Source organism: Halichoeres trimaculatus, unplaced genomic scaffold (genome assembly GCF_033239565.1).
Source record: "Halichoeres trimaculatus isolate MK-OKI-2021-1 unplaced genomic scaffold, fHalTri1.1 fHalTri1_scaffold_16, whole genome shotgun sequence".
Lineage (NCBI taxonomy): Eukaryota > Metazoa > Chordata > Actinopteri > Labriformes > Labridae > Halichoeres > Halichoeres trimaculatus.
Genome location: NW_027437194.1, coordinates 17,969,270 through 18,221,020, shown reverse-complemented (window position 1 = coordinate 18,221,020; position 251,751 = coordinate 17,969,270). Strand labels below are relative to the sequence as shown.

Genomic DNA, 251,751 nt, shown 5'->3' with positions numbered 1-251,751 from the left:
TTCCCTTATTAAACCTGCGTTCCAAACACACACAGCAGGCGAGTACTTAACTGGGAAAAAAATGAATTTCTAGGAAAAGTCGAACACAATGAGAGCGGAAACTGGAAAGCCATATTCCTGCTCCCTGGACTTGCTGAAGAGGAAATGATGTCATGACCTGCCCACTTCCTGAATGAACTACGGCAGAGGTCCTCTTGGCAGGATGCTGTGACAGTAATTTAACCAGATTACTGGTTTCTGAATGGACTCAAACTCAGTGAAGTCATTGACACCAGCAGATACTGCCGGTTCATTTGATCTTAAAATATCAATCCGCAAATACGGATAGGTTAAAACTAACATCAAAACACATCAGCTTAACACTGGATGTGAGGGCTGTGTAAGTGATTTTAAGATAGTCTCACTTTTATATAATTTTCTGTTCAAAATCTATGGTTTAAAATGAGATTATCAGCGTCAATATAGGTTATTTCTTAATGCTATTTATCAGCACCCATCGTTGAGAGGGAAAATCCATTCATGGCATGTGGACCGAAAGTCCCTTTGATGACACTGTGCTGGCCAACAAAGTTTAGCAGTGAGAAGCAGGATCTGATCTTTTAACTAATGAAAATGATTTCTTGGATTTATTTTGTAGTAATGGAGGACACTGGAGCAGAAGAAAACTGAATGGGAGAGTGATAGAGCACGGGCTTAAACACGAGTTAAACTGTTTGTGATAATGTTCTTTCCAACCCACAACCAATAAAATGAAGAGTGAGGTTACGTTAGCTCTGCTCGGTGAGGTTGGAGTTGGTAGACGAGCATTGGCAGGACATAACCAGGATTCACTAACGTTACGTGTTACAGACACTTTTCGGAGCACTGGGCTGTGGACAGTCTGCTCACCTTTTGGACACTGAACTATAAACTGAGTTTACAAAGTTGGACTGTTGTCCTGTTTCAAAGAACAGTTCTACATAACTTCAAATAAATACATTACCTCATTGCTGGGAATCCGGCAAGAAGTTGTCATGAACTTGAAGGTCTTGGTAAGTCATGTGGGTGATGGTGCTCATGGGAAACTGGGTCTTCATCCAGGAGAAACACTTCCTGGCAGAAGGTGTCACTGCAATCAACGGCAAACAGATAGTCCTTACAGCACCTTTATTTGTACAAGTAACTCAGTCCATTAATGAGTGTTCAAACACGCCATCACCAAACAAAGTTGAGCCTCAATACTTAGCGAGGTGAAGCTGATCAGCTGGAATCAAGCAACAAAGGTTTTCACCAATCAGCAACCTTAGGTCTAAGAATATGAGACAATGTGGAAGTGCTAAAATCTGCTGTCTCTCGAGTGTTTGCTTGAGGCTGGCTCCGAAAGTAGCGGAAGTCACATACACACCAAGCCAAAAAAAAACATTTTCAAAGCAGAAATTAACCTATTTACAGCCTGGTTCAAAAAACGGCTCCTGTCTGATTCGCTTATTTTGCTACCGGCTCCCACTGTACGGGGGGTGGAATATTTTTTTCTAACGCGGCCATTCAGAGGATATTAAGATCGCAAGCTCCCCCAATGAGAGGCACAGCTGAGGGTCACGTAACCGACAGGTGCCCTACGGCTGTAGGCAAAGCCCTTGCCACTACCAATATGGCCGCTATAGCCGATGTGCTTCATTTTCCGTTTCAGAAACAGACGGGTGACGTCAGCGAGACTACGTCCATGTTTTATAAAGTCTATGGTTTTCACAAGTTACCAGAGAATCAGAGCACTTTGTTCATTTTTTTAATTCCTGAACCCATACAAAACAGGTGGAGCCACAAAGCTCGGAGAAGCAGCGCACAGATAGGATCAACTTGTTCAACTTTTTCCAGGTGAAAGCAACTCTTGCTAATCCATATGGTCACATGTCTCCAGAGGATCTGGTGATTGAACTGGTTGACCATCATGGCACAAATAAAATGCTGAAGATCAGATTTTGTGGCTCGCATAAAAAAGCAAATATGGCCTCATAACGCAAATTTAACTGCCAGATAAGACACATCCAGAAAACTTGTACAGTGATCACAATCACAGCTATATTTGATCAGTTTAAGAGGCTACAAATGGACACCGAGGTGTGTTTATTTGACACATTCTGGACTATAATCATCATTCAGCGAATCTGGTGAAGCTCGAGCCACATCAGCATCATGAATGCGTCAAACACAGCACGACAAGGAAACGTGTATCACACACCTTAGCGTGTGCCAGTGACAGGTCCTAAAACAGCTCGCCTCAAGGTGACGAAACATGACGTCTTTGTTGTCCGGGAGCATGTGTGCCCTCACAGCGGCCTGGCTGACAAGTGTGCTGTAGTCGGCTATTTGCACTTTGTCACTGCCAGCAGAAACACTAACGCTGCCAAAACACACAGACGGGTCCTCATATATGGAGAAGAAGAGGCAGAGGAAGGTGAAGGAGACGAAGACCAAGAGAGTGAACAGAGAAGAGCTGCTGTAGTTAACGTAGAGAGAAAACAAATTGAGCGCATACATCGGATCATTTTCTCTCTGCTTTTATCTCTCTTACAGGGTTTGTCTGGGCTAAATGCTATAATTTATGTAGCACATGTGTGTGTGTCTGTCGGTGTGTGTGTGTGTGTGTGTGTGTGTGTGTGAGTGTCATTTCCTAGCCTGACCAGACCAGCCACCCAGAAGTGTGTCTTCCTTTGTAGCTGACAAGCCTGCAAGAGCAAAGCTTCCGCTGTGAGCTGATCATTCAAGCAGAAATCAACATACAAACACACACACACACACACTCTCACTCCCACACTCACACACACACACACCATAATTAGAGACAGGAGACAGGGCGGGACTCACTGAAGCAGAAGTGAACGTACACACTGTACACACACACACACGCACACACAGACTGAAGCGGTCGGAGGCCAGTGGAAGTGTCCGCAGACAAGCAGTGGGATGCAACACCTGATGTCTCTGTTGCTGACCTCCCGCCTAGCAACATGTCATTGTGGCAACCTGCTGTGACAAGCACAACCCTGTTGCTAGCTGACAGAAATCAGGAAGTTGTATTGAGCCCAAGATTAAAATATCAGAGAAGTTGTGAAAGATTTTGACTTTAATTATATGCTGCTCATTAAGTTTCCGTCCATCACTCCGTAAACTCAAGCGGTGCTGGGATATTCAGACTCACCTTTATCTCAACCGTACAGATGAAAACACATTAGTAATTTGTTTAATTAAACTTTGCCAACAAAACTTTCATTCAAAACATGAACAGGTTTGACTAAACATAGCTCATTTTTCAGCTCTCACCTCCTACAGCTAACCTCACTGAGCACATTTGGAAAGCTCTCCACAAGCCAGGTTTAGCTGTGTGACTAGTCGCCACTTTCTATTTTTGTGGTTTCATCACACGCCTGGTCGCAAAATCTACAAAACAGTACATGTGTGCAAGTGTGCTGAAATAGTTTAAGTCTCTTTTTTCAATTACAACAAATTCAACAGCATGCTCTGACAAATGATGACTAAGTGAAAAAGATATCCGTCAGTTCCTACACTGAGCATAATTGGATATTCTGTGGCTCTTCCGTTCATGTAATCGATTTAGGAAGTGACATATCCAGAGCTGTGGGTTTACATTTACATTTTAACAGTGATAACAAGCTATTAAAAAAGGAATACCTGACAAACCTAATAATGGTAGAGAATGATTCAGATACTAAGTCAGTGGCACTGCTACAATGCTAAATATAACTGTTTCTGTCCATACTCTGTTACTATTGGCACTGTGGGAACACTTGTGATGTGTGAGTCAGGGTGATTTTTGTGTCAGGCGCCCACAAGTTCCGGGCATCACTGTAGTCTCGCTGTCTAAATCACACTATGATAAAATACTACACAACCCACCATCAGTGAGGATGTGCTCACTTGAATTTGAGCTATTTTTGTATGAACAAAGCAGTTTAATTTGGTACATTTTTCCTTTAAAGCCCTTGATATAATTCATTGTTACATGCTACAGTTACCAAAGCACATGCAGCTACAAAGCAGTTGACGCCAAAAGGCACTAATAGATATTAACATACAGAAAGGCCATAGATTAAAACAAGTTATCTATATCAGCCTAAGAAGCAAAAGATTAACAATGTTAGCCTCCATATAAGCTATAGCTTAAAACCATTCTTCAAGCAGCTAAAGTTGAAACATATTTATGAATATTAGCCAACAGTGAAGCTAAAGCTAAAGCCTTGTATGCTCTCTGAACATGTAATAAACATGTCGATAAAAATTAGCCTCATAATAAGCTTATGTTAAAAATGTTTGTGTAAATACTAGCTACTAACAACAGAGATGCTAAAGCCAAACAAAAAAATGTAATTATCAACATACTGCAGTGTGCTGATAATTACATTTTTTAGCTATAGCTGTTAATGAGCTAAAAACCATTAGCTTATATCAGCCTAAGCAGCTAACATTCCAAATATTAGCTCCTCAGAAATTATAGCTTAAAATCACTAGTTTAGCAACTAAAGTGAAAGCATGTTTGTAAGTACCAGCCTACAGAGAAGCTCTGGCTATGTTCTATTAGTTAATATTAGCCTTGGCAGTGAAAGTTTGTTGTGTTAGCATAAAACATTTTTTCTTAGCAGCTTAAGTTAAAACATGTTTGTGAATCCTGGCTTGCAGTTTTTTTTAACTGCTTATCCTGTTTAGGGTTGCGGGTGGCTGGTGCCTGTACCACTGTCATTGGGCAAAAAGTGGGGTACACCCTGGACTGGTCTCCAGCCAATCACAGGGCTAGAACTTTTCATTTATTTATCAATATTAGCCTTAGCTGCTAAAATTGAGAAAGACATTAAATATTTGCATACAGAAAAACTGTAGCTTAAAATCAGACAAAGTTAACACGAGTTCATAAATACTAGCCTTCAGACAAGCTATAGCTAAGGCTAAACACAACCTACCATTATTATTTTTAGCTTGACCAGCTAAAGTTTAAAAAAATGTTGCTAACTATGAGCGTACCAAGCAGCTTTTACTTAAAATCATTTTAGCGTCTTGAGTTGAAACATGTCACATGTTATTAATAAGGCAAGTTGGAACATGTTTGTACACCCTATCCTAAAGATAAGCTTTGATGCAATGCTAACTGCTTATTTAACAACAAAAAAAAAAGGATTAAAGTTAGGGGTTTTGTAGCCTGGCAGAGTCACTGTCAAAATGAGCTCTGCTTTAGCATCTTAACTTGGTAGCTTGAAATGCTAGCATTATGTAGCTTACTTTTTTTTTTTTGTAATATTTTGAACACAGGTGAGAAAGTTTTCCCACTGAGCTTTAACCAATATGATAAAAGAAAGAGTGAATTTTATTTTCGCTTTAATCCGTGTTGGAAGCACATTGTGTATTGCTTGTGTCAGTTACAGCATGTCTGTTGTTGTTGACACATGTTTATCTCCTCACTGCCACTTTCAAGTGAACGGGTGATGAGAGCTTAAAATTTTCTCTCTGATATACTCCACAGCTTCCTAATCCGTTTTCTCTTTCAACATTTGGCTGTTTTATACCATTAGCCTGGGACTTAATAAACTATTTCAATGCTATCTCTCAGCACAGAGACTGTTAATGAAAGTGTCATGGCTCAAGGCCAATGGAAATGAATTAACTAAGAAGATAGCTCACTTAAACCATCTAATTAGAAGTATTGTTGCAAATGTTTCACTTCAGCGCTACGTTTTTGGTTTACTTGTACTAGCAGAGCTTTGAAGTGTGCTAACAAGAGAACAGTAAAAAGTGAATTAATAAACACGAAATAATTGGCCAGCATGTGAATTATTCAGAATGTCTTCATTATTTCTGTCTGTTTCCACTCCAGCGGGTTAACTGCTCTGAAGTCTTTCATCTCAGCAGAAGCAACGCTCAACGTTGTTCTCTTTCTGTTTTTTCTTTACCTTCATCTCCTCCCCTCCCCCCTCTGTCTCCACATTTCTTTCTGTTTACATGTACACCAGGTATGCCCACTTTGCTACTACAAGCTTACACCACACAAACAAACACAAAGGGGCGCACACACACACACACACAGAGTACAGTACAGTACAGTAGGAGTCTCTGCTTGAGGTCTCCTAGTAACCAAAGTTGATGCAGCTCGAGCAGCTGTCTGTGGTTTTATCAGCTGTTGTCCGTCTGACTGAGACCTCATTAATGTCAATAAATCTGGAAACGTATCTTTATTAGCACTGTGTCATGTGATGTACCACTCAATAACGGGGCTGTCAGACTCGTGAAGCAGCTGCGGCTCAGTGGTAGAGTTGGTTGTCTCTCAGTTGGAAGGTCGGGCTGTCTATGTGCTGAAGTGTCCTTGGGTGGGACACCAAACTGCCCCAGTGCTGTGCTACTGCTGTGTGAATGGGATTAGCTTATACTGGCGGGCTTTTCACTCAGCAGCCCCTGCCATCAGAGTATGAATGCAGTATGAATGGATGAATGTGACTCACAATGCAAAGCGCCTTTGAGTGGTCTGAAGGCTAGAGGCAGCACTATGGATGTAAATAGTCAGACACTGTTTGTTTTTTTTTCCTTTTTGTTTTTTTTTTTCAAAAAGCAGTGAAGATGGATTCCCTACCTTTGCAAAACTGATTCTAAACACATAAAAAGCATAAAGCATACTTCTATTTTTGATAGCACTCACTTTTACCTTTTGCTGCTACTGGTCTGGAAATTAGTTTTCTTTGACTAATGATAGATCAAAAACTAGTCCTAATGTAACACAAACAAAACCCTGCAAACCACCGCTGATTGCAAATCAACCAAGACTGAAACCTTAAATCAAAATTTTATCATTAGGGATCCAACTTTTTAAGCCTTGATAACAATACTGATACCTGGGCTTAAATATTGGTCGACACCAAAACTAATCCAATCTGATAATCAGTTTTAACTTCTGACATTCTTTATTCCTTAATATAGGGATGAGACTAATAAATATGTAAAAATATTAACCTAAGCAGTGGAACTTAAACATATCCCAAGTTGTTGCCTGAGTTGTCAGCAAAACAAGCAAAAAATACCTCCAGACTGCTGAGCCACTGTAGCCATTGTCCTTTATGCTATTTTAGCTCTGCAATGTTGATAATGTAGTAAATTCACACATTTGTTGAAAACACAAAATAGCAAAAAACTGAGGTGAATGGATCAGCTCTTTCTCATCGATGTCCAGTCGAACTTTTTGAGTCTGTATCAGTCTGATACTCTATGCTGGGATCAAATTGGTGCATCTCTATTTATCATGTCCATTTTTTTTAAAATAAAGACATAAAAAAAACTTGACAGGATAAAAGTCAAAGAGCTGTAGATCCCAGCCAAGAATTCTGTAAAAACAATTTTTTAGATAAAACCTTCATATGGAGAGTAAAAGCAGGTGAAACACAATCAGCTGAACTAATAACCCAATCAGTAGTAATATGACAATTTATCTGTCTCTGTAAGCAGATATATGCTGGCAAGTGCAGCTATCAGTCAGTTATAAATATTAAAAAAACATCTTGAGTTAAAAAATTGCTGAACATGTCTTACATGATAAAATTAGCTTCAGATTTATAAAATAAATCAGAAATGGCCGTCAGATCACCATTTGACAACCTTATTAAAATGGTTTTGCTTCTTGAGGAAACAGCTTTCAACTTTATTTTTTACAGTACGACCATACAGGTGTCTCTGTCCAACACTTGTGTTTCACAGACACCTCCTGCTGACATTTTGATCCTCTATTGTGTGACAATATGGACTAACATGACAAAAACACGGCTTATGCCTTTTGGGAGACCCAGACACATTTGTCCCCGATCGGACTGCACTCAACATCCTCCCACACTGTCTCTGGAGCCCGGCAGCCTGGAGCTCACCTGTCACCCACTCCCCAGCGCGGGGTCATTGTGTTTTTTTTTCCAGACACACAGCTCCCACAGGCTTTGTGTGATGTCAGTGGGTGGTCAGTGGGTTGCCCTGTTAGTCATGTGGTGTGCAAACCGCAGCCGGTCCAGAGGGTAGCCGGCTTGGCGACAGCTATCTGGCTATGACGCTCTTTGTCTGTGAATGCTCCATTGTGCCGAGAAAACAATTTGTGCCCGCAGAGCTGAGATATCACACACACACACACACACACACACACACACACACACACACACACACACACACACACACACACACACACACACACACACACACACACACACACACACACACACACACACACACACACACACACACACACACACACACACACACACACACATTTGTCTTCTTTATATGTGTCTTTGAATTTGTTTGATTCTTCGTCTGGGTGAATGAGAGAACATATAACTCTTTCCTCTCTGTCCCTGAGCAGAGTGTAACAAACCATCTTTTTGTGAATGTACCTTTGTAAAGTCTTAAAGTACAAAGAAGTACTCCAATGACACTTAAATATAGAGTACTTCTCCCTTTAATAATACTTACAGAAATACAAAATTAATCCAGCAATGAGGACTCAGAAACATAACAGGGGTTCTTTTTTAACTCTGTGGTGAAAAAGCTTGTGCCTCGTGTACAGCGGTTTCGCTATGCTATTAACAGAAACCAGGGTAAAGCACATTAACCCTCTGATGCATGAGCTATGAAAGTAAAGATTTTTTCTTGTTTTGATTTTTCTTAGGGCAAGTTTTATTTTTTCGCAAATTTTACATTTTTTTCTGAAACATACAGACACGTACACTCCAGTGGACTACATGCCCGTAAGCATTTGATATATATAAATATATATATATTCAATTGCACCAACGTCAACTGGCAATAAAAATAGCTACTAACTACTTCCATACAGACATACACTTGTTGCCTTCTCTTGTTTAGTTGGAGTTAGGTTAATAATTAATAATTATTTTATTCTTAAAGCAACAACAATAGTTTTAAATGAGGCACACAGGTACAGAATCTACATAGATTGGCACTGTAAATACACACTCATCAAAGCTACGTTCTGCATCAATTTTCCACTTAAGAGTGTTGTTTTCTATACTTTTATTATATTTCGAAGGCCTTACTCCTGCCGGTGTTCTCCACAACCTACAACACAGCATTTGACGGTGATGGACAGTTAAATGTGATTGAAACCTAACAGCCCCTAGTGGCTAGCTGCAGTACAGATACTATGAGTATGTTCCCACTGACGAATACTAAAACTGACAGAATTGGAATTAAAATGAATTTATCAAATAACAGTTTATTATCAAGGAGACAATATCAATTTTATTGATTTTACAAGAGTATCTCACCTATAGTGTGTCTGCTGAAAAAAAAAAAGGTGCTTGGGCAAATATAGTTGATCCAGAGGCTGACATGTAGTTCCACCATAGACTTTTCATAGACCATTGCATTCAAGAGATACTGTCTTTAGACAGCTGTCCGCTCCACTGAACACGATGCACCAGAGGTTTAAATAGTCAACAAAACAATCAAACGTTGTCAGAATCCCTCAACCTTCAGACATGTCGGAATATCAATATCTTTTTAAATATGTATCTGCTTTGGAGCGTCCCTCATGGAGACCTCCAGCACAGTCAGATATATTGGCGGACGGCCAACTACGATGACCAGGAAAGCTGAAAAGAAGTGAGGGAGAAGTTGAGATGGGGGTGAGGTAATGAAGCTGCTATAAAGCTATATTTCCTAAAGGACAGACTAAGATGACAGCAAGGACAAAGTGAGTTTCTCAGCACTGTAATTCCTGATCACTTTAAGTGGAAAAAACAGCACCATGTGTGTATCATACTACTTTCAACCTTATAAAACACCCCTGCTTAGCCTGTGTAAAAAATAATGATCTGTAGTAAAGTAATGAATATTCATTACAGCATCTATACAACTTCCTGAACTAACGATGTATATTATCACTCCTTTATGGCAGTAATAACAGGAAATATAAGATCAGATTGATACACTCCATGAGACGTTCAAAGTCATCTTTAAAGACTGATGCTTTCATTAAATAAGTAACTTTTTTGACGGTGAGCCATTACTGGAATGCAAATATGATATATATGATCATATATATGATAATAAGGATGTGTTGAGCACCTCTTCATATTGTTCATTATCAGTCTGCCTTAGTCTCATAGTTAGTCTCTGAGGTTACATTGAGAGATGTGTTCCAGTAAACGCTTCACTTTACTTCATCTGTATGAAACAGACTTCATCAGAATTTCCAGTAGATAAGTGGATGTAGCAACAGTGTGTGAGTCTGTGTGTGTGTGTGTGTGTGTGTGTGTGTGTGTGTGTGTGTGTGTGTGTGTGTGTGTGTGCGCAAGAGCCCCCATGGCTGCACTTCAGACACGAGGCCCGCAGACAAAGGGCCATTCATCGTCTCATTCATGCGATCGTGAACCCTCTCGGAGACACTGGGGCTGACGCCGAGATTGGCGGCTCTGGGGAGCAACAATAGTGACATTATTTGGTGTCCGCACAGCTACAACGAGCTCGTGCAAAGAATGACCCGAGGCTCCAGCTGAGGACACACACCCAAAAAGACTTGAGCGTGAAATGAGAATCGGTGTTGTGAGTCTACTCTTACTCTTAGAAAAACACAGCACATGGAACTGTCGCCTGTCCTGATTTTGATGCTTCACGTTGTATTAGTTGCGAGACATGTTCCTTCTCATCACAAACAGGCATCACTATGATCTGTAAATAAAACTGTGAACAGGCACAATACCTCTCAGTTATTTCAGTAAATTCTTCTGATCAGTTTGTCCTTCATCCGTTCTTTCAATACAGCGTGACAAACACACAAAGAAACCACGCTGAGATATTTCAAGCAACACAAACTGATTTGTTCGTAATTGCTCTGAAAAACTGCCATCGACATTCCTCTTTTCATCGTTTTTCAGTTGAAGCTGTAAAAGCCCCCTTAATCATAAACATGAGCATTATCTCCTCAGAAATCAGCCGTATTGCCGAACCCTTTAGACTTGATTGATTTGTTTTAACTGATTTCTATATTATTGATACAGTGGTGCTGTGCTGTGCTTGTTAACCTCAGACATTATTGGACTTGAATGCTCATCATTACCGGTGCTTCTCCCAGACACATTGATTAAGTTATTGATAGGTCACTATTGGAAACAACTATTGTGGCTTACATTTCCCCTGGCATGTGTTCTGTCTTCTTATAATGGCAGATTTATTGATTTAAACCATAAATAAAGCACTCGACTTATACATGCGCTGCATAGATAATGCACAGTCATTTGCTGAGATGAGGGAATGGTAAAGGACGCGAAAAGAAGGAAATTGATGCTTTACTTCACCCCCTCCTGCTGAGTATTTACACTCGAATGTGTGTGAGGAGTGACTGCCTGGCTGGTAATTAAACCCCAGTTTGTCTTAACACTCACCTCACAGCCAAAGGAAACAGCAAAGTGTCAGAATTAACATACAGGTGTAAAAACCTGTTTGGTCCTCCAGGCCACAGGCTTGGCTGCCGAATCAGTGTCAACACAGAGATCTTACGCTGCAGTCTCACTAACAGAGGCTGAGGTGTGTTTCACTGAGCATTTTGAAGTCTTTAAAGCTGACTGAGAGGTGACCCCGAGTCTCTGGCTGTGCTCTCAAAGCCAGATGCAGCAGCAGGTAGATGGCTGTTTTTTTTCTTTGTAAAAATACTCTTGGTTTTTGCCCAAATGTGTTACTCTATATCTCGGGAGAGACTTTCCAGAAGCTCATATGTTAAAACTGTTTGATTTCTATCAGTGTATCATTCATTCATTCCATATCCGTTTTAGAATCCAAAATTGGAAAACAAATAATGGCCTATTTTTCGCTGTTTTGATTTTGTTTTGAAATTAAAAATATAATATGAGAGAATGGAATCATCATGGGGTTTTTGTTTTATTCGTTTTTGGTTTGTATCATTTTTGATGTGTTGTGACCCGGGAGTTGTTGACTTTTTTTTCTCAGGAAGGTCTGTCAGTCTCTACTGGGTGATTCAATTGATGGGTGGATCTAGCAGCACGATAGCTAATGTTTTACAGTTATTATTAGTTAAAGTTTTTATTGAGGATGGCGGACGTGTATGTGCTTTTTAAACAGGGGAAGCATGTCACACTTAGGAGGCATCAGTAACATGATGTTTCCGCCTGAGGTTGTGTTGGATGTCGAAACATCTGACACTCATTGCATAGCATCTGAGGACACCCATGTCCTGCAACGTCTCCGAAATGTCTGTGTGGGTCTTACCAGCTTCGAACAACTGCTTAATAACATCGACGTATTGTTGTAGTGCGGCCATAGTGGTCTATTTAAATGTCACTCACTGACTGTATATCCTTTTCTCTAGCTCTGTGAACAGGTTTCAAGATCTGCACGGTTAAAGAGTGGCCTCCCTGAGAAAAAAGTCAACAACTTCCAGGTCACAACATATCGAAAATAATACAAACCAAAAATCAATAGAACAAAAATCCCATGATAATTCGATTGTCCTATACTTTATTTTTAATTTCAAAATAAAATCAAAACAGCAAAAAATAGGCCGTTACTTTTTTCAGATTTTTGATTTGAAAAAAAAAAAATTTGGATTATAAAACAGATATGGAATGAACGAATGATATACTGATAGAGTTCCTATCTTTTGGGCTACTGATTTACACTAAGCACCAATCTCCAACCATGAGATAAGAAGCTGAAGCAGAAGTGCTCAGTTTTAGTTCTCCATGGCACTCTGGTGATGATGCTTGTGGCTGAAGCAGGTGGCTTTTTTCATTACATGCAAATAAACGATTAAAAATGACTTTTATTGATCAAGTCAAGAATCACTTAACAGCTAAAAACATAAACTTTGGGAGGTGGTGGGGACCAAAACAGAGCAAAAGGAGTGGCATGCACCTGAATCAAAAGAACAGTTATGTTGTTTTATCTATGAGTAAATATTAAATTTCCTACGCAGGGTTATTCATTCAACATTGTTGAATTAACTGTTATTGTTGCGCCTCACTGTGAGACACGCATCACATGCCTTAGTGCTAAAAACTGCAGTTCCTCGAGTGTCCACTAGGGGTTGGGCCCAGAAGTATCAGAAACCATATACACACCCATTCAAAAAATGAATTTTTACAGCAAAAAAAAAAAAAAAGTTTACAAAACTAACTGCAGTCCAAATAGCATCCTTGCCTAAGGGAACACATTGTACGTAGGCTGACTTTTAGTACAACTCAGCAGTTCAGACGATATACAACAGTTAGTTTAGATGGAGTAATGTGATTGGATGAGAGACATTTCAAGAATGCTGATATCGAGTTCAACACAACTGAGACTTTTTAAAGACATTATTGCTCTGCTGTATAAGCGTTCCAATAACTGATAGCTAACTTTACATCAGTTGTTACTACTTTGCATAACATAATATAGAATGCATACCTAAAACAGGCAGATATTCAGCACAACAGCACTCCCTTTCATGTGATGTTGTTTACTTAAGGTGAACAGTTTTACACAACCAGAGGCACAGCTGACCTGACTGTGATGCTGTTAGCGAAGGGGCTAACACTCCACTTCAGAAACAGTCATAGAGACCACGTCCATTTATCATACAGTAGATGGTTAGAATACATTAAAATTCGAATGTGTAGTTGTTGTTTTTTTACTAGCTTAGAATGAAAGAAACTTCCTTTGGATATTGTAGCAGTAACAATGACAATAGCTTAAAGGTTGAAAGTTAGTCTGAACAGCAGGATTTCTGCTCTATTGTCCTTTTTCGCTCAAATTGAACTTTAAAGGGGATTATACAGAGAAAAGACTAATACAACCAAGACCCATGCACAATAATTTGAACTGTCTCTGTGTCTTGATCAGACAGCAGACTACCTGATGATCTATAATCAGGCACAAAAATCCCATAAAGTTCAGTGCAGTTGTCTCGTGTTTTGTGTACATACTGAGGAGAAAACAAGTCAGCAAGAACAAATTGGTTTTATAAGAACATGACAGCACCACACCAGCTCCACCCATAAGCTTTGTCAAAAAGAAAAGTTAGAAGCCAACTCTCTAAAATAGACGGATTCTGCCTCCCACATTACAACTGGTGGAAGAGTCCAAAGGAGAGGAGCCTGATAACTGAGGGCCTGACCTCTTGTACAAATTTTAGAGACTGTAGGTATAACAAGTGGGACCTGATTCTGGGAGCTAAGGAGGAAATGACAGGAATGTCTTAAATGCAGGAAATTCTGGTGCTACTAATTTGTACCAATCACAGAGTTTGAAGTCTTGGTTATTTCTATGTATGGTTATATTGCTGGGGAGGAGCATGTTGGGCTATGTGTAGACTTTAATGCAGATTTGACACAAAATATGAACAAAAAGACTGCTAAGTAACAAAAAAAAACCATGATTTTAATTAATGTTCAACATTTATACAACAGACAAGGATTACAACTTCCCTTTAAGCTGCGAGTACTGAGACGAAATTCAAAAACATCTCAGGTGAGATTTGGAAACGAGAAATAGACCAATGTGGGATCTGTTTATAAGATTTGTGATGAGGTTAAAGACGCTGATGGAGACCTGTTTCAGGTATTTCTGATGTTGAGAGCAGATCAGACAAAGACTGAGAGGGGATTAAATTAAGGCAAGTTAAAATGTGCAGCATTAGATCTATACCAGGTCTGACTTGTTCCTGTAACAACAGAGACAGACATGAAAGAGGAGACGGCTTAAAATACACTCCGTCTCGCTGGTGTGCCCAGCAACCACCTGAGACGCCACCCTCACACCTTTTTTCTCACACACAAACACACACACACACTGTGTCTAGCACCCTCACAGACAAAAACCAAAGCACGACGAAACCTGGACACAGTTCCCTCGCAACTGGAGCATCTCTGGTGCATGTTTGTGTGAAATCTGTCTGTCTCCTTACATTACCGCCCCTCGTCTGCCCCGCGGCATCCTGTTGACGAGGAAAAGCGAGAACTGTGAAGCAGAATGTGAGAGACACACTGGATGAACTATTAACTTCCTCGACCCAGCCCCCCCATCCGTCTCGCACACACACACACACACACACACACACACACTTACACACAGACACAGACACGTTATTGCACTCTGCTCTTTGTCCCTGCTCTCCTCCATCTCTCTGTTCCAGCTCTTTCTCCCCCTCCTCCTCCTCTCTCCTCCTCCCTCCTCCTCCTCCTCCCTCTGTGTCGCTGCCTTTGACCTCAGGTTGGGTATAAAAGCTAACCTCACACGTCACACAGAGGTCACCCGCACACAGGGGAGGTCAAGGAGAGGTTGCGTTCGTGCCCCAGGGGTGCTGCCTCCGTCCCTAAGGACTTTAGGCAATATGACAAGGACGGGGCAGAGGGTGGAGGTGAGGAAGGGGTCCCACTTGACCTGGGGGAGGGGGGATGTGGATGTTCAACTTACACACATGCAGCTGTATGCATATCACAGAAATGAGACACAAACCTGATTTTTACTTCAGTTTGAAAGACAACTCTGCAAACTCACATTCACAGTCATTGCATTCAGTGCGTATTGTAATTTACAGCTTCTACATCTGAAAATAAAAATGCAAAGAGAGCTTCCTCAGCAAAAATCTGGATTTTTATTCCAGCTGAGGAAAAATAACGCAGACGATAAAGCTTCGGATGCACATTTGGCGCCGCCGCTGTTTCTGCTTATTGTGTTTTTTAGCATCTATATCCAAATAAAAATGCTAAATGAGTTTCATGCCTCAAGGAAGTTTATGATTCTCTCTACTCTCACATATATGAAAACATCTGCTCATGACAGTTTAACATTTGTTTTTAAAAAGTGTTTTTTTACGTGCCTTTTTTGTTGTTTTATATATTTATAATAAAGAAAAACAACACTCTGTCTGTTGGATGATTATTCTCCTGTTCCTGCTGTGTGCTGATTGTCTCCCTCCAACAAACTGATCTGTCTTCCTCAGAGCAGCCTGACAGGTCCCCTTGTGTCTCACAATAGACAGACAACCCTGTCTCCCTCACACACACATACACACACACACACACACACACACACACACGGTCACACTTACCATACAGCCAGATGGGCTCGAGTCCCCCATCGCCAGACAAATTAAGTTTGGGCCCCCAGATTAATATTCAGCCAAAGCACTGGCTCTATATAATTGAATCATGGTGCCATGAGTGTACAACAGGGGCTACTTTAGATGCAGCCACCATGTGCGCATGCACACACACAGATACACACTATCAACAACACTTGGCTGCCAGCTGCGCTCGGTATCCTGTCTGCTGGGTTTTTTCGGGGGGCAGGTCATGAATACAGAATTCTCCGTGCACCACACGTTGTTTTATGGAGAGGTTTACTTTCAGGTTTACTGATTCCAAGAAAGAAGCATAAACATACAAACCATTTTACAACCCAGTCATTATGAAGCAGGCAACCCAGACAAAAAAAAAAAAAAGATTGAAACAAAAGAATTTCTAAAGGTCAGCAGCTAGCAGATACATTTTTAAAGAACTGGATTTTTAGTCTGTCTTTTGTTTCATCCATTTTTTGTCCTTTATTTGCTTTTTAACAGGAGTGTGCCAATCAATTAGTTTGATTTAAGAAGTATTTGTAACACCAAATAAAATGAGCAGGTTGAGGCTTATGAGGCGATAGTCAATAAATCAATTCATCGTTCAATAAATAAAATAAACTCAAAAATTTTGCCAGTCTCAATGTATGTGTGTGAGGCAGTTGCCTCGGTTTAGGAGCATTTAGAATAACTGGATAAGTAAGAATTTACATGGACACAGAGAGTGTAGTTTGATTTATCCCAAAAGAAATTCTGCGTTTTAATTTTTTTTTTTTTTTTTTTTTTTTATTCAAGTGTAATTTTTTACTGAGAGCCCATTTTATTTTTATTGTTTTTTTGTTTTTTTTGGATACCTAAAAGTTATTGATATTCCTATTACACTAGTAAAAACGACTTATGAGAAATAAAAGTTTATTGCATTTTAAAGGATGTATTCCATTATCATGATATATATTTTTTATGTTAGCGATTAAATTGGTCTCAAAATAATATTGTCAATAATATCGTTTATCGTCAATAAGTGTGGGACAATATATCGACCAGCAAAATCTATCGGTCCAGGCCTACTTATGATACAGATAATCAGCGTTAATCTACCATGTGAAAATAATTTGGGAACGTATAGCAAGTGAATAAGATTGTGATTCCTACTCATGATTATTTACGCAATCATTGACTACGTATATTAGTTACTCTGAAAGTCTATTGATCATATTCTTCTCTTCATAGAGATGAATATCTGATCAATGGATCAATAAAATGATCTGTATTGATAGACTGCTTACTTCTACCTGTGGTAAATAATGTTGTTCACTCTTGTCATTGGTCGCTGAAGGACCAAACTCTGGATTATTGATACCCACAGCAGTCTGGGTCATGTGTCAGTTCATTCATTCCTGTCACTGCTGTCACACATTTTAGCAGCAGACACCAGCATTAGCTTTGAGTCAATATTCCTGACTGCGTAATGTGTGAACAGGCTGAACTGTTTCCTACACGGTACCCAGAAGAGAAGCTGCAGAGTACAGTCCAGCTTCACACACTCACTGGTGTTTTTTGGTTTATTCTTGTATTTCTCTTTGTAAAACATTCATTCAGCTCTGACCCCACTACCCCCAATGCTGTTGTTCATCTTTATTAGCCGGGGAAGCAGCTGGCCGAGAGACGCCCAATTACAGACTCACAGCTTCACGTAATGTCCCTGCATCAATAATGCAACCAGGCCACGTAAGAATTAAAAAACCTAAACTAAAGAATTCTCTTTAACCTGTGATACGCCTGTGTATGCTGCTCACATAGAGCAGCTATAGGTAAAGGAATCAAATATTCAGCTCACTTTTGATATGGATGCCTTTTTGATCACATATGCTTTATGAACTAAAGTTTGACATTTTCTGGTGCTGAATACAGTTTGATTATATGTTTTGTTTTTCACAAGATGTAAACAACCTTGTTCTTTATAACCTGGAGGTCATATCTGAAAAAAAAATACGTTGTTTTTTTTATATGTCAGAATAATAGTGTGAAGCACTCTGCATCTGCTCTTCAAAAGACCCACACTGACTTTTAATATTTCACTGAGGAGGCTGGTGGAGAGGTGATTTTTGCTCCTGAGGGAACAACTTTGTGCTTCAGGGAGTCCCTCCTAGATTATCAAGTATAAGGTGACAGTAAATCTGTAAAAGGAAGTCAGAAAGGATAGATTAAAAAATGAAAATAACAAATTTAAAATACTGCGTTTGACACATTTTATCGCAAAAGTCTTTTTTTTTTTACTTAAATGTATCAAAATGTTTTTTATTTCCCAGAGAGGTTGCTTCTGGGGATACAAAATATTGATCTTAATAATAGAACAGAGTGCAAGCCTGCTCAGTGAGCTGCTAGACATCCCACTCATCTATTACCCTCTTTAACACACACACACACACACACATGCATGCACACACATGCACACTCACACCTCCACAGTCTCCTCTGCTTCCTGTTCCCTCACAGGCTGTCGCCCTCACAAGTTGTGGTGTAAAGAGAGGAGGTGGCATAGACACACACACACACACACACACACACACATACCACTTCATTTCTCACCAGGCTTATTCTGTCTCTCCCACACCGCCACCTCCATCTCTCTCCTCCTCCTCCACCTCTCTTTTCTCTCACTCTGTCTGTCACACTCAGGGTTCAGTCGAGGGTTAGCTGGCACAGTCGACACATATTAGATTTCATGTGTACGATCCCACTGACTTCTACGTTTGTTTTCGTCAGCGGAAGCGGCAGATTTTGTTCTGGTTTCACATGGTGTACGAGGTAAACACCATATGGTCAGTCAAAACTGTGTACATACACATAAAAAGAAGGAAACTGCATTTTTTGTGCTTTTGGGAAACAGAAACAGATAGAAAAAAGTTGCAACAGCTGTTACGAGTCCCAAATCCTGTGCCAAATTGTGCAGCGAAGTCACCAGGCGTGTAAAGGTACCAGTGAGGGTCATTTCAGTGAAAACACAACCCTTCAACCATTCAGAGACAGAAAGACAGCCTCACTGACGCTGTAATAACAGCTTAACTTAGAGATGCTTCCACATACAGCTCTCTGAAATCACATTCACCAGTTTCTCGACTGCTGCACACCAGCGTGTGATTAAAGCAATACTGCAGCCGAGGCTGAGCGCGTTCAGCGGCGGAGAGGGTATCTGTTCGCCACAGCTGTTTGTTTGCCGTGTGAGGCTCTTCACTTCCACTTGATTAAATCCCACAGTCATCTTATCTGAAGGCAGGAGGACAGGTGAGAACGCTCCACTGGTAACAGCTAATTTAAAGGATGAGCTGCAGCCTCTTAAAGAGCTGCACGGAGCATCTACACCACTTCCTGTGTGGGCACCTTGGTTACATCTTCCTCAGTCTGAGCAAGACTTCACTCCTCTGCTTCCTCCGACGCTACTCTGGTTGTGAATCACTATAGCTCTCAGAATATAAAAAATGCTAGGTGTAAAGAATCACAAAATGTGATTCACAAAATTCACAGGAGCTAAATGGAGCATTGACCCATCCTCATACTCACACTCACGGTCTAGTTTTTAAACCTCAAATAGTTATCAGAGTTCCACTTCATATACTAATGATTACTTAACTACACACAAAAACACTAGTCTGTTAATTCTCCCAATTAAAAAGATAGTATTATTAATTATTTTAATAGCTTATGTACACAGTTTATTTTAAAAATGTCCCAGAGATTCAAACATCATCAGCATTCCACGGTGAATGAAAATTATATATGTTCTTTAGTCTGCTGAGAAAGTATGCTAACCAAAAATAAAGATTTTGCCACATTTTTTTTTTTATCAATATGATGCTAACAGAGCAAATGTTTTCAACATATTGTTTACAGATAGGACACTAAAAGAAGCTAACATTTTTGACACATTGTTTACCAGTATGATGCTAACAGAAGCTAATTACCTCCGCCAAGGAGGTTATGTTTTTGGGAGAGTTTGTCTGTGAACAACATAGCTCAAAAAGTAACAAACAGATCTTGATGAAATTTTCAGGAAATGTTCAAAATGGAATAAGGGAAAAGTGATTAAATTTTGGACATGATCCGGATCACCATCTGGATGCAGGATTTTTGCAAAGGGTTCTGTGAGATAGGGTTGTTTTCACCATATGTGTATAACTCCACCATAAATGGTTGGATTGCTTTGCAAAACAATACAAGACAAGGTCACCATAATTTCTGACAGATGTAAAAGTACGATCCAGATCCTGACAATATTCTGGATATCAAGATCCAGAATATGAATTTTTTACTGGGTCATCATCATTTTCAACGCTGTCAGGTAACAAATGATTGTACAAACCTGCAACTAACACCAAATTGTGGCAGACAGTCTGCTGAAAGGTATATAATATTAAAGTAGGACTAAAGTGTTGGTGACAATCACAATGTGCTTGGTGGAGGTCTGCGCTCTCTGAGTGCTTTTCTAGTGTTTTTAATACATTGTTCACTAACAGGACAATAACAGAAGCTGACATTTCAGCCACAATGTTTACAGGTATGATGTTAACAGAAACTTACACCTTAGCCACATCGGTTATCGATATGATGCTACCAGAAGCTAATGTTTTAGCCACATTGTTTACCAGTCACTGTCAGGTGCTGGAAAAGGTCTCACAAACAGTGAACAACTCTTCATTTTCCAGATTCATCACCAAAGACCAGTTTGTAAAACTGTAAATGCAAGTGTCGTCTCCAGTGAGCCAAAGGCTCAATCGCTAGTTGGCCACATCATTCAGCAACAGACTTCAGGACACTTGTCAACCCAGACTCAACCCTTCCCCAAGGCACCGTTCTACCACTGTAATCTACTGTACTCTGTCGGGCCAGATGATGCTGTAAGCAGCAGGAATAATTAGGTCAGATGTCCTCCTCTCGGCCAGCTACTTCCCTTTAGTTCAAAGCAGAGACAGAAGGGAAGTCCTCATGAGAGACAACCACAGAAAGGAGTGAAGAAGTGCAGATGTGATGATGTTGTGGTCACACAAACCACAAATGGTTAAATACTGTCAGAGAGAGTAGAACAAAGGAAAAGAGAAGACCTAGATATCACTGCCAGCCCCTGCAGACATGTTTTTCAAAGTCTGAACCACTTAGCGAATGAGTGAGGCAGAGAGAAAAGGAGAAAGAGTGTGACACACACCATATCTTTTCCTCCACTAATGCAGCGGGGACGGCTGCAGCTCTGTTGAAAAGCACATGAAGCCCCAAGGCAGCTCTCTGGTCCTTGGTAATCTCCTACAAATCTCATCCCTAATGCTCACTCACACCCAAACACCCATCTGAAATGTTCCAAAAAAGGCCGACCAGCCGCCTGGATGGCTGGATGGCGGGCTGGATGAGTGACTGGCCAGCTAATTGACTGGGTGAGTGAAATCAATGTTGTGAACTGGATGTGCTTTTCAGCTCCACTAACGGCACACTGGTTCAGAAAGAGTTCAGCGGGCCTCAGTAGATGGTGAGGGATTTGTGTGTGGCTGAGCTAGCAGGACACACCATCATCCAAGTTTCTTAGAATCCAAAAGAGAGGTCGCTTCACTGGCACATGTTTCACAGCGTGGACAACAGTAAATTTGTTTTCATTCATGATAAAGGAGATGAGGGGGAGATGACAGATCCAACAACACGTGAAAAGACCACTATTCAATAACCAACAAGTGCAAATTTTATCAATCAATACAAAAATAAACGCATCAGATTCAGTTAGCAAGGTGTCTTTATATGACTTTTTTTTTTTTTTTTTTTTTTTTAATTACAGATCCAAAAAACACATCCAGAAATAATGGACTGCAAAGGTCTTAAGTGTTCATGGTTTTTCTTTTTGAGCTCAAAATTTAAATTAACAGTTTAACAGGAAAGAAACTTGTGAACTCCTTCAAAAAAATGCACTGACAGCAGCTTGTCTCATGAAAGTTGGCAGCAATCTAACATTTTAAATTATTTTCTTGAAGTCCAGAAGAACTAGACATGTTGTAAGCATTTATTATGAAAAGCTGATCGCTCAGCAGTCAGCAGTCTTTGTTAGGTCATCTAAACACCCCTGAGGAGGAGGAGGAGGAGAAGGCAGAGGAAGCACAAGCTCTGAATGCACAAAAATAAACTGCATTCCTGTTTGCTAATTACTGATCAGATCAAGGAAAAAAACAGGTAACAAGCTGAACCAGCAGGAAGACCGCTAAGCACCAACACCCAGTGCCTGCTTTATTTAAGGGGAGATAACTGGAAGAATCAGTAACCTCAGCACCAACTTGAGGGTCTTCCAAGTAGTAGGATCAGTTCTGCTTATCAATACTGGTTCCATTGCTTTTCAAGGGCAGAAAAAATAAGCATCATGAAAAAAAAAGTTAGCCTGGCATTTTTGTCAGAGCGTTCAAGCTCTCAAAAGTGAACTGCCGAATTTGACTTTTTTTTCTGTTACATCTTCAAACATTACCCCTTCTTCACATGGTAACTCAAAGAAAATCTTTTGAATAAATAAAAGAAATTATCACAAAAATGATTACACTAAACCTGTATGTCCAAAACTGTGGCTACAATAAAACAGGGATGAATATGCAAAGATTCAAAGAAGCCATGAGAATTTGAAGCCTCTACTCAACTGCAAAAAAAACTGCAGTTAGTTGAGTGTCCATCAGAGGCTGGTTTCTGCAATAACAGCAACCCTGTTCATAACCTCATCACAGTACCTGTGAAATAAGTGGGATAATGTATAATGAATGGGTGTTTATGTGAACCAGAGTCAGGGTGAGATAAAACCCTGCAGCTCTGCTTTGGCTCCTTCTCACTCTGTTGAGATTCAGATTTGCATAACAACTCATCCCCTACACATAATCCCTCACAGAGTCCATCAGCATTTCAAACCTGTTACTATATGACTCCTGGTTGTGTACTATAAATAAATTCAGGGCAAGTTACAGCCTGATTGTATAATTAGAAGGTGTTTATCATCTAAATCTTCTTTAATGTGTCTTATGTGTTTACATAAACTAGATTATCCCAGATCTTCCATTCAAGTCCAAGTCAGAGCTGGAAGATGCAGAAATGAACCTAAATGAATATCAGAGAGGGGTAACCCAGTGCTGCTGTTGCTTAGCAACTGCATGCCTCAAAGTCCGTGGAATTTAAACAGTGGAAGAGATCCAATTTTCCCGGGGACTGATTCCAACATTGTGCATATCTTAGTGGTAGACCTGAGAGCGGATGTGTGCTTGAACAGTGGTGTGTGTCCAGGTCCAGATGGTTGTGTGTGTACATGTTACAACACTTAGATGGTCCTGTGGGGCTGACAACAATATTACCCCTAAGACCCACCAGAAAACACCTTTTTCAATCAAAACTGGGATTTATCAACACATTAAGAGCAGAATGGTTCAACAGGAAGGGACTTCAGATCAACAAAAGACAAAAACCCCTGAAAGAGGTGGCTCATCTGTGCCCGCTGACATTACTTTCTGTCTTGAGATGGATGTCTTTTTGCAACAGCGTCAACAGGCAGCAGTGAAATGTATGGGTCAACTGATTTGTTGTCACATATGTGATTGGATTGCCCCGACACTGCCTTTGCTGTTGAAATTTGATAACCTGTTTGGTGGGGTTCTGACCAATCAGAGCCAAGATTAAAACAACTGGCATATAATTAATTGAATAAGGCGTCACATAGCTCTCACACACCCTGGACTCGCAGACAGACTCCCATACAAAGGTTTAATTACATGGACAGGATTTGTAGAGTGAGGGACTGAGTCAAGCTGAGGGCAGATCAGTAAATCCACAGATCATTCTCATCATCGCTGCTCACTAATCCCACCACGTCTGCGGCTGGTGTTTAAGTTTTAATGATCTGTGTTCAAGACGTCATCACTGTGCGAAACATCATCGATCAGAGGGTTTTCTTTACACTTTGCTTCATTATCTCTCGCTGAGTTTCTTTTTGAGGTTTCATCAAGACTTGTTCTACATCAAAAATTCAACTTTATTGACTAATCTGCTTGATGCTGCGTTGCAAAAACCAAAAAGCTTTTAGGCTTCCACAAGGGAGGCTGCTTTCAGTATTTATGCCCCAAGGAGCTGGAACTCCCCAGCTGCAGCATTGAGAAATCTTAAAAGCCTGCTAAAAATCTGCTTTTATACTGATTTTATCCAAGGGGTCAACAGAATCAACACAACAACAGTTCCTCACCAAACCCTCACATGAGAAAAACTTAGCTTGGGTCACTGATCAATCAGTTACTTAGTTTGTTTCTATTAAATTCTAATCTACTTTTGCTGAGGCCTCATGGTGATAAGGGCAAAGGTTTTTTTTTTTCAATGTGGTTCTCATTCTTATACTGGATGTCAAAACACTTGATACTTGATACTACTACTTTGATACTAGATATGCTCACGAGACACTTTTTTGTGATCAATATTATTGTGTGCTCATTAGCATGAGAAAGTTGGGAAAGTTTCCTCATGCTAATGAGAATCGTCCTCAAGAATCTGGAAAAGTAAAGATTCTCAATAAAAGTTCCTCCTACTAATGAGAAAGTTTGTCATGCCCACGAAGAAATTGGTCATACTCATGAGAGACTTTCTCAAGAGCGTAAATAACAATTAGTTTCTCAAGCTTATGAGAAAGTTTTCTCATGGTAATGGAAAAGTATCATTCTCATTCATTCCAAAGGCTAACTTTCTCAAGCTAATGAGAAAGGTTTCTCAAGCCCATGAGAAATTTTCTCAAAAACATGAAAAATGAATACTTTAAATATAAATTCCTCATGCTTTTGAGAAATGCGCATGAGAAAATTTCAATTGATTTATCATGTATGAAGCAATTATTCGCCCTAATTCAAGTCAAAGTGCAATAACAGAAACGCTAACTACGTTTCAGAGGATTCAATTTTAACTTGTCTAATTTGCATTTTAGTTTTCAACTTCAAAAATACCAACCCTGTTGGATGCAACCAAAACCCTTAGGCCATCTGCGCCCAGAAACACAATTTTTTTGTTTCCTTCTTTTTTCTGCTCTTGTCACATTAGGGGGCCCTATATTCACATTACTTGACATGTATGTTTTTTAGAAATTAACAGTCCTCTAAAGAGACAGAAATGAACCCAGCCTCTGATGAATGATCGTATAAGGAGAGCACAAATTAAGTTAAAACCAGGTTCTTGCGTCTCAAACTGCACTTCACCATCTTACGCTGCAGCTCGACTCGTCATTTTCACCTCTCTGTAAGCTGAAGAATTATGATATTGATCTGCTCGCAGGGATACACGCACAGGGCTTGGCTTGTTTGCAGCCTAACTCGGAGTTAAAGAAGAGGATCAATATCAATTTTGTATGTTCGTGTGCTGAGTTCAGAAGTATGTCTGAGACATGTTTAACATAGCTTAGCTCAGAGTGGCTGCAGTCAAAGCTCAGCTTTCTTCTCTCTGGGTTCTTTCTCTTAACACAGAGAATTTACATCCAATACAACAAGTTATTTAACTGAGTAATGATTCAGAAAATCATCAAAGTGAGCCCTTTTCCTGATTCTTCTTCTCTCTGTCTTCTCAGATGAGATTTTTTACAAGAGTTTAAAACATTATTTTGTGCTTTTTGAGTTTTTATCTTTCTTTCATGACATAAGTAGACATTATGTCTACTTGGCAGAAAGCATTTTCTCAGACTCTGCAGGGAGAGAGCCACACATCATCACAGCGTATAAAGCCTGTCAGCACACTTCTCTCTCCGTCTGTGATTGTTCGCAATAACCCCCTGTTGCCTAGATGAATGATGGCAGGTACTGGATGAAAGCCAGCTTCCATTAAAAGACTTTTTCTTTCTTTAACATTTCATTCAGTCCCATTCAATGTCAGGCATTAGAGCACAAACCACAAAGTGATGTATAATAGAGTAAAAATGCTGCAAGATGAAAGAGCACCCGCTTGCTCACATATGATTTAGCTCCACTAAGTGTGACCGAGGCAATTTAAAGTGAGCTGTTTGTCAATTTACCGTTCAGAAAACTTTTGAAGCGTTAGTCAACTCAAAGTGTGAACTTTTAAAAGATGACTTTGACACTTAGTTTTGACTTCTTTTCTTACAATGACACAGAAATGGCAGTAATGCACTGGTTGTCACGTTTATCATGTAGTTAAGTCTGAAAAACAGGCGACTGTAAATGATTTAACATAGAAGCTTTTGGAGGTATTACCCAATTATGCAGAATACATTATATCACCATATCTATATGGAGTACAGTGCATACAACAAAAAGCAAATCAAACTGTCTCAGGTTTTTCTGACTGTGGTATTTCATTTCTCTATCTTATGCTCTTGTCTCTTGTCTTGATCTTCTTGTCTCTCTTTTGGCCCCAGTGTGTTTGTTTGGAGAGTAGAGCTCGCCCAGTGCGACATGGAAGTACGTCAGCGTTATTGGCTGGTTCTTAGAAGAAGGCAACAGGAAGAGACCACTTGGTGGGGGGTGTTGGGGAGAGATGGGTGAAGTTCAATGGGTGAGAATATTTAACAAGGCGGAAAGAGACTGGGGCTGCAAAACCAGATAACTTTCGTAATCGCCTTAGTCTACTGGAAATTTTATCTTTTGATCAAAGAACCACTGTGTTAATTAAAAAAGAGGCAGAAAAGCTCCTCTTCATTCAGGAATATCTACAATTTACTTCTTTAGTTTACAGAAACCCAAATCTGAAATGGAATCCTTACAAATCCAGCAAATCCTTACAGAAGAGAAGCTAAAACAAGAGTATTTTGGGGGTACTATTCCAGCGATTGAAGTATCATAGCATTCTGAAACGAAACCATCACAAGGTACTGATACTATCTTTACAGTTTGTCAGAGAAGTGAAGAGTAACCAACCTGACACGCCAGACGAACAGTTTCATATATCCGCCACGTAAATATTTCACAAGTCCGTCTGGGTAGCAGCTCTTCTGATTTGTTTTCAGAGGCGGGACTTTAAAAAAAAAATCCACAGCTGGTGATTGGACAACCATTCTGATTAACACAGTCACCGCGGACCAATCCACATCAAGCCACGGTATGACGTAGCTTATGTGAGCCGATGCCTCTAAGAAACAATAGATGAACAACTACTGAATCACGAGAAACAGCTGTGATAATGGCGTTAGACGACAGCTTCCGTTTTTATAAATTTAACTTAAGAATCAAAGGAACGCTAACAAGTACGAAAGTCTGCTGACGCCACGTCTGCTCCCACAGCTCCCGCCTCTCTTCCCTGATTGGGCCGGTCAGAATTTAGCCGAGTGAAATCGTTGGTCATTGGAGCCTGACAAGATGGATCTGCAGGAGTTCAGAAACTGAATCAGGCAGGTCCGTCTGCTCTGCAAGGTTAAGGAGTAACAATCAGCCCCCAAAAAGACCAAAAAGAGCCTCCATGAAGCACAATCCCAGGAGGTGAGGGTGGACCTGGAAAAGAGGCTACTCTTCCACTCGGTTGTGCAAACACCACAGAGACTGGGCGTGGCCTTACGGTCCAAGGAGGCAAAGAAGATCATCCTGATAGAAGATCATATTTAAGTTTCTATCACTGACAAACAATGCCATGAGCGAAGCCAGGCCAGGAGTCAGCAGGTAAATCACGTATCAGAAGACTTGCATACATTATCCATCGTGGCATCAACATGCAGCCATCTTGGGCTCTAGAGAATACAGAGAGAATCATCTCTTTCTGTTGCCATGTAACTGTCTTCTGAAGCAACCAAGTAAGAAATCAAAATTGGGATGTTTTCATTCTTGAGGTGAAAAGTAAAGAGTAAATTTGTTTCCCCTTGCTGGGAAATTGTTTCCTATGTTGTATCAAAACATGTTACACCAGCCATCGGAAAGTCCTCTGAGCTTCATAAAATACTTTCAGTGCTGACAAACCCTGGAAAACTCTCTATAAGCTTTGGCTAGACTGGCCACATCAATACTGTGGACGAGCCATCGTTCATAACTCTCTTTTGGAGCCAGTGCAAGAGTTGATACAAATATAATAAATGTCTTTTCAAGCAACTGTGACAGTCCAACGGTAATTACCAAAGCTAAGTATCATCCCATGAAAGCATCTGTGCTGAGAGTTTTGCTTTTAATCGCCACAGTTCTAGGAGTCTGCAATGGAATTCAAAAAAGAGGTTAATGGTCAAAGCCTTGAGACATCAAGAAATTGGAACATTCAAAAGTGAAAGCAACCAAATTTTTTTGAAAATGACATTAGTGCAAGAATCAAACCACTTTCAAAAGAAACATTTCATTTTAATTTGAAAAGTAGTTCCAGTTAAAACTGCATCCCCGTCAAGGTCGTGGATGGTCTGAGGTTTTGAAGAGACGTCTTTTTAACTAACTTTAATTTTACCAACAACAATCAGAGTGCTGGGAAAAAAAACGAGTCCACAGAAAAAAATCATTTCATTCCAGTGTGTTGGCTTAATGGCAAAAAGCTGAAAACCAAACTTGCCTAAGCATCAATAAAGCACAGAGCTGCTGTCGATGTGGGTACCACAGTTTGAGTCAGAGGTCAAACACAATCCTGATTCTGCTCTGTGCTGAATATGGAGGATGAACAGACTAGCTACTTCTGTGCCACTTGTCTTCTCCTGGATATAATGAAAGTTTAACAAAAGAACTTACATCGGTCTCTCTAGTTCCCTCTCTGAATGTACCTCGTTTTATCTTTTTCCCCACACTTTCACTTTGATCTTGCTTCTCACATAACAAGACCCCAGGGTGTGCTGTAAAAGACAGTCGAGAGACAGTAGAGAGTGTATATGTGCGTGAGTGTAGATGGATTCTATACGTGTATGTATATTAACTATGGGTTGAATCTCTTTCTGCTGTTGTCAGACACGAGAGAAATGTTCCCTCTGGGATTAATTGTTCAGTTTTTTCACTTCTTAATTAAACGGTCACTCCTCTGTTATTAGTGGATGATACTACTCTCCACTTCTTTTCTTACTTCGTATCTGTACCTAATTGGAGTTTAAGTGCCAATTATGTATCTCTAAACCGCTGTTTTAGTCCTGAGCTATAGTCACACATGCACTAAACTTCTGAAATTGTTTCAAAATTTTCATGTGACCACAAAAAAATCAAACATTTACACAAAATTTACCAAAAAAAAAAAAATCCTGCCAGCTCCTAGCAACAGTTGTGAAAATTAAAGTTTAGAAATTTTCAGGGTAAGAGCCTTGTACTTTGTTCAAAAGTTTAAAGAAGTGTCAAGTTATTTATTTCACAAAGAAGTCAGAGTAGGTCTGATAAAATAGAAGAAAATGTCCCAGTGCACATTTGAGCCAAAGTCAACACATTTAAACCCTGAACAAAGATCATTCGCCACAAGAAGAGAAATGTTTTCAAGACTCTGAAAGACTCTAAAATCAGAGACTGATATTATATTCTCGCTTATATCCTATGGTAATAAGATATTCTTCAGAAATCAAGAGCTTGACTTTATCTTGTACACTTTCTTTGGGTTTCTTTTTCTTCTTCAGCACAGTAAATAACCACTCCATCTTGTTTGTGTGTGTCTCTCTCTAGTCTGACAGGATGTTTTGAAGAGGAAGACACCAGGGTCATGGTCTGATCGAGAAAGCATGATAAAGATCAACCATTTCCTTTGCATCATATGTGTATGTGTATGTGTGTGTGTGTGTGTGTGTGTGTGTGTGTGTGTGTGTGTGTGTGTGTGTGTGTGTGTGTGTGTAAATGGGTGTGTGTGTGTTTTCCTGTTTGAAGTCATGCTATGTCTGCAAATTTCAGTGAAACAAGCCTTTTTTGTAATATTCAGTGCTTTGATATTAACATACATGTTGATAAAACCTAAACTCCAAGTAGATGCGTAACGTGACTAAATTATGCCATACAATACTTCAACAGAATACAAATCATCACTATTTAATGTCAAGTGTTGAGACATTTCAAAGGCAAACCTTCCTGTTCTTACATTTGCAGGGCGCTTAACAGGACCAACCCTGGTCAAGTTTGCAGACTTTGTTATGAAACATGGCTCTAAAGGAAAAGGCCATTTAGCACCAATCTCACCTCCCCCAGACGGGGCGTCCAGAAGCCAACAGCCTTGCAACAAGAGCAGGAAAGATTGAAAACTGTTAGCTTTGGTTTCCCTAAAGCTAACCCAAAGCTTCTTGAGGTCAATAAAACTTGCTGAACTCACTATATGATCTGTTTCCCAAAATGTAGATATTTTTAGATTTAATTCCGTAAAGAGGGGGAACTGTGTTTTTTTAAGACTTTATTCTGTCACTCCTACCCCTTTTAATCTTGTATGATTTGCAGCTAAATCAAAAACCTATCTTTCTTACAGAGGTGTTTTAAAAAACCCTTATTTCAGTTTTAGAAAGAGTTGGTTATAATAGCAGTTGTCTTTTTAGGGCTTCCTGCTCCACAAACCCCCTTCTCTCTGATTGGCCAGCCCTCTGGAGGCAGAGCGATGGGCAAACTTTGGTGTTTGAGATTTGTCTTTTGCATGAGCAATTAACCAGTTCGGAGATCCGAATGAAGAGGTCATTATTTCAGCAAGTGTTGTGAGAATCTTGCACTATTTTTAGAGAGGACCGTTTTGAGCCGCTAGCAGAATCAGGGATTTCTACTATGTTGGCACATACAAATATGTGGCAGTTTGAAGATCTGAACACATTTAGTAAAAACATCTAGCATTTTTACATCTGCCAAGGAGGTTATGTTTTTGGGAGAGTTTGTCTGTGAACAACATAACTCACATAGTAACAATCTTAATGAAACTTACAGAAGTGATTAAATTTTGGAGGTGATCTGGATCCTCGTCTGGAACAGGATTTTTTTTTATAAAGGATTCTTTATCATTGTGAGTTAGGGCTGTTTTCACCATATGTGTATATAACTCCATGATAAACGGTCAGATTGTTTTGCAAAACAATACAAGACAACGTCACCATAATTATTGACAGATGTAAAAGTATGATCCAGATCCTGGTAATAGTCTGAGCCAGAATATGAAATACGTACTGGGTAATCATCATTCTCAACACTGTCAGGTAACAAATTGTTGCACAAACCTGCAACTAACACAAAATTGTAGCAGACAGTCTGCGTAAAGGGAGTATAACATTGAAGTAGGACTAAAGTGGTGCGTGACAATGACAATATGCTTGGTGGAGCTCTGTGCTCTCTGAGTGATTTTCTAGTTATTTTATGTTGTTTAAAGGGGACATATCATGCTGATCCGTGGTTTAATACTTACATATAAAATAATAAAGTTGAAAACAAGACCTTTCACCCCCTGAATTTTCAAAAAATGAGATATTGTATTTTTTCTGATATCCTGGAACGAGATTTGATGCCTCTGAAAATAGGTCATTGCCATTTGACTTTGAGATTTCGACCTTCGTGACGACACAGGCTCCTTTCTTTTCATTGGAGTAATCTGATAAAGCAGCTCCTCCTCTGTGAAGTCAGTTAGTCACACAACCGCCACCGAGGGATACACCCACCAAGAGCCGAGTATAAATAAAGCTCCCTATTATCTCTGGCTAACTTGACCGAGTGCTAACATAGTGACGAACTGACGGTAGAGGCGATCTTTAGACTACACTTTCAGCATGATGGATAAAACAGACAAAGAAAGTGAAGGAGCAGGATAGAGCCCTGTTATGGAAATAGTTTATTGGTGAAGTCTGCCTATATTTCCACGTATACATGTTGCAGTACCGGTTTGACTCACCACACCGAAGCGTGCTGGGATGGTCTGTGTCGAGGTGGATTTTCTTCCTCCTGAGCTACAGAACCGTCCGGGTCTGACTCGCGGTCCAATACAAAAGGACGTATCCTACACTCTGCCATTTTATTAGTGCTATCAATGCCTTACGGTGACGTTTTAGCAAACAGCAAACTCGCTCGGTCTGCCCCATCCAATGTGGCGATTTTGTAAATACTGCCATGCTGCAAAAACCGCCCCCTGGCTCTACCCCCTCCGCCCCTCTGATAGAACTGACCAATCAGAGCACAAAGGGCTGTGACGTTGCGAGGTTACTGGAGGTCATTCTCGAAACGGAGCGATTCCATGAGATCTTTAGAATGGCCTAAAATGAGGATATTGAGAACGCTATTGTGGGGCAATGAAGGAACTAAATGACTTGAACTGAGGGCAGAAATGCTTTACAGGCATCCTAGTCTGGCATAGTGGAAAGCTCCTGACTATATGCACTGTCCTTAAAAGCTTTAAGTTTTAAAGCAGTTGCCCATTTCTCCAAGCAGTTAAGCGACCAGTTTAGTTTGAGAGCTGTTTCAGGGCAGCTACACCAGCATGTAAGGAGAAGTAAACACACAATCAAACACAGATATTTCATTTAGGGGCAGGAGGCCGGACACTAAAGGCCAGGTTTGGGTTAAGGGAGAGGAGGGGGTTGAGTCCCAGCCAAAGCGTCTCCTGCTGGAAGCGGTGTGTCTGTGTGGAGGAGGGATTCCCGCTCCCTCTGAAGTCTGGCAGTCGGTATCTGGTTACTCCTGTAGGTCTGCCATGATTACCCTGCACTCACATTCCTCAGCCCTCATTTACTCCAGTCCACACAGGAAACTTACAGTCTGCTATTCAAACACACACACACATACACAAACACACACGTAAAGATCACCCATCAGTGTTCACTAATCCTTTAACTTTCATGTCAAATTAACTATTTTGTCCTCAAATGTCAAACTTCTGCAGCAGAAGAAACAAAGACAACAAAACTTGAGTTTCTGTGGACTTCCACTGTGGTTATGGGTTTGTGTTGGCGCTGTGGTGCTAACCTGGTTGTAAAATGCCAGAAATGCTGTAATCCACATGGAGGCGTTTGTCACCTCACACCAAACTGTGAGGGGAGCAGTGGTGATGTTGTCCATGTCTGTTACCCTCCTGCTGGGAAGGAATGTCCGCATGGATTCGTCCCTATCTGCTGCTCCTACGTCCACAGTTCTTTAGAGATACAACCACGGCACGTCGTGTACTTTCACACACAGCATCCACTTAATGACATCACTTTTTGTGCACAAATATCAGTGTGCTCACGCAGGGTATCTCTTGTGCTTCAGTCTCGTATTTTGGAGCCATCTTATCTCCACATGCTGCTTCCTTCCTTTGAAAATGAGTTTCCCATTGCTTTATTAAAGTCAGCTCTCTGTCAGTGAGACTGACGTCAACATTGTTTCTTGTAATGTTTTTTTCTTCTGACTCTCTTTTTGGCCTCTGGGAGAAAAACGACCCAATAGGACGGAGGACGGTGCAAGTCATAATCAAGAGGGAGGCAAAGGAAATGGCTCTTCTTGTGTAACATAATTGAAAAAGAAAAAAGAAAGAGGATATTGTAGTCATCTCCAGCTTGTCTCACGCTGATATTGCACCTATCAATCATATTTCAGAGAGCATGTTCTGTGTGTTCACCCACATTTCTCTTGATTTATCTCAGTAATATTACGCAGATACTCTCTGTGTAAATAGAAAGAGAAGGAGGGACACATAGAGAGCTGTATGCAGTGATTTAATGTGATGTGATGCATGTGAGGGGCGTTAGAGTACAATATATACATATACAGTATGTAAAGAGAGTCAATAGAAGAGCGGAGGCTGTCACACATCCATCATTTTATCAGTAAGAATGAAAAGTGAAACTCACTCGGATTAAACACAGAGAATCAGTATTCATTTGATTTTACCCAAAACAGCTGATAAAGAACAATCTGTATGATATGTATCACACTCTATCAACCAATCAAGAGTTCAACAAAGAGTTTTACCTATCCTACGCTACAGTGAATGTAAAAATCTTAAAACGCCCGCATATCCCACTAAAAATATACCGCAGCAAAGTCTCAACAGAGTAAGATACTATGTGATCAAATCGATAAACTAAGCACAATAAATAAAGAAACTTGTGTTTCGCAGATTGTTGCTTTGTCCATTCTTGGAGATTAATCTAATAACTCTGTTTGGCGGTCGCTGAGGAGATTCGGCAAATGTTTCGAGCTCTGCGCTCTTCTGCTCATTTCACAAACGTGTGTTCTTTGCAAATGTGGCACCATTTAAAAGGATAATAAACAGGTCTTATAATTAGACACGCACCGATCGATCAGTGCCAATTTCCTTAATTTTGGGGGATCAGTGATCAGTGATCGGCCCATCCTTACATATGAAACTGATATTATATACCTCTGGGAAGGTCTGACAGCCAGCCTTTGTTGCTTTTTGCTCTGAGACCTAAAACTCAGGACACTTAAAGGGACAGCTCAGTTTTTTTGAAGTGGGGTTGTATGAGCTCTATGTGACCACTAAGGACATTAGATACAGTAGAAAGTTGTCTCCTCTCCCTCAGTAAGACACAAACTGTAATCGATGGTGACGAGAAAATAGGCGCTAACAGGGAGAGACGGTACCAAATTCAAAGGCTATTTTCTCTGCCTACAAGAACTCAAATCAAAAAGTAATACCACAGTATAAGAGTACGCTACATAAAATATTTTTTAATTGCATTAAGTCTTCGGAAATATAAACATTTATCCGGACCTAACTAACTGGTCATGTATCCTTCCGCGCAGCGCTAGTGTGCTCCGTCCCCCCTCCTCCTTTCAGCTGTAGGGAATGTAAACAAGCTATGCTTCGGGCGCCGGTTACAGACATAAATGTTTTTATTTCCGAAGACTTAATGCGCTTAAAAATTATTCTATGTAGCGTACTCTTATACTGTGGTATTACTTTTTGATTTTAGTTCTTGTAGGCAGAGAAAATAGCCTTTGAATTTGGTACAGTCTTTCCCTGTTGGCGCCTATTGCCTCGTCACCAGCGATTACAGTTTGTGTCTTACTGAGGGAGAGGAGACAACTTTCTACTGTATCTAATGTCCTTAGTGGTCACATAGAGCTCATACAACCCCACTTCAAAAAAACTGAACTATCCCTTTAATTGGTTGTTTAAGTTACAACATACAGATTTCAATATTTCACAGGTATTGTTCAATGATTTTCAATAAAATGAGATTGGAACGTTGAAGGTATACTGTCAGTTATAAATAATAAAAAATAAAAATCGGTATCGGCCCAAACTGGTATCGGTAGGTCAGGCTTTTTAAAGATCGGTGATCGGCCAGAGGATTGTGACCAGTGCACCCCTACTTATTATATAAAGCCACGTTTCCACCAAGCAGTCCAGGTCGGTTTAGTACGGTGATGCCGCAGCAGCGCGACACAGCTTACCCCGCTATTAAATCCAACAAAGAAGAAACACGTGACACAGTAAACAAAGAGCATAGATGGAAGACATCCAGCATTTCGTCCTCTCTGTGATTGGCATGTAGCTCTTTGATACAAAGTGAATCAAGCTTCGTTTCAGAGAAGTCTGTGAGCCGCCAGGAGAAATGCAGCCGCTGTCAGGGTAAGTGATGATTCTTTTGACCAATCAATGGTCTGCAGTGTGTTGCTCCACCTTCCGAGAGCGGATCGGTTCAGTGTGGTACCCATACGGAAGGGTCCCAAAAAAGTAGGCCCACTCGTCTCAGTTTTTGGGGATCTGTCCTGGGATAAGTTAGTGGAAATGCCACAAAATGCGTGCTGTACCGAGATGGACCAAACCGGTCTGCTCGGTGGAGCAGACGCGGCTTACAAGTTATTGCCAAGAAGCACTGTCTCTAGGGATAGACCAATAAGTGACCAATTATCAGTGCCGATATTCGGCATTTTGAGGCATATCGGCATCGGCCTTTTAGTACTGAGATAGTCGATACAAAAAATTGATTTAAAACTGGGTTGTTTTGGCTTTGATGCAGCAGTGTCTTCCTGTCTGCAGCCACTACTCTGTCTCCACTGCTGTTCTACCTACAGTATCATTTGATTGGTTAGACGCTGAGTCATGGCTCAGGTAACAGCCAATCAACAGTGAAAGCTGTGAATGTAGTTTCTTTTAACTTTGCAAGATCTGCTGCTGAGTCTCAGAGCTGCTCCAAAAATATGTTTAAAGGCGTTTACACAAAGTTAAGTGTTGGAGTTTGCATTATTCCAAATTTTGACGCCAATATTTAACTTTTTACTGCAAATGAATATCAGCTCCAAATATCAGTAATTGAACTCCTTGACTACCAACAAAAAAGACCAATGTACATCAATCATTTGGAAACAAAGGGGTGAAACTTTCCCTGCTGCACAACACAGGTTGGACAGATTACTATTTTTCACACCATCTCGTAAGCAATGCATCTGCCCTCCTGATCAGAGCAGCACATGCAAACATAGGCATCATTTCTCCTGTTAGAATACATGTGATTTGGCACAGAAGAAGCTGACCATGAAACTAGCTTCTGAAATCATCATGAGCACAGAACATGCACACACGTGCATGTTCTGTGCACAACGGTATCCTCCTGCTGGAATGATCGATGCTGGCTTACACATGGATAAAAAAAATGTCTTTAAAAATTCTTGTAATTATGATCAGTGGGCTGTTTTTTTGCTTCTGTCAGCTCAAACTCTGGTAGTTATGTAACATGGAAAAGATAACAAGCCAGTCTCACATACCTGATTCATATGTGTTTGTGTGTGTACATGCAGTACTTCTGAGCCACTAACCATGTGTGTAAAATGTATTTGACTGTGACTTCCCCTGTGGTTCATCAGAGCTGGGAAAAACATAGCTGCAGGCCATACTGGAGCCAAATAAGCATAAGAATAGCAGAAGTGACCGTCCCGTTCTTTAAACCCCCCCACTGACACATCCAGCCTGTAAGCTAGTCTGTCCCCACCCCATCACCTACACAACCTTCCATCCCAGGACCTGGCCCCTCCCTCCTGCTGGGAGCAGCCAGATAGACAGACTGTCTTATCTCCTCCCCAGGCAAGAGGAAGAGGGGGATGGTGGGGGTCTGGCTTTATGTCTACCAGCACAGTTGAAGACTTTGTTGCATCCCTGCATGCATGTATGGAGGCACGTGTGCAGGAATACATGCACATATATGCACTTGAGCACACACATTATCACACACAGACGAGCAGATAATATATGACACACCACACACATATGCAAGGACAAAGCATACAGAATCCTTTGATCTATATATACGGCATATATAGGATGTCTCAAACAATAATGCTGTTTAAGATGACTCGCATTCCTGACAAATCTACAACATGTTATTCAAACAGCCATGAGGATGTTTACATCAGATTCAGTGACAGATGACAGTCTCGTTAGAAAAAAATCATTCCTGAAGTGAAAAGGTCAATGCGTACACAAAGAACACAGCACCAACAAAGCAACCCCCCACCTAGGACGGCTGCAAGGCCCCACGTACTGACTCTGCTCATACTCCCAACCCCCCAGGTCTGCACACATATATACAAATATACATAAAACACACACACACAGACAGTGGCTAACCTCCTATATAATGCATGGGTGTGTTAACTACAGACAAACCACACGCTGGTTTGCTTCCTACAAAGGGTTATACATGAGCAGACTGACAGTGCTTCATATTACAGCCATTAAATGTTAGATTAAATGTTTATGAACAGCATAAAAAATAAGAAAAGGAAGAAATAAAACACAAGTAAATCTGTCAGTACAGAGACATTAGTTTAAGATAAAAATGTAAAGACCTCTATGATTGTTTCGAGAAGGAATTTAATATGGGAGGGGTGCCAAAACCTCAGTCCACCCTTCTTTGAAAATATATGCTTAATGCAAATCTGAGTCAGACAAATTAAAGTGAAATTATCCACAATGACTGTTTTCCAAATTGCCAATTATGCCAACTCAAAACGCTTAGTGATTCTGACAAAAATGTAGGATGTAGCATGTGAAAAAGATGACTATGCCAAAAATTCCCAGATGTCCTAATGATTCTGGAAAAATTCTCAAAAAGCCAGTCTACGATGCATCCCAAAAATTACGGCGCTATAGCTGTTTGACCTTTTTTTATTTTTGTTTATTACAGGTGTTGCTAGGCACATTACTGCCATCTATAGGGGTGATTTAGCATTACCACTACGATATCATAACTATAATGATTGATGTCTGTTAGATAAACAGTGAAGTGATCACAGAAACAAGTTATTTCTGTCACTTCTAGTCCTACCTATCTAACACATAACTGTTCCCTTCAACAAAATTCGGTGAAATCAACATAAACTACTCATTAGTTTTTTCAAACCATATGTGGATTCTATGAAAGTATTTTTCCTTAATGACTTTACTTTTTTCTCTTTCCTTCTGAACTACAATTTGATCCAATAGACCATATGAACAGGTCGAAAATAGCATAGGCAACAACACCAAAAACAGGCCCTGAACATAAGCAGGTACCTGCGTACACGTTAAAAGTACATCTTAAAGATCCATCAAATTTCTTTACTCGACTAATCTCTAGATAATAAAGCAGTTACCAAAATATGTCAGACATCATGCGTGTGAAAAACTTAATTTGACGTTAAAACGCATTCCTTTGCCTGACGTGAAGAGAAAAAAAACACTTACCAGGTGATAGACGCATCCCGCTGTTTGTGCTTCGGTGTGGCCGGCGACTTAAACTTCGAGTGGGGACCTCCTCTGAAATAGTTTTACGATTTTGAGAGTATATTACAAAATTTCACACTTGAATTTGATAGAATTAATTTAAAAGGACGCTAACGTCGCTTTTCAGCGAATCTGAAGTAGGAAAAAAATGCATCGAAGGTATTATTGTAGTACCTCATGTGACCACACCATCTGATTTATACGTGTCAACCATATCAATCCAGAGGGGCGCTGTTTCACCAATTTAAACAAAGCAACAAAAGGCAAGGTATAGTTTGCTCAAGTACCAAAGAGGCTGTTTGGCTTTTAACAAAGTTTAATCTTCACATGTCTGTATTGTTTTGTTCGGTTTTGTTTATTATATAATACAAATTTCTTAATTTAAAAAGTCCTTAAAAGCCTTATTGACTCAGCGAGAAGTAGTAGAGCTTTACATTAATAAATAAATAAATAGTTTTTTTGTTTATTTAATATAATAAAAATATAAAAGTAATCATTACAGTACTTTGATCCAGGATCAATCCTTATGTCAAAATACTGACTGACCCAGAAAAGTCTGGGTCACATAATACTGGAATCAACTTAAAGAACTGTTTTCTGAAGAAGCTCTCTACATAAAATATTCATCTCCATGTTGGTAAAATTTGTCATAGTGGATTTATTGCTGGGCAAAATCAGGGTCAGCCTGTCTGAGAGAAGTCAAGGGTATGAGGCTAGTCCTCTCACTCACACACAAGCGCACACGCACTACACAAACACAAAGCTTGGAGCCGCTTTAGTTGTATTAGCAAGGTTAGGGATTACTGTTGTGAGGGCATGCAGGCAGTGCATGATGTCAAGGAACAGGGTCCTAACATGTAGGCCAAGCCTCCTGGGTGGGCTACATTCTGATAGCCTCTAATGCAATTTACTATTTTTGTTAGTTTTCTTTCTATGTTGCATTTGATGTTTCCTTTTTCTCCAGTGCACCAGGCGCTCTCATAAAGAGGCAACTGAATGTAAATACTTTATGGATATTATAACATGCATTATTCTTGTTCTTAAAGGTGCAGTGTTCTGTATAGCAACAGAAAAAAACTAAGATTATTGTACTCTCACCTGAATCTAAAACCTGTTTTTATTCACTTATGATTTGCCTTTTTTAATCTACATAAGCAGTGGGTCCCTTAAGTTTTCTTTATCAACCAGAGGGGTGAACAAGGGAGCCTTTCTTTGTGGAATCTGCCTGCTTGATGTTAAATATTTCTATTCCTACACACTGTACCTTTAAGAATCCATATGGGCCACTTTAACATAAATATTTGAAGGTGAAATAATGTCTTTTTTAGTAATAATTTGATGCTCAGCGATATTTTCCAGCATTTTTATGCCCCTTGTGCAGCTACATGAAAATTATGACTTTATGAAAGGTTTTCTATCCTTCTACTGAACTATTACATGCTAAAAATATTAAAAGGGGCAGTGAGGATGTTGAAACACGTGCCTCAGTTCCTCTCATTAACATAAGATGTTTTCTCCACATGTTCTAAATAACATTTGTTTTTTAAAGCGCTGATGAACAGGGCGCAGGATGGGGGTTGTAGAGGAAAGTGGGTCTTGTGAATGTTGGTCTCTGAGACTGTGTATATGTGCATATGTGTGTGTGTGTGTGTGTGTGTGTGTGTGTGTGTGTGTGGGTAAAGCAGGCTTACAGTAGTAATCCTCTTCACAGACACCCATCTGACTAGCAACAGGACGAGACAGACACATGCACACACGCACACACAATTTGTTTTAAGGAAATCTATTTTGTTTTGTCTCTTTTTAAAGTACAATAGGTCACAAATAGGCCACTGTGTCTGACTGCACACTCAGACTTTGTAATATTCCAGTATACTCTCCTATGTGCTAATTTCCTCAGGCGTGGCGTTGAATTCTTTATGTGCTTCTTTGATATGTTAGACTCCTTTGTGTTTTTTTTATTTGCTGTTACAAAGAAAGACGCTCCTTCAGGAAGCAGAAGCCTCCGCTGACCTTATTGGTTCCTGAAATATGCCATTACTCCTTCCTGGTTGTGTTGTCATCAGGCAGTTAATGACAGGGGTAAAGAGAGACAATTATCCCAAAATAACCCAGAAAAAAACGGACCAATTTGAGAGGCGCAATAAGAGCAGAGGGAATGAGTTCGCTCTCTGTCACAGTCTGACTCATTTGTTCTGGAAAGGAAATGCTTTTACGATGCACAAGTCGTTAATAAAAAGGTAATTTTCCTCAAAATATAAAGATTTTGGACAGTTGAAATGTGAATCTGTGGGAAAAATCTTGTCTACATCAGAGCCAAGGTATATGTGAAATTTGTAATCACAAGATAAACAGCAGCAGACGTGAAATATTATTTGTTTTTTTTTTATTTTGGCATTTCTTTCTTTTGCATTTATATTAAGCAAAGTGCATCTTATTTTCTTTTTCTCATCAACACATTGCACAATACATAAATAATGATGCATATAAAACGTCTCCATATTTACAATTAATAATATATTTATATATAACATAAAATACATTTTTCGCTTCTTATTTAATTAAATCTTAGTCATTTATTAAACAAAGTCCGTCAGAGTTTTATACTTTCTTCTTCTTTTAGAGCTTGTTTCAACCTCAGGAACAAAAAAAGAAAGTGGGTGAAGTCTTTTGTGAAAGGGGAGAGGGTGACGAAGAGGAAGGCTGCTGCTATCGTGTGTTGAAGATGACTTCTAACCAGCACGGGCAGCTGCTGATGAACTGTCTGGTGTAGCACTGTCCCCAGCCTTTCACAAAGCTTATCTGCACTGTGAAGCCCGTGCGAGGCTGTTGCGTGAACTCATGGTCGTTGGGCCTCTGCAGGTTCCCGGCTTTGTCATAGTCAAACGCTTTTATCGAGAAGCCGGGGAACACTTTGTGCACAAGCAGCGTGCGCGAGTCCGGGTTGTCCAGTGTGGCCGACTTGATGAAGATGGGGTAGCAGCTGCGGTTGTAGACCCACACCCCGTCCGGCTCACGCGTCAACTGGATGCCGTAGCCGATCTTGGCCCGCACCATCTGCACCAGCTGGGACTTGTTTTCAGAGCAGAGCTGGCCCAAACAGAAGCCGTTCCCTTGAGGTAGATCATAGAAGATGTCCAGAGAGGACTCCTGGACCGAGTAGAGGCGCCCGACGCGTGTCTTCTCCTCCCAGTACGCCACCACGCACCAATGGGCCCGCTCGCCAGACTCCTGCAACGCCAAGGAATCTAAAGAAGGACACAGAGGAGAAGGGAACGATTAGACTTCTGACAAACATTTAGACACAGTGAAATTTAAAGATTTTACATGAGGACACCACAGGAGAGGAGGAAAAGATGAGGCAGTGATGCAGAGGGGTTTTTTAGGCGGTGGTGCCAAACAATAAGCTGTAAAAAGGCAGGTCAGAGATCAGACTTAAGTTTTAACATGTTTCATCTGAATGCTTTCAGCTTATTTGAAATTCTAATACAGCTCTGCTTAAGTTTGTTGATTTTCATGAATCATCTTCAGAGATCATGAAACATGAAAGAAGAAAACAACACAGCTTAAAAATTGACGCGTGTTTGCATGCTCTCTACTTCTTTCCATTCCTCGTTATTACTCTCATTATTGTCTAAAAGCCTTGACACACCCCTGTCAATGCCTCCAAACATGAACCAAAGTTCTTCTTTAACCTCATTTTGGGAAATAGAGAATTCACTTTAGTCCGGAGCCAAATCTTCACTGTCATCCTTGACTTCTGCCATACAGGAAAATGTTTTGGAATTTTTGGACTTCAGACAAGAGAAGCAACTCAGAGACACTGTCGGGCAAGTGTCCACATGCAGTACAATATTTGTCTAGGCATTAAATGCTTATCTTCTGTCTGGCTCGCTGTATTTTTGCAGTGCTGCTGCCAACAACTCGGTGACGTCAACTGCCTCTTCTAATTGTCTCCCTCTGCCCCGCAGGAGGAAATCAGAAACTACTGAATTCACAGCAAGCAGACGAGAGCCCTTTGCGTAAACACATCATTTATTCCCTGTCCACGGCAGAGCACATGGTGTTTTCTGTCTAGCAGGGCAGGCACTCTCAGACCCTGGTGTCTGAATCGTTGACAAGCTCGGCCTCTCCAGTCTAAAGTTTCTCCTGAGCGTAAAAGATGTGTAGCATTGGCTGTGCTCCAGTTTCCGAGCCCCTCCTCCCTCCTCCCTTCCCTGTGCCGTCTCCCTTTAGTGTGCCTCCTGCACCGTCCCTCCTCCCTCCCCCTTCATATCTCTATTGCACAGAAATCTGGCTCCCAGCTACTCCCAGCGAGAAAAGTGGGAGCCAGTCAGGCGCAAAGGAAATAGAGAGAGACGAAGAGAGGAAAGAAAAAGGGGGCGGGTGCGGGAGAGAAGGAATGCTTTCACATATTTTGACTATTACTTTAGCAACTTTGCTTCCTCTCTTGATTTGTAAGCGTCTCTCGGGCTTTAAAAGTCATCACTTAATTGCTGACACTCCTATCGACGTCTCCACAGTCTTTTCAACATCCTCTCTTCACGATGAAAGACACATTCAAGGGTTAAGAAGGCTTCAAGAGCAGGGGGATATATGAGGGGAAAAATTAACAGAGCCCCTTTTTAGAGTCATTTCTAAGTTCCCAGCCCCCCTCCTCCTCTTCCTCCTCCTCCTCCTCTCTTCCTTGTTTCATGTAGAGGTAGCTGTGAGTGTAACCGATAATTTGGAAGGCCCCGTCTGAGACAAACTGCGATGTTAATGTGGCAGGATCTCTGCCGGCCCAAGCGGACTCACCGTGGCCTGTCATTAGCATTCATTAGATGAAGGGGGGAAAAGACAACAGTGAGGCAGAGGAGAGACAGAAACAGAGGAGAGGAGGCGGAAGGGAAGGGGTGAGGAACTGAAAGCATGCCTTCCATAAAACAAGAGGGGCTTTGAAGTTGGTCAGAGCCGAGCCTTGGGGAGTTTATCGTAAATCCGTCCTCATAGGGAGCAGCGGGAAGCTAAGCTATCTACCTCGGACCAAATGGAGGAAAAAAAGCATTTATCTTCCAGATAGCAGACAGAAAGTGTCTTTTGTGTCTCAAACCGGCCACACTGCTGTGTACAGGAACAGCCGGGTTTGGTAAGGAGGACTTTCTTAACAGCTGACAGAAAGGCCTGCTGGTGGAGCTCACCTGTGGGGCCCTGTGTGTGTGTGTTTTATGTACGTGTATCTGTGTGTATGTGTCTGTGTCTGTGTGTGTTTCTGTGTGTGTTTGTTATTGCTGAGAGAGACAGGGCCTGGCGTCAGAGGTCATTAGAGCGGCTGCCTGTCTGAGCCTGTCATTGCAGCCTGAAAACACCCTGCTATTCAGGACTACACTAACTGCCCCGCTTCCCCTCCCTCGTTGCCTCTCCTCTCCTCTGCTCTGCTCTTCTCTCCTCCTTCAGAAACTCACACTGGCAGCTTGAAGCACAGAGAAAAGGAAACCAAAAGAATCATAAAAATAAAGGGTTGAAAAGATTAAAAAGTACAAAAAAGGAAATGTAAAAAGTTCAAAACAAAGACTGCTGTATTTGTCTGGTCTTGCAGGAAAGAGACTGAAAAAATACTCCAACTTTAGTGTCTTATATGGGTCAAACTATAGAAAAAATAACCTCGCGTAAGATTCCCCAGGCTGCCAAATGTCTGTCTTCCACACACTCTGCTAATTGCAGAGCTTAAAAACCAAACTCACAACTATGACATCATTACGCATCTATTTTCACACTTTCTTCAACTTCCTCTACACAAAACACACTTAAAAGAGTAAAATGTACCAAAAAGGTAGTTTAAAGTTTCATAAAACTAAGTTTTAAAGTAGAGTGAAGTCACTACCTAGCTTAATTCCCAGCACTGCGATGTTGTGATTTAAGGCTTCTGGCTCAGCAGTGAGACAACAGCAATCCTGAATTCTTCCCATTCCTCAGTCACGGTTAGATAAGAGAGCGACTGGAAGCTAATTTCAGAGTCAAAGAGCAGGTCCGTCCAAACAAAGACGTAAATAGTTACAGATTTTTTCCCCAGCAGAGTAGAAGCAAACAGGTAAACTAGCTTAAATCTTCTTCATGTACATGTGCTGCTGCAGATAAACTTCCACTTCCACCGAGTTCAGCCTGAATCAACACATTATGTCCTGAGTGCAAGGCTCACTTAGCCGACTTTTAATTTTTAACTAATAGTGTCTTTGCGTGCGAGGTGTCCGCCGGTCACGCTCCTCGTGTTACGCTCCGACTATTTCAGGTGCTTCTCACATAGGTGTGTGTCCATGTGTCAGACAGTGTCGTCAGAGTGTCTGCGCCAAGTCCGCCTGTCCTTGCAAGCGGGTTCTTTCCATCCGCTCCAACCCCCTGAACACTCCAGAGCCGTGTGTACATCTGTCTGTGAGTCTGTCTGCTCACTGGATGTCTGCCTATTGGAGCATTAGTCCGTCTATCTGTCTGCCGCCCCCACCTGCCCGTCTGCTCTCATAGTGTGTGTGTGTGTGTGTGTGTTGGAGATAAGCAGGCTAGCTGGCAGCCTGAGGCCATCTGTCACTCCGACCTTTTCTATTCTGCTCTGCTCTGCTGCTGGTCTCTCCCAGTCTGCCTCGTCCCATGGGGGCTGCATGTGAACCCCAATCCAGACAATCAAACAAAATCAGACTTTGTGTTTTTTTTTCTGCTTCAATTAAAACTAATTTAAGCGCTAAAATAATGCTTGAGGCATATTTTTGAATGCTAGCAACATTGGGAAGCATCTGCTAGTAGCTTTTAGCATCAGTGTGCAAACAAAAACAGCGTATAGCTCGCTTGTTTTCGAGGTATTTAATGGATGATCAGCTTATAGTCTGCGAGGTAGGGGGTCATGGGGACTGTAAATATCTGTGATTAAATAAACCCCCTTTGGATAGAAAATATTTAAACCACAGCTCAGGAGGAGGGCAGATTCTGCAAGTCGACACACACATGCTAGCTCCCCTGTGGATTTTAATGGTCCGAGACCTTAAAGAGTGGACGCCACGCTAGCTGAGACAATTGGACTCAGTTGAAGAGGGGGGGAGGGACGGGTGAGAGGAGGGGCGACGGCAGACTGGATGCTTCACACACAGTCTGGAAAGGTTAATCATTACCTTTGTCTGACTCCACAAACACACACACACACACACACACACACACACACACACACACACACATGCACACACACACCAGGTCGCTGCTAGACTTAGAGGAGAGTCCCACACCTAAACTCTCACAAACAAAATTTACAACCCTAACTCTTGGACACATCAGTAAATCGTAAGAAGGCTCCTGAGAACTGTCTCATATCACATCCCCTGAGCCCTGACTGTGTGTGCGTTCAGTGTGTGTGTGTGCCTCAGACGTGTAATGACCCTGTCGTCATCGGACACGCACACAGTGGCTGAGGAGAGGAATGGGGAAGGCATGAAGGAAATAGCTGGAGGGGGAAGGAAGGACTCTTCACGGTGCCTTATTTTCTAAGTCAACACCCTCTCTCGAGCCGGGGAAAGTCTATTCCAAAGGTCAGAGGTCAGCCCAGAGGCATTCCTTTTGTTCTGTCTGCCGTGCCGTGTATGTTCGACTCAGTCGGTGCATTTCTCTTACTATGTGTGAGCAAACAAAAAAAGTTGGTGTCATTGATTTTTTCAAGTTGGTACACATTGTAGTCCTGAAGAGCTGGCTTAATGCCTGCTGTGTTCATTTTCTCTTTAGAAGATGAATCTAACGACAGGCGACCATTGAAACACATCAACACAAAGAACACAGCCTCTTTTTTTACTGCTGCAAGGTGAGTGGCTCTGCTCCCAAAGGAGTTAAATTTGATAAGGTATAGCACAAAAAGTTAAATCCAGGTTAAATTAGAGTAAAATTTTTAACTTTAAAGATAGACTAAATTATGTTCATCAATTTCAAACAAATAGGAGTTAAATTAGTGTGAAATCCTACCTGGTATAATAAGAGGTGATATAACTAAACACAGGACAGTACAACATGATTTAGTCCCATATGGTATACACTTTGATGAAATTATGATATGATATGATTATTTGATGATAAGATACAGTTATGGGACAAAACTATGATGAGAAAATATGATACAAAATGATACAATTTGTGATATTATTTTTGTTATTGTTTTGATACAGTTATGAGATAAAATGAGCCTTTATGATAAGATAACAAGATGATATGATACAGTGCAACACAATTATTAAATAATATGAGATGGGATGATGAGAAATGATACAATAAAAAAGTGAGACTTTACAATATTGATTTATACAATTATAAGATGATATGATATGATATAAGATTGTGGGATGATATGATGTGCTATGATTATGAGATGATATGATACATAAGTTTGCGGGAATTATGAGACGATACAATATAATACGATGGGAACATAAGACAATATGAAAAGTAATGAATGCTCATGGAACGATATGATTTGAGAAGATTATGAGATGATTTGAAACATCATGATATGATATGAGATGATTTAATAAGCTTATCACACTATACGGTACGATGAGATACAGTAAGAAGATGGTACAATACAGTACAGTATTAAATAACATATCCCATTTTATGGTTCAATGTTATGAGATACATCTTACTGTTATATAAAGTGTCAGGGTGTTGTTGTTTTTTTCACTATATTATTTATCTTTAGCCTTTTATGCTCCATGTACTGATATTTTGTTATAAAAGCCTTTGATATTATAAACATTCCTCCATTGCAATGAGCAGCTCAGGTTCATTAAACTAGTAGTGCCTAAAGCAGCCTTGTGTTACATCAGTACAACTCCCCTTGAGGCTTTTTGTGAGCAGAGCAATAACTTTTAAAGTAGAGAAAAACTTATTGTTGTTGCGGTGTTCAGCAGCTCATAGAGGAAATGCCTCTTTAGGGTGGCGGGTTATGTAAGAAGACGTAAAGTCTTCCTTTACCCTTACTTCAGGAAAGCTAAATAAGCCCTGATGGCAGGAAAACCACACAGGGGAGTGGCCCGGTTTCACTATCTCCTGATCTGACTCCTCGCAGAAACACAGATAGAGAATGAGCTGCAGACACGCCATCTCTAACATGAACCATCCGGTCTCAATCTGGAGGAGATAAGGAGGAGAAATGTTTTCCTAATGCCTTCATCTATAGAGCAAGCCTCTTTGAAAGGATGTTTCTGCAAAAATCACATGAGGCATGTTTCGTGAGTGGATGTAAAATTAGGAAAAACATAATTAATCTGTCTCAATCACTGATTATAAAGCGAGAGAGAGAAAGAGATTCAAATCCCTGGCAACACCTTGTTCTCCTCCTGCAGAGTTATTATTCCAGCACTCCATCATGCTGACCCTCACTCACACACACACACACACAATGATCCTCCTCAGCCCACATTTCCCAGGGTGACAGGACAAATAAACAGAGGCGAGCTGGAAACAGGGTGCCAGGCTGGCTGAGTGATGTCATGAGCTTACTCTCTGCAAACACACAAGCCAGAAGATCACTCTCACAAACCCGTATCTCTGACACTCACACTGGGCGCTACGGACAGATGGACAGACAAGAAGAACAATCAGTCACATTGTTGTGGCGCTGAAACGCAGTGGGAACCAAATAACACACAAACAGAGACGCAGGCAACCAGCACAGCCAGTTGTGCACCTCTGCGCTCGGATACTCTGTTATTAATAATTATGCACCTCTGCGTGTGTTGTGTGTGTGTTTCGATGTGTGTGTTATTGAGCTGTGGCTACTGGCAGGCCTGAGTCTGTCATTGAGATAAAAAAGACACACACACCCCCTCCAGTCTGCACACACAAAAGACAAACTGACTACATGAATGAGCAGGCGGGAGGGGGGAGACAGCAGGACTTTGTCACACTCTTAATCTCACACACACACACACACACACATATATACACACAGGTTTACAGGAATGCATCTCCACTTATTTCCATATCCATCTTTATCCCGCTAAATGGAGCCTCTCTCTGTCTCTCTGTCTCATGTCTTGGTACATTGAGGTAATATGAAAATCCACTTCCACAGAGTGACTCCAAACCAAAACAATGTTCATCTTGTTCTGGGCTTCCCTCCAAGCTCGGGCTCGCAGCCAAATCTGCATATTCCACCTTTCACTCAAGTGGCCATGCTAAGCTAGGCTAACTCCTCAACTGTTTTAATGCTGGGAGGGAGTCGTGAACAAAAACAAGCTAAAGCACACTTCCCCTCCATTCTCTTTCCGTTCTCGGCTGTCTCTGCATGCTGTTTTTTCGATTTGTGCAGCATAATGACACAGGGTGGGGAACAGAGGATAGCCAAAACCAAAAATTAAGTCCCTTGCCAAGACGCGGCTTGGCTGCTGCGCAAGGAGAGGAAGTGGGGAGTAATGAGAGATCCTGGCCCGGCACGGAGCGGCCCAGCTCTGTGCTTGCTAGCTGAACACGCAGCCTCCAAATTACAGAGAACAGAGCAGAGCTGCTGGCCATCTCTCCCTCCACCCAAAGCCGCCATCTTCTCTCCCTCTACAGCAAAAACATTAGGTAGAGCAGAAACAGAGGAGCGAGTCTCTCAAACAGCTTGATATACATTACTAACTTTAATTACTCCTCTCTTTCTGGTCAGTGCACTCTAGTGTTTGTTTTCTATCCAGAAGAGGCCTCTGCTGCCTCCCTGTCCGCTCGCCTTTTCCTCAAAGACATGAGGTCATATCCTGTGCAGCCCTTTCCTTTGCCTGTTAACCCAAACAAGGCAGGAATGCAGCACTGAGGGCGCTCTGTCTCTGACTAACTGGTACCCCTGATTGCTTCACGTTTGCTTCGGAAAATTAAAGAGATAGTGCATCAGGGCTGTCACTTCCTGTATGAGAGACGCATTAAAAACAACATCCAGGTCTGTTCTCCTAATGCTTTAAAATCAGGCCAACCCTCCGTTTTGACAGCAGAACAGAGTTGATTTAAAGAGCCGAGGTGCCAAGACTAAATTTAATCCCTGTCAGAGCCCCTGATGAAGGTTACACCTCCAGCCGATTCACTGAATGACTAATTGACTGACTGAGACGCTGGCCGACTGTCTGTCGAGCGAGGTGACTAGCTGCTGGTATAAGAATACAACTCAGCCTAAATTTAACCTGCAGTGGGAGGAAGCGCCTGTGTGACAGTCGGCCGTGCGCCAGGGCTCGCACCAGGTCATTTTATCTGCCTGCCTGTGTGTGTGTGTGTGAAAAGATGTGTGTGTGTGTGTGTGTGTGTTCGTGTCACAGCAGCCTGACTGGATCCTCTTACACACAAGCACTCTGGGTCAGTCCCTGATGGCACCAGCAGGCACGCCACCACCAAACACACACATATACACTGATGCTTCACGTCCAATACAAGCTGAGCATGAACTCGCCTTTAGCAAAAACAATATCAACACATTGGTATAAATCTATAAACCCCTGATATTCACTGAAAATACTAATGGATTTAAAATGGGTTGGATATCAAAATCTAAAAGAGAAAGTACAGAAACCTGACTCAGTTGCTAATTAATGTTTTGATCAGACTGCATCAAACCCCAATGGGAATTTTTCCAGTTTTCAACATTTAAACAATATTAAGTGTGGTAACTCTTTTTAAATGTTAAAACCTTTTTTAACTCAACTAATTATGTCAAAGTCTCATTTCGGCTCAGGTTATATAGCAGCAGTGGTTGTATCTGAGATTTTATTTGACATTTGTCAATTTTAGACATATATAACATGTAAAAACACTCAAGTTTAAAGGGTTGTAGCTCAGGTGTTACAGCAAAACCAAGCCTAGAAGGTCTAATGGACATATTTATGATTTCACACAATTTAAGTTTCTGAATGTTTTCTAACTGAATTAGAAAATTGTTAGGAAGATTTTATGTGAATCAACCCTTCATAACAAATTGTATCCAGGCTTGGCTGACATATATTAGCTTTTAAACTGAAAGCCTGATCTACTCAAGCTCAACAATCTGGACCCACGGGTGCTACCTGACCTGCTCTCCTTTAATCGCACAAAACTCTCCACAGATTCATAACTGACAAACCAGCATCCTCCCTAAGCCTTCTCCTCTTCACTCCCTCTTACAACCCTTTAACCTCTGAGCCAAGCCCTCAAACCGAGATCAGCACCCCGACACCCAGCTCAAGGCCTCCAGACTCCTCCTTCTCCTCCGTCCTCCTCTCCTTCACTCTTCCCTCCTCCTCCTCCTCCTCCTCCTCCTCTCTGCTCTGTTCCAAGCTGATGACGTGAGCCAGTGAGAGGAGCTTTGGAGCTTGTAGCCTGGCAGGCAGCCTAGTGTGCATTTGCGCTTGTCGCTGTCGCAGCTCCATTAACCCCTTCCAGTCTGGAAAGTCTTAGACTTTTTCCAAGGGTGAAATCTTTTGCCTCATCAGCGCTGCTTTGACTGTGTGTGTGAGTTCATAAAAATAAGGTCGTTTCCCACTCTCATGTAACTAAAACTCCTAAACTGAGCGAGTTTGATTCCCTTCCTTCTTCCTCTTGGTAAAGACGTCCGGATAGGAACACAGAGAGGGCAGAGTGAGTGAATTAGAAGGTCAGCAGCAGGCCTCTGGGAGAGCCATGTTTCTTTTGTCAGGGCCCCAGAGGGAGGGAGCAGGCGAAGGAGGGAAGCAGGAAAGAAGCATGAGGAGGAGGAGGAATGGAGAAGCCGTTTTTTATGTGGCTTGCTGGAATATTGCAGGGGCAGAGTGCTTTGGCCACCCCGCCTCGGCCTTTCTACCTTTTTTCTAAGGAGGCCCATTCAGAGGAGCCGCGGCTGCCATGTCATCCCGGCCAGGAAGGAAAACAGGGGCGCGTGAGGAGGAGGAGGAGGAGGAGGAGGAGGAGGAAGAGGAGGAGGGAGGGTGGCTCTTAAGACTCCAGATCTTAGGTTTCACAGCATAAATCGGGTCTAAGATGTGTCTTTACTCTGTTTGGAGTTTTAGTTCCTCTTCTCCTGTAAGCACAATCTCTACCCCCATCTGAGGACACACACACATACACACACTCAAGCAAGAAATCAGGCAACTCCCCCAACCCCCCTACCACCAAACAAAGGAGGAGGGGGGAGAAATGGACAGCCAACACCAACTGACATAAAACAGGCTTTAAAGGCCCGGTAATGAGAACCATCTGAGGCTGAGGAAAGCAGAGGGAAAACTCTCTCCCTCTTTCCCCTCAACTCCATCTTTTTCTGTAGCCTGCGGACAGGGTAACACAGCCAAAGGGGATTATGGGGGCAGAAAAAGCTGAGGAAGCCTGAAACACGTCCTGCACAAAAGGAGCGTCCACAGACACACACATACACATCTTCTGAACACGATCAAACAGACACTTGCATGTCAGCTGAAGCCTCCCTTTTTTGGTGTGTGTTTTTTTAATGTTTTCCTCCCACAACGCCGCACGCACAGAGCATAGTCTTCTCCAAACAACAACCCGGCGTGTTTGTCTTCCACTACAACACAACGCAGCAAAGGATGAGAGGAAGAGGAGAAGAGAGGAGCGTTGTTCATGGAGCCAGGAGGGAGGAATTTATGTGGATGTGGGAGTAATACACCACCCTGCTTCAGTGTTTTTTTTTTATTACAGAGGGGAAGCAGGGGCCCCCACAATCACTGCCTCATCATCACTAGTATGGAGTGTGTGTTGGGAGGAATGCACAGGAGGAGGAAAAGAAAACAGATGAGGAAGATAAAATGACTGGGAGAGGGAGAAAAAGTCTGCATTTGTTGGAATATTTACCTGAAAGCCCCACAGGGGCCGAGTGTGTAGTTCCCCCAGTTTCACTGGATGATGGTCCAGAGTCTGGAGAATCTAAAGGAGACACACAGAGAGACTCTGAATTAGCACCGTGTGTGTGTGTGTGTGTGTGTGTGTGTTCTTATGTGTGTGTGTGTGTGTGTGTGTGTGTGTGTGTGTGTGTGTGTGTGTGTGTGTGTGTGTGTGTGTGTGTGTGTGTGTGTGTGTGTGTGTGTGTGTGTGTGTGTGTGTGTGTGAGGGGAGAAGGCAAAGCAGCAGCTGTGAGACCGTCAATCACCCGGGTGAAATCAATGCCTAATGAAGACGCTGACGACGAAGCTCACACACTCACACACGCAGCCGAGACTTACAGAAGAGAGTGCCTTACACTCCCGATAATCCCCCATAATCCACTGCTTCAGTCAGAACGTTAGCCCCATGCATCTCTGCCTAGACTAGCTGCTGAGCTGGAGACCTGAATACTTCCTGCTAATGACAGAGACCCAGACTTCTGATCCCTGCTCCATTATCAAACACAGATCCAACTGTAGACGACTCATACAACAAAAACCCAGCCCGTGGTTGGAAAAAGAGCTGCAGATAAGAAATCCATGGCTTCATGCCAGCAGGAAAGGTGATTTTAGCTCAGTATATGCTGTGTTTGTTAACTCAAAAGGCCTTGAGTTGCAGCACAAAAGGCAGACGAAAGAGAAAAACGTTCTGGGGCCGTTCTAACGACAACAGTTTTAGGGTGAAACACAAAAGTTTGGTTGCGTTTTGGCCTGGCGTTTACACACAAGTGGCGTTTCAGCCGACCTAAAACGCAAACTTTTAAAAACAGCTGTGCGATTTTTCTGAAATGCTGCCACCACCATTGCCGTGCGTTTTCAGTGAACAGTCCAACAGTATCGTTACGATTGTTGCAGACTACCGTGTCGTTCATGTACTGCTGAATCTGCTGACTGTCCTCATACAAAATATGCATCTGTTGCTCCACTTCTGCACTTCGTATCTTCCAAGAGCGGCTTCTGGACAAGACAGTTATAGCGCCACCTACAGGCCTGGCATGCTTTCTAGAGCATTTTCAGTCCCTTAGTGTTTCCTTGTAAACGCTGATTTTTTTCAATGCATTTGAGCGTTTTTAGATGAAACGTTGTTGTTTAAAAGGGGCCTCTAACTCACTCTCCTTCTCTTTGCATCTGAATGCTTACCTCCCACTAAGACTTGTAAAGTAGACTAGTTTCAACATGACACCTGAATGGGGCTTTAACAAAACGGCTGTGTGAGCCGCACACCGCTGAGACTAAAAGGCTGGAGCTGCCGCTCGTTCTGTGATCGCTAATGATGCATTCCTTTAGCTGCACGTCAATGCTGCTCTGCACTGAAGCAAGGTGTGTGGCGGTCGTCTGACATGTGACATCTGAATATGGTTGCATTGAGAAAAATGCACATTAGAGCAGCACAGGTATAGCATGCTAATGAGAAGCTAATGTGAGGCAGTAAGCAACAAAGTAATTGGAAGCAAACTGAAGAAAAAAGTGCAATAGGAAGAATTAACTCCACAAATTCAAAGCACGTCCAGTCATTACACAAACAGGACTGTGAGTCATAATGTACCGTTATGGAACGGCCCATTTGGCTGTTGCATTAGCTGCATCCATGACTGCCAAAAATTGGCCAATTAATTAATTGCACCATGAAAGGGAGGCAGGTGCAGAACGTCATATGGATGGGGAACTTCCTGGAAAACCTCTATCCAACAAATTCAGATTGCGCATTAACAGCAATAATCCACACAATGTCCACCATCTTTAAAACAGCCTGACAGGTGTGACAATCCTATTGCTAGCACCTGTACTGGTGAAGTCTACAGCCATTAAATTCAATGCTCTATTGTGACATAAGCCTGGTTCATGCAGATCACTCATCAATTTATTATTTTTTTCACCATAAGTACAAACTTTTTGTTTGGCAATATCAAAATCAGGATTATTTGCTGATAATTTTATTTTTTTTCAAATCCAAATTCTTCATTTCAGTCTTTGTTCATAAACTGGGTCGGATAAAAGTTACCATTTTTCTCCTGTAGAGGGTGAAAAGTTTTTCTCTGACTCATGTGATGTCCATTTTATGGGAAAATATGGCTCCAGATATAGTCTGTAGACATTACCATCATCATTTAACTTTTTCACATGGTCCAGTGTTAAAATCGCAAAACTCGTAAGTATCGAAGAATCGAATCAGCACCCAAAAAATCGTGACAGAATCAAATCACGAGAATAGCATATTGTCACAGCCCTAGTTACAAACACTCTGTTTTCATCACTGATGACTGACTCGCTTTAAGCCAAGAAGTAATAAGAATCCTTTAACCTTATTTGTGGCGCTAACATTGCTTTATTTTGAATTTCTTTTGCTTCAACCCTCTCCAAAAGTGCATTTAAGTCCCACAATCTGCCAAAATTAAGTTTCAAACAACCTTAAATCCATCTCCGATTTTATTTTTTATCTACTGTTGGAAAGTTGAAAAGTATATACTAGATAGTACATGTTTGTTTATACTTGGTGTTTCTGCAGGATTTCTTCTCAGCATGCAGGTTAGCTTCCTAAAGCAGGCTACAACCCAACTTACTGGTGGGAACTCATCGGCCGACAATAAAGAGTTAAAATTTCTAGAAAAAGCTACCAGAGTGGTTAAACTCCCCACCCTCCTGCCTGCCACCGTGCCCCAGCTCCGGACGCTGCTGCTGCGGTCGCACTAAAGACATGCACGGGCAGAGCCCAGCCATCCCTGGCTTTCATTGGCTGCCAGCAGCCTCTGCCCTGGTCTCTCCAGGCATCAATTCACAGCCGACCACAGGGCTGAGGGGGCATCAGAGAAAGACCGAGCCAAACAGTGTGTGATTTATATTCCCCAGAGCTGAAACAAGGTAGTGTTTGACATCTCGGCCTGCTTTCATATTGACTGCTGCTGCTGCTGCCACTTCCTGCTCACTGGAATCATAAAACCATCCTCATAAAAGCCGTCGTGCTTCCGCTGTATGCCCCTCCCCAATCTTACATTTGATTGCACTCAAAAGGTAAACAATACACATCTCCTGAATCTCATCATGACTTAACCCTGCATGAAATAAGGTAAATACAGAGACTAACAGACAAGTCTAATTGCCTCCAGTAATGAGAAGGAGCTTGTGATTGACAGCCCCTAAGAGGCCCCTGGGAAAACCCCCAGCTTTCTGCATGATAAGTTCATCTGTCCTGTGTGTGTGTGTGTGTGTGTGTGTGTGTGTGTCGCCCTGTTCCTTTGTCCTGTCAATATATGTTGTCTTTCAGTCTTTTTGTACAGACACACAGACTCTAACCACGACTGCAGCTGCACTCAGTGAATGCAACTGAATGAAGACACAGCGTGGCAGGTGAGGGAAGGAGAGTGCAGCACTTTTACATTAAATACTTGTAAATCGGTCTTTAAAGGGATTTTTTAGACTGTCATATCAACTTAACTAGGGCTAATATTCCTTTTTTGCCTTTCTGTGCCTTTCTCGTATCACAATACTGAAATCTCGCAGGATCAAATTGACACTGTGACTGTTTTGTTTTGTTTTGCAATAAAAAATTTGATTTTACCGTAAAATCTTCAGTAACTTACTCAGAAAGGTGTTTTTGGTATATTCATATAAAGAGCAAAATGATCATAGGGAAAAAATACAGTAATGATACTGAAAACAACAAAACTGTCGATACATGAACAGTAATTTGTAGCAACCTGTGAATTGTATTTTCTTTCCTTGGTCTGCATCCAACATGCATCTCCTATTTATCTTCATTTCCAACAGAGCTCAATAAAAACACACCTAACTGCTGTTGATTATGTCATTTTCAGCCCATCCTCGTCATATTGACCACTTTCCTCAAACCTTTCAGGTAGTTAATAAATACAGAGGGAAAAAGGGGGAAACCACAGCTGCAGCTGCAATGACTTCCTATTGTTTCCACTCACTGAAAGCCACTCTCTCCTTCTCCTAACTGGTCATCTGCCCACTCATTGTTAAATCTGGAGCCTTTCCTGCACTGACAGACAGAAACAGAGGTCTGCGAGGAGGAAAGGAGTGATGGGAAAATTGAAACGGAAGGCTTAGCAGTACCACACACGCTGTATGTGCATTTATATCTCCGTCACCTTCTTCATGACATGAGGAGAAAGTGCTCCCTGCTCTCACACTATTCTGGTTATAGCTTGAAATTTAACACACTTCGAATCTGACTTAATAAGCGATGACATAACCTGATGCAGCTTTCCGGGGCTGGGGTGTAAGATGACGACCGCAAGAACTACCAAGCAACAGGGAAGATTGTGGGGGAAACGTTGGGAATCAAGCACAAAAGCTTAAAACAAACAGCAAGAGATGTGGGACACTGACACCTCCCCCTCTCACACACACACGTCCTCAACCTTAATCTGTTGATTAATTCACATGATAATGGCCGGCTGGCTCCAGAGACGCCACTGTCTGCGCATCGATTCACAATAGATAGATGGACACAAACAAAAACACCCATAATATAACTCCTCCTCCCTCCCCTTTCCTTTCTTTCCTCCCTCTCTCCTAGTCTCCTTCTCTCTATCTCTCTTTCTGCTCTGCCCCTGGTAAAATGCCACTCAGTCTATAGCCGGTATCTCAACTTTGTGCTGCTGTGCCCTGGCTGCCAGCCACGCTAGAACTGCCCAGCCAGCCAGCCAGGCGTGCCACTCCACTGCTATCATAAATCACAACATAACATGGAGAGCTGCTTCCTACACACACACACACACACACTCACAAACACACATACACACATATAATGAACCACAGGGGGAGTGTGTAAGACTATACGTGTAATGCAAGACTCACAGACAACACATTCATAAATAAAAGAATAAAAGATAGCCTTTAAGAAGAGCATATTTCACACAAGTAGAACAAAACGTGGACTAATGAAAACATATAAGGCTCACCTGGTGGTTTAAGATAGTCCATGGGATAGCGGGAATATGGAGGAGGGGGGGACTCTGCGTGGAAGGAAAAAACACAGCATGAGAAAAAGAAAACACAAGGCAGAGATGTTAACTTTGTGATAAGAGTTGTCATTCTTCAGGGAAAAGGTTTTGTGTCTGTCAGCTCAGCCTGGAGGAGCAGAGAGGCAGAGAGGCCTGGCGGCTATTGCCTTTCATTGGCAGGCAGATAAACGGGGGGCCGCCTGGCGCCAGGAGGGCCACTATCAGCGTCTAGGACAAACTGAGATACGGGCCTCTTTTGGCCCGGGACGCCAAGCTAGCACACACACAGACACAGACACACAAATACACACTGGAAACTTCACCGTGGAAAGACTGTAAAGCCGGGGATGAGTCTCTTTGCACTTTGGAAATGTCAATTGTGAAATGTTGAAATAGCATTGCGCTGTTTGTTTGTATCATAAAAGTTAAAAATGCGCACATAAAAGTTTGCCTATGCAGCTCATGAGGTCTCGTTGAAGAATATTAAGGGGGAGTTTGACCTTCTCAGTTCCACAATCAGATTTAATGACACCACAGTGCCAAAATACAGTCTACATGAAGAGGACTTCTTGGCACACTTTCCACATTGGTCAAGTTCGACCTTCTAGAAACTGAACACAGCTGTGCCAAGAGAGGTGATGTCATCTGGATGGGGCTAATCATCCCCTTAAGAGTTTGGTAATTTAATGTCAGAATGCAAAAAAAAAAATGAGACTCAAAAAACAATTCAAGAAAATTATTTTGTTGAAAGGGTAAAGAACTGAAAGGCAGCTCACCGAGTTCACACAGTCTGCTCATGTGGTGCGGGTTGCAGCAAACGAGCTCTGGGTTAACTTTCCCGTAGGATTCACAGCAAGACAGCCTCTTGAGCTCCGAGGAATGCCTGAGGTCCGGCCACCTGAACACTTTGTAGAGCAGCATGGGGAGAGAGTAAGACTGTTGACCCACTTTGGCGTCCACTTTGCTGGGCAGGAGCAAGCAGGGGCTCCGGGCTCCCCCCTTAGACTCCACCGCCTGCAAAAGCACCTCTAATTGTTTCTCTTTGATCTTTTTCAGTATCGAGTGGGTCAACGCCTTTAATTCAGCCTCCGACCCGGTGTTGGTCTTGGCCACCTTTGTCGTTTTGCCCATGCAGCAGCCCCCGGAGCCATGTGTCCCTCTATCCGCCTCCCCGTCACCCTCCACGGGCGCACGGCTCCTCCAGAGTCGCCGGACGAGCCCCGATCGTTTGGTCCTAAACATGCGGGACGAAAAGAGGTTTTCCCGGCTAAAAAACGAGCATGGTGTCCGCAAATCATGAAGATTCCGGGAGCCGAGTCCAGGCAATGACAAGCAGCCTGAGAAAAGACGGTGGAAAAACTGGGAGCTGGAAAAGCAGAGGAAATCTGTAGCATACGCCAGTCTCTGTCGCCTTCTTCTGCAGATATGAGAACCGAAAAACAGTCGAGATTCACGGAGCAGTCAGCTTTTCCTCCGAGGAAAAACAACCATCACTCCTGACGTTCAGAACTAGCATCTAAAACTGAATATAGCAGCTTTTATCTCTCTAGCGGCCGCAGAAATGTGCTACAACACAGCAGCATGTAGCCTGGATATGGTACAATTACTCGGTGAGTGATGTGCAGCCTAACGCTGTGCACTGACCCCTTTAAAAGACCGATTTTACGCGAATACTGTTAAAACATGAATGCGTACAAGCGAATTGAGGATCTCAGACAAACTGGTGTCTAATTAAGCCCTAAAGGCTATCACAATTATCCCACGAAAAAACCGAGGCTCGCCGCTGTGTCTTCAAGAGCAATAATCCACAAAATCCTTGATCCGACTGCACAGAGAAGGGCTCTCCAGCAGGCTGGCGAAGGCTTTTTTATCCGTTATCGTCTAAATATGCCACTCGTCTGCAGATGATGTGGTCTGCTGGCAAGAAAGAGCCTCGTCCGAAGAGCCAGTGAGCGATTCCAGAGCCGAATCTCTCGAGTTTAAAAGCCTGGAAAAAAAGAGCGAGAGGGACCCTCGGGTTGTCCGTCCACGCTTCGAGCTTCGTAACCTATTTTAGCAGACGAATCCCTCAAGATAAAATAATCCAAGCTGGTTTCTCACACCAAGTTTCCGTTTCTGAGTGTGTGAGTGAGGAGGAAAGCGGGCCAGCGAGTGATCTCGAGGGGGGTAAAAGGCTCTCTGTCTGTAAATGAGGCGGATGGTTTGGGTGCCCTTGCTCCGTCTCCAGTCTCCAGTGCGCATTGACGCGCCCGGTCACGTGTGTGTCTAGACACCCTGTCGCTTAAAAGAAATGTGATTGTGTAGCACAAACAACAGATCAAGCAGGGCCCACAGCGCACACACGCACACACGTACACACTCAGACGCGCACATAGACACTAACACATGTACATTTAAAATATAGAAGGAGAATCAAACATTTTACAAAATGACTTGACAAAGTTAGGAAACGATCAGGCGAAGTTGGGATATTTTTCTAAACTAAACAAAAACAGTCAAAAACGTATTTTTTTATTTATTTATTTTTAGCATTTCTAATAAAACCTAGTTTTAACTACAATGGAGACATTTTTAATCTTATTAATGATGCTTCTCCTCGTTTTCTGTCTTACAAATATGTTTTATATCATCATTAAAGAACGACTTAACAATCTTTAAAGCTAGCTAAATCACTTGATTATTTTAATGTAATTTTCTTTGACTGAAAGGGTGTTGTAACATCAGTTTATTCCAATTTAAGGAGTATACGTGCTTGAAATGAGAAATATCCGCAAATTTTAATTTACTTAAGGTCTGTTCACTACTTGGCTTACACTTATGAGAGATAACTGTCACGATGTATACAACTGTTAAATAAAAAATATAAAAAATATCCATGTTTTGCCAGACAGACAGTTTCTATTCTTTGACGATGACAAAATTCGCCCTGAGTATTGCCTCCCAGGCAGCATTTGCTTTCCCAGGCAACGTTTTACAAAATATCTCATAGATTTGGCTACAGGTGTATGTGTTATGACTCTGCTTTGGGTATCTACAGCAGCAAACTGAACCAGGGGAGTGAACATTTGCCTGTAAGTCTATACGGAGGGGAGCGTTTGGCAGCATGTCCGATACTGGGACGAGAGCGCGCTGCTGCCGCCTTCTGGGCCGTTTGGATTCCAGGTGGGACAGACTGCAGAGTCCTCTGAGTTTGATCACCAAGTCTACACGTATATAGTCCATCGACTGAGGATCAGTTTCCTGTTTTTCAGGATCTACATACTTTTAATCATTCGCTTGAGCTGGATCCAAATAACACTTTTCATATGTTGTTGTGTATTAAAAGAATAACGTGCAATCTAAGTGACAGGTGTCTGACAGACGCCTATTAAAAGTCCTGTTACCGTTGACAATATAGCCTTATACTAAAATAAAAAATATATACATGGCTATTGACTGAATGCATTAATATCTAGAAAAACCCGAACTCAGTGGCACCAAATCCTGATAAAACCTTAATTTTTTATCATCAGACACATCATCATGTGTGACTGCAGTCTATGTCAGACATTTCCAGTCATATTGACTTGCTTTAAGTCTCTTTTCTTGATGTGACCGGTGTGTTTGTGTGCGTGTGTCTCGGTGTGTGTCTCCTCCGCAGCCTAATTGTGCTCTCTAGACAGACAGACAGTAGTCCAGGGGAGGGGGTGCAGCAGCAGTATGCTAATGTGCTGGTGAGCCAGTTTTGCTGCAGGGCAGGGGGGTGGCTGGCTGATAATGATAATGTGTGTGTGTGTGTGTGTGTGTGTGTGTGTGTGTGTGTGTGTGTGTGTGTGTGTGTGTGTGTGTGTGTGTGTGTGTGTGTGTGTGTGTGTGTGTGGGATGGGGGAGTCAATAGCTCATCCCCACATTGTCCCAGGATCCCCCACTGGCGCCGCGCAAGAGCGCAACGCAACGCACGGTTCAGAGGAGTGCGCCGCTCTTTAAAGGTGGTCTGGAAGCATTCAGTCAGGGGGGTAAAGGTCTGTTACAAGGACTGTGGAAGTGGCTGCAGACGCACTCCGTCCCCCTCCTCTCTGCGTCTCCTAACCCTTCCGTCTGAGTGTGTGACTGCAGTCTCCTGACTCCAGGAAGTAGCCAATTTTATCAAACCGTTTTCCATCTCAGTCTGCCTGAAAGTGGCTGTTTACATAAAGATACAGGACAAGATTTTATTACCATTTTGCTGCACCACGACTTGTTTATCAGTGAAAAGCAGACAAGAAAAACTTACCCTATTTGCATTGATTAAAAAACAGCTGATAAGCCTCTTTAATGGTGAATTCAGCTTTATGGGGCCTTCATGTTTTATCCTATGAATCTTGTTTCAAAGGTGCTTCTGGCACAAAGTCGATCATTTTGGAGGACACACATTTTAATGTGGTATTTTTATGGAACTTCAGATTTGCTTTTCACCTATCTTTGTACATGTTAAGCATGATTAATCAAATGCACATACCCTGCAGGGACCACTGGAAGACGCCTTGTCTGATGTGCCTGTTAGCTTAAAAGTAGCAGGTTGAAATAAAAACAGAGGAGGAAAAAAAGAGCTCTTAGGTAACACAGATAACCTTAAATGCAGCCAAAAACTCACCCACCTGCTGATGAAAAATCAAATCTGCAAGAAAAGTCATATGAAGTAGTCATGTTTCACTTTGTAGGCGTCCATTAATGACTATAACAACCTCTTAAATATATAACCCTGCTTTAATAAATCATTAACTTGAAAACAAATGCTGTCATAGACATGATTTTATTGATTTTAAATGACCAAGAGTAGCTTGTTACACTCACAGTAATGGTCAGTTCTGTAGCTGGATGCTAACTTAACCATTAATACTCAGCATGAACTCAACATTAGCACTGATGGTGAATAGGTGAGAATTAGAATGAAAGTATGAGAATGGGAATAAAATTGTGAGAACGAGAGCATGAGAATGAGATCATGAGAATGGGAACATCAAAATGAGAGTATGAGAATATGAGAATGAGACTATGACGATATGATGATGAGACTATGACAATTGTAATATGAGAATGAGAGTAGGAGAATATCAGAATGATAGCATGAGAATATGAGAATGGTAATATGAGAATGAGAATATGAGAATGAGACTTTGAGGATATGAAAATGAGAGTATGGGGATGGTAATATGAGAATAAGAGTATGAGAATGGGAATGAATGGATGATCTAAAAATGATAACAAGAAAATGTTTGTGAGATCACATGAATAAAAGAATATGAGAATGAGAATTGATGAATGAATGAGACACATTTTTCAAACATCTTATTACATTAAATGTTCACATCATGCCATCTTTGATTTTGTGGATATATTTTCATAGTAGTGAATAATATTTGTCTTTAGCATCTTCACTCCAGCAAGTGAAATAGAGAGCTTGATCAAAATTAAATGGGCCTATTTGACATGTTAACATGAAACATGTAATGAGCTTAGTTTAGCTTTATAAAGATGACTTGTCGGATTTTTCCTCCAAGGACCCAGCATTCTTAGCCTGTGTGTGTAGATTGCAAAAGCTGGACTAAATTCAGACAGTTTAGACTTCAGATGATTCTGACCGATGCATCACATAGCACTGATCCAGTTATCCAGAAGTTGGTAGCTGACTGGCTAACTCGGCTAACTACCTGACACTACTAGTGTAATGCAATGAGTACAGCCATCACCAGCATTTCCAAAATAATCTCTAGGATCAGTGTGTTTGTTTTTACTACATTAGCACAGCTCGTTATTGTGTTGAAATGAAATCCTTTCATACAACTGTGTATTTTGTTTCAACTGCACAAAGAATTACGGGATGTGTTGGGCTACAAAGGATGCTCCTCTTGAATCCTCCACAGCCCAGGCACTGACTCTCGTTTTCAACTTCTGGTGCTCTCAGGTGCTCACAGTTAGGTGCTGGTCAATGCAATCAAGAATCAACAGTACTCAGCACTGCTGCTCATGCCACAACGGATGCTCATATCTAGAGGCTAAAATTTAATCTATCTTTACATTAAAGGGTGAACAGATGGTTTGTACTTTTTGTCCCAATAGGAGCTGATTTTTCATTATTGCCTCATGTTGTTACCTTAAGATCAGATTTCCTTTATTTGAATTGGTTTCTGCACATTACGCTCCCTGCAGGTTTTCTTCCATAAAGAGTAAAAAAAAAAGCAACACTTTTACCTTTCCCATCAAGTAATCCAATCAAATATGGTTTTATATGCACTGAGAGTTACTTGCAGAAAAAATTGAACTGAAATCCAGTTTTTGAATCCCAGCATATGAAGTTTAATTTCCTGTACCTCGTGACCCCCAAGCCTTGAAGGGAAGCGTGCCACGATGTCAAACAGCCCTATATAGGAAGCCCCATGATTAATATTCTAGATAGCAACTGTGGCCTTTACTATAATTTATTGACACAGTGACTGCTTCCAGACAAGGGGTCATGCATATGCAATTAAAGAGGCTTATTCTGTCTGAACCACGGAGCCAAGAATAGGTTGAAGACGGCACACAGAGAGCTCGTCATAGCCGGGATAAGAACAATAAAAATAAGACATCTTTAATTAAAAAGATGGAGGAGAGTCTTTTCAGAGTCTCACGTCTCACATGATATCTCATCAGGAGTGGAAAAAAATACCCACATTGGTAAATGTCAGTGCGTAATTGAAAATTAAAATAATCCTGGGTTGAAAAGAGGCTGGGTGTGCTTCAGCTCTCGATTTATTGTGTTGAAAGAAATATGTACTATTTGTCAAAGTCTCAACCTCAATGAAAAGGAGAGAGGGAGCAGAAATGGTGTCATTTCCTGTCCCCAAACCAAACAGTGACCCAGATTTTATGCAGAATGAAATGTTAGTTGCAGATCTACCTGCTTCACATCATGTAGCCGACCTTCTGGAAATCATTAGAGGTCACGTTGATATTTTCTCCCCCTGGAGGTTAACTAATCAGGTTTGTTTTTATGATCCAAATCAGACTGCACTATTTATTATTGATTCAAAAAATAGGCCAATTCTGCTCCGACATGACTCCAGAGATCTGCTGCTTACAGCAGGAAAAGAAGCCCAGAGATGTCACAAGTTTATAAAATGAAACATTACGTTGTCAAGATAACAGGACCAGCACTGGAAAATATTGGTCAATTATTTTACACCTCAGGGTGCAAGGCGAGACAGATGCCTTAGCTACAAATCACAGGAAACGTCTCAACATGGAGAGGGAACTACAAGAGCTAATGATTACTTCCATTTTTTGATTGATCGTCTGGTCTGAGAAATGTCAGAAAACACAAAAAGGGAAGGAAAGCCCAAAGGGGTTGTCATGTAATAAATTCCTTTGTCAGATGAAAACTCAGAGACTGAGTGATATTCAGCAGATTTTCATATAGAACAATAAAAGCTACATTTCCTTACAATAGACCTCAAGAGCCAAGGATTCTTACATGTTTCTGTTTGAACTCCTGAAGAGTGCAAAACTAGATTCAAGGATTTAAGATGCAAATGCAGTGTAATATTTCAAAGAAGGAATAAAATCTGCACCTTGCAAATTAAAAACACAAAAAAAGACTTTTTCTTTTTAAAATTTTCTTGAAAATACCAGCAACTCAGCCTGAAGGCGGACGGGGATCGATACAAATAAACACATTAATATAATATTTACCACTTTTATTTAATCCAAACTTTCAAACTCACACACTTGCATTGTGATGCATCACTGGATCTTCACACTCTTACACACCACCATCATACATTCATGTGCTTGTGAAAAATTAATTTGTCGCCAAACACAAGAAAATGTGACAGAGGGTGCAAAAGTTGTCTAGGAGATATAATCATACCAAGACGTCATATCACTTTATTTTCTGTGCAATGGGCTCTTAATCAAGCAGATTTTGAGATCTTTCATCTAAAAGCTGGTTTGATCATTGAATCCAGTGCAGAGGTCTGTATAGAACAGGTCACTTTACATCCCCTCAGACTGGTTTTGTTCAGGGACTCAATTTGTGACATTTAATCAGAGTAGCTGGAGGCCTCAGTGACCCAGTTCTCTTTATAGGCCATTAGTGTGAAACAATTTGGAAGATCTGCATACGTGTAATTGGGCTACAGACAAAAGTGCCAAGGCCAAATGGTGACAGCAATGTCAGACAGTCTCTCTGTTAAGATAACACTTTGGTTCAGAGGAGGAAATCTCCATCGTACTTGTGATGCTTGTCCATCCCTCCCACTCACATTATCTACCATTCACAGCTGTGATGCACATAGAAGCTCTTCAGAGGATAAACCATCTCCTCTTCTAACCATCTCGTAAGCTTTCTTCTTCCTCTACTCAAAGGCAAGTTTAAAATGTCAGTGTGGTTTGGAAATCCTTCATGGCCATTAAAAATATAGTAAAAAATAAATTTCTACTGAATGAAACCTCAGATACTTACCGCAGGTGAAGTAAGTACTTTCTGGGAATTGTTTGTTGTGGCAGTGCATCTTTAATTAGCAGTGCTTCTTTTATTACAAAAAAGGGAAAAATGGCCCAAAACTATACAAAAAAACTTTTCCGTTGGTGGTATCACAAGAGTCCAGAAGATTCATCCTCGTGTTCTTAAATAGTTGTTCTCAATGTATTGAAATTTGGTACAAAAAATTGCTTGGGTCTTCAAACCTGAACCAGTTAACCCCTAACACCCTGGACCTGTCACTTGCTCTAAAGTCTATGTTTGTTTATTATGTAACAGTAAATTTCCTCAACATTTCACTTTGATACTTAAACCACCACAGATGAACCACCAGTCTATTTCTCAAAATGTTTAAATACCGAGACCTGTTATTTTTTCATGTCATAAAATGAAGAAGATTTAGCCTCATTGGAGTGTGAATGTTTGAAATCTTGGGAAAATTTTGACCCCAAATTTGCTCAGATACTCAAACCTGGACTAATTAGCCACTGACTAAATTTCCACATAAAAACCTAAACCTGTCATTGTTACTCGCTCTAAATTCAAGAAGAATCATCATCTTAAGACCTTGATTTTTGTTTAAAGTATCTTTCAAAAATTTTCTCAAAAATTCGCTCACATTTAAACATGGACCATTTAACCACCAGTTTATTATCCTAAAAGAGTAAAAGGCCATAGTTACTCACAACGAAACCCTTAAGATCCATTCTCTTGAGACCATGAATGTTTGCTCTAAATGTATTGAGTATTTTCCCCTAAAATTTGCTTTCACACCTAAAGCTGGACCAATTAATTACAAATATATTCCTGAAAGCTTGCAGAAGCCTTGACCTGCCACTGTCACTGAAGTCAGAAAAATTCGTCCTCTTGGGACTTTAAACAATTGTAATATTTGTTAATACTTGTAATATTATTTCCCCAGAAGTTGCCAAGATGTCTCATTCTTGTTTACATGGGGCAACTAGTTAAGGTTTGTTATGTTTTCTGAAATATTCAACAATAGTACTGCCACTGATTTAACGCGGTAAAGAATTAAAGATTCCTCCTCTTGGGGTCTTGATGCTGGTTTAGAAAGTTTTCTAAACATGATGAGATAATTAAGAACCAAAGTGACAAAACAACTGTTTTGATATAGCTGTATATATAAAAGTGAAAGTCCAACTGATTGTCATGTTTCCACTTCCATCTCTGGAGCCATGCTGCTAATTTTATGAAAAAGAAAAAAACATTCAACCAAGCTTCATGGTATCTTGAAATGTTTAGATTCTATCTTGTGATTTGTTCAGAAGCTTCATGTGAAAAGATCAACTGGACTGGTGACTGAGAAAGAATTTGGACAATGTCATGTGATAACATAAAAATAGAAAAAGCTGTTTCAAAAACAAAGCTAAAAAACAGATAAGCTCCAGCGCAGGCATGCGTCACGTATGAAGTATTTCTTCAGGTGAGGTGACCAGAGGTTGTTGAATGCAGACATCTCTCTCAGACATCAGGAGCATCGTGCAGTCTGTCTGTCTCCTCTCTGTATCTCTGCGTGGACTCTGGTGTGGGTTTCCAGGTAAGAGTAGAAGTGTGTGAGGCTGACCATGATCTGTTGATTTTGTATTTATATCTTACTCCCAGCACTGTTTTCATGCTGTGAACAAGCACTCCCATGCTGTGACCTAATCCCAAACCTGCAGAGCCTAACGACCTTCCAGCATTATCTTGGTGATCTGTCATATTAATGAGTTCCATGTCACTGGGGGCAACCAGCGCTTAGTGCACAGCCACTTCAGCAAACTGGTCTCCAGTGCCCTACTTTTTACATCCATCAGTCAGTTTTACATGCATCACGAGCCACGCTGCACCGCCAGACTGTACCATGAACTACCAATCCCAGAATCCCCTGCTCTATTCATCTTCCTGCTGTCACCTGAAACAGAAGCGCACTGTAAGGTGACCCCCCACGCCATGAAGGAACAAGGATGGCTATGTCACCTCTCCTCAGCCATCTGGCGCTAGGATAATGGAGCTAACACAGGTGAGAGTCTGTTCAAAGAGAGAAAGAGAGCATCAGTCTCACTGTAACCTGTCCACGACCCCCGAGCGGAAAATGGGCCATTCTTTACATCAAATTGCATCCATTATATTGTCCTTGAGAATGAGAGAATTCCAGGCATGAAAATCGATACAATAGAGACGAAAAAGCATGAAATTCTCTTGGGAAGTGGGAGCGCCAGCGACACAGTGGGTGCCATTGTGCCATAAACTTTTCCCCTCGAAGTGGTTTCATAACTGTGTTTCTGCTGCCTCTGCAGCCGCAGCCTCAACAGGCAACAATGCAGCAGCACATACAGCAGCACATACAGCGCTAAAGCAGATTAATTTTCTGTGATGCAGATTCAAACAGCTTGTGACAGTTTTCCTTCTTTTTGTAGAAGTCAAAAGAATCTGTTTTGAAGACAAGATGAAAACATTTCTTATAGAGTTTGGAAAGTTAGCCTTGAGTAAAATTATCATATGCGCAAGAAAAATGAAACCAAAATTTGTTTACAATTACCCCAAAACTACAAAAGCTGAAATTTTTAGCAGGTGTTTCTGTCTCATTATTAGTAAAACTGATGTAAATTTATAAAAAAGGACTCAAAATATTATCAACAGGAATTAAGTCAAGAACACTCTCATCGTGGGTTTTAATAATTTATAGCCAAACGAAACTAGAGTTATAGCTGGTGTTATAAGCTCTGCTCTTCAGAGTGCTCTCTGGGTTAACCAAGCAGCCTTTTTAGCTTTACCAGTAACATTGCAAAATCCCCCCACACGAGTAAATATATACATGTAGATTTAATTGGAGGAGGTTGGGGTGGAGCCTTATCGTAAGAGGGATAACAGCTGGGTGAACGTCCATCTCCTGTGTGAACTTCATTTCTAGAGCATTTATGGAAAACGTGTTTCTCACCCTTTAAGAGCTATATAAAAAAGTTACTGATAGGAACGTGTTAATACTTATCTCTCCAGGAATAATGCACAGTAAAGAGGTGGTTATGCAAATCAGAATCCTGACAGGGTGAGTAGGCAGCATTGGACAAAACGAGCAGGACTTCTATAGAAGCATCCAGACCAGGGGTTCCCAAACTTTCTCAGCCCACCACCCCCAAAGTTTTGGTGAAGGAGACCAGTGACACCTTGCCCTGGGAGTAAACTTATAGGCCAATTAAAAACAAACATCAACATCATACCAAAAGAAAGAAAGAAAATTAAACTATGTAAAGTAATCTGCCTCCACTGTTACAGTCATTATCCTCGTTTAGTCAACGCAGGTGTCTTCAAAAAAGAAGTGTGGAGATATAGATCAAATGTTTTCTGTTTTTATGCTTTTATGGCTAATTTAACCTCAATTTATTCTATTTTCAACATTGGATAAATAAATATGAATTTTTTTAATAGTTTTTGATTTCGGAAGGCTTTTCAAAACTGCCCTACCAGTGGTTTGGGAAGAGGCCCTGACCCTCACTTTGGAAACTCTGCTGCAGTTTGTGACTTGTTCATTCAGCTTTCCTTGATCTTGCAGTGTTGCAGTTGTCACATGAATAAGGTAAATGCCACGTCTTGTTTTTACTATCATTAACATATATATGGTTTAAGTTACTTTGTACGCTGAGATGCACTCACCAGTTTTGCTGTCTTTGTCCGGATTGCAGGACGGGATCTTGCTCCACTTTTATCAGAGATGTTTGGGACGCAGTTGCTCCTGGGGATGCGTACTTTTCACATTTGAACCAATACTGTACCGATGCCTAGTAACTGACAATCAATACTGGTACTCAACGGTACCAATTTGTGGTACTTTTGTGTGTTTGTGCAGTAATGAATATCAATTTGTTTTATAATAAAAGCTCATTTTTTTCAATTTAGCATATTTATTCTTTAATATATAACCTTGCAATGCTGGGTTCATGCTCGGCATGGGAAATCGTCTTCTCTAACGCTCTATCACGATAATGTGTTAAGGTACCTAAACATGGCACCTTTTGGTTTTACGAGAATTGGTACCGGGTACCATACACAGAATTTGGTTGAAACCCATTAAAGTACCTAATTTGGTTACCCATCCCTAGTTGCTCGTTACAAACCATCTCATTCCTTGTGAGGCGGCTCATGCATCTCTGCAGAGTGAATGTCAATTCTCCAGACCTGCCTGAGATGGAAGTTCACTGATGCAGAGTGCTGATGAAAGCTGATGTTTTTGCCACAGTGTTAACAGGCTGAGGTGGAATGTGCCAGACTCCTTTCTCTGGATTGATTAATATCAAATGTGGGATCAAATTATCCCATAGGACACAGTTCAGTCACTTCCTGGTTGACACAATACAACATTTCCCATTTTTCTACTATTTTACAAACAAAAAACACCTGCAATGTGTTTTTAATGAGTGTTAGATATGAAGGGGAAATCAATCTGTTTTCTATCTAGTTTGCAGGGAGGTTAAAGTCTTTTTAATGGACATATTTCTTTCGGGACGGGGGTGTGATGGTGTTATCTGCTCAGTGAAAATAAAACAATGTGTGTGTTCATGTCTCTAATTTCATTCTGCATACTAACTCCTCGACACTTGGGCTGGTTTGGTTTATCGTTTTTATTTAAACTCCTATTTTCAAAGTAATATTTGCCAACAAAATGACAGCTCTTGTCATTATATATGTAATAATAATAATAATATAAAGCCAGTTTCCCACCTGGGAAGAATCAAACTAAAGTACCACTAATTTCCTCATTAGCAGCAGTCAGGTCAGGACTACTGGTTACATTTCAGGGGCTGAATATATATGAAAAAAAAACAATAATATACATGAAAATAAATAATTTAATACAAAGGCTTGAGTTAAACATGCAAATAAAGTGACAAATCAAAGAGACAACTGTATTTATGCACATCAGGACAGGAGGTTGAATAACGTGTCCTAGTTTTTGTACTCGCCTTGGGTTACCTTGGAAAAACAGAAAGGATGAAGACAGGAGAGCGCTGGAAGTAACAACCAAATTTCCTGAATTAGAGGATAGTTTAAATTATTAATAAACAGAACTTAAGGTGTGAAGTTAACAACGGTGCCACCATGCAACAATGGTGTATTTAAATCTGAATTGTTGAATTGTTTGTTCACTTTATGACCTTTTGGAAGCTTAATATACAAAAACAAATCTTTATACAAATCCATTGTTTTCAGAGAACAATGTTGCATGAAATACCAACTTCAAACTTGTGAAATGTGTGTGAAGATATGAGGCTGTCTTGAAACATAACTTGGTTCTATATCTTAGCAGTAAATGTAGCTGAAAACCATCTAGTGCAAAGAAAGTTGACCTTTTCTTCTGAAGCATTGAGAGAAACACAGGATTATCAATTGCTGAAGTTTTGAGCTCCACGCAAGAAGGAGGAAACGTTAAACGGGAGCGGTGGAACTCATGCCCAGGGGAAGCTGCGCTGTGTTAACCAGGTGTTCCCTAAGGGGGTGTTGGTACGAGTGGGTGCTACAGAGTGAACTGCTGACCAGAACAGACGAAACTTCACAGTGTAGAAGGAAGCAGAGGGATTATTATGATACCAGGGAGAGAAAACCGACAGTGCTGCATAAAAAGAAAACCGCTCTGTACAAGGTTGAGGCACTTTCAAAGCAGCGTGCACACACACAAGAAAGGGCAATGTGCACACACTCACCCAAACACACCTACACACACACACACACCTTCAGTCTCTCTCTTTTTTGTTTCTCCTACACTGAACGAGGAAGAATACACAAGCTGCAGAGAAGCTTCAGCCAGAGTCCATGCTGAAAAGCTCGATGCCATGCGGGTTCCAGTGGAGGCCGACTCCAGAGTTGAAGACGAGGGACCAGACGTAGGGGATGAAGAAGTCCTCGGGCTGATCTTCTTCTACGTACTTAAACTTCAGCTCTGGAAACTTCTGATGACACCGGAGAAAAAAAAGAAAGGGCAAAAAATGGAATTAATACATCTTTATTTTATAAACACCTGAATATACAACCCTGTTGAGAGTCAAAGTGAAGGTTAAAGGCATTTGAATGATGTTTTATTTTTTTTTAAGTTCCTGTGATAACAGAGAATTCAGGTGGGCTGCTTTGAAACATCATATTTCATTTCTGAGCTCAAAGCCTGCTCACATAACCAATCACTGCACCCACCTTTCAAACACATCTCGGGAAAGCTTTTTGAGAAATTCTTACCATTTTTCTCCCATTAATGAAATTACCACACTTTCATTTTCAAAAGCATTTTCAGAATTCAAAACAAAAAACATTTCTATTTTTGATAAAAAAAGAGATAAAAAGTCTTTCAGACTGTGGATAATAAAAATACCCTCAAGATTATTCTGTGGAGACACTTTTAAGCTCACAACCAGTTTGTTGGATGAATTAAGCAACTTTGATGTTATGTTTTCTTTGTATTAACAGAACTATACCTGCTGCCCTTTGCTTCTCTGACCTTGAGCTTTAAAGTGGCTTCTTGATGACTAGATGGTGATGCAGTGCTCCTAAAACTTGGTGTATGCGTCTAGCCTGATGTGCACCACCTCCAAAAGGAAACAACACATTGTGATGACGCTAACTAAAAGCTCTGTGATTGGTCTGTTGAGTGAGGTCCTGTTCCATGTTCAGCTGTGACCAAAACTGTTTGTACACCTGACAGATTGAAGTGAGTCAGACTGTTATTGCCAACTTTAAACGTGAACATATGGTTTGTCCACCTTCCACAGCAGCACATCTCTGGCATAGTGCCTTTATATTTACTGAGTACTTCTTCTTTTTTCTGACTTTTTATTCCTTTAATCAGAGAAGACTAGGGATAGGTATCGATTAGATACTTTTACAGGTACCAACCAAATTGTGTCTATTGCACCGAGTGCTGACAGTGAGGGGGTGGAAGAGTAGGTGCTTTACTGGACATGAACTCAGCATTGCAAGTTGGTTTATTCAGAAATAAATGTTGGACCGAAAAACTTTTCAGATTTTTTTATTAACTTATCGCATTTTGACCAAACTTTTAAGACTCACAGAATATTGTTTCCTATGACTTTGTCAACACCTTAACCACCAAAACAAGAGTAGACTTTCTTCTTTCATGTCTCTCTTCCTGGTTTTGATCCAAAAACAGAGAAAATCCACTTTTTTAGATCATGCTTGTTCCGGAAGCTCCATCCTTTGATCCTCTCCACGATCTCTGTCGTCTTTTCTCACGATCCTGACACTCCTTCTTTCCAAACTACCACGACACATTCTCTGAGTGTGAGCTGCTTTAATTTTTCCAACATGCAACGTCTGCAATGTCTCTATCATCTCACATCTTCTTTTCATATATATGCAGGACTCTCATCCAAAGACGTCAATGGCAGCCATTGAGTTCAAGAAATTAATATTTATTACCACATAAAAACACACAAAAGTACAGAAAATTGGTACCGTTGAGTACTGGTTTTGATTGCCAGGTACCGGGCCAGGTACGTAATGTTTCAAATGTGAATGAACCGATCTCCTAAGATGACAGGACAGTGAGTAAAGTAGGAAATGTGGAAAGAGTGGGAAGTGGCATGCAGGAAAGTTGCCACAGGCTGTATTCAAACCTGGGCTGCCCACTCGAAGGCTTCGCTTCGTAGGGTGCGCAACCTAGACCACTAGCCCATACTAGCATCCCAGAGCAAATGATAACTTTGCAGATATTTAATTTGTTTTCTGAGTATTTTCCCAGCTAAACAACTGAAACTCTTTAACAAACTGAGTACTGGAATTATTTTGGCCACCCCTGTATTTACAACATGTCCGGAACTGCCACACATGGGTTGTACATTTCTTCTCCTGCGACGTCTCCTCTCTTTCCTTTCTTGTAATAGTTTCTGTTTGATGAGCAGAAACATCTTTAGGCTTCAATATAACATAATACATCCTTTTTTCCCCACTTAACTTCTGAAGATTCTCTGAAACAATCACAAAGAGCTCCAGTTTTTCACCCCAGGTTTTGTTGGGATGAACGTGACCTCTGACATATACTCCATTAAGGCATTGCCTTTAACCACACCGTACGTCAACACCTCTGCTCACATTAGATATTTATAAAGTCTTCAACCAGCAGAGTTACATCAGAGGAACTGAGGTGTTGTTCTACAGGTGAGTTAACTTGTTCAGGCCTCTCAGGAGTCACTCTTCAGCAGATATAGTAGCTCTCTGGCAGATGTAATTCCATCTGTGTGTGAGGTGAAATAGCTTACAGGACAGATATCACTCTGCGGTACGACCGCTGACCTCTTAAAGGGACGACTAATGTGCTAACGTCACCTCCTGACCCCGACTGGAGACTGGATATCGACAGCTACTGTTAGAAAATAAAGCAGCCAGACTGTCACTGGAGGCAGACTCCGACACAAGGCAGAGAGGGGAAAAGCGAAGATACAGAGCGGGTTGATTTGTCTGACCTCAATCACAAGAAATGGACAAAACAGAGCTGGAAGGGAGAGGTTTCCTGGATATATTTCAGACTCTCCCTGCTGATTATGTCAGAGGCTGATCCATAGCGGAAAAATCATTATCAGGTTATGTATTGTTATGTAAGCAGAAAGGTTCGGTAAAGCACCTGTGAGTAGTTTTAAGCTGGTTGTGGAATTGACTAGAATTAATTTTGATAACTTTTTATAACCTTAAAAAAATGACCTTAACATGAACAGGAAGTACCCAATAAGAATGGCTGATGATTAAAGTCACAAAAGAAAATAATAAATAAAGAAAATAATAAATAAAGAAGGACAGAGAGGAAGGGAAGGTTCCATTATTATGAAATTAAAGTCTAAATATTATATTTATAAAAAGTGAAGTCATTGTACTTCAACATTTATAGATAATATTTTTTAAAATTCGTATTAATTCTCTAACAAATATGTTTTCTTTGAACATCGCGTCTTAACTTATGAAAATATAACTTTTTCTCGCAACATTTTCGTCTTTCATTTTGTGACATTGCAACTTTTTTCTTGTAACATTAACAATAATAACAAGACTGTATTCTCATAACTACTAAACTTGTTTCTTAGCCATAACATCCTGACTTAGTTTTTGTAAAACTGATACTCTCATTTCGAATAACACTCCTACTTTTTAAGACGTAACACTCAGACTTCTTTTGGAACAATATTTAGACTTTTTCTTGCAACATTTTGTCTTTAATGACGTAACATTATGATTTTTTGAACAATAGGTCTTTTAGTTCGTAAAATTCACTCATTCAGCTGTAACAGACAGACGTCTAGACATCTGATATAAAACAGAAAAAATAAAACAAAACTGGATCTCAAAAGCAGATATTGAATTTGCATGAAATTGATGAAATTGGATATGATGCACAGTATTTGTCCAATCTCTAACGCAACAAGAAGTTGAGCTTGTCTCTGAAGGGCCAGCATAGAAAAGTCCTTTACCATAAAAGCAAAAAGCAATCACACACAAGCCACCTAACAGCAGGTAGGCAGCAGCAGAAGAGCATCAATAATACAGGGAGACCTCATTATATCCTCCTGTCTACACATGCGTGTATACGCGCACACACAACCGGTAATCAGTCTGCGGTGAAAGACGGACGCTGAGGGCCTTTATGTCGTGGTCCCAGTCCTGTCTATTGAGTCCCTGCTGGCTCTATTCACTGCAGCGCTATCGGTATCATAATGACACAGACAGCAGGGCTACGGGGTCACAGGCCATATGCCAGGCTACGCAGGCCAGACCACACACACCAGCAGCATTGTGAAGGCTAGACACAAAGCAGGAGCTGTATTATCTGCTGTGGTATTTGTGTGTAGGTGACTGTCTCGTAGACGAGCGTACCAACTCATCAAATGTTTATAGGGCAGCAACGCTTATGCTTACTCAACCCCAGGTCAACTTTAAAACCTAACGTTCCCTTTAAAGATGCAGATTAATGTTTTTATTTACCCAACAAACAAACAGAAGCAGGTTGCAGTGCGCTGATTAATTTCCCGTCGTAATCATCGTGATAAATGAAACCTCTCCAGTTATGCAAATGATGTAATTAAGGTAATTGCAGCATAAATCAGAAAACACATACAGTCTAACATATGTGTTATTTACATTTTTTTAATTAAAGAAGAAATTAATTAAATGATTTCCTCACATATATGAAAATCTAATCTGATGTTATGATATCATACAATAATATAACGTAGGTCAATGCAAGTTTCCTTAGATGGAGGACTAGATGGAGTCCACTTCATATGCACAACCATGACTCAAAAGACGCACTGCATCGTGACCTCTGTGCGCCACCTTTACACTTTACAAGAACAACTGATCAGGGCACAACAAAGAGCACACAAATGGTCTTTTCTCAGCTGCCACTGCACACACACTTTGTGCTTTCATAAATACAGGTCTGGGTGACATAACGATGACAAGTGAAGAATTAGTTCCCAGATTACCCCTGATTTATCCACGAGAGATCTTCACGAGATCTTCACAAGACATGCTAAAATGGTGAGGTTATCATGTCAGGATCCCCAAACGGCTTCATGTTACATTGGAGAGGTGGGTCTGCCCATAACTCTACCCCTGACAGCCCTCCAGACAGCTGACCAATGAGAGAAGGAGGTTGAGGAAGACGGAGCCTTACAGGCCGTTTACGTGACAACGGTTTTAAGTGAAACGCAAAAGTATTGTTGCTTTTCAGCCTCACATTTGCACGGAAACAGCGTTTCAGCCGACCTAAAACACAAACGTCCACACTTTACTTAGCGTGAGCGCACACAACAGGACAACAGTACCGTTGTTACGTTCGTCACAAACTACTGTGTTGTGCTTGTGCTGCTCAATCTGCTGAATCTGCTGACTTTCTTTCAACAAAATGTGCATCTGTTGCTCCACTTCTGGACTCAACATCCACCAATTCACCAGATGATCGGCTCAACTCTACTTCGGTGGAGATCTACCAAAAACGGCTTCTGGGCAAGACAGTTATAGCGCCAACCACAGGCCTGGCATGCTTACTACAGCGTTTTTAGTCACTGTAAATGCAGACTTTTTTTCACTGGGTGCTAGCGCTTTCTAATAAAATGCTGTTGTGTAAGTGGGTCTTAAAGAGACAGAGGCTGAAGTAAGGGTATTCTAAAACTAAAGTGAACTAAAGTTAAGATTGAATGGAAATTTTTTCAGTTGTAAATCATGGGAAGCTACTTCAGGGGTATCAGAGGGACAAAAAAGTACACTACCCCCTCTTTAACATACAACCGTAGTCAGCTGATCAGCTTAGCTCTGCTTTAAGATCAGAGACAGGGAAAAACATTCAACATGATGTTGTTCTAAGGCAAGAAAATCCAACTAATATTACAATGAGGCTACTGAGAATACTATGTTCAGTTCCTGAGCTGAGACACAGATTAAAGCTTTAAAAAATAGTCAATACATGCATCTGAAGTTTCTGTTAGTTTGACTTTTTCATTGAAGAAGCAGACACTAGATAATCGTACGGCCAGTGTGGAGGTAATTTGTAACACTTAAACATTTAGCATTGAAAACGAGAGTCCAACATGCTAAGTGCTGCCTGGTGAAGACATGATGAACCTAAGTGTTAGTATCACCGGCAGGGAAGTATCTGAAGCACATCTATCATTTTGCACTGCATACCGAGGAAGAAATAGAAAAGAGAAAAATGATCTTTAAACGACTATTGCCAACATTTTTCCTCCCACTTCTATATTGGACAGAACCACCAGGGGATTTGGTGCTGCGGGAAGTCTTGGATATCACTTCATGCCTCGCAGCAAAAATGTCCTCTCTGTGCTCCAGTGCGTTCTGGGAAAAAATCAGAGCATCTCCGGACTGCCACATCACATCCCTGCTATTATCTGCGTCTCTTATTCTGTCTATAGCGTGGCTCCTTCTCTGAACTTATCTCCTCTGGCGCTCTGTTGCTTTCTCGGCCTCCTCCCCTCTTCTGTTTGGTTCTCAGTCTGGCAGCTGTCTGGGCCCACTTGGCCCGTGCTCCTATCAGTTAGTTATGGGTCCTGGCGGGTCAGGCCCTCGCCCCTGAACACAGACTGACTGGCTGCCTGGCTTCATATCTGCACTCGGGACTCTGTGTTCCCTTCCCTCCTCTGCACACTGCTGTGCTGTCAGCGAAGCCAGACAGGGAAGAATGTGGCTCAGGAGCAAATATGAACTTAATACAAACACGAAAACAAACACACAGAGAAACACACACACACACTGAGATGCAGGCACTTACAAAAGCTCTTGAAGGTTACATTTAACCACCTTTCATAGCCAAGAAACTCCGTACTTTGGGTTAGGCACTAGATCTACATGACTGATGCTCAGCTCAGGAACAATATTTGCACAAGTCTGAACAAAGTTTAAATCAAACCCTTGCTGTTTTAGATTTTATATGTTGACATGTAGGATTGGTAAAAACTGCCTGCAGTGTCTGAAGAAGGGCTGGATAAATGAGTATTTCTAAGTATTTGGTAAGGTAATATAACTTAATTCATAGAGTACATTCTTGGCAGTAAGTCAATTCAAAGTGCCTATTACGCAAACTATTACAAAGTTTAACTAAAGACGTTGAAAGGAAAGAATTAAGGGGCCGTTTGCACAACAACAGTTTGAGGGTGAAACGCAAAAGTATTGTTGCGACCTAAAACACAAGCTTTTGAAAACGGCCTCCAGAGTGGAATTTTTCTGAAACGGTGCCGACACCGTTGCCTTGTAAACAGTTAGTTTCAGTGGAAACGCTGACGTCACACTTTATTTTTGCGCAAGTGCATACACAGTACAACAGTTTTGTTGTTGCAATCGTCGCGGACTGCCATGCTGTGCTTGTGCTGCTCTATCTGCTGACTGTCTTTCAACAAAATGTGCATCTGTTGATCCACTTTTAACTTAGTATTCACCAGTACACCAGATGATAGGCCCAACTCTACTTTGGTGGAGATCTCCCAAAAGTGGCTTCTTGACAAAACAGTTATAGTGCCACCTACAGGCATGGCATGCTCACAACAGCGTTTTCAGTCCCTCAGCGTTCCTGCAGATTTTTTTTGAATGCGTTTTAGCGTTTTTGGATGAAACATCATATACACAGGGCCTAAAATCACTTGAAAGAATGCATCAAAGTTTATTGCTCGCATTTTGAAAGTGCTCTTTAAAACACTGAACCTCCTCAACCATTTAGTCTAGTGAAAAAATCGAATGGCTCCTTAAAGAAACGAAGAGAAGCTTTAGCGATGTCAGAGATATTATGGTACTTCATATAAATCCACAAGCAATAACGTACCAATCACAGAAAATAATTGATGCAAACTGTTCTCATTGACTCGGAAACTAACTTAGCAAGTGAAAAATTCAAACAGTTCCTGAAAGGAGAAGATGAGCTTTCTGGGCAAGATTTATGACTTTTTAATGGCAAAATAACAAAAAAAAAACAGAAGATTATAGAATTATAAAACAGATTTTCAAAGTTCAAGCATAAAAGCTACAGTGCGGAGTCATTCAATAAAATTACTTACAAATGTTTTCTTAAATATTCTACTAGATGACACCTGCAACAGGTGAGTTTTAAACCTAGATTAAATGAGCTGAGAGTTTCCATGGATTGGATATTTTTGGGAAGATTTTAATCTTAGAGCATAAAAACTAAACATTGCTTCTCCATGGTAGGTTCTGGAAACAGAAAGCAGACCTCTCTCAGAAGGTTTTAGCAGCTTCAATCGCTGGTTATTATCTCTCAGAGATCCTCCACTCCTCTTTTCAAATGCACAGAGGTAGTTTTTAGTCTTTATGCCAAACTTTTCTCTTAGTCCCTCTGGAAACTTTCCTACGCTCTATGTATTCTAGTAAAGCTCACATGAAAAGTGGTCTGTTTCACCTTTTTTTATCAGCCCGGCTCTTGGATAACACCTCTAACACTGGCTGCAGTAGAACTACAAGGAAGTTTTTGAAGGTCCACAGTTGAGACTATCATATGAGGACGCAGAGCTGTTAGGTTTCAATCATTTTATAGAGAAAATAACTCGGGATGTTTGAAAGAGAGTCGTAGCTCAAGGTTCATTTATTTATCTCTTGGTGATGTTAACTTATGAAATGTAAAGCCTCACACAGTGAAGTGACATTGAGAGAGGCTAAGTTTCACAATTTCATTGTGTTCAGATGCGTCTTTATAACTTAAGACCCTGAATCCCTGCGTTTTCAGAGTTAACCCTTCTGGGCTTGAAGTCTTTTCACTGTGAAGTTACTCAGAGAAAATGTGTGGGAAAGAAGAGCTGACCAGCCATCATAACAGCTGGTCAGCCCCGTGAGCCCCCCGTACGCCTCTCTGTCCCTTCCTGAGGAGCCACAGAGTCTGTGGCTATCGCCGCTCAATAAGGCCGATTTCAGTTGGTCAGGCTAAACAACACATTCCACAGACACTGCCCGTGAGAGCCTCACACACCCTGAAACAACACACCCCCACAAAGAATAAGAGACGGTTGAGAGACGGGACATTGAGGGTTGTCCCTGGGGTATTTGCCACCTTCCTTCAGCCCTTTCTTTCAGTTGGGAGCTGATTTGCATGTGCTTGTGTAAATGCTTTTAAGTGCATTTAGTAAACAGACTTTTTGCAGACAGTCTGGAGCTGAAACAACATGATCAGAGTGATCTAAACAGAGTTGTTGACTTTACATCTGTGGATGGATTTCAAGACAGCAAATTTAAACTGTGCCATCCAGAATAGTTTCAGGGGCTGAGCTGCAAGCTTCACAGAGCAATCTCCTTCCTCAATGCACTTTAAGGGGAACAATCATCAGCCCTCTGTGCACACACGACTGATTGAGACACCAATAACCCTTCTAGGGACTCTTCCTGAATAATTACCAACTTATCGACGACTCCACACAGCATTTAATCCAACCTATGGATTTTTGCATCAGGAGCTGAACAGCAGAGTGAGCTCATAAGAAGAAGGGAAGGAAGTAGTGGAGAGACAGCTGTTTGTTTGAGGGATGGTGCCATCAATCAGCCGGCACTTCTCCCCGAGGAGACATAGCCTAGATATTCTCTTTGCTTCATGTCACCAGAAGAGCTGGAGAGCAGTTGGGTGGTGGAGAGTCTGTGTGGGACTGAACAACGCTGCTGCTCAGATACAAAGACCGGGCCACATGGCTGCACAGGCATGGACACAAACACACGGTTCACAGGAACTAAGAGAAAAAGTCCTTTTTAGCGTCTTTGGTCACTTTGGAATATGTAGTTCTTATTTTCACTTACAAAGCTCTGTAGACTCTGTCATCATCATACATGAGCCCCCACACTGGGAGTCAAACACTGCATCCCAATGCAGCCCTGCTGTATCTATGACGACTGATTTACCTCTGTTTATACCAACTGAGTGGTTTTCTGTCAAATTTAACCACTGTTTTTGTTGATGTTGAACATAGTCCTTAACTGTTTAGGACTTCGGGAGGCATTCCTGATTCCTGACCCCCACTTTTGGAGACCTGGGATGCACTGATCCAACTTTTCTGGTCCTGATACCGATACCTGGGCTATGGGTATCGACCAATACTGATCCTGATCCGATACCAACGTTAAATAATAACCTGCATGGCCTTTTGTGGGATAAGACTAGTAATGTTTTTAATATGTACATATGGAATTACTGAAGTTAATATTTATTTAAACTATACGTTTTTAAATGTTAAACAGCAGTTTGGTTAAAAAAATGCTTCAGAAATAACTATTTGATTGTAAAAATGTAGACCCTGTAGACTAAATCATAGCTTAGCTTTAGTGTCATGTTTGGACCGATCCTTTCCCACAGATACCTGCTACCCCCAGCTTTGAGGGGCTGGTTCAGCGCCAATACACGATACCCGATACCCGATACCAGGATTGGTGCACCCCTATTGGAAACTGCTGCTTGAGCCTGTAAGCCCACAAACCACTTTTCCAACCCAGAATCCTGCATGTGTTACCTGGCAAGCGTCTCTATCAAAACATAATTAATCTTGAAAGAACTCAGACACAGCGCTGTGATTGGTTGCCTGGGCAGGACTGTTATTTCCTGCTTTTACAACATTTCTGGAATTGCCACACATTGAGCATACGTTCTGTGTCCTCAGACATCTCATCTTGCGGGACTGAAAAGAGGCGATCAGACTGACTTGGAAATCAGACATGGACACAATGATGCACAAATTTGTGCAAGAGTCAACACAGAGGTATGAACCTGGCTTGAAAGTGTCAGGTCCCTCTCCTTTGGAGATTATTTACTGATTTGGGTCTGGAAAACACACCGGCTCTGTACTCCTAATGTTTTCCAGTTTGTTATTTTCAGTTTAGTCTTCTTGCCTTAATAAGACCTATTAGGTCAGCTCAAATGGAGACAGGAAATGTGTGAAAGGCAGATGACATGCACTAACACATGTCAGGACCAGGAGCTGATCTTGCCAGCAGCCAAACTGTTGCCCCCTCCGCACTCTTAAGAGTAGGACTTAAAGTTGATAAAGCTTAGAGTCGGCTCAGCGGCTCTGGCTTGCCTCAAACCAGCCCATACTAACACTGTTATAGGCTTAGCCTGTAGGGTGAACGGTCTGGAATCTGCAAAAATACATAACACTGCGATGATGAAACACTCATAATCCAGCTTCAGCTGACTCCAGGAGTGCATGCCACAGGCTCGACCCCCCGCCAGAGGACACAGCAGGTTTACCCACGTCTCTGTGTGTGATTCCACGGCTCTATAGTCGATGGCTACATTAACGCTCCGAGGTGCTGACTGAGACAGACAGAAAGAGAGCACATGGACTCTCTGCAACGCACCATCCCTCTTCCACGTCGGCAAGCAGGACAAATGCCTCGCAGCCAGCCGCCGAGTATAGAACATGAAACACATGATGAAACATGCAATTAAGAGCTTGTGTGCTGGTGAGGAGCAGAGTGGGGAGACCGCTGGATACATATTTCCTTGCTGATTAATGGAGGAGCACCGGGAAGGGCGGGGGTTAGTGAACCCGCCAGGAGAGTTGGGAGTGTTGGGTAACGAGGCGCAGTGGCAGATTTATATCCCACCCCTTCCCCGGGATCTTATGTGCCCATGACAAAGTGCCCCCCAGTCCCCCATCCCATCTCCTTGAAATGTCATTACATGTTCGCGTGGAGCGGGCCAGCAGAGATGGAATGAAGATGGGCATTAAAGCTAATGAGAATTGGGCTTTAGCCTTTTGTCTGGTGTCCCAGTGGCTCTTTCCATCTTTCTCCTGCCTCAGTCTCTATACCTATCCCATACCTCTCCGTCTCACCTGTCCAGACAAACTAATTCTCTTCTCTCCACAAAATGAGCACCAATCTTCTGTACCTCGCAGCCTTTCACACAAAGTGTACCTTCTACACAAGCACCATGATGTCCATTATGAACACTTGTTTTTTTGTCTTCGACCAGTTTTATAATTAATTCTTTATTGTCTTTATGCTCCCACAATCCATCTGTTCTCCTACTGTGTGTGTGTGTGTGTGTGTGTGTGTGTGTGTGTGTGTGTGTGTGTGTGCGTGTGTGTGTGTTCCAGACACAGTGACAGATTTACCTTCAGTCTGTCTTTGGGCAGGGCCTGGGCTCCTTTCATGATGACCTCCTGCACTCGCTCCACTGACAGGTCACTTCCAGCCTGCTCCAGACGCTGGCTGAAGAAGCCGATCACCTGACGGTCAAACCATAGGAAACAACCAATCAAAATACAGAACCAGGACTATGATCAGACATAATTTTTATTTCTAGTGCAATAAGATAACATCAGAGGTTTGTGTCATGGTTTGGAGTGAAAAATCCAACTCTTTAAATATGACTGAGTGACACAAGTCGATCTTTCCCCCTCTCATTCAGTCGGCTACAGTCAGGAGTGGAATATCTTAGTTTAAATTGGTTGAAAATCCTACCACCTTCACATTTATTTAGTTTTCATGTATTGAAAAATAAGTCAAATACTGAAAACAGTTTTTAGAACCAACTAACCAAGTTCAAGGAAACAAGGACATTTAAAAATGGGACCTCCCAAAGTTTTCCTGGCTTTCAGTGATAATTAGACACTTGAGGAACTGCATTTGTTTTGCACTTCAACATTGGCTTCATTTTTTTAAAATGGGGTTGCTTCTTGGTTTTGGCACAGAAGCTGGCCCACGTAAGCAAAACACACAAAAAAAGTGGAGCTTTGAACTATTGGAACACATCATGTTTAGTTGAAAAATGTTGTCTTTTTGTGTTTTTTTTTTGATAACTCATTTAACAGATTTTTAATTATTTTCATTATTCATCCCGTGGTTTTTAACCTTTCTTTTGGAGTCTGTTTAAACAGTGTGTTACAATTGTTTAGCAGTGTTTTGAAACACTTTTCAGGGGTTCCAGTTTAGGCATTCCAATAAATAAATAAATAAATAAGTAAGTAAAATAAATTAAATACATGAATAAATAAATAAAAATAATAATTTCTTTATACAGCACTTTCTAATACAAGTAATAAAGTTCTTCGCAAACAACAGTAAAAACAGGTTAAAATTAACAGCAGACAGTAAAAACCAATAAATACAAATAAGACAAGCAGCTAAGCAATAAATTAATAGCAAAACCAATGAGATACAAAATAAGATAGAATCACAAAATAAAAGTTTTTTGTAAAAAAAAAAAAAAAAAAAAAAAAAAAAGGACCTTAAATCTAAACCACAGGTCTGCATGATCTGAGTCATGCTTGGTCTTCTTTTGTGATGCTGTCGAAAACTAATATTAGTCTGATCAGCTGAAAATGCACAATGTTTTGACTTGACTTTTACCAAGGAACTATGGTAAAATAAAAAGGACCAAAAATGGGCTTGATAAAAAAAATAACCTGTTGAGTTTCAAAAATTAAATGTATCCCATTTTCAGTTCAAAATGAGCACGCATCCTGGTTTCCTGACACTTCCTGATTTGGCAACTGTTCAAACGAGTCTATGTTCTGTATTTATCTAGTTAATGTTTAATCCTCAATTGTCTGTTTTCAGATTCTTATCATTTCATACAGCCATTTTCAGCCTTAGCTACACTGTCCCTTTCTACATTGTCCTCTTTTCCCATGACATGCCAGTCCTTTTTCTGACACCACAGCATCTCATGTCATTGTGATCTCACTGAGGTTTCATCTCAACTCCCAGTACTGTCATGAACCACTTCGACTCTTTTAATCCCACTGTTTGGCGCTGTCACATTAATATTGCAGCAGACACACCCTACATGATGACACCGGGTGCAATGTGTGGATGTAAGTTAGAACAAAGTGGCATCATGCTTCATATAGATGGTTTAGCCTGTAAACACAAACACTGGTGAATGTTCCGCCTGTTAACAACAATGCATGTTGTCAACATGACGGCAAAAAAACTGCTTGTTTTGATCTGTTTGAGTTGAGACTTTGTACAGCTTCTTCTGCATCAGCAAGATGCATCGCTGGGTTCTCATGTGTCTGTACTACATGTGGAATATATTTAACGCCAATTATAAGGTGATAATAATTCAGGAGCTCTGCAAATAAATGAATAAAAGTTGCTATAATGGAATAAAAATGGCATCAAAGATCGTACAGCTTCTTAAATTTAACATGCTCCATACGTAGGCTGGCCAGTCTTGCTTTAGGCTACAGAATGAGTTCATACATGTATATAGTACACACAGCATTTCAGATTACAAATCCTCTATAGGGTCTGAGCATGTTTCATCCCACTGAAAATGAGCACTTCAGTGGAGCTCAAATTGTCTGATGCCTTCTGGGTTTTAAGCCCAAACTAGAGATCAAGGAAACTGTGTTTCCACTGCTGCACTCGGCTCTTCCCTGAAGAGATGTTTGATATTTGTTAATTGAAAATCTCGGAGGGATGCTGATTCTTTTAATGCTTGTTTTTGTCAAACCAACATTGAAAAAAGACATTTACAGGCAGCGTTTCTGTGCTAATGTTAGTGAGGGATTGATTTAAAGAATTCAGCACACCACAGCTAACATGAGAACCGTGTGTGTATGTGTATGTGTGTGTGTGTACGTCTATCTAATACTAATCTCATCATTAACTCTGAAGGCCTCCCATATGGGGTTAATTTAGAGGAGCAAGGCAGCCCCTCATCCTGGATCTCATGCTAGCACACACGGATTTGCAAGCGCAGGGAAGCTTCGCAGAATAGCCTCAGGGAGACTGACTTTACAGAGGGATTCTAGATAGCATGCTCCCCTCATACTTATGGATAACTGCAAAGCTCATGGCAATGTTTGCAGCAACCCCCATCCTTCAAGCACACGTACTCATGCACACCAAAGCCTCCCTTCCTCCTCTATATGACTAATACAGGCATGAATGACAGCTTTCTCTGGCTGCGCTCCTCCCCCCCTCATACACCAAACACTCTCAATGAATATTTGACACACAGTCTCTTGACACAAAGGGACTGATTAATTCATCAATACTACTTAAGCTCACAGCGCTTGGCATGCCGGGCACACTGTGTTGCACATGCAGTTCACATATGTTTCAGGATTGCCTGGCTTTCTGAAAACTTTCCCCGCAGACGCAAGAACATTGAAGGAAAATCTGTTTGACCTTGATGTAAAGGAAAATGAGATGGTTCAAAGTTTGTTTCACACACGGCTGATTCTGAAGCCCTCAGATATTAGACACTAAATTCAAAAACATCTCATAGATAATCTTAAAACCTTAAACCATGAGTTTATTGTGAAACTACGCTTATTTTGGGCTTTCTTAATCTTCTAACCACGAGTTTGGAGCGCTTTGACACTACAAAATCACATTCACTCACGGTGGAGGGTTATACTTCAAGATCGCTGACTGGCTCATTTCACTGTCAATCAAAAAGGGATTTGGCCTCAGACAGATCATCCAATCACCATGCAGAAGCCCAGCGTCCAGGCCAGCCCACTGCCTCATAGACCCCCAGAGACGCTGAGCATCCGATGGGCAACAAAGCCCAGCATTTATCCAATGATCATCCAGTTTCCACAGTGGAACAACCTACTCTACACTTCCCCGCTGAAGTCAGAAGACGCTCAGTGTCCGACTGAGTTAAAGCCCTGAGACGCTGCGGGGATGAATGAGAAGGAGGTGGAGCCAGTTACCTGTGATAGGTAGCTGATTCTGAACAAAAGATGAAGGAATTCTAGCGCATATTTTGTCAATGAAATGTACACACAGCAGAACATATCACCACTTTTTTGGGGACATTTTAGGGGAAGCTGAGCTTCCCTTGCAGTCTTAGAGCAATCCCCACTGATCTCCACCTAAGTAGAGCTGGGTCGATCATATGGTGTATTGGCGAATACTAAGTGCAGAAATGGTGCAACAAACGCACATTTTGTTGGAAGACAGTCGGCAGACTCAGCTGATTGAGCAGGCTGCTGTAAACCTGTAGACTCCAAGCCTGGCCTCACTCATTTTGTTGGTTTGTTGCTGTTGTCTTGAAGGTGTATGAGCCATTTTACCCATGTTGCTTTGGTTTTTGACGCTTGGACAGTTGCCTTGACACTTTAGGCAAACAGGTAGGTAAATGCAATGAAAGGGGCATGGGTGAAGCAGTGGTCTTGGGAATGGGAAGAGCACTCAAGTTTTCTGCAAATTAAAGACACTGGTACCCTCATCCCTTCTACCAGCTAAACGTTGTTCCAGTGAATGACTTCCTGTCCTGCTCTGTCTCTTCTGTGCAAATTTATGCATCAACGCTCCAGCATCAAAAGTCTTGCATAGGTCTCTGACCTGTTGGAGTTAAGATGTAACCGGACTGAAACAGAACGGAGCCAGTGTGGGTCAACTCATTTCTGTTTAACATTATGATACTCTTGGGCTGAGTTGCTTGTATTCCTGAGCACAAACAGGTTGAACACGTAGTGGAACCAAAAGCTAGAAATCACACTGCAAACTATTGGTTAGGAAGACTATTGCAGAGTGATGCAGACATACAATACACACAAGAAGTTCAGGTAGCCAATGCTACTTCATGGTGGCTACAGCTCAGAGTAACCTCCAAAGTTCAAACCCGGCTTAAGAAGAGGCATTAGGAATGCTGACTCTAAGTTTCTGCTAAGCTACAAACCTGCAAGAGGTTGAGTTGAGGTCAAAGTCTTGCCTTCTGTAAGTCAACTCTACTTCACCCTGAATACTGCGTAATCCCCCATAAGTCTCTGTGTTATATATCAATCAACAAAGTTCTAAAACATTCAATTGTGCAGCAGAAATCCATTTTCAGACCTGGACTCTGATGGGGTTTCATTAGCTTTTGGGGCCAGCTCAAAGTGGACACTCATGGAGCTGCGGATATTTTGAGCTTTTATATTGACTTCTTATCTTATCTGGTGGGGTGGGCTTCTAAAATGTGTGTAACAGTGAACAAACACTGACTTTTGATGTTAAATCAATGTCTTAAGCATTTTTCGCACTACCAACACCATACTGATGCTGTTTTTGTTGTTACATAAGAACTTACCTGAAACATATTTTTATTGTTTTTATTGATTTATTTATTTTTTTTTTTCTCCCTCGGGGGGGGGGGGGGGGGGGGGGGGGGGGGGGGTCTCATTGCTTAAAGGTAGGCCTTATACTTGATTGTAGGAATAACTTTCAAGTACAGCATCCTGTATTGTGTTGGGAGAAATGATAAAAAAGTGACTGACCGTGTCCAGGTTCTGCATGATGTCCTGGAAGGATGGGTGCGTCCTGAACTGCTCAAACAGCTCCCTCTTGTACAGCAGCGCGTACACCAGGTTGGGGTTGTGGTGCAGGGAGTTACACAAGCAAGAGTTGATGATCTCCAGCATCATGCGGATCACCTCTTCAATCACATTCAGGTCCTGGGCCTGGGGGAGAGGGAGGATGTAAAGGTTAATTAGTTTCCCCACTACAGTGCTTTCACTTATAATGGTGTTTGAAATGATTGCCTCCTGATAGCCTGATCAGTAGGGGGGAACAGAGGGGTGGTGGAAACAGCAGGAGGGAAGAAAGGGAGACAGCAAAGAGGAATGAAAGATGTTGCAAAGTTGTCAGGCAAGGTCCTAGTAAGGGACAGATAGGTGACCTAGCAAGCCACAGATCCAGTCATGTCAAAGTTTGTTTCCCCTGGGGGGCGAAGCCAACTGTCGCCAGTGACAGGTGACAGTATGGGAAGAGAGCGGTGCTAGGACGATGGAGGGAAAGTCGAAGGGGGCTGAGTGGCATGCTGACATGAGTGATTTACAAAGTTGTTCTCAACAAAGTGGGCTGGTCACAAATCAAAGGAAAAAGAAATCTAAAGAATCAAGCAGAGGAAACAAAACACCAGAAAGATACAAAAGGAGGCAACTTGTTTATGTTGGCACCAGACTTATTCACAAGTACCTTATTCACAGCTAACTTGGCATTGCATCAAGGTAAAAAACACTTACCACCACATGAACCCACTCAGGAACTAAAGATAAAATGTTCAACACCAAAAACTCTTACTTTACAAGCCACAACCTTTTTTTTTAAACCAAATCATGACAAGATCCTTTAACCGGTTTGTGGAGGACTGTAGCCTCTGTACATGGGGCACCTGATTGTGAACTAAGCTAAACCAGCGCCCCACAAACAAACCTTGTCATTTGATACATGTGGGCCTCAAATAGCAAAAATACAAGTGCAGAGTTTACCCGAAGAGTACACATTTAAGTTGTTTCATTTGTATATTTAGATGTAATTAATTAAGCCACTGCTTTCTGGTACATGAAGGCTCTAGTGGTGCAGCTCTGTGATCTTGAGCTGTTTTTGGCTAATCGTGAACTAAAGAAACAATTCTTGCACTCTTACTTATCTCACTAAATTACCCTGGTCTTAAGGCCAACAATGTTCTGTTTTTACGACATTTTAACTTTAACTGTGTTTCTTAATCTTTAACCTGTGAACCCACTGTACCCATTACATCAGCTACCCTGAAGTCCTGCATCATCTCTGGAGGGTTTTCTTAATTACAAGAAAATAACTAAGCAGGAAGGTATTCCAAAATCTAATCAGACCATCTGCTCTATTTGGGGAACTTGCAGTCAGAGAAGAGATTCAATCATGCATTGTTCTGACTTACTGTGAATACAACAATGTGTGCGCAGACAGACAGACGGACAGACAGACAGACAGATAGGCGCCACCATGACAAGATAACGTCCCATATGGCGTGTTCCATGGTGGCACAGTGAGGAAACAGCCCCAGAGACTGTGGGAAAATGAATCTTATATCTTGAAAAGAGATAAAAACCTGGGCAGCAATGAATTTGAGAATACAGTAAGGAGATGTTGTGTGATTTTTTTTTCTCTCAGCGCAACATCGTGGAGTGATGTTATTACAGATAAGATCCCTCAACGATGCCCTCAGTTTCCACATTTAATGTCAAAACATAAAACAATGGTCTTATCTCCATGAGAACAAACACTGCCCATAAAATTAAACTACGGAACAATGTTTTGTTTTCATTTTATTAAAGACTATGACGGCCTGATGATTTTCTCCAACTGAAGTGCACCATCAGCTGCTTTGAGTCCTCATCGGTGGTTGTAAATCTACAGTTTGTTGGGCAAGACCAGAGCAAAATCACCAACAACGGCTAAGAAAGAGCTGAGACAAAAATGCAGACAGAGAACACAGGAGTCAAGAACACTGAAAGCAGCTTAGCTTAATGCGATGGTGTACTAATGAAATAAGTCCAACAGTAGAATGACCAACACTGTAATACACACGGCAAAGATTCTGTAAGTCCTTTCAGAGTTCCTGCTTCTGTATGATTAGCAGGAATAGCATGACCGAGTCACACTGACAAGCTGCATGCCTGAGAGTAAGTCCTAAAACAATGTACAGTACAAACAGTTTTTCTTGCATAAACTCACCACACAAGCAACTTTTTCTTTGAAGGGTTGGGACCAATTCATCATAATGCCATTTATGATTGTAAAAAAACTTGTAACTGCTCCTTTATTTCAAAATAATATGACTTTTCCATCTCGGATTGTTCGCACTTGCATACACAATTTCCAAATATTGATGTCCCCAATTTCTTGTGGAGTATCTAATGTAGCATAAAAGTACATACAACAGTTCCTTTTGGTTCCTCATAGGAGTATGGTAATTGCTGGCGCTTCCTGCAGGGTGCCACATGAAGAAGCAGGTAGGAGCTTCTCCAAAGTGGATACATGCAGGTACATCTTAAAATAATAAATCATGCAAAAGTTGTATTTTTGTAATTCAGTTCAAAGGGTTTTGGTACAATCTGTATTCATTAGATGTAGAAATTACTATATGATGATATTAAACAATATTTCAAGATTTTTAGCTTTATTTGGATGGTTTAGACATACTGCTTCTTAAAATCAGAAATTCAGTATCTCAAATGATGAGAATATTCCCTTTTAAATTTCATACTTTCAGCATCTGAAAGGTATGTTCAATCTTTATACTCCATACTTTGTTGGAGCTCCCCCACCTTGAAGTCCTGTGTTAATGTGTCATGACTCAAGCATTCAAACATAGAGCTGTCTTGGTGCCTGTGATGCAGTTGCGCATTTGCTACTACTCTGATGCTATTTGAATTGTATTTGTCACAAAGTGCGTACTGGATCACTGAGCTGTCTGACAGTTATTTCCAAGCAACATGTGCTGGCTAGTCAAAACAACAATGTTGCTGTTTTGCATTTCAGCGGCAGCACATAACACGCAACACTGCAGTGACTTATCTAAGTTTGAATTTGCAGAGAAAGTAGAACATCATGTTGACTGACTTCTCCCAGCACCTACAATTTGGCAACGCTGGGAACATACAGGCTCATCGTGCAAGATTACATTGTTATTGTTGATAAATCATTTGTCCACTGAGCCGTCCAGGAGTTATTTCCAAGTGAAATGTGCCAGCCAAAGCAGTAACACTGTTAACACTGCAGCGTCAATATTGACTCATCTTTAACGAAAGTAGGACATCTTACCGTCTGAGATCCCCCAGCACCCCTTATTATGACTCATTTATTATGCATTCATCCATTTCTACTAACACACACACACACACACACACACACACACACACACACACACACACACACACACACACACACACACACACACACACACACACAAACACACACACACACACACACACACACACACAAATAAAGACTCACCAGACACAACAACTCACTGGCTTTTAGCAGGAAACGCACACAGGTGTTATGGTATCATTGGCCATGGCTCTGTTCTATTTAAATGACCCATCAAACCATGACAGCAGGTAAACAGGCCAACATGCAACACACATCTTTAAAACTGAAGCACTGAAATGGAATTCAGCTTTTTTAAACTCGTGCATACATGATAAGTCAAAAGTTGTCTTCTGAGAAAGTTCAATGGTTAATTAAGTTCATCTTTAACATGAGAAGACTTCAGAGGCTTTAGTTGGCTCTTTTTGGAATACATAAGCAAGTTAACATTTCAGGACAAGACGACAAAGACATCTCTTGTTCTCTTTGGCGCCTCTTAGAGATGAGAGGGTTTTTTACATGGCAAGACAAATTTATGGAAAGATTTAGAAGGCAGTCACATTGGCCATTCAAACCGTGCCGTACTAAAGCACGATTGCCCCCCCGCAGTGCTGTTCCTCAGCTGGAGAGTACAGCCAGTGGTCACTCTACTGCAATATGAACCAGACTTGAGCACACGCATGGCTCGCAAAAGTCATCATTGTTTACACGTAGTGCAATCTCATCAGAGTCAGCACAATGAGACGCAGACAGTGCTGCTTCAACTTTAGTGATTTTTTGGCTTATGTTAAGTCATTTTGGTCTGACACAGCCCTCTAACACGCCCGTTATTGTTTAAAATGATTCTCGAGAGGAGCAGTTGCAGATCATACATCATGGATCATACCTTGATCATATCCATGCTGAAGCACATTTCCCCGAAGTGTACCAAAGCAGAGAAGTAGGGATGGGTACCTTTTACATTTGAAAAGATACAGCACCAATGCCCCGTACCTGGCAATTGATATTGGTACTCAATGATACCAAATTTTGGTACTTTTTGTATTTTTGTGGCAAAAAATATCAATTTGTTTAATAATGAAATGTAATATTTTTTAATTTAACATATTTATCCTTCAATATACAATCTTATAATGCTGTGTTCATGTCCAGCATGGAAATTGACTACTCTTCCACTCTCTCACAGTCATTACATAATACATATATTTTGGTACCTAAACATGGTACCTTTGATTTTTCATGAATTGGTACCCGGTACTTTTGACAGAATTTGGTCGGTACCAATAAAAGTTCTTAATTCGGTACCCATCCCTACAGAGAAGTGAATTGTGTTTAAGCATGGCACACTTGCAGTCTCACTGGCCAAACAATATGGACTTTAGGGTTGAAGCGTGCTGAAGCACAGTACGGTTTGCCAGTGTGCCCTTAGTCCACATGACTGCCTGTCTATCAAGTCCAAACACATGCGTAGTTTTCAGTCTGAAATGACTTAGGCACAAACTGAACAGTCAAGCTATGACAAATCATTGTACAGAAAAGGACTAATACCAGTCAAAGTCTTGAGAATTAAATGGATAACTCAGCGACGAGAAAACAAACGACACAGCATAGCTTGTGACTCCATCACAGTAAAAGGATTGTGAAAGAACTCCAAAAAGATTAGTTAACCAGTCCAGCCAGTCAGGACATCTTGCTTTTGACATCACTCATAAATCTCTGGGTGTAAATTTTGCCTCTTTCAGAAAAGTTAATTCCCCTTGAAGAATGCTATTCTAGCTTTACACTTAAAAGGGAGGTACATTTAGATCTAAATAAAATAAGGCTTTTTGATCAACAATCCTCCGCACCATGAGACTCATTAAAACCCTCAGAAACTTTGGAAGAAAAAACATTTCGGCCTCTTGTTCTCTGTTGCAAGACTTATCCTCGAGGATTAATTTTCATGACGAACATCATTGTTCTGATGATGACCTGTTTTGGCCAAGAATTTGCTAATGCCGGCTAAGACCAGATTCAAAAGCGGCGGCTCAGCGAGGCTGCAGCAGCAAGCTGATTGGGAGCTGAGAATTTGCCTCCAATCTGGGCAAACCATCTGTAACAGAAGTGCGTGTGGCTGCATTTTGTATTCCATCTTCTGAGACACATCCTTATCTTATAAATAACTCTGCTTGCTGTGTGGCTTTTTTTTCCCCTGTAGCAGAATAAATGCGAAATCACAATCTGTGAGGATTAGGATGACTGTAAAGAACTTCTACATTTTGACTTGACTGTCAATGAGGAAGTACAGAGTGACGGATGGAGGTGTGTTAAGGTGTGGACAGGAGAATCAGCTATAATGAGGATTGACTGTGCATCTGGAAGCTCGACTAGACCGCCTAGCTCGTTGCGCTTCTCTGTTCTTCCGTGGCAGGCCATAATTAGACTGAATACAGGGACAGATGTGGGAGACAAGCGAGTAGGAGGACGAGAAGGCAGAGGGACAAAAATGGAAGCACAGAAGGAGAGGAAGAGAAAAGTTGGTGGAGAGCGTGGTCGGTGGGGAGAGTGAATGTGATGAAGAGGAGACAAAGGAAGGAAGAGGAAGGTAAAGAGTAGGAGTGAGGGATGCCTTATGTGTGTGTTTGCTCTGTAGCTCTGCGCCCAGCTTAATGAGATTAGCCTGGCAGGGAAAAAAATGCCACACTGGGGAATTCAGGTCACATGAAAATAGGCTAGCTAGACGTCTGCCTGGCTCTGTGTGTATGTTTGTCAAGTGGATGAGATTAAGAGGTCCATGGTCTACTTGAAACCCAGACAGGATTTAAATATATTGGCTCCTCCTCCTCAGCTTCCCACTCTGTTCTCTCGCACTTGTTTTGCCCAAAAATATATCTGCCAGACAGCCAAAAAACACCTGACATGTTCGCAAGCCAGCAGGAAACTATTTAGTCCTCTGCCTTTCTCTCTACCCTACATTTCTTTCCCTCCTCTTCCTCCGTTTTTCTCTCCTCTTCCAACCTCCTGCATTGTCATTTAGTCACAACAGCTCACACGGATATTTAATGTTTTCTCTCCACCCAGGAAAACACAGGCCTTAGACATGAGCTGTATCATTAGTCTCAATGATCCTGCCCTATTTTACCAGTCGCACCACTTACACAACCGTTACAGGAAGCCTTGATGTGTGTCACTGTGTGTGTGTGTGTGTGTGTGTGTGTGTGTGTGTGGGTGTGTGTGTGTGTGTGTGTACCCATGACCAACTGACAACCTTTGTTGTGAGGACGTCCCTACTTGTGTGGATATTTTGGGATTTTCTCACAAATAAAAGACTTAAATGAGCTCCTATATTGTCCTATGATGAGCTCTTCTGTAGAAACATGTTTGTATTTTTGTGTGTGTGTGTGTGTGTGTCTGATTCTGCTGCTAATACTTTAACATGCTGGGCACAAATGTGTTATATCTGTAGGTGTGTTTGACCTTTACTTTCTGTCTGACAAGGAAAATTATAGTCTGCAGATGAAATCAGTGACTTGGAAGGACGGTGCCAGCACTTGTCTGTGTGTGTGTGTGTGTGTGTGTGTGTGTGTGTGTGTGTGTGTGTGTGTGTGTGTGTGTGTGTGTGTGTGTGTGTGTGTGTGTGTGTGTGTGTGTGTGTGTGTGTGTGTGTGTGCATCTAGAGGTCCTATCATAGCAATGCATGTTTTTATACAAGTGTTTGTGTGTGTTGTGTGTGTTTGAGTGTGTGTGGGGACAGGGTGTTTAGAGACACAGACATGCAAATCCCTGTAAAGTAGGAGCTGGCATCATTAAAGCAATAGCTTAGTGATTCAGCGGCTGCTCAGTGCAGGCTGTTGCAGGGCAGACAAACCAACCAGACGAGTTAAGAAAGAGTTCTGTCAGAGACAAGGGCATGGAGATAAACAGAGAGAGATACAAAGAGAGGCAAACACAAAGAAAACAACTTCAGACATGAGCTCTATTCACACATGCACAAAAGTACCGAAAATAGCTGAAATCTCACCCTGACTTTAACTGTAGCTCAAATCAACAGCAGAGGCTGTCAGTAAACACTTGTTCACATGGTTTTAAGAATAAAGTGAGCATGTTCCAGTGCTCTAAAATAAATCTTGAAGGTTTCATGTGATGTGCATCTAAGCTGAAGTTTGAAGAAAACTGCATAGCTGCACACAAAAAGGGGCACCAACGACTCCACTGTCTGAGAAAACTCCATCACTTTCATGTGGATAAAACCAGCACAACTCTTTTCTCAACAAGCTTTTATTGAATCGATTTGATCCTTTCCTTTGGTGTGGTGGTTTGGAAGCCACTCGGTTAAGAATAGCAACTCATTGCAACAGGTTGTGAAATGGGCAGGTAAGCTGAAGCTCAGCTGAACATGGCGTCCCTATACAGCAGATCACTAGGTCTACTTAAAATGACAGCCTTGCACTGCAAATTTTGGTTTCTTCACTCTGGACAGAGGATTTTATAACCCAGGTGTTAAACCAAACAATATAAAAACAGCTTTGTTCCAGCAGCAATTGCTCTGAAAATAAGACTTTGTAAAACTACAGTTTGCAGATGACCCCCTGTTTTTAAGTAGCAACATTTATTTGTTCAATCATTGTTTTTCTTAGTAAACAGAATACCTTTAGTTTATTTTTACTCAGTTTTTTTTTAAATTTGCTTTTATTTCTATATTTCCTGCATTGTCTCATTGCAAAACAAGTTTAACCAAAAGTATAAATAAAGTACCCGAAATGAACCCTCAGTATCACATGAATAATAATGCTCCAAGTGAAAATTCATCAGTAAAAAGCTTGGTGTATACTTCTGCAGCAAATTCATGGTACAGCCTAAGTTGTTGGTCCTGTGCCCATGCAGAGGCCTACATACGTTACCTGACATGCAACAAAAAATGTGACTACATCTTAAAAAAAGAGCCTAGGTAGTTCGTATTTACAGAACTGCTGTACATTGACCGTACATTTAATCTCTTTTAGCGTCTCCTCTCTTCCCTCCTTTACAATAACTGCAGTTAAGTCCAACACAGTTTGCTTGAAGTTGCAAGTTTCCTGTGCGCACAAAAAGAGAGATTGTAGGGTGCCTGAAAACTAGTAATACAACTAGAATAAAAAGTGCATCGCCACTATAGCTTGGATACAGCTTCAATGCAAGGTCATTTTTTTCAGGATATGACCAATAAAATGTGCTGTTATTCGCTGCAGTTCATGGGGAAGGAGTGGAAAGTTGGTGTTAACATTTATTTCTTTTTACAACCAGTTTTGACACCTAAGGTAGATGACAATGTCTGACCTGACATGTAAATGACCAACATGTTGCATCTGGCCTTAAAGGTATATACACCAGTCTAAATGGGTTAGATACTGTCCTAGAGCTGATGAGCATGGAGCTGCTTGGTAGCACATTCTTATAGGTAGCGATTTTTGATAGAACACCAGAAAAGCAACAAGTAATGGGATGTTAAAGGTATCAACACATAATGAGGATCTGGTCATGATTTTCAAAGCATCAAAGATTGATTATTTCATTAAAGATCAAAACATTCTTACAAACACTACATTGTAAAAAAAATGAAAATTTTTTCAATATTTCAAGTGTTGCCTGTTTGCAATGTGGTATTCCCGCCAGATGGTGACTGTTGCATCTCCTAAAGTTGTTTGCAAACATTACATAATAGGAAAAGAAGAATGGTGACTGCAACAAATAGCAAAAAGAAGAAAAAATTGCAACAGTTGCTGAAAGTAAGATGTACTGCTCTAAAATACAGAAATGTAGAGAACTGCAGGGACCAAAAATGGCTGTAAAATGTAAACAAACACCTGTGCTGTGTCACAGAAACATCAGCATAATTGTGTAGACAGACACGATCAGTGTCTGCTACCTGCGGCGCCACTTCCTTTTGCTGGTTAACGCTACTACCACACAGAGCACTAACAGGATGTGTGTTGAGTAGAGTGTTGAGTAGTATTGTCTACATGATGCAGATTCATTAAGAGCACACTGCAAGCCTTAGCAACACTTCCTGTAATCTAAATTATGTCAGAATATAGTACGGCAGAAGAAAAAATAGTGCTATGGAAGTTTTGTGTACTGCTGATATATGTGTGTTTTCAGGGGTTAGTCAACCAATCACATAAGACATAGTGAGACCATAGACTGTATATAGAGTAATCAGCGTGGCTCCGTCATTTACCATTGTACGATTTTGAGTCTGCTCAGCAGAGACTGTGAGGGATTCTGGGAGAATCCGAGTGAAGCTGAGTGACAAAAATAATAATATTTTCTTTTTCTTTCAAGAGTCTAATCACTTCTTGACTCTACCGCCCGACATATTTCACAATCCCCCCAAAAAATACACAAGAATGGCAGCTGTCAATCATCGTTAAACGTGATGTAAAACCTCATTTTTAACCTCTTATAACTAATGAAAACGAAAGTTTTCAGGAAAAGAGGACCTGAATACGAGGCAGCCAAATGATATCTTCAAATCACCAAAACAATCGGACGTGAGAAACATTTCTACGAGGTGCGTACATTTTTTAAAGTTTGATCACAGCCCATCTGGAATGACTGAGGAGCAGGATTTTTTTTTTACCTATACTGCAGCCAGTCACCAGGGGGAGCAGTTTTTGAGGCGACCCCACTTCAAGCTGAGCAAGGTAACTTCCATTTTTAATACAGTCTATGAGTGAGACTCATTTCTGATAAATCATTTAGCAGCATTTAATTAGTAATTGAGTATAAAATTTGTTCAAGTTTTATTATATGAGACTCTAGTGAAAGGGTCAGTTGTATTTATCTTAAGTTTGTTACAGGAAGTGTCTATCTGAAGCAATATCCAGCGTCCTGAGCTTCTGTAATTTCCCCTAAAGAATTCTGCATTTCTGAAAATATCTCCAAAGGTGGATTTAAACCTGTTTTTATCATTTGTCTGAATAAAAAATGTTTAAAACATATACAAAGATGTATCAAATATCAAAACAAACGCAATCAGATATTTGTTTAAGTGTGACTGAAGATGAGTAAGTTTTCAAAGAGACTTCTTGACTAATATTTGAAATGTATGATTTCATGAAAAGCAGTTTTTTGGTCTCGCCTTTTCTTTCCTCTGTTTTTTTAAGGCAGTTATATAAAAAAGAATCAAAGTCTCAGTAAGAGATATAGATGGTAGGGGAGGATTAGAGCCACGTGGACAGACGGAGAGGGTCAGAGCGGCTGAGCAGCAGCAGCCTGCCTGCTCTTTTGGGAGTTTTTTAAATAGGTCATTGTCTGGCCTGTATTATGGTCCCACAGCCATGTCATAATCACACCATTTTGTAGAGCATTGTGCCCAGGTCAGCCTCTTATTACCCCATAGCACCACAAAACATCCTTTGTTGCGCACACACACATAGATGCAGAACAAAGAATAAGACACTGAAGTACAAAACCAACAATGTAGTCTGCGTCTCGGATGTGTTTAGGAAAGACTGTGTTGCTGCATCACTGTCTGTGTGGAGGGGAAGTCCGGCATTTTCCCAGACAGACACTTTATTATGAGTGTAAACAAGCACACTACTGCTCAGAGACTTGGCAGGGGGGCTTGATGGCCGAGAAGTGGTGATGCCGAGGGTGACGTCAGTGATGGATGAAAATAATAAATAAAGGCCATGCCAACGGCTGCTCAGGGCTCTGCTCGGAAAGGTGGGCAGTGTTAATTGATCTGCTGTTGGCTATGCTCTGTTGTGCAACGCGCCTCAATCAGGAAAAGACCAGGGCTCAGTGGGGCTGCCCTTATTACCATTTGGAAGCAGACAATCATTAAGACCCCAGAACACCTGCCGCCTGCAGGGGTGGCTCTCCTGCTGCCCGAGAATGATCACAGACAGAGATGGAAACAGGGACGGAGACAGACAGAGGAGAGAAGATGAGGGGCTGACAGAAAACAGGCTAACAAGTGAAAACAGACCACACCGAGCACCGGTTTCACTGCACAGGTGAGGAAGAGTATGAAGGATAAGAGACTAATAAGGAGAGTAAGTCAGCTCTCAGCAGGATACGACATTAATGAGTGGCACACAGAGGGACAGACATGACATAATGAGCTACATGAAGAGTACATCAGCCTGAGAACAGTCTCTAAAGCTCTTTCTACTCAGTGTTCACTTTTAGAGAGAACACTGAATGCGTCAATATTCAAACCTTGAGTTTATTTCATTAAAAGGCTTAAAGAAAGTCCTCCCTGCACAAAAAATCAAATTTTTTGTTTGAACAACACAAGAGGCCGTTTCAATTTCTCTTCAGATACAAGAGTGACAAGTTTGATCCATGGATTTTTCTTTAAGACACCAAACGCAGAACGTACAAGGAAGTATTTTCAAACTATCAAAAGCTATCACTGCTGCAGTCGTCTAATCTTTTATTTTGGCAGTCAGGAGTTCAACAGTAGAAGTATGGAGTTAACATGAGAATATAAACTGGCTATCAGAACGGACAAATTCAGCTGATGCAAATCAGAGAAAAGGAAAAAGCACGCTGTGTTTCAAGTTACGCAATCTATACAGAAGTGCTAAAAACTGCAGTTCATTAAGTTCCCACTTGAAGCTGGCTGCAGAAACACTAGAAAACATACGACCCAGTCAAAAAAACATGATCTTGATGGTATACAGGCTATGGTAAAGGTCAAGCTTGATAAATGACAACTAAGTGCAAAAACTGCAGTACCTCAAGTGTCCATTTGGGGCTGACGGCAAAAACCCAGGAAATGCCACGATCACTTACTCGTTCAGAAGTTCAATTTCAGGGTAGTCCTCACTGTTCACACCTCCTCCACTGTCTACCCCCCACATTTCCTGTCTCTCTTCAGCTTTGTAAAAACAAGTTTACAACTTGATCCAAATATTGGTTTTCATTTATTTCATTCATGCTGGATGGAAAGATGTTAAACATAGAGCTCAAAGTTACGCAAGCTGGTTTGAGTCAGTTTTTTTCAATACGATGGCCGCAGTCTTTGGGCTTTATGGTGCCTTTTGAAGGACAAGTCGAGGAAGTCACAGAAACTTCATTATGACTTACACTGTCAATGGTCTAGGTTGGTTCATCAGGTCCATGCTGCTTATTGGAATTAGAAATGAGAAAACTTAAATATAGAGGCAACCTTTTTCTCCCTCGTTTCTCTCTATATGAGATGTGTCAGGAAATGTGACATTCACACTTCAGTTAATCAATTTCTTCTCTGAGGTACAGCATGAATAAGGACTATACTGGTGTCTGTGCTTTCACCTGACGTGTCGGACTCAATAAGCACCGTGGAATTAAAAGAAATGGACATGTTGGTGTAGGGGCAAAAAGGGCAGAAAGATCAAAAAGAGGCCAGTGAGTACTAAAACCAGATTAGGAGTAAGAATAAATATACATTTATTACAGCACTAGCTTTACTTTTTCACACATAACCTTCAATGAGTCAATAATTCTTATTCAATAATGGCTGTGTTAAATACTTGATTCTGATTGGACCAAACCCCATTGACAATGGTCATTAGTTTGAGCTTGATTAGTTTGGTTATGTGAAATAGAATCCCGCAAGATTGAAACAAGACCCCAGCATGACACTGGCATCAAGTTTAACGTTAAATTTTAACCACTGATTTGTTTTATTTTCACTATTCTCAATTATACTTAAGCTCTACATGATTTGAAAACCATCAAAATCTGATATGTTTTTTTTTTAAGGCATCAGCTTAGGCCACAGAAAGTTTTGATATTTCTCTGATGAAGAAGCTTCTTTGCAAAGTTTAGGACCGTGTTGAATGTGGCGCCTCCCTCTGGATGTTAAGGTGTCTGTTATTTCTGTACAGATTTTGTCCTGGAGATGTGTAAGTCAGGCTGTATTTTAACACACAGAGGTATGGCTTATTGAAGCTATTTGATGTGGAAAATGTAAACAGGGGCTTATTCAGCAGCTTGCAGCTAGTCAGGCGTCAGGCATTTATAAATTACTAGAATGAAGAGTCTTTGTGTTGTGTATGCTAGCTGTATTCACGTGTTTTAACGCTGAAATGTTACATGTTTACTCTCTTAAATCACGTCCAACTTTTTTGGTATTGGGGTTGTATGATACGTTATAATACATTATAATTTTATTACCATACATTTTTTTAACAATCACAAAGAAATACGCTTTTCACATGATTATGTCTCAACCTACAGATGAATAAGTCTAGCTCTGCATACATACAGGGGACAGTAAAGGCAGCATTAACCTGTCAAAAGAGGATGTTTAAGTTCTCAATATAAAATATAAATAAATAAATGATGCCCTGCTTTCCCACATTTACCTTAGAGACTGTACAGAACTCCATTTTTGAGACACTCTCTTGTCATCTGTGACTTATTGTGGCATCGATGGAAAATTATGAATTTTACAAAACAACTTGAAGGCCTCATAAGAAAGTGGTAAATTCCTGGAAGGCCCGATGATAAACAGAAGGCATAATGTTTATTATCTGTTGATACATCCTCAGGCTCCGCTGTTTCCCTAAACAAGAGGAATGGTGTTACAGAGCTAATGCATGCGTCTACTCTGGCTATTAAAAAGAGATCACAGATTGTGACTCAACCAGTGCACATAAACACATAGACAGGGTGGTCCAACATGCTTCTGGCTGTGTGTGTGTGTGTGTGTGTGTGTGTGTGTGTGTGTGTGTGTGTGTGTGTGTGTGTGTGTGTGTGTGTGTGTGTGTGTGTGTGTGTGTGTGTGTTGGCAGTCTCTTCCCAGAAATGTGCAACAGTAAACAGACTAAGAGGCACAGAAGTAACATTACCACTACCACTAGCTGGGAGCATAAACAGTGACACACAATGCACAAACGCAACACAAAGCAACACAACGAGGCACATACTTTCTTCTTTATGTGTTTGTGTGTGTTGAATGTCACTGCATGTGTCTCAAAGGGTAAGAAAAAACATCTGCAATCAAAGGTGCAGAGGCTGCAGAGAGCAGCCCTCTGAGAGCTGCCCTGCCTGGACTGGGAGCCTCTGGTGTGTCCCCCGGGGGCTCGAGGGGCCCGACCCTTCACTCTTTCTTCCCTGACACTAACCAGACACAGCAGCACAAACACATACAAGGATGGGGGTGTGCGCTGTGTCTGTGTGTGTCTGTGTGTGTGTGTATACATGAGAAAAAGACGCAGGCAGACATAAAGAGGGACAAAGGGAGGGGAAAAAGAAGGAGACATTTACACATTAGCAGAAAGCAGCCAGCTTTACAACACAGCTTAAAGCATTTGAAGACGTTTTTTTTCATATCCTCCTCTCGGTTTCTCCCTTGTAAAGAGCGCAATTACATGTCCAGGACAATCCCACATAAAACAAACATTAGCTCTCTCCAGAGCCAGACTCCAAAGCCAAATTACATTGGTTCCAGATGCCCATCACACACCCACTCCCTCTCCAAAGCCCTCTTTTTCTCCTCTTCTCCTGCTTTTTGCTCCTTTTCTATTGTTCTTCTTCGTGTTTTATTCTTCTTCTCTTCTCCCTATAGATCCCTAAACCTCATTCCTCCCAAAGTTAAGATGAGGGTTTGTGGATGAAAGCAGAGCAGGCTGTTTTCAATTTCACGTCCAATGCAGGAGGATGAACAGCTAGAGAGGAATGATTAGAGTTTAAGAGCTATCTCGAAAACTGGAAACAAATTCAAGCCTTCATGTTACGCATATTTTCTTTCAGCTGAGTCTTTATATAAAGACAGTTTGATTATTAGCAGTCCTCAGTTCTCAACTGTAAGAATCTGTAACTGTATTGTTAGTGACAGTAACAATACGCTATACACCTTGTCCGCCCGCCCTGGACAACAAAAGGAACATTTTACTCACTGGACGCCGGTGCTATGTGTCTGACTCATGTCCACAAAATTCTCAGCGGTACACTGTAATCGACATGTTCAATCATGAATGTCTCTTGTTGAGCAGCGAGGTGTACTAATGGGCAAATATAACCTTCAATCATAGGCTAAAAGAAGAGGATCACAATCATACAATGGAAAAACTGGCAGCAGTTGTTCCTGCGTTACCAGCTCCTGGGCTAACCCTAACCCTGATCCAGCGGGTGTGTTTATGACTTGAGTTATCGTCTGCTTTAGTCACAAGATTTGTCACAACTTCTCAAACATTTTAACAGTGGCTTTAAGGTCTCAGCACATATCTACTGCAGAAAAATAAATATCTATTTAAGAACTGGGTTACAGTTGCTAAAAAAAATATGTGTGAGAAAAAAGGTGGTTGCAAACATTTTACAAAGAGAAAGTTAGAGTTGGGTTTTATTTATGAGCGATAACACCAGTCTTTGAAGGTATCTCTACAAACATACCCCAGTTTGTTATGTTAAGTATGTATATTCATCACATTCATCTTCCATTTCTCTATTGCAAATTGCACATTTGTCTGATATCTATTCAGTGCACTATTTTTTTTTTTACTTTAACTCTATTTATATTTTTATTCTACTCTGTACAAAGTTCTTTATTTAATATTGTAATTATTATTATTTTTCTCTACTACTTAAGCTCTATTTTTTCTACTTTTTATAATATTTAGTGTTTCTCTTAGGGTCTTTCTACTCACAACAATTGTACTGAGAGAGTGCAGTTTAAATCGGAGTCAACTTACTTATATTCTTGAAAATACTTGGCGAATTAAGATGATTCTGATTCTGTTTACTGACTGTATTATGTTACTTTGTGATACGTTGATGGCTTCAAACTACATTTTGAATGTAATTATTGGCTAATAATAAATATTTTTGATGAATGCCAACACTCCATCCACTAGTGCGCAACGTTATTGTAGAGATGTGACTGTTAACTGACTGTATTTAAGTTATGTGAACATGTTTGGCCCTGGAAAATGGTGATGGATATCCCTTAGGTTGGGGAATCTAATGTATAAAAGCTTTTAACCAGTACTAATTCTGGTTACCAGCAGAAGGCAATCCCTGTGACTGCAAAAAGATATGTAATAATTTAGTATGTGAGTTGGGCAAACTTATTTATTAGCATCATTTATCAGAGTATCATGGCTTTTATCTTGGTTTTATTTTGTTGTTTTTTATTTATATTTTGTAGCCATTATTCACTTTTGTAGATATTGCTTAGCCCTATTACCAAATGTACTGTATTAGATACATGAGTTTTAAAGACCTCTACGTCATCAAAATGACAAATAGTTTCCTTAAAAACCTGTTAAAAAAATAAAACTGTATTCTACCTCTTTGAGGTTTATCAAACTACTACAGGGAGCTGAAGTTATACTTTGGTCCTTTTTAAAGTGGCTTCTCTTGAAAAATCATTGCTAGTTTTTAAGAAGTTGTGGTAAGAACAACAACTAAATTTCTTACTCATTTTTAAGATAAGTATTCTTTGAACAAATTGAATAAATGCATATTTACTCAAGACTAAACAAAATGATGTAGCAATATTTTGTGGATTTTGTTTAAATGGTTTATAAATATCTCAGTTCCCCCCCAAAAAGTTTTTTTTTTGATGGGTCGGGCTTTACATGGTTAAATGGTAATCCCTTTCTCATTCAAATTATAGTTGGTGGAACCAGAGTACTTTTTCATGTTTTAGTGTTTTATTTGTCGGTCAATTCTGACTGTTTTGTAAGGTTTTGTGTCTGCTGTTTTGGGACTAAATGCCAAAATTGATGCCATCATCAACCTTTTGCAAAACACAAAATGGTACAAATAAAGAACCTTATCTAATTTAACACCCAACCTAAAAGAAGTTTAAAGATAAAATAATGACTATAAACACTTTTTCACACATGAAAAGTTAAGACATTATTTAGGTGGGCTGCATGTGCACAATTTTCTTCTTTTTGAATTTCACAAATGTCTTGTTTCTTCAGACTTTAATCACCCACTTCACAAAACAACACCAAACAAGAGTCAAAGGCAGAATAAGCAAAATGAGTTTGGCATTGTCAAAGAAGATTTGGCTAATTTTTCATGGGTACAACCAAGAAATGCTCTGCAGCTCATCCCACACGTATGTATTTCTTATAAATGTGGCACAATTTAAAAGGGAAATAAACAGGCTTTACAACATGGGATAAGTTGTAAGTGAACATGACTTTCCATCATTTCAGAAATGCCCTTGTACATATCACAGAAAACCACCTCTTCTGTATTTACTACCTAGCTGCCCACCAACGCTACCCAGCTGCATAATCCTGAAACTACCCAGAGAGCGTCTAAAGCATCCGTTCAGAGCCAAGAACACTTAGACTGCCAAATCCAAAAAATTAAGCTCCAAAATCTGTAGTCCACACAACAACAGGTGATGTAAGGTCAAACCATAACTCATTTACTGTTTCCAGGCACCTTACAAGCTTTGGTAATGTAGCATGTTGTAGCAGTTTCATCATGTCATCTGTTAGCTCAATGATGTAGTTATTTGTGTATTGTTCTTCAACTTAATTTAAAATAACTCAACTTATACTCAGTTTTGCTATCCCCCTCCAACACTGACTGCACCCAGCCACTGGGCTTTCATTCCTGCATACACACCGCAGCATGTCCCACCCTGCTTCCAAGGGTCTCCTTTTTCCTTTCATGTATGTTTCCAATCATCTGCTTCAGCAGCATGACTTTATAAAGACATTTGAATAACACAACTTGCATTTTCAGATGTTTCCCTCAGTATTACGTTAGAATGACATCAGCAGCAACTTGATGTTTATTATCATTGAAAAGAAATGACAAACAGCCAGAGGAAGATGATGTTTTATCTGCAAAAAACAACACACAAAAACATGAAGCTTGGAAGCTGCTCTCAAAGATGAATACTGAGCTGAATTTGTGTCTTTAGGTGGCTGTGCGTGTGCATAATACGTTCAGAACGTAAAGAATACAACATGTTCCTTTTAATCAAGAGATGTTATCAGAGCCACAAGCTGACCTCTAGCACAACACTTTTAGACATGGGAACCAATGTCACATTGAGTTAGTATAGTCTAAGCTCGGAGATAACAGCAGTATCACAAAAAGCTGACCAGCTCTGACTTTAGGGTTTATGACCCAGACTGGATGTCAGACTGTTTTCCAGGAACTATTTCTGGTTGTAAAATTCCCATGAAATAATCTCAGCGGAAATCTTCTTTGTGCCCTTGAGTGACAGACTGAAACTCAAAAGCCGGGGTATTATTGTGCAGTAGACGTAACACTGTGAGTTTTATAGTTCGTGCGTGTAAATTAATGCTGTCATAACCACTGAGTGCATCCTCCATACATAACCACTGGCAGGACTGAAATCTGCAACACAGAAGATGAACTTGAAGTAATCTCTATTAATGTTTATTCTCCTCCATTTTCAGACATATATATTGTGGGTGCTTATTCATGTTTGTAAATAAAACAGCACATTAAAACAAGCCCCGGAGGAAGGAAGCATCAAAATGTAGATGGATAATTTCCTATGTTTATGAGAGTGTGTGTCTCTGTTTGTGTGTGTGTGAGAGGCCTCATCAGACAGTCACGACACGGTTGAAGGAGCACTGGAGTACACTCACGTTTCCACAACACCTTAGGGCATCTATGGAGACCCCCGAATACATCTCCGACCCCCAAGCACCCACACACTCACACAAATCTGATGAGACAGCCAGACTGAGATGTATACCGACAGAGCTAAAGGCAAAGGTGCATAAATACAATAATTCCTCATTAACAGTCAGACTCCGGCTGTTGGTCAGGTGTGGTAACTGTTAAGATGGATACACACTTGACTGGAAAACATCACAATGAGTTTATTGAATTAGGCTCAGCTGGTTACTTACTGCTGTGCTGCAGTTAAGATTTCAATTTCAGATTAACACCAATGATTCAGAGGAGTTTCAATATTACTTTGGTGCTGCTGAGAATGAGATTCAAGCGTTCAATTTTCCGAAACGCTCGATACTTTCATCAAATATTATTCCACAAGTGGAGACTCCATTTCAGAACAAATTAAATGTGTGGGACGTGGGCTGGAAAAGTAATGAGGAGAAGACAAAAGGAGTGGAGTGGACAGGCTGGTACTTTTCAGAGGGCCTGCAGAAACAGGACTATAAATGTGACGCTTTTCGGGAGACTGTGCATCGAATTCTTTAATTCTTTTTTTTTTTCTATTTATTTATTTATATATGAATTATATCTTAGGTATTATATATTAAAAAAAAATATGCCAAGACTTGTAAAAAGAAGGGTAGACAGAGCTGAAAACTTTGGGAGACAGCAGGAATGACCTGCAACAGTGAGCCACAATTCCAGCTATGGCTGCCCATGTTGAGGACTATAGTATTTGAGTATTGGTCTAGGTGGTCAATTTGTATACAGCCCCTGCTTTCAAATTGAAGTGTATTAATTATGACACTGAAATGAATTATGTTCTAAATTGTGTACATTTACAGCACATTAAAGGACGCAAAAGTAGATTAAAGCTATGAAAAGGAGCAGAAAACGCAGAAATTGTGCCTAAAAATTGTCCGAATGCAGGAAAGAAAAATGTTTGAAGTTAAAAATGTTGTTTGAGGTCAAAACCACCAGAATATGAAAAACAATCCTAATCAAATCCAGATCCTGATTCTGCCATAAAAACATCTTGACATATTTTCCCCATATCGCCCCCTAATGGTGAACATTTTCCAAATAAAGGACAGGTGAGGTATGATGTCATACGTCTGCAATGACGCCACAACCATGTTTATGACTGGTTTTTTTTCCAGAAATCACAAAAAGGAAGATTCTCAAAGCCAAACACTAATGAAAATCCTAATGTGAATTTGTATACAAAACTGGTACAAATGCCTCATTTGTGAACATCTGTGCTTTGCCCGAGAAGCTGTGATTTGGAAAATGCTCCAACTTTTTATGATTAAAATAACTGAGCAGAGACAGAAATAGAAAAAGGGACAGAGAGACAGAGGGAGCTTGTTACTCACGTAGTCGGGCAGAGCTGTGTTGTCTCCTTGTCGGCCTCTCAGAGACTGTGTTGCCTGCTCCAAAACCTTGTTGTGCTTTTTGGAAAGCAAAGCAAATAAACTGCGGGAGAAACACAGAGAGAGGGAGAGAAATGTGAGCAGCAGTGACAGATGAGTGATACATTTATGACAAGACTCAAGAACCCAAACACACAGCTGCCACACTGCACATTCGGGCCATAAATTAATATGTGGTACAGATTCCAAAACAGCTTTAATGAAGAAAGAAGCCTGTTTTTACAGACAGATTATTAAGTGAGAGCAGCTTGTTTTAATTTAAAAATGAGTCCTGTGTAGTAATAAATAAATAATAATAAATTATAAGGTAAGCAAAATAATTATGAAAGTGGCAGGAGTAAATTTTACAAATGATATGTCAAAGCATTAAACGTAATCTTAATCAACCATCAAATTAAACCTTGACTCCTTTTCCAGCAGCCTTTCATTGCTTCTACAGCTTCTCTGAAATTTTTATTATGCATGCAACTATTGCCATTCAGTCTGCAGTTTAACCCTCTGGTCAGCTGACTTCACTCTCAATGTATATATGTATGTGTATGTATGCGTTAGTGTGTTTGTGTGTGCACATTCGTCTGACGGGGATCACATGATTGGATGCGACGGTTGGCCGCAGACATACATCAAGAGTCCTCGAGTATGCTTGAGCGACCTTGAGTAGCTATAGGGCGAGTCGATACACACACATACATATGCGCTATATACAGCACTGTGTTGACATCACAGTGGACTGATTCTCTCAGCATGTGCGCTCATGCAGCAGAGTTGGAGAAAACCTCTTTTAAAAACATTGTCTTTTATTTATTTGTTAGAATTTTGAAGGAACATTGAAATAAAAGAAATTTAAAAACTTTTATACCCCTTTCCACTGTCTCTTTAAAAGCTCTGAGGAATATCTGTTTGGCGCTGTTTGCAGTGACAGCTGTGGCCAGAATTGGTAGTGTTATTCTGAGATAAAGACTGCAAAGTCTCAAAGACATGACTCTTGCCAAGAAGTAGGGATGGGCAATGATTTTTAAATATTTGAATCGTCGTTAACATAAAAAAAATTGAATAGTTCATGTAAAGATTGCTTTGTTCTGTCAACGGCAGATCTCAGTTTTATGCAGGATGCTCGAGCTGTTATGAGTCAATTTCACAAAAAGCAGGTTGAGTGGGACAGGAAGTTGTGCACTGAATCCATCTAAAATGCCCAATAACTTTCAAAATAAAACAAACCATGTCCAAACCAGATTGTATTTAACTTGTCCACGGCAATAAACTGACATATTAGCTGTGTCCCAATTCAGGGGCTGCAGCCTCCGTAGGCTGCAGCCTTCGGAGGACCCGGCCTTTGTGGCCTGTGTAGACCGCAAAGGCCAAACTGAATTGAGACGGTCTGGTCCACAAAGCATTTCCTGTTTGTCACCCTCAACATCATACAGCGCCGCCCTTACCTGTCAGGCTTACATTACTTTTAAACACACGTAAACCAAAACCTCACATTAAAGACAGGATGATTTTTACTATCTTTTTATTACTTTGCGTTATTATTATTATTATTATTATTATTATTATTATTATTATTATTATTATTATTATTATTATCCCTATTGATAGAGTACAGAACCACCATTTACATGAGAGGAAGGCAACAACGTACATTTTCAACATTTGATCAAGTGCTGGGGGGATGATAAATAAAAAAGTATAAAATACAAGCTGCTGAAATGATTTAATGTGTTTTTTTGATTCCCTGTAAAAAAAGTAAAAATAAATAAATAAATAAATAAAAAACATTTATGAACATACTTTTATACAACAATGAGATTATTTATAAAGAACTGTTTTTACATTAAGTATATTACTTGAAACGAGCCCAAACAGCACATTTTCACACGGAAAAATAAAATATTCTTTGATGTTTTAGAAACACAATCACATAGTTGTTGCCAGATATCCTTCATAAGTGGATAAAACAGGACTCCTTTTGGAGTTTGGCCGTGTCCATTATGTTTGGTGTTCATGCGCAATGAATCTTGGGATATGTAGGGCTATGAAGGATTCACCGAACCCGTCCTTCGCGGCCCCCGAAACGGAAGACGGATTCGTCGGCCGCATTTGGAGGAGCCTCCGTACTGGGACAGCCTCCGACGCACCACTGTGACATAACCGGTCTTTAAATCCAGCCTCCGTAGGCTGCAGCCCCTGAATTGGGACACAGCTATTGATTTACAGCCAAAACAGGAATGAGGAGATGTTCAAATATTGATTGAGGGTGCAGGAACTCCCTCAAAAAATGAACCAAAATGAGGCGCAGCGCAAACTCTGCTAGGTTAGTCTAGCTTATAGTCAACAAGTCATGAACAACTGCACAGCCATGTGAGAGCAAGGCATGCAGCTGAAAGTGCAGCACCGTGCACAGATCAACAGTCAATGGCAGGCTTTGTTACCCTAGAAGTAAGTTTGATAATCGATGCGCAGAGCCTCCCCCTATTTGTCAAAGTGTAGTGTTGGGGCAGGTATGAGTGTGGGCAGCGGCGGCCTGTGGGGGGGATCTTCGATCAATCTTCGAATAGTTACAAGCAAATATCCAATAGCTCCTTTGCTTGAAATGCCCATCCCTACCAAGAAGTGCATTTGTTTTGGAAGCAAATGAATGGAGAGCTTTTCTCTATTCAAGACAACTTTTCATCATTTCTGGTGTTGATAATCTCATTCTCACTCGTGGATTATGAAAAGGCAAATATGTAAAAGTAAGACTATTTCAACATCACTTAAAAAGCAGTCACAGGGCATTAATATCATTGCTGTGCTTATTATTATGATTTTTAGTGACCTTCTTTTTTAATTACAATGTTTTAATTGTCTCCTGCCCCCCCAAAGGCTGTTGAATGTTTAATGTGTGTTTCAATCAAGGCGAAAAAATAAGCAGCATAAATTATCTTCAATGACAGAAAATAGCAGGCGAAAGTCAGAAGCACCAGCAGAGCTCGGTTAAGCCCCTTAGAGCTACACCTGTCCATCTGTCAACACTGCAAAACCCACACACGCACACGGTCTCTCAGCATTGGTTATCCAAGCTAATAGCACCAATGATGGCTAAATGGAGTTATCAGAGAAGCCATGAGGAGGTCCTCTTGTTATCTACAGACCTAATGTCAAAGGCTCTATTAGACATGAGGACTTAATGGGACCTGTTGTACCTGGAGACCACCTGCAGAGTTCCACCTGGGACGTTTGTTAACAAGACAGCAGTGTGTTCTGTCACTTAATTCAGTTTTGTCAAGGCAGTGATGGACACACAGAGACACGTTAGGGTTTCCACGCCGCTGTTCTAATCACAAAATCAGGTCAGAGGATGAAGTAACGACAGACAAGGTCACAGTGATCATATACGGTGCTCTGTCTGCTGATTTTAACCTGGACACACGCAGTGCATGCTATTCTTTGAAATCTCAACTGAGACATGTTTCAGTGGAAAACAGCCCAGGTTTTTGAGCACATTTCAGAAAGTTTGGCAGATTTATCAGATTTATCTTGTGTTGACAGAGGGGAGTTTTTTGTGCCTTTACTGAAAGAACAGGACAATAAAGTAGGGAATGAGGAAAAGAGAGAAAAGACCGGCAACGAGGGGCCGCAGGCTGCAACTGAACCTCGAATGCCTGCCTCCAGGACAATAGCCCTTGTTCATCTGAAGCACATCTCAACAGCTTGGTAGTATGTTTTTTGAAAAGTGCAAAAAAAAACAAAAAAACGTTAGAACAAAAGCTGAATTTTGGCAGTACACATTAGTACTTTATGCTAAAGGAACTGAGAGGAGTTTTAACTGATTCTGAAATAGTCTCACTCTTATACTGACGCCTCTTCATGACCTACACAAAGTAAAATGATATAATCAGTGACCAGATAGCTATTTCTTTATGCTGAATTTTAATGTCTGTGTTCAGTTTGGCTTCTCTGAGGAAAAAGCCAAGATGATTTTTTTTCTACCCGCCTGGAAGTGTTCAAAGTCGGCTGTTAAAGTTTGGCAGTCAAACCAAATTAGATAAAGCAGAGTTTTTATTGAGAGAGAGGGACACAATTATTATAAATAATGTTTTGTCCTCATGGCTGTTACTCAAGCAGGACTATTAAAAAAAAAAATTCAGTTTCTGATGAAGTATTTTGTTTATGCAGAGAAACTACAGGTGTGCGGTCACAATGAACCATTCCCTCTTGTTACCATTTGTAAGCTAACTTGCTGTAATAAACCAGAGTTTGAATCAATTTTTCTTTTATAAGTCACACATTACAAATTTTATGTAGCCACTTATCTCTACGATAACTCATCTCCTGGAAAAAATTGTCTTGAATGAAGAAAAATACCATAAAAAGATTTTCATGTCTTTAATTTGCTGTGGCAACAACAAAACGCACGCTTCTGGTGTTTGTCTGGAGACCTACACGTAACCATGGCTGCATTGTTTACATGTGAAATCAGCTGTTAGCAGCCTGTAGCATGCCAATGCTAACTGGTGAAAGGCCTGATGTTTCCCCACAAGGTGAGGAGAAGGAGGTGAGGACGACGTGCTGGTTCTCAGGTGTGAGCTAAGAAGTGAAGACATGGACCTGTCCTTCCATCCATCGTTATTGGGAACATAAGATCTATCTCCAATAAGATGGACAAGCTAGCTGTGCTAACCCAGCAACAGAGGGAATACCAGAAGGCAGAGTAGCATCATGCTAGTCACAGACATGGCTAACATCAGACACCAACACCACATTGGAAGAGCTTCACCTGCTGTGAGCAGACAGGATCCAGGAGACAGAGACTGAACAGACTGCTGAAGAAGCTCAGTCCTGGACCCTGTGGAGGTGGAGGCTGGCTGAACTGGACAATGATGGACAAGCATCCATTTTGTTCTGGTCTTTTTGCACTTTCTATACACTTTCTTACTTTTGTTTTCTTGATTGCTGCTGTGACTTCTGAATTTCCCCTTGGGGATAAATAAAGTATTTTCTGTTCTATTCTATTCTATTCTATTCTATTCTATTCTATTCTATTCTATTCTATTCTATTAACGCTTTGATAAATCACCCGAAACGCCCCTTGAAGTTGGAATTTCAACTTAAAAACTCAGGGCATTGTCACCAACTCCAAATTAAAAAAAAAACAAAAAAAAAAAAAAACATTAGCATTAAAAAAACTTCCTTTACTAGTTTTTATCAGCAACCTAGCCTTGTATTTGTATAATTATATGGATTTCACTTTTTGTATTGTAGAACTTCAATCTATGGACTTGACAACATACAGCTACTGCCTACAAACTAACACTCTGAGCGTTGTCATCGCCTGGGATTAGCTTACAAAGCGAACAATGACAGGAGCTAATGGCTGCACAATTTTCTGTTGTTGCTGCTCAACGCTAGACATGGCGTCATTTCGTTGCTGACTCCTGAGGTCGACAGAATACGCTATTTGGGAAGAGCGAGATTTTACAACAGTTGGTGGTAGTCCTCATGGGAAATGCAGTCTTTGCCCCACCAGTTTCCCACAGCATTTCAGTCTGAGTTTTTGTGTCCACATAATTATGAAGACATTCAAATTTATATTCATAATGCATGAAACAGATTTAAGAAATTTAGATACTGTGGATCTAAGTTGTCACAATGCCAGAATTTCGACCTTTGATATAAATAGAGTAAAAGTCAATCAGTGAATGGACATGAGAGGATGTGACTTAGTTTGGAGGATAGAAGCTAAAGAAAAAGAAACAACACAGCAGAAAGATGACTGATGGAAAGAGAGGATGCAGAGGAAATAATAGGTTAAGATGTGTGCGGTGGTGATGGAAAACCAAACCCACTTCTGGCTGTAAATAAACACACCAACTGTGATTCTCAGTGAGAGTCAATTAAGAAGCAGAGTTCAGCTCTGCCTGGCAGACAGTTGGAAATTCCTGGCAGGAAATTCCCATCATCTCAGCCAGCGAGCCAGGCAGCCAGTTCAGCCCGGGCTGGGCCGTCACAGTCATCATCATTATCATTATCATCAGACATGGAGTCAGTTGCTCTACATCTCTGCCCGACAGACGTGTACACACTCACAGACTGTGTTCCTCTCTGACTCAAAACAGCAGAGAGTCTCTGATACGGAGGGGGAGACAGGCGGAAGGATAAGAGGAGCCTTGAGTGCACGTGAACATGTGCACGTGTCTGAGGAAGGAAACGTTTCTTCCTGTGAGCCTGGAGTTAACAAACAGGCACCAATGATGTGGTGTGTGTGTGTGTGTGTGTGTGTGTATTTGTGCGCATGTGTGTGGTTTGGACCTTGTCCTCTCAAGTCTTCCGTCTCTTGCAGGCTCAAACGTTTCCCTGTTACCTCATCTTACATAATGTTTGTTCCTTCACAAGCACAACACTCTGCTCGTGTTTCAGACTTTCTGCTGCAGCCAGGGTCATGTGACTACAGCAATTAATACTTTTTCCTGATTCAAAATGAATCACTGGAATGAATCAGAGTGTTTGTGAGTGAGCTAGACTTTCCACCCTTTTGTTTGGGCAATTTCTGTCTTTTTCTTTTCTTTGTATTCATTGCCTCCCACAGATGGAGATTGTGTTGACGCCTGGCAGAGGAGAAGTTTGGTTTCTGTATCCATATGTCATTTACTTTTATACTTTTTTCAAAAATGTACTGAGTTAGCAAAACACAGATTTTCTCTATGGTTAAACTATGCACTAGTAATCACTCACTCTATTACTCCATTTGTATAAATCACAATGAAAACAACTTGTTCCGTTTCATTTTTCATGGTGTTATTTCATGTTTGATCTTGAATGTTTTCTCCTATTTTTTATCGACCTGAAGGTGAACCAATGTTAAAAAATGAAAAAAAGGATCTTGTGAAAATAACAAAAAATTGTTGATTCTGTAATATTGAAATGGTGGAGTTTGCATGTACTCCCCACTGCATATTTTCTGGCTTCATCTCATGGTCCAAAATCACGCTAATCTGGTTGATTAGTGACTCTAAATTCCCCATAGGTTTGAGATTATGTTTCACTGGCGAAGATCTTGATCTGATCTTCACCTGTCTTTCTTTCATATTACCTGGCTGCGAGCCAATTCTGATGGCTCAAACGTCATGATGACTGATTCTCCACAACAAAAGAAATGTGCAAAGGAGACGGACAAATTTCTCAACTGCTTGTTGACACTGTGGCAAAAATGTCTTTGTCTAAGGATGGTCCTGAGAGTCAGGAAGTAATAGCTGCTGCCAGAGAAAGCTATTATTGTCTTTATTATGGCAAAATGGGAGCAAATCTTTTTCCTGCAATGAAGGAAATGGCTTGAGAGATGTGTTGATTTCCGAGTTACTGATCACTGCTAAGACACTGAACCATGAGCTGTAGTTAGTTGCAAAAATGTTAAAAAGCTGTGCCATTTGGGAAGGAGAGCTAAATGAGGATGGGATGTGATGTAAAACAAATGAGTGAGCTCATGTTTTAATCCGACTATAAACTGAACTGTTCTATAAATAAATTTGATAAATTGCCATCAAAAGGTTTTGGACCCCAAAATCAGTGAGTTCGTTTTTTACTTCATGAAGAAAATGTTCTGAAATAATCTCAAATCAAAATTTTTGTGGAATTGTTTGTGTCTTCAGTTGGTAGCCGGTACCAGTGTGATAACGTACAGTACACTACATGTTATTCCTTCATAACACACTGTTAGTGAATCCAAATAAAGAAACAAAGCGATTTTTTTCTAAACTTTTGTTTGAAACTACTTCTATAATTTTACAAAACAGGAATTAGCTAAAATAATCCTTTAGGGTTTCAGGGAATGAATGAATGAGTTTCCTAGTGTGGTATTTTCATTCAGCCACTGCTGCTCTGCGTTTCATACACCTGTATGCACAGTTCATGTAAAATGACGTCATGATTCCTCACCTGATGATGCGCTGTGCAGCGTACTGGTGGAGACAACGAAACTGGGCCGACATGTTTGCGAGTGCAGCCAGACAGTTGGTATGGAGGTATTTATCCTACAGGGGATTCACAAAGAAACACAGCTGATGTTTTTTTCTATCAGAAAATGACTCTAAGAGATCAATTTGGAAATTTGAATTTGATAAAATGTTGATGATGTGTGTAATCAGAGATTTACTTACTCTTGTTCTGGTCATGTTGAACTGGATGGTGCGGATAACCACCAGGATGAGTAAACTGCCGAGTGAGATCTCTGTCAACGATCTTTCTGTGTACCATGAGATGTTTTTCAACACCTGAAACAACATCCAGAGTCATCAGCCATTATTCAGCTCCTCCAAGAAACAACAGGAACAATACCTGGAATATGAATATGGATGTATTACACTGGGTTCACTCACCACCTCATGGATGGAGCGGTTGAAGGCGTCGTCCTCTGTTAGGATGAGCAGAATAATGAGGGCCATGTAGACATGATGAGAGTTTCTGTCCTCCACGTGATACAGGATCTCGAGGATGGGCAACACCTGAGAGGAAGAGTGGGAGAGCAGAAGGGCTCAGCATGTGTGCGTAGGTGTTAACTCAGAAATGGCATTCGTCAAATCCTGGTCAGAAGATTTCTTATCTACTTGGCACACTGTTGCAGTGTGTGTGTGTGTGTGCATGCGTGTGTGTGTGTGTGTGTGTGTGTGTGTGTGTGTGTGTGTGTGTGTGTGTGTGTGTGTGTGTGTGCATGCGGGTGTGTGTGTGTGTGTGTTAGTCTGAAGCTAAAATAAGTCACATTCATGATGTGAGGTGTGGGTTTTACACTAGCTCTTAAAAAGTACAGACAGTTTCATACTTATTTAGTAAACATTTTCTCACTTTAGTGGCAAACTACTGCAAAATATTCAGTACTTGTCAAGATTTTAGCTCTTAGAATTTGACATATTAGATGTATAATCTTGTTTTAGAAGTGTTTCATATATTTTAGCTTCATTACGGTCTTAAATTGAGTTTTAAAATGTTTTTTGTGTGTTTGTTTATCAGTCAGAGAACTTAAATTCAGTGAAAAAAAAGCTGAAACAAGCTAAATTAGCTATTTAACCAAAGCTTCTTCAAAATAAAACTTGTTTCAAGATTTAGTAATACAAGTTTCATGTCCAATAGTGTTACAAAAACCAAACAATACTGGCTCAATCAAACTGATCTAAAATTGAGTCATTTTTTACCCAAACAAGTTGCATTTTCTTAACAATAAGCATTCATTTGCTAAATTTGGAGTACAAAACAAATGATGTTTGTATTTTTTACTTTTACTCAATATATTTCACTTATTACTGTATATTTGGAGTTTGAGTCCAAGTATTTCAATTTTGAACTCTACATTTTCTTCTTGTTTAATAAGTGTGACTTGTCAAGTCACACTTATTTCTAGATTTCTTGCCAAGTGACATTAACTTGTTGCATGGACAGATAGTTTCACAGGTTTTAAGAGATTTTTGAATCAAATTTAGTGTTTTATCTTGTATTTAGGTTACCCTTTTGTGTCATATGTCTGTGCAGTCGGAGCTTGAGGGTGATGCCGAGTACCTCTATTATTATTTTTTAGTGACTGTTCAGGGATTTTGTTGAAGTTCAACCTCTCTATAATCACTAAAACATCCAAAATTCTGTCCTATAATACGTTCCTTAACTGCCATAGTGATTTCAGCTGGTTTGCAAACTACTTCATGAAGTAAAAGAGACACAAAAGATGCAAGTTGACAAAACAGGGTTTGAACAACCATGGCTTCAGCACTACACTTAGACAAAAATGTATGGTAGTTATGGTATTCAAATGCATGCAGAGCAAAGCTTTAGTTCCAGGAACCATAGTGTCAAAGAGGACACTAGGATGATGAGCAATGAACACAGAGTTGCAGAGTTAGCCCTTTACTCTGCTGTGCAGTGGCACTTTATTACTCCACAGACAAAGTAGCTGCACTCATTAGCAGCCCCCCTTCATAATAAGCTCAGTCCAGATTTGCTAATGATGGCATTTTATTATAGCAGCTATAAATAGGGAATAACACAGAAAGGTCACACTGATAGCAGACATAAAGGGGTATTAATTGACCTGCAGTTGGAGGATGTGATCATAAATTGAAGTCATTTTATTTTGCATGTTTGGCTATTCATGAGTTTTTTTTATTTTCTTTTGCAATTGGTTCAAAATTCATGAACACACATCTTTCTTTCTGAACCTGAAATTAAGCCTAAACAGGTAAAAACAGACTTTTACTTTCAGTGTGAGTCAATATAGCGTCTCTTGTTCAGCTATGCTAAAGAGCCCCATTGTGACAGCCCACCATCCTTATATGTGACACCATCTGACATGCCGAGCTTCGAGCTGATTTTCATTCACTAAATGCCTCGGTACATTCATTCTGCCATACAGAATAACTGGCACCGTCCCACATGAACAGAATAGCACCAGCTGCCACTGCATGCATCCTCGCTGATTACTGAGCCGTAGCATTGGTTGGAGATGAAAGGATTTCATGGCTGAACCCATGTGTGATGTGCAGGGAAGGACTGCATAATGTGTTTTGTTAGGGATTATTCAACCACGCTTTGATTCATTTTTAACTGCATTCTTTGCTTTTTTTTTTTCTTCTCTTGTCAAAAATCTACATGATCAGTGTCTTGATCCAGCCTGTATTTCTGTCAGTATTCTCCTTACAGCGTGGTCTCACCCACCAGATTGTCCATGTCTGTCCTGGAGAGCATGTACGTCCTCATGTTGGCATTCTGGTGCAGGAGAGTGTACAGTAGCAGTGTTGCCTGGTCAGAGCGCTGCTGCTCACACAGCGCCGTGTACAGACTGTTGAAATTGATCTGGAAAGTGTGAGGCTGCTCCACAGGAAGCGAGGATGTATCTACATGAGCAGAGTGAAAAATGAATAGAATTATTGTTTTGTTTCATTTTTTCCTTTTTTTGTTCCTTCTCATTCACACAAACTCAGGAGGGTAAAAAAGATATAAAGCAAAACATATACAACCTTGTGTGTTTCTAAAACAAGTGATAGCCTGGCGGTACGGGTTGGGCCAGTCAGGTCCATCTGTCAGATTGGCGAGAACCAGCAGTAACAGAAGGCTCTGATTGGACAAAGGTAACGGGTTGTGTTCCTGGTCTACGCCGGCTTTGCTGCCAGCTCCACCCAAAGTAAAGACGCTCCACAGCCCACCTAGAGGCAAAAACACACATTTATTTATACTTCACATACAGTTTGTTTCTTTGATGTAGAAATAATTCAGTTATTTCTGTCTTTATTCAGAGAACTTAAATCAAAATAGTCCCAAAAGCTCAATCATTAAAGTGTATGGTATGAAGCACAAGATCATTTCCTGACATCTCAACAAGTGAAGAAGCCAATTGTGAGCAAATCTGCAGTTTGATTACTGTAAAATTTTGAGTGTATCCCACTCCATCCCACCTTTTTTTTATTATTATGTAAAAACTGTATACCTGTGTGACAGATACACCAGCACAATACGCAGAGAAAGATGTATTATCATGTGGTATTATGTCCCTTACAATTTATTTTTGTGAAGTCAGAATTCAGAATTCTTTTTGAAGTGTTTGCAAGATGTGTCACACAAAAATCAGAACTACCACAGGCTGACTCATTCTACCCCTGAGGACAAAGAGGAGAAGGGTCGGATTAAGTGCTTAAGTGTTCCCTGAACAGATGAGTCTTCAGACGTGTCTTAAAAGTAGAAAGTGACTCAGTGGATCGTATAGAGTTAGGTAATTCATTCTACTATTTGGGCACAACCTAGGAGAAGAGTCTGGCTACAGATTTGGAGCCGCGCTGGGCTGGGAACACAAGGCGTCCTTCACAAGCAGAGCGTAGTGGGCGAGAAGGAGTGGAGACCTGGATGAGGGACCCCAGATAAGCAGGAGCCGTTCTTATCAATGTCATTTTAAAAACCCTGTTCCATCTGAATAACACCCCAAAAATGGGACCCATCATGAAATGTGGCGCACTTGTATCTCTTTTACAGAATGAAAAGTCCCAGGGGGTAAGTTGTGACTAGCAGAGACACCAAGCTTGTTTGTGTATTCACAGAGAAACATGATTTATGTTACTTGTGCACTTCATTTCAAGTGTTATGCACTGAATTTTTGTCAGTTGTCATACATTTTTGGATGAAATATCTCGAAATCAAGCAGCTATTGCTCCGCTGTGTTATTTACACTCCTGGCAGTTTGGAGATATCTAATGCTAGTTTTGCCAACAACTCTGATGGCATCTTGCAATACATATAGGGATGGGTACCTTTCACAATTGAAACGGTACGGTATCGATGCCTGGTACCTGGCAATCGGTATCGGTACTCAACGCTGCCAATTTTCTGTACTTTTTTGTGTTTATGTTGTAAAAAATATCAATTTGTTTAATAAAATGTGTTTTTTTTTTCAATGTAACATATTTATCCTTCAATATATATAACCTTATACTTTGTTGTGTTCATGTCCAGCATGGAAAATGGCTTGCTCTTCATCTCCTTCACAGTCCCAAGGATGCATTTAGGTACCTAAACATGGTACCTTTTGATTTTTCATGAATCAGTACCCAATACTTTTAAAAGAATTCAGTCGGTACCTATAAAAGTACCTAATTCGATACCCATCCCTAAATACACAAGTTTAATCCCTCACTTATCCACTGTTGAGGTTTACAGTGTAACTGTAACTGGAGATCTACTCAGAACGCATTCAGAACTCCATAAAATAATTATTCAGTAATTTTAAATAAGTTTCAAAAAGACCTAAAGTTCTCTAACCATAATTGTCAGTTTGATCCTTATATCAAGAATGTTAAAGTTATGCTGGTATAGGTTAAAGCCCGGGTATCTGGATTTAAAGAGTTGGACTGAGAGCTGTAGGTGTTGACATAGAAATTTCAGCCTTTATACTAAACAATGAGCTAATATGCTTTATAAAGACAAACTAGAGCAGCTGATTCATTAAAAATTTCAGCTAAATTAATTACAGAAAAATATTCTGAGTCCATTTTCTTCAACACAGCTGTCCTAGTGTTATTTACATTTCAGCATGGAGAGTTTCGAAACTGGCCTGAGGACTGTAGCTCTTTTTTTTCCCCCGTCACAGATTGGTATTCTGCACAGGCTGCAGTAATGAAGGGCAGTTAGGTTGTGTGCTGTATGTCAAGTGCTAATTATTCTTACAACCTGCAGCTCCTCAGCCTTGTGAGTGATTTATGAGAGGAATGAATGCAAAAGAGAATGTGCAGCCCAACTGATGTAATCAAGGCCAAAATGGGCACAATGGAGCCACGCACGGCGCTTTGCAGCACCTGAAATTTGAAACAACATAGACGGCGCCACAGAACAAAGAGAAACTGGCACCACTAACCAACTGGAACGGTGGTTCATTTTTCTTTCTGAAGGGGGTGAGAGGGAGCTGAAGTTTTAGTTCAGGCGTCACAAGAAGCGCGAGGAGCATGAACACCAAGGTACACAGGAGTGAGTGTGTGGCTCCTGTGGGTCTGGACAGGCAGAATACACGAACAAGTACTTGTGAGGGGCAGAGTGAGTGTGTCACCAATCCACACTCATCTGAATCTGAGGTGGAGCAGAGTGCATTTGTTGCCATCTAGTGGCCACATGTGGAGGAGTTGATCAGTCCTGCGACTCCATCTCTTAAACATGAGAGTCAACCTGTGCCATCCAAGTATGACACCATCTGTTTACTCGGTTAAAACGCCAAAATTCAAAGGAAACTAAGTGACATTAGTTGAGAACATTATATTTTATACACCGGTATCCTTCCACATTAAACAAAGGAACAGCTTGTCCCTGTTGAAGACCGTGCAAGAGTGAAACCACTCAAAGTTTTAAACAACAGGGCTTTTTCTCATCCTTGTTTTGACCAGGACTTTGTTTCCAGCAGCTTGTGATGGTTTAAAATTCTAGCAACGTCCTTGGTTTATATGTTGGTTTGCCTCAAACTTCCCTAATAGCTAGTAAAAAGCTTGTCCAACATTCAGAGTGACTTATTGTGTACAAACGTAGAGAGGGCTGATTTTGTTTATACCAGAGCAAGAGGAGATCAACAAACTGGATTCACAACAACAAGAAATCCCCAAGAGATAGATGACCTCATTCAAACTGGTCAGTGCGTCTCTCTCAACATGATACTTGTTGGTCATGTAACCGCTTGGAAAGAGGAGAGAGTCTGAGCGACTGAGGGAAAACAAAATCTCGAGTGAGGGCCAAGTTGTGACGGAGCGCTGTTCATCTCATCACTGGCACCAAGGCGACTGGCCCAGCAGTGTCAGTGAGCCCGGTCTGGCAGCCACATTTCCTGCACTCTCTCCTTCTCTCACACACACACTCACAGAACTCTTTTTTACCTTAGTGGGTGCTGTTTGTTATTCGTCTGGCTCGGTTCCCCCCTTGCCTGTCTCCCTGCCCACCACATAAACCTAATAATGCTACACTGCTCGGGCTGCTCTGGCCGGCTGCCCGGTGGAAAAAGAGGAGGACGTGAAGAGGAGGAAAGGGAAGGGGAAAGTGAGGAAAAGAGAAAGGTCACACGCGGACACTGAGAGGCTGGCACGATGAAATCAGGATCTGGGCTCCAGGACTCGGAGCAGGGCAGGCTTTGTACAGTGAGACACGCAACCAGACTGCACCCACAAAGTCAAAGTTTTGGTACACGTCTGTTTCCACAACAACCTTTGAAATAAACCTAAAACATTATGCATGACCTGCAACGCTCTACATGAGTGCTCATAATATTTATCAACTGGAAGCAGGCTCAAAAACAGACCAGCTAAGTATCTGCAGCTGAAGATGACTATTTTAGGCCATGAAAACCAAAATAAAAAGCATCAGATCACTTGACTGTGAGATTAGCATGCTATGTTTCTGGATTCACACTTGAATTACACCAAACGTCAGCAGAATCTCCTCATAATTCAAAAGCCAGGTGAAAAAGAGTCTGAAAATTTCATGTCTGACTCCTGACGTCGAACATTCCCTGACCATGACTCCGTGAGCAAATCCAGATTCATACCACTGCTAACAACAGATAAAACTTCTTCAGGAGGCCTTTTATATTAGCCTGCTGATTTATATTATTGCTTTATTTAGCTGATTTGCAATGCTTCTTGTTTTCAGCCACACATTCTGTTTGGCATCACCTCTTTGCCGAGGTTGGAAATAGGACTGACTGAACTAAATGTTTTTTTATCCCTACACAGTCAGCACTAGAATCACCAGTCAGTTAAACTAATTAGTGATCATTTTTTCACTCTTGTAAGGCCTAAAAGTGGAGAAAAATCCTTGCAGATCAATTTCACGGTGAAGGAACGAAAAGATAAAAAAATATATTTTAAAAAATCCTGCGCACTGTCCAACTTCCAAAAGATACATTCATTGGCAACATTTCAGTCTAAGACCCTTCATCAAATTAACAGTTTGCAGAGACACTAAAGCCATCTTCAAAGGGCTTTATCTCCCAGGCAGCACTTAATCAGCATCAATGCTTCAAGGGGTGGTCAATAAAGAAGAAAATCTAAAATGCTGACTTCCTGATTAAATGTTTATATGACAAATCTTAAAAACAGGCAATCAGACAACAGATTGTAAATTGGTCGCTTACAAAAACAGGAAAGAAATCACAGTCCAAAATGTTAAAACTTGACTTCTTCCCAAGAGCCAACCCCTGGTTTTCAAATATGAAGCCAGGTGGACCTGCAGTTCCTCAAGTCTCCACTTATTGCTGGCTGTACACACCAGAAAGCACATACACTTTCATTTATTGAAAATATAAACATACTTACAGCTTAGTTGAAAAATGGGTCCCAAAAGCTAATTTCTCTTTTAGCACACACTCTGCGCGGGTGAATTCACGAGTATTCAGAGCCGTCTTTATGTAGCAAAGAATCTAAAGACTGGGTTCAACCTCATTTCTTCACCTTTACTTTTGCAAAAAAAGTTAGGATCAGTCATCTTTTTCAAGATGGTACCACCGACAATAGGCTTCAGAACTCTGAATCAGAAACAGATGGGAGACATCACTACCTACTACTTCTTACTACTTTAAATCAAAGATGAATAATCACCATCTACATTCAAATTTCTCTAATAGAGCCAATATACATCCTATTTGAATTGTTTTTAGAGAATTTTACATCTAGATGGTTTATATGTCCTGAAACTGTCCCCAAGCCACTCAAACAAAGCAAAGTGTCACCACCACAGGTATGTAGACATTAACCTGCTCGGCAGACAGAAAGCTGGTGGTGTTATGTCTGTTAGTGTTAGCCACCAGCCAATAAGATAAATACAGTGATGATGGTTGAGATTAAAAGCATTATGATTACAGGTTAGAGTGTGATGTCACTGGATCTTTTTTAAAAGGTGGACGAAGGTGCACATACAGTTTGTCTTCTTGTCCAACTGTACCCTCTTAGCTATCCACATCACATACAGCAAGAGCTCTGTTGAATAGGCACTATTGCTTTACAGTGTGTTTGTGTCTGCACATGAATAGACTTGTAATCTAGGGTCAAATTCTTTGCATGTGTGCACATACTTGGCAGTAACATGACCACAAATCATTGCTAAATCCACTCTATATCTTAAAATGAAAATGCTTATAACAACAACAAGAACTCCATAGAGTCAGTAAAACTGGTTAGAGTTAGGCTTCATAAAGCAAAGAGCTGAGTATTTTCTGATTCAGCACAGAACAAATGGTTTCACAGAGATATGAGCGCCTGTGAACAGACAGACAAAATGTGCTACTTCTTTATTTACTTGCATAACAGTGAATGAATTATAGACTTCAGGGGCAATGTCACGGCCAAGCACGCAGATACACAAACACACACACAGACGCACAAGTATGCAAAACTCGTGATGATTATCCAAAAAATGCACATGGGGAAACATGCTGTGCAGACAAACAAACACACCATTCTGATAATCTCTCACAAATCAAAATGTGTCCTTAAAGCACTTTTACCCAAACCCAAAACCCTTTCAATAAAAACATACCTGAAATATAAGAGTATTTTACACTGCAAGAATGATTTTTTTAGCAAATTATTCAAATACTGATTATACCAAACGACAAGGCAGCAGATTTAAAGTTACATTCTGTACGACTGTAATGTGCTCAACAGTTCTGCCTGTGTGCGTCTGCTTGTTGGCAGATGAATGTGTGCAAAAAAGTGTTATAAGTTAGAGGGAGAACTCACAAAAAGTACATGTGAGAGGACAGGATCAGAGATTAGTACATTAAAAAAAACATGGTAGAAAAAAAGAAAGAGAGTGGGTTAGAGAAATTTAGCTAAGAGTAGTAATAAGCTGAAACAGAGAGACAAAAATGGTAGTCTATTAAAATATATTATTGTTTGCATTATAATTATATCAGATGCTTTGTTGCTGCTAATTTTGCATGTTTTGATTAATGTCAACATATCATGTCAATGTCAATTCAGTTTCTCCTTACAGTTTGTATATGTTTTATGACAATCACAAGGATCCTGCAACTTTTATGCCTGTACTGACGTTAAACTGAATTGATTGATAAAAGTGGAGGGAGTAGAGAAATGCACAGAAAGGTAGGAAAGAAGAATAGAATAGAGAAGACTAAAGTCAGTATCACAAAGGATCATGTCTATTTGAGGTCCATTAGATAAGAAGAGAGGAGAGTAAAGGGGAGGCGAGGAGAGAAGTCCTGAGTTTGGAGTCTGGGTGATAATCCCCCCTGCAGACACCGGTTCAGACTCAGACAGCAGTGTGTGCATAAGCAAGAGAAGAAGAGATATCCTGTCCCCCCAAACATTTAGACGGGGGACAGAAATCAAGCTCAGCTTTACTTTGCCAAACAGCAGTGTTGGGTTCTGGGAAAATCCAGCCTGTGTATGACTGTGTATGACTGTGCGCAGGGATGAGTGATTTTACATTCCATAGACATGAGATATATCAACCTTAAAAAATGTTGATGAGATTAAAGTTGTTGTAGTGTTGCATAGTCAGTTTCAAAGCAAGATTGTGTTTGAAAGTTGTAGGTCCTTACAGAATGGTACTGACCCCACCATTTGTCATACAGATAGGTCTCTGAGGGTTTATGATGTAAGAATCAAGCTGCTTCCTCTGGTGTTGTGATATAAAGCCTATGCAGAAGTGGTAAAAACTGCAGTTCTTCAAGTGTCCACTTGGGGCTGGCAGCAAAAGCAACAGAAGCCACATACACACCCATCTTAAAAAGGTAACATTTACAGCAATACTAAAACTTTACAGCCTGGTTCAAAAACCTGTCCTGGTAAATGTACAGGGGATGAATTATTCCATAAATTGTTATTTCTGAAGCAATTAAACTAACAAGTTTTGCCCATACAAGGGCATGGCTGACTCCACTGAGAGATGGGCACCCTGTAGCTGCTTGCAAAGAGACTACAGGCCCCCCTCTTTATCTCAGTTTAACTTGAATGAAGCTAAGTTGAATCGAGCTTTTTCAATATGGCACCTGTTGATGACTGCTTTCCAAACTCTACATCAGGAGCAAATGAGTGACATTCTAGAGACTCGGTTCATATGTTATAAAGTCTAATGTAAAAATGCACGTCAGAGTATGAACGAGTCTCATATTTTTAATACTAAAACAACCATGATTCTGTACAGCCATGGTGCTTTTAGGCAAATTGTAAATCATTTTAACTCCGTGGTGTTACAGCTTGATTGGGCTGTCTGTTAACATCAATGGCATGAGACAAATAAGGAAGAGGTTAAACTAGTTCTGCTTTACATAAAAGTGCAGCAGCAGCCTAACAATTTCACCACTACACCATGCAAGGTGTTTATTTTTTAATTTGAAAAAATGCTGTTCATACCAACACAATTCCTTCATGATTTTCAGTGAAGTCTTAAACTGAGTCTACAGCAGAAGATGGCAGGTAAAAATGTGCTGACTCTTATTATTTTTTAGTAGCGGCTATAAAATTATGCAAACAGTTCCTTTCATGGCTCTTTTTGAACTTCAAGACCATAACTGTATTACAAATGCCTCATAACACATGATAGCTACAAAAAAAGAAGATGACATAATAGCATAAGGCACAATTTATTTGATTTAACATGGCTCCTCTTGAGTCATAAGACATTACATAACAGTTTGAAGAGGCACTGAGATACTAACTGCAAGTAATAAATTTACTTTAATTTGCGCAATTAGGGAAATTGCCTTTAAACTAGCCCAAGAACTCCTCAACTTACAAAAATGAAGAAAAAAATTAACTGATTTCTGCTATTGATACCAGTCATGCTTGTTCTCATTGCAGCATTTAAATCAAACTGTTATTTTGGGTAAACTCTGCCGATCCCTGTTGACTCTGTGAATACAGGACGGAGAGACGGAGAAAGAAAACAAGTGTTGTCTCCAAGCTCTGAGAATAAGAGAGCTTGTGTCTTTGTTGGTCTGTGCGTGTGTGTACAAGGGAGGCGGCTGCAGACAGACAGGCTCTAGGGGATTACAGAACAGGACAGGGCACCATAACTCATCGGGGCCGATCAGTGGCCTCAGACAGACAGACTGGGCTGAATGCTGATGGCTCACTGATAGGAGTCTGCCACCAACAACCGACAAAGAGCATTTATCTGCAAGGGGGAAACCCGGCCCTCTTCTCACCCTAAAACAACACGCATTACAAACACACACTCACATGAAGCACATTAACAGGCTAATATGCACATGCTCTGCCCATTTTGGACTTATCACTGTCATTAGCAATGCCATGGCTGTCAGCATGGCCTTATTTCTCACATTTGCCTCATTCCTTCCTCAGCATCTTATTCATTTAATTTGGAGGATGTAGCATCACACTCACGACAAGAGCATTATCTGATATCATTTACATTTCAAGTAAGATCAATTATTGAATAAAACTTTAAGTCACAGGATTAAACCTTTAAAGAGGGGGTATGCTCTGCTTCAGCCTTTATGCTTTCCATCTGGTACCTCTGTAGTAGCTTCACAATCTTTTAGGTCAAAAGTATCCATATTTTTTTTCTCATACCCTTAGTTTAGCTTCTGTCTGAAAACAATCCATTTTAGCTATGGTCTCTTTAAGACCCCTTCCTCCTGATTGGCCAGTCCTCTGTAGGCCTGTTGTGGACAAAGCTTTGGGCAGACCTTGGTGTTTGAGGCCCATTTGAAACCAGAGACTGTATAAAACATGGACGTAGTCTCCCCGACATCACCCGTATGTTTCTGAAACAGAAAATGAAGCACAGCAGGTATCGCTGCCATATTGGTGGTGGCAAGGGCTTTGCACACAGCTATAGAGTGCCTGTTGGTCACGTGACCTGAGCTGTGCCTCTGATTGGGCGAGCTCACGATCTTAATATCCTCTAAACAGCCAAGTTAGAAAAAAATTCACTCTCCCTGTAGAGTGTGCGCTGATGGTAAAATTAGCAATTCAGACAGCAGACGTTTTTTGAACCAGGCTCTAAATAGGTTAATTTAAAATGGCTTTTTTTGGCTTGGTGTGTATGTGACTTCTGGTACTTCCGGAGTCAGCCTCAAGCGAATACTCGAGAAACAGCAGATTTCAGCATTTCCAAATTGTCTCATACTCTTAGACTGGAGGTTGCTGTTTTGGTGAAATATGTCATGTATCAGTTTGAGATCCCAATGTGGTCATATCATTTCAGCAAGTCTCGTAAAAATCTCAAGGAGACCTCATGAAGATCTTGTACAATTTTTAGGAATACACCATTTTGAGCACTTTATAGACTCAGGGATTCTTACAACATATTACAAGATAGCAGGGCAGATTTACATACAATTTAATTCTGTTTTCAAAAGACATTCCTACTGCTTGATTTTGAGTGACACGCCTTTTATTTTAGAAGTAAACAAACGTTTGCTGCATTACAAGGGCTTATCACAGCCATGCACTGAACCACAACTATTGATCTTGTACAGTCTGTCTCTACTTTAATCCCAAGACCTCTCACTGTAACTGTGGAAATGTTGTCAGAGCCAATACAAATAATTTCCCCAGAGACGATGGTGTTGCTCATGTTTTGTAAATTTGTGTGTGGATGTGGTTACACATACTTGCGACTCCTGACGCCAGGCCGTACAGCAGACCCCCCTCGTCCTTGTGCTCAAAGATGTGGGTCGCTGGGGGCGGACATTTCTCCTGCCTGATGAAGTTGTAGAGCAGTGTTTTCACAAGTCGACTGGTTAGAGACAAACTGGAGGAAAAGACAAATGGATAAAGAGGTTATAAATACATGATATGTGTGACAGAAAATGTATGAACGTGATAAATTTTAGTGCCATAATCAATATATTGTAAGATGAAAGCTAGGGGCCATGTGAAAATGGACACTGGGCCTGACTTTTAAGCATGACTGCTTTAGACGAAGGGTTCCTCTGAACCTGTATTTGCTTTCCATCTCTTAAAATTCTCCCCACCATTCTCATCCATTACATGCTTGTATAAAACGAAAAAGAAGTAAATGTAAAAGTACAGGACACTTAAAAAGGAAAGAAAACTTACTCTACAGTGTTACATGTGTAAAACAGAAAAGTATTATTACACTTCAATGAATAAATGTCTGAAAATTTTAACACAATGGCAATGACAGTTATTGTCAGATTTATTTGAAATCTGAAGCCTTCAGGAATTATGCTTTTTTCTTGTTTAAAATATTATATTTTAGCTTTTTAAATGGTTGTAAATCAAGTTATACCCTTCATAATGGAATAAAAACAAATCCCATTCTGCAACTTTGTTGTTACGTGTTTCCCTATGAGTGACATTTACATTGAAGGGGATGTTAAGTGCTGTCAATCACTGCTTTTCAAGTCGCAGCTTTCTCTCCAGACCAAATGGTAAAACCATATTACGTTGCCCTCTAATTTGTTTCGCCAACATCAGCGACTTAGAAGCCCTTCTTCAGCTCAACAGCAATTAATCCAAAGTGCTCTCGTTTGGCTCTTATGCTGTGAGAGCCCTAAAAGAAAATTACTTCCGTCCTCTGTGTGCGCCCATTGTAACTGCACCGCTAGACTTTCACATAGGAGAGCAGTGAAGCATTTATTCAGTTTTATTAAAACTCAAGATAAGAGTGAACTCAGGGAAATTGGGTTCAAAGCATTTGAAGAGAGATCAACATCAGAAGGTTTGTGCTGCTTTTATTCTATTAACATTGCTAGATTTACATTTTTCATCACTGGAAAAAAAATATTAAAAAATGTGATTTACTTGGCCACAAATTATACCAAAACAAAGTCCTGACAGGGCTGGATGTGTTTTTTTTTTTACCCTTTTAGGTATTTATATGAGGATAGAGGTTGAAGATCCTGATGAGTCTGACTGGCAGCACACAGACACTCGATGGATGGAGGGATAGTTCGCCGGATCAGACAATATCACTTTGGACTGGAGGACATCCAAAATGATCTGGGCCCACATTCAAAAAAGTCTTTAAGAGATTGAGGATGACCCACTGACATCATAACGTGGTCTTAAATCTATAAGATTTTCGACTTTTATGCATTTGTTCTTATAGAAGTCTGACTCTGGCGTAAAGGTAAACGCTTATATCCTGAGAAAAAAATAGCGTGTAGGGTTGAAACTAACAATAAAAAAGGGTTTCAGGCAGTTCACAGGTATCCTCAGTGAGACTTCAGTGCACATGTGCGTTTTCTTACCATCGTCCCTTCATGATGTGCTGGTAGATCAGTCCATCTCGGAGTATGTCTTTGTGGAAGAGTTGATAAGAGAAGAAAACCAGCAGCGTGGTGACAGCTTCAAACAAGATGCTGTAGGTGATGTCTCTGCAGGAAAAAACACACACATGCAGCGTTCCGGTGAATAATTTAAGTACCTTAAAGAACAGCTAAATATACCTTCAGTGAGATACAGTTGACAATGTGTTGACATCCCTAATCCTCCTTAAATACATCTCATTTTTCACCATGTTCATTCGAATATTACCTTAAAACATCTAAGAGGTGGTATTGTGCCTTTTTAGGTTTTGTACTGTCCCTTGGTATCCCCGAAGTAGCTTATCATGAATGACACTTCAACAAAAAAAAAAATCTCTCACAACAGTGCTTTAGAAGCCTTTTTTTTAAAGCTTTTGTCTGAAACTCTACATTTTAGCTGCTGTCTCTTTAAGGCAAACTCTCACTCTGATTGGCCAGACCTCAGAAAGCCTGGAGAAAAAGCTACGGGTGGACCTTAGTGTTTGAGGCCTGTCCCTACAACATTTCATAAACCATTTGAGGGATCTTTAAATGTTGACATCATTTTAGCGAATCCTTCAAGAAAGGACTGTTTTTAACAGTTGAAAGACAAATTTAGACATTTCTACAAAATGTGAATATGTCATGATCTGAAAAATCTGCACACGTCCAGGATAAACATCTGTTATTGTTATTTTATTTGTGTTTGAGTATGTGAGTGTTTAAAATATGGGAAAGTTTTTACAGATATGGCAGCTGTTTTTATCATGTTGAGAGTTTAAGCTCTGATTATTTAACGAATGAGTGACCTTTAATATCCAACCTTTAAATATTGTTAATTCTACTACCCATTGGTTTATGGATTGCTGCCTCTCCCTTATGTGTTCTTAGGTAACTGCTTGTGACCAAGGTGATGGAGTGCGTTACTTTAGACCCCAAATGGCTTATTGAATGTCATACTACACTTGATCTGTCTACTGTGATTTTAATTTCATTTTTTTAAATAACTATTATCATTTTTTATTTATTTTTCTTTATTATTATTATTATTATTATTATTATTATTATTATTATTATTATTATTATTATCATTGCTGATGGGATTCTGTCTTTCTTATTCAATGTTACTGTGGGCAGGGGGTGGGAGTCAGGGGAACCTAATGTCATGTATTGTATTGTATCAAACTATAAAAATCATAAATAAACTTTGTCCCCAAAAAATATGGGGAAGTTTAATAAACCTCTTTAAAGTATGTTTTCCACATCAAAGTCTTCAAGTGAATTTCAGAAGTCATTTAAACATACTTGTTTTGGGAAGTCCAATGCTGAACCACATTTAGTTCCAAATTAGTTTTGATGGCAGAAATGATGTATGTATGGGGAATAATGCTTTCCCATAAAATAACAACGCTGGACATCCAATCTAAACATATCCTCATGTCTTTTGTATTTAGGTTGACTTGGATTTAGGGTAAGCTGAGAGACATTTTCCTCCTCCCACTAATGAATGCTTTTACAGTCCAACACTGCACCAGCAGTAAAGGTCAATAAACAGAATAAAGTAACAATAAGCTAAAAATATTTTTAAGTGGAGGACAGACTTTTAACTGTTACCTGCTTCCTGTAACATAAACACCCCACAGAAGTAGCCTGACCCAAAACAGGGGTCAAGGTTGTTTTCCACTTTCTCAAACTCACTTTGAGCGCTCTCCTGCAGCAAGAACTTGCACTGATAAACCACAGCTTAACTGCGTTTGACATGAATTCATAAACATTTGACTTTTTTTTTTTTTTTTTTCATTTTAAATAGTTTCGCCAGACAGTTACGTGACCTGAATAACTCATTTAGTCAGTCTAATTTTAGAGAAAAGGCTGTGAACAATTTCCTTAAGTTAAGCTTTTATTTCAAACTGCAAATTGAGTTTTAGCAAAACACTCCATACAGGAGTAGCAGCAGTGAGTCTTGAAGAGTGATTTTTATGGATTTGTATAAATATCTGTATATAAACAAATGGTTTAATGCTTTCCCATAAGTAAAAATGTTAAATGTCTTGTCTAAAACTGTATTCATATGTTGTAGAATTAGGCCCCCAAAGGGATGGCCAATCAGAGGGATGGGGGTTTGTGGACCTTAAAGAGACAGCAGCTACAACAACTTGTTTCAGACAGAGGCTAAAATAAAGGTTTTCCGAAAGACCAGTGTGAGAAAAATTTTTTTTTTTTGAGAGCTGTAAACTACGTAAAGCTTCTACAGGGCTACCCCTTAGCTTAAAAGAATTAAAATACCGACCGAATAGTCGACAAGAGGATGTAATATCAAATGTGATTTGAGGGTAATGACAAATACTAAATTTAAACCACTAAATTTCCTCTTCTTGTAAATTTTATCCTTTAATGCTTTATCCGGAGGTTACCATCAAAGCAAAGAGCTCTGTAAGGGATTGGAGGGGGGGAGTAATACCGAAAGAATAGTTATATTCCAAACCAAACCAGGAGCACGTACAAAGGAAGTGGGCTGAAAGCCACAAAGTGGTGAAGGGAAGAAAAACAGGTAGAGTCTTGAAGCTGGGAACAATGAATAATGTTGGAATGCTGACTGCATTTACATAAGAGCCAGGGTTTGATGTCCGGAGACAACAGAACAGAGGGAGAGATGAAGAGAAAGAAAGCATGACTGGTCTGGTAGACAGGGAGAAGAGGAGGAGGAGGAGGAGGAAGAGGAGGTGGAGGAGGACGCCAAGAATAACAATATACAGACAAGGGAAAAGTGGAAGATGCTGTGTTAAGGAAAAACCAACTGTCATGTTCCTGTGAACTTGTTTTGACACTGCAGGGGAGATTTTGTCTCCGGGACGTACACACTGTATCTTTCTGTGGATGTGACAGACTGAGTGGCAGGCTGGAGATAATCCGACCATTGATAAGAAAGAGAAAAACTGAAATATTCACTTATTAAAGTGTTAGCGTGCACACCGCCCACTGGGAGTAAAGGCTGAAACCAGTTTTCAATCATTATGCTCCCTTCTCTCCCACTCACTGGCACCACTCCTCGTTCAACTTTCACTTCTCTCTTTCTGTAATCACTTTAGTTTCATCCTACCCTTTTTTTCATGTTTCCCCAACTTAGTGCTCCAGCATGTCAGTTTGGTTGAGGACTCAGGAAATAAAACATGTGGACATCCAAGCCGTAGCTTGTTCCTTAATGGATTTCAGCTTGTCTTTGTTAGTGAATCAAGGAGCAAGCAAACAGAATGTTAGACATACAAGCTTTTTCCCAAACTGCTTTCCATTAACTGCTGGATGACTAACATCCCAGACACTTCAAACCAACAAACATGAATGAAAACAAAGGATGGGCTGGGCTGCACGAAAGCTCCCATAATTTATGTTTTCCTCTGGATATCATGATAATAAATGAAAGTCAAACAAATAATCTCCAAAGATAAGTGCTGTGGCATTAACAAATCGCTCTGTGGAGACAGTCAGTGTAAAATGTCACTGCTCCTCAGAGCATGTCTGACCTTTTTAGTGTGTGCAACACAATGGGGTGTTCAATTCAACCTTCCTCATGTAGCGTAGACGCACACGAGGGGGATACTTACAGCAGCGGCACTTCAACGATCAGGTGAACGAGGTTGGACAGCAGCTCCTCGAGGAGGTCCTGGCTGCCTGTTTCTACACAAGAGGCAGAGGAGTTATTACATGAGACACAGATGACAGCTCCCCGTTGATCAGAGTCAGTCTCTCTTTGCTTCTGCCAACTCCCACTGAAACAGTCTCTCCCTCTCTACCCTTCCCATCATCTCCATTTCATGCTTGGTGTAGAGGTGGCATGGCGAAAAAATTGGTTTATGAGGTTTGAATTTAAATCTGTCCTCAAACCGACATAAAGTGCAACTTAATGTGCATCTTTGATACATGAAAAATTATTAAAACATGATAAAAAACAAACCAGGCAAAACATGGAATTATGCTTCTTTTTATTGAATTTTCAAGGCACTAGCAAGAAATAAAATCCAAGCTGTTTTGAAAAAAGAAAAACAAAAGAACTTGGTCTGTTTCAGTGGCAGAGAATGGACAGGTTAAACTTCTTGAATTTGTGATGTCTTTTCTTGATTTCTTTCATGTATTTCTCTCCTCCCCTGCTCTCCTCATCAATTGATATTTGGGAACAGAGGAAGGTAAAGGGTACAGCAAGGACAGAGCCAGAATTTCAGTTTCGGGTAACAAAAGTTGGGAGATTATTAAAAACAACTAACTGATACACTTCTGTAACAATGTGTGGTTTTAAAGAGGATTTGGTTGCTTTTCGCTCCTTTAATATGTGATCGCAGTCGTATTATGTTAATGCACATTAGAGACATCTACCTGCGATGTTATCTATTTGGCCTGTTTAAACCATAGACTGTATAAAAATGGATGTCATCTGAGGGCTTTACAAAAACTGCTCCCCCTGCTGGCTGGCTGCAGGATAGGTCAAAAAATCAGTCTCCCCAGTCTTTCCAGATGGGCTGTGATCAAACTTTGAAAAATTAATACAACTCGTCGAAATGTTTCTCAGGTCAGGTTGTTGTGGTGATTTGAAGATATCATTTAGCCGCCTCATATTCAGGTCCTCTTTTCTTGTGTATTTTTTTCAGGGGTTGGAAAATTTGTCAGGGAGGGAGAGCCAAGAAGTGATTAGACTCTCAAAAGAAAAAAACAACAATTATTTTTGTCACCCAGCTTCACTCAGATTCTACCAGAATCCCTCACAGTCTCTACTGCGCAGACTCTGAATGGACAACTGCTACCAATGGCGCCTGAGACGGGGATATTTTGGTTTCAAAACCGTACAATATTAAATGGCGGAGCCACGCTGTCTACTCTATATTCCGTCTATAGTTTAAACAGGCTAAACAGATGGCCAAACTCAGCTCATTTTATAAAGACAGGGCATCAAACATTGACAAAATGAACTTGAAGTGACCAAACTTCCCAATATTACTGTTAAACTGAAAAGGAAAGAAGATTTCTTTTTCTGGGATCAGTGGAACTCTGTGTTTTTGTGAGCTGAAAAAGTGTCAAAGCGTCAAAGTGCATCTGTGCAAGCAGGTTATCACAACAGGAATAAAGGACATCGCTGCAAAAGATGAATAAGGGTTTTATTTTAGTCATCTGCATTTTTATCAGGATTTTTGTGTGCATATAGAAAAGAAGCTCGGACAGAGCTGGTCAGGAAGTGAACACAAGACTGAAGTGGACTCAGGCTTAATTATAAGAGAGCTAATCCAGGCCAGCAGAAGCCTGTTTTTTTTTTTTGTTTGTTTGTTTTTACTAAATGAATAAGCTAAATTCTTATCTTTCTTTTGGACAGAATGGAGATAATACACAATCGGCCTTTGTTGCTGTGTTGTAATGACTTACACCTCATGGGTCTGCTGGGAGCTGAGGGCTTGGGAGGGCATTTTTCAGAACATTTCTCAGCAGATGATGTAGATTTTGTTTTTAGTACTAACAAGTGTTCCTAAATGGCTCAAAGCTTTCAGAATTAAAAAAACATCTATTTTCACAAGAACCATTCCTTATAATGCTCTAAAGCTGCCTCCTTTATTCAATTCCCTGGCCTGTTCTAGCCCTTTAAGTTGGACATCTTCCTTACGCTGAGTGTTGCTCACCTCCACAGGAGCCTGGTGCCCTCTCCTGGTAGGAGAACTGTAGGTGCAGCTCCTCTTCACTCATCTCCCTGATGAACACCTTGAGCAGGCAGCGGATCATGAACAGCGCATTGTGGGCCTGCCAAATAAACAGCTGACTGCGGAGGAGAAACATAAAGAGGACACCGCATTAAGGTCAAAGACAGATTTAGATACACGATCTATAGGAGGTGGCTGAGGGCCAGAGGATGACGTCCTGAATTTATAGAGGAAACTTTGGCTGACCGTGAGTGTTGAATTATTTTTAGGGCGCCTGTTTTGTTAAAATGAGGCTCTGACACAGGATATGTAACCAACGGGGCCCGGATTAATGTCATTTGTGCATTTCACCAGGCAATTTGGAGAAAACACAATAACATGAAACCAAAAATACACCAGAAATACACCAAAATATAAGATCACCAAGGAAGAAAACTACATGAAACTAATCAGAAAAAACACAGATGAGTAAGCTGCTTTGTGAATCAGCCAGCACTACAGTGCTGTGAAGTCACTGACTACAGAGTCTTACCTTCCCGACGGACAGAAATACAACTAGTTTATTCTCAAAGAAAATGAAGTCTGTATCATAATCTCTCTAGATTTAGGCTCACTGTTTAAGCAGTTTTTCAGTGTCAGGCACAGATGATGCTTAACGATGGCAGTATTGGTGTTGTTGAATGTTTCCCTACATTCAACAATTCCAGGTTTCCCTAACAAGTCCAGTTGCCTTATCCAGCCAAATTCGGCCTTCCCGTGGTATTCAAATTAATTCCACTTGCTTGACCACATGACTTCAGAAGAACTGAATATTACATGCAACACCCTGTGCACCACATCATAATCATAAAAACAGAGGAAAAAAAATCACAAGCAACCTGGGTTGTTAGTTACTGTTCTATACGCATCAAAAATTGAAATCTAAATGTTTTTGTCAAAAATTTCAAATTGGATTTTAAATGAGCCACGTTCATCTGAAGAAATGTCTCATTTTGGGACATCAAGGGGCAAAAGTGATGCATCCCTGCTCCAGCAGGTTGCAGCAGATATGTAGGCCTTCTAATTTTGTCGGATACCAGAGCTGTTTACAAAAAATAAGATTGAGCAGGACAGGAAGTCATGCACAAAAACCACCCCAAAAACACACAGTGACTTTCAAAATAAAACAACCTGCCAAAGCCAGATTATTTTAGCTTTACTACAACAAAAAACTGACATAATTAAGGAAGCCAAACCAGGAGTCAACAGGTTTGAGGTTATTCAGCCGAACATGAATGAAAAAAAGACCCATCATCAGGATGGGAAGTGTGGGAACTTCTGGTCTCTCAGCTGTCTGGTGTCCTGAAAGCTTCCCAACTAAATACCCAGTCAGTGTGAGTTGACATAAGCAGTCAACACGCAACGGAGCAGAGCTGGACCAGAGAGGCATCTGGTGTATCCCTGACATTAGATCTTTTTACTCACTTCTGCATTAAAACTTTACATTCATACACTTTGGGGACCAAGAAAGCTGTTATACTACCTTTTTCACCAAAAGGCATTATCAGCCCATACAAAGCTTGTGTTTTATACAAAGCAGGAAAAATGGTATTGCCTTAGGTTAGGTTGCATTAGCTCTAAGCTATTGGCCTGAGTGTGAGTCCACTGTCCTGTAAAATAAAGGCACAAAAAGCCTGAAAGGATGACTTTTTGGGGAAAAAAAGGAAAAAGGTTTGGACTTGGTTTGTGGGAACATAATGAAACGCCATCATGATATGATTGAAAACATCCTAAATAAACCACAATGTTTCGAGGGGGTGTCTAATCAGTCCCATAGATTGATGATTTGCACATGGTCGTTGTGTCAGGCACAGAAAATGTTGATTTGTTCGTGGGATAAAATCTGGTAAGAGTTGTCTGAAAAATAAGCGGGTGTGGATAGGGAGCGATAACTCTGAGCTCTAATGATGTTTAAAGAGAAAAAGGAGTTCCCACCCAATCATTTTGGTGACTTAGGCAAGGTCGGCGTGAGTGAGAATGGATCTTGGCAGTGAGTGTAGGAGAATGCCACATGTGTTGATGGTTATACCTCTGCTGTGTTCTCATGGGAAACTGAACAACAATTCAGAATTCCTTTGCAAAATAAAGCATCACTGACAATAACAGGACTGAACCCCCACACGGCAGTGACACCCACATGCACCGTGACACTGCTCCCCCAATGGTTTCCCATACTCACTCCTGGCATTCTGTGGAGATTTTCAGCTCTTTGGTTCTTGCCAGGAAGATTCTGACGAGGGCGCCAAAGTTTCCTGTTCTGGGATTGTTTTCAACTGGAAGATAAAGGAAGAGAAAATGTGTCAGCTGCATGACATAAAAAGCAGAAACCTAAAAAATCATACACAAAAAAGTAGACAAAATACATGTTAGTTAACCTAAATTAATCTCTATTTTATACCTGGAGAGGCTGATATCTAACATGGCATGAAAAAATAGTCCTGAGCTTAAGGTACCTTAAGTTTTTTGTTTCTTCTTTTTTCTTTTTAAATTCATGTTTCTTGTGAGCCTCTTTGCAGCAGCACATAAATATGATTCCATGTCGGGAGACTGAGTAATACAATTTAAAATATATGCACTATATCCCTTTCAATGTGATAATGAGGAGGCAACATACTGAGGATCTTGGCCAAGGGGATTACAGCCTCTTCCAGCAACTTGGAGTCCCCGCTGTTAGAAAGAAAATAAAATAAATCAATTTTAAACAAGAAAAAGTTTTAATACATTTGTTTCTACCTGAACTTAAATATTGTTGCTGCCTGTAAAAAAACCCCCTCTAAGATGCCCTTTTTCCCCAGGAGCATAACAAAAGTGTTTTTCTTATATACTATCTTTCAAAATAAGCACAAAATACTGGAATATGACACATACAACACCCACAATGAAACCATTGTATTTATGGTATCGTCAGTCCCATCATGTCACACCTCAGTGCAGTATGTCTGAAGAAACTGACGATTATTTTTTTTAAAGTACGGCAAGTTAATCTCAGCCCTCTGGGCATTGCAGATATTTAGGAGGCAGAACTGGTAAGACCAGCTTGTTCTTGTTTGAACCTTTTAAAAAGAGAAGGTGACACCCAATTTTCTGGTATACAGGTCAAAAATAAAGACATCTGTACCACTCCTGTCTGTGTGTTTTAATATAATGCCAAATCCAGAAGTGTTTAGTTTGGTTAGATAACCAGCTCAGAAAAGAGAGAGTGGGTATTCAGCTAGCTTTGGTTCCTCCTGCAATAAGGAAATATAACTAACTGGACTTTTTTGCCTTCACTGTTTCTTTAATTTAAACTGTGTTTGTTGTTGCATTCTGGTTCATAGATAAATACAAATATCACAGGGTTGACTGAAATTATCATATACTAGATTGTATCCTTAAGCACAGCCCAAAAGCAAACAGAAAAAAATGTCAACTGGCTCTGTGAACTTCACAAAGATTAATAAATAAAAGAGAGATAGATCATTAACATTTGTCACAGTCTGGATGACAGAGGAAATGCAGTGTCTTCACTCTCAGAATGAAACGTTACTTTGTTGATCTATCCTGAGCAGAATATTGTCTTCGTTTGATCATCAATCAAATGAGCTCTGCAAACATCCTGTCTACAGTTTAAAACCCTGGATCCTGGCTGGCAATTGTACAGAATGTCCTTGTTGGAAAGGTTGTGCACCTGTAAGATAGTGGAGCAGATCATAACCTTTGAAAAGATGATGGGTGAAAAAAAACTGTTATTTTGAAGAAGATGTTGGAAATATGACCCATGTGCATGAATTTTTAACTTTTCCTTGATTGGTTCCTTTGTTTCTTGTGTGCCTCTAAAGGATGGATTTAACTAAAGATTGAATTTCAGGTGCAGCTAACACTCCCATGTGTAAACTGATTTTTTCATTAAATTAGTATTATCTTTAAAACAATGCCAAAGACAAAAGCATTTTGTCTGCAGCTGCAACCAACATAATCTGTTGCATTATCAGTAACAAACAACAACAGACTGTTTGTGTGCGTCTTCTTACCTGCTGGTGGGACTGATGAACGTAAATGAGATGAGCTGGTTCCAGAAAGGATCATTCTCCGATATGGATTCTGTGCCCACAAGGGCCTTCAGGCTGGGGTTATCAGACAGGTCACTGACCTGGCTGGTGTTGGCACCCATCTCTGCTGGCTCCGATCAGCCAGACTCACCACTCTTTACTGCTTTTTCACCAAGCATATGCCAAATCCTAAACACGAGAGACATGATGTCATCATGAAGATGAGCTATCTGCTCAACATACAGATGATTTTTTTCATTGAACTCTGGTATTATTATGATTATTATTATACTATTTCTTTTTATTTCATAGTCATTATTTTTATTAAAGCATAACAGATCCTCATCCAAACTTATTCATAAAAGAGGCCAAACCCAGAACAGGATGAGGCATAAGAAAACCAGGACGTGTTTTGTTAACCTGAAATGACACACCTTAGACACACAGGGGCAGCCAGCAAGGCAACATTTGCATGACACAGGAAACATACATTAGCGAATAACAATTGAAAAGAATACTGTGTTGCTCTGAAGTATAAACAGTCACACATGAAAGGCACAAACTTGACTTGAAGTGCAAGCCTGATTAAATGTATTTAATCATGGCCATTTAGGACTTCTTTAGAAAACCACTTCACAGCTAGAATATTAAATCTGCCCACCAAAAATGTCTGCTAACAGAATTTCCCCTTGTTTTTTAATGACAAGAAACGATATTTTTATTGAAACAGAGACATTAATAGAATAATAAGAACGTTTCAGGTGGCTTATAATCAAGCTACCAAGATGGAGCAGTGCATGTGTGTATAGAAGTGCCCTTACATTTCACACGGTGCTGAAATATTTAAGGATAAATCTATGTGGTGATTAGTTAACAGAAAATGAAATATAAAGCAGCATTAAGTGACATGGGGTAATTTTCTTGTCTTTGGAAACATTAGAACAAATATTTTGTTGTTGTTTTGACCATTGCAAACTGTAGCTATTTTTATCTACCCTATTTTTAAGATACCTTTTATGCTAACATGAGTGTACATGGGTCAAAACAGCATGCTGACTTTCTATATTCTTGTTAGTGGAAGAGATATAAGAGTTGTGCAAGGGGAAAATTGAGTTTACTTCCTAATATTATTTTATTTTGCCTCAAGCTTCAGTTCAAGCACCAAGCATCACCTTAGCTAGCTCGTCCCACTTTCAAAGCAGGGAACAGTCTCTGCCTCCGCGGCTTAGACAGCCAGAGGGGAGAGTTATTGGTATTTTTTCCAGTACAATATCCCTAATATAATAAATGATGACTCCGGTTCGTGTCTGATTTACTGGAGAGAAGACACTGACCGTCCAGAAATCAGCTAGCGTCCACTGCTTGTTTGCAATCAGCTGACGGCTCGGCTTACCTGTCATAAATTCTTCTCGCAGTTTCCGCGGCTGTCCACGCTCCCAAGACCACAAATGAACGACTTTTTCCTCACGTAGGGAGGAGTTTTCTCCAATTTGCCACCAACTGTTGTGAGGAAGAGGAAACAAATGAAATTGTAAGCTATTCGAGACAATTAAGTTTACTCAACATACTACTATCCTCCATGTTTTCCACGTCGCCACCCCTTGCGTGATGACGACAGACATTACGTTCGTGACGTTGCAAGTAGAAACCATGGAAACAGGATAAAGGCGGAGCTCAACGTTCATGAGACTGATATTTGACTCCGCCTACTGTATATACGTCAGGATTTCACCAGTCAATGGATTCCGCACATCTACCCATAACGAAGCGGAATATGGTTCTCCCTGGAGAGATGGTTCTTTTGGCACGGCTCACTTAGATGAGCCGACTCTTTCGGCTTCTTATTGAGTCCTCAGATGTTTGAATTGTATAAATTAGTTCATTACCGAAAATCATGTACATTTATGAGGAAAGAGGAATCACAAACATAAAAACCATTATATCAAGTTTATATGATCCATTTTATATACTCATCATACTCCAGTTGGAGCACAGAGCTGAAAAAAAAAAAAAAAAAAAAAAATTTAAAGCTCAAAAATGAAAATAAAAAAGTGCAGTTTCCAGATGTGGTCATTCACTCTGTTACATTTTCAGCATATTATCTCTTTTTATAGCGAATGCTCCTAACCTCTAAAATGAAATAAAAAAAGAGGAGACTACTCAAGTCGTTCACTTCCAAGAGTTGGTTCGAAGAGCAGGAACGTTCGCTGTTGACACATCACTAGTAGCCGCTGTCTTTGAGATGGTTACATGATTCAGGCACCCCTAGCGTCTCACGATCATCGTATATTAAGATTTTTTTATTATTATTTACAATTAAAAAAAAAAATCACGCAATGCACTTTCTTGGTATCGAACATGTAAAAACAAGGGCAGCAACGTTCTACCGCTTTAGAAAGTGGCACGATCACTTCCTAGTAGAGATACTTTCTCGAGCGACGAGCAAATATAAAAGCATGTGGCAGTGATGCGCCCATGTGAAAACACGACCAAAACAGATGAGAAGTTGATGAAACCTAAAAATCATTATATCAGGAATGTTCGGCAAAAAATAAAGACAGCCACATCCAGACACCGAGATTGTGAACATTCCGCGAGTGATTATTACATAACAACCAAATTACTGACAGAAGGTTAGAACATCGGCACAACGTATTTTTTAATGATTATTTCCTAATTTAAATCCCGATAATATTCCCTGTTATCCCACGCAGTGTTTTAAGCTGCAGCGTGACTTCCAAACTGTCGTTTTGAAGGTCTCATTTGGTAACTCTAGCAGTCACATGAGATCAACGTGCTGACATGCATCAATAATATAGACGATGGAAAGTGGGATTTTTGGCAGCTTAAGGCGAATAACACTTATGTACGAAGAAAAGTTAGAATTATATACGTAAAACAGACACGACAGTATGCAGATGTTGTGACGAGAAACGCCTGGCCGGCGAGAAAGAATGCACCTCGCGGGAACGCGCATACCTCATTACATTTGTGGCTTTGTACGGTTTAAAACCAATGAAAATAAAAATTCTGTGGAGCTGAAAACAGGCGACACATGATCCAAAATCTAGCTTTAATATCGTTTTATGTTTAATGGACTTTGTAGGAAACAGTGCTTAGTATTAATGGTTGACTGAAAGCTGTCTTTTCAATAGGCCTACTGAATATAGCCTACAAGAGGAACTGAAACACGTTGAAATGAGAAGGTTGCACTAACGATGTGTTGCTTGGCAGATGTGTAATAAAAACCTTCACAAGCACCTCCTATCCCAAAACACGTTTTAAGTGTGGATCCTCTCTCTTATACAAAGGTCAACTGCATATCTACAATACAATTTTGGCAATAGAGCTTCTAAAGACAATTATTTTATCCGGACGGTTCAAAATTTGCTCTTCAATCGGTTTCAGACTTTCAGGACTCAAGAACAGAAATTTTATGGATGGATGTATATTTGGATAAACTTAATTCTGCCTGAATTTACCTTGTTTTTTTATTATTATTATTATTTTATCCCCCCCCCCCCCCCCCCCCCTTTTTTTTATTTATTTTATTTTCTCTTTTCTTGTTGGACACTATCACATATCAGAAATCGTGTTGCCGGGAAATGCATCCACCCAGAAGGTCACATTATGAACATGTGCAGAGTAGTGTGGTAAGCCCATACCACCAAACAACCTGTCAGAACAGCTAAGTTTAAGAAATTCATCCATGTTTTAAGCTTTTGAATTAAAAAAAGACATAATAAAACATTTGCACTGCAACTTTCTCATTTAACTACCAGATTTTAATTCCCCTTGTTTGTTGCTATACTGAAAAAGAAACAATGTTTCAGTTCAACATTAAGGCTAGCAGAATGGTTTTACTGTTTTGTTTTGTTTTTTTCAACATGAATGACACAAAAATGATACAAAGTATTTGAATTTCTGGTCATTTGCCCTCTTTAAGCCTCAGAAATCAAATTGTATTGGTTTTCAAACTGTTAATGTGCTGCTTCACAATGAGCAGTGCGCGTTCCTGCGTGGAGCATGCAGTTCTTGGCAGGGAGGCATTTCCCTGCACAACACCTGACGTTGAGCTCCGCCCCACTCAACGTGCTTGGAGTCAAACCAGTCAAACATGCACGCTGTGGTTTGTGAGTGAGGGATACTTAATTTAGCGCGCACAGAGCAGCATCTCACAGACGAGAAGCAGCCGTGTTGTGTTGTTAACTGTTAAGCTCAGCGAGGAAAGGAAACATGTCGTACACAAAGTTTGTCTCGGCTCTTTCGAGGGTAAACTCTGGTAATGTTAAGAATCTCCGCATCTTACCGGGAAGATGCCGATCAACGGTCGTTTCCACAAAGAGCCAGGAGGACAAGGAGCAGCAGTTGGATGGGTGCACCGTGGTGGAGGCTGAGCCGGTTGAACTCATCAGCCAGACTAAAAGTTTCACAAAAAGAGGGTTGAATAAAATCCGCGTCGACTTCGACAACACCCAGGAAGCTTACAAAAGTAAAGGAAACATTGAGCTGCTTCGAAGTCTGCTGGTGTTCAAACTGTGTACAATTGACGTCCTTGTTGAAAAGAACAAAGAGGTGAGTATGTTTAATTACTCAAATTGGAAAATATACGTGGTACGTAATAATTGCATTATTGATCAGGTGACACTAAATAATGAACTACTTCTACAGTTACCTCCTAACCTTGTTTTGTTTTGTGTGTCAGCTGATGGATCTGAGCAGGAAGGTGCTCGGTCAGTGGATGTTTGAGCAGATGATGAAGATGACTTTCTATGGTCAGTTTGTGGCTGGAGAAGACCACAACTCCATCAAACCTTTGATCCAAAAGAACCAGGCATTTGGTGTGGGGGCAGTTTTGGACTACAGTGTCGAGGAGGACTTGACACAAGAGGAGGCAGAGAAAAAGGAAATGGAGTAAGTATGGATGAATAATTGAAAAATGGTCTAAAACTTAATTAACACTTATCTGTATAAACATCATTATGTTTCATATGTGCACCACATGATGTGTGATTTATGACTTACATAACAAACTAGACCAGAAATCCCTCTGGAGTTTACTGCATTCTTACTGCCAAGTATCACATGCACTACCGCAGGATTGTTTGTGCTCTCTGAAGGGCACATGAAAGGGCTCTGGCAAAATTGGAAGTAACCTAAGAAGGCCATTTGAAAAAGCAACCTCCTACTTTATATTCATGGTTGTGTAACAGGAGCTGCACACGAGCATGTAGAGGAATAAAACAAAGTTGTTGCATGAATAGATTTCCAATTAAAGCTCCTGACTGCTCGATTGTTATATAAAGTTTATTTTCACTTTGGTAATCTGTGCTAAGCCAAATTCCTGATCTATTACAGTGAGTTATTTGATTATGAAATTGTTACTCAACTCGTGATGAGTCATTGCTTTCAGGACAAAAATTTCAGGTTATTGTGTTAAGAAACATTTTGTATCTCTGTGTTTATACCTGTTGAGTACACACAGCCTTATAGGGCCCCTTGTTCTCCCTCAGGGCTTTAACTCTTCTAAGCAGACAACAGGTTTATTTAAAACCAGTCAAACCACTTTAGATACCCTGTCTTTGAACTTAGGATATGTATTTATTTTTTACAAGATATTTTTCTCAGCACACCACAGTGTGACTCATTTTGTTACATCCAGATCAGTGTGTTTACAACATTATGAATGAGTTTGTTATCAGCTCATCTTGTGACCTTGCTTCTGTTTTACTCGTTATCAAATTAAACCTGAGTCATCCGCAATCCACAGTAGTTTTCCTCCTCATAAACCCAACCATGTTTATTTCTTTTCATGCTGCAAAACAGATTCCTTCCTCTATTGGTCAGACAGGACAGACCCCTCTTATCTCATTGGCTGAGCTGCCTGCAGCGAAGGCTGCCCTCTTTTTGGCACCCTTCATTGGGCACGCTTGGAGGTGTTATGTAATGATCTGTGCTGGGAATAAGCTTATTTTTAAACAGAGGATTGTCCCTCTGTGCACAGATACACACACACTGGGCTGGATTCACATTTTTCATCTTGTTCCAAAACATTTACCTTTGAAAAAGACTCGACAAAAAACGTCAAGAGCAGAAAGACGATCGCACAGATAACACAGATGCTCTGATGTATTATTCTGTGGGTTAATTCCTCATGTCACCACACGTTTTAGAAAAGAGGTCATCATCAAAACTCACAAATTGTTTTTTTCAACATGTTTCAAGCCAGAGGGAGCAAAACTGGTTATGACTTGTGAAAACATTTGCCTTTAGTCAACACAAAGCCCCACTTTCTCTTTTTTCTCATTGTAAGAAATAATTTTCTGAATAAATGACATTGTAATCACATTTTTTGTGAATCCAGATTTGTCAGCATAGCACAAAAATAATTTGTGTTTGGTAGATTAATTCTTTGTCCTTAAATTAATCATGTGCTGTTGAAAAGCCTGTTTATGTCCCTTTTTAAATGGAGCCACATATAAGTAACATTATTTTGAAAGGCCTCTCTGTGCTGACACCATCCCCTCCTTTCTTTTTCAGCTCCTGTGTCTCCGAAGCAGAGAAAGAAAGCCCAGGTTTGTACAGAACTCCTTGCTCCTCTCTTAATTGTGATGTTTAGCTTGTTTGTTTTCCAAATGATCAGCTCTTTGCGTGCTTCATTGACTACAGAGCTGCCGCAGGGACAGAGACCTGCTAGTCTGGCCAAGCGGTTTGCGTTGACATTTAGTGGTCATCTTGACAAGGTTACGACACAAGTGTCAGGTCTGGTATGTTCCGTCATGTGGTGGTGGCGGTGGTTCCGGTGCTGGTTATATCTGGTTTGAGTGGGATCGGTGCAGTCCAGGGGAGACACTGAGCAGGGACGTGGTTCGGGTTACAGACAGCATGTGCATTACAGGGTTGATGTTCACCCTCTGGTATAACATTCACATAGCTGGGCTGTCTTTAGCACTATGTTAAAACTTAATCATCAGTAAGTTCAGTTACCTCTGAGGACCTTACATTTGGAATTCAACGAGATGTAACTTGAGTGGCAGTTAAAAAAGGGCTTGGAAATTATGGAAGGATATTTACTGAGCTGCATCCACAGAAAATAATTAATCTACATTCAAAGGTTCAGACCATTTCTGCTCATTGACAGAAATAAATTGATATGAGGCTTTTAAAGGAAAAGACTGAAGGCTGAAGTATAGATTTGGTGGTAAAAGGGTTTGGTTGGTGAAAGTGTGTCTAACCTTCTCTAATCCTACGCATAATAGCTTTTAAATGCAGTTTTTTCCATGTGCTCATAATACCATGCTCATGTTTCCTTAAGGCGATGATCACCGTGAGAAAAAGTACAAGGCCCATAGACAATTTGGGGACAGACGTGGAGGAGTTATCAGTGCTCGTACGTACTTCTACGCAGACGAGGCTAAATGTGATAACCAGATGGAGACGTTCATAAACTGCATTAAAGCCTCTGGTGAGTAGTTAGAGCTACACATGATTGTAAAACATGAAACATTAAAAGAAAAAGTGAAAATACTTGAATATATTTAGGTGGAGCCTCTGCTGATGGATTTTCTGCAATCAAAATGACCGCTCTTGGACGGCCTCAGTTTCTTGTAAGTTCTTATTCATACCCTAAAAAAAGAGCCACATATTCTGTGTTAAAATTCAGGGATACACAGATTCAGTCTTGGTAACAGGTATTTGTAGGATACAGACTCAAAAAGTAAGATCGGATTCAAATGGCCATAGACGAATCTAATCAAATCAGTTCTGTGCTCTTCTGTGTTTACAACAACCATGTACAAGTGTTACATCATCAATGCCGGGTAGTCTGAGGTATTTCACACTTGTTTTGTCAACGCCTTACTTATCCACTGCTGAGGTTTAGTTAACCCTTTATGACCTACCATACCAAGTCTGCCAGAGCATGTCTCTATATTTTTACATTCTTTCTTGTCTTATTTTGTTTAAAACTTTTTGCTACACACAAATAAAATTCCAAACTTTAGTGAAATGTAGAGACTTGTGTCCAGATTGACTAAATAAATTACTAGAAGTGAAATAAACCATGGGATGTGAACAACCACGGCCTTTCTTGTTATGTTTTAGTTGTCTACACTTTAAACTGAATATCTGCAAACACAGTAGAGGAAGGAGACAGTGCTCTGGGACGTGTTGAAAATGAAAGTGTAACTCCCCATGGTTCATAAAAAGACTAATGGATCTAACTAGTCTGGTTTTTACAGCCAATCAAAACTAAAAATGCAAATTATAGTGCCGGTGCTACACTGGGCTCCATAGTGTTAAATTGTAGTTCCTGTTGGTATTGGAGATTTACTCACCTTACATTTACACATTTATAATCCCATCAAGTAGTTATTTAGTCAGTATAAAAATGTATTTATCCAGTTTGGTTTACAGAGTTAGAAAAGTCTCTGTAAACCAAAATTAAAGAGACTTAAATCAATACTAGTATCAGATCAGATCAGTATCTGTATTGTCCGTACCAAAGCTAAGGTGAAGAAAACCTTAACCCAAACTGATAGATCTGTGATTTTCTGAGTGCAAAATGAGGATGTGTTCAAACTGTTTTTTCTTGTGTCTTCACAGCTCCAGTTTTCAGAGGTCCTGGTTAAATGGAGACGCTTCTTCAGCCTTCTCGCAGCACAACAAGGAATTTCTAACATGACGGTTTTGGAACAGAAACTGGAGCTGGAGCAACTCAAGGTTCATCATGAGTTTATGACATCTGAAATTTAGCTTAGTCACAGCGCATGTCTCAGCCTGATAGGGACTTTAATTCTCACATCCAGTGTTCACTCATTAAAAGTGTCATCGCTGAAATGTTTCTTTGCAGGAGAGTCTGGCTAAGATGGGTGTGGGAGCCAAGGATGACATTGAGAACTGGTTTACTGGAGAGAAGCTGGGTTTGTCAGGGTAAGATCGACACAACAAGCATGAAAAGTTATATTTTCAAACTGTTAGACTAAGATTCCTTCAATTTGGCAGGAAAAAATGTGAAGTGTGTAAATAGTGGCGTAAATGCTCACAAGACTGTGTAGTTCATCTCTGTGAGCTTTTCCACAGTAATGTAGCCGCAACAAAACTGATTTGACAGACTGAATTTCAGATGCAACATATTTTGAATTAATATTTTGTCACGTCTTTCAGAACGATAGATCTGCTGGACTGGAACAGTTTGATCAACGATACAACAAAAATGTCCAATCTGCTGATGGTACCAAACCTGGAGGTGAGCCTCGGACATTAAGATTTCTTTTTTGGTGGAAGAGTTACAAAAGTTGAGCTGTTTCTTAGGTCAGTTAGTGTCACCCATGCTCTTGGGTTCAGTTTCTTATCTGCATGATGTGAGTTTGGCAAGTCAGAGTAAGATCCTTAATACACTTGTTTTATATACTTTTATAAACATGCAAAACAAATGAACTCAGTTTGTCTGACCTCTTACTTAACAGATAAAAAACATTTGGTGGATGGTCCCTTAAACTAAAAACAATGTTAGTTACAAATGAACAAAGTAAACTTCGTTAGAAAAGTTTCCTCTTCAGCTGAACTCATCACTTTTCAGGAACATGTTGATAAAAGTCTTGTACAAGAAATTGATTCTGTTCTCAGGAACCTGCTGACACAACATGATGTCTGTGTTTCACAAGTTAACATTTTTTGATAAGATGAGAGAATAAATGATAGTAAAACACAACATAAGTGATTTATCGTGAACTTGTTTTTATAACAGAAAGTATTAAGTGTGGATAAGACACTAGGATCAGTCTAAGAAGAGATACTTTCTTGCACTTTCGCTCTTCTCGTCCCCACCCATCCCTACCCTGTCTGTTATGTACTGATAAAAGTCTTCACCCCTTGCCTTTAGATTGATTTAAATGGAAATACCAAAGAATTCAATATTTCTGTGTGTTGTTTTTGCAGACAGGCCAGCTGGAACCTCTCCTGAACAAGTTTACCGAAGAGGAGGAGAAGCAGATGAAGAGGATGCTTCAGAGAGTGGATATTTTAGCCAAGGTGAGGAATCCTGTACGGTTAAGACACACTTACAAATAATCTCACCATAGAGCTGTGCAAGCTTTAAAAACTGTGCCTGTGCACAGCATGCCATGGAGAACGGGGTGAGGCTGATGGTGGATGCTGAGCAGACATACTTCCAGCCGGCGATCAGCCGACTGACCCTGGAGATGCAGAGGAAGTTTAACAGAGAAAAGCCAATCATTTTCAACACGTACCAGTGTTACCTCAAGGTAAAGCAAAAAAAAACCAAACAGATTCTGTCCCCTTTCAGGCTTTGTGAATCATCTAACCCTTCTTTTTTATAATAATAGGAGGCATATGATAATGTGACTGTGGACGTTGAGCTGTCACGGCGGGAGGGCTGGTACTTTGGTGCCAAACTGGTCCGTGGTGCATACATGTACCAAGAGAGAGACAGAGCAAAGGAGATCGGCTACGAAGACCCCATTAACCCAGACTACGAGGCCACTAACAGGATGTATCACAAGTACGTTTTCACATTTCTTTGACAGCTTTTGTTGCACTTAGTCCGAATCCTGACCATGTGTTTCTTGCTCAGGTGCTTGGAGTTCGTGCTGGAGGAGATTGACCACAGCAGGAAAGCAAACATCATGGTTGCAACTCATAACGAGGACACAGTGAAATATACTCTTAAAATGTAGGTTTTCAGAAAACTTTGGTAAAAGCCTTAAAACCCCTGCTTTTGGGATTATTTCTGTACATTGCTGCACCTTCTATAGTGTATACATAGTACATAGTGTAACAACCTACTGCAGAGGTTATTACATAATAGCCCTTTAACTTGCGTGATTCTGTCGTCTGTTTTCCCAGGATGAACGAGATGGGCCTTTCACCCACTGAGAATAAGGTTTACTTTGGACAGCTGCTTGGCATGTGTGACCAGATCAGCTTCCCACTAGGTATGTTGTGCTCAGCTTGAGGACTAAAAGTAAACAGTGAGTTATGAAATCACGTCGAACTTACATCACAGGGCCATGTGATCAGAGACTTTCTGCTGAAACAGAGCCCCCCAAAACACGTCAGCGCTGCAACTCTCACACAACCACTGACTGGACTTATCCAACCTTTAGATAGCTGAAGCAAACTACTCCTGCGTCTTGAGGTCCTTAATCTCAAAATGCTGATGGGTGCTATCAGTCTCAGTGCACAGTGTAATGATACGATGCTGTGTGTAACAATCAGAACAAAACAGATCACAAAGCACAAGACAAGACTTCTGACTTTGTTGGAGTCTAAATAGAAAATTAACCTGGGAATCATGCACTCAACAGCACATAAAACCAGACTCATCTTTATCTATATAAGACATTTTATACTCTCAAACATGCAGCCCACAGAAGAACAGACAATGAATAACAGCAATAAGGGAGAAGAGTCTAATGGCTACCATAAAGTTGGTAAAATGAAATAAATACAAATCAAACAATACATATGCTTCAAGTAGTAGGACAAGTACGAATATGCATGTGTACAGTACAACAATTTAAATTTAAATACAATTAAAATGCATAGAAACTTCTGACAGTCTCTGCTTTACCTTGGTGAAAATTGGGTACAATCCTAAAGTTGAGTGGAAAAATTCTGCTGTTTTACACATGATTAGCTTCCGTAGATGGAAAATGAAGGTGTAATTTGTTGCATCTCTGTTACTGTTGAAACAGATTTCTCAAAAGAGTTTAAAAACCCACCTGAATAGTATGAACTTGTAGGCTTGAGGAAAAATGGTAACCCCAAAAAATCTAAATGTTTGCATTTCATCTTCTCAATACAGTCACGTATCACACCGCTGTGGAAATAAATCTCTTTAAAATTTAGATTAACTGACAGAAAAGAAAGCAGACCCACCTGCCCTCCCACCAGAGACCTACAGACATGATTGTGTTTTGTCTGTTGAGACCCACTTAATATGATTTAATTTCTCACAGGTCTGTAGTTTATGCTTCATTTATTTTGACCTCTGAAAATTCACTTGTTTAAATGTCAAAAAACATTTTAGTGTGTCGCTCGTACCAAACACAAACAAAGAAGGCTGACCTAAATCATTAACGACTCCAACCATAACCAAAATGTTAACCAGTTAAAGGTATAAATAAATCTTTTAATTAGCATAAATATTTTATTCTTCTAATTTTTAAAGCATTAAATTTTATGAATTTAATCCTTACAACAAGTGATCTAAAGTACAAATATTTACTCGTATGCAGAATATAAATATCTTCAAACGACTTGCATGGCTTCAACACTTTCTTGTTACTAATGCAACATATTAACAAAAAACGTTTTTACAAAGTTTTCTTCACATTAACTAATTAAGTTAAATTCAGTTCTGCTCAAAAGAAGAAGAAAGGTGAAGTTGTATTTTACATTGACAGAATGTTGATACACTTTATGTCAGTTGTATGAATCATATGAGCTTAATGATTAAAAAAATAACATATCTAAATGTATCAAATATTCCTTGTTACAACACAGGCGATGTTTGTACAGTGTGAGTATTTCAGTCCCGCTGTTGGGCCATACACACAGGCCCATACCATGGAATGTACACCCAGCCGTGTGTCTGCACATTGATCTAAACGTGTCTCCTTCCTCTCTGTCGCGAACAGGTCAAGCAGGATTCCCCGTCTACAAGTATGTCCCTTACGGTCCGGTCAACGAGGTCATTCCATATCTGTCTCGCCGGGCCCAGGAGAACCGTGGCTTCATGAAGGGCTCGCAGAGAGAGCGCAGCCTGCTGTGGAAGGAGCTGAAACGCAGGGTGCTGGCCGGTCAGATTTTCTACACGCCTGTGTATTGAGTCACAGGACCTCCACCTGCAAACTGCAGTGTAAGCATTCCTCCTTGTTGACTGTACCACTACCTACTGACTGCTCCTCTCAGGAGGGAGATTGATGTCTTTCCTCAGCCAGAGTTAAACTGACAGCTGGGCTAAGTGTGGGACGGATTGTAATAGAGAATATTCTGATGTTTTCAGTATATTTAACAAAAAAAAAACACCACAATGATACATTGTGGAGATACAACTGCTGTTTCTTTAAACGATTTGTTCCTTTATCAGAATCTGGTAGCGCTCTCAGAACACAGCTTTTAACTGTTCAGTAGAAACTGTTGTATCTGTTGGTAACCAAAGGTCCTTAACCTGTGTATAAAAAAGTGTCCTCTATTTCTTTTTTTAGGGTGAAGTTAGGCTAACATAAAAAGTGCCTTATGATTATTTTCTCTTTATTAACTTGAAGCAGTTTACTACTGTACAGCTTCTGCACACTCCTCCAAGAGGAAACTTTTTTCTGCATGTGCTTTGTTGATACTATGTGTCTTTATATGAATCTACTGGAATAATTAGTTTGCACATGAATATATTAGCTTAAGAATTCTGATTACACTGTGAAGATCTACTGTAGAGTTTTATTTTTGGATTCAAGTCATAATCTGTTGTCCATGAAAACAGAACATGCAGCATCATTGACGCGATGAGCCTTTCATTATCTAAAGACAACTGACCATATCCTAAAGGTGAAGATGAGATTAAGTGTAAAAGAAAACAACCAAAGGTCCTGTTTCCATGTTTTGTCATCATTAAATGAGGAAAAAGGACGGCAGCAGATGTTCAAAGCACAAAATCAGAACATCTGTGCAGCCTTGTGCTCCCAAATGTTCCACAAACACTTGAAGGTTACCGCTGTGATTTTCAGGGAAGACTGCTCTCGAGTACTCTGAGAACACCTGCTATCTTACATAATGTGCGAGAGAGGAGAAAGTGCCTGTGGGTTCATCCTGTTTTGCAGAGTTTATAACAAGTACTGCTTTGATTTGGACACAAAAAGAGATTTTGGTCCCCTTTTTGAGGTTTTATTGTCACAGCATGTTCATCTCTTCACCTCAGTCGCAAGAATTTAAAACAACATTATAATAACACAGTTATTTGTGTTCATCTTTCTTAGTGTTGCGATTTTAAGACAGTACCAGTAATACACAACCTGCCTCTACTGATTCATGAAAAAAACCCAGCTTATTTCTTTTCTCAAACAGTGTTTGATTTAGTGTATTGTGAAGTTTTAAACTTAGAATGATTAAGAGGATATTTGCTCTTTTCTTTGTGCACTTCCTTTTATGTGTCCCATTCTTCTGTGTTTGGGTTCTTATTGATGTGTCACTGTATGCTATGTTTTGTACAGTTGTCAGAAATGTGTCAGTACAATAAAATAAAGTAAAAATCAAGAAGAAAGTGCTGTGTTTGTGCTGCAAATAATATTTCGAGTCAGTTTAAAGGTGTCACATTATGAAAAAGAAACACATAACCTTGTCACCCTCAAGCCAAGCAATCCTCAGAATGAAGAAAGAAACAGGCCTCCTCACGGTTGGCATATGAAAGCACCTCCTCTCCTTGGTTTTGCTTTTGTGTTGCAGAGTCAAGATGTCAAATGTTTTAGCAAGACAGGTTAACTGCCATGGGAAAAAACGAGAGTATTATGGCTGCAGTTGGTTTGTTTGTGTCAGTCACTTCAGCATGTACTACTGTAACAAGAGCTGACAACTTAAAGTTAGAAATGAACGCAAAAAATTTCACATGTTCATCTGATGCTGCAACAACAATCAATCAGTCTTTATTTCTATAGAGCTAAATTGCAATTAATGGTAGCTAAAGACGCTTTGTCATATCTAAGTAGGTTTAGTTGCCTCTTCTTATTGAGAGACAGATTCTGGATTGGGTGCAGCATTCTTCTAGAGTCATGAACTTGGTGCCAAACATTAACAGTCTTGAAATGCTGTGATTAAAATTTCATGAAAAGCCCAAACCAAGGGGCAACAAATGAAGCCTATGCGGAAGTGCTAATAGTTGCTGCACATCAAGAATCCGCATGAGGCTGGCTGAGCTGTTAGAGAAAAGAAGCTCAAAGCTGGTGTCATATCCAGTGTGGCTGCGTCCGCGGGTGGCTTCATTTCACTGTATCAGGAAGAGACAGGTGACGTCATTGAGACTGTTTCCATATTTTATTGTCAGTGTAACTTGCTAAATTCTGTGAAGTGCTGTAATCATGGTGGGTTAAGATGAGACAAGACTCCCTATCCTGTCTTGATGTTGGGTTTCCGCCAATAAAATTCTATCAACAATGGGTCTAGACCTGTTCATGTTTTTTGGAAAATGTCTTTGTTGTGATTTGGCACGTTATAAATAAAGATTGATTGATTGATTGAACAAGTGCTGGTCCTCAAAAGTCTTAAGGGAAACTATGTTAATGACAAACTGAAGCCGGGAAGGAGGGTTAAAGAGTTATACAAGACAAAGTTTTATGTCCTTGCTGGAGATCAGAAAAAAGGAGGTTTCTTCATTTGAATTGTACAGGATCAAAAGCCAACACAGCTTCCAATAGTGAAGTTAAACTTTCAGCTGTCCAAAAGCCATCATGCCTGTGATCGTAACAGGTATAAAGGATGTGGGGCTCTTTTTGTTTGCTCTGACACTGAATGATTTCTGGTGTTTTTCCACCTCTGCATACGTCTGCACTGGTTTCCACCCTCACCCCCTGACTACATCCAGGCAGCCAATCAGGGCAGCAAGTCAGTACCACAGTACCCCCACCCACTCAGGCTACAGATCCCAGAAGCTGAGTTTGTGACTTCTTTTGCAAATTAATCCACAACTTGGAAAGACAACATGCGTAGTCCATGTTGTAAACAGCTAAGTTGAAATTCCTTGAGACCTTTAAGAAAATCTTTTTCCACTTTTTAATCACAAAACTCAGCTTCTGATGTCGTAGACTGTTGATAGTTGAGAAGCTAACACAGCTGAAACTCCTGATCTTATCTCAAAGTGACATGGATCTTGTTATCTTCTCTGACGTACTTGGATGTCATTGACATAAACTACTTTGCCACATAAAAGATAGTGGGTCACTTGTGCCGAATCGATACAGCTGACTGAGTTACCAGCCAAAGTCAACAGTAGCGTAGCTTCTAGGTGTCCTGGGACCAAATAAAACACAACTCAGCTGGACTGAGAACCTGCTAGCCTTACCCAGTGTTTCCTCTTTCAGGGTGACTTTTGTTATGTTCAAAATGTTTGAGACCAAATGGGTTGAATTAAACTCAGTGATTTTTATCTTTTGTACCCCAAAAGGTCAAAACCACTTCAGTTTTTTGACAGCCAAAGTCACAGCAATGTCCTAACAGTCCTCCTGTCTGTCCCATTCTCATACACGTGACGGCGTGTTAGGAAGTTTTTTTGCACGTGGTTCATGTGAGAGAAAGATTACCTCAGAATGAAAATCTGCCCTTGCTCTGCTCTGCTCCAGGCACCTGTTCTTCTTTCTGTTTCTGGAGGTGTTGATTCACAATCACATGCTCTGGGAAAGACAGAAGAAAAGGAGTATGCTGTCCTTAAATAATTTAGTGCTAGCTCTTTTGGTTATTCAATGCAAACCATGATGTGTTGGTTTTCCAATCACTCATATGCCAAAGGAAATTTGCTGTTACATGAGAAAATGTTGTTGTGATCCAGAACTTATAGAGCTGGTATTTACAAAAGTCATACTGGTAGTGATGTCGCTTTAATACTTGGCTGTTTTAAATACTTGATGCTGAAACCACATTTGTATAGGAATAAACTAAGTAAGTAAAAGAATCTCAAAGGTTTACTAAACAGTTATTTACAACATTTAGAGAAGCCCACCTGTGTGTCATAAGTCTGTTAGTCAGAAAATCAGAAGGCCTGTTAATTAAAAAATGAGTTTGGCTGTAAAAATATCAACCAAATCCAAACTAACAGGATTTCTAAAAAAAACAAGGAGGATCCTCAGAGACATTACAGAGGTGAGGGCAGCCTGGAGAGCTGCTGGGCCAAAACCATCTTTGATGGAGAAGGTGAAACAAGATCCTGTCCTGAAATCCAGGCACCAACTGCAGAATTTAAACCGTAAATAACTGAAACAAAAACTATTTTTAAGGTTGTGGCCCTTTCAACTACGAAGCCCTGCGTAAGAGTAATTCCGCAAAAGCCATGTCTAACTGGTCTGGTTTCAGCTATTCTCAGAGGCAGAACTTAGACTGGGGATGCCAAACTGGGACTCTGACGTTTGTAGGGGTGGCCAGGGTTGGTATTTATTTGGAGCTTACCCCAGACCTACAAGGGTTATATCTACTATAAAAATAAAAAAGTAAAAAAAAAAAAACGTTACAAAATATTCTTGCATGAGATTTTAAGTTTTGAACTGACAACAATCAAAGAAGAGGGAAACACACAAGGACAGGGGGCAAAACTAAACTAAATACAAGGAATAGAAAAGAATAGAATAGAACTTTATTGTCATTGTAACAAGTACAACGAAATTGAAGTCACAGCAGAAATCAAGAAAACAAAATAAGAAAGTGTAGAGAAAATGCAAAAAGGTCCATATGAAAATAGATGATGACAGCTTGTCCATCATTCTCCAGTTCAGCCAGTCTCCACCTCCACAGAGTTCAGGACTGAGCTTCTTCAGTCATGCTCCATCTCTGTTTCCTAGATCCTGTCTGTTCACAGCAGGTAAAGCTCTTTCAATGTGGCATTGGTGTCTGATGTTCGCTCCTGTAGCCATGTCTGTGAATAGCATGACGCTACTCTGCCCTCTGATATTCCCTCTGTTGCTGGGTTAGCATAGCTAGCTCGTCCATCTTATTGGAGATAGATCTTACGTTCCCAATAACGATGGATGGAAGGACAGGTCCATGTCGTCACTTCTTAGCTCACACCTGAGAACCAGCACATCGTCCTCACCTCCTTCTCCTCACCCTGTGGGAAGACATCAGGCCTTACACCAGTTAGCATTGACATGCTATAAGATGCTAACAGCTGAGTTCACGTGTAAACAATGCAGCCATGGTTACATGTAGGATCTCACAGGAGAAAACACAGGAGAAAAAGTAGTAAAAATATTGCTGAAGCCACAAAAAGTTTAGTGTCCATGACCGACAATGAACCATACAAAGTAATGATCCATTCCAGATTAGAGTCCCTTTCCAACCCAGCTTCATGTAGGTGTCTTGCTCACCTGATTTCAGTTTGCACCAAAAGTCAATTACACAATCCTTGAAAAGTTGTCTTTTTTCCACTTCCTCTTTAAATGAATGTTATATCTAACAGTCTGTAAAAACATGACGCACACATGTCTCCACATGTCTTTATACTGGGTGTTTGAGGATACACGTAACCACCCAGCATCTCTCTGTGAAAGAACTATGAAACATGAGAACACATCATTATGGTGGTTTTGTTATGACTGGACCAACAAGTTCTAATACACATTCTTCAGCTGATAACACTCCTCCAATTAAGGTCAGATGCTGAGATTCAAGAAGTCAAGTCACGCTATATAAAAACACTCTGTTAATGTTTAACAACAAGGTGAGTGGAAATTAACACAAGTATATTGACAGAGCTGAAGGAGGTGAAGACCAGCTGCCCATTTATGTATGAATTTTTTTAATTTTGAGATTCTTTTTTCCTCCATGCTGAAGAATCTCTTTTGATAAAGTGAATTGAGTTTGACAGATCTGCAGTCATTTTCTGAACGCATGCTGCTACATGTCAGTCTAATTCCCGAGAATCAAGGGGTTTTGTTGAGGTGTGTCAGCCAACAGCAGACTGTTACACACAAACAATCCCTGTGGGAGGATTTACTTGGAGATCTCTCCACTCCAAGCCAATGAGGAGTAGCTTCGGTTTGTCTACAGCATGTTGGACAGCAGAGAGGTCCTACTCCTGATACTGCCAGTTCTCTAATCTGCAGGTATGTAAGCTTTTTCTTTTTAGTCCTGGTTTTATCGTTTGCATGTTCCATTTATTTTATGACCAATGGGAGTTCCAATTCTTTAAGATAGTGACTCCTAAATCTAGATCAAGATCTTTCTCATGAGCTACCTTATGAGCCATACTGTGCTTATGGGATGATTTTTGTGTGAAATAATCTGTAACAAAACAAAAGCACAAACTATAATTAAATAACTGTTCTCTTAACAACAGCAACAAAAAAAAACATCATAGAAGTGTCCCACTTAAAATATATTGATGTATTATTGTATCTCTGAAGTCAAATTGTGTTTTTCTGCTGCAAAACAAATAAATTAAGTAAAAACAGTTAGCTGTATTCGTTTTAAATCTAGTAGCTTTGTCTCTATTCACTGCTATGTGTGTGGGATAGGAATTTAAGCACTGTCAACATGTTTAGCGTATAAACATGAGGGCTCCGGGCTCTATCTGACAAAAAATAATGATGCTGCACTTTTCACGTTTTTCAGTTATTCTCTCTCAGTGCTTTTTTCCTCTTTCTGCAATTTTTATGAAATTTCATTGTTTACTTTTTTGAACTATTTTGTCACAATTTTAACTTTCTACTTTTCTCACTGGAAAATGGTGCTGATGAACAGGCTTTGAGCTTATCTCTTTCATCATGACACCAGACAAAAATGGCCACTGTGGAGGTATGGTCAATAAATGTGAGCTCTGTAAACTCGTTTTCAGCTTCCCACTGTGCAACAAACAATGTCTGACATCAAACGGAAGAAGTGTTCGCATGTGATACGACGTCTGATTCTCTGGGTGCTGCTGGCCAACATCATGCTGGTGCTGTACAGCTTGACAAGTCCAACAGGGGCAAACAGAAGGTAAGGATAAGAAACAGAGCACATAGTCTTAGTGAGAAAAGTGGGTTGATCTGTTTCCTTGTTTTCATAGAGAATCAGAAGAAGACTCATGCCCCCTTCAAATGGCAAAGCTAACAAAGAGGAATATGACGCAGTCCCAACCTGAAAAGTGCTCTCCAAAAGTGAACATCATGTTCATGAAGACCCATAAAACCGCCAGCAGCACCATACTCAACATCCTCTTCAGATTTGGAGAAAAGCACAGGCTGAAATTCGCCTTCCCTGATGGGCGCAATGACTTTTTCTACCCGTCACCTTTCCTGTGCTCCCAGGTGAGGGACTACAGGCCTGGTGACTGTTTCAACATTGTTTGTAACCACATGCGCTTCAACCACCAGGAAGTAGCCAAGCTCCTGCCTGCAGACGCTGTGTACATCACAATCCTACGAGACCCTGTAGATCTCTTTGAGTCGTCCTTCAATTATTACCACAAAGCTGTTCCTCTCACATGGAGGATCAACGGAGACAACAAACTGGTAGAATTTCTGCACGACCCTCAAACCTACTACAGCCCGGACGCTTTTAACTCATTCTATCTCAGAAATCTGCTCTTTTTTGACTTTGGTTTTGAGAACAACCTAGAGGCAGAAGATCCACAGGTAATAAGGAATATTCATCACATATCCCGACATTTGGATTTGGTTCTCATAGCAGAATATTTTGAGGAGTCGCTCATTCTGCTCAAGGACAAACTGTGTTGGACGATGGAGGACATTGTGTATTTTAAACTCAACACCCGTAAAAGCTCATCTGTATCCAAGCTGAGCCCCGAACTGAGAGCCAAAGCTTTAAAGTGGAATGGAGCCGACTGGAAACTCTACCAGCATTTCAACGCAACCTTCTGGGCCAAAGTGGAGGCATTTGGGACAGAAAGAATGAAACAGGAAGTGAAGCAGCTCAGGAGGAGAAATGCTGAAATGAAGTACATCTGTATCGAGGGTGGAGGTGCAGTTGAAGCCCAAAAGATTCAGGACAGACGGTTTCTTCCCTGGCAGCCATTTGGGGAATCGTCCATTCTTGGGTACAACATGAAGAAAGATGTTGAGCCAAAATTCAGGACAATCTGTGAAAAAATGCTCACACCTGAAATACAATACCTGTCAGAGCTGGGTGTTAGCTTGTGGCTAACCAGACTGTGGGGCTGGCTCAAAGATTCTGTTTACCACACTGTGACTTGGATGAACTCATTTATTACTTAATTTAAGTGGTCATAGGAAATTAATAATGGAAAATGCAAGTTTGACTTGAAATTGACAATACAGCAGCTAAAATAGTCTCTGAGATCAGGTTCTTGGGTGTCCTGATAGACCGTAAACTCATTGCTGTGTTCCAAGTTCTCAAGAAGTGTTTGAAACATAAGTAAAACAAAACATACTGGGTCAGAAATCTTTACTCATTTTGTACCATTTCCTCATTATTCTGTATTTATCATATTATGTTGAAATTTTGGGCAATACATATGTAGGAAACCTGAAACAGATATACACATTGCAAAAATTAGCAATTAGGTTCATCATGCTGGTCATCTGGACCATACAAATAATCTATTTTTATCCTCTAAAATCCTCAGTTTATGTTCAAAATACTGAAAAAAAGGGTTCCAGAAAACATCTAATAGATCTGCAAAAGAGATGGGAGCCAATATTAAAGAGGTCATTGTGTAGTGAAACATCCAGCAGTCTGAACCCCCCGAAAAAATGTAGAACGCCCCATGGAATGCATTAAAACTGAGTATAAACATACTTGTTGTCAAATTCAGCTATATACACATTTTATGACAAAAATAAGTTGGGCATAGAATGAGAACGTACTTGTGTCTTTTTTTTAATATGAAATGTTTACGGATACACAAACATGATATTTATAATGTCTGTTAAAGAGTATAAAAATGAGGGCAGGATGTGATAAGCTTTGCTTCTGTAGAATGGATCAGTTCTGTTATCAATGAGTGCTTTTATTTTGTACTGTTTATATACAAGGAAAAGAAAGAAAGAAAGAAAGAAAGAAAGAAAGAAAGAAAGAAAGAAAGAAGAAAGTAATTCATTCTTCAGTATACATATAGTACTTACTGTGTTCAATGGTATTTTTTAATGTTTTTTTTAATGTAAAACTATTTATATACAGCATATTAACTTGATGAATCAGTTGTGTTAATTCTCATATTCTTATGTTCAAGCCTCATATTGAGGAACAAAACACTGAAGTACAGTAAATGTTCTTGAACTTTCTTCTTTGATGGATTTATTAATGTTATGTTATACTTGGGTTGGACGGTAGTCTGTGTTGAAGTTTCTATTTCATTTATACTTACATGTTTTTTTGTTTTCTTGGTGTTTCTTGCAAATACCAAGTTACAATTTTATGAACTGAAAATCTGATTGAAAAACTTGTTCGGATATTTTTAGAATAAAGATTTTATATGAAACACAAGGGGCCTCTGAGACTCATGCTTAGGGGTCTTGGTAACACTCATTCAATGAAGTTTGAAGTTCTACAACTGAAACTCGCCTAAATTTGAAGCATGGTTTAGGAGACACAATATGAGTTAGTTGTACTTTTGTGTGACTGGAATCAAATCAGGTTTTTTTTTAAGCAACTGGTGGTAGCTATAAAACTAATTGAAATGTAGTGCTTGTTTCTCATAAGGGTACACAGAGTTTGTGTACCCCCTAGAGGCCTAAGGCTCAGGTGCAATATGTGTGCTTGAGTGCATTGCATTTCACAGGCTTTGGCCTAACCTGACCCTGCCAAACACAGCTGTCCTCAAAGCATTGTTTTCTTCATTGAGGGTGCCGGCGCAGATGCTGTCTTATGGCTTATGTCAGAAGTCTAAAGTAATCACTTTATTTTTACAGATACTATATAAGGGTATCATCTTCTGTGTGTTTTTTACTTTGAAACTGCTTGCTGATCTGACAATATATTTTCTCATGTCACTGACAGGTATATATCTATATTTTTCTTTAACTTAGGTTAAATAACAAAAATCTTTGTTATCTAACCTTACAAGTTAACTCAGCTATAACGCTCAATCCTTTTTATATAAAAAAAGAAAGAAGATTTAATTTGTGTATGTATCTTACTTAAGCACTTCTGATATGCAAGGCAATTGAGGACTGAGCTCTTTGCAATACACAGTGTAAGAAATCAGCCACTCTTGAGCCAAAACTGAAAGTTAATAGTGTATGAGCTTTAACTGAAAACACAGGAGGTGCACAGTTGCCAATACCGAGTTAAACAATAAAGAAACAGGTTGATGAGGTAATGTACCTATATTTGATTTGATAAACATCAAAGCACAAAGAAACATCATAGCAGAACTGACCAACAGATGATGTCTGCCAACCTGTCAGCGCTGTTTTGTAATGGTCGAAATATCTCTATTGTTTTTACAGTATTAGCGCAGATAATTACACTTATCAAATTGAAGTGTAGACTTAGAATGACAGCTTTCTGTGATATTTGCCACAATGTGATCAATAAAAGCATTACCACAAACGTAAGACATTACCACACGTTTAATTTAATCATGTACAATCTGAGAAGCATTACAAACATAATAGATGAGAGGGGGACGAGGTGACGGGAACCATTGCTCCATCTTGACGGTCGTCTGGACTGGACAGTGAATCAGCTCCCACAGGTCCTCAAGTAGCCGCTGGCAACCCTGGGCCTGATTTAGGGCACATTGTCCATGATGACTGATGTTTGATTCCGGTGTGAAGTCCGGGGAGAATGGGTTAAGGAAGTGTGACAACAGATGCACTTCAGCCTTGGATAACCCCGAAACCGCGTCCTATTCCTCATCTTTCTCCTCGTAATTGTGTTGGATGTGTTTCCAGAGTTTCTAGAATAAGTCACAATGTTTTATAAACTTCACAATTTTAACAGATAACTTGACTGACCTGAATTATTAAGAGGTTTATGAGGCACGCTAACTGTTAGCACAGCTATGGTTAGCGCGGCTTCGCCCTCTGCTTACAAGGTCAGTATAAAACGAACATTAAAACCCCAAAGGACAAACTTACCCCCCGGTTCATTTGTTCAAAAATTGTGTCTCCGGCCTGGTCAAAGATTCTCTCAAAGAAGACAGCGCCAACCATGATGGTTATGGCGAAAGTTGATGTTCTCCTGAAGAGCAGATTGTACACGGACTTAGCCAGCGCCATGTTGGTGGGATAATGCGCCTGCGCTGAATGGATGGTGACGCACTATTCTGACGTTTTCACTGTTGACCCAGCAAAGCTTCCGTAAGCGGAGCAATACAGTATGCAGACAGATCAGCATTTGTTTTGAGTTTTTCTAAATTAATTTGCTTCATACTGTTTGGTATCGTTACCGAGGGCATCGCTGTTTTATTAATGGTAAGTGTCCTCTTTGTATTTGAGCTCAACGTACAGTGATGGAAAAGTAGTTAATCTTTAATACCTACAACTAGTATTATCCAACTAGCATGTGAGCTAACAGTCCAGTTTATCACTGCTAAGGGTTTGTTTGTACTGTTATTTGCTATTCTAAGTCTATGAAAGTATTTTTATTAGCATTACATGGTTGCACATTAATAACATCTTTATATTTCCATACAGCACTGTTCTTTGGTGCTTCCTGGTGTTAGTATTCCCTGTGTTGAGAAGGGAGCCTTACCAAGGCATGAAAAAGACAGGCACCTCCTATGTTTAAACAGTAGATGGCAGCAAAAAACGCCACCTAAAATCTCTGTTGTGGCAGCGCGGGTGATGTTTGTCAGTGGGTACCATGCTGGTTCTATCTGTTAAAAAAATCTTTAGAGGCATTTTGTTTGCAGCAGAAGTCCCTAGAAGCATCTTGTGTAACACAAAATACAAATTTAAACAAACTAAATTACACATATAGAATTTCAATAAATAGCTCCCATGGACATCATCAATTTTGTGCAGTCAGATACGACACACACGATATTGAGGTTCTTTGTAGTTGTGCAATGGCGAACAACCCTAACAGCCCTACAGCTTGTTTAAGAACCTTACAACTGATGGAATGATGGAACAAATGATCTCAAATATCTGTGCTTTCCAGGCTGTTATTATGCCACGTGTACATACTTTAAAAAGTTGACTTATACATTAAATGTCTTGTTTATAAAGCTGTTATATTGGCTGTATTGTTGCAAACGTATCAAAACAGATTAAAGTCAGTGGCAAATTGGTCTTATTTGTAAAAAAAAAAAAAAAAAAAAGTAAAATGTAGTTCTATTGGTTTTTGTGTGGGCATATATAAATACTGCTGTGACTTTTTGCTTGTAATGAAAAGGACTGAAATGAAGTCTTGTGCCTTTATTATTTGCTACAAAGACAAACGACATTCAGTGACAAGACAGCCTTTCCTTTTTGTATTCTGAGTTCTTGAATACATTGCCCCAGAGTAAGTCACACCAAGCGATAAACTCCATGCTGCTGAAACAGTCTTAGTTTAGGGAGAGAGAAAGAGAATCACAGCGCATCTTTCTTAATTGCTTTATATACTTATGTATTTATTTATTGTAGCTTTTGAGCTTTGTGCTTCTAACTATTTGCTTTGTTTTTATTTCTTGAATCTCATTGTTTCTCAACCTTTTAACCCTTCCTGTTTTCACCTTATGTGATGTCATACTCTACCTCCTTTTCCGAAAACCCTTCCATTTTGTATTTGTATGCTTAATATGACTGCTTGTCTCTTAAGTCATTCCTGTGACTCTCTTCTGTACTTTAAGCTGTTCAAGTACCATGTGAACATTTTTTTGAAGGTGCTATATGATTAAAGATGTTGTTATTATTGTTTACATTTCGTATAGCAGAGATCTATAAATAGTGGGATGTCTGACTGTCAAGAGATGAGATTTTTGGGGGGTAATTCCTCACTTATTCACTGCTGAGGTTTACAGTTAGACTGTAATCAGAGATTTACCATTGGAAGTAATATTGGACATTAACTCACCACTCATTTAGAATTTCATAAAATAACAAGTTTAAACACATTTTTACTTCACTTTGGTCTACAAGATTACAAAAATTGGGAGAAAGATAATATTATAATAATTCTGGTACCAGACTGTATCACTATTGGCTGGTATTAGTATTGAGACTTAAAAGTTGGATTAGTCCTTCGTCAGATATTGAATCATGACAAAAAATGGTTGAATTGTTTTGAGCTTTGTAGCAACAGTGCCTTTAGTATTCAACTCAACAATTAGAAGATCAATGCCTTTCCATATATTTTCCGGCTGTTCTTAATGTATCAGCTTTCACTTACCGACCGTTTCATTCATAACTGCTTGTTTCTTTTTTTTAACTTCCTTTCAGTGGTTAAAAAAGTGACATTTTGCTGGTTTAAGCTCTAAGCCCTCAACATGGGGAAGAGATACTACTGCGACTACTGTGACCGCTCCTTTCAGGACAACATGCACAACAGGAAGAAACATCTTAACGGTGTTCAGCATCACAGAGCTAAAAAGGCCTGGTACGACCATTTCCGAGGTGAGACTTTCAGTTTGTATTCAGACCTCTGTGAGTGAAATTTAATGGGATGCTTTATTTTTTAATGACACCCAGTGTTTTAGTGTAAATGTGTTTTTCTTGGAGCTAGCGGGTGATCTCATGCATAAGAATTAACTATTTAAAATTCGAAGTCTTGGACCTGTTTTATGAGGTCTTTATTGCAGAATTAAACAGGGTTATATTTCATCGTAGCATCATGGCTGTCTGCATCTTTGTTTATGATGAAAGATGATATAAACAACTATGGATACACATTCATTTTTCTTCTCACAGACTCCTCAGCTATTCTGTATGACGAGCAGGCAAAGAAAGCCTGCAGGAAGTTTCTCCAGAAAGGTAACAGAACAGGGAAGCTGCTCAATTATCGCATCACCAGTACACAAATTTAAATATCTAAAAGTGTTTTTGTTTTCTCTTTTTTTTTTTTTTTTTTTTTGTAGGAATTTGTGATTTTGGTCCGAACTGCCGGTTTTCTCACATGTCAGAGGAGGACATGGATAACTTAAAAAGACAAGTGGAGGGTGAGCTAAGTTGTGAATACACACCACAAACCCCAAATGCTTCACATAATGCACAGAGCATTCATAAATATTGATTTCATGTTATAAACAATTTATTATTATATAGGTCCATATATCTCTAAACTTTGACATACAGAGGAAGATGTGGTTTCTTTATGTAATCCTGAAATAAAATGTCATCAAATGTCTAACGTGCATTAGATCTGGATCACTTTTAATTATCTAAATATTCAGGAGCAAGAGTTTCTCTCTTTCAGATGAACGGCGGCTCAGAGAGGACTCAGATAGTTTCCTGCCTGGGCGAAGTATAGAAGACTGGCTCTCCAGAAGGAGAAAGAAGCAAACTGCCCTCGGCGTCAAAGGGTAATAACTCTGCTCATTTCATGGTCAGCATGGCTAATGGTCATTCCCGATAATTTAAAATTCACCTCTTTAATTATTTATCACTGCAGAGATCTAAAAAACAAAGAAGACAATGAAGACAGCCAAGCAGAATGTGACGTACCTCCACAGCTCCTCTCCATCCCTGACCTTCCACCCTCCCTCTTGCCTCCTCCCACGGGCGGATGGAAAGTCAAAGGGAACACAGAATGGGGCTGAGAGACATTCACTTTGTGGTTCAAATCAGTGTTAAGTGGGTGTTTGACATTCAGAGTTGGAGGAGTGGTATAGAATACATACATTATTGAGCAGTGGTGTCCTTTTCAGATATAAAATAAACAGCCATTTCAGTTTTAAACCTCAACTGAGGCTTAAAATCTGGTTGTAGCTTTCCTTTGAGTAAGAACAAAACACAAATATACAAAAGCAACAAATTATTTCCTCATAAGAAGATCTGTTCATGTTTTATATTTTACTAATTTAAGAAATAGTTTTAAGTTTACAAGCATTAAAACAAATAGAAACCTCTAGAGTTTGGAAAAGCAGCATCAAGCTAATCTGAGATTAGCCCAGTCCACTCACGTAATACAAAATAAGCCTCATAATTGACATTTTGGCATGATGTTGTAGGCAGTGAGACTCTTCAAAGGAAGCTGTTTTGATGTCACGTTGTCTCTGAAGAGATGGGGGATTGCTGAGCAGATGGAAATATTTTTTTTGTCTTATTTTAATCCTCTGCTGTGTCACCGGGGGAATCACTGATCTGACTAAATTTAATTTCTTTCCAAGACACTGGAAAGCACCATTTTTCTTCCTGATTGTAAAGTTGGGAAACTCATGATCTGGGTTACATTCAGTATGTGTGTGTGTTTGTTTTTTTAAGATATGGTCAGAAAGTTTAGAGATCCTTTTTTTATCACTGGGCCTCAATAGATCCCATGGATCAGATGATTTGTTTCTGGTCAACTCTGTGTAAATCTTTCTGACTTGGGGTTTTCTGTTATGTACATACTTGAAACTGTTGAAGTGTCGCTAACAAAGTGTTTGCTGCAGAATGCTGATTAAATTGTGTTTTTCCAACTACTTCATGATCAGACTTTTGCTTTTTTCACTTAAGGGGAACTTAACGCAACTTTTATTTAAAGGTATCAAATGGAAAAACTTTACCCTTTCCATCTTCACCTATCAGTTCTTCTTTAAACTTCCAAAAAGGAATAAAGGCTCTGTGAGGATTTTTTAAGCGAGTTTGAAAAAGTCTTACTTCTAGATGTATGCCTGATTTTTATCCACAACTGAAAATGAGATTATCTGTGCCAAAATTGATTATTTCTAAATTTTTTTTTTTCATCTCATCTGAGGTCCAGAAAAAGTTTCCCAGGAGAACACAAATCTATTTTCAGCACTTAGACCAAAAGTCCTTCTAATGACTTTATGCTGTCCTGCAAATTTAGTAGTGAAGAACAAGATCTGTCCTAATTCTGAGATATGTCCGGTCAGTCACACCTGGACACTAAACTACACTACAAACTGAGTTTTCAAATTTAGTTTGTAGTCACATTTCAAACATTTGTGCTACGTAACTACAAACTGAACCATTACCTTGTCACTTTGTATCCTGTCAAAATTTGTCTTGTACAAAGAAAAGTAGTGAGCTCCTCTCTTCATTCATTTGTTTCAAAAACAAATTAAAAGGAGTCACATTTTCATCTCGTTTGGTGATAATGCTCATGGGAAATGGAGTCTTTAATCTGGAAAACCTCTTGCGTTTCAGAATACTTCTCAATGCCTGTTCAATTAGGAAAGATATATAAAAATAACGACATAGCCATCCTTCAGTCATGTGGTCCTCCTTGTAGTGACCCTGTTACCAGTTCATGCTGAGTGGCACACACTTACTTCACTGCAGCAGTAATTTGTTTTCAATTAATGTTATTCTACTTTTAGACCCTCAATAGTCCTGTTTTTAATCCAAATTTTTTCCTTCATGCACTCTTGAACTTGTCCCAATCCCAACAGCAGCTTGAAACTCGACGTACACACAGTAACATCTTCATGTAAACATAAATCGGTATAGAGAAGCTGCACCTCTCACGTCTCATCCAAACTTTAACACAGAAACACCAACAGCTGCCTCATTTGAGTTCACTCGTTTTTATTGGACTACATGCATCTAGACAACACTTACATAAAGTGTATAACCGATGCAGTAACCTCTACATGTACAGCAGCAGTTACAGAAATCAAACAGTGCTGGTTATTCTTAATCTAGACACTAGAAGAACTTGTAATGTCACAGCAGGATGGTACAACAAAATGTAACTACTAAGACTAGACTTGAAGAAGCGAAAAGATAAGACAGAATTATTTATTTGCAGTCATTTCAATCCAATAATACATTTAGCATCAGATCAGTTTTGTTCGAATGTGATGATTCATTAGAATGGGATTCCCATCTTTCCAACAAAACTTTAAGTTAGGGCACAAGAGCTCAGTTTTTACTCAAAACAAAGGCACACAACAAAAAACCTGCTTTAAAATCTAATTCAGAACAACAATTAAGACATCAGTCAACTTAAATCTTCTCATTGAAATATTCAGAATATTACACATTTGCTTATATGTCTTGAGACGATTCAACTCCATAAATATATTTTACATTCACAACAGACCTAGTGAATATGTTCACACAACGAGGTAATGAGATGCTATTTATACTTTTATTGCCAGAGTAATTCCCACAGTTTTATACTGTTCCTCTTCTGATATAGCTCTGATAAACTTTAAGATAAAAAGAGCAAGAAAAATATAGAGAATCTGATCAAACTTGTCATTTTAAAATGAAAGAACTCTCAAAATAAGCCATAACAAACCAGGAGAGTTAATGTAAGGGCATGATAATAATCGACACACAGAAACTTGTATCTGAAGGTTCAGTCAAGCTGGTTGTTATACGTCAGAAACCTTTTTTTTGTTTTGTTTTTGTTTTATACAAATCATCATGCCTACATTCATAATAAAATCATATAGATTTAATGTCACCTTCAAGTAAGAAAATATAACCATGTCATAGTTTAAGTAATGCGTTGTTTTGGAGGTCCATGTAAAAGACAGAAAACAACCTTTATTATGATATGTTGAATTATTGATCACAGTATACTGCAAGTCTTGTTTTCGTCTGCACACCCACAAATAAAATCACATTTACGTAAAAATGTCAAATACTGAGATTCCTCTTTTTGCAACGATCACTTTACAAATTGCATAATTATTGAATTATTCAAAATTGAATCTTAAACATATAGAACACACATTTATTTCTAGTTTTATGTACATGCAAGCATGAGTGTATGATTATCTCTCATCCTCTCTTATCAGGAATATGTTAAATAGCTACTGTGATGAAACCGAAAAATCATAATGGTTCAGATATTTTTACAGCTGAAACATTAGCACATTTGGCGTCAGTGTTCTACTTTTTTATGACTCATAAGAATCTGTTTTGGTAACATGCCACATAGTCTATTTATTCCTGGGATACTGAATTTAACACCCACCCTTGTATGATATTGCTTTTGTCTGAACGGCTCACTTTAGTTTTGTTTCTTAACATGTCATCTGTAATATAGATGGATGACGTGGCAGCTCCTTAAAAGTGAGGCCAGAACTTGAAGCTCTCGCCATAAAACAGATGTTAAACTAGAAATGTAAAATACTCACCAAATATGCTTTCTGTCATTGTAACCAGCTATTATCATACTTATAGATGGACATGAGTCAATGAATGGTTTATACCCTCAAGTCTCGCTTTGAATCAACAAGACAAACTCTTCTGCTAGAAGCCTCTTCTGTTTTCACCACAAAGATAAATGTGTGCTTTGGTTGGCAGAAAAGACGCAACATCGATACCCCAGCCAGTTCATTGCAGCGTCATTCATTCAGTCATTTTCAGTACCGCTTATCCCGTTCGTTGCAGTGTTTTGGCACCAATTTTTATTAAGCGGTAGGAGTTGTGTCATCCATCTTTACACAGTCAATGTTCCTGAATCTATAGTCATTGACATTTTTAAAACGGGGAAAACAGCTTTTTGTTTGATAATCAATAACAAACTGCTCAACCAAGAAGGCCTAAAAGTAAACCAATTCTTCCTCATTAAACAGACATCTGTAGGAATGGATTCTGGGATTCCTCTGCAGAGGGTCACAGTCTGTTTTCACATTTTCTCCAAACTCGCTCTTTTCCATACTCCTGTTTAGAATCTACCCTTTTAAATCATTTTTATTCATGGTTGTTATGCTGAACATTTTGACACCTTTGTTTTGGTTATATCCTTTAATTTGTCTTTGCCTCATTTCACGAAGCAGAGCCTGGATTTGCTGAATGTCAACATAATACACTACAAAGTATGCGAAGACTAATTTTTGCAGCACCTGAAACCCTATAAAAAGGAGAACAAAGTAAGCAAAAAGAGTACCTGATAAATTTCATGAAACAATTAGCATGTTGTCCTGGATGCTTTTAGCTGTTTCAAAACCAAAGTCCTGTCGTGTTAGCTCTGTGAGGTCCGGTTTACAAACACAAGTGTTTCAGCTAGATGCCAGTGGTAGCTTGGCAAAATGACCTGGCAATGCTGACATGCTAAACTGAGTTTAATGTTTTTATGCTCCCTATCTTTGTTTGGCATGTTAGCATGCTAACATTTGCTAACTGTCACTTAAAGGTACAGTGCATTAAAACAGGAATATTTAGCGATATCTAGCAGTCAGACTGAGACACTCTTGCTCATCTTTGTGCACTCTCTGTATAATTCCCCACTTTACCACCAAAAATATACATCAAGTAGCATTGTTAGCCTAGCGGTTAAAGTGACCTTATTAAAGGTTACACTGTAGGCTGATTTCACCTCTGACCTTGACTATTTGCTCAATGTCAAAAATGCCAAACTATACAACTTAAAAAAAAATAGATTTGTTGTCTTTATTTCACACTAGCTAAATACAAAAAGCATATGCTACCAGTTCTTTGTGCTACAGTAAAAACATAGTGGTAAATGTTTAAAGCCTCTGTGTAGAAACCTGCCAGTGTTGCCACCTCTTCCGTGAGGTAAGTAGCTATTGGCTGCTCTAGAAGTTGCTAAATGATGCATTGCCTATTTTGCATAAATGTAATTGTCATGGATGATGTGGGAGACACAAAAAATAAGTGAAAAAAACAAAGTTAATATGATAAACAAACAAACTTCTGTTGATTCCTCTTTTTTTCTTTCAAATTTCAAAATAAAAACCTTCCCCTTCTATCCAGGCTCAAGACCGGCAAAAGTTTCCCAAAAGAGACACGTGCTTGCTGGGTATGATTACTGCACGTTTTCACATTGGTCTCCAAACTCCAGAAAAAGTCACTGATTTTTTGCTGGTTGCTTTTTGAAAAATTATAGCTAGAGGGGTCTAAAACTTGCTAATTATAGCGAGAATGTCACTAAGTTGGTAACATCGGGAAATAAAGGATTTTTATGTTAAGGTGATTTTATGCCAGTTTAAACACAGTCTCCTTATGTATACTACAATCCATCTCTACCAGTCTATTCTGCTAAATGCCTGAAACTACCACACACTGCACCTTCATCCTCACATTCAGCTGATGGGAAGTGGAGTTTTTTGTTTTCATGCGTGTATTCATGTAACCAAACTAAAGTGCCAAAGAATCATGTAAGTCTACACGGTTAATCCTCAAGCCATGTGCCGGACTAGCTAGCTAGCTAGCAATGCTGACCTAGTCTGTCGTGGATATGTTAGGATATTTCAGAGGATTTGTGAAATTTCTGCTCATATTCAATATTCAGGCAGTCAACAAGGTCAGTACGATCTGATTTCTACAGAAACCATGAAACTTTAGTTATTTAGGTATTGACTGGATTTAAAGCCTGACATTGCTTAAACATGCTAGCTTGCAACTTTCAGTTATGCTAGTTTGTAAACTAGATTGACAAGAATGATACTTCAATTTTTCCATTCAGGAGCTATAACTTGTAGATAAGAATTAATATTTTGTATTTTTAGTTGTATTTTGTGATGATTTGAATCTTAATATCAGATTTTATCTGTGTGTTTGACTTAAGGAGATTCAGTATGAACAATTTGGTTACTCATCTTATATTTTAGTGAGTAATTTAAATCAACCCAAAGCACATTGACACTGTATTCTTGATAATGATTATCTGTACCAGACTCCAAATGGAGGAGCTCTTAGTCACAACATTAATAGTTTCGACAAATTGTACACAGCACAGCAGAAACTACAGCACACACATTGGACGCTTAAACACTGACATCTGCTACAGTCTGCTTTCTAGCAAATGAGCTTTAGAAAAAGTCCCAAATCTAAACCAATGTGACACAACTGTTTGAGAATATGAATCAGCCCTTGATCTCTCTCTGTCTGTATATTCTTCTTTTTGTAACTGTGGTGTGCAGCGACCATACAAAATGTTTCATGACATCATTTCTTCCCTTAGCTCCAGGAGCTGCAAAAGCATGTAAGCACAGGTGTTGAGAACATTTAACAAAACTCAAAGACAATCATAAGATAGTTTTTTTTGGTTGATGTTTGCTTTTCATTGCCCGCCCTTTCACAGCAGGACAGAAATCTTTACTTCATTCCTCTGCGGAGCATTTGATTCGCTGCAATGAGCATTACGCTGATGATGAATGCAATAGCGAAGGCACAAATCAGGCTTTTGCGCACACACGTGTGTTTCTCCTGTTGTGTTGGGCTTGCTGTGAAGAGATGAAAATAAATTAGTGAGTAAATGAAGATTTAAAAGAATGTGCTGAATCATCTTTTTATAACTTACTGTCGATGTCTACGTGAGACTCTGGGCTGTTCAGGTGGCTCTCCTCCGTCATGATGATGTTCTCGATGTCTTTCATGGTGAGGTGATCTCGGAAGGTGTCGTAAAGAAGTCTCTTTAGCTCATCCACGGTCAGCTTCTGCATGTCACACTGACGAAGCAAACAACCACTTTGTTAATGTCCCGTAGTGATGCTAATAAGCTGAGGTCAGCACAGTCACAGCACCGTTTTTATTAAATTAATTTATGCAACTAACTGCAAGGAATGAAGGCACATCTTATGCTCTGTAATTGACAGTGCAGTGTCAGGATTATTTTAAACTTTGGACCCTTTTTTATCAGAAGCTCATTAATGCCAGCAGAAAAAAAAAAGATTAGGGTTAGGCAAGATTTAGAGAAAAAGAAAAGAAGCTTAATTTTCAGTATGAAAAAGCCAGTTACACATGTGGGGCCAAACATAAAAGGGGCATTATCTAAAAAGATCCAAATTCTTAACAAGAAAAAACTACGAGAAAATTATGTGAAAAGAAGTTTGTCTACTTGAACTTCTACCGTGGATATTTTATCCAATATTTGATCTTCATTGCCAAATTTGAAGTGGAATCCATTATTATGACTTACTTTTAAGTCATTAAAATGGAAGCAACTATGACCTAAATTTGAATTTCTGATCACACCTTTGGTCTAATATTACATTTTGGCATTAAATCTCATATGATTTACTGTCTGACTAATTACTACTGTAATTTAGAAATTACCCACTCATAAAATTGATTTTTATTTCTCCTGATTTAACCAAGTATCTCCTTAAAAGCATGTAATGGCAAAATTGCAACTTTTTTATTAAGAAATATGATGTTTTTTCTCATCATTAAAATGTTTTGTACAATACAAAGACTGTGTAAAAATTTTGATTTTTTTTTTAAATCCCAAATATGAAATTACCATCTCAAAGTTTAAATCATTTATTGTTGGGTTATTTTTGAATAATTCAGATTTTTACAAAATTTGACTTACTTTTTCATTATTATGACTTTTTATCCTCTAAAATCAATTCACAATCTCATATTTTTGTCCTTTCTTCTTAATAACGACATCATGAAAATGAAATCTGAAAGTTTTACAGTTTGACCTCAAATTTTGATCTTACTGAATTTTTGACTTTTTACCAAAAAGTCTGATTAACAATAACATATTTTGTTTTTTCATCTCAATGCATTTTTTCCCCTGTAATATAAAATGATCGAATTTTGTTAGAAAATGACTTTTTATCTCTTACATCTATTACTTTTTCTCACATTTGATAAGACGTCAGGAGACATAAAAAATTTTGACTTTATGTTTGATTATTCAGCTTCTTCTATAATGAATCCTTTTTTAACCAATGTTTCATAACTATCACTATACTCAATAATCTCATGTGTTTGACATTAACACATTTTAATTTCTATCTTAAATTTAGACAACTGTTTTATGATACCATCTCTTTATCCCAAATTTAGATCCACTTTGTAGCCATTTTATCCTTGCCTCATAATTTATTCTTTGAATCTCTGATTTTAACCTTTTATCTGTAATTATAACTTTTCTTTTCACAAGTTTCTTTTTTATTACGTAATAATTATTTAACTTTTTTGGATCAAATTCTGATTCATTTATTATTTAAAAAAAAAAGTAATTTATATATTTAGTTATTGCCAGAAATTAGTTTTGATAGTTACATTGTAGTTATGTTGGAAATGACAACAAAGGTGGTATCATACACATATATTTATGAGGATTTCTTTGTATAACTAATAAAGAGAAAGGAACAAGGACCATAGATAAATTTAAAGAAGTAATTTGGTGACAACATTTACCTTCCAAAACACTGAATCAAAGTCTGCTCCATGAAATTTGTCCGGCATCCCAGCTGAGGACAGTTTAGGACCAAGCAACGTGACAAATTCTTCGAAGCCGACCTGACCATCACCTGAGAAAACAAACAGAAACGCGAACATGTTACTGAACTGCTTCTTTTTGTGTAACATGTTGAAGAATAGAGAAAGAAATAAACACACCGTCGATATCCAGTCTTTGGATGATCACCTCCAGCTCCACCTCGTTGGGCATGTAGCCCAGTGAGCGCATGGCCATCCCCAACTCCTGCTTTGAGATGAAGCCATTCCCATCTCGGTCAAACACTTTGAAAGCCTCACGGATCTCTGGAGGAAGAAGGAAGAGGGAAAAAATATGTTAAGTTTTAAGTGGAGAAGACAGCATGCACTATAGATGATGGCAATATGGACTGAAAGACATACATTAACTTCAGTTTAACAGAAAAAAACAAGCGTTTTATGCTTCAGTGTAGGAAAAAAGGTCAAGTCTGCCTGTGGTTAAATGTTTTAGCACCATGAAGTCAGACGAAGGCTGTTGGTAAATGTTTTAGTGCCATGTAGAGATAGGGACTGTAGTTTACGGCCTCAGCATGAAGGAGTGAGACAGAGGCTCTAACTGAGAGCTTAAGCATCATGGGAAGGTCTTACTGCTGCTCACCAACCTGTAATGGAGAGTTTTAGCTCTACAGAGACTTCAAGTTTTTATGTCTTATTTCTGGCAAAATATGACTTATTATGATATTGAAAGACAGAAATTACGCCTGAAATGCTTACAAGGCCTACAAATCTGTTAACAGGGCAGGACATATTTTTTCCATATCAACCCCTAATGGAGAGCATTTTTCTTCAGAAGAAGCAGAGTTTGCTGATGTTTACAAAGTATGTAACACTGCAGAAAACTGACCACCTAACATCTAGTATCAAGAGACAACTAAAGGACAGGTGAGGTTTGACTTTAAAAGTCTGTTTGACTGCACTTAGTGATGAGGAACCACTAAAAGAAAGAAAGAGTTAACAGGAAAAGCACTCGAAGAGCACAGACCTCTGCCACCCATACTGTGATTGTCACCAACATTTAAGTCCTACTTTAATGTTATACTCCCTTTCAGCAGACTGTCTGCTACAATTTGGTGTTAGTTGCAGGTTTGTACGATAATTTGTTACCTGACAGTGTTGAAAATTATGATGACCCAGTACATATTTCATATTCCAGATCTTAGTATCCAGAAGATTACCAGGATCTGGATCGTACTTTTACATCTGTCAGAAATTATGGTGACCTTGTCTTGTATTGTTTTTCAAAGCAATCACACCATTTATTGTGGAGTTATATACACATATGGTGAAAACAGCCCTCTCACAATGATAAAGAATCCTTTAAAGAAATCCTGGATCCAGACGGTGATACGAATCACCTCCAAAATTTAATCACTTCTTCCTTATCTTATTTCAAACATTTACTGAAAGTTTCATCAAGATCCTTTTGTTGACTTATGTTGTTCACAGACAAACAGACGGACAGACAAACTCTCCGAAAAACATAACCTCCTTGGTGGAGGAAATAAACAGTGTTCTTTGCACTTTCAAGGTTAATAAATATAAAAATAAAACCAAATGTGTCCCTCTTTAAAAAGAAGTTTAAAAATCTCTAAAGGGAACAAAAGGAAACAAAAAAGAGACATTTTGATTTAAAAAATAGAACTTAAAAATGAAAATCATACTTTAAAAACAAAATCATCTACCAAGCAGAGCTAATGTAACCTCACTTTTCATTTTACTGATAGACTCTCAAGTTTGAACAGACCACTGCAGAATAACTGCTGCCTGTTGTTGGAATGGACATTATCACAAACAGCTCAGCCCTTTTAGCCGGTAGCTCGTGCTCTATCACTCTCCTGTTCATCTTTCTTCTGCTTTTTTTTTCTTTCTTCTGTCTGACAGGTAGGCTCTAGTGTCCACCATCACTACAAAATTAATCACAGAAATCATTTTCAGGAGAGAAAAACACAGATCTATCTTCTCACTTCTAAACTCTGTCAGCCACCATGGTGTTGTCATAGAGACTTCAGCGTGCCGTAAATCAGTCTGGTCCTGCTTGATCAGATCAGGAAGCTATGAAGTAGCATTTAGAAATAACCTATAATAATGCTGATAATCTCACTGTGGAGTGTGGATTACGATCAGGTATATATCTAGAGGGGAGACTTTGTCAAGATCAGTTTGAAACTCCTCACAGCCCCTTTAAGTTATCACGTCAGCTCTATGAGAATGGACTCTACTATTTATGGGTATATCTGTATGAATATAAAGCATAAACAAAGTAAATGCGCTGCATTAGATTAATAGAGTGAATAAACACCAGATAGTCAGGCCTGTTCCTTTAAGACTCCTAATTTGTTATAGATGTAAACAAACAGACACCTTCAGGGTCGACACCTGTACCAGTGTTAATACAATCGACTGAGACGGAAGGCAGCGAGCACGCTCATATGTTCATAATGAACAGCACCTTTTTTTTTTTTTAAATAAATAATCCATAAACATCACCATTTGGCTCCTGTCCTCACCCTGCATCACAGTATTCTGTTTGAAGTGCTAAAAAGAGCAGTTGCACATCAAAGGCAGAGACGCATGGCGCTTTCTTTCTGATGTAGATCCTCAAACATATACACAGGAGTCCTTAATGGCTGCTCAGTAGTCATGTATGGTTTGATAAAACAAGATTAAAACAACGATTACCAGCAGGACATGAAAACAGCTAGCTTGGTATTCAGGAGTCTATGTCAACACGTTATGTTTTATTATTACGGCCAAATTAAGAGTCTGTCAGGAGCATTATTTCGACTTCATCGAGCGTGTAATTATACTGAGTGCCTCCATAAATGACTCATAAACAAATTTAAATGCAAGAATGTGATTGAGAAAACACCACCTGTAATTTGCATGCAAGCCCATGAGTGGACAAGCCCACATCATCCATCTTGTGCATCCTATGAATGACTGACAGCGTACAACACAAAGGCCCACAGAGGCTTTTAACAGCCTTGTGAGAAAACAGGAGCAAATGCAGCAAAAGGGGCCGTGATTCAGAGCATTTACCCTGGGCCTCCTAAACTGAGCGAGTGACACAGTCTGCTCCGAGCCTTGACATGTAAGACACAACATATTTGTCTAAATTACAGCCAGCAGTGCTGCTCCAGTTTTGTTATCTTCCTCCAGCTCCACCCTAGATTCAATGTCATGACCCCCGGTGCCAGCAACAAATAACGAATTCTCTGAGAGAGCCGAGAAGTGGCTGGACTACTGATTTTTCCACACGGTGAGGAGTGAATATTTAAAAAATGTACACAGGGCTGGATGTATCACGTCTCTGAACAAAAAGTAGAATCCAGTTGGTGTGCTGCTTCTTAAAAACAGAGTGAGAGTAAATGGCTTTCCTAACTTAGATGTTTGTGGTTTTACCAAGTCATTATTCTTCATCGTACTGCCCTTTAAAGGCTCTGTGAGGACGATCAGTTCTTGCATGAATCTGTAGAGTTTTTCAAGGCTAAAGACTACAATTCTCATGAGCCCCATTACCCTCAGTTGTAAGGACATGACTCTTGCCAAGATGTATGTTTGTTTTGGAGAATAGATTTTCTGCTTAATACTACTTTTCATCTTTCAAGACATTTTACAGGATGCAAAGTGACAAGGTAATGTTTTTTTTCATAAAGTAGCTTTATTGTTTGAAACATGGCAAAAAGAAAACTTTTTAAACTCACTGTTACGGGTACCGTGCTTTGCTTAGAGCTACTAAAGCCCCATTTCCACCAAGCAGTCCAGTTTAGATCAGTACAGTTTGGTACGGGCTGGATGGGTTAAGAGTGATCCTGTTTGCATTTCCACAGCCAACTGTGCCCCCTTGTGGTAGGTGGCGTGTAAACCAGATGCCGAAAGCCACGTCAGTTAAACCAGTGGTCGCCAACCTTAATGCCAGACAATATTTTCACGGACCAGATCTTCTTCTGGGGCTTTTACCCTGCCCAAAGAAACTTTCCAAAGATGTTTGGTTTTTTTTGTCCATTTTGCTAGCTAGGGGGTTTGGCATCAAGATTGTGTCATAGACGGGTATGAAAGAGGGAATCTGGTCATTTTCCAAAACAAAACATTGTTCAGAATCAGATCATAAACTAAACTAAAATAATTTCAGTTGAGTATTTTTTATGTGCGGCCTGGTACCAACTAGCCCACGGACCAGTACCGGTCCGCGGCTGGGGGGTTGGGAACCAGTTACACAATAGCACGACGCCATTGCAGTGCGACTGTTTACCCCGCCAGCCGACAAAGAAGAAAAGCGTGACACCATAAACAAGAAGCAAATGTGGGACGGCTTGTCTTTGTTATTTGGGGATCCGTCCCAGGACCAGTCTGATGAAACGCCACAAAACGCAGTACCAAGACGAACTGAACTAAACCACTTGTTGGAAACAGAGCTTAACAGCAGGGTGTTCTAGGACTTGTCCTTAATGTGTAGTGGGCCTTATGTTCTACCAGCTACATCTACTAACTACAACAGTGATATCAGACCTATGGCCTACAGCTTTCAAGATCACGTGAGGTCGCCACAAAAACTGCTCCCCCTGGTGGCTGGCTGCAGCATAGTACACCTCGTAGAAATGTTTCTCATGACTGACTGTCGATTGATTTGAGGATATTATTTGGCTGCCCTGTATTCAAGACCTCTTTTTTCTGAAAAGTTTCATTTTCATTAGTCTTAGAGGTTAAAAATGAGGCTTTATGTCACGTTTCATTATGACTGACAGCTGCCATTCTTGTGTATTTTTGGGGAGATTGTAGATATGTCAGGAGGGAGCGCCAAGAAGAGATTAGACTCTAAAAAGAAAAAGATATATGTTTATTTTTTGGCACTTGGCTCCACTCAGATTCTCTCTGAGTCCCTTATAGCCTTTACTGTGCAGACTCTGACCGCACAATGGCTGCACCTGTGACAGGAGTATTTTGGCTTCAAAACCGTACAATGGTAAAAGGCAGAGCCACACTATCTACTCTATATGCAGTCTATGCCTGCCACTTGATATCAAGCCCTGTCAGGACCGGGGTAGAAATATCTGACTTTCAAGTTGACCCTGAATGCAGCATAATCAGTGCGTGAACCCAGGCAAAAAAAAATACAAAACAACAATCATTATTTCTTTTGAGTTTAAGGGGAATCACACCTATCTCATATTCAAAGTTCTCTCTTAAGCATTATTCAACCGAACATGTGGAGCTGTATGCTAAGTACAAGGGAGATGAATGGACACAATGATCTGCACAGCTAAAGAAAGAGCTGTCAAAACAGACTCAGTGATGTCCATCATCACACCATACTGAGGGTTTCAACTACCACCTCCCTCAGCAAATGTGGCCCAGATGTCTTAGCAGAAACACTCTCAGGTGTCTGACTGCAAGTAGGAAAAAAGACGGATTCTGCTTCTCACTGCTAAACTTTGCTGAACATTGTAGTGGGACTTAAAGTTGACATGCTGTAAATGGATACTTGTTCTTCCAAGAAAATCAGACCCATCCATGGATACTAAGTAATACTGTTTAGAAGTAATCAGTTTTCACGCTGATAATCTCATTTCAAATTGTGGATTATAAACAGGCAAATACATAGGAATGAGATAATTTCCAGATCACTTGTAGAACTGTGACAGGGGCCTTTGAGCAGCCAGTTGATTGTATACCTGCATACCATATGCATTAAGTAGACACTAAACAACAAACCATGCGATGCTTTGCAGTGCAAAACAGAAACTGTGTTAACAAGATTGATCAGTATTAGGTACATTTATTGCACAAACCTGCAAAATTAAAGCATAAAACAAATGTATTCATGTATTGTAAAATATGACAACAGAACCACTAGAAAAAAAAAAACAACACTGATCAAACTGAGCATTTGAAATCTGCATAAGACATTCAACCGCTCCACCCTGTTCCAACATGACTTCTCAATCAGAAAATCTACGTAACCTCACACCACCTCATGGGTTCACCCGCTCCTTTATCTGAAGCCAGAAGCAGGCCGAGGAACTCCCTGCGCTGTACACACACCATCTTTTTAATTAATCCAACATTTCCCCTGCAGCAGCAGAATAATCACGGCCTGTGTGAATGAACTTTTACACCTCTTTCTGCTGACAGGAGGAGTTTCAGAGCATTTACAAATATGAACTCATTTAACGGTATTTAGCACCTCATTAATATTGGTGTTAAGCATCTTCGCGCTGTCAGTGACTGAGTTGCTGTGACACAGCGGTCATAAAAGACATCAGAGTGCCTGTAGTCTTTGAGCTAATGGCACTGACGGTAACAGTGAGTCAAACACAATACGTCACCAGTGTTCAGAGTCAAACCAAGGGTAATGAACAAACACGGGCACATGGGCGGGTCCACAATGACAAATGTGCTCCACATGATTGTTGGATATGATTTGTTTCTGTGTATCTGTTACAGCAGTCACTGACATGGATATTCAGTCATAAACATCACTAATCATGTTGTGCAAGTATGGGCACGAAAGAGGATTATGTGGTCGAGTGAGAGGTTATAACTATTTCCAAGATGATGTAATATCACTCCATTTCTGAGTCTCGCTAAAATACATCAAACAGAATAATAAAATAAGTGTAACTTAGCAAAAAAATGCACAGGACTATTTAACCACAAGAAATATGTAAAGAACAAATGTACAAGTCCAAAATAAGCACAGACTGATAACAAAGTCATTTGAAAGTGGTGGGACATGTTGTCCTTCAGAGGCAACAATTTGACCATCAATCTCCTGTCAGCCTCCACCTCCACTGGGTCGAGAGGGTCCAGAGGGTCTTGTGGGCAGCCCTGGACTAAGCTGGTCTTCTTCACCAGACTCCCACTCTCCTTTGTTGTGTCTGCCTGCTAAAGTGAAATCCATCCAATGTGGCATTCGTGTCCAGGGTTAGCTCCGCTTGCCATGTCTGTGAATATTGTGATGCTAGTCTCTGATATTTCTACTGGAGCTTTGTTAGCACTGCTTGTTTGTCCGTCTTATTGGAGGTAGATCTTAGACTCACCATAGGGTTGGATGAAGGAACAGGTCGATATCGTCTCTTCGCTTTTGCCACATTGCCAGCACGTCATCCTCCCATTCTCCTCTTCATCTCATGGGGAACATCAGGTATAGCACCTGTTAGCATTGACATGCTACAAGCTGATAACAGCTAATCTCATGTCTAAACAATGCAACCATGGCTACATGTAGGATCCTGGACACAAAGGGGAACAAAAATAGTAACACCACTGCAAACCAATTTGGTATCAATGACCAACAAATGGGTCGTGGAAAAAAGTAGAAAAAGTAGAAAAAAACAAACAAAGAAGAGAGAACTTCTGCAACTTGGGCGGTGCTTCCAGTGGATTAAAAGGAACAAGGAGAGAAACGTATCAAACACTAACAACAGATTCAATTGACTTTCCACAGCCATAAGTTTCAAAACCAAATTAAATCAGAGATGTGTTTGTATCCTGACCGTAGTGAATTCAAGGAACCTTTGACTTCTTTCTGTTAAGTTAAAATGGATCCAGGCCCAAACCCAGGATCCCAAACAAAAGGTAAGCTGTGCACATTGTATGAAAGCAGTGATTGTTTTAAATGGAGAAAAATGTTTAAATTTGTTTCTAAAATCTAAAAATTAACCTATGACTTCAACTGTGATAACACATAAAGTGCCAGAGAGTGTTAAAGCCATTGTGCAAAATAGAAGTAGGTAATGCAGAACAAGGTTAACTATGTAACCAGACAAAGTGATCTGTCTTCAATGGTTAACATAAGAAAGTTTCAATAAGGTTTTTTTTTTTTTCTTCCAACTAAATGACATTACTGAACAACCAAATGACATGACAAATTCCCCAAAGTCTGCCATGAAAAAAGAAAATGAAATATCGACTGACAATTTCATGGCAGGTTAGACAAACAGCTGTCAACATGATCATGATGCTGATTGTTTCCTGGAGAGCAAACAGCCTGGCTCATGTTCGGTTTTTTTCCCCAAATTTATTTTTTATACTTCTCACATCATCTTTGTAAAACAGACGTTGATAGATTTCAGAGATGTACATTTAGGACCCTGTTCTAGGTTTGTCCCACACATCAAAGAGACACACAGATCTAAACCCTGGACTTAAAAGTACACTGACCTTCCAAGTGTACAGAACATAAAGACAAACAGATCCTCCTGACCTTTCTGACCGACCAACTCACTGATTCATGCTGCTAGTGCAGCTAAAAACGTCCATGAAAATGGTCCATGACTAAGGCCAATGCCAAGAAGCTCAGTGCTGCTCATTGGCAGAGTGTCAGTGCCACTGGCAGGGCTAAAAAGGCCATTCGAGCTCTCTGAGCTGAATAATTGGGGAAATCCCAAATAATGGCTCAGAGCCGAGTGAGGAGACAAACATAGCACCCTGAGAAAGAAAACAGTGTTGTGCATCATCTTAATGTCCTAAAAATGCCCAAACCAAGCTCACCAGATGTTCTCAAAAGAAGAGAGAATCAATTTCAGGAGAGATAATAGGATTTATTTTACTTAGAAATAAAAAGTTTCACCATCTGAAATCTGTAACCGTGACTAAACTGAACTCTATTGTCTTTAACGGTGCGTGTAAGAGGATTGTGTCAAGATGCTCAAAAAATCAGATTCACTGGGTCATAAAATTAATAGTTCATCACTGTCAGGAGAAGTGTTTGATGACACATTTGGAGTCCATTTCACGGGCTTTTGTGCTGAAATGGCGTCAAAGTTTGCAGAGTGATGTTATTCAGTCCCTCTCTGAAAGGTGATTGAAAGAAAAAATAATGCTTTTGTTGCTTCATGGAGAATCTGCTTTGAGCCAAGATCATCAAAACAGAAATAAAAGAAGGCAAAAGCACAAAGTTTACTTGTAAACAATTCATCAAAAATACTGAAAATAATATGATTTCAGAAGTCATGTCACATAAAGCTCTTAAAATTTCACAACAAACAGAACTCAATCTGTTTCACAGCCTTTAGCTCTGAGGAGGCTAGTATTAGCATGCTCCAAAATTGTCAGCCCCCTCTGCTAAAATTTTAACTTTTCTTCCACAGATTTCCCAATTGCTGTTGAGCAGATGAGTACATTTTGAACAAAGATTTTCCAAATATCCTTGTTTTCTTTAAAGAAACGTACATTATTTTACTTTGCACGCAGAAACAAAACTGTTTCACAAAAACTACCAGGGTAAAAGTTATTGGCCTCCCTGATGCTTATAGTCAATAGTGTATCCTTTTTGCTAGAACACAGCATGGGTCCATGCCAGAAACCCATCAAATCTGGAGGAGCTTGGAGATTAGTCAAAAAGGAATGCGTTGGGATTCCTCAGGAGATGTGTCACAAACAACAACAACAAATAACTGCATGCTGCTATCCAGCAAAAAGGAGACACATCTTACTATTAGCATCAGGGAGAGTAATGGTTTTGACCCTGGTAGTTTTTGTTTTTTGTGAAATAATTTTGTGTCAGTGTGCAAAGTTAAATTAATGCACGCATCAAAAATAATTCTAGGATGTCTGGGAAAGCTGTGCTGGTTCAGTTCAACAGCAAAAAATAGTTAAATTTCATAGAGGGGCGAACAATTTTGACCTTGACCATATATCTTCTCTTTGGGTCTTAAAAGAATAATGTGTGGAAGATTTTCATATTATCGTTCTGTTGTGTTGCATCAAAACTTCAACTACTTGATGTAACTTTTTTTGTAGCGACAGTTTGTAGTTACCATACTTTCTGTATGTATGTAGTTTGCAAATGGTGGTGAGATTCAGTCTTGACTATTAAGGAGTATTACGCTGATGAACTAGAGTTTTTACAAATCCAGCATGAGTTGTCTGACTGAAATGCTAAAGTGAGCTCATAGACTTTATTCTCACAGTAAATATGAAAAAAAGGAGATTTCTGGGGGGTAAAAGGAAAACAGTTTCTGCCTTTTGAGGGAAGAACACAAAGTAACGCCCCCTCTGAGAGAACCAGGCAGAGATTGTCCTGCACAAATCTTCCGCCTTCAGTAACGATCCTGACTGCAGAGATCTCTGTAATAGAGTTACTGCAGCAGGAGGTAGATGAAGAGGAGTCATCACTCCACAGGAACACTTCACTCTTCAATCTACAAGGACTATTGTCCCTGGTACTATCCATCAATAACCTCATGACAGATACTGCATTATGAAAGCCCAAATGTCAGATCCACTTATTCTTTATTTGCATCAGTGATGATGTTTTGTTTTGTCCATCATATGTTCGATGGTTGAGTCACATTGAAGTCCCTGTGAGGACTTTAAAAGTGATCCTGAAAAAGTCTCACCTCTATATGTATGTCTGATCACAATCCACAATTTAAAATGAGATTATTAGCACCAAGAGTTATTTATAATCTCATATAGTAGCCAAGACCACATTCATTTACAGCACTAAGAAGCCCCTATGACAACATCACACCAGCCCAAAAAGTTTGGTGGAGAGAAGCAAGATCTGTTATTTTTCTGTGTTGAAAAGGATTTCTTAGATGCTTTGAGCTGAACTGTCCAAAGGAAAAAGGACAGAAGAGCAGAAGAAAGCTGAACTAGAGAGTGACAGAGCACAGGCTACAACACAGGCTGAGCTATGCTTTGTTTAAACCTGAGAGTCTATCAACAAAATGAGGAGTGAGGAGTGAGGAGTGTTTGCTCTGCTTGGTGAGGTTGGAGTTGGTATAAGAGGACTGCTAACCAGATTCACTAATGCTACAGACCTGTCCCAGTACAAACTGTGTTTACAAAGTATGTTTGTAGACACATTTTTAACAATAATGCTACATGACTACAAATTGATACCACACCCCTTTGCTTTGACAGGTAGACAGGTAAAGTTAAAAGAAGATGTACTCTCCATTCATTGGCTTCAAAACAAACACCTTGATAAGAGTCCTGTCTTTATGACAGCAGGTGCAAGTGTTCATGGGAAACAGAGTCTTTATCCCAAAATAACACTAGCTGCATAAACTTCACAGCCACGTTGAGAAAAAAGAAAATATAAAAGTAAAAGATGATACTCTAATTTTTTGGTTGAGACCCAGCCAGCTGCTGAGACAAACAGGAAAGTTGACCAATCACATAATAGATGCCAATGTTTAGCAACCACCAATGATGCAAAAGCTAATGGACATTTCACTGCAATTTAACCTGCTTGAAAATTTGAACTGCAACAACTTTAATTTTCAAGTTGTATTTTCTCATTCGATCATCTTACTTTTTTTTTTTTTTTTTTTAAATAAATGTTAAACACATCTCATTCCCACACGTGATTTTTGACAGCATTGTTGGCATTTCTACCATGTTTCTATTACATGTCGGTTGTTTTTTTTTTCTTTTTATTTATTTGTTTATTTATTTATTTGTATTTATTCATTTATTTATTTATTTATTTATTTATTTATTTATTTTTTTTTTGGGGGGGGGGTCCCTTGGTTCCTTTTCCACTGTTGCCTTGCACTTTGTTTGAAATGGGTTGTCCCTCACAAAGTGAATTTTTAAAATCTAGATCTCCCTGAATGAATTGAATAAAGTGCTGAATTAATTTTTATGATTAATTTGGGGATATGGGAGTAAAGATGAATATTGATGTCTTTAGTTGCAGTGTAGATGACACAGAAAAGTTCATACAGTGTCATCAGATCATCAAGTTTAATTATTTTTTCAAAAACTTTTTCACCCCCTTCACTTCCTGTCTCCAGCATGTCTCAAACTCTATAAGTATGCATGATGAACCACAGTGCTCTCCTCCTTACACTATGCACACATTAAAATATGAATCATCCTTCTTTACAGGTCACATTTATTTACTCTTCCTCACTCTGCTACTGCAAATTTACAGCATCTTAATATTTTCACATTTACATAAACAAACACCATCACGCACAGTCACTGCTCAAGCCCTGAAGCTAAAAAAAACTCCTGCTGTCGAGAAGTGTTTAGAGATACTCCCACATCACCTGCAGCTATTGGCAGGTGGTTTAAATTATGTGACATTTTCTTTTAGGAGGGAAATAATGAGAAGTTATGAGAAAATAAGAAAAATCAGAGCTTGATTTGCAGTTAGACATGACCAAACTAAATTAATAGATATGGAAAGCAGATATTTGACTCTAGTTGATTTCTTCAGTTTGATTTGTGTCATCATGTGTTTAAGGTCCCATACTATGCAAAAATCACTTTATTAAGTCTTTTAGTGAAATCTGTGGGTCTTTGGCTTTCCTTCCAGCCCACAAAATGAGATATTTAATGACAAAACCTGTACTTCGTGGTGCTTGTGAATACAAAATCCTGACCTAAAACCAGCTGTTTGGATTTTGGGGATTTGCCGACGTCAGCGATTCCTTTTTTTGACCCATCAGGAGCAAGTCTGACCTGATTGGTCCACCGCAGCAGGTACCCCTGAACACCCCCCCCAGTTGAAGAGCCATCACTGCTCTGTTTTTGGCTGTAAACAGCCACATAGTTCCATGCACAAGCTTCCCATCTCTGACGAAGACAAGATTAAGTGGCTAGAGTTCATTTATCAAGGAAATGTGCCTGCTACACTCAGTAAAACTGTGCATGTGTGTGCTAGTCACTTCATGGCCGACTGCTTTTCCAACTTTGGACAGTACAACAGAGGGCTAGCGAATAGACTGGTCCTGAATCCAGGTGCATTGACAACCATCCGCCCAACAAACCTCGAACCCTGGAAATGTGAGTATTTTAAATGCTGTGTGCTGTGGTGCAGATGTAAGAGCTTTTCCTCAGTGTCCCCCCTGTCTCTGTGTTAGCTTCAGGATGCTAACTTTAGCTGCAGTTAGCCTATTGCTTTAGCCTGTAATGTTATGGTAAACGAGCTTCGCTGTTTTCTGAAAATTGTGCACTCGGAGCTCGTGTCGCCGCTCTCAGTGACTTGGAAGAGCAGGGCAGTATTAGCGGTGGCTCATTTTACATATGAAGGTCACGCCCACTAAATCAGAGTGTTCTGAACAGAGGGGCTATGAGAGCCTGGAAACAATGCTGCTGTGCTTGATTTATTGGCTTTTTGGACCAAAACATGTTACTACCATTTCATGAAGACATCAATGATCCATATTAAACTGCAGAAAAGGAGCAAAATATGGGACCTTCAAATTTCAAACCAGAGCTTATGAACAGTCAGTTTTTGGCTGCAGAATCACCTTTTAGCTGATGTCTCTATGTTTGGATTAAGTCCATCTGTCCTACAATGACAAAAAAGGGCACCTCAGTGTGTGAATGGGCCAAAACATCGCTGTGAACCCTTCAATTCACTGGCCTGAAATTGAATCTTTGGGTCGCTGACCTGCAGTTTTTGTCACCTCCCAGTGAAGGGTAAAATCAGGACGGATGAAATGTTTTTTGTCCAAAGTCATTCCAGTTTTCTTACGTTAATATTTACTTTGTGTCTGAGTGTTTCCTGGGCTCAGTGGGATGATGAAAATGAAATATGGCTGTTGTGGACAATCAGACAAGGGGAGAGTAAGGACGCTGGCTCATAATTAACATCTTGTGAGTGCACGAAAGGATGTTATTTGAAAGTATAGCTGTGTGGAAGGTTTTAACAGAAATTTCCGGACGTTTGTCTGTGAGCATGGAGAAACTCACGTTTAAAGAGCCATGTAGTTAAGTTTTCTTTTTTGTTGTGCATTAGAAAAAGAAACTAAAGTGACTATGTATCTTATGCAGCTCTAGTGCCATAATAAGCACTTATAGCTCTCTGTATACAATGTTTCTGCAAAAACCCCACTCTGTTTGAGAACACAAAAGACGCCAGCTTTGCATACAAAGTGGAAGACGCTCCACTCTCCACTACAATGCTCGATGTCTAGGGGATTCTCCTGCTGGCTGTGATCTATAAATACTGCTCACATCCTCTGTCAGAAGGCACTGAGGAGTGATACGAGCTCCAAGAGACCTCCAAGAGTGTAACTGCCGGGGAGTCACAACTGCTCAGCCATAAAACGAGCCGTGTCTTATCTGAGGTTCACACATGTGTGCTTAAAGTGTGTGACAGTTAACTGCCAGGCACGGTGTGTTTTAGAGCTGTCTCATATAAAACATTGGGCAAAGTTGATTTATTGTGAAGTATTGTCCTTAAACACACCTCAGCACTAAAGAAATGTAAAGAACACTGTCTAAATATGCATAACCAATAACTGTACACAACTTTATTTAAATTCAAGACAGCAATCACCTTCCATGATGGATTTTTTTTAAATGCATATAAGTCAAAGTGTCATCAGCGTATCAAGATATCCCAGTCCTATATGTAAAACAGGCTGAACTTGGCTCTGGACCTTGGTTTTTATATTGTGCTCATTAAAACTGGGAGAGAGTTGGCGCAGCATAATGTCAGCATCCACATTCACAAAATGATGCATAATGAGTGCAAGTCTTTCACACAGGGTAAATACACACATAAATGCTAAATGGATGTGTTGAATACCAATAATACGGCTGTTATTTCACTGAAAAAGCCTAAAAAGAGGCTGGATGTGGATGTGATTTAGGACTGAGATATTTTGTTGTTCTTTTCATTGAGAGGTGTGTGCAGACTATCTAATAACCCAACATTCAAAGGAGAAGATTGTATCATCATATGACAAAGTAATCAGGTTCGGTATCAGAGGTGAAAATCTCACTAATAAAGTAGATGCTGTTTTCGAAGCAGGTATGGTTTAAATACACATCAGGGTTTATGACAACTGTCTGACACAAGGGCGAAGAAAAGGGCAGGAAGCCTCGCCACTGACCCTGCACACCTCCTCAACCATCTGTTCGAAAAACACTCCCTGGAAACTGAGGATCCATTAAAAGCTGTGAGCACTTCATCAGCCTCCTAAAGCTCAGCCAGCACAATCATCCCTCTCTTCAGGCCAAGTGTCTATAATCCGATCCACTGATACTGTTATGAATGTCTAATTACTCGTGTTAAATATATTTAAATAGCAGGTATGGTTTTAATCCATGAAATGTCAGATCAAAGTTTGCCGAGATGGCAGGGTTTTGTAAGATATGCAGATAGCGTCTCTACAGAAGCTGGGATGCACTACTTGGGTAATTATTCAGTGTTAATGGGTTGATGAATTAATGCATTCAAAATAAAATATGCACATGTATTCATTATCATTATGGTTAAATTAGAGAGCTTTCTGCAGGTAATTTATCAAATGAAAATGAAATCAAATCAAATGTGCCGTTTAATTGTGCAGCATGAATTCTTTTCTTTAATTAAGAAGAGATTTTTCTCATTATTCTTTCATTAATTTGTCTTACTTAACTCTCAGATGATGCTATCAGTTTTCACATTTTGAAAAAGAGAAAGAACTTTTGAAGATATCAAATCATTCTTGAGGCCCAAGTCTTGAAAATTTGGTGTTGAGTTTGTGAAATACTGTTCAAGTAATCTCAAACTAAAGCTCAAGCTCCATTTTTTAAGCACATTGTTCTCGAATTGAACTCAGAGACTGTATAAAACATAGACACACACTCATCGACTTTGCTAGTACTGGGTTGGACCCCCTTTTGCCTTCAGAACTGCCTTACTCCTTCGTGGCACAGATTCAACAAGGTACTAGAAACATTCCTCAGAGAGTTTGGTCCATATTGACTTTAAGCATCACACAGTTGATGCAGATTTGTCAGCTGAACATCCATGATGAGAATCTCCCATTCCACCGCATCCCAAAAGTGCTCTATTGGATTGAGATCTGGGGACTGTAGAGTCCATTTGAGTACAGGGAACTCATTGTGATGTTGAAGAAACCAGTCTGAGATGATTTCAGCTTTATGACATGGAGTGTTATGCTGCTGGAAGTATCCATCAGAAGATGGGTACACTGTGCTCATAAAGGGATGGACATGGTCAGCAACAATACTCAGGTAGGCTGTGGACTTTAAACCATGCTCAGTTGGTACTAAGGGGCCCAAAGTGAGCCAAGAAAATATCCCCCACACCATTACACCATTACACCAGCAGCAGCAGCCTGAACCTTTGATACAAGGCAGGATGGATCCATGCTTTCATGATGTTGACACCAAATTCTGACCCTACCATCTGAATGTGGAGCAGAAATCCAGACTCATCAGACCAGGCAACGTTTTTCCAATCTTCTATCGTCCAGTTTTGGTGTTGCTGTGTGAATTGTAGCCTCAGTTTCCTGTTCTTAGCTGACAGGAGTGTCACCCCGTGTGGTCTTCTGCTGCTGTAGCCCATCTGCCTCAAGGTTGGACGTGTTGTGTGTTCAGAGATGCTCTTCTGCAGACCTCAGTTGTAACCAGTGGTTATTTGAGTTACTGTTGCCTTTCTATCTAATCAGCTCCAACCAGTCTGTCCATTCTCCTCTGACCTCTGGCATCAACAAGGCATTTTCGCCCACAGAACTGCCGCTCATTGGATATTTTCTCTTTTTGGGACCATTCTCTGTAAACCCTAGAGATGGTTGTGGGTTAAAATCCCAGTGGATCAGCAGTTTCTGAAATACTCAGACCAGCCCATCTGGCACCAACAACCATGCCATGTTCAAAGTCCCTTAAATCCCCTTTCTTCCCCATTCTGATGCTCGCTTTGAACTGCAGCACTTGTCTTGACCATGTCTTCATGTCTAAATGCATTGAGTTGCTGCCATGTGATTGGCTGATTAGAAATTTGCGTCCAACGAGCAGTTGGACAGATGTGCCCAATAAAGTGACTGGTGAGTGTAGTTTCTGTGATGGCACCAACTAGTTTCTAAGAAGCACTTTGAAATCCATTGATTGGCTGGTTTCCAAGAAATGCTGACTTAACGTAAATACAGGTTTTCAGTAAACAGCCACAATGTTTCTAAACCAACAGTCAACTTAGCTGTGCTGCTAATTGCACAACTGTATGTGTAACACCTTTGCTCTTATACTACTTTAAAAGAAGCTGAACGATATAATGAGCTAAAGTTTTTCTAACTTACCAATTTACAAGATACGGAGATGAAAAGTTTGACCAATCAGAAGCACAGCTCACCTGTTTGACAGGTGGGTACCCTGTTGATGTTAGCTATGAGGCTCAAAATCTGCTTCCCTAGCTCCTCATTTCCAATATGGCTCCTGGCGATGTTAAGCTTCAAATCTCTGTATCAGAAACTGACAGGCGACACCACAGAAACTGATTGATCATACAGTCTTTGAGAACAGCTAGTTGTTATACGAAATCAAAAAGATTCATCCCGCCATAGTAAAAAAATGAGTTTTTTTTTTTTTTTTTACCAAAACCCTTCTTGTGAACCAGGCTGAAACATGTTTAATTTTGCTGCTTGGTCTCACATTTGAAAATAGGACTTCATCCCTTGGCTTTTGCAGCTTTTTAGACTTTGGCCTCGGCTTTACTTGAGGTAACAGCTTTACTTAACTAAATTTACACTTAAAAGTTTCTGAAATCTCACTGACTGCCTCTAAAAACTTTTCTAAAGTGTTTCTAATTTGCTTTCTTTGTCTTCATTGGTTTTAAAAATTAGGTCAGAGTTAAGTAATTAAATTCCTGCAGAGAAAATATCTTCTCATGCACACACTCCACACACATGTGTGCTCACATCCTATTGAAATCATCATCTGATACTGTAGCTCTAGTATCACTGTAACCCATCACCCATGTTTCTTTCCCTTAACCATCAAGTCAACTCTGAGTTACCCCCAGATTCATCATCAGCCGCCACCTCCGCCATAATAGTCTGGACTCCATGGGGGGAAACATCCTGCTGCTGCTCAGGGCAGACGCCCTTCAATTTCCACATCTCCCCAAAGAGTCCAGGCTCCAAAGACTTTCTGGCTACTCTGAATTACTACATCATTTTCTTTGTATACACTGTGTTTCTATTTACCCCTGGTTGCAATGGGAATCTAATAGCCTCCCCAGATGGCTCATTCTAGCTGCGACTAATTTAACTCAGTGTGATTATAACCAGCTTTATATTCAGGTCGAATTCTGAGGCTTTAGATTCTGTCTACAACACCTCCAACTCCCAAAAGAATCAAGCTCATCTCATTTCATTTGGTGTAACTTTCTGCAGCTTGAATGGAACAAAAACCATCCTTCATTATCTCACCTGTACTAAAGTTTTTTATCTGTTTATCGAGGGCAGTGTGTGTCACGCACGGTTTCTCTGCACAGGATGCAAGGTCCTCCTGTCCTTGTGTGTTGTGTTTATCAGTGGGCACTCGGAAATTTGTCAGCATGTGTCTGCAACAATGTCATCAAGAGAAACTCCTGTTGATTACTAGTTCAGTGACACTAATACCCTTTTCTTTTTTGTCAGAAGAGTCTCTCCTCACAAAAACATACAGATAAATGTCTCAGTTTCATCGTTCTTTGGGGAAATGTATATGAAAAGAATAACAACAAAGAAATTATAAATACCAAAAAGATTTGAGCAGACTATGAAATACTCAGCTTTACATTTGAGGGTCATAAAATGAACACTTTTTTCCTCCTAAAATAATGATAATAATAAAATAATAAAATAATATAATACTATAAGGATTCTATCAGCCTGACTGAAGAATACCAAAAATAAAAACAATTTCCACAGGGAGCGCCAAAAGTCACAGAAGCTATAAGCTCTTTCTTGTTGCCTTCAGTATTAAGTATTTTAAATTTGATACTGGTGCAAATAAGTAAATTAGTTCACAGAGAAACAAACAAATCCATATAGGGGGCAGTGGATTATGGTGCTCATGGGAAATAGAGTCTTTATTGCAGAAAAACACAACTGTTTCATTCAAAGGTGTCACTGAAGTTAACAACTAATAGATATTCCTTGCAGCCCATCTAAGAGACGTTGTGTGGTTTGACGTTCCTTTAAATTTTATTGAGCCTTAATCCAGCTCTCTGCTGGGGCTAGGATTATTCCACTGTTTTTAATTAAAGTTATTCTAAGCCAACAAAAAAGTACTGAATCACACAAACTTAAGTTTTTATTCCATCGAATAATTTCCTAGACATTTTTTTCTTTGGAGCAAGCCAACAGGTGCTTTAAACCCATTGCTTTTGAAGAGCTGGACTCTGGGTTTGAAATCTAATTCCTGTGATTTAGACTTAGCACAAAAAGTAAGGAAATTTGTGTTAGATTATATCTTTTGTGTATTGTACCAATGCTTCTTGGCAATATATCTCGTACTGCTGGGAAGCCAGTTTTTACACCCTTTTACATAGTGCCACATTTATCAGGAACTTGAATTTGTGGGATGAGCAGTAGAGCTGAGTATGAGGGTTGTGTCTATAAAAAATCGGCCAAATCTTCTCTGTCTATGCCGAACAGATACAAGATTATTTATTAAATATAGCAGAAGGGACTGCTGTTTGGAGAGAAAAGTTATAGAATAGTATTTTTTTACTTTTTCAAGTTGTCACAGTTTTACTTGACGGTATGGTACTGTTCAGGGACTCCCTGCTCTTTCACGCGCTTGTGTGGAAAGCCTGAGGCAGGAAGAGCACACCTTCCTGCCCATCACGAGCCATCATGAACGGCATAAGCAGGGAGCGCAGCAGCAAAATAAAAACCGCGACAGAGCAGAGCAATCGACATGAATACATTGACAGGAGGAGGTGGGTTGCAAAATGCCATCAGAGGAAGCAGGAAGGAGGTTGGGCTATAGCTGTTTAAATAGACCGCTCTGAATGCAATTTTCCAATAGGAAGCGAACACGGGAGTCAGCCGAGCAATCAGCTGATCTGCACCGATGACAGCTAAGCTGTTAGAGCTTGACGTCGTGGCCTGCCTGAACTAAGCTTGATTTCTACTGATATATTCTTGAATTTTTGCACTGTACATTATTTTGTGTTGCTAGTTAGTGTAAGTCATGAAGTTGTCTCCAAGTAAAGAACACGATTTAGGAGTTTTCAGATCTAAATGAAGAAGCAAACCTTTGTCTTAGTAAAGAAAATGAGGTGTTGTTTTTTAGTTTCCATGACATGTTTGTGACATATTTGTAAAAATGATGTCAGATTAACCTGAGTGTGTATAAATGGCGCATGCTTGGAAAGAACTAATATTAGGACTTTGATTGGGGAGAGTAATTATGTGAGTTGAGCAATTAGAGAACTTCTGCCCTGCAGTAATTAAAGATTTCTGGGTATGACACAATATGCACAGACTGATTTCATTTCTTGGTGGAGAATAGAGTAATTTGTCTTCCTTCATTCACTCACAGACCTAAAATACCCCACACTGCGTGCAGAGCTGCAGCAGTGTAATGTAAAGAGGGATGGGTCAAACCTTCAGCCAGGCTGATGTTAATCTAAATCTCTCCTTAAACAGCAGGTGCTCTCTGACGCTCTTTATCTGCAGGAGGAGCTGCTCTGTGACAAAAGGTATGCTGCTGTTTACCCCGGGCACTGCTAAGGTGTGTGTAAATGTAGCAGTGAATTATGAGCTGGCTGAGTCCTCCCCGGGTAAACACATTCACGCTTGAATGCTCTGTCTTGCAATGTTCTGAATATTTAATAGCTCTCAATTAGAAAGCCGCAGTTTGAAAAGACCTGAACAGTATTTTAACTTGAATTCTGAGTCTTTCAGTAAATATTCAAATCAAACTGATGTCTTCACTGCATTGATAGGGGAATGTCAATGTCAAACGCCTGACTTGGAGCAAAAGCAGGCAGCCACTTGTGTGCCCTCGGCACAGGAGAAAGGGGAAATGGAATTCCCTTCACATAAAAGACTTCCTGGTATCAAATCTGATCAGAGTTATCTCTTTATTGTAGTCTGCCTGGCCTCGCTCCACATCACTGCCAGCAGTTCTGTCTCTTTGTGGAGACTATTTCAACCAAACAAAACCTCTCACTTCTTAACCGTTACTGTCGCAGGAACATGCTGAAATGAATCTTTTAAACCGCACAGGCACAGGTTCAATTTTAGTAATTAAAAAATGAATTAGACTGCAAGAGAAAGAGATTAGCGTGTGTAACGTAGGACTCAAAAATGAATCAGCCTCACATCTTATTAATGGATTTCAGTTGAGATGGGTTTTCTGGACATGATATTGTAATCTGCATTTTAATAGGTAGAAATCTGACATTTATCAGAGCCGTTCTCTGTTCCAAGCCTAAGTCTTTGACTTGGGCATGAAATTATAGTTGTAGGAATCAATTTGGAATCACAGGTGACATGGACAGACTTAAGAGTAAATGTGGCTTTTGATTTTGTGTGAAAATGGGGGAAGATTTTCATTTTTCCCAACAGTATTAAAGTATGATGTAGAGTTTTGATTCTCCTACACATAAAATGATTCATTTGTGCTCAAAATCTGAAGCAACACACTGCAAGGTTACGTCAAATGAGGTAAAAAGAAGAAACAGAGCAGCATACCAATGTTCAACGTGTCTCAGATTTCCAACCCGACCGTAAATCCTGCTCTTGTGAACCTTTTTACAAGCAGAGACAGATTTGAAGAGCAGGATAAGACGCGCACCCAGACTGGAGCTCTCCAAGGTCCTGGACTAGTTTACCAACGTTGCATGCACGTGTCACAACTCTCACAGACGCGATTCAATCTTAACTTCAAGAACATTGGACTCACCCTCCACCTCATCCTCAGGCAGGTTAACAGGGGTCCGGTAGGAGAGGACATCTGGAATAGTGCAAAGTCCCTTGTACATGAACCTGGTGGTCACAGCACGCACTGGCATTTCTGCGAGGGAAGACCAACAGCTGTGTCGCGATCTTCATATAGCCTGGCTCTCCGGAGTTTTTGAGACAGACCCTTTTACTTTACTGGCTTTTAAAATTTTCACCTCAAAAAGGGGAAAAAGCCTCCAGGAAGTTTATGCCTTGTTGAGATATTTTCGAAATTTTGCGTAAAATCAGGAGGATGGGGTAAAAATGCAGCTTGGGGATCGCCTTTCTGGAATCGGTGAAGACATTTCATTAAAACTACATGTCAAACTTTTTCCTGCATAGCCTGTCAGGCAACGCTCCGGGCTAACTAGAACGCTCCATAACGCCGTGAAAGCTTTAAAAATCTTAATAAGCGCATTTAAATGTATAAATAGTAATCGAGATATTTTTCACCTGATTCGGCAAAATAATTTGATCAAAATTTAATAAAATCTCTAAATCGTGAATTTCGCTCCTGGTTTCACGCGTCTTCTTCCTCCAAACTGTCTATTCCCAGCATTGCCTCACTTTTCTTCTTCGTGTCGGCATCCTCTTCAGAAAAAAAGAAAAACAACGATCGATGTTAGAACAGGATTGAACCACAGCAGTGACGAGCTGATCCTATCCGGTAAACCAGGTACAGACAAAATCTTGTCACATTTCTTTTTTTGTTCCTGGAGAGCAGCTTCAGGGATTCCTGGGTGACCCCCTCCTCCTCCTCTGATACAGACACGCTGTATGAGCAGTGATCCTCTCCCTCTCTCCAGCTGTCTGCTCTGCTCTCATTTGGGCAGCACACACACACACACACACACACACACACACACACACACACACACACACACACACACACACACACACACACACACACACTGCTCTGCCTCTTCCACAGCGGACTCTATTCAACGTTTCCAAACTGTCCGCCTGTAATGGGATTAGCTTCATTTTCAGCACTCAACCCAGCCGAGCGTTAAATGTCAGGAGTCAAACTGAATTCAGCATTACATGTTCTAAAAAGTTAGGATTATGGCAAAAAGTGAGCAGATTTCTTTCTTTAGATTTGCTTCATGTTTCAGGTCAGATATGTGCTAAAGCAGACCACAGGCCAAAAAGGAAATGGAAGGAGCATTGCTAACAGATTAAGATACACCTCAGGCCACTTTATGTAACTCACATATTCAACAAATTCACACAGTAACCTTTTTTCAAATTCAGAGCTTGAGCCAATGAAAGCAACAGGACTTGGTAGAATTTCTGAAGAAGTTTTGCTCATCCTGCGAAAAGGCTTCTTAAGTTGATTGGTTCCACAACTTCAGCTTAAAAATGCTCTGAGCTCAAGATGCCTTTCAAAGAGGAGACAGAATTTCATCAAGAACTTGTCCAAGTTTTTTAGTTCCTGGTAAACATTCTCTGGAAATATGTGTATCCTGTGAGTCATTGTTTATCTTTGTTTACAGCGTGGGCTGAAGACCTTGGAAGATTATGCAAATCAGGCCAGTGAGGTGTGGAGGAAAAAAAGAGAGATTGCAATACACTGCTAGTCCAGTAGAGGGCATTAAAACAACAACTGAAGCAATGTTTTGACCAGAGGAAGTGTCCCCTAGAACTGCATGCATTTCTACTACTGCAGGGGTGGCCAACCTGTGGCCGCATGTGGCTCTTTGCCTTTTGGTGTGCGGCTCTTCAATCCATTCATAAAAAAATGTATTTTCATATATATATATATATATATATATGTGTGTATATATATATATATATATATATATATATGTGTGTATATATATATATATATATATATATATATATATATATATATATATATATATATATATATATATGTGTGTATATATATATATATATATATATATATATATATATATATATATATATATATATATATGTGTGTGTATATATATATATATGTGTGTGTATATATATATATATATATATATATATATATATATATATATATATATATATATATATATATATATATATATATATAGTTATGAGTAGTGGTCAGCTGTGTTAAAATGTTGATAAGTTGATGCCTACGTTGCGATCAGTATTGATCAATACTTGGGTGATGAGATTAATACTGAAGTTTCGGTTTCTCTTCTTTACATACACACAATCGCTCATATGCTCATAGCTATCTGGGTAGATAAGTGGAAATGTATTACTTTTCTTTTTATGTGATTTCGTTTTCGTTGTGTAAGAGGAAGTGTGTCTGTAAGACCACGTGTGTGATGTGGCACTTTGTTGCACCACGGTAATTTGTGTGGCTCTTGGTCTCTGACTGGTTGGCCACCCCTGTACTACAGGAACTAGGGTCTAAATTTAGTAGAAAAGCTACATCAGAAAACAGCTTTGTAGCATTTCTAGATATCCAGGGACTATTGGCGGCAAGGCCTGCGCCTGAACTCTTTTCATTGGTGGAGCACCCACTTCCTCACCCTCTGTCCATGATAAGATCACAAACAGCTGTGATTGACTTGATTTACTCCCAAACAATCCTCTTCTTTGAGCCTGATAGTGTGAATGTGTCTTTGTCAGCTCCCGGTGTTACAGTTTAAAGAGTGACCCTGTAAACTGGAGATCTTCAGCTGAACATCCGGTTAAGCTGTAACCCTGATAGAGCTCTGTCATCTTCATGCATTGGAGAGCAGCGGTCAGATAATTCTGGCTGAATCTGTTTTGGGGAAGAGGTGAACAATGGCTCTCAAACATCGAGAGCATTTTTTTGCAGTTCCTAATGTATATCATCTTCTCAAGGAATCTTTGAAAGCCAACGAAGCATTTTAATATCCTTAAAATGACAAAGGGAAGCAGTGATAACTCTTTCTGTTGATGTCGCTTGTTATTGTCTGAATATAGCTTAAGAGAACACACAATCGCAGAAGCAGCTTCATGAGTCACTGAAATGTAAAATTGTGATAGAAACCAAATCAACAAAGTAGAAACCTCTGTTGAAAAACCACAAAGATACATCACCCAATGAGAACGCCTGCCTCTTGCATGATGATGCTCTTTGTTTGCATCTTTCCACGCTGCTTCACAGCAGATAAGTGTGGCGTGCGCTGAGAGAGCTGCATGTGGTTCCACTGGTTGGTTCTTCAAGGGTTTTTTCTACAGGACTGACAGGTCTATTCCCCCTCTAAATATGAAGGGATTGTCTCTCTCAGCTGCACCTGAGCCTCCTGCAGGCTCTGTACTGAGATGAGCAGACTTCTGAAATCATGAACAACAGGCTTTGTTCTCCTCAGAATCCGACTCCACTTGATGGATATGTGATGGCTGGGATTCGAAAACTTTAATCATTTTCACATTATCTCAAAAGTTACGGAAACCACACTGTGCATATTTTCTGTTGTTTGCTTGAGATTTATAAAGATGTACTGAAACAGCTTGTTGCATGGCAGGCCTGTTTGCAGCAAACACTTTTAAATATTCAAAATAGGCACTGGGCCTTTTAAATATAGCTCAATTATCACATTTATGCACTGTAATTAAAGAGGGGCTATTCTGCTTTCCCATATTAAAACAACACAACTTCGATCATAAGAGATCAAAGGTTGATTATTATTTTCCATTCAAACAACTCTAAAGGTAGGGTCTGCAGGAATTTTTGTTACTTGTTAGTAAACTCAACATTCAAACTGGGCCCCTCCTCTTTGGATCAGTGCCAGCGGCAGCACACACCCACCGCCTTCAGCCAAAGCTACATAAACACACTTACTGGCCTGGCAACCACCTGTGGCATTGTGTTTCTACATAGGAAAGACTCGAGAGCCATGCACCTGACTTGGCATGTTAGCGCAAGCTAATCAGGGGTATTTGACACACACCTGGTTAGCAGAAAGCCAACTCGCGGCGTTTTTTGACCTTAACTCCTCTCCAAGTGCAGGAAAAGCCAGTGAAAGTTGAGCCAAGCTTCCCCCTTGTTCAGGAAAAAGCTTTATCCGCATTTCCTTTCACTTTAGTTGTGTTTTTCTTTCTCTGTGGTATGTCCACTAAAACATATCTTAGCTGTTCAGGATAGTATCTCCACCTGCAATCATCAGCATGCAAAGTCACTAAATGTGCTGTGATCGAATGAGACAACTACTGAGATTTCAACTACTCCCCGCCCAGAAACATCCGTACACAACCAAAACATCAACATACAGGCAGAGGCGGGGGCTGAGGCTGACACAGACACCGACACACATGTATAGAGGCCCAGAAGTGATGCTTGAGCAGGTTTACTTCACAAAAGTTGACATTTTATTTTATTTATTTATTTATTTATGTATTCATTTTTATTTATTTATTTATTTATTATTATTATTAGTAGTAGTAATTAATTTTATTTATTTATTATTTTTCTTTTTTTTTAGGGGGGGGGGGTCCTGCAGACCCTACCTTTTACATAAAAACTTTTACATAAAACCTTCAAGTAAAGTGAACAAGTTTAAAAAACAAGAGAATCCTATAGTCCTCTCCCCAACTTGCCAAATTCAGAGAACTAACAGTGTGTATGAACAGTACGGACGGCCTCTCAGTCAGAGCATTACGTTGAAGGTTAATATACATCTCAGGGGATAAAGGAGCGATGTTGAACATCCAGTTGGGAGAAGATCAGCCCAGACTGAAGGCTGCCACTGAGGGTGAGCACCTCAGTCAGACATCCATCCTATCATCACCAAATTAAGCCTCTCGGGAGAAGTGAGAGTCGTCTACAGAGGCAGCAGACCTGAAAGCAGCGAAGTGAGAGACATCAAAACCACAGCAGCTGACAACCAGGGAGTCTGGATGGAAATGTTCTGAAAAAGATGGAGGAAAACTCTCTACACTCAGAGACTGTCTGTTTCAGTCCATCCAGAGGGTCCACACAAACAGAACAGTAAGAAATACTCAGAATATCACTTCTCTCCTCAGGATGATGGAGGCTGCACAGGCACAAGAGCTGCTATACATGTTTTCACTTTTACCGGAAAACAATGTAATAAGACATGAGGAAAAAAGAAATTCCAATTTAAAAAGTTTGTTACTTGGACAAGAAATGTGTTTGTTTAGTTGATGGATGAATTAAACAAAGTAGTCTTTCTAAAGAAGCAGAGAGCCAGGTTCCCATACTAAGCATCTGTGACACCCAAAAAACAGCAAAACAATGTTGAGGACCCAGAAGAGATAAATCAGAGACCCACTGGAGATCTACACCAGTGAAGACAGTCTGTCTCTTAATCTGTTTGTTTTTCAGAGAGGAGAAACTACCAGGAGTCTGACAAGCAAATTACAGGAAATATTCCTGTTATGGTTAAAAGCAACAACATTTTTACTTCCTTTCTTTATTGCTGCACATTTCACTGAATTATTCCAGTGAAATCTTTTACCACTGTTGAGCTTTTCTACAGGGAATACATTTACAGTCGGATAAAGCAGCACTAAGTGCACAGCTGTGTGTCTGAAATGTGCACTTAAAAAGAAAAAAAAGATTTGCCAAGACATCATAGCACTTAAATCAAAGCTAAAGTTGGCCTCTGTAAGACCAAGAGATCTGTGTTTAGCACGGTCTTCCCAGCTTTTATTCACAGTAACTTGATTTTCATGGCCCGGTGTCTCCATCTTTTCCCCTAGTATTGTAAGTGTTGAGATATCTATGTACTTAAAATGAGAATCATGTTTATCTCTGAGTAGCACAGGTAATTCCTAAGATAAACAAAGTGGAACAGCATGGCAAACGCAATCTATAAAACTAACAGTGCAGAAAGAAGTTACAAAAATCTCATCAATGGCACCTACACCAGGACGGCTTACTGTCGAAGATTCATTCGGGATTATTGATTGCTTTTGTAATTGACTAAAGAACCTAGTCCTTTCAGAAACTATGAGGTCGCACCACAGACGGCTTTTATGTGATCAGAATCGTAACAGCTCCTCAGTGACAAGTGTCAGCTATTTCAGCTTCTTCTATTTATTCTCGCTGGTAGAGGCCCCGTAACCGTGATTAGTTAGTGGAGAACAAAGTTAAGATTAAACTGTTTTTCTTTTCAGAATCAACCAAATATTTAAAAGAAAGAGATTAATAAAAGAAATGATCATTCTTTCATGACAGATAAATTTAAAACTCAGAATATTAACATGTATTCAGTAATGCTGTGGAACTATTTATTTTTCAAAATTGCAATTATAATGTAATTATAATTATAATTAAATAGCAGCAATAATCATCATGTTTCAGGCTTTGAAATTTACACTTTTAAATGTATACTTTAAAGCACTCACTTCAAAGTATATACTTTTTGATGCACTCTTTAAAGGGGCTGTGAGGACCTCCTAAGTGATCTTTAAAAAGTCTCACTTCTAGACATTTGCCTGATCTTAATCCACACTTTAAAATTAGTTTATCAGCACCAATAAAGGTTATTCCTAGATGCTACTTCTTAGATTCCCAATCAGGTTGGACAGGACTGGATTGATTGTTGTCCCTAAGACAACACCATGCTGGCCGATGAAGTTTAGTAGTAAGGAGAAAAATCTGTGGACTATGGACACTGGAGCTGGAATGATAAAAAAAAATACTAAAGAGGAGAAAAAAGCAAAACAGAAGAGTGCAGTGGGCTAAAGGCTAAAAGAGCTAAGCTGCTAGTGCTAATGTTCATTCCAACCCACAGTCTGCAGTTATTCTGCAGTGGTCTGTTAAAACTTGAGAGTCTATCAATAAAATGAAGAGTGAGGTTACGTTAGCTCTGCTTGGTGAGGTTGGAGTTGGTAGATGAGCTCTGGTAGGACAGAACCAGGATTCACTAACGTTACAAGTTACAGACACGTCTCAGAGCACAGGGCTGTGAGTGATGCTAAATATGGCTGGCTACTAAACTTTACTACAAACTGAGTTAACAAAGTTTGCTTGTTGCCACGTTTCAAACAATAGCCCTACTCAACTGAAGACAAATGCATTACCTTGTTGCTTTGTATCTGGTAAAAAGTTGTCTTGAACCAAGGGGCAACATTGGGTTAGTAAAAATGAAGCTACAAGTGCTAAAAGTTGCGGTTAATTGAGAATCTGTTTGAGGCTGGCTGCAGAAAGATCAGAATTCATGTTCACACCCAGCCATGAAAAACACACTTTTACGGCATTAAAAAACATATTTACAGCCTGGTTGAAAAAACGGCTTGGGTCTAAAACACTGATTTCACTATCAGCACACACTGTATGGTGAGTACACTTTTTACTAACTTGATGCTTTAGAAGTTATTAGGATTGTTTGATTGTCCAATCAGAGACACAGCTCAGGTCACGTGACTGAGGGGTGCCCTGTAGCTGTTCAAAGAAAAACTCATATCATCAAGTATAGCTGCGTCAGCGGATTGACTTCATTTCACGGTTACAGGAACAGACGGGTGACTTCGCAGAGGCTACGTCCATGTTTTATACACCTATGTCTTGAACAAAGAGATGTATTGTTAAAAGGAGATTTGATCTCCATTCAAAACAACCATGCCTTGGTAAGAGTCGTGTCCTCACAACCAGGGGCGCAGCTACAATTAGGCAAACACAGGCAGTTGCCTGGGGCCCCAAGATTCCCAGGGGCCCCAAAAGCATCTCTTAAAAACTGATTTATGAAGTTCTCTTCAATTGAAAGCATTTCTTTTTTCTAAATCTTACTTCACAGGCTTCAAAATACATCAAAAGGTTTAATCTCTAATGATCGTTTTGGGTACTCCCCCTTCCTTCTTATTCAATGGGCTATTCCATGTTACAACACAACTGAAAATTTGATTCAGGAGGAAAGTGGGAAAAAACTTTTTTCCCCCATTTTTTTCTTATTTTCAAACAAGTCGGAAATGAAAACAATGTTGCTCTGAGATCTGAGATAAACATATAAGACTTTTAGGATTTTAAGGACTTTATCTAGCCCAGGAAACAGGATAATTTTCTCAAAATCAAACTTTTTGAGTTGGTGATAAACATTATTGTACAAAATCTCCTTTTTGGATACATAACTCACTGGACAGTGGGTCAAATAAAAATACATTAACTTTAAAATAATAGTACCACAAAGTATGGTAACTGTAAATTTCACCTCTTTCAGTAGATTTTTTTTCCAGTTTTATTCTGTGCTTGATATTTACATATTTTTTCTTAACTAAATTATTTTTTTCAGCATTTACGTATTGTAATGTGTTCACTACATACTTTCTTGTTTGTTACAGTTACTCTGTAAATTCCCCACTGTGGGACAATTAAGCTGTCAATTGACCATAAAAGATTTCAAATCCAGGACAAAGTGGACTAAATTATGTATTCACAAACTAAAGTACAGAACTTGGGCCAGTCTAGCTCTGAGGAAGATGAGTTACAAGGACATGGAGGGCCCCATTGACTGGGTTTGCCTTGGGCCCCCAAACGACCAAATACGCCCCTGCTCACAACAGAAGTTGCAAGTGCTCCTGGGAAACAATATCTATACCGGAAAAACACTAGCTTTTCCAGAAAGTCCTCATGGCCCCTCTAGATTTCCAAGTTTTGCCCATATAAGGGCATGGCTGACTTGACTCACAGGTGGGCACACTGTCGTGGACTGCAAAAAGGCCAAAAGCCTGCCTTTATACCTCCCACTAACTTGATCAGAGCTAGGTTGAGTCCGTCATAACAGTATGGCATACCAATTGTTGCTTTAAACAAAAGCATCTGCTTAAATTGTAAATTGTAAAATTGAAACTGTAAATATGGCACCAGTAAACTTTCAGCTCAAAATTTTGGTTGTGTCCAAAATGACTCACTCCCTACTCCCTACTCTATAGTAAATTAAATGTGGTAGACTATGTATACCATTCAGTCAGCAAAGTTTTAACATTTTGGACACTATTCAGTCACTCGCCACTTGCTGTAAATGTGTACTTTCTATGTTTCTTTTGCCTTGTGCAGCAACTTAGCGACTCCACAACTTCAGAACTTCAACTTGAACTTTACAAGAGATTTCATCTAAAAAGGCACTCAGTGGGTGTTCAGGGTGAAATAGTATAGTAGCTCAGATTGAAAGTAAGTAATGAAGACACCATCTAAATAGAACATAATTTGTCAAATCAGAAAATTCTGAATTACCTGTGGAGGAAGTGAGAATTTAAACAAAGTGCTTAGTGAGTTTTTGCTGTGGGGAAATTGGATAAACAAGAAGAGGATGTACTAAAATGTGTGTGTGTGTATGTGTTTGTGTGTTTTATTGTTTTGTTTTTACCATTATAAAGAAAGCTCTTAAGATGTCAGCACAGATGACACATCTCTTCATCTCCACTGATGGTGTTCTTTGTGAATGGATGTTTTTCTGCGCTCTGTTAAATCTATCATGAGGTCACTTTATCTTCTAACAAGGAGATCCTTTAACTGTCCTTCAAACAACACCATGATGGGATGTTTATTATTTTTATGGCATTAGATGAGAAAGATGTTAAAAAACGACCTCAGACACGAATTTCAGCACCTCTTGTTATACCGCTGGACTCTTGTAACTGCTGAAAGTATAATTGGCAATTAGACACTGGCACACAACATGAGCTCCAATGCATAGTGATTCATGAATATTTGATAATAAAATGCATTACCCCAATTCACATTCACCAGGGCACCTGCTCCGCCTCAGTCAACTTCACTGACACTAATTTGTCCTTGGTCCACTCAGACTGTACAACACTCCTGCTTTAAGTGGACCACAGTTTAATGCAGCTGCTTGTTTGAGAAGGGTTATGATGTCATCCTGTTGTAATACCTCCTGAATTAAAATGCAATTTAAAAGACACTCCTCTTGAATGTATTAGTCATTGCCTTAAGTACTTGAATTACACGTGATCATAAAGTTATCACTTGTTTCTAGGGAGCAGACATGCAGACATTTGGGTATTGTCTGCAGTCTGTTTGCAGTGTCTCCATATCTTTCTCTGCTCAAGTGTCTGACAGCAGATTATGATGGATTCCTTAAATTACCTGTGACTGTGGCAGATGGCATGCTTTGTCATTAACGGTAATAGTTAGGAATCTCTGGCATCCTGATGAAATATTCATCCTGAATTCAGAAATGAATCAGTGTTATTCATTTCTGCTCACACGCTGTGAGGCCACAGGAGAAGCAGAAAGTGCTTATTGAATCTTTACATCATCATGTATTCAAGTGATGTATTAAAATATAATGAGGGTATCAAGTTAACTGCTGTACCAGTCTGGATCCCCGTGACTGCCTAAGGGTTAGTCGAGAGACTGACGACCCCTAAATCCTGAGCTGTGATTGGCTAATGGCCTTGAGTAGAGGGCAGGAAGCATGCCTTCAAACAGAAATACAAGCAGTGGGAAATAACTGCTCTGACAAGAATGATCATAGACTTTTAAATCCAGATCTGCTTCTTGTTAACCAGTAATGTATTAAAGCAATGATGTCTATTACAATGAAAGACTTTTACAAATATAAAAAATGCAAAGACTACCTGTTCAGTGATATTTCAAGGACTGAATAAATAGTGATGTCAAGCTAACGCTTTTACTTACATGTTTCCATGTCACCATCAGCCACCAGGGGGCAGCAGAATGAGCTGGCACAATGTCTTCTCAGCTTAAAAAACAAATTAGCCACTCTTCCTTGTGTACACTTCGAAGTGCACGTTATTTAGTGCACACTGCTAAGTGGATACTAATGAGTGTATAATTTAAGCACTTACTTATAGGTACATACTTTTAAGTGTGTACTTTGAAGTATACAACCTTAAGTGTATACTTTGAGTGCACTCTTCAAAGTGCATACTTACACGTGCTCACTTTTAAGTGAACACTTCAAAGTGCTTACTTATAAGGGCACATTTTACAGTGTGTCCTTTGAAGTAGTATACACTTAAGGTGCATACTTATAACTGCATACTAAAGTGCATATCCAGTGTTTACCTGTAAGTATGCACTTTGAAGATATTAAGTTGATATTTAAATGTGTTCGTATTAGGGCACACATTTTAGTTTGTACATTTAAGTGTGTGCTTTGGTGTATATACTTACTAGTGCATAGTTAAAAGTGTGAACTTCTTGGGGCATACTTTAATAAGGAAATTGGAGGTTTTCAATAAATCCTACTTACAACCTACTTATGATCCAACAGTGCCAAATGCAGAACTTGCAAATATTTCCCACCATCTTGAAATTTAGGTCAGGAGTGTATTATTATGCCTTGTCTAGTAGATTGCATTCTAAATTGTTCTTTGTCCAAGCAACAGGTTACAAAGCATACGTTTGGTGGTTTACAAATAAACAAATCACCTGATGTTTTATAAAATGGATACTGAAAAATCCAGTTGTCCGACTGACTGTTGATGCCATCTCATACCTGCTGTCCTCACCTCCTCCATTTAATCCCACAATCAGAAAAACATGGCCACTTCCCCCTGCGGCAGACACAAAAACATCTCGACAGGTGGAAAACAGCTTTGAGGGTACCTTCGTGTTCAATATTGAGGCCTTGGTGGAGGACAGGTCTCTGGGGACAGATCCAGGGAGAATACCTGAGAAAAGAGCTCTCCTGTTCTTTTTATTTTAAGTGTGACTTTCATACCAGAACTAACGTTTTTCATAAAACTGCTAAGCTTTCAGCTTATTTTCAACTTTCTAAATATTTAAAGATGAATGAAAAACTTTGAAATGTTTTTTTTTCCCTGTCCTTTTAATTCCACTTGTATCCCTGGGACGGACACTTGTCTCACCCTCTCTGGATTTTAGTTCCTTGCTCATTTTACAGAAGACAGATTTCTGTTGTTTTCTGGTCAAGCTCTCCGCTGCCTCTTCAATTGTGTAGCACAACAATCAGACTGAAACATTACTTTCGTGTGAAAGCTCCCTCTCCTTTAGCTGCAGGAAAATAACATCTTTTTCCCACAAAAACACACACAAGAAGTGAATAAGAGCACAGATTATTCCATCAATAAACATTTTAGCACCAAGACAAATTGTTGGACTTTGAGAAGCTGCATTTGAAGTCAGTCTTAGTGAGCTGCAGCATCCAAGCATGAGACATAAAAGTGGTGATAAATAACCTTCACTGAGATTGAGCATTAAGTGCACATTTATCAAATACTCAATACACATAAGAACTCTACGGCTTTTCACTTAACAGGAATAGAGCAAAACATAAATCCTCCGTCCCAGATTTATTCTTATTCATAGTTAGTAGTTGATAGAAGAGAGGGAAACACTTCACTGTCTGAAAGTGTTACTCAAATTATCACAAATTCATTTTACAGCTAGTTGATGGAGCTGTGTACAAGAAGATGAATGAAGGACAAACACTCCCACTCCTTTAAAGAGGGGGTATTACACTTCCCTATATTTTGACAATGGATATAACTTAACAATACTGGATGTTCATACTAAAAGTGTGCAGATTTTTTTGGGATTGGATCATTACTTTGTATGGTTCATTTGCTGGTCATGGACACCAAACTGGTTTAGTTTTCAGTGATATTTTTACTATTTTGCTCCTGTGTTGCCTTTTTCACATGTGAAATCAGCTGTAGCATGTCAATGGTAACTGGTGCAAGGCCTGATGTCTTCCCTCAAGGTGAGGAGAAGGAGGTGAGGACAACGTGCTGGTTCTCAGATGAGAGCTAAGAAGTGATGACATGGACCTGTCCTTCCATCCATCGTTATTGGGAATGTAAGATCCATCTCTAATAAGATGGACGAGCTAGCCTTGCTAACCCAGCAACAAAGGGAATACCAGAGGGCAGAGTAGCATCATGCTATTCACAGACATGGCTAACTGAGCTAACATCAGACACTAATGCTACATTGGAAGAGCTTCACCTGCTGTGAGCAGACAGGATCTAGGAGACAGAGATGGAGCATGACTGAAGAAGCTCAGTCCTGGACCCTGTGGAGGTGGAGGCTGGCTGAACTGGACAATGATGGACAAGCTGTCATCATCTGTTTACATATGGACCGTTTTGCACTTTCTATACATTTTCTTACTTTTGTTTTCTTAATCGCTGCTGTGACTCCTCCTGAATAAATAAAGGGATAAATAAAGTATTTTCTATTCAATTCTATTCAATTCTATTCAATTCTATTCTATTCTATTAAGTTGTAGTATAGGTTTTAGAAATTCTTGAATCTCACTGTAAATTGCTCAAAATGGTTTGTTCTGAAGCTATGAGGTTATTGCAAAAGGATCTCCTGACTGGTTAATGACATGTTGGAGAGGCGAGCCTCAAACACTGAGGTCTGCCCACAGCTTATTCCTAACTGGCCTCCAGAGGGCTGGCCAGTAAGACGAAAGGGGGGTTTGTGCAGCGGGCAACAGCTAAACCCAAGCGTTTTAGACAGAGGCTGATAGAAGGGTTTTCCACATCACAACGGTGAGAGAAATAGGGGTTTTTTAGCTGTTTCTTGTAAAGCCACTACTAGGGTACCAAAGGCCCTTCATTAACTGCTCATTAGACAACACCTCCTGGTCCAGGGAAATTGTGTTTTCTTTTTTTTTTATTTTATCTATTTTTACTTAAAGTTTAAGGATCTTTATGTGTGCCATGGACTTGACTCATATGTTTCTTTATACTTAGAGTAAATTCGAATGAACTGCTTTGGTTTTCCACAGACTTGTTGCTAACTCTTGCTCTCTATTCAGCCATGGCAGCCTTCTGGCGGGTCATTACCCACAGATAGTGACACATTGGTCAGACAGCTTGCTCTTCAATATACACCCAGGAGGGACCATCAATCAGGGCGAGAGGCACAGCACAGTGACACATTCTTGATGGCTGATGACACTAAATATGCTGTCATTTAGCCAGAGACTGAAGCCAGACTCAGCGAGCGGGGCTCGTTAAATGTCAGACCTGGCTTCAACTGGCACCTTTCCTCAGCTTAAGGCAGGAAGATGTATGCATGTTTGTGTTTATTCTGCTTTTTTATGGACTGTATGTCTAAAAACTGGCCAGTAAAGGTTGATTGAACTCCAGGGAGTAAAAAAAAACTGTGCAAGGGAAGCTCTTGAATTATCTTGGGGAGGTCAGGATTTCATTAGATTGCATCCATGGTAGTTGGAGATGTCGCGAGCCACTCTTTTTAATACACACTCCTGCTCACAAGGTCAAGGATAATGGATCTTTTGTATATTTTACTCCTTTGTCCACCTTGACGCAAACCATCTCATACTTCTCTCTTGGCCCAAAACTGTAACCTTGGGGCTAAACTGTTAGCCCTTGGGTACCTTGTCTTGTACTAAAGTCAATTATGTTGCGGTAATGCATTATGTTAGGAAGCATTCCCTGGACAATCACTCATTGTCTGCTCGAGATGGTCGCACAGGCTCATCCTCCTCATCTCCCATTCCATTACAGTGCAGGCTGGATCGGTGTGAGGACTTGTTCTCTGTTTCCTACAAGGTCACCCTGCACTGTGCACAGGCAGATGTGTGTGTTTATGGTTGCATGACTCAGGATCGATTACAGAAACCTAAATCTTTGAAGAAGCTCTTCTCTCACTGTAAACTCTTCGAATGGAGGATTTTCAAAAAATATATTATTTTGAATCAACACCATAAAAAAATCCCAAGACACAGTTTGGGGAAAACTTTTGCAAATTACCCCGTAGTTATAAAATCATTAGCTCCTGCATTAAAATATAGCACATGTATTTTGGGAGACTTGGGAGAAACATAGAGCAGGAAAGAAGGAGCATTTACAAAAGCAGCATTAAAAGTCAAGTCACAAAAGCTCTTTGAAAAGGTGGATCAATACCATTCCTGTGACCAATTTTACAGTTCTCCGGGTCGGTTGCCTCTGGAGTAATAAAGCTGTTTTCTTCTCACATCCTCCATTCTTTTTTTTTTTCCTTTTTTCAAACGCTGGTGGCAGTATAAAGGCAGTATGTTAGACAGGCCTATGGGCATATCCGAGTTTTCTGCGACATATGGCAAGAAAATTGTCGAGTGAATTGGACTGAAGGTTAATTTTTGCTTCACAGATTCTTGATTTTTGACTAAGAGTCTGTGTTTAGCACTGCTTGAAAAGTGTATTAACATACCTCTCCACGTTATCCCAATGAATAATCTCCATCACGAAGGAAAGCTTTGAACAGATGGTGAGTTTGTGCAGGGTCCTTCCAGTTCTCACCTTCGCCCTCCATGTCAAGCCAGTCTCGACTGATGTAGACAGCTGACAGACGATCATCAGCTTGGGTAAGCCTGGAAAAAAAAACACAGGGTGAAGCAGACTGTCATCCACAATGTAGAAATACTTTTGACAGTGTCAGGTTGCAAGGAGCTACAAAATCTCCGAAAATCTCGTGCAACATATTCAGACGAGTATTGTGACATCTGGTTTGTTAATTTATCAATCTATTCCTCTCAAAAGCTTCTTGTATCTTTTTCATTAACCCAGCATAGAGAATATTTGGGGTTTTCAGCATACTTCAACAAGTTATCCCTTAGGACTTTAACCTTGTTTCACAAAGGCAACTAGATTTGATTGAGACTATTAGAGATGCTTCACTTCTTGTCTGACGGACAAGAACAAGTGTTTCCTGGTGTCATCAACACACTCCCTCAAAAGTGGATTGTTCAAGATGTATTCACCTGGGCTGAAGACCTAGTTCCTCCCAAAGTCTTTAAGACTTTGTTGACTAAGTTGTGTGGAATGTGAGTGGTGAGGGTTGACATTTCTAGGGCTGTGGACTCAGTTTACTCTGGAGTCATCAACATCTGTTGTGACAGGTGAGTGATAGGGGTCACCATCACCAAAGCTGCAGACCTAGTCTATCTTAACGTCTTTAAAACTTTTTGTCATAAGTGAGCAGTTAGAGTTTTCATTACCAGGGCTGTACATTAGTTTACTGTAGAGCTTTCAGCTTTTTATTTATTTATTTATTTATTTTTTGGTGTTTTCCATTCGTTAAAGTTGTTCTTACCAGGGCTCTAGATCTAGTTTTTCCCAATGTCTACTCCAGTCTACTCCTTCTTTCAGGTGTTGGTAAAGGTTCCATATTATACAAAAATCACTTTATTAAGTCTTTACTTAATAAAAGTCTTTCTCTAAATTTGTGGGTCTTTGGCTTTCCTCCCAGCCCACAAAATGTGATATTTAATGACAAAACCTGTACTTAGTGGTGCTTCTGTATGTAAAATCCTGACCTAAAATGAGCTGTTTGGATTTTCCGGGATTTGCCGACGTCAGCGATCCCCTTTTTTTAACCAATCAGGAGCAAGTCTGACCTGATTGGTCCACCGGAGCAGATACCTCTGAACCTCCTCCCCGCCCACTCCCCTCCCAGGAGGAGAATGCCAAAGTTGAAGAGCCATCACTGCTTTGTTTTTGGCTGTAAACAGCCACATAGGTCCATGCACAAGCTTCCCATCTCGGAAGAAGACAAGATTAAGTAGATAGAGTTCATTGATCAAGGAAATGTGCCAGCTACACTCAGTAAAACTGTGCATGTGTGTGCTAGTCACTTCACAGCCGACTGCTTTTCCAACTTTGGACAGTACAACAGAGGACTAGCGAATAGACTGGTCCTGAATCCAGGTGCATTACCAACCATCCGCCAACAAACCTTGGACCCTGGAACTGTGAGTATTTTAAATGCTGTGTGCTGTGGGGCAGATGTAAGAGCTTTTCCTCAGTGTCCCCCCTGTCTCTGTTTTAGCTTCAGGATGCTAACTTTAGCTGCGGTTACCCTGTTGTTTTAGCCTGTAATGTTACGGTAAACGAGCTTTGCTGTTTTCTAAACATTGTGCACTCGGAGCTCGTGGCGCCGCTCTCAGTGACGCAGAAGAGCGGGGCGGTATCCGTGGTGGCTCATTAACATATGAAGGCCACGCCCACTAAATCAGACCGTTGTGAACAGAGGGGCTATGAGAGCCTGGAAAAAATGCTACTATGCTTGATTTATTGGTTTTTTCACTTTTACTGTGAGGGGTAAGGGTTGTTATCACCAATGCTATAGTTTCCTGGGGTTCACTTGAACCCTCTGTTGCAAGTGAGTGGTGAGAGTTGTTGCCTGTTGTTACCTGAGCTGAAAACCTATTTGGTCCTGGAATAATCAACATTTCGGTTGGTGAGCCCTTAGCATATCTGTAACCTGGGCTGTAGATTTAGTTTCCATCCCTGGAGTCCTCAACACCCTCCCTGGGATTGGAACAGTAAATGTTGGTAAACATTGTTGTTTGTAGTAATGTAGACTGTGTTACTCCTGGAGTTATTAAAGCCTCTGTCGTAAATGAGTTGTTGGGATTGTCCTTTACAGGGCTTTAGATCAACATGTTCAGTCACAAGTGAGTCATTTTTGATGTCATCTGTACTTTGTTAGGTCCACTGGATTCAGATTAAGAATGTAACTATGGCTGTTAAAACAAAAAAGAAAAAAAAAGTCTGCAGTGATTGTTGACAATAAGTTTTCTCCTCTTTTCATATGAAGCTCAAAATCACTTTGATCTGGATGACTAAGAACCTTTACAGACATCCCCCTCAGGCCTTTTCTGTTCCACTTCAAACTTGGTCAGGGTAAAGAAAAGGTGGAATGGATGAAACAGATTGGATTCAACTCAAACCGCATGGCAACTAGCCAGAGTCGCTGTAACTCAATTCTACTTTGTTTTAAATTAACTCAGGATGTTTTTGACATTTCTTGACCAACAGGAGTGATGTGGATCAAAAATTTAAAGCAGGCACCAGTATTTTCAGTGTGACACCACACAGAAAAAGGATGCATGGAGACCATAGGGGTGATATTAAATCTACATCTGGAGGAGGTGGTAAGTTGTAGAATAGAAGAAGAGTACATATTAAACATAAAGTAAAAAACGTAAAAGTATTAGTCAGATGTTCCACATGGTTTGTAAATAAGAGAAATATGATTATAGGGTACTTAAGGTTTCTATAATGTGTTTAATTGACAACACAGACTGTCAAGTAAACTTTCCTTGTTTACAATAAAAGCTCACCACAGGGTGGCTTTAAGTCTTAATTTTCAGAGAGCGAACATCCTCTGGCTGATTTTCTTAATGAAGCAGCAGATGCTCATGTTGAACTTGAAGGGTTGCCAGAACCCAGGAAGCCGCAATAGCTGTCTTCCTCCTGTCAGGATGTCAAATAAAAAACAGACAATTGTGAGGTGTCATACAGAGTTTACCAAGACGTCTCTGCAGGGTGATAGGTTTGAAAGTGGAAGGTACAATTACACAAATACCCTCATTACAGACTGGCAGAGGCATCATGTGCAGAGCCTCAGAGGGCTTTCAGGCAGTGTCAGTTAACATCACAGAAAGGATGCAGACACATTTAAAGCAGGTTCATTTCTCAGGAAAGGAAACAAAGAAAGGCAGCTGGGATGTTTTCATTTCAGTGCATATCTTCAACCCTCTTTCTGCCACACAAGAAGCTAAAAGAGGTCAACTTTTTCCTCAAAATCTGCAGTGATGTGGCATGAAAATCAGCTTTACCACACTCTAATATAAACAGAAAACTGAAAGCAGGAAGTGGATTTTGAGGGATGTAAGCAAATTGGAAGCTTCCTTTTTGCCACCCACATCCACAAACAGGATGATCCTATGATGTAATACCACCAACCGCAACAGTTTTGCAACTTTTCGTTCCCGTTTTCAGTTTTCCATCGATGGAATCAAAACATATTAAGTAATGCTGATTCTTAGGAAATGAAAGTTAAACACAAGGGGCTGCATTAGGGCAAAGGATGCACTTTTAAGCCCTGCTTGTTTTAAAGTCAGGCTCTTTGCTGCAGAATGTAGAATGAAAAATAAACACAGAAAAACACACGGTTACTTTGTTTTGATGACTAAAATCTTTGCTGAACCAGTCCTGGACTTAAAGATCCAAACTCAAAGAAAATTACTTACAATCAAATTAAAACCAGCTGGAACTTTTAGCATTGATATAAGAAACAAGCAGATAAATTTGTTGTAAGGGCTCAAAGGCATCAGACCACATTGTAACAGGCTGCAAGGCATCAATGTGGAAAAATAATAAATATGACAGAAACACTTCTGCAAGGAAAAGATAATTCAATCTAGTCCTTGGACTAAATGACAAATAAAGGGTTTGCACCAGTGAAACTAAAGATAGGATGTGCACAGAGGGTTTCATCCCACAAGTTACACTTGGACAATGCTGAACAAGCTTAGCATGAAGGAAAGGTTCAGAGACTAAAGGTTGGAACACACTTAAAAGGGTTTAAAAAGTTTTAAAGATTCTCGAGCTGGTCCTGGGGTCTCTTAATCTACATGGTTTCCAGATGAGCTTTCAGACATCAAAGAGTGACCCACTCCATAAAGCTGAAATGGAAGTGCTAAAAACTGCAGTTCATGTAACGGCCACTTGGGGCTGACTCCTAAGTGCCAGAAACCACATGCACACCAATTCAAAAACACAGATCTTTACGACAAAAATCAATGAGTTTACAGCTTGTTTCTAAAAAAATTTGCACGTTTAAATCGCTAATTTTTCTGTTATCAGCGCCACAGTGGGTTGTTTCTAAATGCTATTTCTCAGCTCCCTGATTCATGAGTCAGGCAGGATTGATTTACAGCACATAGTCCCCACGGCAACACCAGACCAGCTGACAAAGTTTAGCAGTGAGAAGGAAAATCTGTGTTTTTTTCTCAGCTAAAAACTTTTTTCTTGGAATATTTTTGTGGTAATGGTGGACACTAGAGCTGAACTGTCAAAAAGAAAAATGACAGAAGAGCAGAAGCAAGCTGAACAGGAGAGCGGAGGAGTACACGCTAAAACAAGGTTAAACTGTGATAATGTTCATGCAGCAGTTATTCTGCAGTGGTCTGTTCAAACATAAAAGTCTATCGATAAAATGAAGAGTGAGGTTACGTTAGCTCCACTTAGGCTGTAACTGTTAGATATGCACTGGTAGGACATAACCAGGATTCATTAACGTTACATGTTATTAGCATGTCTTACAGCACTGGGCTGTGAGTTGCAAATCAAAGCTTTTCTTGCCCAAAACAACCAGGATTGTATACATGTGTGGATTATTTTTTAAGTAGCTCCTTGCTGTTGTACCACCAACTGCTTACTTTCCCAGCACTGAGCAGATGTCATCATTCTCCTTCAAACTCTCACTCAAACCCTGAGTGATTTTTATATTTTTCATCCTGCAGCAAGAGAATCACTTTAGTCAGCCAACTCACATCATGTTTGGGGTTTTTTTCTTTGCCGCAGCAGAATATTGCATGTGTTTGGTGTCTAGGCGCTGGCCTCATCCCTCTTTGCAGATGTATTTTGCATGCAGAAATTTGAGGAGCGATAAGACAATGCTGGGGTGCTGGGGCTGACAATATGAGCGCAGTAGTGGTGCAGAGCAGCAGTAGCAAGGACAAAGCAGAGGGAGAGACTGCAAATCTTACAGCCTTAATAGACCACCAGCTTGGGAGGAGTCATTTGTCAGTTCATTATAAAAGCCTTCATCATCAACAGGAGGCAGTTTGATAATTATTCATTGATTACGTTGGAATTATAACTCTGAATTTGACATTTAACTTCTTGTTGGTATTGATTCAGGGAAGTTTTCGGGAAGTTTAGAGGATTCACTGTAGCTCACAGGCAAAGCGTATGAATAAGAGGATAGGAGATAGTCGTGGCGGGAAGGGATGCAGGGTGTGAGAACTTAAAGAGAGGAGAGGCACTGCCTTGAATTAATGAGAAGCCAGAGGAGGTGCAATGGTGGTGTGCTCCTGCAACTTTGCTATATACTTTACTGTGAGTGAGAAGGATGCACATCAAGGATGAAAGCTGGGCCACTCAAGCTACCAGCCAGATGTCATGAAGTCAATGAAGGTTCTGTTCAGAAATGTTGTGGTACCGAGCAGTGTGGCAGCATGGACAATACCAGGAATTAGAAATAAAAAAATCAGCATAGAATTCAGCTCAAGAGACTCAGATCCCTTTGCTTTTGGTGTATTTCCCCTACAATCCAAATGAGCCCCTTCTAGCTCCTCTTCTCTCGGTGTCAATGTGAACAGAGCGTGCTGTATTACATTTTGATGACTGCAGGTAAATAGTGGAAACAAAAAACACTGTAGATAACAATTTCAACATGGGGTTATCCCAACTTGTGATGTCACAAGTTGAGAAGATTCCACACAGAGCGACAGAGGTAGACTACAAACAAAATACTTAGTCATCTTATTTCACATACTGTGGCTGTTAAGGATGAGTCATGATTTTTGTAAAATTCTAACAATTGTTAAACAATAAAAAGCAGTTTTAGCCATTAAATAACAAAAAACTTCCATAATAACATGATATTTGAAAGAAGATTAAGAAGGAGCTGCCAGCTGTAGCTAGACTGTGGTAAAATGAATGAAAGAGTAGGTTGAGTGGCAGATTTATAATGTAAAGCTAGAATAGTATCAACATAGACTCAGCACAGAATGTAGAGAAACATGGTAGATAATGTTTTTGGTGTTAAATTGTTTCATGGTAATGAATGTCATACCATTGCAACTTCTGTTTATTTCTCTTAAACTATGCTGGATTTGGAAGAAACGTGCAAAAGTTGGATAGGCAACAGAGCTCAGTATATGGGTTGCACCCATGAAAAATATGCCAAACCTTCTCTGTCAGTGCCAAACAAGAAACGACAAAGGAAAAATCTGAGGACACATCATCCCATGACCATCCTCACTGTGCGTTCACACCAAAAGAGGCAAAAGAGGCAAGCAGGCCTGAGAAAGCGGACACTGGCCAAAGCGGCAAAATTTTTTAGCTGCTTTGACCGCTCGTCACGTGACTGACCTCAAAGTAAAATCACGCTTGTCATTTAAAGGAGCTGCACAGCAGACTTCTTCACAGCGGCAGCTTCTTGCAGTTGTTCAACTTCAGCATGAACATAATGTAAAATAACCATCTAATTAGTCACAAGCGGGGCAAGTGATAACCAGGTCACTGGCGTCCGTTCAGATCCTGGCGCACAGTCCGGTACGAAGCCATCCATGGAAGGATCCAGAAGGAGCCAGCAGGAGACTGTTTACTTATAACAGTAACCTGCCCCCTCGGCGTAAACCTCAGATCGTTGCTGAAAAAAGTTATTCTGGAGCCCTGGTGTCACCTCATTCAGATGAAGCAAGAAATGCTTGCATGCTAGGCTAGGCTATGTCTTTGCCACAGACTACACTTCACTTCGCTATTTTCTGCTATTAATACACATTTTTTTTAAATCACCAGAACAACCTACCACCTCCACGACACGATCTCAGGCAACATGTTTTTGTTGTAGGTCACGGTAGCCAAAAAGGCAGACATTAAAAAAATAGGATGAGCCCGAACAGAATTTATGAGCTTTTCGGTATCTAAGACGGAACTAGGAACCAAAGTTACTTGCGTTGTTCTTTAGAGCCCGCTGGTTGAAGGACATCTCTACTCTGATTGGTTGCCACCGTTTGCCACTGAACTGCTTCATAGCTAGTTATCATAAAGTTGACCGAGGCTCAACTTGTCACCTTTTTGATGAGCTTTTGATGCTTTTGTAGCTTGAGCTGCTTTAGCCGCTTTAGCTACTCAGGATGCTCTGGCCGCTCAGGACGCCGGGCTCTCATTGAAAATGGATTAACTTCCAGCATGCTTGATGCTTTTGTTGTGAATGCACAGTTAGAAAAGTGAACACTCTCAAAAGATGAGGAAAAAACTGGAAAGTGGATTCACAGGGGTCATGATATGCCCACTTAAAGCATCATCATGTATTTTGTCCAAAAAGCACCTAACACACATCTTGTCGTATGTGTTCAGAACACGAATGAATTCTAACTGAGTCTTTAAGCTCTTTGTGTTGGTCACAGCTTCAGAATATCTTAACATACCTGGGATTAATGATAGGACAACTCTGTGACTCAAAGTATGCAAAAAAAATATTAGAGTATGAATGATGTATTGGTGTATTTCCTGTCAGTACAAAACAGAAAGGATGTATTACCAAAAGCTGCAAAAACAAAATGATAAAACCAAAAGTATGTGTGAGATTGATGTAAATCAGATGTCTGAACGTCACCTCCCTGACTGTGGGAAGTTTGGGATGATTTACAGCTTTTAATATTTGAAGTAAATAAAGTCTGAAGCTCCTCCAGTCCCTCTCAGCCTGAGACATTTTTAACCACAACACTCGAAGCAGCAGAGGTTGACAAAGCCTCACACTGAAAAACTGTCACTGCAGTTTCCCTGTGAGTAAGGAGAGCCATATTTTAAAACATCAAACATTGTGAAGCTAAAGCATCTCTGACTCAGCACCATCACGTCTCCTTTCTTTGTTTTCAACAACTCCAAAACAAAGATGACTGTAGGATATGTTCCATTAAATGGTTTTCAAATCTTCATTTTTGAGTTATTGCTTTTAAATGATCGTCTGAAAAAGATCGTCTTTCTCATAAATGAGCCATAAAACATGAAATTGCCTTTCACATTTCAGAAGGACCCCGCTGGCTATTAGCAGCATACTTTGCTTAGCTGTTTGGCCAGACAAGGACATTCCCCATATTTAATTCTGCCTCTTATCATGAGCAGTAATCACGTCCTCTTGATGCAGATCTCAACAAAGACAAAGGAGTGAAAACTGTCTTTGAAGGGCGGCAACTGCACGGTTTTACAGATAGAATCAAAGAATACAGGCTGGGAAAATTAATATAAAGAAGACTGCATGAAAAGGTTGGGAATTAGCTTCATCTAAAAGCCCTGCCTCTCCTTATTTTTCTCAAATGTCTGACAGATACAAACAAAAACACCTGCGCCATTTTCGTCCTCATGGTTGTTTGAAATTCTTTGCCCTAAAATACGTCTGAAAAGAAGAAAGACAAGAGAAGCAGAGAGACGGAGAGAGCTGTCTTGGATTTGGAGTTACTCGTGACCTTTTAAAGTAACACTTTCCATTAATTTCTTTTAACTAGCCATGTAATTGCAGACTTTGCAGACTTTCTTTTATCATTCTCCTCTAAAGCTGTCTTTCTTTTCAGCACTCTGTCATTGTCGGGGAGATTTAATTGGAAAATGAAACACTGTTTGGATTCAAACATAAGATTCTTCACAAAGACGTTATTGTGTATAACCATTTGATTAACCTCTCTTCTGTTTTAGCGGAGCTCTCCGTCTCCTTCAGCTGTTGTTTTCTATCTCTTCTCACCATCTCTTGTACTCTCACGCCATTCAAGCAAAAGCGTTTGATGTTTCTGTCCTGTTCACTCATCTCTATTTTCATCAGCACTCCTGTCCTCTCTATCTGATCTTTAAAATCTTTTTTCTCTAACAAACTGTGCCTTTCTTCTTTTTCTTTTAAGCTTGACCAAGTGAAATGGCTAAAGGCTCCTAAAACCCTCTGAATTAGGAGATTAAGGATAAGGAGATAGTTCAACATTAACTAAACCTACAAGTTATTCGGCTGCAGGTGCTGCCATTAAGTGCAAGTTTTTTTGTTTTTTTGGGTGGGGGTACAATAATCAACTAGCCAACAAATCACAATTGATTGCTGCAACAGTATACGTCAAACTTCAACAACATTCAGCAGTAGTGCTAAAAAATCACAAGAGCTAAGTCTTAGACCTACTGAGGGCAAGGAGGAGAAGGGTCAGCTTAAGTGCACAAGTGTTACCTGAACAGATGAGTTTTCAGACATCTCTTCAAAGTATAAAGGGACTCTGTGAATTGTGTAGAGTAAGGTAATTCATTCCACCATTTGGGCACAACAGAGGAGAAGAGTCTGGCTAGAGATTTGGAGCCGCACTGGGCTGGGAGCACCAGGCGTCTTTCACAAGCAGAGCGTAGTGGGTGAGAGGAGTGTAGACCTGGATGAGAGACCCAAGGTGGGCAGGAGCCATTCTTGTCAATGTTTTGTAAACCAGAAGAAGAGCTTTGAACTTGATTCAAGCTGCTACTGGAAGCCAGAGATTAACAGCTGGGTGACGTGTACTGTTTTGGGCTGGTTTAAGACCTTATCACTTGTTTTCCTGATCCAGCAAATGTGTACAATGCTTGATTCTGATAGGCCAATCCACCAATCAATCCACAATAAGGATTAGGACAGTTCAGCTTCTGCTTGTTGACACCATCCCCTGAAATATGGGGTTAGCGCTCCTGTTTGCATCACATCGGCAAGCAATGAGGCTAAACTGTTGGCTTCTGTTAGCATTATATTGGTAGAAAAAAAGGCAAAAATGATAGCGTCTGTTAAAACTCTAATGGAATACACTGTGAAAAATATCTGCTACTGTCAGCATTATATTTATAAACAATATGGCTAAAATGTTAGCTTCTATTGGCATCATATTGGTGAGTAATGTGTCAAACTGTTGGCTTCTGTTAGCATCATATTGGTAAAAATGCTGCTAAAATAATAGCTTCTGTTGGCAACATAATGGAAAACATTGTGGGTAAAATGTTCAAAAAATAATCTTTTTTTTTAACATCTTATGAAATAACAATGTTGTTAAAAAATGTGATCTGCTAGCATCATTTTGGTAAACAATGAAGCTAAAACCTTGGCTTTTTGTTTTTGGAACATTAACTTGTGTCCAAAACTGAATTCAAGGTTTAAAATAAATACCATCTGTATGAGTGTATTTCTTAACATCATCCTTCACTTTGGACATATAGGCTCAACAGCTAACACTAACTAGCCAGGGCAAGACTAAACTAAGTGAAATTCACACACTGCTCTGCTGATCCCACAGCTTCACCTCTTTTACACCCAGAGATGATGCAACCTGAACAAACCTCAAAAACACCCCAACAGATTTCAAATGAGTTTGCAGGGTTGTTCTTCGGCTTCTGTCTGCTGCACCTGGAGCTCAAAAGTTCAGGCCAACCAAAGTAAGTTATAGTAAGTAAATTGAGACTGTGAGACAGAAATGTAATACACTACTACATTACATTCATATGGATGTTAGTCTGACAAGTGACGTGTAAAACAGTGTATTTCTGCAGACCCATTTATTAACTCAATCCTAAATGGCATATTAACCCACATTTAGTAATCTGTGATGTGGCTCCCGCTTGTGTGTTTGTGCCCGTCCAGGAAAGATCAGAGGAGGAACTATCTGACCAGCATATGACATTACATAACTTTGACTGTGATCCCAGAGCAACAGAGCAACAGAGTGAAAAGGCATTATCATGCTGCAGTATTAAAAGGCTCAGCTGTTAAAAGAAATGAAAACTTCAGGCAAACCACTGAGGGAATTTGCAAATTTGATGCAAATTGGGAAAGGATTGAGGTGAAAATGGGACTTTTTTGACAAAACATCACCAGTACAGAAATGTCTTTATGTTACACAAAGATGACACAAAGAATCACTTTATGTAGATCTTAATTAAACGAAAGCCATATTTGTCTTGATTCGATAGGATGAAAGAAGACAGAAGAAGTTAACAAATGGATAATCTCCATGGTTATTTCCCATGTGTGATGTCCTCCAGTCAGAATCCTATTGGGCTGATCAGTGTACACCATGTGTCCAAGTCAGCTGCTAACAGACACCCAATTTCATGGAAATTAAAAGGATTTCTTCCTTTTGAAATGTAAATGGAGTATGGAGATTTGGGATGAATCAAAATCTGCCTCCCCGGTTGACACAGAGTGAAATAAGCTTTTTATGAACCATTACGTCTGAGCCGGTCATCGACTCCAGACTCATTAAGGGTTGAACACAACTCCAGGACTAGTTTATCATAGAGGAAACAGCACCACAGTCACTGCTTACCAAAACACGTTACAGACTCCAAATTATAAACCTCTGGCTACAGCTGACAGTTTCTGTCCAGAAAGTAATAATTTACTCATAACCTTGTGTTGACAGAGGATAAAAATCCAAATGTTCCTCTAAATAAATTCTCCTGTAAATCGTAGTGTGGTTGAGCCTGCATGCAGCTGAAGGTTTGTGTCATAAAACAGTTTCATCACAAACAAATTCTTCCATAATGTCATAAAACATCCCAGTTTCCACAAATTAATCCAGAATGATTGAATCAACAAACATTTTATGAAACATTTCCGTCACTCTGGGATGAGTGATGAGCCTCAGCTTCAATTAAGGTTGGAGAATTAAGAGTCTCAATGCAGCGATAATTTGATTCTGTTGTGACAGGTGCTCGTACCTGAGCTAAAATCACAGCTGAGTGAGTTTTATGATGTTTGAAGCTGTTGTTCTTTTAATGTAGACATTGGAGGTATTCATGCAAAGAAACACAATGTCAGAGTAAAGGTCATCCGTGCAGGTAGAAAGCAATCTAATCTGTGTGAATGCAAATGTTGGCATGCACGTGGGGGTAACATGCATGTGTGTGAGGGAGTGTGAATGTATGAGCAGGAAGGTTTAATAACATAACACCAGACCTATTATGCAAAACTCACCTGACATGTATCCAAACACCATTCTCCATGATTCATGCCTGCATTCTCTAGCTCTTTGTTTTGAAAATGTTATAATGTTGTTGGAACTACTCTTGGTTTTTTAAAATTCAGCTTTTTTTATTTGCTGCCCCATTTCTAATCTGTTTCTTTTTGGCGTATAAACTGCTGTTCCCTCTGCATTCATAAGCATGTCTATGTTTTCTTTTAGTTACTTTGATCAACAAAGATCATCTTAAAGAAACATGCTACAAATAAAAAAAATAACAGTCCAAAAGAAAGGCTCAGTTTATTTAAGAGGAATCATTATGCTCTTCCCTTTTTATTTATTTATTTATTTATTTATTTATTTATTTTACTTTATTATTTTTTTTTTTTTGGGGGGGGGGGGGGGGGGTTATTTGTCATTGGCTTTGAAAAAGATGAAGATTATTATTATTATTATTATTATTATTATTATTATTATTATTATTATTATTATTATTATTGTATTTATTTGTTTGTTTTTTCCTCTTCTATCTTGTGGGATTTTCCTCTTTGTGTTGTTGTGGATGATGCCATGAATTTTAACTATACATTTTTTTATGTTTGCCAAGCTGTAAATAGTTCCTTGTTAAGTTTTGGCTATGATTTATTATGTGAAATTTGTAGATATAGGTGAGAAAAGATGAATAAAGTTAAAAGAAAATGTGACAATGGAAATAGGCTTAAAAGAAAATTTAGAAATAAAACACTGCAAATTAAGTTTCTCCTCCCAAAATAAAAAAATAAATACCAAGCCTGTAGGGGAGCTCATGGGAAATTTCATTCTTGTAGCTCACGGTAAAATCACGCGCTCTGTCACGGTATCAGGGTTGGTTTAAATGCTAGTCAATGTTTTAGCTTCCACTTGCTGTGCTTGATACGTCCCAGCCATAGACTGTGTAGTAAATGGACGTAGTCTCTGTGACGTCACCCGTCTGTTTTTAATACAGAGTTTTGAAGCAAACGTCTGTGGGGGCCATATTGGAAATGAGGCGGACTTTAAGCCTCCCCACTAACAGCTATAGGGCGCCCGCCTGTCAATCAGCTTAGCTGAGCTCTGCTGCTGACTGGGAAAAACTTGCGATCTTATCAACTTCTAAACTGCTGAGTTGGAAAAATTCATCCCCCGTACAGAAGAGAAATCAAGTATTCAGACAGGAGGCATTTTTCAATTTTTGTACCAGGCTGTATTTTTTATTTTTTATTTTTTTGGCTTAGTGTCTACGTGGTTTCCGGTACTTCAAGCCAAAGATATTAGGGCAGCAAATCCAGGTGACCTTCAAAATAAAAAGCCTAACAATGCCAGGTTGTACATCACCAGACTACAACAACAGACTAACAAAATGAGCGGAGCCAGACTGTCGTCAACAGGCTTGAGGTTTTATGAGGCCACTTCAAAGAACAATAATGAGGAGACACGAATCACTGGGGCAAGGACTGGAGAAATCTTTGGTCATGTGACCCCAGCCGCTTTGTAGTATGGCAGTAGATATGTGTGGAGGGACAAAGGAGGATGGAGCCAAAACACAACATAGCAGAGATAGAACAGATCTGTGTGGGTGCAGCATAACATCTGTTTTTCCATTGCCTAACTTTATTATTTATTTTGGGAGGTCTAAAAGTAAACAAACTATTCCCATTTAATTTCTTAAAACAGTTTCAGATTGAGCGCTCTGCAGTTTTGTTTGTGCTTTAGAGGTAGTGACAGAGTGAGAGCTCTCACCGCAGTGAGCTTCATTGACCTGTCGGACATTTCTTCGTTTTCTTGGTGCCACCGCTCATGTTACGCACAAACAGCAAAGAAAAAAAGTGACAAACTCAAAGTGTAGTTCAAAATTTATATATATATATATTTAGTAAGATCCTTGGAGACATTTGATCGACAGCTTCAGTTGTGTATTTCTGCTCTGACTTCCTCACTGTTTCCCGTTAGGTGTAGAAGGTTTTGACAGCTCATAAGAGCAGCCTTGTTGTGTTGTTTTTGTTTCTTTTGCAGGTTTTAATATTATGTGTTGTTTACACTTTTGTGGCATAAAGCTTTTTCTGATAAAGATCTTTGGGGTCTTGGTGGATCAGTTAGTTTTATCCTGTGTCAACATGGATAAACGACAGGGAGACAAACTCTGATTATTCCACATTAATATGCTAAAAACTACCATGATATTAACATCCCAGAGTATATTGTACATCTGTGTTTGCAATCTGTGTGACACTTGATATTCCGCTCGTGCCTGCTTCCAGTGAGCGGACAGTCAGCTTTCTGCACACTGATTCCCAAACTAGACTGCTCTGAGCAACTAATCCATCAGCAGGGAGATCTTTAAAAGATCTACATCTGTCTGCCGCAGCACGACTGGAGCACTGAAGCTCTGCATTCTCAAATGGTATCCTCATGAGATGTTTTAGTAAAACAAACATCAAAAACAGTCTCATGAATTAATCACATTTGGGAGGTTTGGGTGAAGACGCGATAGTGCAAGAGGCACGTTGAAGATTGATCACCAGTGGCTCTGACCGAGGGTTACGGACTCCTAGAGGTCTGGAAATGACCCAGAGATGTTCTCTACGGATTCACACAGAGGCAATAAATTAATCACTCCCTCTCTTCGTGTCAAAACAAGACGTGGGGCTTCAAAAAAAGCTCTGAGCAGCACTCCAGGTACTCTAAAAAATGGGTCAAATTTCTCTCTTTGCTAATGAAGTCCCTTAGCACCGGGCCTCACACCTGTACAGTTTCAATTACTCCTGTGAAAGAGGACGGGAAACCCTGACAGCGCTGCTCGAGCCAGCAGACGCACAGGCGGAGCAGATGCAGCCGATGTTAGTCCACATTAGGAACAGGATTGATACGCATCAGGCTGGAATGAGCTGAGTGCTCCGGCTGAACGTGTATTTATACCAAGATGGTTTTAGGAGGTTTTCAATTCAACGCATTGCATGAAATTTATGTATTTATGCATGGTTTATTTACTGTTTGTTTTGCTGCAGTCCGCCCCACTTTGTATTAAAATCTGCTCTTGTATTTGATTTCTGGGTGTATGTGCATTCCTGTGCTGCTTTTTATTAACTTAGCCACTTTAAAAACAGGTTTCATTTCACCTGGTTTATGTTTTTCTGCCAAGTTAGAGTGCTGAAGATCTTAAACTGTGGCAAGAGGAGTTAAAAAAAAGTGTGTGTTGGCATCACTGCATAAGGTGGACTGATTAATCTGGTTAAGATACCTCAGAGCTCCAGACTTTTAATGCTAACTTTGTCACATAAACTCAACGTTACTGAGTCGAGTGTTAGTTCAGCTCCTCCCAGACTCTTCATCTGCTTATTGTCTGCGCTCTCCTGTGGGTCTGTTATCTCTGGAACATGCCTCCGGACGGGGACTGCTCCTGATAGGACACCAGCCATTGGTACCCATGGCAGGGACTGAGGGGGGGATAAGATGCTTTGCCAGAACTCATGGTCAGAGAAGATTATCTGGTTGTGTTTGCGCTCTACACACTCACTCTTGTAACTCTGACTTGGACACTGATCCGTCTTTTTCAAAGAAGCATAATCACGGTTAGCTGAGGCAGAGATTTACTTCTTGTGCTGGAGGTGTAATATCAACTATGAGCCTTTCTGCTTTGACCTTTCTACGTACTTTGCAGCCATCAATGCAGATCTTTTAATGTGCACATGACTCAAGTCTCTCTGTGCTTAGGCTAAAAGGTCAGAGCATTGATAAAATATAATGAGCTAATGGGATTATAGAATCATTAAAGATGTTTCATTTCCTTATCATGGGATTTTTGTAGCAGCTTAAATGGTTCAACAGGCGATTATAGTTCAGTCAGGAGCACAGAGAAGGAAGAGATCCTAATGTAAAGATGGCTCGCTGGGCTTTAAAACAGAATAGAATAGAATAGAATAGAATAGAATAGAATAGAATAGAACTTTGTTGTCATTGTAACAAGTACAACTAAATTGAAGTTACAGCAGCAATCAAGAAAACAAAAGTAAGAAAGTGTATAGAAAGAGCAAAAAGGTCCATAATAAAATAGATGATGACAGCTTGTCCATCATTCTCCAGTTCAGCCCGCCTCCACCTCCACAGGGTCCAGGACTGAGCTTCTTCAGTCATGCTCCATCTCTGTCTCCTTGATCCTGTCTGCTCACAGCAGGTGAAGCTCTTCCAATGTGGCATTGGTGTCTGATGTTAGCTCCGTTAGCCATGTCTGTAAATAGCATGATGCTACTCTGCCCTCTGGCATTCCCTCTGTTGCTGGGTTAGCACAGCTAGCTCGTCCATCTTATTGGAGATAGATCTTACATTCCCAATAACGATGGATGGAAGGACAGGTCCATGTCGTCACTTCTTAGCTCACACCTGAGAACCAGCACGTCGTCCTCACCTCCTTCTCCTCACCTTGTGGGAAGACATCAGGCCTTACACCAGTTAGCATTGACATGCTACAGGCTGCTAACAGCTGAGTTTACATGTAAACAATACAGCCATGGTTACATGTAGGATCTCCAAACAAACACAGGAGAAAAAGTTGTAAAAATATCACTGAAGCTACAAAAAGTTTGGTGACCATGACCAACAAATGAACCTATCAAAGTAATGATCTACTCCAAATTAGGGCTGCACGATTATCGCAATCACAACTGCAATCGCAATCGCAATGTCAGCACATGCAATTACGTAATCGCAAAAGAGGTTATCGCAATCGCAATCGCAATGTCAGCACATGCAATTCAGATTTTTCTCCATGATAACCAAGCAAGTCTGTAGACTCATCATGACACAACTTTTTTTATTAAATCGCAAGCACAATCGCAATCGCAATATTGTCCACCTAATTGCAAATCGCACCTTTTCCCCAAATCGTGCAGCACTACTCCAAATACAAAGATTACGAAAAGAGAAAAAAAAAAATTACAAGAAACAGACAGAGAAGAGAGAGCTGCTGCAAAAGGCAGCCCTAACCAACAGGGCGGCGCCCAGAAACATTTAAGAGGGGGTATTATGGTTTTCTGTGTTTTAATTTGAGTATAAAGTAACAATGCTGGATGTCAATGATAAACGCGTGCAGATTTTGAAACAGCTATGTTTTCACCTCTTGGAGAAATCCCAGAATCTGTCTGTAAACCACTGTTTTCACAATGACACAAGATCTTTAAAAAAATTTCCCCGAGATCTTCACACGATTTGCTGGAATTATGAGGTCATCACATGAGGATCTCCTAACTGGGTCATAAGATGCTGATGAGCAGGCCTCAAACACCAAGGTCTACCTAAAGCTCCACCCCCCGACAGATGTCTAGAGGGCTGTCCAATCAGAGTGGGATTGGTTGAGGAAGGACTAAAAGACTGTAAGTCAAACAGAGGAGGAAGGTTACATGGCTGGGAGAGGAGATGAGGACTGGGAACAGACATCAGGGAAGTGAGCAGGAACCTGTTTTACATAAAGACATTTTAAGTTGATCTTGGTTGAATTTTTTGATTTATTCAGGACTTTTGCTCCTCTAGGATGTTTTAAGTTGCCATTGTGACTTTGTTTATAGGTGGGGATAACACTTTGAGTTATTCCTCTTTTTTGGTTGAATAAAATCCCAACCTTCTAATGTTGGATCATTTTTGTGCTCTTTCACACTGTCCCACAGCTTACCTGCTCTGGTAACCACTCATGATGCTACAGAGCTGCACGGGGTTGATTTATTATATAATTCAACTGTAGGGTTGCAAAGGGGTGGAAAATTTCAGGAAAGATTCCTGAAAATTTCCATGGGATTTTTAGGTCGGGAATATTGGAAATTTAGGTTTAGTTGCCATCAACTTCTATGAATTTTCCTAAAAATTCACAGGAAATTTGGGTTCGGATATTTGGAAAACTTTCAAGTTTTTTTTTTTTCTATGTATTTTATATTCTTTTCTGGTTACCAACTTGGATGCAGTATTCAAAAAAGATTTTTATTGAAACACAATGATTGAAATTCCCCATGTGTACTGTGAACCACATGTGCAGATAATTCCAAGCACATATGATCATAAATCACTACTTCACTGGACTTGAGAGCATTGAAAGCACACTACTGGATTTGGAGTCAAAGATTTGGAGTTTTCACCTGGATCGTTTGGGGCAGTTCTTTTGAAGCAGTCCCCAGAAACCCGTTTTGTTTGGGAATATGTGAGCACGGCAATCGGTGGTACATGAGCCAGATAAACGCTATAACACAACTTAGCCTCACACACGTTGTTGATGCTCCATGGCAGTTCTTCCCTGAGGAAAGCAGGTAAGAACATGAATGAATGAAAATACAGAAACTCCCTGCCTTCCGGGTATGATTTCTGACCAATGAGAAAAAAAAATCGATCGCACATGGTATGTGTTTATAACTCCGGACTGCAAGAGACTTTTGCCTTGTGACGCAAACAAACCAAGTGACAACTGCTACAATTGTATTATTTTTGCCCCTGAATCGGAACAAAGCAAACAAACCACAGGTGTGAACACACCATAGAAGTCAGATCAAGGTAAGTTTTCATGATAGTACTGAGTTAAATATATTTGATTGTGTGGTTTAAACTAATTCAAGTTAAACAAACAAATATTCCTCAGCATGTGTATAATTTTTTGACGACAAATATTTATGCCTCTTTTCATAACAGTTAGGCTCAGTAAGTAAAAATCCAGAAAACTCTTTTAATGATGTCATTTAAAAAATTTTGCATTTATAACAATGCAAAAGTGTAATATCTATACATGTTTATGACCAGGTCAATACAGTTGACATAAATTCTCGAAAATTCCTGTTAATTCCTGTTGATTCCTGAAAACTCCCATGAAAAGTTTCCAACTTTGAAAACTTCCTAAATTTTGCAACCCCACTTATCTGTTTTGATTATTTCAAAGTGAATAGTGGAGAATAATCAGAAATAGGTAGGCTAATTTTGCAGGGGTGTGGTTGCTGTTTGCCAGGTAGCTAAGCTAAGCTATGGCCTTAGCTCTGCCTTTTTGGGGGTTCGCAGTTTGTCCAGAAGTTATATTACACATTTCCACAACAACTCCACATTCCATATTTTATACACCCTATTAATACAACGTGAATCACTCTGCAAGGGACTTCTCTCCACTTTTATGACATTTGCAAAAAAAGTATAATCCAGTGAACTGGTAGCTCAGTATAAGGGTTTCTAAAGCATGTCCATGAGGTGAAACAGCATAGTTACTTTGGATGTTAGGTTTGTTCCCTGTCTAAAGATGTCTCTATACCAGCCTGCTCCTTGCCAGGCTGTGCCAATGCTGTTTTTTCTCTTCTCATCTCTTTGCCCTGTCATTGAATTAAGTGCCAATTTCAGGCCATGAGAGTGTTCTGTGGCTGAGAAAACCTCTCCTAATCCAAGCATGCAATTCTATGAATAACAATGGTGAAACTCCACTCTGGAAAAGCCATTACATCTGTCTCTCAGTCTCTAATTCTCTACTTAGTTTCCTTTTCAGTCTGCATGCTTTTTTCTCCCATCTGCTCCCATACATTTCCTTGTCTTATCTCCATATTTATCCTATCTAGAGCTTTAAAATGTAAATCCTTAAACTGTCCTCTCAGTCACACCTCCTGTCTTCTTCTCAGAAATGCAAACAATATATGTGTGTTTTTTGTATGCGTTCAGGTGACTCTGTCCTAAACCGTCCAGCCTCGCCAATTAAGACGAGGGGGTGTTCAGCAGTCGCAGAAAGATTTATGTGCAGACAGCAGCTGTCTGATTTAGATATATCAGGGCTATTAAAACACTTCTCATGAACAGTCTGGTCTTTCAATGCTTTTGCCATATTAATCTCCTCTGCGCACACAGGCTCATCACACACACGGATCAGTTTCCAGGAGTGGATGTCCTTTTAATCTTGCAGATTGGGTGTCACAATCATGGAGATGGTATGTGTGTAGAGGGATCCCTTTCAGGATGTGTTATTAGGATATGCAGATGGTGCCATATGAGGTTTTTCATTTCTGAAAGTGATGGGAAACAATCACATCAAAGCATCAATACAAAAAAGACTGTCTTTATTTGACGCAATGTCAAAAAAAGAGTCAGTTTGGTTGAGCTCATTTTGAGCTCCAGATAACCATCTTTCCCCCCAAAGTCAAGGGCTTTAGACTCGTAAATGATAAGACCATCTGTAATAAAGTCATTTAATAAAGGAATGATGAAACAATGTCATCAACATGTGAAATTTTCACACACTATAAACACAGTGCTTTGAAACGCTTGATTTTTTTTTTTATCACTAAGAGATCCAGAAAGTGGTGACTTGTCTTTTTGGATTTCTTATCATTGGGAAGTGAAGCTCAAAACCCAGTTTTTTTCTTAAATGCACAGAACATAGTCTTTCAAACAAAAAATAACATCTTAACCCGTCACAAGGTAAGACAGTAATCAGAAACAGTCGCAATGAGCTGGATGGGTACCTTACATATTTAAAATGACATGGTACCGATGCCCCAGACCTGGCAATAGGTACCAGTATTTAACAGTACCAATTTTTGGTACTTTTTGTGTTTATGTGGTAAACAATATAAATATGTTTAACAATAAAATATATATTTTTTCAACGTAACATATTTATTTGTCAATATATAACCTTGCAATGCTGTGTTCATGTCCGGCATAGAAAATCGCCAACTCTTCCACTACCTCACAGTCACAAGGATGCATTTAGGTACCTCAACAGTACCTTTTGGTTTTATGTGAATTGATACCCGGTACTTATGACAGAATTCGGTTGGTACCTATAAAAGTACCTAATTTCGTATCCATTCCTACAATGAGCGCAATTTGATACCACTAAATATGGACCACAGAGTCTGTAGGTTAATATTATTTTAATGGTTTTTCAAGTGTGTCTAATGCTAGCAGAGCTACCACCACCACCTGTCAGGAATGTAGTTTTTTTTTTTTGTTTTATTTGCTTGAAATCAAAATCAAAACATAGCTCTAAATTAAAAATCTGTTTAACCTCTTCCTATCCCTGTAAAATTCACCCAAATGCGCCGGAACGCGATGCTAAAAACAGCCTGACAGCACAGAAAGTCAGAATTCGATGGAGTAAAATCCATGACCAAAAGACCCAGGTTTGTGTTGAACCATCAGTTAACTATACTATTTTATCCCTAGAGGCGGCACTAAATAAACAAAATAGGAGCAATTACCAGTTTTTTTGACTGATTTTAAAATTTTAGACATTCATACCCAAGTTTTCTGGAGATGAAAATCTTAAACAAATAGGACACCCTTCAGTACACTACCCCATTACATCCACAACTTAAACCCCAAAGCACACCCTGTCAGTCAAACACGACTTGGAAATATCTTTCTTTGAGAATACAAATGTATGGTGGCCCGTGGGTGTCAGACGGTTTGCAAAAGCTACAGCACAAATGCAAACACCACAATACAACGGAAGTTAAAAGAGGTTACTTATCCAAACGGACATAGAAAAGTTGTAAAAGTAAGTAAATTATTAATTTCATCTATGATAAATATAGCTTTGTAGGGGTGTCACCTTGTGATATCCTTCATAGTATTTAATTTTTTTATTTACTTTACCATCAGAGCTTTATTTACCATAATTTTAGTTATAAAAGAAAACAATCATCAACTTACTTTCACAACTTTTCTGTGTCAGTTAGGAAAACTGTCGTCTTAACTTCTGTTGTGTTGTGTTGTGGCTTTGGCGTTCCCATTGTTGCGTTTGCATTTGTGTTGTGGCTTTTGCAAATCATCTGACACCTATCAGCCACTGTATCAAAGTATTCAAATATATACAAAGTATATAAGCTAAATATAGTTTGTATGACAATATAATGGATGTACGCCAGATGGAGAGGGGTATTCCATAATAATAAAGAGTGTAAATAGGCTGTGGTGGCAGCAAATCAACTGTGTCCGTCAACATGAGAGATGGGCTGAGAGGCAGTGACCCCCCCTCCCTGGTTTGATGGGAAACCACGCTGATGTGGCATGAAACAGAAAATCTGACAAATAAGATTCTGATTAGATTCACAGTACTAGATGTTTTTTTTTCAGTTTACATCAGTCTTTTGAGTTTTATTATGGTGTTGAATCCCCTGAAATAATAATAATAGTAATCCTAGCTGTATTTAAACACCACTTCTAAAAACAAGAAAATACAAAGTGCTTTGACTGACAAGCATGTGAATCAAAGAGCCCAAACAACAACTGATCCCAAACATCAAAAAAAACCTGTGAGAATCCAGACAGCACAGAAATCCCACGACAAGACCTGAAACCAAGAGGACCGAGAAAATTAAAGTAATAAAAAGAAGAGAAACAATAAAAAGGGCTAAATGCAACAAAAAGGGATCAAGCAAAAAGTGGTGTGACATCAAATCCCTTTGATATGTGGTCCTTCAAACCAAAACTAAGACATATTTCTTCTAGCAGTGTAACATTCATGGAATACCCACCAAATCCTCCTCTGCTGCAGAAACGCTCCTCCAAGGTTTTATAACCTCCAAGGTGGACTTCTGCAACAGTATCTGTTGTCAACAATTTTCCCATTCAGTTAACTTGAATGCCAAGCCTTATTGATACAAAACTTAAAGCGTTTTGTGTTGTTTTGGGAGAACGTCAGTATTGGTAGGGCTGAGCCTTTAAAGGTAGAATCTGCAGAATTTCCCCGAGTACGTCAATTACCTCAGCCAACACAGTGCGCCCAGTGTATGTGATTAGTAAGTGGAAGAAGCTATCCTGAGCGGTCATGATAGTGGACGTAACACAGAGCAAGAAAAACACAACCAAAGTTAAGCAAAGCGCAAAACAGACAAGGCTTTTTACTAAATGAGAGTGAAGATTGGTTTGACTTCCACTTGCTCTCGGGCACTTCGAGAGCAGCTTGGGACGAAGAGCAACACGAGTTGGCTTTTTACTGAGCAAGTATGTGTTAAATAACCAAGTGATTAGCTTGTGCTAACATGCTAAGTCAGGGGTAAAGGGGTCATTGTTTTTTTTTTTTTTTTTTTTTTTTTTTTTTAAGCCTTTATGTATAACTGTCCTTCTGATGCCCCTGTATTAGCTTTATATCATTCACAGCTCAACAAGAAATCCCTTTTTCTGCACACTGCTGTTTGAGAAATTCTTTATTTCAGCTTTGTGTAAGCTGCTGTCTCTTAGGCTCCATGTTCCACAAACCCCTTCCCTCTGATTGGTCAGCATTCTGAAAATCTGCATGTTAAGTTTGAACATCCAGCGTTATTACTTTATATTCATCTTTAAAAGATGAGAAAGCAGAATACCCCCTCTTTTCACATTTCACATTTGTCTGTAATTGTCAAGACCCAGCTTCCAAGCTGTATTCATTTCCTTCGACAAACTGAACTTGGAAAACAGACTGTGACCTTGTTTCGGCATCAGCTGTAGATCGTTTATTTCATTAACCAACAGGAAAGAGGTTAACGGGGAGGTAATGTGTGCAGTGACTGAATTAACAGCTTTTCTCTCTGGGTTTCTACCTTCACACCAGAAACCTGTGTCTAAGTCTTCCTCATGTTGGCTGCCTAGGCTCACCTGCCTTTGAGTATTGAAATGCAAAATGCAAACAGAGCATTGCATAATCCTTTGTTGATGCTATACAGCCAAGGAGTAAAAACTGCATCCTCATAAATGATATCATGATACACATACAGTCAATAAGATTATCTTAGATTTGCCATCAATGCATTCCTACTTCTGATGGCGAAAGAGTGTTTTTTTTATTTCAGAGCGTATTTCTTTTTCTGTGGATTTATCTCTTACGTGCAGAAATCCTCACCTTGACAAAAAATGACAAATTATTCATGACTCTCATTAATATTACCAAAAAAGAGAGCCATCCTAATCAGTGGAGGGGGCTAATCCAGAGTGAAACCTAACGTATAAAAACAACCTGCTGTGGCTCAGCCTGCACATACACACACACACACGCCACACGCACACACCGTTTGGAGAACCTGCCTGTCGCTGCAGAGGAAACCTGTCACCTGTGTGACTGAGCAGTAAACACAGCAGAACAACATGTCGACTCAAAGAGCGACCAGCCGTGATTTCCCTTTATTCACTTCCCTTTGATGGAAGTATCTCTGTTGTTTGACAATCACACAGTTCAGACCTACAAGAAATAATCACAAATCACTCTAAAGAGATAGATAGATAGATAGATAGATAGATAGATAGATAGATAGATAGATAGATAGATAGATAGATAGATAGATAGATAGATAGATAGATAGATAGATAGATAGATAGATAGAAACTCCAGTGAACCTGATGATAAAAGTCTTTTAAATTTAGAAATACTCAACATTGAATAATATTGTGAAATACAATTAATACTGAAAGTATTCAAAATAAGGTGGAATTAAGAGAAATGATAAAATATATGATAAATAATAAATAATAAGACCTTGCATACAAATAACAAAATAGTGAGCTAAAAGAAAGCAATCTCACAGTTTGTGGATATAACTACTATTCTCAAGCTGCTGTCGTCATGTCAATCTAATTTCAGCTCTGCCCATCATGAACCCAGGCAGGGTTCAAATCAGACAGAGTCATTGGAGACACCAGTGAAGGTGTGAGGAACATAAGAGCACACAGGTGAAAACATGGCTAGATTTTTACACAGGATCCATAAATTCATCACAACAGGCCACAAATCAAGCTCAGCCCAGAGAACGACAGCTTTCTAACAGATTAAATCTACACATCACATTAGCTAAAAGCTAATAGGACCTTCTATTAAACCTGTAGCAATCTGCCTACTTTTTGCTGTTTTTCTGAAAATTGCTTTGCAGTCTGCTGCTGATGCCTGTTCTGTACCTCTTGAGGGTTTTGCTGATGCTCCCTGTGCCTTTGCTTTCCGTGGATCCACATGAAAGAGTAAAGAGGTGTGCTCTCCTGACCTCAAGGTTGGCATTCTACACAAGTAGATGGAAGGGCAGGAAGCTCACAGAACACAGCCATACCACTATATATAACTTACTGCATGTAATTAATAAACTTTTTAGAGTAGAATGGTCCTGTCCAGAAGGATTTTTTAAAAACTCAAGATGGCATTTGGTTATAAATAGTGACACAATTTTTTTTTTTTTTTGAATACTTGTGAAGTGAATAATTCAATCTTCCATCCTTTTTTTTTAGAAAATAGAAGAGGTCTAAAAATTTAGAAAAAAAGAAAGAAAAGAAAAAGAAAGCCTTGAGGCTTAAAACTGCAGTTTCTCAAGTGTCCACTAGGAGTTGGCTTCCTGTGTTAAAACCATAGACTGTAAAAAAACATGGACGTAGTCTCGCCAACGTCACTCGACTGTTTCTGAAACAGAAAATGAAGCACATCGGCTATAGCGGCCATATTGGTAGTGGCAAGGGCTTCGCCTGAAGCCATAGGGCGCTGGCTGTCACGTGACTCTCAGCTGTGCCTCTTATTGGGGGAGCTCGCGATCTTAATATCCTCTGAATGGCAGCGTTAGAAAAAAATTAACCCCTGTACAGTGGGTGCCGGTAGTAAAATTAGCGACTCAGACAGGAGACGTTTTTGAACCAGGCTGTAAATAGGTTAATTTCTGCTTTGAAAATGGCTTTTTTGGCTTGGTGTGTTTGTGACTTCCGGTACTTCCAGAGCCAGCCTCAAGCGAACACTCGAGAAACAGCAGATTTTAGCACTTCCATACTGTCTCATATTCCCAGACCGGAGGTTGCCGCTTGGTTAAAACAGAGCACTTCTTCTGGCAATAGATGGCAGCACCTGCACCCAAATAACATGAAGCACTTTGTCGTGCTAAGGTTTCCCTCCTGTCTTCATTTTTGCTTGTGTTGTATGTTGCTTTGGACACAAGCATTTGCCAAATAAGTTTGCAGACTTGAAGAATCACAGACTGAGTTGACAGGTTGGTTCAACAGCTCCTGTTCATTTGCACTTTGGTTGCACTGGGCTTTTAAAGCAACAGTTCCCAATTAGATTTTAGATGTTTAATTGAAATGCACATCCTTAGTATTAAATATACTTCTGTATAATCCAGGGAATTTAGATAAACTAAATTTGTTGATGTAGTTTTATTAACGAGATTTTTTTTTCTTTTTGCTGCAGACAACTTTGGTACAGTTCCTACCCTCTCAGACCATCTTAGAAGTGCTCTTTTGGGAACATGTGCTCTTTGGATCAGCTCTTCAACTCATCGGCCAGACGTAACACCACTGCACGAAAGAAACGACTGACAGTTCCTCCTTGATGCTTCTTCTTCAAACTACTTTGGAGGCACTTCAAAGCCTCAGAGAGCCTTGTATATGGCTTTCTTGTTTTTTAGATGTCATGTGTTAAGTGTTGCTGCCCAACACACCATGATTGATTACCCTACTTCCACCCTATTATGGATCTAATGCTGGCGTCACAGACTGTGACTGAATGATAATGACCCTGATAAACAATTCAAATCTGTATTTGCTGCAGGAACACAACAAATGTCCGACAGCAATGACGGCAAAGGTTATTTAGGGTCTATCAATAGAGGTGGAACTCTCTAAAGGGACTCGTTATCTGACCTGCTGTGTTAGCGTCAATTAAACTTTACTATTGCTACAGAAATTTGATATTTCTGGTATCTTAAAGACTGTTTTAATCTGTAACCATTTAAACCCAGAAATCTTTCTTCAACAGTGCCTGATGGGCGTTTATAGTGGGACACACCCCTGTCAAGAAGACACATGGGAAGTGATCACCTCTGTAGCCACAGACACCTCATCAAGCCTGACTGACTGTCACTGTGTTGGAGTGACCACTAAATCCTCATCTGTCTTCGCTTGTAGTTCCAAGCAGTCGCAGGCGAGATAACAGACACACCCAACTGCATATCTAAGTGTGTTTTCATAAACATTCAACATCCTTCCTGGGTCTCAGGTGAAGCCTGAAAACGAGGCTGCAGCCATCACAGTCTTCTGACCTTGACTGCAATGCAGCAGGTAAACACTACAGCTGATCACAGCTTGACACAGGCCGGTATCTCAACACAACCGGTCGCTAAGTAGGAACCTGGGGAGAGAGTGAGGCTTGAATTTAAAAAAAAAAATGTAGCTGCTCCTGGGCCTGTCTTGGCTGAAACACTGCTTGTCAGGCCTATCACACAATGTAGGAAAGTAAATAGAAGGAAAAAGGAGGAGACTAAGGTCATAAACAATCAGCGTTTGATGTAGAGGTAGCTCAGGAGGGAGGAGGGAGTCTTGGTAACTTTAAAATGAGAGTCAGCATCTTTCAGGTGAACCAATTCCCTGAGTAGTCATGGAGTTTTTTCAAGGTGAGTGTACATAAAAAAACAGCATTTGTTCTGTTTGGTGTTGCAGAAAGTTGGCACACATCCAAGGTGGCTGTTTTATCTGTTAGGCACCAGGAACTAACCAGAGAAAAGACACTTTTTTCCTTCTCTACAAAAAGAAACAACCTACACCTTCTTCTCTTGGTGTAGCTTTAGTAGTAAACTCATTCACTACACACAAAAAAATACTTGATCCTCTGATTATTTTTTCTTTAATTTGAATATCACCCAGTGTAGCTTCAAACTACAAAGCCCGTCTCTGGAGTGTTTCCTGTCCCTCATGAAACAACAACAACAGAGAGAAAGAGCAACAGGAAGACACGCACGAAACCGGCTGAAACTCCCCTGACGGACAAAACTCTTTTGAAGCTCCAACCCGGCTGACATCAGGGAGCTGCACAAGCAGGAATAGATCAGGAAGAAGACAGAGTAGATCACATCTGCTCTCACCAGTGCCATACATAACAAAGATGAATCATCATCACACATAAAAACATGTTTTACATTTACTTAGATACAAAAAGGTGTGGGTTTTGTCTGATGGCATAATAATTTCTGTCTTTAAAATACAACATATTTTTTTCCAAACCATTTAATTCTGTGTGTCTGCAAACATCTTTGGGGGAGCGTGAGGAGATAAACAGAGCCTCGCTTGTCAAGCACTCATTGTGTACTTCACTGTGTCATGCCCTCTGCCCTTGGCTCCCCTAGAGAAAAAAACTAGGGATGCAGAATACATTGGTGTCAATTTTGGCCGATGTTGATCATTTTCTTTTAACATATTAGCATTTGCCGATATGTAAAAGTGGGCCGATATTTACTCATTAGCTTCCAGCCTAAGAGTGGACCCCTTTCTTTTATGTTTCTCTTCCTATTTTTGATCCAAAAAAGTATGTTTTGTCTGTTTTTTGGGTCCACTCTTCTCAGGTAGTTTGGTGTTTTCAGCACTAGTCATAGAAAACAATATTATTTGGGTCTTGAAAGATAGCTCACTTTTACACATCGGCTAATGCTAATATCGGGTTTACCTCAGGCGCTCCATCCTTTGATTTTAACTTGTTCACAGATTTGAGTTAAAGTAGAGTAGATTTGAGTTTAAAACATGTTATGCTGTTAATAATAATTGCCTGGTTTCCAGGAATACTGGCAAGTTTGATAAGTTAACTTAGTCAGGATATTATTTTGCATTGCGATCTTTACTGTGATCCTTATTGTGATCCAAAAGTTACTGTAAAGTAGCACTGTTGTGCTTATTTTATGGTGGCCCTGTCACCTCCTTGTTTGGAAGGAAAACAAGTTTAAAAACTAGAAGGTGCCCTCTTCCTGCACCTGAGGACCCCAATGAATGGAGATATTTAAAAATGTAGTTTGCCCGACTTTCAGTATGCTCAAAATTTGATCATCTCAGATTGTGTTTTTTTTCCCCAATATTGATATTGGTAAATATTGGTTATTGGCCATAACAGCAATATTCCATCCATCCATCCATTTTCTTCCTCTTATCCGGGGTCGGGTCGCGGGGGCAGCAGCCTAAGCAGGGAAGCCTAGACTTCCCTCTCCCTTGCCACTTCGTCCAGCTCTTCCCGGGGGATCCAAAGACGTTCCCAGGCCAGCCGAGAGACGTAGTCTCTCCAGCATGTCCTGGGTCTGCCCCGGGGTCTCCTCCCGGTGGGACGTGCCCTGAACACCTCACCAGGGAGGCGTCCAGGAGGCATCCTCATCAGATGCCCGAGCCACCTCATCTGGCTCCTCTCAACACGGAGGAGCAGCGGCTCTACTCCGAGCTCCTCCCAAATAGCCGAGCTTCTCACCCTATCTCTAAGGGAGAGCCCGGCCACCCTAGAGAGGGAGCTCATTTCGGCCGCTTGTACCCGCGATCTTGTTCTTTCGGTCACTACCCAAAGCTCATGACCATAGGTGAGGGTGGGAACAAAGATCGACCGGTAAACAGAGAGCTTCGCCTTCCGGCTCAACTCTCTCTTCACCACGACAGACCTGTGCAGAGTCCGCATTACTGCGGACGCCGCACCGATCCGCCTGCCGATCTCTCACTCCATCCATAACAGCAATATTAATATTGAATATTGCTATTGGACAAAAATGTCATATCAGTGCATCCCTTGAAAAAACAGCCCTTAAGCCAACAAGATGGAAGCAAAGCTCATAATTTAATGGCCGATGCATCATCTAAAAAAAACTTGACGAAGTACAGATGAAACCTGGCATCCAACCGATCACCAAATGTTACAAAAAAAAAACCTTCACTCAATGCAGCTGGCTCGCTGTGACAAGCTGGATTATACAACAACGTAGCTCACACTTCAGTGTTTCAGATAAATAAATCAAATCAAATTGAATTAAATCATGAATGAAAAAAGACAGGGACCTTGACTTTAATAAACTTCCTTTTGAGGATGAACTTAAGGTCAAACAGAACGGTTAGCAGACTCCAAAGTTCAGTGTAGCTCAGGGGGGAGCTAAGAGGAACGCTTGTGTGAATGTGTGCTACTGTGTGCCACAGCATTAAGCAGTACTGCTCTCCCCTTCACCTGATTACAGGCACAGCATCGCACACACACTTGGCATATCAACACCTGATGCGACTCTCAGGCTTACTGCTTACACTGTATATTTACACACTGTATAACTGAGGACGTGTGTGAGCTCAGCACCGACCTTGGGACATGACAACACATCTTTATGCAAGCTCACAAGACTGTGGTGTTTACATTCAAGGGACAAAAACAAAGCACCATGCTGTCAGTATTGAGAGCAAAGCTGTCTGTTTGTAAATCCAAATCTGTCGACATAATTTGTGCATTATATTTGTTAGCATATCAAACATGTAAACATTGAGGAGCTTGAACTACAAATATTCAACTTTTGCAGCGTAATTGGAGCAAATCACACCTACCAGTGGGACATTCACACTACACTACTCACTTCATTCATTCATTCTCACTGCACAACTCACGTCATGCACGCTGCGCCACTCACTTACTTTTTTGTGCTGGGCTAGCCAACCAGCATGGACACGTATGATGTGAAGAACTGATGTTTTTGAGAGTATACTACAATCGGTAGGTGTTTTGTTTGATTTTGTCTGTACAAAAATATAATCCTGGACAGCAAATTTTGTTATTGCCGTCATGTCTGGCTGTGAAATTTCAAACTTTGAAAAATAGTTCGAAATCCAAAGCAACCCCCAACCGGTGACAGGAATTCACTGCTTCCGCAAAACCACCATCAAACCGAGCTAGTATTTCCATTTCTCATCAGACTAGTGTTAGGAGATCCAAAGACCTGCCTTTGAGCCCAAGTGAAATGCACAATAGTAATTTTGGACGCTGTGAAAGAGGAAGTACTTTGTTGAAAGGGTTAAGATGCTTAGAGCAACCAAATCTGAAACATACGATTCTGGTGGAGCAATGACCAGATACCAATTTGGTTGTGGTTTATTTGGGGTGTGCTTTAAAAGAAAATTCCCTCTTGGAGAAAAGTAAGTGAGAAGAGTGGGATATTCAGTAAATAGTGTGAACATTTTCTCTAAGCAGTTAAGCAGTTGGTTGTACCAGAGAGTTAGCACCTTCCCAGGTGGCATGACTAGACTTGTGTTTATTGGTACTTTTATACCAACAATTTGAGATTTTTTCAGGTAAACAGAACATTTTGGTGATTACATTCACAAGGGAATGAAGCGAGCAAATTATTTCTATTCACGTCTGGTGCATTCACATTATACCCACATATTCTGGATAACAACTGACTTATTTTCCAGTCATCACTTTCAAAATTAAAAACAGGCAAATTGTCCAGGAATATTATTCAAGCATTCTTCTTCTTTCACATCAGTTTCCAAAAAAACTATTAAAACTGTCATCCCAAAGAGATGCAGTCTGTTCAAGATCATATCAAACAGTGACAGTAGATTGTGAACCATAGTATTTAGAATAGGCTTCACTTGTTGGCAGTGAAAGACATGTCCTTGTACTTTGAGTCTGTTCTGTTCATACTGCCTGGATGAAAAAGAGGAATCTGTCCAGGTGCCAGAAAAGGGTTAGGAGGTCACAAATATCATCAGATCTCATCTGCTGGGGAACAGCAGCATATGTCCTGAAAAACAGTGATTACATTCCCGTTACATCTTGTTACCAACAATCATCTCTCCTGTTTTTCCACCTTGGTGTAACTGCCAACAGCAGTTCTCATTCCTGATCCCAGGACCCCCGGGGCTCCTGTTTGTTTCCATCCCAGCCAAGAGTGCCAGCTCTGGACTCAGTGGTGCACTAAGATCTGAATAATGCAGGAGGGCGTAGACAACATGGAGCACTTTTACTTGTTTAACCATGACCCAGAGCTGTTTTTATGTTCAAGTCGTGCCAAGCTGTGTCTCAAGTGAGATTAGAAGTCCTTCAAAACAAAAGAATGAACACATTTTTTTATGTCGGTTCGCTAGTCAGCCAGCCACCTCTGAAATTACAAATAAATTAACTTCTAAAACATATTCCTAAAAATTGTTTCAAAAATCTCCAAGGGTCTATCCTACAGGGTAGTTAAATGTTTCATTTGTTGTGGAAAATATCTCAAAGTCTATTAGATGAGTGAGAAAATTCTCAGTTTAAAGCTCCTGTGAGAAACTTTCACCTGGTTTCCTTTTAGGCAAGTTTTTCTTGTGCATGTGTACAACATGTTTTTTTTAGCATTAAATAACCTTATTTTCCTTTTTTTTTCATCTGAGGAATATCTCAAAACTAAGATCCATTGTTTCTCATAGAGAACTAGAAATGATAATTCATGCTTTTGTGTCATCACGCCTGGACAATTGTAACTCTATCTTTCTGTGCCTGAACAAATCTTCTATTGATCGTCTCCAGATTATTCAGAATGCTGCTGCAAGGCTTCTGACAAAAAACTCTAAATATTGTCACATTACCCCTGTACTGGCATCCCTACACTGGCTTCCAGTAAGATTCAGGATCCAGTTTAAGGTGCTGGTTTTAACTTTTAGAGCTCTACGGGGTCAGGCTCCTGAGTATTTGTGTGAGCTGCTTCAGGTTTATATTCCTGGCAGGTCACTCAGGTCTGCAGGTCACAAACTTTTAATTGTTCCCCGCACTAGTTTTGAGACCCGGGGAGACCGAGCCTTTGAGTCAGTTGCACCTAGATGGTGGAATGCTCTCCCCCAGATCCTGAGGGATGCTACATCCATTGCTAATTTCAAAAAGCAACTTAAAACCTACCTGTTCAGGCAAGCGTTCTTTGACCATGTTGAGTAATTTGCTGATCATGACCTTTTATGAATCTGTGTTTTTCTCTGTGGTTATCTATTTGTTGTTTGTGGAAACGACTGATGTTTTAATTCTGTGAAGCACTTTGTGAGTTTTCTCTGCGAAAGGTGCTATATAAATAAACATTATTATTATTATTATTATTATTATTATTATTATTATTATTATTATTATTATTATTATTATTATTATTATTATTAATTGAAATAAACTGCCTGAGAAAATGTCTACAAGGTCTCTTTTAGCTGCACACACTTGATCCCTTATTTGACACCTACCCTGCAGCAATGGCTTTAGGGATTAGAATAACAAAACCGAAAAAATAAATCTTATTGCGGATGCTCTTGTATGATTTTGTGGGTCATGAAGAGGCATCAGTATGAATATGAGTCTGTTCCATGACCAGTGAAAAATTACTCACAGGAGCCTTAAAGATGATGAATTTCAGCTGTTAAAGCTCTAGAAATTTCAACCACAAGAAGTCTGGTTACACAGATGTAAAGGGGAATGAAAGTGCAAGCTACTCACACACACACACGCACACGTGCACACATGCACATACACAGGGTTGAAGTTACACCACATGTGTCCTGCGGGTGCCTCTGGTGTTGCATATTCATAGAAATTTCTCAGACATCTTGATGGATTCTAGCTGGAGAAATTACAAATGATTCATTTTGACCTTTTGACCCCTCAAAATTGGCTTGGGGTCCAGATTCAACCATAAAAGAGCCAAACTATTATAGACATAATAAAAAAAAAACCTTGGAATGGTCTCATTTAAAGTCTGTAATCAAATCAGGGCACACAGGAGGCTGAACCTGGTCCAGATGGGTCGATGTAAATCATAATCACAGGTTCCCGTGCTCCCTCCAATCATCACATATTCATCTACAGTACACAGAGTACCACCTCTGTGACGCCCCACGTCTACTCAATATTCTCTCTCTTATGGTTGAAACAGCTGTCCTTGCTTTGATATCAAAATATATGCATATCACGCTCTTTATAGACTGAGTGAATACTGAAATCTGAGCTTAAAACTGGAAAATTCTTACACACATTTCTTCCTCTTACTTTGAGTATTTCTGCATCATTGGGATGTTTGGGATCAGCGAGTTCATGTTTTGAGTTTCTGATTGTGAAACCACTTAAGGGTCTTTGGGTTTAGAGCATCAATACGTATTAACCTTTCAGAAAACCAGTAAATATGTTGGCATTCAGGGCTGAGAGGTCATAAACAGCTCTGTTATTAAGTTTGATTGCATGTAAGGTCAGAGCAATAGGCCTCTCTATTTTAAATCTTTAGCTGTAAGGAGCTTAATGGCAAATGCTTGGTCCACATACAAGTATTTCAGCACATGACCTTTTTGTCATTATTGGTTCCTCACAGGAAGCACATTATTTTGCATCTCAACATAGAGTACACATATTAATACGTGTGGCTCCTGCACTTGCTGTTTAGACAACTGTTTGAAAAAAATGTGACAGTGCTGTGTTTTACAGGCCGAGGCCAAAGCAAGAGATAGGACTTATTTAAGCTGTGTGTTTATCTGCTTTAAAGTTAGATGCAAATATTAATGTCCTGGAAATTGGCTGAGGATTAGGAAAAATTGCTTCGAAAATGAAGAAGCAAAGTGTTTAATCCTCCACTTTTACCTCTGTAAACTTCAAAAATGTGAACAGTAAGCTAAACTTGACAAAAAAAAAAACGATCAAGACATCACTCCCTATTTGATCATGAATATGTGAAGCTATGAAGATACAAAAATAATTCTGTATCTTAATAAATAGATATTTAAGAGGGGATATTCTGCCCATATTTAACCATTTAAACACAGACATACTCGTATGTTGTAGAAATACTTGACTTCGTCCATATACTGTTTACAGTTGTCCGTTTTTTTTTAAATAGCCCAAGACCCTCATGAGATCTTCACAAGCCTTGCTGGAAATGACAATATCATTACACAAGGATCTCCTGACTAGGTCATGACATAGAGTTGTGGGCCCCAAACACCAAGGTCTGCCCATAGCTGTGCTCCCAACAGGCCTTCAGAGGACTGGCCATTCAGAGAGAAGGGGGTTTTTGGAGCAGGGGGCCTTAAAGCTGAAACAAAGTGGCTAAAAAAATGTACTCTGAAACACCAGAGTGACAAAAATGTGTTCGTTGTTGTTTTTCTCTAAATCATATAGAGTAACTACTGGAGTACCAGAAGGACAGGATAATGTTTAAAAAAGGACAGTACCCCCTCTTTAATAAATCAAATGAGAATTAACTCATCTGTTTCTGATATGTGACAAAGAGAGGTGAGCATATACTGAGTTCCTTTGACTTGCTAAGTCAGGCAAAATAAGTTGTTAGTGAGCAGCATAGAACAGACCTCGCTGTTTACAACCCAACTGGTAATTTGAGAATTAAATATAAAATATCATTAGGAGGGATCCAGTATAAACATTCAGAGGAAACACTGAGCCTCTTTTTCACTCTGGACAGTTTGTACAAAGCTGAATTACATGCAGAAAAAGGTGGATGTGCTGCTTCTGTTGAATGAGGGAGAAGCTGCCACGAGCAGAGCAGTTTAGTTGTGGTAAAGTGGACTGATGGTACAAAGGATCGTGAGATTGATAGTCTGTAGGGGCCGCCTCTGTCAGGCCTCATAAGGGCAAGCTGCACTTAAGAAAGAGCCAAGCTATAAAGTAAAACTCTGATTTATCAGTCTGTCCTTTTTTCAAATCGTCACCCCTGGTCTCACACTTGAAAGAAAAAGTGAAATTGCAAAATACCAGGCACTGTAATGAGTTTTCTACGTGGGGTCGCTGGCCTCCCTCAGAGTCAAAGACGGCTCAGTGATTCTTAAAAAACCTGAGCGTTAAACCTCTGCTTTGAATCGTGAGGAGCCAAGCTGAATCTGTGGTGGTGCAGGATCTGATAAAAAATGCCAGGCTCTGTTTGGAGGTGTCCTGAGGCATGACTCCTGAGAACAGACCCAGGACACACTTCAGGGATTACATCTCCTATCTGTCCTGAGAGAGATGAGGGATCCCCGCTGAGGAGCTGGAGCTGGAGCTGTTGGAAAGATCATTTGTGATACTCGGCTTCTTTTTCTATCAATTAAAGCTCCGAAGTTTCAGGAAATGTGTCTGAGTTGTATCTCTAAATCTTTTCTACAAAATTTCAGACCTTTTGACGACCTCACTGTCTCATACTGTACCTTTGCCTTTTCCTGTCTCTGAGATGCTTGTACTCTGAAATTGATTTCTCTCTGTCTGGAGATCAGAGCATGCCCTGTCCACGCCTCTGCAGTCCCGTCTCTTCTTCTCTATTGACAAACCAAGGGTAAAAGCAAGGAAAGGCTAATCTTCCTGTCCTTTTATGTGCAATCTATCTAAAAGTGAACTCAGAAGAAAGTCTTCCTGATTTATGACACTAGAATGCGTATTAAGATAAAGCCAACAATACATGCATTGTCATTCTTGGGCTGTGAAAAATGACTTTGTTTTTTAGATTCAGCTCCTCAGAGAGAAGATGTTTGAGTGAAGTTACTCTTCTCAACATCTCACCCAGATATTTAGTTTGTAAGAATTAAAGTAATGAAAAGTACCCAAGCTGATCCACTTAATATCAATAAAAATCTATCTATATTGATGTACTCATAAACCTGAAAAAGACTCATTTATTAATTTCCCATGCAGTCTTTTGATTTAATGTGTAACAAAGGATCAGTGTGTAGCATAAAAGGGTGAATGACATGACAGCTCATCAAAAGTGAAGCCGAAGATGTATGGGTTGACAAGCTGCAGTCAAGCTCATTAGATTTGTCCCAAACGTAATGTTAAGGCTCTTAATAACCTTACTTAAATCACCCAGCTGTAACCAATACTTGATTCCGATTGGTCAGATCCGCTTGACAATGTTGATAATTCCTGTATAATATGAGCAACATCAGACAAAAGTTTTAAAAGTCCAAAGTTTCAGCACTTCTGTTCATTGACAAAAGCAAAAACATAAGCTTCAGTTAGCACCACGTTGGTAGAATTTCATGGCTAAAAGGTTTGGTTCTGTTAGCGTGCTAAAATTAGTAGGCAAAAGATCATTGATATTTCAATTACAGCTGGGACTTTGAGGCATTTATTAAAATTAATAGTTACGAAAAAAATGTAACATTAAAAGATTTACACATTTTATTGCAGTTTGTTGTTCCCTGTAATTTTAGCCTCCAGTGTCATTAAAATGCTCACATGAAGCAACGAGCACAGACACCTCTTGTGTCAAATATTTGAGATAAAGCCGTGAATAACGATTAGTTTGTTCCAAACTACTAAGATGAAAAAAAAAATTCAACCCACAGAAAAGTGTGTGGATAGAGAAATAAGCTATTCTGGTGGCACTTTTTTTTTGTATCTGACTGTAAAAATCGCCATTGTACAAACTGGTCCAAACAGGCGATCAGTGAACTGCAGTTTTCAGCGCTTCCACATCAAGCACATTTGTCGCCGCCAGAGGTTCCTGCTTGGTTAAACCATTGTTTTTTTGTAAATAGCAGGGATGAGTCAAGATTTTTTTTTAAATATCTAAATAATCAGGCTTTTTTTTGTTTGTTTTTACCAGCCCCTGGTTGTAATGTGGCAT

General features: G+C 40.0%; 7 protein-coding genes across 8 annotated transcripts; 3 read left to right on the top strand and 4 right to left on the bottom strand.

Annotated features, from left to right (window-relative positions):
- Positions 1-41,081: 41,081 nt before the first annotated feature.
- Positions 41,082-59,752, bottom strand: smad7 (SMAD family member 7). The gene is made up of 4 exons (XM_074690786.1): positions 58,250-59,752; positions 57,432-57,485; positions 52,439-52,510; positions 41,082-41,901 (listed from the first exon to the last, which is right to left on the bottom strand). Exons 1-4 carry the CDS (start codon positions 58,713-58,715, stop codon positions 41,363-41,365), a joined length of 1,131 nt encoding a protein of 376 aa, XP_074546887.1. The 5' UTR covers positions 58,716-59,752; the 3' UTR covers positions 41,082-41,362.
- Positions 59,753-70,778: 11,026 nt separating this feature from the next.
- dym (dymeclin) lies at positions 70,779-143,147 on the bottom strand. 2 transcript variants are annotated; one of them, XM_074690910.1, is made up of 17 exons: positions 142,893-143,147; positions 141,482-141,688; positions 140,086-140,138; positions 139,651-139,744; positions 137,415-137,551; positions 135,360-135,426; positions 131,722-131,847; positions 130,117-130,256; positions 120,014-120,199; positions 119,712-119,890; positions 117,392-117,517; positions 117,173-117,286; positions 116,952-117,046; positions 108,981-109,080; positions 88,668-88,850; positions 83,559-83,672; positions 70,779-71,897 (listed from the first exon to the last, which is right to left on the bottom strand). In XM_074690910.1, exons 2-17 carry the CDS (start codon positions 141,619-141,621, stop codon positions 71,748-71,750), a joined length of 2,004 nt encoding a protein of 667 aa, XP_074547011.1. In that variant the 5' UTR covers positions 141,622-141,688; positions 142,893-143,147; the 3' UTR covers positions 70,779-71,747. The 2 variants fall into 2 exon arrangements, with proteins under 2 accessions (XP_074547011.1, XP_074547009.1); XM_074690908.1 differs by having other exon boundaries at positions 135,360-135,432; positions 142,893-143,146.
- Positions 143,148-145,627: 2,480 nt separating this feature from the next.
- prodha (proline dehydrogenase (oxidase) 1a) lies at positions 145,628-156,317 on the top strand. Its single transcript, XM_074689674.1, has 14 exons — positions 145,628-146,074; positions 146,205-146,413; positions 148,040-148,074; positions 148,815-148,964; positions 149,042-149,106; positions 150,104-150,220; positions 150,351-150,430; positions 150,665-150,746; positions 151,439-151,531; positions 151,618-151,764; positions 151,846-152,021; positions 152,094-152,192; positions 152,366-152,454; positions 154,162-156,317. The coding sequence occupies exons 1-14, from the start codon at positions 145,736-145,738 to the stop codon at positions 154,350-154,352; spliced, it is 1,872 nt and encodes a 623-aa protein (XP_074545775.1). The 5' UTR covers positions 145,628-145,735; the 3' UTR covers positions 154,353-156,317.
- A 4,755-nt stretch (positions 156,318-161,072) lies between these two features.
- Positions 161,073-162,432, top strand: LOC141805783 (galactosylceramide sulfotransferase-like). The gene is made up of 2 exons (XM_074690973.1): positions 161,073-161,194; positions 161,265-162,432. The coding sequence occupies exons 1-2, from the start codon at positions 161,073-161,075 to the stop codon at positions 162,430-162,432; spliced, it is 1,290 nt and encodes a 429-aa protein (XP_074547074.1).
- A 2,144-nt stretch (positions 162,433-164,576) lies between these two features.
- uqcr10 (ubiquinol-cytochrome c reductase, complex III subunit X) lies at positions 164,577-165,402 on the bottom strand. Its single transcript, XM_074691197.1, has 2 exons — positions 165,262-165,402; positions 164,577-165,080 (listed from the first exon to the last, which is right to left on the bottom strand). Exons 1-2 carry the CDS (start codon positions 165,400-165,402, stop codon positions 165,030-165,032), a joined length of 192 nt encoding a protein of 63 aa, XP_074547298.1. The 3' UTR covers positions 164,577-165,029.
- Positions 165,403-165,455: 53 nt separating this feature from the next.
- zmat5 (zinc finger, matrin-type 5) lies at positions 165,456-169,730 on the top strand. The gene is made up of 6 exons (XM_074691196.1): positions 165,456-165,597; positions 167,551-167,724; positions 168,019-168,081; positions 168,186-168,266; positions 168,524-168,629; positions 168,719-169,730. The coding sequence occupies exons 2-6, from the start codon at positions 167,598-167,600 to the stop codon at positions 168,864-168,866; spliced, it is 525 nt and encodes a 174-aa protein (XP_074547297.1). The 5' UTR covers positions 165,456-165,597; positions 167,551-167,597; the 3' UTR covers positions 168,867-169,730.
- A 1,068-nt stretch (positions 169,731-170,798) lies between these two features.
- Positions 170,799-199,862, bottom strand: cabp7b (calcium binding protein 7b). The gene is made up of 5 exons (XM_074689661.1): positions 199,030-199,862; positions 177,553-177,696; positions 177,352-177,464; positions 175,496-175,643; positions 170,799-175,418 (listed from the first exon to the last, which is right to left on the bottom strand). The coding sequence occupies exons 1-5, from the start codon at positions 199,136-199,138 to the stop codon at positions 175,291-175,293; spliced, it is 642 nt and encodes a 213-aa protein (XP_074545762.1). The 5' UTR covers positions 199,139-199,862; the 3' UTR covers positions 170,799-175,290.
- Positions 199,863-251,751: the final 51,889 nt, after the last annotated feature.

Excerpts from the sequence above, each read along its gene's own strand:
- dym (XM_074690908.1), bottom strand. The coding sequence starts at position 141,621 with ATGGGTGCCAACACCAGCCAGGTCAGTGACCTGTCTGATAACCCCAGC. Across the intron at positions 120,200-130,116 it reads CCTGGCGTCAGGAGTCGCAA|GTGGGCTGTGGAGCGTCTTT; the intron begins GTATGTGTAACC and ends TTTTGCCTCTAG. Across the intron at positions 71,898-83,558 it reads TGCCCAAAGACAGACTGAAG|AAGTTTCCAGAGCTGAAGTT; the intron begins GTAAATCTGTCA and ends CGGTGTCATCAG.
- prodha (XM_074689674.1), top strand. The coding sequence starts at position 145,736 with ATGTCGTACACAAAGTTTGTCTCGGCTCTTTCGAGGGTAAACTCTGGT. Across the intron at positions 148,075-148,814 it reads AGCAGAGAAAGAAAGCCCAG|GCGATGATCACCGTGAGAAA; the intron begins GTTTGTACAGAA and ends TGTTTCCTTAAG. Across the intron at positions 150,431-150,664 it reads GAGAAGCTGGGTTTGTCAGG|AACGATAGATCTGCTGGACT; the intron begins GTAAGATCGACA and ends CACGTCTTTCAG.
- zmat5 (XM_074691196.1), top strand. The coding sequence starts at position 167,598 with ATGGGGAAGAGATACTACTGCGACTACTGTGACCGCTCCTTTCAGGAC. Across the intron at positions 167,725-168,018 it reads CTGGTACGACCATTTCCGAG|ACTCCTCAGCTATTCTGTAT; the intron begins GTGAGACTTTCA and ends TTCTTCTCACAG. Across the intron at positions 168,082-168,185 it reads CAGGAAGTTTCTCCAGAAAG|GAATTTGTGATTTTGGTCCG; the intron begins GTAACAGAACAG and ends TTTTTTTTGTAG.
- uqcr10 (XM_074691197.1), bottom strand. The coding sequence starts at position 165,402 with ATGGCGCTGGCTAAGTCCGTGTACAATCTGCTCTTCAGGAGAACATCA. Across the intron at positions 165,081-165,261 it reads TTGAACAAATGAACCGGGGG|AAACTCTGGAAACACATCCA; the intron begins GTAAGTTTGTCC and ends GACTTATTCTAG.
- cabp7b (XM_074689661.1), bottom strand. The coding sequence starts at position 199,138 with ATGCCAGTGCGTGCTGTGACCACCAGGTTCATGTACAAGGGACTTTGC. Across the intron at positions 177,465-177,552 it reads CCAAAGACTGGATATCGACG|GTGATGGTCAGGTCGGCTTC; the intron begins GTGTGTTTATTT and ends TTGTTTTCTCAG. Across the intron at positions 175,419-175,495 it reads GTCTCACGTAGACATCGACA|CAAGCCCAACACAACAGGAG; the intron begins GTAAGTTATAAA and ends ATCTCTTCACAG.
- LOC141805783 (XM_074690973.1), top strand. The coding sequence starts at position 161,073 with ATGTCTGACATCAAACGGAAGAAGTGTTCGCATGTGATACGACGTCTG. Across the intron at positions 161,195-161,264 it reads CCAACAGGGGCAAACAGAAG|AGAATCAGAAGAAGACTCAT; the intron begins GTAAGGATAAGA and ends TTGTTTTCATAG.
- smad7 (XM_074690786.1), bottom strand. The coding sequence starts at position 58,715 with ATGTTTAGGACCAAACGATCGGGGCTCGTCCGGCGACTCTGGAGGAGC. Across the intron at positions 57,486-58,249 it reads GAGCAGACTGTGTGAACTCG|AGTCCCCCCCTCCTCCATAT; the intron begins GTGAGCTGCCTT and ends CCTTCCACGCAG. Across the intron at positions 41,902-52,438 it reads GGCCCCTGTGGGGCTTTCAG|ATTCCTTGGCGTTGCAGGAG; the intron begins GTAAATATTCCA and ends GTCCTTCTTTAG.